Below are 288,358 nucleotides of genomic sequence, written 5' to 3' on the forward strand. Positions count from 1 at the left end.
GGAAGGGGGCTCAGGTATAGGTAAGACCCCGACTGCATATACTTTTCTAGAATAAGACAGATGCATCTAGGACAGTGTGTGATGTAGGAGGTGGCTCTCATCCAATGGAGGCGTTTGTGATGGATTTGAGACTGGCTTGAGGTAACTGAGAATAAAGTGGGTCTGGCTGTGAGTTTTAAGAGCTCAGAGGACAGGGAGGTTTCTCTGGGCTGTGCTGCTCAGAGAGGACTTCTGGGGTGGTGGTCCCGGGCTGGGTGCTGAAGCATTTGGGAAACAGCATTGAGCAAAGGCAGGCAGGCAGGAGGAGCCTCGTTGGCGTGAGTGGCAGGGAAGGGACAGAGCACCCAAGGATGGAGATTTTTTGGGGAAAAGATACAAGATGAGCATCATTTATCAGGGCCCTGGAGATAGGAAGAGGACAAAACAAAAAAACAAAAACCTTGTCACTGTAGAAGGGCTTACAGTCTAGACTCTACTTGGGAGAGATGAGCCTGGAAACAAAATAGATTCTGATGAAGGTACAGGAGAAGCATCTGTCAGTATCAGAGGCCCACTATGACCCACAGAGGTGGAGCAGTCAAACGGAATTGGAGCAAGCCAAGTTGCAGGGCAGACCTTTCCGATCTATTTCTTCTCCCTTTTCTCTAGTACTCCCACTACACCCCAGGAATCTGGGAATCTGCATGGCTTGGTGTTAACATAATGCAGATTTTAATTTTTTTCCTTTTATGTGTTTAAGAGGTAATTTATAAACATTGGTCTTTGTGGAAAAAAATGAAAAAAGAACTAAGTTTTCATTGGTTATGTTTTCACTGGTTAAGGCAACATGAGAAAAATAATGAAAGGGTAATGATTTTTTCCTAAAGCCAGGTTTATTCAGTTTGGAGAAAAGCCCTTTAAACAGAGATGAAGCTGTTCCTAGACTTTTGCTGGTGAACCAGCATTCTTTCATAAGATCCTGGTGAGCAGTAGATAGTTTTTTTTGCTGTTGTTGCTTTGTTTTGTTTTAAGCTGGCCACCCAATGCCAGTCCCTGAATCAACTTAAAAGTAAAAGTCTGATTCCTGAAATCGCCAAGGCTGGAACCGCTGTTTAGCCACTGATAGTCTCCCTGTTGAGAAGATACGCCGGTGTGACTTGGAATTTTGATACATGGACATTGGCCAGGAGAGGCTGGGCTGCAGGAGACCAAGCCTGAACTGGTGGTGCTTAGACACAGAGACGAGGCCTCAGCAGGGAGAAACCCACAGCCTTGCCTCCTGCCTCTCGGTTCTGCCCACTGGAAGGTGTGGGCTGTTATGCTGATGGGGGTGGGACCAATGGCGGGGGGGGATGGGGCAGAAGAGGCTGCAAGATTGGACCCTACAGAAACTTTGGGGAAGTTTGCTTCTTTCACTCAGGCATGAGATAGGGGAGAGTTTCTCTCCTTTGTTCTGGACCCGGTGAGAACGGCGTCTCCTAAGAGCTGGATCGGGGCCCACCCTCCCAGGCTGCTGTGTCACCCCTCTCTGGCCTTCCTCTGGCCATGCCCTTCCCATGGGTCGAGGGGTCTTTAAGCCAAGTTGGCATGCCCACCCGAAGCCCATGCCCTTCTCCTTCTAGAAGATGTCCTTCCTGGGACCTTGGACATCCCTGTCTGATGGCTCTGAGGCTCTCAGGGCCTGTGCAGCTGGACCCTCCACCCTGGGTGGGCCACACTACCCAGCTCTACTTCTGGGCCCTGCACATTTTAGGTCTTCACACCTAAAAATGAGATGCCAGCTCCTTCTCTACTCTGCCTCCAGAATGTGAAAACCACCCAGCCAGGAGAGCAGAGGTCTCCTCCATGTGGAGAGTTTTCAGGTAAGAGAAAGACCCCCAGTTGCTGACCATTGGGAGATCCCCCTGGAAACAGCCCTGACCGATATCCTAAGAGCGGCGCAATAAGCCCAGAGCCCTGCCAGGCACACGGACTTCTTGGTGCCTGGCTCTGGAACATGAGCTGGCTGTCAACGCCCACCAGACATTTGGGAGAATGAAAGATAGAGACGGGGTGGGGGGGAATCAGACGGAAAGAGACAGTACAGGGAACACAGAAAACTTCTTGAGGAAAAAAACTCTATAAGTCATATTTTTGGAGACTATTTTTTTTAAACAAAAGCAAGATACTTAAAAATAGAGAACTTTCAGAGAACAAAATGAATTCTTGGAGACCAAACATATGATAACATAAAATTTAACAAATCAATAGAAGAATCTGAAGGAATTAGAAAAAAAGAAAAAGGAAAATAGGAGAGAAAAGATAAGAAAATTAGAAAATCAAATTAGATAGCCTAATAGTTACAGAATAAGAATTCCAGAATAAAGAAGAATAAAAAATGGAAAAAAGAGAATTATCAAAGAAAGAATTCTTAAACTCAGCTTTGATGTGACCATCTTCATCGGGATAAAATTTGGCATGTAATTCAATGGGCAAAACAGACCTCTTGATCCCTCCCCCCAGAAATGCACACACACTTGTAATTCCACCCCCCACCCCCCAAAACAGGCATGTCCCCTGGTGCCCTAAACCGGGGCAGGTGCTGTCGCGAGCCCAACCCCGTGGCTGACTTTCCGTTCTGTTTCCTGTGACCGTCTTCCCAGGTAAGGGAAACTGCTGGGGGCCGGTGGGCGGAGGAGAGAGGGAGAGCGAGCAGATCTCAGAGCCTGAGGGTTAAGGGTCTTTGCCAGCGGCCACACCCCTTCTTGAGCACTGCACGTGGGGGGAAGTCATGGCCCCAGGCATAGGACAGACTTGAGGAGATGATTTTGTTCCTTTCCTCCTACCCACGCTAGTTTTTCAACAGACAGCTGAGCCCATTCAAGCTGAGTGATAAGCAAAAAGGAACCAGGACAAAACCCAACCATAGATACAGCAAGAAAGAAAAAAAGAAGCCAGGAATATAAGTAAAAGTTCAATGAATAACATACTTCAAAAGAGGGATTAATCAAAAAAGGAGAAGAACGCAAATACGTTCCGCATAACCGAGAAGAAACTACAGACAAAACGAACCAAAAAACCGAGCTCAACTGAGATCCATGCATGTCTCAAGGAAGATTCTATGACAACAGAAAGAGATGAAAGGCAAGTTGGCAGAGCTCAGGAAACTAGCGGAAGAGAAAAGTAAAACATTCCCGAGACGGAAACGACTTTGAAAGCAACTAAAACCTGAAAACACAAGTTTGAGGAAATCAGGCGAGACAAACCTGCTCAAAGATATCAACTGGTGGAAGAGGGTTTTCACGGAAGGCAAAGGACAGCTGGAGTTTCCAGGGAAGAGCTCAGAATCAGTGGAACAGAAAAAGCACTCAAAGGAAGAGGAGAAGTCAACTTTCCAGAAGTAAAGAAGAACCTGAATCTCTGTTCAAAGAGTACACAGTGTGTCGGGAAAAGTGAGCGGAGGATGGTCACTGCTGAACCCTGAGTGGGTTCAGCTGCCGAACACCATGACGCAGGCAGGATCCTACAACAACAAAGCAAAATGAGACCAAAGCCAACTCCCCACTCAGCCCCTGCAGCCTTCAGTGCCGGGGGACAGCTCTACAGGGTGCGAGAGAAAGGAAGCGGGACCCACTCTGGTCCTTGGGATGCAAATGCAGCAGACAAGCTTACACATTCCGTAAGTCAGGGTGTGCAGAAACTGAAAGCCTTTTTTGACAAACCCCTGAGGAATCAAAATACAGAACTCAGGAAGGAAGGTGCCATGCTGTAAAGATCAGCGGTGAGCACAGAATCTATTCTGTTCTGGAACTAAGACGCGACAGCTCTTGGAATTAAGTTATGAAACGGCATGAGTGTTAAAGACCTGGGCTCTGCAAGTAACAAAGGGCAGGGGAAGGCAACGTGGTGTTCTCGTCTTTCACAGCAGGAAGTTGAACTTGAAACATGCAGTCACATCAAAATATAATCACCTCAAGTTCTTAGTATTTTTATACTCTTTTGCCCTGTTAACCTTTGAAGCGCTCTTTGAATTTCTTTTTTAATGAGCATGATTTTATTTTAACCAAAGAAGTCATTATTCTTAAAACATTTATTTTGAGTTTTCTTCTTTCCATCTGGTTTGCGTCTTTAAAAAAAAAAAAAAAAAGGCATTTCCCTGCCTTCGGAAGGCATCTGCCCTAATTCAAGACCCAGGGGCTAGGAAGGAGCCGCTGAGAGCTGCAGAGCGGGGCCTGTGAAGTGGGGGTGGGCAGACCCCTTGTTTTTGCTGAATGGGGCTCAGGGGCCGGGGGAGACAGAGGGGTCTCTGTGGGTACCTGGATCTTGGGGTAAGTGTTGGCAGCAGGCCCGAGCGCTGTGCCTGGGGGACAAGGCCTGCTCTGGGGGTTGGTTTGGAGGTGGGGTTCTCAGCCCTTGAAGCAGAGGAACCCTGGGGCAGTACCTGGGCAAACATCTGCAGAAGGCGTGCGTGGGCCCCCTTCAGAGCCACGAAGGATCCAGGCAGAGCCCGGGAGGTGGGCAAGGGCACTGAGGGTCCACACCCCTGGTTGGGGATTGCTGGATGCCCCCCTTCCTGATTCCACCCCAGTTCTGCCCTCTCCCTGTCTCGGGGAGGGTGTGTGGTTTGGGGATCAGAGCTGCCCTTCCTTTCTCCAGTCTCAACCTGTGTCCTTCTCAAGCTGGGGCTTGAGCAGAGAGAAACTGGAGGTGGACGTGGGGGCAGGGAAAGCCTGGTGCACCACCCATTCATTCATTCATTCATTCATGCACTCAGGCACCGAGTGGGCCTTGGTGTGCAGGGCTGGGCAGGCTCTGGGGTACAGAGTGGGTTTGCCACTGCCTGGGCCTCTTGGCGTCACTGCCTGGTGGGAGGGGACAAACGGGGAAGTCTCACAGAAGACTCGGGACACTGTGGGAGCTGGGGGAGGTAACATACCTTAACCTGCTGAGCTCTTCTGTGTGCCGGGCACTGCCCCAAAAGTGGGCGAGGTGATGTGTGTAGGCTCGGAAGAGGGTAGCCTTCCGGGGGGAGGTGCTGCTTCCCTGGGCCTCGGCGGGCAATGGTGGAGGGTGTACACTGGTTTCTCTTCTAGGGTCTTCTCTGGAGGAATCCCTTCCTGCCCTTGGTGGAGATCCCGGTAGCCTCGTGTCTTCCTGGTTCAGGGCATGGCTGGTGGCCCAAGGCTGGGACACAGGCCCTCATGGGGCCCACTGGAGTGAGATGGTGTCAGGTTGCTTGGTCCCGATCCCAGCTCCTCCACTGATGGGTTGTATGAGCTTGGGCATCTAGAACCTGCTCTATTAGTGAAATGGAGCCAAGTCTGCCTACCTTGTTGGGTGGTGAGAGAATCAAATGAGAGGATTCTTGGAGAGCACTTGGCACTGTGCCTGGAGTTCCCTGGAATGATGGCAAGGAGGGACGGAGAGAATCAGAGTTCCTGGGTCCCCAGAGACACCCCCGGTCGTGCTTCTGGCCCTTCCCGAAGACCGGCTTTTGCTTGTTCTTGGCTTTCCTAATTCAACCTGTGTGTTTATGCTAAATTCCTCTTTTTGCTAGTTCGGTGGTGATGGCGGGAGAGGGGTTCTGTTACTTGCTGCAGAGTCCCACAGTGTCCAAACTAAGGTACAGAGAGGGTGTCTTAGTCTGCAAGTCTGCTGGGATCTGCTATGACAAATACCGCACAAGGGGTGGCTTAAACAACAAGCATCGATTAGGTCACAGTTTCAGAGGCCAGAAGTTCCAAATCAAGGCATCGGGAAGACCACATTTTCTCCAGGACTCTGAAGCATTCTGGCTCTGACCTGTCATAATCGTTTGGGTTCCTTGACCTGCTCCTCTGCCTCCATCACAGGGAGATTCCTGGGTCTCCTCCTGGGGCTTCCTCCGACTTCTGGCTTTTTATAAGGCCTCCAGTGACACGGACGAGACCCAGCCTGGTTCAGTTGGCCACACCCGAACAGAATCTTCAAAAATGCTTTTCACAAATGAGTCCACACCTGACTTGCCTTAAGGTATTCAAAGATATTTACAAACCTCAAATGTTACATTCACAGGAATGCGGATTAAGGTTAAGAACATGGTTTTGGTTGGGATACATGATTCAATCTACCACAGAGGGGCTGGCTGGGGAGCGGAGGTGGGCTGAGAGGCGCAGCCAAGAGGCAGGAACAAAGCCAAGCAAGCTTAGGCTGGTGCTGTTTACCTGGACGTGGAGCACTGGAGGGGGGCAGTGGCGGCCAGGCTGGAGGGCCACCTGGGGCCAGGACATCGGGGACCCGGTTGGGAGGCAACAGGCCGTCTGGGGCGTGATGCGTACGTAGTAGGAGAACAATAAGAGTTAGCTGCCAGTGCCCTGGCCTGGCCCTAGCGAGCCCCCTCCTCATCCAGGTCAATCTCTTCTGTAAAATGGGGTGATGAACTAGATGATCTCCAAGACCCCTTCCAGCCCAAGAAACTGAGTTGTCTGGGATAAGTGATACAGTGATATAAGTGATTAGTATATACAATGCATGAGATACACTATTTTTTTTCAAAGAGAAAAAGTTTATTGCTATGTGTGAAGCAGGGGATCAGATGGCCTACTGGCCTAAAAATGTCTCCCTGAACTGCAGTAACTGTGATAGTTTCTTTTTTTTTTTTTAATTCAATTTCATTGAGATATAGTCACATACCATGCAGGAGATATACTATTTTATATGCTTAATGAGGCACTTGTCAAACCCCTCCACAGGCATTAACTTCAGTCCTCATGTTCTTATCCTCATTTTATAGATGAGAAAAACGAGGCTTAGAGAGGTGAAATCTCATCTGCTCAGCAGAACCGGGATATTTTTAACTCCAAATCCTTTGCATTCAATCACTATACTTATCCATTTGTTGTGACATATTTAAAGATCTATTTTTTTTCCCTTCCAACTGCTGAGTGACAAAACACCAAAAGGGAAGAACTGGCCAATTCATATGGAAAGAGAATGCAGGGAAGGACAATGTCAGGGAAAAGATCTGCCATTTCCCCTTAATTGAGAAAGCCCTTGGAAAATCCTTCCCATTCTGCACAATAAAAGACTGTAGAATCTGGTTTAGTTGAAAGGAACATGAGCTAATGCACATTCATGGGAACATCCAGGCACAGGGATGGGTTTGCCTTTTTCGGTGTTTTCTCTGTGTCTGTCTGCATTCAATATACATAACCAAATGCCTCCATTGTGGTCTGTTTCTCATCTAAGGAAACAAAAAAGAGACCCAAGAAAACAAGATTCGGAAACGCAGTAGAGAACAAAAAGCTTTTAACTCAGCAATTTCATTTTTTTTCTTAACAAAAGAGCCTGAAACCGTGAGGTTGTCACCATCGTCCCCAGCCGAAGCCACCCCAGGTTATCACTCACCCAACAAAGCCTTTCACGTCTGTCTTTGCTGTGTGGCTCCAGAAGGACACAGCTTTGCCTTCAGAGAGAAAGCAATTATCTGACCTTTCGTAACGAAGACCCGTTTGGAGAATTTTAATCATTCGGGCAGAATGAAAGAGTCCGGTCATCTCTGGTGATCTTGGCAGATGTGCATTTCAAGCTCCGTGACTGGCGGTTTGATTATCTCTTACAGGTAAACCACAATACTCGGGGACAGATGCTCCCGGCATTTCCTCGCCACCTGGGCTGGGGGCCCAGCACTCTGGGATGAGCGTGTGGATCTTGGGAGAGGAAATTGTGTCTCAGGCCCCGTGGTGGCTCCAGACCTAACCTCAGCGGGGTTCAGTGGCACCCCTTCCCATGGTCCTTTGGGCCTTTGGGCCCAATTAATATCTCTTTGTATTTTGAGGTCTTTGCTGGGTCAAATCCTGGGCCTGCACGACTTCCCACTGACTTGTGTGGGCCTCGAGCCTGGCCCCGTCAGCCCTCGCCACCCCCGGTGCCTCTTACACTCACGCGAACACTTACACCAGGTTAGACTACCATACGTCCCGCCGGCCTGGGGGTGGGCAGGGGCTTGTGAGCATGGCCCGGGAAAGGCCTGGTGGAGACGAGTATGGGGAAGCTCTATATTAATATTATATAGATATTATATCACTATTATATTAGATTATATGAATAATCTCATCTATCATCGCTCCTCCGGTTTCCCAGGACTGACTTTTGCCTTGCCCTGGTCTGGCCTCAGTTTCCCTCTGGCTTCTCCTGGCTGATGCATCTTCTGTGACTCTGCTTCCAGCTCCACCCGCTCCACCAGTGACAGCCCAAACCTGCTTTGCCCATCTCCTGACACTGTGAACGTCCTCAGGGAGCTCACGGGTAGTTGTCCATGGGGTGATGTGAACTATGATACAGCACTTTGCCCTGGGGTGTGGTGGGAGCACAGAGGAGGAGTATCAGACCAGGGGAAATGAGGCAGCCTCTGTCCTGGAGAAGCTAATGCCGAGTTGAGCTTTGAAGGGTGAATGGGAGGAAGAGAGCTGGGGGGTTCTGAGCAGACAGCACAGCTTGTGGAAAGCCCTGGAGAGGCACAGTCACACGACGCTGGGGGATTGTGAGTGGCTGCAGTGAGGGTCCTGTCGTGGTAGAAGGTGGGGCCAGAGGAGCTGGGAGCTCATAGATCCTGACGTTCCCTTGCTGTCACACTCAAGACTGTAGAGTGCAGAAGTGTGGGTTGTGTATTGCACCATTCTAGGAGCATCCCTAAACTCATGCAGTGCACAACCTGAATAACTGAACGAGGCAACCCTGCTCCATGAAGGGAAATGAGCTTTATCCTCAGGATAAATGGGAAGCCTTCAAAGAGTTTTAAGGGAGATGCTGTGGTAGAAATGTGCGTTGAAACAATCACACTGGCTGTGGAGACGGGATTGGAGGAGGAGAGAGGAGGCAGAACATCAGGAGGAAGCTGAAGTAATCTAGGAGGGAAGTGGGAGGGGAGAGAGGAGAAGCAGGCTTCTGTTCACACTGGTGGACTGCCCGACAGCTCACAGGGCACAGAATATAGAAAATGCCCCCGCCATTGCAAAACCTTCAATGAATAACAATGGAGCTGGTAAAATTAGCTTCCTTTTGTTATTGCTTATGCCACAGAAACTTTCCAGGATTTTTCTCCCTCACGGTTTCAATGATGCTTGAGAAACTGTTTTGCTTTGTTGCAGATAATCTGCACACTTGGAGGCATTTCTTTGTTTAAGCCTCTCTTCCACGCTAACATTCCATACCTTCTCTCTTATGACTCAAAGGGTGTTCCTGAGTGCTGCCGCCCACACTGCACCTTGGCTCTGGAGAAGCAGAATATCCTAGAAGCTTGAGATGGAAAAATGTGTTGCCAATGTGTCCAGGGCCACCTTGCACTGCACCCTTCCCTGGTTAGTGCTTGGGGCCCAGCAGCCTTGGCTCCAGTGGAGTTTGCTAGGGCCTGACCCTAGAGGCTCCCCCCCTCCCCTGCCCCCTCAGCTTGCCAGCCCACCCTCAACACTCGCAGGGGCGATTTGCTCACATTTCTTTCTCCCAAAGCTGCCCTGAAAACGATTGGTCATGCTCAGCTGTCTACAGGCAGTTATGCTATGCATGATAAAGAGAGAAGAATCTGGAGTTCCTGAGGGCAATTCAAGAGGGAGGGGGTAAAGCAGAGGGCTGAGCAGGTGGAGAGGAAGAGAGGACCCAGTGAGGTGTGGGGAAGCTGAAAGAGGAAAACCACCTAGGGTGGTGTGGCCAAAGGACTCTTAAGAAGCCAAATACAGAAAGGAAAGGAGGGAGGAAGGGACGGAGGAAGAAAGGGAGGAAGGAAGGAAGGAAGGAAAAAAGAAACAGAATGGCTAGGATTCAATTTGAAATATGTGAGGTTGCCCCAGCACTGTCCAAGTCAGCAGAAGCTAGCGGCCATAACAAAGAAATCCAAACAAGTCAGGGCTCAACGCAAGGGCAGCTCCTTCCTTGCTCACCCATCAGGCGGTGGGCTCCCTCCACACGTCGCTCAGGGCCCAGAGTCCTTCTGCCCTGTCCCTGGGGCCTGGGCCAGCAGAAAGGGAATGGCCTGGGGTGGGAGGTTTCTATAGGTCAGGCCTGGGAGTGGCACATGTGCTTATTTTTTAACAACTTTATCGAGGTGTGTTTTACACATCATAAAATTCACCCATTTCAGATGTACAAATCTACAATTTTTATTAATTTGACCAAGAGGTGGAACCATTACCATAAACCCATTTTTGAACATTTCTATCTTCCCTGCCCCATGAGATCCCTGAGCCCATTTACTATTAATCCCAGACCCCACCACAAGGCAACTGCTAATCTATTCTCTGTCTCTGGAGATCTGCCCATTCTGGATATTCCATATCGAGGAATCATGCAGTAAGTGAGCTGTTGCATCTGGCTTCTTTCGCTGAGCACAATGTTTTGAGGCTCATCCAGGATGTAGCATGTGTCCATGGTTTACTCCATTTTATTGCCAAGTAGTGTTCCATTGCTCGGACAGACCACAGCACATTCAGTCCTGCTCCTCTTCCATTGGTTAGAACTCAAGTCATGTGGCTAACCCAGCTGCAAAGGAGGCTGGGAAATGTAGTCTGTGTGCCCAAGGACGAGCCTATCATGGTGAACAGGTAGCAGCCTCTATCCCAGCACTCCCTGCTTACTTCCAATGATGCCATAAAAATCTATTAACACATACCTGCCATATATGATGTATGTAGAACTTACAGAATCCAGGTCTGAGTTGGCTTGATGAGTTGACTGTCACAGAGTGGGTGTGTGGGAGGACGGGGGCATGGACCATACACTGAAGGCCGGTTTAGGGGCACAAGTTCCTTTGGCCGCGTCTTCAGGGCCTCATCATTGTCTGCATCTGGTCAACAGGAGGGAAAGGGCCTGGAGGATGTCAGTATAAGTCCCAGCCTGCTCTCCTGGAAATGTGGACTTCTACAGACCTGGGAGAGGGTCAACAAAGGTCTTATCTGGATTCTTGGAGTCAGGGAGACCCCAATTAATGGAATCATTTAAAATGCTCTTGGAACCAGCTCTTGGAATGGGCCTTCTGGGAGGATGTCTAAAGACATCTATTTTGTGTGTTCAGATTTTCTCATCAGCAGTATATTGGTGACTCTTTGCTTTGAAAGTGCATCATCATAGCTCAAAGTCTGGAGGCACATTTTTTCTAAAGAAAATATTACTTCTCCTTGCATTCTTGGAATAGTTGTCAGGGGAGAGAATTTCCTCCAGACAAGTTCTGGTCTTTGTAGGAGAGAGAAAGTCCTCATGTTTCTACTTCTTTCCTGAAGTTGATGCTGTTACCAGAAGTTCAGGGTGAGGTGTTATTGAAGGGTTATTTAAGGATGAATTTTGCTCAGCTCCCTTTGATTCTTGGTAAGGTTTTTCACTCAGCATTTTAATTATTTGGCAGAAACCTGGAACCAATTTCTTGGTGGCCGCCTGCTCTTTCAAGGCCAGGGAATTCCAGCATCTCAAATCGTAGGCTGGGCTGCCCACACCGGCACGTGGCTGGCCGCTTCTCTGGGGCAGCTCATCCCCACATCTGCTCCGGGAAGCCCACACTTGGGTCAGGCATTATGGTGCCTGAGAATGGCCGAGAATCTTATTGGGAAAGTGTGCGAGAGAAGTGCTGCCTCTGACCCTTTGCAAACGGAAGGTTGGGAATGCAACAGGGATTCTGCTGTCTGCTTTCCAGATGGCAGTAGGGGTTATAAAAAAAATTCCACAAATAGCTCTGAGAAGCCACCCTCAGATTTGCTCTGCCCCATCCAGAAATTTTCATCCAATTGCAAAACATCTATTTGGGTAGAGCAGGGAGGAGAAGGGAGTAGGAGGAGAGTTTTACCGCAACATTGTAGTCATTTCTCAGACGGTCTCCCCAGGTCCTGGGGAGCAGCAGGGTTGAATGGTGGTGTCCAAACTGGGTCACGGCCCCTCATTCTGAAGACAATAAAACTGAGACCCAGAGAGAAGAAGCCAAATGAATTTGCATCAGAGCTGGAAGTGGGACTTGGGTCTTTTGGCTTGTCGAGGTTGACAGGATCTTGTTTACATCTACAAGCTCCTCCACTGACCTGTTTTCATGATACCAGGAGCAGGTGGGAACTCATATTTACCTACAATCTGCCCTTTACCAGGGGCTGCTCAGCACGTTTCACGCATTCTCCTGTAATCCCCCAACCCCCCTGGGTAGGCATTATTGTTGTTTTTTCATGGACTGAGGAACTGAGTTCAGTTCTCCCACGAGATTCAAACCCGGTCAGCTTCATGAGCAAACCTGGGACCTTCACACCACATGGTGGGTGGACAAAGGGTTCCTGACATTTTTCCCTCACAGGGGAAGCGCATCCTGTCCCAAGCTGTGGCCTGTTGCAGGTGGCCCCGGTGGAAGCAGCCATAGGTGACCAGAGCTCTGGGCTTCTCTAATCAAAATGCCCCAAAGGGCCTGCCCCAGCCTCACCTCTGGAGGCAGAGATGCCTCCGTAGAGCTGCCGGTTGCACAGAGCCTCCTTCTTCTCCTTGGGGCACTATCGGGGAGCGGTGGGGGCTCTGGCTTGTCCCTCCGGGAAGAGGATGGTGAGGGTGGAACCCTCCCAGGCACAAGGCCATGCAGGTGGATTCATCACGACGCCCCACCCCACCCCACCGTGGCCTCGCCCTGGACCTCCCCCTCGGGGGCTCTCAGCACCTGCTCTGCCGGTTGCTCCCACGTGGCCTGGCTGTGCAGCTGTGTGCTGCTTTTATGGTCCTGTTTTGCTACTTTTCAGACCTAAGCTCATCACCCTTTGCTTCATGCAGCCTTCTGCAAGGCCTGAAGGTCTCTCGGCCTGAACGTCTTGAATTTCGCCTGAGCCCCTTGCTCCTGGAAATAGAGAGAAACAGCGAAAGGTAAGAAATGCCCCACCCTTTGTGTCCTGGGAAATAGCTGACCACAAAGAACCCCCCTTCCCCACAGGTCTTGGATAGCACCCATGATGGTCCCCTCCCCTTGTTTACCTGTGACAGGCTGGACCCAGACCCTCCAAACTCCCCCTCTTTGACTCAAGAATGTGAGCTGAACTGCTTGGCTCCCAATCAGTTGGAATGAAATGCTTGTCAACCAACTTTTGGTTAGTATTCTCTCCTCCACCCAGGCCCCTGAACTTTGGGCCACCCTGAGCTTGAGCCACACACGTAGCCCCTCCTGAAGAGCCCCTCCCAGAAAATAGACTGACCTCAGTGTCAAACATCCACTGACTGGGGCCCCCCTTTCAGCCCACTTCTCCGCTCCCCACACCTGGATCTTCCAAGCCTTATTTACTCCTCTCTGTAAAAGAGGAGCTGCCTGCAGATCTTATGGTCAGGGAGGCCCCCTATTGCAGTAGTAGTCCCCACCTTGTAGTAGTCCTTTTCAATAAATTCTCCTTACCAAGTCCAATTTTAAAAAATTTATTTCATAGGACTTTCTGCAGCCTGCTACAGGGGTCGGGTCTTTAGGTTTTAGCTTAGAAGTTCATGTGAATTTTATATTTTATTCCCTCATTTATCCATTGGTTCAAATGTAGAAACAGTGTTGTAATGTTGCTCACCACGGAGGCAATGGATGTTCCAGGAAGAAGTGCCAGGCTCATCCTACGGCTTTGGGGACCTGCCAGTGTTAATATCCACCAGTGTGATAGTCCACGATGCTGGCGAGCTGCATGCTATAGCTTATACCCTCCCCCAAATAGTCAGAGTTGGTTTTAAATTCTGGAAGTTGAGAGGAGGAAGCTACTGACATCTACGGATGCCTATGAGGTGGGCATTGGGGTCTCCACCAAGAACTTGGAAAGCTGGAACATAAGCCTGCTGTTGAGAGCTATAGTTATAACCGAGACATGCAGAGCTAGGGCAGAGCCAGGCAGACATGCTAGAAAGGCCCAGGTGAGGAGCACAGACTCCTAAGCAACTTTAAAGAACCTCTGTCTACATCAGGAAGAAGCACCTCAATCTTGACCCAGGTGAAAGGAGAGTCTGAAGCAAGAGTGGGCTGCAGCACCAGGGTGGGGAGCTGAGGCTGCGGGTGCCGAGTCCTCCCAGCCCTGAGGGTGGGGGGCAAAGGCATCCCAGGGGAGAGCTGGGTACAGAGGACCTTGCAGGATTTCTGCCCCTGCAGGGAGCTTTGCAGTCAGGAGATGTGGAAGATTCTGGTTCTGGGGACGAGGGCATCTTGATGGTAAAGTGGGGCCGTTTAGTACTCTGTTCGGCCAGGGCTGATGCCATGACCACTGTATTAGGGCTATCCAGAGAAATAGAACCAACAGGAAATATACGTATATAAATGCATGCCAAAATTATGAGATTTATTACAAGAATTGGCTTATGTGAGGGTGGGGATTGACAAATCCAAATTCCATAGGGCAGGCTGCAAGTTGGGAACTCCTGTGAAAGTTTCGATGAATTCCCCAGTAGAAGCTGGCTGGCTGAAGTAGAGATGGAAATTCTTCCTTCTGACAGCTGCAATCATCAGTTCTCCCTTTAAAGCCTGTAGCTGATTGCAAGAGAAGTCTCTCATTGATGAAGGCAATCTTCTTTGTTGATTGTAGATGCAATCTCCTTTGTTGATGCAATCAACATAGATGCAATCAACTGATGATTTAAACCCAGGAAACACCCTCACAGTAACAATCAAGCCACGTTGCTGTGCCCAGCTAGCCCTGCCTGTGTGTGAGGAAGGTGTGTACCAATCCCCCCGTCCCCAGCCTTGCACCATCTCTAGCCTCGTCCAGTATGCTTCCCCATGGAGAACCAACCCTGAGGCTCCTGGTCCTGAGCTTCCCATGCCCTGCAGATTAATGCACCAGGGTTCTGGGTTTACCCTCATCTCATTTTTTCTGCTGGTTAACATGAATCTGCCTGTCTGGGCCTGATAAAACCAACATCCAGGTATTCTCCCCAAGACACGTGTTCTCCACACCCCCATACGCTCGTCCTTGGCTGCATCAGGGTCTGTGCTCTGCAGTAAATGTGCACAGCCTCTGTTAAATCCCAGCTATCCCTAAATTAGATATAATCCCTTTCCCTCCCCCGCCATATTGTAAAGATGAAAAAAGTGAGGTAGAGGAAGTTCTGCCACTTGCCCAAGGCTCCTTTGCAGGGCATGAGCAGGGACAGGATTGGAATCCAGCTCTGTCTGACTCAAAAGCTGGGCATTTTCCACCTCACCTCACAGGTGTGACTGTGAAGGACGAAGTCCCCCCAGAACCCACCTGCCCTCTGCCTGCTGGGCCTTGCTCCCAGCCGCTTTGCTATTTTGTCTTAAATTTGTGGGTCCTGCTACCAACTTTGCCCGAGGCTGGCCCAGGTAGAAAGTATCACCATGGTAACCCTTGTTAGAGAGGGCCAGCATATTGCTCTGGGAAAAATAATACCTTGGTTCCTGTCACTTAGTGCTCTGTGGGTCTGAGCGACAAATTTAATTGGCACCTTTCACAGTTGGCTCAGCAGATACACTTCTTGGCTTTATGTTGCTGATGTGGTTTCCAGGAAACAGAATGTGTTTGCTACTAGAGAGGAGGGAGAAGGGGAAGCACTGAGCCTCAACGGGTGTGTTGTTTGCACCGGCTCCAGTTTGTCTGATCAGAAGGCTGGTGCCCTGGTCCGGCTATGGAGGCACCTGGGCTGTGTCTCACCTGCATGCCCCCAATGAGGGTCACCTGCATCCCTTACCTGCCCCCCCCAACCCTATGAGGGTCACTTTGGCTGGTCCCACCTACATGAGGGTTCCCCCCTCTGCCACCTTCAAGTTCATGATCCTCTTACTTTATGCTGGCCTTTGGCACACCAGAGAATATTGGGTGCCTCAAGCATTTGAAAAGTGGCTAAAGCAGATGTTATAGCTTGTCATCTAGTGGCCATTCCTCTAACTTTCTTGCGGAAAGCATCGTCATGGCGACCCCCTTCTGCATAGCCCAATGCACACTCTCCCAGGCTCCCTTGCAGCTTCAGATGGCCACGTGGCAGAGTAATGGTCAGTGAGCTATTAGGGGAAGTATCCCAGGAGGCTTCTGGGGTAATTGTTCCCTTCTCAGTAAGAGGAGCAAGACACAGGGAGTATTCCCCTCCTCCTGGCTGTTTGGGATCTGCCATGTCAGGACATGCTATTTAGAGCCATCCCATGGCCATGAGTCACAGAGGCACTGACCAAGCATCCTGATGTGGTTGAACCGTGAACCACTCGGGATTTAGCAACCTCCTGACCTCTTTCTGTGACATAACATATAGTCTTTCATTGTCTGAGCCCTCCCACTCAAAGTGTGACCCCAGCTCAGCAGCGTCCATATCACCTGGGAGTGTGTTAGAAATACAGAACTCTCAGGCTCCACCCAGGCCTACTGCATCAGAATCTGCATTTCAACAAGATCCCCAGGGGATTTGTGTACACATGATGTGTGAGAAACTGTCCACTGATGAGGAAGCTGTGGCCCGTGGACCCACACGTTGGGTGGCGTGGTCTAAGACACTGATGGGCATTTGATGACTTGTAGCTGAGAGCTTCCTAACTGATACAATTGTCCCATCTTCATTTCAAGAAATAAAGAGAAGATGAAAATTCATGATAATGTCCCTTGGATAGGAAGTGATAACTTGTTTAAGCATCCAGCCACAGATATATCTTATAGCGCAAGACCAGATTCACTTTCTCCACTTGTGCAATGGCAACATGGAGATGAGTCTACATATTTCATGACCATGTTCCAAATGCAAGAAATAGTGGGTGTGAAAGCATGTTTTCACTACTTTGGGACTGTGCTGGTTTGGATGTATTTTGTACTCCCAAACTCCATGTTCTGCAATGCAATCTTGTGGGGGCAGATGTATTAGTGTTGATTAGGTTGGAACCTATTGGTTCAGTGTTTCCATGGAGATGTGACTCAATCAGCTGTGGGTGAGACCTTTCATCGGATTATTTCTGTGGAGGTGTTGCCCCACCCATTGAGGGTGGGTCTAAATTAAATCATTGGAGCCATATAAAAAGCTCAGACAGAAGGAGCTCACTGCTTGCTGCAGTCTAGGGAGGAACATCCTGGGAGAAACCCCTTTGAAACCAGAACTCTGGAGCGGACGCCAGCCACATGCCTTCCCAGCTAACAGAGGTTTTTTGGATGCCAATGGCCTTTTTCCAGTGCAGGTACCTGATTGTTGATGACTTACCTTGGACACTTTATGGCCTTAGGACTGTAACTTTGTAATAAATAAACCCCCTTCATAAAAGCCAATCCATTTCTGGTGTTTTGCATAAGGCAGCATTAGCAAACCGGAACAGATTTTAGTACCAGTGAAGTGGGGTGCTGCTTTCGCTGCTGAGTCTGCAAATACCAAGCATGCTGGAACAGCTTTTTAAATGGATAAGGGGAAGATTCTGGAAGAATTGTGAGAAAAGGCCTAAATTGCTTTGTAGAGACTGTTTGTGGAAATATGGACTCGAAAGATACTTCAGATGAGGCCCTGAGCAGAAATGATGAATGTATTATTGCCAACTGGAAGAAAGGCAATCTTTGCTTTAAAGTAGTGGAGGATTTGGCAAAATTGTGTCCTGGTGTCAGATGGAAGGCAGTAATTTGAAAGTGACAAGCTGGGATACTTAGCTGAAGAGATTTCTACACTAAATATCAAAAGTGTGGCCTGGCTTCTCCTTACAGCTTGTAGTAAAATGCGAGAGGAGAGAGATAAACGTAGAACTGAACTCTTGGGTTCAAAGAAACCAGAAACTGATGGTTTGGAAAATTCAGGGCTTCCAAAAAGTGAGACCCTAGAAGCTACAGCCCCACGTGAGGCTTTAACCAAACATGGAAACTGACTGCCATTTCAGTACAAGCCAGGATTGGAGATGGAGTTATCCAGAAAGGATTTGTGGAAAGTCCTATTATCTGATGGTTTTGACCCGTGTGCTTCATGCCAAGCCAACGAGATTTTTGAGAGAACTGTAGCTGGAGCCATGGCTGGTCTGAACTGGAGGGGACAAAGGAAAAAACTGAAGGAAAAATTTCTTCAAAGACAGAGCCATGGAGATTGAGGTCTGGAGTCAAGAGGTCTTGGGCTGGGAGAGTGGAGTGGCCCAAGCACGTGGGAAGGGTGAGTTTGCCCTGGAGGCAGAGCACGGGCCTTCCACCTCGATGCTCAGAAAGAGTGCTGCCACCCCAGGCCCCAGAGAGGGTGGAGCACATTCCCCAGGGATTGGGAAGAGCCTGGCCACCACCCCACTGTTCAGCGAGGGGATAGCCTTTGCCCTGGAGAGGAAGAGTCTGGGTGGCAACTTGATGTTTGAGGAGGGTGGGGCCGAGAAGCAGGTGGTCTCCCCAATGTGTGGATATGTTGGAGCACTCACCCCAGCATTTGGAGAAAAAAGGGCTGCGTAAAGGCCCTTAGGAGGGGTTAGACTCCCGCTCTCTCAAGCCCCAAGGATGCAGTGTCATCCTGTAAACGACTCTCAGACTTTGGAATCTAATGAAGTTTGCCCTGCAGGTTTTAAGAACTGTTTTGGTCCCTTAAACCCTGTTTTCTTTTCAGTTTCTCCTTATGGCAGTGGGAATGTTTATCCTACAACTGTCCCTCCTTTGTATATTGGAAGCAGATAACTTGTTCTAAGCTCCACATGTCCACAGCTAGAGGGGAATTTTGCATTAGGACAGACCATGCCTATAACTGATTTTGATGGGATCTTGTACTTAACTATTGTTACTGAAATGATTTAAGTTTTGTGATCTTGAGATGGGATGAATGCATTTTGTATATGGAAAGATCATGTCATTTTCGGGTCCAGGGGGTGGAATGTGCTGGTTTAGATGTATTTTGTCCCCCAAAACTCCATGTTCTTCAATGCAATCTTGTGGGGGCAGACATATTAGCATTGATTAGGTTGGAACCTTTTGGTTCAGTGTTTCCATGGAGATGTGACTCAATCAGCTGTGGGCGAGACCTTTCATTGGATTATTTCTATGGAGGTGTTGCCCCACCCATTCAGGGTGGGTCTTTATTGGATCACTGGAGTATTTTAGAAAGAGCCACAAAGGTCCAGACTCAGAGCAACTGAGAGTGACATTTTGAAGAGGAGCTGCAGCTAAGAGAGGACAAAACACCCCAAGAGCAACATTTTGGAGAACACCATTTTGAAATGCAACCTGGGAGCAAGCAGGTGCCAGCCATGTGCCTTCCAAGATAACAGAGGTTTTCCTGATGCCAATGGCCTTTCTCTAGTGAAGGTACCCTATGGTTGATGCCTTACCTTGGACACTTTTATGGCCTTAAGACTGTAACTCTGTAACCAAATACACCCCCTTTTATAAAAGCCAATCCATTTCTGGTATTTTGCATTCTGACAGCATCAGCAAACTAGAACAGGGACCAAAGAGACACTTTATTGTAAGGTTAATTGTGTAATGTGCTACAGGACTTCCAGTGTTTTTTTTTACCCCAGTGTGGTTTTAAAGATTCATTTGCCTATCTTTGTGTTCTCATAGAAGCTCAGGTTGGACTGCTGGGTTCTCTCTCTGTCTGTGAGCACGTGTTTGGTATGTGTTGAGTGTCTGTCCCCCTCACCCTGTTGCAGCCATCCTAAATGAGCTTACTGCTGTGCAACCCTCACACACAGTAGAGAGCCCAGTTGGGGTCAGCCCTGGTGCCCATCCAAACACAGAAGAGACCAGAACTGCTCAGCAGATTAGTAAACTTGGGAGCTATGATAAATGCTTGTTGTATTAAGTCACTGAGTTTCACTGTGGTTTGTTACCCAGCAAGGTAGTAGATGCCCCAGGTTTTCATTGCTCAGTGTCACTTGTGCCCACTACAGGTTTGCATGCTGTCCCCTTGCCCTCAGCTAGAGACACCGTGGGTCACGGCAGGTACCCCTGGCACTTGAGGTGCAGTAGCCAAAAGAGGATGTGGATCTGGTGTGTTTATGAATAGAAATGTTTAAATAGGCTGGCTAATTCTATACTGGATACTTTGTATGTTGAGGTTCTATCTATGTATAAGAATTTAAGTATTTCGGAAAGGCTACCTCTGCTTGGTTTCCCCTTACTGTGCAAACTGGAGGAGTGAATGAAACCCGGTTCCCTGTGGGTCTCAGATCCCTTCCCCACCTCCTACATGCAGCACTGATGTCTCCACCCCCAGAGGAGACCAACCTTCGCGTCACTCTTGTGCACCCAGAAAGACCAGATGAAACCTCTCAGGGAAGAAAGCACCGTGGAAGTTGGACGGAGGGAGGACGTGAGGCGCCTGCCCTGTGCTTTTTAGATCTCTCAGCTCTCCAACCCTCATGGGGAATATGTGTAAAAAACGCACCCCCATTTTACAGGTGAGGAGATGGAGGCTCAGAAAGCTCACGGGACCCGCCCTAGGGCTCCCTCCTCCTCAGTGGCCCGGTCAGCATTCCACACCGATGAGGCCTGGCTCTGAAGTGGAGCCATCTCCCTCACCCGGGGCGGCTTTCAAGGCCCGGGGAGGGCTTGGTTCTGCCCTGGAGGGTCCCAGCAGGGGCTTCTGAGCAGAGCAGCTGCGGTTTAGTGGGGAGAATGGCATCCAGTGGGTCTCTCTGTTCATCGTGAAGATCAGGCAAATTGGCCCACCTGGAACTTTTCCAAAGTCAAAACCAAGTTTCCATTTTTCACTAACTTTTTTTTTTTTTTTTCTTTATTGCAAAGGAATAGAGATTCCTGGCTGTTTTTATCCATTTAGTTGAGGCAGGGCTAAAAATCCCCATTGTGAACTGGAAGACTTTTTTTGGGGGAGGAGGGTAAACAACTTCTCTCTGAAGTTAATTTTTTGCTCAAAATTTTTTTTGTGTGTGTGCATGCATGAGACAGAGTGAGAGGGAAGACAAAGAGATGCACAAATTAAAATATCTTGTTCAGGGCTGGCTTTTTCTGGAAATTCATTCTCCTGGTGGTATTTTTGTGTTCATGTCTCTCTGAGCCAGGAACAATGAAATCTTAATTCTATTCAAGAGGAGGACAGAGCTACCCCCCCCCCCCGCCTCCCCCACAAGCCTTTGCCCCACCTCACTCCAGAAAGAGATGTCGGGGTGGCCCCAGCAGCTAATTGCAGTGGGGTGTAAAGGACATTTGCTTGTAGCTCATTGCTCTTTTGGTTGGATTTGTCCTCATCTCTGAAGTCTGGGCTTTAAGTTGAGAAAGATCAAATTAGCGCATGTTCAAAACAGGGCCCTGGAAAACAAAAAAAAATGTTGCCCGAGGCCTTTTCTGTCAGCAGGCTTGTTTCCCTTCTCAGACCTGTCCTCAGAGTGCTAAGAAGAGAAAACTCATTGAGAATTTTAGCTTTAAGGAGTTGTCGGGAGACTGTAGAAAAGGGGAGTACAGAGAAGGCTCAGATACCAGTGAAAACAGTTTCTCTCCAAGACAAACAGGATTTTGCTTTTGCTTTTTTTTCTTCCAACAGGCCTGAAAGCTGGGGAAGCACCTTAGCCAATAGCTGAGTGGGGGGGATCTCACAATTTTAGAACCTCAGCCAGGTTGCTCAGTATTATAGCAGGAAGGCACCCGAACTTCCGGTTCAGCACCTCCTTCCCCGACGCCCCTTATGCAGAAGGGAAGCCTGAGGCTCCAAGGGGAATCCCGGCTTCCCTGAGATCCCAGGCTGTCACGGGGGCCAGGACTAGAGCTCAGTCCAGGGCTCTTTGCTCCACGATAGCACCCCTTCCCCCTGAACATCATGCCGAGGTGTCATCAGAGATGGTTGGGAGGAGGAGGAACCTGGGGTCACCTGGACTCCTCCCTCACTTTGACAAGGAGGCCGAGGTCTGGAGAGGGAGAGTTGCTAAGGGCTCAGGATCTAGCCAGGGCCCCAGCTTTGCCTCCTTGTCGTCATTGACCTCACCGAGCCTCAGTTTCCCCATCTGACTGAGATGGGGATAGGTAGCAAAGGAGTGTGATATTTATGACACCTTGCCCCCTGCTTCCCCCCCCCCCCGCCTCCACACACACGCTGACCCAGCCTTTAGGGGAGCGCCCTGTGTTAGCAGCACTAGGTGAGGGACAGAGAAGCCTAGAAGGGAGTCAACACCACTCACAGAAGAAGAGAAAGGATCAGGCAGCCAGGAGGGGCAGACCACAGCCTGGGATGGGGAAGCGAGACCTGGGACCCACGACCCAGGATGTGGGAGTTGTGGGGCAGAGAAAGAGAAGGGAGAGTGGAGTAGGAAATGAGTAGCTCCTCTTGGATGGGAGACTGGCGGAAAGAGTGAAGAAGGTTTTACAGAACTCTCACTTGTTGCCTGATGTAATCCCCCCTTTCAAGGTTTACTGGGGCTGCATTTGCATTTCGTTTGGCTGCTTCATGGTGCTGACACGGGGTCCAGCTGCTTTCTGGGAGTCAGGCAGACCGTGAGCAGTCATGCTCCCCTGTGGTCGCTGCCCAGAGACAGAACCTTGGCACAAGTCCCACCCACCCATCCCGCGGGGAGCCGACTTGCAGCTCAGAAGAGCCAAAGGCACCTCTGGGTGCTGCAGAGTAATTGCTCGCTCCTGACCCATCTACCTCCCATTTTTTACTGACTGATGTAGGACAGGCAATAGAGCATAATGGTTTGGACCATGTGCTTTGGAGTCAGCAAATATGGCTTCAGCTCCTGGACGACCCCAACCTGCCAGCAAGTTCTGGGCATCCCTTCTTCACTGGTGGCTTTGGGAGCGTGACTTAATGACTCTGATCCCCAGAGCTCGTCTGTAAATGGGGATTATAATATCGACCTCACAGCATTTTTTTCAAGATTAAATTCAGTAGTACATGTAAAGCACAGTGTAACCCCTGATAAAAGTTCAATGATAACAGATGATGAGGATGATGATAAGGATGCTTGTTCCTTTGGCTGGATCTCTGATGTCCACCCAAGGAATAAAGGGAGAAATAATGGTGTCCACTGGCTCTTGACTGCATCGCTCGAGGGTGTCCCAGGGGGTTACCTGTCAGGTCAGCTCACAGCCTGCACGGAGCCGGCTGGGTGCTGCAGCAGAGACTGGAGTGAGATGGGGGCTGGGAGGTTTCTGGAGGGGTGCATAGGAGTAGCCCAATACTGGTACACAGACCATACATACAGCACGCCCAAGACGCTGCCTGGGCAAGGGTGCCTACTGACCTTTCATTTGCATTAGTGTCCTGCTTTGCCAGGCTGCCATCACAGATACCTCAAACTGGTTTGACAGAAGCTTATTGTCTCACATTTTTGCAGCTAGAAGAAGTCCAAAATCAAGATATTGGCAAGGTTGCTTTCCTTCCTAAATCTATGGCATCCTGATACTGGCTACTGGCAATCCTTTGGGTTTCTTGGCTTGCATTTTTGCTTCCTATCACATGGCAATGTCCTCTCCACTCTGGCTTCTGTGACTTCTGGGTTCTCTGTATAGGGCCTCTGGTCATCTGGACTCAGAACCACCCTGCTTCAGTCAGCCACACCTTAACTAAAAATAACAAAGTCCTGTTTCCAATGGGTTCACACCCACAGGGACACAGATTGAGATTAAGAACATGCATTTGTTGGGGTACATAATTCAACCTACCACAATCAGCAAGCCTGCACTGGACACAAAGATTGGCTTCGAGGTAGCCACCTGTCTTCCCAAAGAGGGAGTTGACACCTTTGTTTTGTACAGTTTCACCTGAGCCTTCCTAGATGCACATATACTCTGCCTTAATTGATATCTTGTCAAACAAACCCAGAATTTATGCTCTGTATACAATCTTGAATCCTTAGTTTTTAAATTATAGCACAAGTATTCCCCATGTTATGCCAAACTCTTGTGAATTTCGCCTTCGATGGCTGCCTCATGGTCCTGGTGGGGCACATGGTTTGGGAATGGGGTGCTATTCTAAATAATACTGTGGGAACATCCTTTTGCATGGCATTTTACTCTCCCATTTTATTGGTGGACTATGACTTGGATGTGGTCATCCTACTTTAACAATAAGTGCTTTGCACTTGTAGATGTTTAAAATGAGTGTAGTGGGAGGAGCTGATAAGCATAATCATGTGAACGAAGTCCAGTTTTCAAATGTTGCTTTTTTATGACCGTGGGACCACCCCTTTCCAGGCAGAGAGGCAGGAAAGAAGCCAACGGAGACCCATCACCTGCAAGGGAGGGAAAGATGCCTGTGTAAGGGAGCTGATATTTTGTCCTAAATGACTTTAAACTCTAATGCGTCCAAGAGAATATAACTCTTTTCCAAGAGGGAGATATTGACATCAAAGAAAAGAACTTAGAGAAAATAAATCTAGTTAAAGAGCTACCAGGCCTCGGCGCTCCCCAGTGAGAATATTGTGAAGGCGCCCGGGCTTGGAGGTTTCGTGCTCACCAGAGCCTGTGCAGCCAGTGGGGAGAGTGGCTGCCCCACCGCCCGGCTCCGCCTGTGGTTCCCACCCTTGGGACATGTACGGGGGAGGGAGGCGGATCAGGGACCAAGATCACTTCCCAGGGGTGCAGCCTTCCCATGGGAGAGGGTGGGGGGAGTTAGGGAATTGCTAGGGGAGGGCTGAGGGTTGGGGCACCAGGTCATTGAGTGGACTCAGGGGTCCCCCAGGAGGCCCCTTCCTTAGCATCTTCTGTTGTGAGATTCTAGCAAAGGGCAAAGCAGGTGGCACCAGCCTTTGGCCCCTCCTTGGGTCATTTTCTTTTCTGAAATTGCTCCAACCCTTCATAAAAGCAGTGCCCCTGTCTGCAGTGTGAAGTGTTAGTCTGGGGGAGGTGCAGGTAGAATGGAGGGATTTGTTCCACCTCATCTTTTTCCAAGCTCCGGGAGACGGGAGGGAGGGTCAGCCTCCAGTGATGTCGGAGGGGGCTAGAGAGAAACCAGCAGCAGCAGGGCATGAGTGTGGCAGAAGGACAAGGGGGTGAGAGGCAGCGAGACTACTCTTTCCAAAGGTCCCCAGGGGTTACAGGAGGGAACACTCCAGGAAGGAGAGGGTAGGGGTCTACAAGCTTCCAGATTCCATGGTGACAGTTCCTGACAATCTGCTGCAACTCTGAATCCTGCTTGTGCATTCCTCAACATGGGATCTGAGGGATCTGCACAGTGCGGTGCCTCAGAGCTTTGCCAAATGCTGCAGGGCCAGAGAAGGGCTCTGCTTGCAAAGACCACGCTGGAAATAGGAAGCTTTCCCTGGGGACCACTGCGCCACACATCTGTGCCTGTTGCCTTCTACACACCTGTGCATGTTGCATTCCACACACCTGTGCACATTGCATGCCTATTTACCAGCTTCCTAGCTGGCACTTGGGAAAAGGAGTCTGTGAAATATTAACAGGCTCCTACAAAGGAGTGTTCTCTGGGTAAATGAGTTGGAGAAATCACTATATTCTAAGGTTCTTTTGGGGGGAGTGCTCCTGAATAGAAGCATGTTAAAGGCTCTGAGAAGTCCTGCATGACAACAAACAAAAACATATTTAAAAAATTTAACTTTGTTTTACTCAGATGGTTCCAAACTTTTTTGTCCCATCAGCCGATTTCTGCAGGGCAGGGTTTATGAAACACTGACACAGGGACCCGAGCATGGGCCTGTGCCCACACCTACAAACAGACAGGAGGATGTCCAGGAAGGTGGAGGTTCATACTCTCTGGGGTCTCCAAAGACTCACCTCTGGAAAAGTCCCCCTCACCCCCTTTCTCCTTTGCTAATTAGCAAATAGACACCTGAGGGTCTCCCCTCCCGCTCCCTCCCAGCCCCCTTCCCCCAATGGTCTCTATAGTGGTACCCAGTCCCTTCCTTAAGTTTGCAGGACCCCCTTGACTGTAGAGCCCCATTAGTCCATACTGTAGGGTCACCTGTGACCACACTGTCCCCACAGGAGCCTGGAGCAGAAACCACGATACCATAGCAAATCTAGTGAGGGAGAGTTTCCTCAGCCTGCCCTCGGGTCTGCCACTGACAAGAGGAAAGATTTATTAACTCATCACCAAGCTCTGTGACATCCCGAGCTGCTCAGGATCTGTAACTGTGAAACGGATGTGAAGATCCAACACTAAACCACCTGATTAAGATGAATGTCAGGAAATGCCGTTGCAAATTGTTGGGGGAGCATTCTTTCAGTGGCTCGTTGGATCGGCTCCTTGGCCGCCTTTCCCTGGCCTTACCGTAAGAGGGAAATTAAAAGCACGTGGCGGCTCTGGGGCATGTTTTGAATTTTCATATCCTGACTCCCTAACTGGAGTTTCTGGGTTGCTGTCTTTTAGTTTGTGGTTTCTGAGATGCTGACGTGAGTGGAGAGGCAGGATCCCCGGGGAGCAGCGTTTGCTGTCTCCGGACCTGGCCTGAGCGGGCTCCAGGGCTGTCGTGGGGTCCGCAGCAAGCGCACTCCCTCCCGTCCCCCTTCCCGCCCGTCCCTGGCAGGGGGAGGACTGTTCCTTTGTAATGTTTCAGGCTCAAGATAAACTAAGTGGAGCCACGGGTCTGCTGGAAGCCGTGCTCCCAGGTTTGTTTTTATTCCACTGCGGAAAACTGGACGGCAGCTCCACCTAAGTATCGACAGTGCCTGCAGAGCAAACTGATGTCTTCAAATTAGCAACTTGAAAGCAGGCCTGGGAGGGGAGGGAAGGGCTTAGAGAAGAGTCTGGAATTGTCTTACAGGCCCCATATGTGAACTCAGATGTGGCATTTTCCCAAGAAAGCTAATAGAACCATCCAGGTGTTCAGTTGCAAGCCTGACTTTCCAGCTGGTTTCATTCACCTGGTGGGAGAAAAGGCCCAGGGTGGTGGCTGCACCAAAGAGAGGAGCTGAGGGAGCCGGGGCTTCTGGTGAAGAGTCAGGGGCCCTGACTGCCTCCGATTCAACCCACCGGTGAAGGAGGGGTCTCCCACCCTAGATGGTGTGAGATGGCCTAACGCCTGATACCCAGCACTGGACAGATGAGCTTGGTAGCAGGTGATTTGTCCCATAACTTCACAGCCCAGGGAGGACACAGCCAGCCATGCAGGGCCACTCAGGGGGTGCACTCGGGAGTAGAGTGAACTGGCAGGGGCCCTGGGAGGCAGGCTCGGTAGCAACAAGAGGGAGGGGTGACCCTGGTTCCCACAGAGCCTCTCCCAGCAGGAGAAGAGGTGGAGAAAAGAAGGAGAAACAGGGATGCCTTTGGCCAGAGCACCTTGTTCAATGCAAGGACCCAAGTAGAGGATGTGAGTGGCTAGTTTGAATAATTTCATGGGCTGGCAGGGAGGCAGAACCCCCAAGCTCAGGACCGGGTGGAGTGCAGCTGGTCTGACTGGTGGGGGAACTAGCAGGGTGGGGAGAGCCGAAAGCAGGAGAACTCACAGTTGAGACTTTGGGGTCCGGGGAGGCTCAAAGATGCCAAGGTAGCACGTGAATTGTTTGTTAGGCTGTCAGTACTGGGCTTCTTGGAAAAGCCCCTAAGGACTGGGGCAGGCAGCCATGCACGCCCCCTTTCAGGGGTAAGCATGGAGACGGAAGGTGGTAGGGGGTATTTGCTGAGTCTGCCTGAGGAGGGGCTCTAGGCAAACCGAAGAGACCCTGACTGCAGGACAGCATGACCCAGGGGTGGGGGCAGAGAGCCCCCCGGCTTCCTGGCATCTTCTGGTGGTTACAGACGGGGTCTCTGGATGTGAGCAGAGCTGGCATGGGGCAGACCGTGTGTGTGTTTATGGGGTGCACACGCTGGCCCTAGGGAGGGGCGCTTGCCTCACTGGACTGTCACCAAGGCAGGTGATCTTGGGCAGCAGGTCATTGGTATGGAGCCATATTAAAATACAGCTTATAAAAGGCCAAGGAGCACCTCCCAGCAGGAGCAGAGGAGAAGAGAAAGAGAAACTGAAGGGCCTTTGGCCAGAGCACCTTGTTCAAAGCAAAGATCCAAAGGGAGGTGAAAGAGCAGGTCCAGAGTGGATGAGGCTTCCTCCAGGAAGGCCTCCCAGCCTTTCTCCTCCCAGCCCTGCTGTTGTGAGGCCCTCTGTTTACCCGGGCTCTGTTCAGCTTCAGCTGCTGTTCTGCAATGGCTCTTTTGGCAGGGACCCATAAAACCATCCATGGAGCTGGTGAGGAACCTCCTGCCTCTCAGAAGCCAAGTCAGCCCCCTTCACTCCAGCATACAAGCTGCCCTTGGGCCTGGGGTGTCCAACGTCAGGAGTCCCCCAGGACTGCAGCCCCCTCCCACCTCTGCCAATGGCCCAGCTTCTCAAGGTCCTCACTGGGGTCCCCCTAAGTCACATCTGGCTTGCATTTGGAGCCACCCACCCTGGCACTGCCTGCCCCAGCCCATCTCCTTGATGGTCCCCTTCCTCAGATCCCACACCAAGGTTCTCAGGGTGTCTTCTGGTGTTGAGCCTCCTGGCTTCTTGAGGATTCCCTGTCCCGGCCTCCCGTCATCCAGAGGATCTGGCCGCAGGAGTGCCCCTGCTCCACTCAGGACCACGGGGAGCATCCTGGGCACCTGCTTGGGCAACCCTCTGTCTCAGTTAGCAATGCTGTGTAACAAACAACCCCGAACTTCGTGGTGAAAAACAACTATTTTTTATGCTCACAGACAGTACAGACCAGAAACTGGAAAGAACCCAGTTAGGACGGCTTGTCTCTGTTTTCTGATGTCTGGGAAGTCTCACAGGCTGAGGATTGGAACTACCTGAGAGCTTGTTGGCTCACGTCTGGCATGTGATGCTGGCTGGTGGCTGGAACATCTACATGCAGCTTCTCCATGTGGCTACTTGGGCTTCCTCCCAGCATGGCAGCTGAGAGCAAGGCAGGACGTGATGGCCTGGCCCAGAAGACATGGGGGATCATTTCCACCTGGCTCCGTTGGTCAACACAGCCACAGTGACAGGGTCCAGACCAGCTGCCTGATGGAGGAGTGTCAGGTTCAGGTTGCAGGGAGAATGTGTGGGGAGACGTGGTAACCAGATTGATTTACTTAGTCAGCTTTGTTGAAATATAATTTATATAGAATAAAATTCACCCAATCGTAATTGCAGCTGTTGCAGGATAATATCTCTACTGAAGAATCTGAAAGTGAGGACGCTGGCTCCTTCTTTCATATGGGGATCACACAGCTGAGGAGCCTTGCTACCCTCATCTACCACCTGAAGCCTTTTCTTACGATATTATCAGTTATTTCTTCTGATAGAGAAGCATATTTAACAGAAATTTTATGCCCAAATACTCAAGTACAATTTCCAAATGATAGAAAGTGGAAAGGCCTTACTTTAATAACTGGGGAGATGATTCATATCCTTCAAGTCCTATATTAGAAGATTGCACTGAGGGAGAGGCTTAACAGGCCCAGGTAGAAAAGAAGGAAGTGACGGACATAATATGATGTAACAACGGGACTAATTATAGAATGAAAAAAAGAAGACCATACTAATAAGTTAGATATAAGTAATAGTAATCTTTCTTCTAATTTTTAGTTTTTATTTAAGTAAAAGCCATGTTATATTTCTCTTCCAGAAGTCATAGCTTAATTTGTAGAAATACTGTCAATAAAACGTTGCAAACATTCAAGGTTAAGCTTGAATCTCTGATAAGTTGTGAATACCCTCCTTTGTTTTTAACTCACCTGTGGTTCCACCGCCTGTCCATTACCCATGGTTCAAACATAAAAATAGAATATGATTTAATTGAATGTGTCCCAAATCAAAGGCTCTATAAATACCCTGTAACTGAGACTCGAGGGGTCGTCTGTTCTCGTATCCAGCTGTGTCTGGAAGGGGCAGAAGTCCCCAGGCTTGGTAATGCATCAGTTTATTTTTACATTGTAAACTTGTTCGTCTTACTTAATTTCTCCTTCAGTAGGTATGTCTTGAATTTGAATTCTTGTCTTGAGTGTCCTTTACTTTTAAGCTATTGTCTGTCCCTACAGTCTTATTGAGTGGGAGGTTACTTGATGAAGCCCAAACCAACTGAATCACGACCTGATAAGACTCAGGTCTTCTTTAACGGAGAGGTGTAAAGAGAGGTTTTGAGGTATAAAGAGACAAAACTATGACACAGCTGTATTTGGAAAATACAGCCCATCACATCCAACGTTCTTGAGACCACCAGGCCATCGCTGTGGTAGATCACAGATGTCTCATGGCCGCCTGGCTGAGCCGCCAGGAACCAGTTCCCAAGAGAGAACTCTGGGATCAGAGGGGCAGCGGGGATGGGTGTCCAGGGTCACAGAGGGGTGGAGGGGGATGGGCGTCTGGGGCCAGGAGAGGGACAGCAGGGATGGGTGTCTGAGGTCAGTGGAGGGGCAGCGGGGATGGGTGTCTGAGGTCAGTGGGGATGGGTGTCCGAGGTCAGTGGAGGGGCAGCGAGGTCAGTGGAGGGCGGAGGGGATGGGTGTCCGAGGCCACTGGAGGGGCAGCGGCAATGGGTGTCCAAGGTCAGTGGAGGGGCAGTGGGGATGGGTGTCCCAGGCCAGCGGTGGTCCAGGTTACCACCTGGTGCATGAACACGTAGACAGCTGTATCAAAAGTGGTGAGTGCCATGGTGGGGAAGTAAAACAACAATACCAATTAATAATAGTTAATAATTATTGTGAGCTAATGAGGAGGCACTGTTGGGAACCCTGAGGCAGTAGAGAAATGCAGTTAAGAGCTTGGGCTCTGGAGCTAGCCTGCCCAGGTGGGAATCCTGGCTGTGCAATTTATTAGCTGTGTGACCTTGGGCACTGTGCTTAACCTCTCTGTGCCTCAATGTCCTCATCTATAGAGTGAGGGTGGCTTTAGGACTTATAGGGTCATGGAAGGATTCAATGAGGTAATGAATTATCACCAGAGGTATTACCACAGTTTCGATAATTTGCTACAGAACTCAGGAAAGCACCATATGTAATGAATACAGTTTTATTACAGTAAACAGGAAAACCAGAAGGCGCCAGAAGCAGAGATGAAAAGGGCTAGATCTGAGAGGCCCCCCCACACCTGTGTCCTGTGCACAGCAGACTCATGTCTTTGTCCTAGAGCCCCTCATGTCTGGGGCCACAGAGGAGGACCAGCCCTCCCTGCTTGACCAGGCAAGTCAAGTACATGTCCCAGAGGAGCTGGCGTTTACCTGTGCAGTGCAATTCTGACTCTGCCTACCCGGAGTGAGGTCAGAATCCACAGTCCTCCCAAGTCTCCCTCACTTCTGACACCAGCCTCAAGTTCGGGGGTTCCCAGGCTACCCATCCTTCTGATCAACTGGCTATGAATTCCCTCCTGTTCTGTATGGGGAAATTGAGTCCCAGTGAGGGAAGGGGCTTGTCTGGGATCTCACCCTAGAGGGGGTGACACTGGGATTGGTTCAGGTGCCTGCTCTGCCCACAAGACTTTTCACAAAGATATGCCACCCAGGTTGGGGTGGACGGGTGGACGGAGGCCCCGAGGAGCCTCTGAGAGGAGGGTGAGGAGGTAGGGTAGGGGTCCTGGTCTGTGCTTCCTGAAGTTGGGGGGCCCAGGCCAGGCCACCCAACCCCAGCCCCAGGCACCCCTGGCCTGACATCCCAGCTCGTGCAGACCTGCCTGCGTGTCCAGCAGCACCCAGGAAGCCAGGAGGGGCTCCCTAGCTGGCACCAGAGAGTGTGCGTCGGCCTTGCTCCAAGTGTGAACCCTGGACCACCCGCCCCAGAACTACCAATGGAATTTGTTAATAAGATTCCTAGGCCCTGTCCCAGGTGCGTGGGGCCTGGGAACAGGTGTTTTGAACAAGCACTTCAGGTAATTCTGATGTGCTGGGATGTATGGGAACCACTGGTTTAGTGGTTAAGAGATGGTTCGGAATAAATCGGTGGCAGATGCAGTATGGGCCTGGGACAACTGGCCAAGCCCCCTCTGCTTCCCCCTCGATGCCATGAGGCTCCCACCTGTGCAGGGGGGAAGGTGCAGTGCAGGAAGGCTGGTCTGGCAGTGAGTTAATGCAGGGCACGGATGGCAGGAAAGCTCATGTTCCCAGGGTATGCTTTGCACCTAGAGAAGGCGAAGGCCGTGCACGGAGTGGAGAGAGAACTGGGCTCCTGCTAGGTTTCTGACCCATGTGTCAGAGGCAGATGGGGAAAGAGAAGTTTCTGGAAAGGCAGAGTTGGATCCTGGGAGGACCAGGGCCTGGGGGTCTGCATTCCAGGTCTGGCACCTGATCTGCTCTTAACTTTCTGTGTGACTGTGAACAAGTCTCCTTCCCTCTCTGGGTCTCAGTTTCCTCTTCCCCAAACAGATTGGGCTTGGGGGCTCTTCCAGTCCTGACATCCTGTTATAATTTTTAAGCATTATATGCATATACATGGTGCTGGGATTTCATTGGGAATCAATGCAAATTGGGCATTTTTGCTTAATGTATAGGCCTTGGAACCTAATTTTACTACTTCACATTATTGTAGATTCTTATGGTTACATCTGTAAGCTCCACAAGTTCACTGCTATATCCCTGGTTCAAGTACAGAACCTTGACGCTTAGTAGGCTGTCAATGAATATTTGTTGAATGAATGAATGAATGAATGAATGGTGAGTGAACAGCTCTTATAGACTAGAGAGGGAGCTAGACAGGTAAATAGAAGATGGAAACCCGGTGCAGTGGGGGTGGGGGTGGGCTGGGGAAGTGCCCAGCCTTGCAGGGGCATCGAGCTGTACCTAGAAGCACACACAGCTCCAGCAGAGACTTTGGAGAGCAGATTTCATGGGATGTGTATGACTTACAAATATTTTGGCATGGGCATAAGATTTCCAAGAGGATGTTCACAAATTAGTTTGCTTTTTTTTTTAAAAAAAAATGTAGGCATTTCAATTAAATTCACTCTATTATGTGAAATTGTTGCTGAAGCCGTATCTTTCCCTGTACACTAATTAGCAATCAAAATGCTGATGTGTTTTGCAGATTTAGCAAAGGCTGACAAAGATGATCTTTGATTCACTGGAAAACAAAATTAATAAGTGTGTGAGATTCTTTCTAATAATCTCAACTGCTTAATGAGATCTGGAAGCTTGCCGAAGAACGAGGCAAGCGTTCAAGCCTGACTCCTCTGAGTTTTTAAAGTGAAGCTGTTTTTAAATGCCAGTGGTAACATTTAATTGAGATAAACAGCCAGTGGACAGTGCTTCTAAATCTCTCCCTGTTGGAAAAACACCAGTTTTGGCGCTTACGTTGGGTCCAGGAGCTACAGCTCCCTCCTGCTTCCTCTGTGGGTGGGGGGCTACTGGGGAGCAGGGACTGTGTCCCACTGGCCGTGAGATTTTCAGCTTCAAGTGGGTGCTGGGCTGAAGACAGCAGGTGCTCAGCCATTATGTGTTGTATGGGTACATTAATGAATAACTATGGGAGCTGGAGCCCCTGACCTTTAATGAAATTTGTCAGATTTATAGAAAAGTGGAATTCAAACCCTTCACCTAGGTTCAATTTAAACTTTGCCATGTTTGCTTTCTTTCTCTCTCTGTATGCATGTGTGTGTGTGTTTGTATATGTATGCATGTTATTTATGTATGTATATTTGCACCTCTACATGCTGGATTGAATTATGCCCCCCAGTTAGACGTGCTCTTGGTCCTGGACTGCATTCCTGTGGGGGGGGATCCCCTTGCAAGTAGGACATCTTGAGGATGTTGTTTGTGGTTAGGGTGTGGCCCAACTGGATAGTCTCGGGTCTTGATCCCGATTGATGGAGGCCTTATAAAAAGGAAGCCGTGGGAAGGAAGGCGGAGGTGGGAAGTCAGGTGAAACCTGGAAGAGAAAGGAGAGGACATTACCAGGGGACAGGAAAGCCAAGGAACTCTGAGGATTGCCAGCAAAGCCAGCGCCAAAATGCCACAGTCTTCGGAGAAAAAGCAAGCCTTGTCAATATCTAGGTTTCAGACTATATCCAGCCCCCAAACCATGAGCCAATAAGTTCCAGTTGTTTAAAACAAAACCAGTCTGTGGTATCTGTGACAGCACTTCAGGGAAAACTGACATATAGATATACACATCCCCACATCCCCACGTGCATGTCCATGTACATGTTCACACGCACACACACGAACACATACATGTACACACATGCATACATATGCACATACATATGAATCATTTGAAAATAAGTTCTATCATGAAACTTCACGAAATCCTAATCTTTCAGCAGGAACACTTTTACATGATCACAATATCATTATTAAACTTAAAAAAGATAGCAGTCATTTTAAATATTTAATATTCGGTCCATGTTCAAATTTCCTCAACTAGCCTAGGAATGATTTTTATAGCTAATTAAAAAAAAAACAACCAAGATCCAATTCAGGCACATACATGGCATTTGGTTGCTATGTCTCTATCTTTTTTTTTTTTTTTTAATTAGAACATCCCTTCACCTGTTTTGTTTTCCTTTCCCATGACATTAGCTTTTGGAAGAGTCCTGGGCACTTTTCCTGTGTAATGCCCCACATTCCAGATTTGTCTTATCATGTCCTTACAGCTCATTTTACTAGTTCTTCTTTCCCCTGTTTCCTTTGAACTGGGAGTTAGATCTAGAGGCTTAATTCAGGTTTTGACAGAATGCTTCACGGGGGTGTTGGGTACTTTGCAGTGCCACAGCGGCTGACCCGTCACGGGTGCAGGGGCAGGGTGTCTCCAGGTATTGGCTGCCTTCCCCTTTGCAGTTCTCTGTGGGGTGAACCACCGGCATCGGGTGAGTATCCTGTTCCCCACAATTTCCACCCAGAGGTGATTCTAGCCTGAATCAGTTATTATGTTGGGGTTGAAAAGGGAGCTCTCCCATTCCTTCTGCATTTTCTAGCTGGTGGATATTCCATACAGAAGAGCTTCCCACCTCACTCCTCACATGGGGAAGTTCCTTCACCTCTCCGAGTCTCCTTTTCTTTGGAGAGTTTAATCTCAGCTCTCAGAAACGTTGTGAGACTCAGGGGGGCAAAGCACAGTTCATAAACTGTAAAGTTCTGCATTTGCTCTGCAAACAGGAGACTGGCTGCAGATGTCAAGCCAGGCCAGGCTGGCTGCTGCCAGGTGAGGAGCAGGTGGAGGCTCAGCAAGGAAACCACTAAGGGGCTTTATGCTGCTCATGGGGAAATGGCTCTGTTCTCTCCTGGGTCTGTTTGACAGGCCATCACATTTCTTTAGGAAAAGCCACTTTTATTGAGAGGGTCCAAGTGTGCAGTGGAGTTGTCACATCAGAAAGAAGAAGAGCCACACAATGAGTTGTGTTTCCTGAGCTTTCCTGAATGCCCCCAAGACAGAAGGATTGTCACACAAGAGCAGAGAGGGTCATCATGAACGCCTTCTGCTCTCACCAGCGTGTCCGGGGCAGAGGGCTTCTTTGCAGAAACAGATTTCTGATTTTCATGTGCACATCATGTCAAGGCAAGCTCCATTCCAGAATTAACTGTGTGTGTGCTAGGGACAGAGGCATGATCAAAGAACTTACTTGTTTTTATCAGGTTCTTGCTAGCTTGAAACTTAGGGTTCTTCTAGTTCCAGACTGCAGGTCATGTGGGGTGAACAGGGTGTAGCAGTAGTTTTTACTTCTGATAAAGAACTGCTGCTTCCAAATGGCCCTGTATTAAGAATCTGTCCCTTGGGCTGAAAGTTTATACTTTATTTCTCTGGCAATGCCAACATTTCTAGGGTCACTTGTCAACTGATAGCACAACTCCAAGGAACACAATTCTCATTGTATCTTACAGATACATTATATCTTTTAGAACGCTGCGTGAATAGGTCCAATTGAAGTTGTGCAATATGGCAGCCGGGGACACCATTGCATTGGAAACCCAGCACTTAACCAGCGTTTTTTGAATGAATCACTGCCCAAGTGCATTATATCTAGAAAAACATCTTTTTTCCCCAAGTTTTTCTTATCTTTGAACCTTGCATTTCTGCCTTAGATTCTGCTGGGCCCAGCGACCACACCTGTGGCTAAGATGGTTGGCCCCACCTCCAGCTTCTGCAGAGATCACTGTCCATGAAGTTTCCATAGTGGGCAGAATAGGGGTCCCTGGTCAGGGGCAATTTTGCTCCCCAGATAACACATGGCAATATCTGGAGATATTTTTGGTTGTTACAATCTGGTGGGGCAGGGGGTGGGGTGGGGAGTTGGGCGGGACTGGGGTTAGTGCTACTGGCCTCTAGTTGTTAGAAGCCAGGGATGCTGCTAAACATCCTAAAATGCACATGAGAGCCCCACAACCAAAAATTATCTGGCTCCAAATGTCAATTGTATTAAGGTTGAGAAATCCTGGGGTAGGACAAGAATCAGTTTCATTTAAAAAGATAAGGATTCAAAGGGCTGGGCAGAGAAAGATGGGGCAGGGTTGGACTATGGCCTTTTTTTTGGTGGGGAATAGCTGCAAAAGGGGCAGGCTTTAGCCATCAGCACCCCAGTTTTCAGACCTTCCTCTCCTTTCTCAGTTCTTGGAAGGAGGTGGTAAGTCGGGAGTTGGCTTTTCTCCCCAAAGTTGGAAGCTACCAGGAAATTGCAAACCTTGATTCTGAATTGCCACGTCTCCTGAGATTCTTTTTACCTCTCTAAATGTCTGCCTCCATCAGCAGCCTGCAGGTCTCCTCGCTGTTCAGAACGCAACTCGCTTGCACCAGTGCCACTGTCATCCTGTTCACACGTCAGGAGCCCGAGCTCACGCTCCTTTGTCTGCAGACAGTTGTCTCTTGGGATAAGTGGGCTGCTGGTTTCTCTTGTCTCCCACAGACAGCATCCTTTAAGATCTTAAATCTGCTTCAGCCATTTGGGGCTAGCTGTACGTATATTTTTTCCTTTGGGTTGTTGATGTTATCAGTTGTGGGTCAATGGTTACCATTAGCATTGTGAAGATTCCTTTCCTTAAAGAACTTTTTCTCCTTGTCAACAAAATTAATAACTGCCAGGCAGTTCATGATTTCAAACTTTAGTTGCTTTGTTTTAAATTCTAATTCCCTTGGATAACGGAGCCTCAAGAAAATTTGTGAAAGCTTAAATGGTTTGCCATCTTCTTCATCTGGAGGGTATACTCTCACACTGCTTCCACTTTTCTGAAAATAAATCTTCAATGACAAACATGCTATTTTTATTGTGCTAAACGGAGAGATTTACTCCACTCTTTTCCCAACTAACCAATGTTTTTAGAGTGTTTTTAATTATAAAAAAAGTTGATTATATACTGAAACTTTGGAAAATATAGAAAAGTACATGTAAAGTGAAGAAAAAACTTGCCAATAGTTCTCTTATCAAAAGAAGTCACCAAGACAGTGTGATTGTGAAGACCTTGTGGATCACACCCCCTTTATCTAGTGTATGGATGAGTGGAGGAATGGGGATAAAAACTAAAGGACAACTGGGGTGGGATGGGGAGATGATTTGGGTTTTTTTTTTCACTTTTATTTTTTATTCTTGTTCTGGTTCTTTCTGATATAAGGAAAATGTTCAGAGATAGATTGTGGTGATGAACGCATAACTATGTTATCATACTGTGGACAGTGGATTGTATATCATGGATGATTGTATGGTGTGTGAATGTATTTCAATAAAACTGAATTTAATAAAAAAAAAAGAAAAAAAAAAGAAAAAAAAAAGAAGTCACCAATAACATTATATTTTACTTCCCTCTAGCCTTTTTTCTATGAGCCGTATTTTTTTAATAACTGCAATCAGACTGTTTAGTTTTGTATCATGATTTTTTAATCATTATGCTATAAACTTTTTCCAAGTTATTACAAACTCTGTGTGAAATAATTTTGTATTGTTCTTATTTCTAAAATTTATTTTTTTCATTTATGCATTACTGGCAATACATTCTCTTGGCTCTCTTTCATCTAAGAATGTTTTTATTTCACCTTCAGTCCTGAAGGATAGTTTTACAGGGTGTAGAATTCTGGGTGGACAGTTCTTATTTTTGAGAGCTGTAGAAATATTTTAGCAGTCTTGTGGTCTCCATGGTTTCTGAAGAGAAATCTGCACCATTCAAATTGTTATTCCCTTGTATATAATGCACCATTTTTCTTTGACAGCTTTCAAGATTTTTTCTTAATCCTTGGTTTTCAGCAGTTTGAATATGATGTGTCTTGGCATGGCTTTCTTTGATTTTATTTTGCCAAGACTTCACTGAATTCCTCGAATCTTTTAATTTATGTCTCTCACCAAATTTGGGAAGTTTTAGCAGTTATTTCTTTAAATATTTTTTTCTGCATCACACTCTTTCTCCTCTCCTTCTGGGTTCCCAATGGCACAAATGTTAGACCTTTTGATACTGCCTCCAGGCCTCTAAGACTCTGTTACTTTTTTTCTATCATTTTTCTCTCAGTCACTGGATAATTTCTATTGATCTATCTTCAAATTAACTTATTTTTTCCTTTGTCATCTCCATTCTGTTACTGAGCCCTTCTAGTGAATTGTTAAATTTCTATTATTGTATTTTTCAGTTCTACAATTTCCACTTGATTCTTTTTTGTTGGTTGCATTTCTTTGCAGGGATCTTTTAACTTTCTACACATTTCAAGAGTGTCCATCCCTCTTGTATGAAGAATGGTTGCCATGAGTGCTTTAAAGTCCTTGTCTCATAATCCCAGCGTCTGGGTCATCTTGTGGTTGGTGTGTGGTCCTTTTCCTTTAGAGTTGTTGAGATTTATCTGGTTCTTTGTACACTGAGTACTTTTGGATTGCATCCTGGATATTTTGAGTATTATGCTGTGAGACTTGGGGTCCTGTTAAAATCCTCTGGTAGATGGTGACTTTTTGTTTTAGTGGGCAATCAACCCGATTAGGGTTAGACCACAAGTCCCCACCCATCTTCTGGGGTTCCAATGTCAGTTTTGTTTTCAAAGCCTTGGCAGCATGTTCAGATATGCCCTGAGTGTGCACCAGCCAGGGGCCAGTCTGGGACCCGGGCAGCGGCCACACTGCAGTCCAGTCTCAAGGTCTCATCTGCACTGCTTCCTGTCTGTTCCACATGTGCATGGCTCAGATGAGCCTGGAGCTTCACACACAGATTCAAGGGGCTGCTTTCTCCAGACTCCTCTTCTCCCTGATTTCCTCCACATGCTCGAGCTCCCAGGGGCCTCTTTTTCTGGTGCTCCACCTGGAAAGCTGTTTTGTTTTGTTTTTAAATTCCCTGGGTTTTCACACACTTCTCATGATGGGGTCTGCCTTGGAGGCAAAATGGCAAGAGAAAAGAGATAGAAAATAGCAGACATCCTCCCTACCTCATTCTTGGGACTGCAAGGACCCTTTTCCCAAATTCCTATAGTCAGAAGAAAGCATTTTCTCAGAATTTTAAGGGCTTGTTTGGCTGCCAATGCCATTGTTTCATGACCGGGGCTTGCCTCGAGCAGGGTGGGAGAGAACATGGGGAAAAATAAACTTTAAAAAATGTGGATTTCCCCCGCACTCTGGCCAGAAAGAGAAGCTACCTCTTGGAGCTTAATCTGTCTGCACCTGCTACACAGCTCCAGTATACGGTTTTCCTAATGTCTTAGCCAGGAAAATTTGGAGGTGAGGTCCCAGGAGACACACTTCCATGTCAGCATTTTAAAAAGACTTTATTTCCTGCCCAATCCTCCTGTTATTATTTATTTTTCAGAGTCCTCTGATGGTTATTTTATACATTCTGTCCTGGGTTTTTAGTTGTCATTGGTGAGAGAGCTAGACTGAGATGTGCTTACTGCATCCCAGCCAGAATCAAAACCTATACAACCATTTTCATGGCTGCATAATATTTCACGAAGCACATTCAATTCCTTGAACTTTTAGGTCATTTCTATTTTATCCTTATTATAAATAAGCCTCAGTGAATATCTTTTTCTAAATTAAGAATTATTGATTTAACAACTGATATTTAGGAATAGAATTACTGAAACAAATAATGTGAACATTTTTAGGTCCTTGTGCTTCCCTCTGTCTGGAATGGTCTGTTCCATATCTTTTCATGAATGGATCCTTCTTATAGATTTAACTCTCAGTTTAAATGTCACCCTCTTGGGGAGGTCTCCAACTTCCTTACCTGCCGTATGCACCCGATCACCTGTTTGATGTCTTCATGGCTCGCATCGCTACATGCAGTTGCTGTGTGCATCAGTTGTTTATTGCGTGTTTCTATTACAATGCCATCCCCTCTAGTACAGGGGTCTTGTCTCTCTATTTCACCACTGCGTCCCCAACACCCAGCAGAGCATCTGGCACATAGGAGGTGGCCAATAAATATTTGTTGAACAAATAGTATAGCGTAGTTGCTCAGTGTGCTCGTGGCTGGACTACCTGGGTTTGAATCCTGGCTGAGACCTCAAAAGCCTGTTGAGGGGTGTAAATGAGAGTGTGCAAAAAGCTCAGTGCCTGGACTACCCTGAGCACTTTGGGAATCTTAGTGCTTACCGTGTTCTCATCAAATTGCTACTTCCGGAAAAAGGGGCTTATCCTGTAATACTCCCACCCCCTTCATGTACAGAAAGAGAATGTTTGTGAAAGCACAATTTGGTTGTTAGGTAAGAAGATGCCATTAAAATATGAGGCATTATGTCTCTTATTAGGCATACAAAATAGCAAGAGAATTTCAAATGGATTTTGAAGCCCATGACAATCTCTTTGCCAAGAGTGGCACTTAAATTGAAGGTTCCATCTGCGGAGCTCTCTCCAACCCCCTGATGGCTTTTCAATGTTTCATTTTGAAAGGAAGTGTTGAAAAAGTCCTGGCTGGGTGTAAGAAATGATTGCATAATTTAATTATTTTTAAGGACATTAAAAATGTTAGTCATCGTAACTTTCCTTCCTGTGATTGAACACATCAGAGAGAATTCTTAATTAGAAATGGAATAAAGGACCTTCTCTTAGGCCTTTGCTAGAGAGATGTTCCAGAGAGACTCACAAACGTTCTGAATATTTTGGCATCCGGTGATGGTAGAGATCTATTTTCATCCCCCACTCTCTCCCTCTCTGCCTCGAGTTCTTCCTGTATGTCTGTCCCTCCACCCAACCTCCTTCAATTTCAAGAAACCAGGCTTACCCTCCCTTTCCTTCTCCCCTCTCCTTGCCTCCCTCCTGCCCTCTGTCTTTCCATCTGTCTCTTTCTCCCCTGTTCCTTCTTCTCTCCCTCCCTGCCCACCCCACCCTTCAGGCAATGGAAGCAAGATGAGACTCCAATCGCAGAAGGTGGCTGGAGCCAGCGCTGGAAGACGATTGTGATCATTTAGCCAGATCCAACCCACAAACATTAAATCAACGCCTGCTGCATGCCAGGCTCTGAGCTGAGAGGAGGAGTGGGACCCACGGTGGCTTCCTTTGAGGAGCTTCTGAGTTAGTGAGATCAGACACACATCACACAGGGAATTTAAAAAATTTCAATAACCACCTAAAAGAGAGAGCTTAAGGGAGTCTGAGAAAAATGGCCAACTGCAGCAGCCAGCTCCTTCCAGGCTCCGTGGGAAGGAGCAGTCCCCCCATACTTACCTGGGGTTTGTGGGGCAGGCATTGCAGAGCTGGACATAGAAGCCCAGAACAACTCAAGCCTCATCTGCTTTACAGCTGGTCTGAGCAGGCTGGGTCCCTATGAGGAAAGTCTACATGAAAGCAGTCAACAAACAATAAAAAATTAGCAGTTGAATTACATCCTTGGAAGGAAAGAAGCAGGTAGCTGCGATGGGGCCTGTTTTGCTTAGGGAGCTGGGGGAGGTCTCCCTTAGGGCAGGACATGTAGCCCGAGATGAACTTGGAAGTAGGAAGGACAGGGGCAAGGGCATTCAGGCAACAGCCGTGTGCAAAGGCCCTGAGGCAGGAGAGTGGCATATTGGAAAAAACAAAAGAAGCTACTTGGGGGGAGGGCACAATAGCTGTTGGAGGTGGGGCAGGACAAGAGCACATCCAATCTCAAGCACCTCGGGAAGGAGTTTGCATTTTATTCTTAGTGTGAAGGAAGTTATTGAAAGGGTTCAAGGTAGGGACGTGACACGACCCTATCCTTGTAAACTGCTGCTTCGCTAATGTGTAGAGAAAGAGCTGTAGGGGAGCAGAGTGAGAATGGGGTCCCTGTTAGGAGGCTATTGAGCAAGATCAGGTTGGATATAGGGTAGCTCAGATGGGATGGTGATTTTAGAGAATAAGAGGAGAAAACAGATTTGTGGAATAATTTGGACTTGCTAACGCAGGCCGTGCTGGGGGTGGTGTAAAGGGCTAGAATTAGAGTTGTGTTGCCAGATTTCTGTCTTAAGTAACTGGATACAGGATGGTGCCATTTACTGAGAGGAGGAAAACAAGTTTGGGGGAGAAAGCTAAGAGCACACTGTGGGGCTTGTTTGGGAGAGTGATGAAGCATCGGAGTGGAGATGTCATGGAGGCTGCTGGACACAGAGACCTGGAGCTTGGGATGCTGTTGGGGCTTGAGGTCTGCCCGGGGACTCCCCAGCATGTCTGCTACTTAAAGCCATGGGAATGGAAGGGATCTCCTAGAGAGAGAATGAGAGACAGAAGAGAAGAAGGGCCAAGGCAGTGCTAAAGAACACGAAGGTGGGGCAGAGAGGGACTGGTCAAAGAAGTGGGAGAAACCAAGGAAGAGAGGCATTCCAGAATCCAGGATGGGGGAGCATTTGGGAACGGGGCCACAGCCAACAGGGCCCACAGCTGCTGGGAGATCATCTAAGAAGAGTGCAGGGTCATGGTTGGCTGCAGGGAGCTCACTGTGGCCTTGGCAAGAGCTGTTTTGACCCTCACTGTGACCAAACTCACTTCCCCTGCTTCTCAGTCAGCAAGGAGACAGGTTAGAGCCCTTTCCCAGCTTGCACGCTTCCATTGTGCAGGTCAAACTGCCGGCAGACATGGACCGCCTGCCCCTCAGGTTGAACTCCATGGTCCCGGGGACGGGATGCTCTTGCCCAGTCTGACATTACTGCTCACCGGGTGTCCACAGCCTCCAGCCCCTAGAGAATGAGAGGGTGTCCCTTCCTTAGCTGGACAGACACACTGAAAGGATGCCCACTACATCTGGTCCATGGCATCTTTCTGGAGCTTTATCTCCGTGGACCTGGAGCTGCTGGTCACCATGGAAACAGGAGCTTTTGTTCACCACTTCCCCTTCTCTTTTCCTTGGTTCTCCTCCCCCCCCCCCTTCTTCCCCCTTTTTCCTTCTTTCCTGCCCTCACACCTACTCTCCTCTCCTTTACCTTTTCCCCTCTGTTTTTACCCCTCATTTTCTATCTCACTTGCTCTGATTTCCTCACCTGTTTTAAAATTTTTATTCTATTATGCATAGCTTTGTTAGACACCTTTACTTCCCTTTGTGTGAACAAGTTGGTGAATACATATATATATCCATTTATGCGCACATACATGCCCACCTAAGCACAGAAACACATCCATAATGCAATAATCCCAGTGCTCTTTAACCAACCAATTGTTATCCAAACAATTATTAATAAAAGGATGAAGACTGGGAAAAATGTTTTCTAGCCTTGTCGTTCACCAAAAGCTACTTGGAGTGCAAAGATTTTTTTTTTTTTTTTCTGGTTTATTCTGAGACTCCATGTTTAGATAAAGCAACACTTCTTTGGCATATCGGTGTATAATTTAAAACAGCCCAAGAGTTTGATTGCTCCTATCTTAATAAACATAGCTATCAGTTATGCTCAGCTAATAAAATAAAATAAAAAAGTCTCAGTGCGCTTTTTATTTTATGTATACAGATTCTTCCAAGAATGCTACTGCCAAACTCCATCCTTGTTAATAAAACCAAGGCAGAGAGCCCAAAAGCCAACTACACAGATTTAGGGCTCTAAAACTGAGCAGAGTAGAGCCTGGGGACTCATCTCCATCACTCTCCTTTTTATGTACTCTTCCAGCATTTCCAGCAGCTAAAGAACTTAGCGTGGACTAGCTTTGCAGAAAGCCTTGGGTGTGGCTACAGATAGAGACAAACGACAAGCTCTAGAAGTTTCTTCAAGACCCATGGCCTATATAGCTCATTGGCAAATGAAAAGAACAATAACAAAATAGTTGAAATGCTGTGTAGCTTCAGAGAGACAAAAATAACTAAATCGTTCACTGCATTGAGGTGTTTTGTTTTGTTTTCTTAATGAATTAATAGGTTTTGGGAGTCAAAATGGCAAAGATGTATTGTTTTCGAGGGCCCGGACAGAAATTAGTTAACCGCCTTTCAGAAGCTCTAAACACAGACGTTCGCTGGCCTTGGGGTAGGTGTGTGTGAGTAATTGCTCCTAAGCTCTGGTGGCCTCCCTAACGCCCTGGAGTGGGTGCCGAGAGGGTGTTGGAGATGAAAACAAACACCCTGGACACCAGGCCATCCCCTCCTTTCCCCTTGGGGAATGTCTTTCGAGGGCCAGTCTGCAGATGCAAGACTGTGGCCGGGGTCTTTGGAACAGAGCCCTGAGTCCCACCTCTGCTGCCCCCATAAGACCTGGGGATGGTAACTCCGATATAATGAGCCTGTCTCCTCACCCGTGCTGTGGGCACGAGCTGCCTCTCCTGCAGGGTTGCAGCTTGGGTTACAGGAGACAGTGCTGCCAGAGCATCCTGCTCACCAGTGTGTGTCCACTGAACAACAGCTGGGGTCAGAGGCCCACGGATGATCTGGGGGTGACTTTGCCTTCCCTGAACCCGGCAAGCATCTCTGACTTCCTTGACTTTCTCCCACCTATCTCTTTAGGCGCGTCTCTTGCCACCCTTCTACTGCAGTCTGGCCGAGTGACCCGAGGTTTCCCAAAGGCTCCAACCTTCTCTCATCCCTGGCACCTGGCACAGTCCGGGATCCTGAAAGTTTGCCATAAATGCCTGCAGAGTCAACAATGGATGCAGGAGTCACCAAACCAGAAATATCCCAGGAAACATATGGCCGCTGGTGAGTCAGGACTGAGGTGCGGCTGGGTGAGAAGCTCTGTTTGCACCTGCACCTTATATCCGCATAGCTTGTTTCCACTGCATGTAGGAACTGACCCTTCTGAGCCACACTGGGCTTGTAGCTGGGTGGGCACAGTTGGGAAGCCTGCTGAGGCTGTGTGGGGCTGGCTGCGGGAGATGGGGAAAGCCGAGGGCTGGTGGGTTGGGGCTGGGATACGCTGTCAGCCTGGCCCGAGGCAGGGGTCAGTGGCCCAGGCCCCAGAATCTACGGCATAGATGAGCAATGTCAGGTTGGGTAAATGCTGATATGACAGCAAAGGGTTCAGTCAGGGGTACAGGCCATGGTCTTGGCCATTTGTCTGAAGAAGAATCCCCCAGCCAAGGCCACGGACACAAGGAATTGATTCCCAGCTTCCAGAGGGGAGAAGGACTAAGAACCTGGCCAGATGCCCTGGTCCAAGGCTGTGGGGTCCAGAAGAGGTCACTCGTCCAGCAAGGACAAGAGATCAGAGGGCTGAGTCCACTTGTGTGGATTGGGCCACATGGGGGTGGGGGAGAGGACGGGGGCTCAGTGAGGACATGGGTGTGGGGGCTCCCCTAGGCCCTCCCAGCTTCTGTCTGCCACGGTGGGACTTCGGTGGTCCCCCTACTGAGGGGGCTGAAGCCCGGGACCAACTCCTTTCCCCGGCCTGGGGCTGCAAGCTGCTGGGACCGGAACCCACCACGGCAGGAGGTCTCTGCGACCCTAGCAGGCCTGAGATCGGGAAGTGGGAGACACCTCTCTTGGTGGCATCTTCACTCCACATGAAGAGCTCAAAGCCATCTGCACAGAGGGAAGGGATGCTTTTTATTTTTTTCTGTAAATGTCTTTATTTCACCTTCTTTCTTTTTTAAAATAATTTTTATTGTGTTAATGTATATATAGCATAACATTTCCCATTTTAGCCACCTTCAAGTATGCGATTCCGTGGCTTAATTACGTTCACACTGTTGTGCCACCATCAGCAGGTGGGGTGGACATCTTGGTGCAGGTGAGACTGTGGTCAGGTTACCTCCCCATGGCCCCCATGTTGACCCTCAGGGATGACCGCCTGCCCAGCACCTTCCCTGGACAGTGGGGAAGCCCCAGCTCATCTCCATTGTCTCTTCTTTCAAAGAACATGCCAGGCGAGAAAAACATGGTTATAGTTATTTGCTCGTGCCTTGCCTTCTGTGGCTTATTTTAAGCGAAATCGAAATGACTTGTTGAAAGACGTTCCTTAGGGAGCTTTTACTAGCTTTCCAATTGAGTCATGCTTTAGACACTGAAGGCTTACTGTCAACCTCTGTACTTAAGAATGTGTCAGCAAAGATTTAAAACCGTTCAGTGGGAAAAGAAATATTCCGGAGGCTTTGAACAGCCCAGCAATTAAGCCTTGTCGGATATGGAGCAGCCCAGACAAAGGCATTTGGAGCCAGATGATGGCAGGTATGCAAGCTTCAATTTGTCCCATGGAACCATACAGAACGTAAATTATATAGCTGCTTTCCCCTTCTGGGCATGGCACCAATTAATTACTTTGTTTAACACAGATTCGGTACTTTTGGCAAAGTATGCTCTTAAAAATAAATTTTAAGTGTAGCGTGGACTGTACTCTGAATTTATAGAAACATGGAATTTGGGAGGTGGGAGAGGACCCGGCCAAGGGCAAGTCACACGTCCGGGCCCAGGAGCCTCTGTGGATGGGTCAGACGTGGGCTAACAGGATGCTCTGTGGACGCCTTTCTGGAAGCAGAGCCTCAGTGTGGAGGGAGAGCAAGTGTCCCCAGTCATGTGTGCAAGACACAGATCTGCTCCTTGGAGAGGGCTCAGCATATGGTCGTGTGCAGGAATCACCCTGCCTGAGGTGTGCTTGAAGCCACAGCCTCAAAATGACAGACTTGCCTCTTAAATGGGAAAGTCAATACGTTAGGTTCACATAAATGCTTGTTGATACTTAGCAAAAGTTAAACATGAACTTGGTTGGGTTTTTTGTTAACTACTAATCTGTGCAGGTGACCCTTCTCCCCACAACCTCCTAGGATGGTGGCATCGTTTGCATATCTGTCTCCCCACTGGGCTACAAGGCTTCCCCAGGCCTGCACCGGGACTGGCCCTGGTAGGTGTTCAGTAGCGTTTGCTGATTGACTGAGTGACTGGGTGAAGCAGTGAGCAGGTGACCTGGCTCATCCCCAAACCGGGAGGTTTCTGCACTTGTGTAAGACATGTTGCTCAAGCTGCCAGCTCTGGAATTTAAACCCTCTTACTTCCTGGGCTTCCTCCGTCAGTAGTCCTGGTGCTCAAGTCCCCGGCTAAGAGCATCCTTTCTTTATTCTCCCCTTTCTCCACCTCCCGCAAGTCCTAATGATTCCACCCTCAACGGCTGGCTTGGCTCCGCAGTTCTTTTACTTTCCTTCCCCACAGCCCCCACCCCCTGCCCAAACCACCACCACGGACTCCAGACCCCTCTCCCCGCATCCTTGCTTTTACCCAAAGCCTTTCTCTATCCAAATCTGATCCTTGGCACATCACCCCGTTTTCTTTTAAACCCTTCTGTAAATTCCCACTGAACTTCGCATCAATTCCAGACCACCTCTTCTGGCGTCTGGCGACACTGCTTGCTCCGGACATTGTCTGCAACAAATAAGCTCATTTTCATGATAACATTGTAGAAGGCACAGAAATTTGAGAAAAAGTAAAATCTAACATGAATAATAGTCTCCCTTCTAAGTACAGATAGCTGTGTGGTTTGAAAGGAAAAGGGTTTTCCATTAGGAGGGCTCTAAAAATAGGCTTTGTGATTTGAAGCACCGTCTCCACTTTCAGCCTGAATGTTAATTCCATTAGCAAATCATCCTGGCCGCAGGCGCAGGTGCCCTTACCTGGCGGCCTCTGGGATGGGAGCCCACCTGGAAATGCAGCTATTAGGGACACCCCCCCCCCTTCCGAGGGCTTCTCACAGGCGATGCTCAGCGTGAAGTTCATTGCGCTGAACTTGTCGGGGCAGATGCTCCTAAATTCCTGGAAGTGAACTCCCGATGGGGAGCAGACACCCGCCAGGCAGCTGCTGGGAAGCTGGAAAAGCCGGGAGAAGCACACAAGGGGCTGGTCATCGGTGGGCGCAGCCACGTGGAGAGCAGGAGACACGTCTCCCCTAACTCTCCCCTACCCCATTTGGGCTGGCTTTCCCGGAGGCCCGGGCCCGGCTTCTCTCCCTCCTAGAACATGCCTAGGAATGGCTTGAGTCCTGAGGAAGTGGAAGCCAGAGGGTTCCCTGGTAGATTTCTTACCTTTGGAAGGTCACTGGGTCCTGGGGGGTTAGCTTTGAGAGAGTCTGGGGCATAAGGGAGCAAAGCATGGTATTTATTTAGTTCCTTAGTTTGCTCAGACATTCCACCGTGGGGAATTTGCAGTTTGATTCTTATGAAGCGTCGTATCCTCAGGATTTAATTTAAACTTGATTCTGACATCGTTCACAGGTACCCAGGGGCTAGGGGGCAGGTAAGGGGGCTGGCACGATTCATGGCTGTGAAGTTTGGGGAGCCGCACTCTGGCAGACCCCACCGGGCCCCGTAGCTGTCTGGGGGAAGACAGACGGCGCTGCCTCAGTGGGGCAGCTGCTGTGGGCTGGCACGGTCTGCTGGCTTGGCTTTGGCCTCCACCTGGCCTTTGAGCAAAGCCTTTTTCTTCGTCTCTCCTCTGATCTGGGCAGGCATCAGTCCTCTCCTAGCCTCCTGGGGCCACTGTAACCAAGTACCACAACTGTGGGGCTTGAAACGAAATGCGTTGTCTCACAGTTCTGGAGGCTCGAGGCCCCAGGTCAAGGCGCCGGCGAGCTCATGCTCCCCCGAAACCCCGGGGAGAGCCCTTCCTTGCCTGCCTGGCTCCTGGTGTTTGTTGATGTCCTCGGCGTTCCTTGGCTTGTGAATTAACTCAATCTCTGCTTCTGTCTGCACGTGGCCTTCTCCCCTCTGTTTCTGTGTTTCCCGCTGCGACTCTTCTGCCCATTTTAGAGACGAGGAAATGGAGGCTTGATGGGATTAAATGACTGGTTAGCACAGGCCCCCCTCATCCCTACTTCTGAGGGCGACTCCTGGAATGAAAGAACGGAGACGAGACATGGGGATCCAGGTGGGAGATGAGGAGGAGCTGAAAGCACGAGGCCTCCTGGAGGTGGGAGGATCTGGGGGACTCCGAATGCACCAGAATCCAAATCCACCAGAATCCGAATCCAGGCTGACTGACTCCTGGGCCCACTCTCACAGCCACTGTCCCAGCATGTCTCTTTCTCGAACGTCTGAGAAATCAGAAAAGCTTTATGAAGTGTGGTGGGCACCAGGAAGGGAAAAACCAGGATGCAGAGCCAGGAAATGGGGGCAGAAGAGTAAGTCCTGTTTGAGGTAGAATTTTCCAGAAAGGGCTCTCTCAGGAGGCAACAGATAAGCCAAGACCTGAAGGATGAGAGGAATTTTTATTTATGCAGCTAACTACCGGGAAGGTTTTATTCAAAAAACAAAATATTGTATATTTATTTTAGTTGTTATTCTGTTATTTCTATTTCATATCATAAGCCTCATTTTTTCCTCAAAGAGAGCTCAGGGCTGTATTAGCTCAGTAGTAGCCGAGATGGGTAAATGCACAAAGCTTGGAACATGCAGGAACTGACAGGAGAGATGCAGGACCAGACATGCCCAACGCGCCAGAGATGCCAGCTTTCCCCGGCAAATCTCGTATTTTTGTCTGGCTATAGCTACACCTGGCAAGCCTTGCTTAATTTGGATCTCTCGGATGTTTAAAAAATTAATGGTTTGGCCCCAGCTTTTCCTCTCGAGACTTGTAAAATGTAAAGCGATGGTGTCAACCGGCAATTGCTCAGCACATGGTGAAGCTGCCCGGCCTCGGGATTTCATCCCTGGGAGACAAGGAAGAGTCGGAGCCTCGTGTCCTGGAAGTAGCGGGGTCTTCCTCCTCCATCGTGGGTGACCCATCCCTGTGAGGCTTCATGGAACGTGATGGAGGGACGGGCCAAGGCCCCCAGATCCCACGCTGAGGCCTCAGGCTGCATTTGGGGGAAAATGCAGTCCAGGCACTGTGGTCTTTGAAAGTCGATTTCAGCCCATGACTCTTTATTGAGAACCTCCTGTGTGCCAGGTTCTGGGGGAGCCCTGAGGGGAGGCACAGGGGCAAATCAGACTTCAGACCCTGTTCTCAACTTCCTTCCATCAGGCCCCCCTACCAGCTGGATCCACCAAGCACGTGCTGCACGCAATTGCTTTCTGACTTTCCCTCCTCTGGAGGGGCTCACTGGGAAGTAGGGTGTCACTCTGATGCCTACACATAACATCTGGGGGCCGTGAGAGCCCTGAGCAGGCAGCCGTGAAAGCCCAGGGTGGGAGGGAGGGAGGACCTCTGCCCACTGCCGTCGGGACGAGGAGTTCCAGCTGGACCCTGTTGTGCAAACAGGAGTGTGCCAGGAAAGGAGGTGCCCAGTCTGGGTAGTAGCAACAGCCTGTGCAAAGGCCCGGGGTGCTGGGGGGTGGGGGTGGTTGTGCGCTGGTGATTGAGTCACATCCCCTAAAAAAGACATGATCAAGTCTCAATGTGGGTGTGAACCCATTTGTAAATAGGACCTTTGAAGATGTTATTAAGCTGTGGCCAAACTGAATGAGGGTGGCCTAAACCCAGTAGGGCTGAAGTCCTTATACGCAAAAGAAAATTGGCCATGGAATTCGAGCCAGAAATGGAAGCCAGAGAAGACTGGTATGGCCCTGTGACGAGGCAGAGATGCATTTACCAGCCAAGGAGCACCAAAGACTGCTGGCATGTCATCGCCAGAGACTCCAGCTCGGGGAGGAAGCCTGGCCTGGAGGTACCTTGATTTTGGACAATAAACTCCTGTTGTTTAAGGCAAGCAGTTCGTGGTATTTGTCATAGCATCCCTGGCAAACTGAGACGCGGTGACGAGGAAAGAGCGAAATGCCATGGGGTAGAGGCAGCCTTTCTCCATCAGGCAGGAAGGGGCGTGAGTCTCACACCCAGAGGACAAGAGGATAATAATAACAATGGAAAACAACATCAGCTCACCTGAGCCACCAAGATGCAAACCAAACCGTTAAGTGTGTTATTTTATTAAATTCTCACCACCCACTCTATTAGGTCAGGATGGGATCTGCCCACTTCACAGATGAGCAAACTAAGGCCAGGGTGTTGCAGCTTTGGCTCAAGGATACCTGGCAGGCAAGGGGCAGAGCAGCATGAGAGGCTGTGGGGCCCAGGCCGGTCGACTCCACTGGGTACTCTGCCCGGTACCCGGCTGTCCATCCTCACCTTGGCCACACTTCAATATTGAACATTCCTCACCCCCATCCCCAGAATGGAGACTAGAAATGATAATGGCAAAAATGCTCTGTATTTTATCCACTGGAATTTGGAAGCTTGGATTTAAAAAAGGTTCGAGAATTTTGTCCAGGTTGTTATAGCATTTGTCAATTTTGGTCTGATACCCCAAGCATCAGATTTTTTATCTTGAATGTTAACCTTAGAACTAGAAATGAATTCTTAACTACAGACTTTATAACCTGATGTGGTCATTTGTGTCCATTTATACATAGAGGGGAACACATGCCAGGTTGGAAGGAAAACAGAATGTTTGCTGCTCCTGCAAGGACACTGTTTTATGCCTCAGCCTCTCTGTTTTGGTTTTCCAGCTGCTAAAACAAAGCCCAGACAATGGGTTGCCTTAACAACAGGAATTTATTGACACATAGTCTCAAAAGCTGGAAGGCTGGCTTCCTCCTGGGGGTGGCATCTGCTGGCCAGAATCTTCGGGATTCCTTGGTTTTTCCATCACATGACCATGCCCACGGTGATGTCTTCTTTCTCTTCCAGGTTCCATTGACTTCCGGCTTCCGGCTGCTCCCCGTGGCTTCTCCGTCTGACTTTCACTCTGCTCCTAAAGGCCTCCAGTCATCTGGATCGAAGCCCAGCCTGATTCAGTCGACCACACCTTAACTGAAAAAGCATCTTGACGAGATCTTATTTACAGTGGTCCACACATTATGTTCACAACTTGGAAGTCGTCTTTGTGAAACCCAGGTGTCAAGGTGATAAAATTTGTGTTTCCTATTGTTTCTCTAAAGATAGATGTGATTAAATTGAATTTAAGAAATTACTGTGCATCTGTTTTTGATAAATGCTCGGTGTTATGATTTTAATTAGGTAATTGTGGCTTGAGAACTGGAGATCTATTTTTCTTACTGTCTAGAGGTATTTATATATACACAGTCCATGGATGGCAAAAGGACTTATTATAAATGATTTTAATATTCTGTATCAGGACATTTCTGTGTCCTTTGTAAAAGTTTTAAAATTGCCTTCTTAGGGGTCTTCTGTGTTCTTGGTAAGATTCATTCTAAAATAATTCATAGCTTACCTGCTATTATGAAATGTATCATATTTTAATATATTTTCCGGTTTGTTATTGGTATAGAGAAGCGCTATTGATTTTTTAAAACTTTCATCAAGCAGACTTGCAAAACTGTTTTATTTTGTCTATTTTTGATTCTATTGGTCTTTTCTGGATAAATGATCATATCATCTGTGATAATAAAGGTATGACCTTTTTTCTTCCTAAATTTACATCTCTTCTCTCCTTTCCTTTCCCTACAGCATTGCCACAACTTCAGGACTATGCTAAACAGTTACAGTGATGATGAATCCAACATTAAAGGGAATGAATTTAATATACTCTATTTACTCTATTATACTGGTTGCTATAGATTTTTGGCATACAACCTTTATCAAATTAAGAAAGTTCCCTTTTATTTCTAGTTTGCTAGGAGTTTCTTTCTCAAAGAGGTATTGGCTTTTCTGAAATACTTTTGTGCATTATGCCAGTTTGGATGTATTATGTCCTCCAAAACGCCATTATCTTTGATGCAATCTTGTGGGAGCAGATGTATTACTGTTGATTAGATTTGAATCCTTTGATTGAGTGTTTCCATGGAGATGTGACTCAATTAACTGTGAGTGAAACGTTTGATTGGATAATTTCCATGGAGGTGTTATACCCCCCATTCAGGGTGGGTGTTAATTGGATCACTGGAGTCGTTAAAAAGGAGTTGACAGACAAGGACCTCAGAGCAACTGAGAGTGACATTTTGAAGAGGAGCTGCAGCTAAGAGAGGACAAAATGCCCCAAGAGCAACATTTTGGAGAACACCATTTTGAAACACAACCTGGGAGCAAGCAGATGCCAGCCATGTGCCTTCCCAGCTAACAGAGGTTTTCCAGATGCCAATGGCCTTTCTCCAGTGAAGGTACCCCATTGTAGATGCCTTACCTTGGATACTTTATGGCCTTAAGACTATAACTGTGTAACCAAATAAACCACCTTTATAAAAGCCAATCCATTTCTGGTATTTTCCATAACGGCAGCATTAGCAAACTGGAACATGCATTGATTCAGATAACCATACAATTTTTTTTTTGTCTTTTGGTCTCCTGATATGATGAATCATATAGATTTTCTGCTGTTGAAGTATCCTTGTATTTCTATAAGGCCTACTTGATTATATTTAATTTTAAAAATTAAGCAGTTGTAATGGGATTGCGTAAAAGAATGTTCTTGTTCATGGGAATTGTATATGTGAATTATAGTGTTTGTTCAAGGATGTGTACACCTTGCTCTCATATGTTCAGAAGACAGAGCAATAGATGATGGATGATAGGGAGGGAGGGAGAGAGGGAGGGAAAGAAATAGCAGTGTGACAACATGTTAAAGTTAGTGGATCGGGATACCGGGGGAGGGGGGTTAGGGAATGCTGGAGTTCTGTGTATGGGGTTTGTATTGTTTTTACAGCTGTTCCTATAACTTTGAATTTATTTCAAAATAAAATTAAAAAAAAAACCTAAGCATTTGGATTTAGCTTATATTTGACTTAGGATTTTTTTGCATCTATGTTCATAATGAATTGAGCCTATAATATGCTTTTTAAAAAATATTGTCATTAGTTTTAGAATCAAGACTACATAAGCTTCAAAAATGATCTAATCAGCTTTCACTCCTTTTCTATGTTCTGGGAAAAAAAAGCTAAAAGATGAGAATCTCAGCTTTTTAAAAGTTTGGTAAATTCACCTATGAAACCATCTGGAAGTTTTTGTTGTTGTTTGTTTCTTTTAAAGAATGGTTGACCTCCATTTAAATTTCTTTAATATTATTAGTTCTCTATTCTTGTGCTGACTTTGGCATTTTATATTTTTCTAGGAATTTATTAGATTTTCAAATTTGTTAGATTTATAAGGCTTTCATATCTTTCCCACTGAGCTCGTTGTCTTCCATGATATGTGGAGACGGCACGGTGGGTGGGACCCACCCAAGTTGTGTTGCCTGAAAACTGACTATAGGTGAGGATGGGCCTTCTCAGCCTGGGACCTCACCGAGCGTGTGAACCAACTGCATTTGACATTGCCGTTGCCGAAAGCCCTGGGCCCCGACAGAGGGCCGAGGAAGGGATGTGCCTGGGCTCCAGGTCCTCCAAACCCTTTCTTGTGATTCTGGACCACAGCATGGCAGCTCCACGTGTGGGGTGGCAATGGTGGGCTCGGGGATGGGGGCAGCACCTTCCTGGGCTTTGCTTCTTGGCGTCTCACACTGAGCTACTCTTCACGCAGATAAGGACTCCCTGAAGATCACTGCTGCTGCTGTGTTAGGCTTCATGGATTAGGTGAACACAGGAGCAGCTCCAGAATTTCCACATTTGAGAGACTTAGAGACAATCATCTCATTGAAAGGAGGGGCTAGAGGCTAGAGATTTGCTGGCGGCTAAATCCACCCCCACAGCCCCCTGTGACCATCACTGGGTGCCCACGCTGCACCCTTGCTCTGGCCTACTGCCCAAGAGTGGGCTACTGTGATGGGTCAGAACTCCCTTTGGCCCGAGTGGTATCGTGCTTGACGGAGACAGCAGTTTCTGAGTCAAACAGCTGGAGCCTCAACTCCTGAGTCAATCACTTGCTTTTGGATGACCTTCGTTAAGTGGCTTAACACCACCTAGTTGCCTCAGCTCTAAGATGGGGGAGAATTATTCTCACAAGATGGTGAGAGGATGATATCAGTCAGGACCCAGCAGGAAACCCAAGGTGCACACAGGTGCTCCGAAGAAGATTAAATGAAGGGTGGGAGTGTGGGCAGGGGGAAGGAACAAACATGGGATGCTGGGGCTCCAGGCCCAGGCAACAAGGAAGTCATGACCACACTGGGGCCTGCGGAGCTAGAGATGAGGAGGGGGACTGAGGAGCAGCACCGGGGTGCAGCCTTCAGCAGGACCCCTGGGACAAAGCGGGGAGTGAGGAGAGGTTGGGGAGCAGAGGAAGAAACACCCAGATCTCTTTCTTCCCCACTGTCCTGTCTCCTGTCTCCTACTGACCAATTCCAGTGAGAAACCAGAAAACGAGGGTGCTCCATCCACAGGGAACAGCATCCGGGACCCGGAGCAGGACAGAGGGAGGTGGAGACCAGGGGGCGTCAAACAGAGAAAAACTGACACAAAGACGACATGTGATATCTGTACATTGTCCTGCACACAGAAGGGGACCAAGAATGCTGGAGTCTCAGCAGGCTTTGGCCGTTCTGCGTTCTCCCCAAGCTTCCCTGAGTCTTCATTAGCTTGGTTTCTTAACAGTTTTCACAACAGCATCTTATTATCTACAGATGGGATATCTCAAGCCAAAGCAAGTTTCCCCAAAGGTCAAACTGAAAATGAAATCACAGGGTAGAGGCACCAGTGTGGAGAGGCACTAAGTCGCAAGCTGGGCCCAGGGGTTAAAGATAAGGCTTATCAAAAAACATCTGATTGACAGAGAATGTGAGTAAGAACAAACATGTTGAAAATTAAATATGAAATGGGTAATTACATAGTAATGAGATGGAGGACGTTACAAAGGACACTGCCATTTAAACCACCACATCTCAGCAGAGTTAGGAACGGGGAAACCCTCTAGCTTCATAATTATTATCCGAGTTGCCATAACAACTTAGTATCTCTCTCCCCGAGCATCCATCTCAAGACTATATTTTTAGCAATGGCTGTGCCTGAGCATGTATTTTTCTTTACATAGCAGCTAATTTTTCAAATTACTAATCTTTCAAAAAAATTTCCATTTTCGTTCTCTCTGAAAGTGTAAAAGTCTCAGGGATAATTAGGGAAATGAGCAGGTGTGAAAGTCCGCTATGAAAAATGCTATGCAAGTATTGATGTCTTGACAACATTTGTTTCAACAGAATGTTCTCTGGACCTGTATACTCTATCATTCCTTGTCAAGCGGCTTAACATAAATCTCCTCTGTGAGGCTCATAAATATTTTAGAAATTATTAGCTGTGTAAGGCAGTTGAGGATTATTTGACAAGTGCAGATTTATGTTGTGTAACAGAAATTGGCTTTAACAGAATCCTGAGTAAGGAATGGTTTAAGGCCTGGTTTACCTCGCGTAACAGAAATGCAGTTAACAGATTCTCAACTGAAGCAAGCAATGGGTTGACTTGCAAGAACCATTTGAAGAATTCATGAACCAGGAGGGATTCTGAGCTGCCCTCCGCGACTCCCAATCTGCCCCAGCGGGAGTGTCTGCTTTTACAGCACGGCTCATGTCCACTTTACACTATCAGGAGGTGCTCATAGCCCTTCTTTAGGGTTCCAGACTGAAGTTAGATAAACAGATTATTAAACTGAGAGCAAAAAAAGTCTCAGAAAAGAGCTCTCTTTGTCTGGTGCCTTGAAAGATCCTTAGCCAAGATTTGTCACATGACATGGATTTATTGGGGATTTTCTATCTTTCTTGTACTCTGCTGGTTTCCATGGAGGATGTATAATTAATAGATTACAATCATCTATTGTAATGAATGTGTATAAAAAGCATGTAAATGTTGTGCATGAGGCAATGATGAGTGTGTCTTGCTATTTTCGCCCATTGATGAGTAGGTGAGTCTTAAATTCTGCACAGAGGGGTTGGATTTACTTGGGACTGGTAAGCACCCTGGATTCTTTAGGAGGGGTGCAACCCTGTAAACGGGGTTTTGGGGAGAACAGCTGGTGGCCTGGTGTGCAGGGTGGACTGCAAGTCAGACAGGCCCAAAGTAGGGAGCCCTGCTGGGCAGGTGTGCGTCACCTGGCTCTGGGCGATGAAGGACGGACTCGCATACTGGTGCTGGGAACAGAGGAAGAGAATATGACATAAGCAGCAGCAGGACTTCCTGTGGTATCAGATAGAGTAGAAGGTAAAGGAGAAATGGGTCAAAGATGACATGGAAATTCTTTACTTGGCAAAGAACGAGGGGACGACCCCTGGCAGAAGAGCTGGGAGGCAGGATCAGTCACGGAGAACAACAGACCACGACAATGAGGTCAGCTTTGCCATCCCATTTGCCTCAACTTCATTAACTCTGCTTCTGCCTCACGGATTTCCAGGCAAGCAGCCCTGGAGTGTGGGAGTCCCAGACAGACAAAGGGAGCTCCAGGAACTGTGTGCGGGGCTGCTGCTTGTCGGCAGTGTTGGCACCCGTGCGATCAATCCCTGTTCTATTTGCTCTGCTTGCTTTAATTATGCTTCTCTCCAGGGAAAACAAACAAGCGTTCACAGGGAGAACAGTGCTCAGGGGGCCTCACTTTCCTGATTCCAGGGATGTGCTGAGAGTCACGTTAGGGTGGGACAGTTGCCGAAAGCTTACCAGATACTGCGGAGTAGCTGTGTGTCGTCTTATTTACCTATAAGGTGCTGGGAAAGAAGCAAACTGTTTTCGGAACTTGTGGGTACGGGGCCACTGAGCCTCCTGCTCCTTGGCTTTCTCTGTTGGATAAAGGCAGATGAGCAGGGTTTTTAGTCCTGACTGTCCCTAGTTTTCTGGTTGCCCTTGGGTGAGTCTGAGCCTCGGTCTCATGCTTGGTAAAATGAGAATTTCAAATTTTAACCATATCAGAATTACTCAAGGAGCTTCTTAGACGTGCATGTGCCTGATTCCACCCCTGGGAACAGAGGAAGATCCTGTAGGTCTCAGGTGAGGCCAGGGCACCTGCAGCTCTGGGGTCTCCGATGAAGGTGGTACAGGGCACCCCCTGGGCCTGGACAGTCACTGAGGAACCTTCAGGCTAGAATGCCAAGTGATTATAGGAATGTGCTTGGTTGTGCTTTGCACAGCTCAGCTGGAACCCCTGAGAGTGCTGCTTATGGATGGAGCCTCTTCTACTCTGCACTGAGTTCCCCGCCCCTGCCGCCATTGGCATGACTTGCTGTCTGGAGCACTACAGAGAGGGCATGAGCTCTGGGGATTAGCATGGAGGAGGGCAGACAGGGTCCAGAGGTGGGGCCGTGTGCCACAGAGAGGGCTGGGAGGGGTGGTGGTCTCCTTTCCTCTCACCCTGAAGACCTCTACTGGCCCTGGGTTCTGGAGAGTCAGGGTTGGACAAGCAAGTCCAGCACCTCTTGCTCCTCTGGGACGGGGCCCTGCCTCGGCCTGCAGTCTTCCCCCACCCTTGCCATTCTGCCTTAAAGGAGGCCTGGTTGGGTGGCCTGTGTGGGGACAGCAAGATGCGGGACCTGGAGGCAGAGACTTGCAACTGCCCTGGCCCAAGCCCTGCCACCGTGTGAGCTGAGACATGAGTCTTGCACTCCTGGGGAAACGAGGGGGCCCACTGAGAAGGCCTTGCTTACATGCCCAGATTCAGCTCACTGGTATCCTGGGACCCCAGGCCCTAAGTGACAGCCCACTCAGGGGTTGAGGGCAGGTCCGTCCCTGTGGTAGGCAGAATGGCTCTCAAAGACGTCCACACCACAATCCCAGGAACCTGTGACTAAGTCAGGTCACATGGCAAACGGGACTTTGCAGGAAGATTAGTCTGCATTTCCAGGTGGGTCTAAACTAATCATGAAGCCTTAAAAGCAGAGAACCTTCTCTGGCTGGAAAGAGGGGAAATGTAAAGAAGTAGCCAGGGGGACTTGAAGCTATAGAGGGATTGAAAGAGCCTTGCCGGCCCTGACGTGCAGGGACTGGAGAGAAGTTTCTAGGAGCTCAAGGGAAGCAAGAGAAGGAATGCAGGCACCTCCAGCAAGGAACAGAATTCAGCCAACAACCTGCATGAGCTTGGACGTGGACTCGTCCTCCCATCTCCAGGAAGGAAACAGCCCCACTGAACACCTTGATTCTCACCTGGTGAGGCCAGTGCAGTCTTCTAATCAGCAGAACTCAATAAATAGGTGGTGTTTCAAGCCGCTAAGTTTGTGGTAGTTTGTTACAGTAGCAAATGACAATTCTGGTTCTCCTACCGGGAGAGCAGAAGCCACAGGGGTAAGGGCTTGGGCTGGTCCAGGGTGGAACGTGCTTTCCCAAAGGGAGAACCCCCCCAGTGAGCCCCCTGCCCGACCCCAGGGCCCTTTGGTTGAATGATCCCTGTGCCTCCTGTGATAACAGCCCTGGGACAACTCCATTTTCTCTTCTACTGTCCTAAAGCCAGAATCAAGGTCACCAGGACCTGCCCCCACTGAAACTTTACTTCTCTGACCCTGGGGGCCGGGGGACTCAGGAATTCCTCACTCATCGTTCCTGAAACGGGTCACGGTGAAGCCGAGCGACAGCACGTCTGGTGTGGGCCAGGGCACGGGGCAGGGGACAGGGGCTGACGCTAGGCTTTGGCCTCGAATTTGCCTTCGGATTTTGGGCACACCTTTTCCCATCTCGGTTCCCATTTCACCTTCAATAAAACGAAAGGATGGGATAAATGGCTTGGGAGTTTCCTTCTCCATGATTTAAACTCCTTTGAGTGTCTGGGGAAGCAGCGTACGGCAGGGCAGCGCGCTGGCCGAAGTCCTGGGGGTTGGAGACAGTTGATGGCGCTCCGGGGTCGGAAACACCCGGTCTCCAAGGTCCGGCGGCCGCGGTGGCGGCGGCGGGGGAAAGGAGGGGCGCAGGCAGGGCAGGGCCGGCTCCCCCCACGCCCGCCCCGCGCCTCGGCCCCGCCCGGCCCCGCCCCGAGGGCCGGTCACCCACGCCGCCGGCCGGCCGCCTCCCGCGCCCCGTGCGCTGCGCCCCTGCCCCGCGCCGCCGTCCGCGCCCGCCCGCCGCTGCCGGCGCCCCTGCCCCCGGCCAGGGCGCGGTGCGCAGCGGTCATGGCCCGCCGGGGCGCCGCCGCGTTGGCGCTGGCTCTCGCGCTCCTGGCGCTGGCGCTGGCCCGGGCTGGGGCCCAGGGCGCGGCCCTCGAGGACCTGGGCTATTCCGTGCAGGAGATCTGGACCCGCGAGCCCTACGCGGCGCGCCCGGAGCCCGAGCCCGAGCCCTTCTCGCCGCCGCTGCCCGCGGGCACCGGGGAGGAGGAGCGGGAGCCGCGTCTGCCCCGGCCCAGGCCGCCCAAGAAGGCCAACAAGCCCAAGAAAGCTCCCAAAAAGAAGTTGGCTCCGGAGACGCCGCTGTCAGGTGAGTAACTTTCTGCGCCGGGCGCCCGAGGAGGCGGTGGCCGGCTGCGTTCCAGGGGACGGCTGGTTTCCCTGCCCGTGTCTCCTCACCGCTGACCCCGGCTCCCTAGAAACTGCCTCGGAGCATCCATCGTGCCCCTCGGAGCTCCCTGGGACTTTAATGTCACCCTCTTTCCATCTCTTGCTCCTTGCGCCTGCTCAGAAAGAGACAGACCTGTGTAGTTGGGGAGGTGCCCGGGGATCTGGGTACACCGTGCTCCAAGTTTCAAAATAACTGGGCATAGGTTACTTCTGCTGGACACTTCTTTCATCTCTGCTCTGTCTTCAATCTTCACACTGGATGTTTTCTTTTCATGAGAGTGGCTTTTCCTATTTGGGGAAATAGGGGAAATTTGAGGAAAGCCCAGCCAGTGGGATTTTTCCTAGCCAGCCTTCCCTCTCAGCTCCCACCCTCGTGCCTTCTGTGGGTCTGTTAAACCCTCTGCCTGCTTGGAGCAGATGGCACCACCGCATCTGGGGTGCACTGAGCCTTGGCTGGTCCATGGTCTCTTTGGCTGGGACTTGGGTGCCCGTGGAGAGGGGTCGCTGCAGGATTTCTAGAAAGCCCAGGGTGGGGTGCCCTGCCTTCCATCCATCTGTCCCCACACTTCTCACATGGGTCCCAGTTTCTGCCAGCCCTGTGCCTTGGGGAAATGACTTCCATTCCGTTTATATTACACACATTGTGGGACTTTCTCAGTTGTTGCATTGATTGTTCCTAAGTTCTTGCTCAAGTTGCAGGGGGCTGGGATCCTAGTATTTCAAGATGGGGGAGCGGGCAGGACTGAGGCCAAATCATCTGGCCTTGTAATGGCTTTCTTGAAAGGAGATATGTGCCCGTGGCACCAGCACAGAGTTCCTGGCAGGGAAGGGATCGCATTTGTTTGGTTAAACTGTTCTTGAAAGTCCCCGGTGAGCGCAGTGGGAAGGTGATGCAGATGCAGAGGCAGAACTCTCCAACGTGTGTGACGCATCCTGGCAGCCCCCTTTGCACAGGCAGGGGGGTCCTGCCTGGGTTTCCGTCTGTGGGCAACTCCGTGAATTGACAGGCAGTTCTGAGAGTGGTGTAACCCTGAACAGAACCATCCAGAATTTCCTAATGCAATGTTTTGGCAGGATCAATTATGGGAATTAAGGTTTGCAAAAGCCTCACTGATTCAGTGATGGACACAGGAGTGGGAAGAGGCCCCCATGTTGTGGAAAATCTCCGGTGACTATCTTTGGAGCTCTTAGTAAACCTTTCTCATTGAATTCTTACCAATGGCTCTGAAGGGAGGGTGTTCTTGTTATATTACAGATGAGGAAACCGAGGCTCAAGAGAATTTAAGTAACTTGCTCAGTGTTACTTGCTGGCTTGGGAGATTTGGAAGCTTTTCCCTGTGCTTTTAAACTTGTTTGGTAGCTTGATTCAAATGTGCATGTGTTTTGTTTTTGTTTTTCAGTATCTGCTGTGTTTGGCATGGCTCTGGGCATGGTGGGGAGCGGTGGGAGACACATATGTTAGGTTCTGGTATTCACAGGGGGTGGTGGAGGAGGCAGAGGGGAAGAAGCCGTGCTCTGGAGTCAGCAGACTGTTCAACACCCAGATCCCCTGCCTGCGGACCCTGGAATCTGGGGCTCATCATCCAGCTTCCTGGCATCAGTTTCCTTGTCTGCAAATAGGAAGATCAGCACCTGCTGCCTCCTTGACTTCCTCAGTTGTTATAAAAGCTCTTAAAGCTTCCGTTATGCTGACTTATACCTAGTTGTGCTCTCCTTCTGTGAACTCTTCTTTCATTCCGCGGGCTGTTACCGAGCACCTGCCCGGCACCTGGGTGAGGTTCTGGGAGCAGAGAGAGCGAAGTCGGGGACTTTGAGAAAGTTATCGCAGGTGTGATGTGGGCCGCACAGAAGTGTGGGGTGCTATGGGAATGAGTAGTGGGGGGCCTGACTTAATTTGGGGGTGGTATGGGACGTTCTGCCCAGGGAAAGTGCTATTTAAGCTTGACAAAGGCGTTGGCTTTATTGTCCTGGGGATCCTCACTAGGGACCAGCCATATTCCTGTCACAGCTCCCAGGACAGCTTTTTTCTTCCTACAGGAAAAACTCAGAAAGCCATGGCCTGGCCTCAGCAGTATCCACGGCCCGAGGAGGCTGCACACTCCCAGGTGTCACGTGGAAGTTGACTGTCCTTGGCTGCTGGAACACCGTGTGCCAGCTTGGAGGTGGGGGGGGGGGGCTCTGAAGGAGAAGAAATTGGGGGCGGAGGGTGGGAATTATGCTGGAGTGAAGCAGGAAAAAGGCCATCTGCTTTTGGAGAGCCCTCTTGGAGATGGAAGTGGGCTCCTGGAGTGAGGACACCACTCATTCCCCTGACTCTCCTCTGCTCCTGCATGACACTGCCCGGCTGCTGCGAAGCCTCGGGCATGCACCTGGGTTGCTGACCCCCAGACTCAGAATAGGTGCTTGGGAAGTCCAGAGCCCCAGCCCCAAGACCCTCCTCGGAGGCCTCTCAGGGGAGCTGTGTTTCTAAGGAACCGTGTTGGTTTTATTAGGGCACCCCCAATGATGACAGGCAGAGTGGGACATTTATCTCACACCTTTGGTCTCTGTCCATTTATTATTTGGTGTTTGGTCCGTAAGGAAGGGAGACTGGTTTAAGAAGGATTGGGGTGGGGAGGTCAGTGATAGTCTCCTGCAGCTAAACCGCACCAAGAGAAAATTCCTTTTCCCAATTCAAGCGACAGTTTGATGTGTGTTCTGTTCATGATGCAATAGAAGCATTCACCTCTGCACTGGCACGTCTTGTAAGCCGTGATAATATCTTAGGAAGGCTCTTACAGGGGAAGGAACATCAGGCTGCTCATGGCCTGGGGTATTTTGGGCAAACTTCTAGACTTCACTTTGCTGGTTGTGCTGGGCAAGTGCATGCCAGGCACCATTCTAGGCCTGAGGTGGGAGTGAGGGGTTAGATTTAGAGGTGAATAAGAAGATGAAAGGATATAGAACTAAGCTAAGAGTCTGTCATATTCTTTGTCTTTGCAGATGATAAAATATTTTGCAGGTAGTCCTTGTATAAAGTTCGAGCTCATGGGAAAGGGGAGGCAAATGTTCTGTGTGGCCAGTTCCAGGAGGCAGCCTTAGCCTGACCCCAGAGGAAGATTTACACAGGGAGCCAAGGGCCCTTGAGACTTGATCTTGGTGTGGGGTTTGGAGGGTTCACTCTTTCAGGGGAGCTTTGAGGTTCAGCTTGTCCACAAAGCAGAGGCCTTGATCCTTGGTTTGTTCATTCACACGACCACAGAAATGCCCAGCAGATGCAACAGGCTGACATTCTCATGGAACAGTGGGGAATGAGGTGACTTGGAGAACTGGATTCTTTGGTTAATTGGAATCATTGCATTTTTCCAGTACAGCTCTGATACACTGAACAGAGTGGAATCCTTAAAATTTTTTTAACTTTATATTTTGAAATAATTATAGACTCACGCCATTGCAAAAATAGTACAGCAAGGGCCCATGTACCTTTACTCCTCTTCCCCCAATGATAGTATCTTAGATAACTCTGGGACAGGGCTCCTCTGTCTTGGCAGTGTTGACATTTGGGGCCAGTTGTAAGGGGCTGTCCTGTGCATTGTAGGATGTTTAGCAGCACCTCTGGCCTCAACCCACCGGATTCCAGTAGCACCCTCCAGTTGTGACAACCAAAAATGTCTCCAGACATTGCCAAATAACTTCAGGGCTTTGGCAACTACTGCTCTATACAGTATCAAAATTGAAAATGGACATTGGTACATTACTGTCAACTAGATGACATTCCTTCTTCAGATTTCACCAGTTTTTTACATGCACTTGTGTGTGTGTGTGTGTATGTTAGGTCTAGGCAATTGTATCACCTGTATAGATTCATGTAACCACCTCTCCCATCAAGACAAAGAACTGTTGAATCCTTTTTTTGGGAGGGCAGCAGTAGGACCTTAGTATCATAATTTCTGTGGTCCTCATTGTGACTGTTGGTTAATCCTAGAATCTGAAGGAATCTACAGAGTCATGGAGTGCAAATTCTTATTCCATTTGAGATTCCCACAGTGGGCTGCCTGGCTCACACCTGTGCTTCCTGAGGATGAGTTGTACTGATTGCTAGAATATTCTTTCTCATATGTACCTGACAAGCTGCTTCTCTCTATTTTCAAGTAGGTGCCCTGCCATCCAGGCACAGCAGTTTCTAAGATTTGCAGAGAGCTCTCCTGTCTTCCATGAACCTGTTCATCTCAGGCTAAATGGTCTCTATGTATTCAGCTGTTTGTAGTTCAACTCAATAGTTTCCAGACCCCTGCAGTTGGAATGCTTTAGGGACCAGGGAGCGAGCCTCAGGTTCCCAGTTTTCATTATCCCAGGGTGTAAATAAAATAAGGGACTGTGTTTTGGGCATGTGAGTGGATTTGGGATTTGCTGACTTTACATGTCATCTCCGCATTGATGGCTTTAGTTTGTGGCCATAACTCTTTTTAGGGAAAGAAACAGAATGGTGAAAAACACCATAGTTATCTAACTCACCTACCTTTTCCCTTCCCCTTGGCAGTAAGAAACAAACTAATAAACAAGACTCCTAATGGGTGAACGGAAAATTTTTTCCTTCCTCCTCCATTGCACCCTGGGTGAGATATGTAGGTCGGATATGTAGCCTTTACATTTGGACTCCTGCTTGTTTGGTGGTTCACTGCTTGCTTCGAGGACTGGCGAGAGCGTGCCACTGTGAGCGTATGCACACGCCCACATCGCATCCGTCCTCATCTGGAGCCCCTGGAATTTGCAGAGTGGGCAGCGAGCCACGCTTGTTGTGTGTCTGTGCCCAGAATTGGCTAGTTCGCATTTTGTACCCTGTTGTCCCCTGGCCATGGGGGAAGATAACCAGGACGTTGTTATCTGCGCATATTTGGTTATAAACAAAGCCCTTTCTGTTTTGAGCTGCGCGTGAGTTGGTGGAAGGGGCCTGACTTGGGAGCCTTGCTGGCTCTTTCCAGGGTGCTTTGCAGGGTTTGGCTGCTGGCATGAGGGGATCAGGAGTATGCATTTGTAAATGGTTCAAGGCGTATTTTAAGAAGAAAACAATCACAGTATTAGCACACCTAAAAAATGAAGAAGAAACCCTATGTCATCATATATGCTCACTTTAACAGTTAAATCCCAAGTGTTTGTCCAAATAAACTTGCTGTGAAATTCTGAGAGAAAGGACGTTTTGTTAAAAAAAAAGAAAAGTAAAAAGGCCGTTCGTGTACATCAGCAAACAGCTTTCTAAGACACCACCCCTTTCCAAAAGGCCTTCCAAAGTCAACTCTCCTGCTGGCACATCCCTGCCTGCCTGTGCCCAGTGTCCCAGAAACCACGGCTCGTGTGTGGGTAATAAGGGGAGGGTGGCCGGGGGCACTCCCACGTTTGGGGAAGCTGGGCGGGGGTGCTGTGGTTCCTAAAAGTAGCCATTGTGTTTACAGTCGGCCCCAATACCCAGGGCCATCCAGTCTCCTTGGAGCCCTGGGGCCCGATGGGTGACACCCTTGGTGCTGGGGTTGATGGCAGCCTGGCCCCCTGGAGCCTGGAGTGTGGTGGTAGGGGTACCTTCTTTCAGAGCCCCCCAGATGCCTGGGAGCCTGAACTTGTGGGCCCGGCAGTTCCAGCAAAGGCTCCACCCTCGGTGACCCTCTCAGGTCCCTGCCACCACAGCTGCCTCTTAGGGGAACAAAAGCCAGGAAATTAGGGTGTCTTCGGATGGCCATGGGATGGCTGGTTTCCATATCTGGCTGCAGCCAGTTTGCTCCCTTCTGGGTGTCAGAGGATCGTTGGTGTGACAACAGCCACCCTCAAAGGTTAATTTGAAACCCTAATGCCACAGGTTTATTTTTGTTCTAATTTTTTAGTTTGAAATGATTTCAGTCTTACAGGGAGTTGCAAAAATAATACTAAACATAGACATAGAACTCCAATATACCTCTCCATCCAGATAAGATTTACCAACTTTTAGCATTTGCCACATTTGTTATCTTTCTATCTATCCATCTATCTATCTATAGATCAATCGATCTTTCTGTTTTCTGAACATTTCAGTATAGGTTGTATCCATCATGCTCCTTGAACACATAATCCTTCCATATAAATTTTCTAAAAACAGGATTGTCACTTTATGACCTCTTTAAGTTCAGCTGTCAAGTTCAGGTAATTTAGCATTGATGTAAACTCTGCGGTCCATATGCCAATATTTTCATTTGTCTGAGTAATGTCCTTTTGGGTAAAGCCACAGAGTTTTATTGAATCCGCCTCCGTGCCAGGCCTGTGTGGGTGTTCAGTATTACGTTTGTTCAGGATCCGGGGGGAGCTGGGTTTTGCCCCCCATGGGCACGTGTGGCTTCTCCAAGCCCAGGTTCCTACTGTGCGGGGATGATGGTCACAGGCATCCTGGGAGGTGTGAGGTCCGATGGGGCCACATGCAGCCTCCCGGCCTTTGGAGGGACGGTCTCCGTGGTCTTCGCTGGGTCCTGCTCAATGAGGCCGCCAGGGTTGTTGGCCCTCGCTTCTCCCTGTCTGCCCCTTGGCTTCTTCATGTGTGCTCCATGCAACCGCCTCTCAGATGAAACACCGCACCCACGGCCTCGTCTCAGGCTCTCGTGCCAGGTAGAACCCAAACTGAGACAGACAGGTACCAATGGGCATGCATATGCATGGCATGAACCACCTGCTGCTGTTACCTGGCGTCTCTTTAAAGGTAAAGTCTTCCTTTGCTTGTAAGTCAGAAGGGCTGGCTGCTGGCTGCCGAGAGTGCAGAGTGGGGGCTGCCCCCCAAAGCACGGGGGCCTCAGGCTGACCCCACTGCCCCTCACACCCTGGGGGTGTCTGATGGAGACCAAGCCTTCTGCAAGAGTGGCTGCCAAGCTGGTTTCTCAGAGAAACACTTTGGGGGAAAAGGGGAGAGGGGTTGACCCCCAGAGCCTCATCAGGTAACTGAGCTTACTGATTACCCGGAAGAAAGCTCACCACTCAGGATTCACCTGCCCGCCCCCGTACTTGTTTCTGGCCTCCAGGAGCTTTCCCATCCAACGACATGAGCTATTTACTCTCTGCCCATGCCACCATGCCTTTCCTACCAGCTTCCGCATGGTGGCATGTGTTCCTGTGGCTCTGGCTTTCCGTGTTTGCCCGCCATGTCCTCCTGGCTCTCCCAGTCTGCAGATGGACGTGTGTTTGTGTTCTCGTCTGTTCTGATGCCCCGAGGCTGCATTTCTGGGGAGCTCTCTCTTGGGTGTTTGGGTGCGGCTTTCCTCCTGATTTGGGCTCCTTCACAAGGGGCAGGCAAGGAGCTTGGTGCCCTGGGCGGTGCGTGCTTCTCCGGAAGGAGTGCCGACCTGCTGGGCTGGAATGTCCTGGGGAAAATGCACATATGCACCGAAGCACTTTTTTTCCTTTTGGGTTTCTGGGATATTGCTGCTGTAAGCTCTTTGTATAGAGATGGAAAAAATAGTTTTCTATTAACTAAGAAGAATTATATTTATCACCATAGACCGGAATAGAACACGTGGTCTGCATTGGCAACTGAGTTTTGCTACTTTTAAGGAATTTGGTTTTGTCGTGCGGCCCAGATGGCGACGTTGATTTGATTCTGGGGCTCCTCCTTTTATTGCTGGGTACACTATTTCCACTTTATTTTCTGCTTTCATCTGTACAGACCATATGTTGCCTTTCTTTTTATAAGAGAGGAAGGGGTGACGAGGGGGAGGCATGTGTGTTGGCATGGAAGGTCGTCTCAGATTTGGAATCAGCTTCCAGCTCTGCCACTTCCTAGCTCCGTGTGTGCCCTTGGCCAGCTCTCTTCTCCCCTCTGAGTCTCAGTTTCCCCATCTGTAAAACGATGTCCACAATACACTTCTCCCTCTCAAAGTTTAATTGCCAGGACCCAATGTTATAATCTGTGTGAAAATGCTTGTAAATTGCAAATCATGCTACACCCGAGCTGTTATCTTTCCAGCAACTGAAATAGTGTTTTGTGATGCATGGGGCTCGATAATAATGTTAATGATGAAATTATTTGGGGATTACTGTGGGCCAGGCCTTGTCCTGAACTTGATAGTCCTCTATTTTCTGGCTCACAATAACCATTGAAGCAGGTAAAACACCATCTCCTTGCTTTACTAAAGAGGGAATGGATGCGTGGAGGTGAAGTACTTGGCAGAGGATGAGCGGTCAGTCAGGGCAGTGGCAGAAGCTTCCGGAATTCAGACTGTTGGACTCTTAGGCTTGTGCTCCTCACCCTAACTGCCTCCTCCCTAGAGAAGATGGCTGGACCTCCTGCCTGTTGTCACTTGTTATTCTGTCATCCCTGACAGGGCTCCTGTGCCCCCCATGTCGGACCCCAGGGTATCAGATTTTCAGGGCGGGTAGGAAATTTGCCCATTTGGGTCTTTTGTAGTCCCAGAACCGGGCATCGGGTGTTGACGGCTCACCTGGGCTGTGCTCTCTCTCTGAGTTTGTGACACGGATGCTGCAAAGAGGGTGTCCTGGCGGAGGTAAGACTCGCAGCCAATAGCCAGCTTCCAAGGAGAGTGGGACGGAACATTCTTTTCCAGAACTTTGGCTTTTTCCTCCTGTATTTGTACATTTTCTCTTTCTCACAGCCTATCTTTCTGCCAAATCAGACTCGGTGTCACCAAAGGTGACATTCCTGGTTTTGTGGCAGGGCAGGTTCCTTCCAGGCCCCCAGTAAGGCTCTTTTGGAAGAGGCTGTCCTTGCAGCTTCCCTGCTGTGATGTTTCCATGCCCACATCGTGGCTGGATGCCTGGCAGCATCGTGGCTGGCGTGGCCATGTCCTGTGGGCAGCCTTCTCCTCCGGCCCTAATGGCTTCCTAGGTCTGATGGGGACAGGTACCTTTATACGGAACATTAAAGACACTCCCACCAGGCACCACCTGAGTGTGACTGAGAAAGGATTTCCCTTGGCTGGGCCCAATAGTGACCCTTGAATTTTTTGAACATTTGTTTTTTTAATAAGTCTCTCTCTCTTTGGTGGCTGTAGAACGAGTGGAAGTGATGTCACTAATTGGCACAATCAACTAGATGTTTTGGGAGCTCAACTTGTTTTTTAAAGTTCAAACTAAGTCTCTTCCTCCACAGACCTGCTCCTCCTCTTGTTTTTGTCTGTTGTCATTCACTGACTCATTTGCTCATTCATTCATTCATTCATTCATTCATTCATTCATCATAGCCGATTAGGTCCTGGACTCTGGAGATGGAGCCGTGAGAAACACCAGGTGCAGTTCCACCTCTGCAGCCCGATGCATGGCTGATTGCAGCTGGGGTGGGGCTCCTGGTCCTCCCTTCCTGCAGGCGCGCCCCCACCTCCCACCCCTGGCTGCTGGGGGTCTCGGCTCACACCTGCTCCCTTCTCTGGGGACTTGCTCTTGGGAGAAGGTTTTATCTTGCTCTCCCGCCCCCTCCTCAGTTGGACCGTGTGCAGCCAGAGGCTGTCCTGGGTGGGATACTCGAGTGCAATTCCATAGTTAGAAGTCTGGGGTTCGAGGTTCGTTTTCACCATGTATTCACGGGGTTCCTCTCAGGGCCTCAGCGAGGGCCAGGTGTTTTTGCAGTCCTGGGATAGTACCAGCCCGTGCACACTCTTTGTGTTATATGTGCTGATTTTCCTGGAGTCCGCAGTGACGTGCTTCCTCTCCTTTAACTGCCGGCAGCTTGGAGCCCCAGGGCCCATCGTCATTCAGGACAGGGAGGAAGGGGTGGGGTGGAGACTGTCACCGCAGGGAGCTGATGTCCAGTTCTCACCTCCTAAGGGGACTCTGACGTACACAGAAGTAAAGGCGTTTCTCTCTTTTTAGGTAAAAATAGCAGCAGGAAAGGCCTGAGAACCAAGAGCCCTGAGAAAGCCGCCAGTGACCATCACAGCACCCAGGTGGCCCACGAAGACATCCGAGAGAGTAAGTGAGGCTGTCTCCAGAGAGCCACCTGCCCCGGCTCCGTCGCCCATCTAGGGAGGGGGTGGTGGCGGCGGCGTGGGCCCCCGACACAGCAGCCTGGCCAGATCCCGGAGCGTGGGGCTGCGGGGCTGCCCGTCTATTCTGAGTCATCTGTGTGTATGTGGGGGGCAGCAGGCACGGCAGGGCCCACTTCTGAAGGGCACAGTAGCGCACCGTCTGGGGCCATGTGTGGACACAACTGCGGCCCTTTCTGAACCTCCTGGAGCCCTGTGTCATCTTCCCTGTGCTCTCCCATTCCCTCCCGAAGACGCTGTTACTTCCTTTCTCAGGAGCCTCCTAGCTGCCCACAGCCTTGAGTGTGTGCATTTCCTGGTTCCCAGCCAGACCCAGGGGCCCCCGGGCTCAGGGATCACGCGTTCCACTTCTGACGCCGTCAATAGGTAGTACTAGGCCAGGCCTTTTCCAGCCATGCAGTGCACGTGGGTGCATTAGTTAGTCACCATAGGATGCTCTGAAGAATGAGTTCTAGGCTCATGGACCAACTGGGTCCCCTAGCTGTTGCTATCACTATGCTAACTATAACCAGTTCTGATATTGACTCTCTAGTCCTCTGAGCTGCCTTTTTCAGGGCCACTCTTGGGGGGCACTCACAGACTTCTATTTGTGTCACTGCACTGACCCCGAGGGTGGTCCTCAACGACCAAGTGCGTGGAGGAGGAATTCCAGTGCTCTAGCTTCTTTGAGCCCAGATAACAGAGGCCAGCACATGGGCTCTTGTTGCTTTTGGAGATTTTGTTCTTGTGACCCTGTGCTGGTTTAAAGCTGTTGTGTACCCCAGAAAGGTCACGTTCTTTTAATCCATCCCTGTGGGTACATACCTGTTGTGGGTGGGACCTTTTGATTAGGTTGTTTCAACTGGGATGTGAAATACCCAATTCAAGGTGGTCTTAATCCTTCACTGGTGTCCTTTATGAGAGGATAAAGGACACAGGAAAAGCCCAGAGAGCTCAGAAAGAGAAACACCCAGAGAACTTGGAGAGAAAATCCCTGAGATGCTAAGAGAGGACCGACTGAAGCTCAGAGAGGAGGGCACTGGAACCAGGAGCTGAAACAATGAGATCGGGAGCCAAGGTCCAGCAGACGCCAGCCATGTGGCTTTCCGTGTGACAGAGGAACCCCGGATGCCAGCAGCCTATCTTCAGAGTCTGGGTATCATCCTGTTGATGCCTTAACTGGGACATTTTCATGCCTTAGAACTGTAAATTTGTAAACGAATAGATCCCCATAGTAAAGGCCAACCCATTTCTGGTACGTTGCATTGCAGCAGCTTTAGCAAACTGGAACAGATACCCTGAGGTTTCTGTCTTCTCAAAGCTGCTGTGTTGACACTGTCTTTACATTGCTGGCCCTTGGATAGATTTAGCAGGAAACTGAATTTGCCATGTCATCCCCTAAATTAAAAAAAAAAAAAAAGAAGTTCACACTATTTGGGGTAGAAGTTATTCTAAAGTATATTTCTTTCTTGGCTTATTAAATATTTGGACCATGAAAATATACATACACATTGTAGAAAATTTGGAAGATGGTGAAAAACACAAAGAAGGAAATGTAAGTAATCCATAATCTTATTCCAGAGATAATCCCTGTCAATATTTGTAATCTATCCCTCCAGTCTTTTCTCTCCATCTATGTGTATGTGTGTGTGTGTTCAACAAGAATAAGGTTATAGATATGTGTGTAGGTTACATATATGCTTTTTGTATAATTGAACTAGTCCTGTTTAGTAACCTTTTATTTTCACTTAATGTATTGTTGCTGTTTTTTCATGTTGTCACACATTTTTTACATTGCTTAAAAAATTAAAAAAATTTTTATTTGTAATGCTTATTTTTTGTTCAACTAATATAACATTTGTTAAAATTCAGGTTTTTCCCAGTCCTTCCCTTGTAAATAGCTCTGTGCCATGTGCTTGTGTCCAGATTTGCTCACCTGCTCCCTGAGCTCCTGTTTCCTAGAGGAGGAATTGACAGTCAAAGGGTGATCTCCGCCCTCTGGAAAGGTTTATATCAACTTTCACCTTCACCAGCTTTGATTTTTTTTGTCTGTTTCCTATTAGAATACTTATAAGTGTGTGTGTTCATTTATAGGAGTTCTTTGTATGTGAAGGACAGGGACTTTCTGGTTTATGCACTGCAGCATAGTGTAGTTAAGAGCCAAACTAAGTAAGTCCAAACTGATGGAGCCAAATAACTGAGGACTTCAAAGTCCATCTCTGCAATTTGTTAGTTGTGTGACCTTGGGCATGTTATTTAACCTCTTTTTTTTAAATCAAATATAAAATGAAGATAATAATTGTACACATCTCTTAGGATTGGGATGAGTGTGAAATAAGATAACTTCAACAAAGCACTTAGAACAGTGGCTGGCACAGGGTAAATGTTCAGTAAATGCTGGCTATTATCACATTAGATCCTGCTTATTGGGCATCATGACTGGGTGCTTTCCATCTTTTTTTTTTTATAAAACAGTTTTATTCACACACCCTACAATCCATCCAAAGTATACAGTCTCCATCTTTTTTTTTTTTAAATCATGGAAAAATGTAGGAATGTAAGTATCTAATTCCTTGACTGTGTCAAAGAACTAGGTTCTATGTCTATTTGTCTCGGTGTCTTTCCTAGAAGAAATTCTGGGACAATTCTTTAATTTAGTTCATGGTTATCTATCTATCCAGTGCTTCAACCTAATGCCAATGTGGAATAATATTCATCATGTGTAAATGAGATGGGGACAGGTGAGAAACAAACTAATAAGATAGAGATCATCAGAGAAGGGACAGGAAAATCCACCATATGAAAGACTCAGAAATAATGTACCTTTGAAAGTGATTTTAGGTAATAGACAGGAAAATAAATTTTCCAGAATTGTGTAGTGCAAGAAACACGGCCTCTACTTACCATTAAAAGGGTGTGCTAAGGTAAAAAGAAACCAAAATGGGATAGATGAAAAAATTAAAAAAATAAGTCCAAATATCAAAAACACTAAGAATGCAAAGGCAGAATTAAAACCCACAAAGAAAGATTTATTAATTTCAAATTGAGGGTCTTTGCTAATGCAGGAAAAAATAAAATAAATCAAGGGTATAAGAAATGGAAAGAAGAAATAAAATTGTCACTATTTAGTATATGGTTTGATTTTGTACCCCAAATCCATGATAATATATAAATAAACATAATAAAAGTTTAGCAAGTTTGCTGGATACAAAATCAACATACAAAAATCAATTGTATTCCTGCATACCAGCAATAAGGAGTCAGAAACTGAAATTAAAAGCACCATAGAATATCAAGTATATATGAATAAATCCATTAAAAGGTGTGCAAGACCTCTAAGAGAAATTTTAGTGAGAGAAATTGAAGAAGACCTAATAACAGGAGAGATATACAATGTTCATGAATGAGAATACTCAGTGCTGTAACTATGTCAATTATCTTCAATTCAATTTCTAGAATCAGTACAACTAGGAACAAAATTCCAAGAGAGTTTTCATAGATTTGGTAAGATAGTGTAAACATATTCATGTATGTGTGGATATGCAATGAGTCAAGAATAGCCAAAAACTTCTGAAGAATAAGATTTTGCTCTAGCAGATACAAAGATTTTTACAAAGCTATAGTATTATGGAGAGTGCGGTATTTAGTGCATGGTAGAGAAATAAATTAGTGACACAGAACGGCAAGTCTGGAAACAAAGCCTTGCATATATAAGATCTTTGACATCCAACAGACAGAGGTAGCACTGCAGATTAGAAGGGAACCAATCACCTTTCCAATTGGGTAACTATAAGAAAATAATAAAATGAAACCTCAATCTTACATCATAAATAAACAAAATCCATTTCAGGTGTTTGAAGACCTAAATGTGTAAAGAAAAAGAAAGCTTCAGAATATAATATAATACCTTTATGACTTTGGGATAGAAAGGGGTTTCTTAAGCCACAAATAGCAGCAACCATAAGACAAGGATTGATATATTTGAATACATTATAATTAGGAATTTGACCCCACAAGAATGAAAAGATAACCCAGAGAAGCAGAGAAGATATTTGCTACAAAAACCAGAAAGTCAAAACTCATACCCCGAATAATTACATCTATAGGAGGAAAAATTGAATAGTATATCTCCTCCTGCTCCTTGGCTTTCTTTTTCACTCTATTAATGAGTAATAGATATTCTTAATTTAATATAGACCAGTTATCAAACCTTCCTCATGGTTATTTATAGTTACAGTTAGTGCTTTTTATTTCATGTTTAAAGGTTTTTTTGCCTACTCCAAGGCCATGAAGGTATTTTACTATGTGATATTATAAATATTTAGATTTACAATCCATCTGAATTGGATTTTCCTGTACAGTTTGAGGTAAAGTCAAGGTCTCCCCATAAGGATAATCCATTGGCCCAGGCTAGACTATTCTTTGGTACAATTTAATCCTGAAATTTCAGTGCTCAACACAGTGAAGCTGTATCTCTCACTCACGTCACCTGTTCATTGCAGATCAGCCAAGGGACTTTGTCTAGACAATCTTTTAGGGTCTCGAGTTAAGAAAGGCTCCGCCGTCTTGTAGCTTCACCGTCTGGAACCCCAGCTTTCATAGTTGCCGACACAGGGTGGGGGAACAGGAGGGCCGTGCACCAGCTTTCAGCCTAACGGGGGAAAGGAAGCTGGAGGGTCCGACCTGCTCTTAAATACCTCAGCCCAGAAGTGACATCCGTCCTCTTTGTCCATAGTCGTTTGCTTTGAGGCAGGCACATGATCTCCAGCTACAAAAGGCTGAAATGTGGGACTTTGGTGAGCAGTAAATGTATCTACCCCTCTAGGTCATTAACACCTCTCTATCACATGGCAATCATTTTATTGTTTATGAACATTATCTTTTTCTTGTGTGTGTGTAGTTTTTGTAGTTTCAATTTACAGTAAATGATAGGGTTTCTTTTAAAATTAATAGATTTCTATTAAGGTCATGAGTTAAATGAAAATATGAAGTGACTAATAGTGCAGGTGGCACGTGGATGTGGATGAAGGTAATGGATGACTGAAGTTAGAGAAATGCTATTTTATAAGCAACGTCTAAGGAACAAAATACTAATTTTCCATGTTGGTGCAGACAGTGGAATTATCAGTCACATTGGGTCGTAATACAGATTCATTCATTTATTCAGGAACCATCCATTGGGCCTTGGGAATTCACTGATATGAACTCACAGTTGCTGACCTTGAGGCAGTCACAGCCCCCTCAGGGAGGCAAATGTAGAAGCCATGAACTTGAACTTGGACTTTCTGAGGAGGAGGGATCGAGGTGGGAGTGGGGTGGGTAGATGGGGGGTGTGTGAGGAGTGTGTGTGGGGGGGAAGGTCTGTGACATCTTTCTGGAGGACGCTGAGCAGGACATTCGAGAAGGAGATAAGCAGTGGGAGCTTTGGCTTGGGACCATTTTCAGGAGTGAGAGGCTTTGGCCAGTGTGGGTCCAGCCCCGTGTGCCAAATGGGTGCCAGTTCCCTGCATTTCCCCTGTCTGATCTGCTGGGTCCTGGGAACGAAAATCTCTGTGCTTGTGTAGACTTACAGGCGAGAGTCACCAGCCAGGTTCTGACCGACCCTCACAAGGCAGCAGTTGTCAACCTAAGGGGCCCACCTGGGAGATTTAAAAATGACTAGTGCCTGGCTCCAGTGCAGTCCAATTGAAATTCAGTTAGAGTCTCTGGGGAGGGGCCTGGGTGGTTTTGTTTTTTTTTTTGACAACCCCAGAGATCCTGATGCTCATTCAGGGTAAGAACTGCTGATTTGAGAAGTTCACTGTTTCCTTCAAAATGATGGTGGTGGTGGAAGTGTCTTCTTTGAGGCCGTGGGTATTTCAGGGCTTCCTGGGGTCGATCAGAGAAGGCTGAGCTTAGCTCCTTTTCCCCAGCAGACTCTGAGAGCGGCCGGGCCCCTCGGGAAGCAGTGACGCCTGAGATCGGCCAAGAGCCACTGCAAACACATTCTCCAGGGAACCAAGAAGCTGCTCCACACTCCCGGTGATCAAAGGGCACATCACACTCAGAAAGACGAAGGAAAGAATTTCCTGTGTCAGAGCTACTCAATTTATAGGCAACAATGAAAGCAAAAATTCAGAAAGGCCGTGAACTGGTCCTTGGCAGTGTGCTCGATGTCTCGAAGAATTCTTTTCTCATTTCCCAGCAGATATCACAGCCGGCCAGAGGGCTGTGGACTCAAAGCGTCCCTCCCCCAACTGCTGACGCCTGTTCCGGCTCCAGCTTCTTTTTCTAGTGTCCACCCCAAGCCCCACCAAGCCTAAACCAAAACCCACCAGCCTTCCCAGTATTCGCACGTGGCAACTTGAGTATGCACCGTGCTGTTGAGTTTTCAAGGCATGTGTGGGATTTTATGTCACACTTGATTCAGATCCTAATGTGGGCACTTAGTGGCTGCATAACTGTGTGAGGTTCTTGAATCTCAGTTTGTTCGTGTGTAAAATGGGGATGCAATGCTTGTCTCTGGTCCTTATGATGATTAAATGCCAAGGTGCTTTCATTTTTCCCTAAATCACTACCCTTTGAAAATAGTTTTTAGGATTTAACTCCCATAACAGCCCCTTCCTCCACCAATATGGGCTGTTTGGGTTAGGGGCTGTGGGTTTGGGAATTAATGTCCCAGATCCTAAGTCTAACTTACTGCTATATCCTGACTGTGTCCCATAACTTCTGGGTCACAAAGACCTCCATGATGTTAAATCTTAATAGACAGTTTAATTTATTAAAGGGCTGATGTGCATAAGGGGAATTTATGATGATAATGAAGTTGAAGATGAATAAAATATATGCAGCAGAGCTAGCATCTGTTTTGTAAAGTGGCTTCAAGACAGGGAATTTTAGCAAGGGAGCAATTTAATTAAGTGGAGCTAAGCAGCAGATTCCACCTGCCCTCCATTAGGATAGAGCCCAGGTCTGCAGAATGGTGCGCTGCTCAGCCTCAGGTGGGCTCAGGGCGAGTGAGAAAACTGCGTTGTCTGTAAGACAAAAGTGGCGTGTCGTCGTTGGCGGCTGACAGGTACACTCGGTGTTCCAGGTTATGACAATTTTAAATCTCTAATTAATATTTTCCTGAAATGTTCTTTTCACACTTTTTTTCCTGTTCTCTCCATCCACATGCTTCTCAGGATTAGAGTATTTTCCTTCTTCAGAGCAACATTTTTTTTTAAAATAGGAGCAGGGAGCTCTGTCTTGAGGGGAGAGTGGTGGCTCAAAAGCTGGGCCATTCTAGAGCTTTTGCAGAGCCTTTTTATACAGGCTTGCTGGGAACTTGGTGGAAGAGACAGGAGATGAAGAGCTGTGAATGAATTTCCCACTTTTTCAAGTACTCTTTAAATCTACTAATTATCTCATGATTGACATTATAATCTTGGTTGCAATACAGATATACTGCAGTTCCAACAAAGATGTCATTGCTTTCCTTTTCTGGCCTTTTTTTACTTTCCTGCTGCAGCTATTTAAATTAACTCTGAAACTCTTGTTACTTTGTTACCAATGGAACCCTCCTGTTTTCCTCAGCAAATGTTTTCCAAAGCAAGGAGAAAAGTCGTCATCGTTAGGGTGCTTCCATGATTGACAGCTCCTTGCACAGGGACCAAACGTTTCTTTGAGAATTTCACATGAAAGGAATATTAACTTCTTGTTCTGACTTTGCATGGCCTTTATTTTTCCTTGATTGTCAACCAGTAGTTTAGCTGGTTCTATTCTTGAGTCTAAATCTAGGTGCACGCCTGGCTGATGAGAAGTTTGTGTTGACCTGATTCTCCCTCTTTTAGCAACCTGCTGGAAGTCATAGATGAGACAGGGTCTGTACGCTGGGGTAGTGCCTTGCGTTTCCTTTCTGTACTCTCTGCTATTTTTAGATTTCTAGGGTTTGAAGATGTAGAGGTTTCCTTGAAGGCTGTGAATTCATTTTGCAGCTTTTGTTTGGGTTGCTTTTCGCAGGAGAGACACTGCCTTTGGGCTCTGATGTCAGCATCAGCCCCTGATTCTGGCACGCATCCAATGCCCACGGCCCCGGTGAGCGAGGGGAGTTCTCAAGATGTCACTTCAAGGCCGGGAGGCAGCCGTGAGCGTCCCCATTTGAGGGAGACACAGCCTGCCATTTCCTGCTGCTCCTTCTCTTTGACGTGCTCTTTGGTCCTTGTCAGCCCAGGTGCAGCCCAAGAGAGTGAAGCCCCGTGTCCCCTTTTGTAGCCCTCTGAGGGTCTGGGTTCATAACCGGTTAACGTGCTTTGGCAGCCTGGGACCCATCCCTGCCTGAGGGCCAGGCAGTCTCCGGACTGCTCGGTGTGTTTAGTTTCCTACCCACCTTCTCCTGAACTGTGGAGGGTGCTTTCTAGTGGTTTCTCTCCAGTTTTGTAGTGTTCTCCTTTGCAGATGGACTGATGGGAAAGGCGGAAGAATCACCTCATTTTGCTCAGGTTGGACATTGAATGGACTTGCTGAAACTCTTTAGGATGATGGTTATAGGGTAGAAAGCAAAGGAGAAAACTGAATCAGATTGAAATGTATTCAAATTCATCAGAGTTAACAATTTCATAAAGAGATATTTTAGTATTCTGTACATTGAATTAGTTTAGAAACTTTAGACCCAAAGATAATCCCAAATTCTCCTATCCTTCAGCATATACAGCACCTGTGGAAAATTTCTGTATACGTCATGACAATGGCCTATGAACTTTTGGTAGATGTGATTCTAACTTGAGATTTTTGCCTAGTTGTGGATCTTTGCATTTAAGTTTGTGTTTAAAGTACTGTTGGAGATTGAATCTTACCCCCCACAAAAAGCATGTACAGGCCCCAACCCCTGGTCCTATGGGTGTGAACCTATTTGTAAATAGGACCTTGGAATGGTATTGGTTAAGGTGTCCCCAAAGGCGCGAAGGTGGGCCTTCATCCTCTATGGCTGGAGTCCTTAAGAGCAAAGAAAATTGGACAGCACAGAAAAGACACTTCTGCTAGAAGTCAATGGAATCTGGAAAGAAAGGAAAAGATGCCCCCATGTGCATTGCCATGTGATGTAAAGCCAAGGACCAAGGATTGCTGGCAGCCAGCCGCAGAACCCCACAGTCTTTGGGGAGAAAGCATCACCCTGCTGACAACTTGAGTTTGGACTCCTCCTAGCCTAAGAACTGTAGCCAATAAATTCCCATTGTATGGTGTTTGTTTTGACAGCTGGGAAACTGAAAAACTATTTTATGCTTAAACTTTTCTAAGTTAAAAATGTCTCTAAGATGTGATCTGGGGAAGGTGGTTAATTCCCAGTTCTTCTGGCGTGGCATTTTAGCTGGGCCTAGGAGGATAATGTGTTGTGGAGCATGGTACCTTATGTTAAGTAGGGATGAAGTCAACATATGTTGAATAAAATTGAATTGATTGTTACAGGAACTGAGTGAAAGTCAGCGTAGAGCAAATGCATTATAGAAGGAAAGGACTGGAGACTACTAGAGGAAAAAAATTTTAAATGAATAATTGGTTAAATAGAAACTTACCAGGTGAAGATGACACATGAGCTGTATCTCTGTGATGCTTTCTGGGGGCTTCTGCCATCTGTGGGAACAGAGTGCTGAGGAAGAGGTAGTAGCTGCAACTTTGAAGAGCATCTTCAGCAGCAGACTGAGGAGGAAGATGGCCTTGGATAATTCCTTCAGCTGCAATGTTCATATCTACAAGTGATCTGAGCCAGCTTCTGCTACCCAAGAAAAGGCTCCCTTCAGTTAGCGATGACAGAGAGAAAAGTGAAAACAAGGAGAGGAAGGCACTGGTCTGGCAAGGAGGGGGAGAAACAGGAAAACGTTGTGTTATGAAACCCACAAGCAATAGAAGCCAGGAGGGAGAAGACTCCAGGACCCTGTATGGAAGAGACCGAAAGGAGGCTAAGGTGTCAAAAAGGGCCACCAAGGGAGGAAGGCCACTGTTAATGGAGACAGAAGACCGAGTGGAGAGTGCAAGGACATGGCGAGGACTTGGAGACAGAGGATGTAGACCCTGCATGGGGTTGGGCAGTGAAAGTTGCTGGAAGAACCAAGTACACTTAGTGGGTATTTATTTTCAGCACTGGACAGCACCTCCACCTGCAGTCCCAGGCGCCATGATGATTGCTTGGTGGCCCAGCATCCACTTCCCTTGCTAACCACACCCCGATATCCTTTTGGGGAGATCACTGTTTCCTGCTCTGTGCAGCTAATGGAGCAGACGCATGACTTAGCATGGAGAGTTGGGCCTTCTACGGGTAGTGCAGTGTGAGTGGAGCATCTCAGTGGTGTGAAGCCGGGCTGGGATGGTACAATTGGGTGGTTCCTGCTGCCTGGATGATGAGTGCTGTCATGGCTCCAGCCTGGTGCCTGTCCTCTTTCTCAGCCTTTTTCTCATTCTGTGAGCATCCTGCCCTCCCTCCAGTAATCCCCCTTATTGCTTAAATTAAATCTCATTGGAAAATCTTACACCCAAAGGACCCTCGCTAACACGGTCTGTAATTTTGCCTCTGCCTTTCAGAGACATTGTGTTTTCTCGGCGTGGATCCATTTCTTGCTGCTTTATTGATCGGACGGAAGAGAAAGCTTCCAAAGGAAAAAAAAATTCTCTAAAGATAGCATCTTCTAATAAGGAAAAAAATCCCTGAGGTGTCAGGGTGCTGGATTCACGCGGATCTGCATTTGCAAGCATGCTGAGTGAATCATGTTTATCTGGGCTCCCCACCAAAGGCATCGTCGGTTATGCTTTGGAGGGGAAAGTGGCTTTTATGGCTTATGCTGTGGCACTGTTGCATTGACAAGAGTGGATGTTTGTCTGATTTGGCAGCAGAAGGTGCCACCGGCCGCATAAAACTCCAGTTCTGCCACATGTAGATGATCGTCCAGCCCCTTGAGAGATGCACGCCCAAGAAACAGCCCTCTTATGGGCTCTTTCTTTTTGCTCCTTGTCTATCTTGGCTAGGGGATGGAATGGAGCTTCCATTTATCAACAGAAAAGCAATTTTGATGAATATATACAATCTTTTATTCAGGTAGTTTCTTTTTTTGAATTAAGATATTCATGTACATATGTCCTGATTTATACTTTTTTTCTGGAAGGATTGCTGTGGATGCTTTATTTAGCTAGTAAGTCATATGTCTATGTACCCTTCTTGCCTTCCATCATTTGTTTGTTCCTTCCTTCCTTCGATCCATACGTCCTCCATCCATCCCACCCCCCACTCATGGCACGGACCCTCTCACAGAAGCCACCATTGCTCACAGGCCCTCCTGAGTCTTCTGCATTCCCTTGAGGTGGCCTGAGGATGTAGCAGAACTGTTATCCCCTTCTTGTGCTCCTCACCATGGCCAGGCCCCAGTCCCTCCATCCTTGCTGTGCACAACAGTACAGATGGTCAGCAAATGTTTACCAGCCAAGGCAGACTCCCAGAACATACTACAGGGTCAGGGGGGCAACGTGACATAGCGTGAAAGACTGGGGCTGAGAATCTAGAGGCAGGATCTGAGTTCCAACCGAGCCCAACAGAGGGATGCCATGAGCAGTTCACTTGAGGACTTGGGCCTCTGTTTCCTCTTCCAGTAATTCAAGGGAAGGGCTAGATGGCATCTGCAGTCCTGGCAGGTCTGAATTCCTCTGATTTAAGAACCCGGGCAGACTTTCTTGCTCAGGGGCCCTGCAGAGCTGAGTGGGTGGCTGCCATCTGGCCAGGCCCCTCCTTCCTCCTGAGACTGAGGGTGGTCTGGGGTGGGGGTGGAAGTGGGTCTTCTCTCTGCGGGGGCTTGTCATGGATGGACAGACACCCCTACATCCCCAGGGGTACTTACAGGATCTCTGAGTCACATCTGTCTTAGTAGCAACTCATGAGATTTTTTTTTCCCCTTTGCTACATTTTAGGGATTTGAAAATATTTCTAGTGGAAGTAGATTTTGTTCACTTTTACTCACCAGTTTTTGTTTTCTTTTTTCAAAGTCAAATGTTAAGGAGGTAGCATCACAGTGATGGTTAATTTCATGTGTCAACTTGTCTAGATTATGGTATCCAGTTATTTGGTCAAGTATAAGCACTGGCCTGATTGTTACTGTGAGGGTATTTCGTGAGTTTAACTCATTAGTCAGTTGATTGCCATCTGTGGCTGATTACATCTACAGTCAACAAAGAAGATTTCTTTCAGCAAGGAGAGGAGTCTCATCCAATCAATTGAACAGGGAGAACTGATGATTTCAGCAGTCAGAAAGGAGAATTCCCATCTCTACTTCAGCCAGCCAGCTTCTCTTGGGGAATTCATTGACACCTTCATTTGAGTTCTCAACTTTTGGCCCGTTCTGTGCAATTTGAATTTGCCAATCCCCATGGTCTAGTGAGCCAATTCCTATAATAACTCTCATAATATTTACATATATAAATCTCTTGTCAGTTCTGTTTCTCTGGAAAACACTGACTAATACAGATTTTGGTACTGAGAGTGGGGTCTTGAGAAACAGAATCTTAAGGATGAGATTTCTGTGTTGGTTCTGAGGTTTTTGGAGTTAGTTCTCTAATCTGATTAGATTAAAAGGCACTAATGGCTATTTCCAGTGATTGAGGTGGCACTGGTGGTCCATGGCATGAAGTGGCAATATTGATCCAGAATATCACCATTGGATACTGCTTATCAAATGCTTATAAAAGGCAAGGGTCTGGGTGATCATCTACTTGATACTTTATTAGACTTTTGTGGAGTTAAAAGGTATGATGATATTGGTTATAGCATGAACCAAAAGGTGGCTCACATTACCTGAAGTCAAAATGCCAGACCTTCCCTAGAATAATATAGATAAGGGGATCCAAAGGCTTAGAGAAGTTGAAATGTTGAATGAATTTATCATCTTAAGACCTGCTCATCCACCCCAGGAATTTCCAGAGGATACCCTTTTCACCAGGACTGTGAGGAATAAATTTGTGAGAGCAGCCCTATCACCCCTGAAGAACCCTGTGGTCACTCTTCTCTGTAGGTCGAATATTACTGTGGGGACTGCTGCCCCTCAACTAGGGTCCTTAAACACCATGGGGATATTGCATTCCTGATTAGCTGGAGCGAAGTGGCAGCACTTAGTCACCCAAGTCAAGGTAGGTGTGGCTACCCTAATGGACAGCAGAGTCAAAGCAGTAATCATAACAGTCCCACATATAGATGCCTAGGGTGTTGGCTAGTTGATCATGGAGTACCTAGAAATGAAATTGATGGACAATCTACTAAATTCTTACTTGATCTGTAAAAGCCGAAGAGTTCTATGTCCAGTGAACAAAAGTCTAACTTGTTTCACAAAAACAGAGAGTCATTGCCCCTCAGTCAATTCCCAGACTTGAGATTGTTTACAGACCCAGAACCCCTTGAATGAAGAGTAGGCTGGGTCCCCTGGGGGAAGGACCCTGCTACACTGCCCAAAATTTATACTGTTAATTTTCCTCCCTGCCTTCACCAAAGGGATTTAATGCCTATTACCAGGGACACTGCACACTGGAGAAAAGGAAATGACCAGATATTGCATTAGGCACTGGCTCTGATCTGACATTAATTGCAGGAGACCCAGAACATCACTGTGGCCCAGCAGTCAGAGTAGGGGCTTATGGAGGTCAGGGGTTCAATGGAGTTTTAACCCAGGTCTATCTCACAGTGGGTCCAGTGTCCCTAAACCTATTCTGTGGTTATTTTCCCAGTTCTGGAATGCACAAATGGAATAGATATACTCAGCAACTGGCTAAATCCCCACATTGGTTCCCTTACTTGTAGAGTGAGGAAAGGCCAAGTGGAATCCACTAGAACTACCTCTACCTAGCAAAATAATAAATCAAAAGCAATATTGCATTCCTGGAGGGATTTCAGAGATTAGTGCCATCATCAAGGGCTTGAAGGATCCAATGGTGGTGTTTGCCACCACATCCCCACTCAACTCTCCTATTTGGTCTGTGCAGAAAACAGTGGATTATCATAAACTTAACCAGGTGGTGACTCCAATTGCAATTGCTGTTTCAGATGTAGTATCATTACTTGAGCAAACCAACACGTTCCCTGGTACCTGGTATATGTTATCTATTGATCTGTCAAATGCTTTTTTCTCAGTATCTTGTAGCAAAGGCCACCAGAAGTGTTTGATTTTGCTTGGCAAGGACAGTAATATTCCTTCACTGTCCTACCTCAGGACAGCCCTATGTTGTAATCTAGTCTGCAGGGACTTGTCCACCTTTCCCTTCCACAGGACATCACACTGGCCCATTATATTGATGGCATTATGCTTACTGGACCTAGTGTGCAAGAAATAGCAACTACTCTGGAGTTATTTGTAAGGCATTTGCATGTCAGAATATGGGAGGTAAATTCCACAAAAATACAGGGGACTTCCACCTCAGTGAAATTGCTAGGCATCCAGTGGTAGGGGGGATGTTGAGATATCCCTTTTAAGGTGAAGGATGAGCTGTTTCATCTGGCCTCTCTCATAACAGAGAAAGAGGCACAATGCCTAGTTGATCTCTTTGGATTTTGGAGGCGATTTTTTCCTCATTTGTGTGTGCTACTTCAGCCTTGTTATGAAGTGATGTGAAAAGCTGTGGGGTTTAAGTGGGGTCCAGAACAAGAGGAGGCTCTGCAGTAGGTCCAGGCTGTTGTGTGAGCTGCTCTGCCACGTAGGCCATATGATCCAGCAGACCCAATGCTGCTGAAAGTTTCAGTGGCAAATAGAGAGCTGTTTGGAGTCTTTGGCATGCCCCTATAGGAGAATCACAGCTCAAACTGGGATTTTGGAGCAAAGCCTTACCATTCTCAGATAACTACTCTCCTTTGGAGAAATAGCTTTTGGGCCATTGTAGAGACTGAATGCTGAGCTATAGGCCCCCAACTTACTATGAGACCTGAGTTGTCCATCATGAACTGGATGTTGTGTGACCCACCAAGCCATAAAGTTGGGCTTGCATAGCAGCACTCTTTTGTCGAATGTATGTGATATATTCAAGATAGGGCTTGAGCAGACCCTAAACATACAGGTGAGTTACATGAGGAAGTGGTCCAAATGCCCATGGCCCACACCCCAGGCACATTACCTTCCCTCTCCCAGCCTGAGGCTCTGGCCTCTTGGGGAGTTCCCTACATCAGTTGACTGAAAAAGAGAAAACCTAGGCCTGGCATACAGATGGTTCTGCACAATACACAGGTACCACCCGAAGGTGGAGTGCTGCAGCACTATAGCTGTTTCTGAAACATCCCTGAAGAACAGTGGAGAAGGGGAAACCTCCCAGGGAGCAGAATTTCAAGCAGTGTATCTGGTTGGTCATTTTGCTTGTAAGGAGAAATGGCTGGAGATGTGTTTGTATATTGATTCATAGTTTATGATCAGTGATTTGACTGGATGGTCTGGGTGTGGAAGAACCATGATTGGAACACTGGTGATAAAGAGGTCTGGGGGAGATGTATGTGGATAGACCTTTATGAGTGGCAAAAAACAGGACGATATTTGTGTCCCATGTGAATCTCACCAGAGGGTGACTTCAGCAGAGGAGGATTTTAATCAATTGGATAAGATGACCCGTTCTGCAGATACCACTCAGCCTCTTGCCCAATGGGCTCTTGAACAAGGTGGCCCTGGTGGTGCAGATGAAGGTTACACGTGGGCTCAGCAGCATGGACTTTTACTCATCAAGGCCAGCCTGGCTTCTGCCGGCAGCAGAGACCAACACTCAGCCCCCAAGATGGCACCGTTCCCTGAGGTGATCAGCTTGCTACCTGGTGGCGGTTGATTACATTGGACCACTGCCAGTATGAAAGGGGCAGTATTTTGTTTTTACTGGAATAGACACTTAGTCTGAATATGGATTTGCCTTCGCTACATGCAGTGCTTCTGCCAATAATACCATCTGTGGACTTACAGAATACCTTATCCACTGTCATGGTATTCCACACAGCGTTGCTTCTGATCAAGGAACCCACTGCACAGCAAATGAAGTGTGAGAATAGGCACATGCTCATGAAATTAACTGGTCTTACATATTCTCCACCATCTAGAGGCAGCTGGGTTGATAGAACCATGGAATGTCCTTTTGAAGACTCAGTCATGTCATCAACTGGGTGGCAGCATCTTGCAGGGCTGGGGCGGTGTTCTCCATGAGGCTGCATATGCTCTAAATCAGTGTCCACTCTATGCTGCTGTTTCTCTCGTAGCCAGAACTCACGGGTCCAGGAATCAAGGGCTAGAAATGGGAGCGGCACAACTCCCTATTACACCTAGTGATCCCCTAGAAAAATTTTTGCGTCTTGTCCCTGCAACCTTAAGCTCTATTTGTCTATAGGTCTTAACTTCAAAAGAAAGAGTGTTTCCACCAGAGACACAATAATGAGTCCAGTGAGCTGACTGGAAGTTAAGACTGCCACCTGGCCACTTTGGGCTCCTCATGTCTTTGTGTCAACAGGCAAAGAAGGGAATTACTATACTGGTTGGGATGAATGATCCTGATTATCAAGGGGAAATAGGACTGCTGTTAAAATGGAGGTAAAGAAGAGTTTGCCTGGGATACAGGAGATTCCTAAGGGCATCTCTCAACCCTACCGTGTCCTGTCAATGTAAAACTGCAGCAGCCCAATCAGGAATGAAGGTTTGGGTCACCCCTCCAGGCAAAGACCTAGACCAGCTGAGATGCTTCCTGAGGGCAAAAGGGAATGTGGAATGGGTATTGGAAAAAAGTGGTTATAAATACATCCATGTGACCATTTATAGAAACAAAAACTATAATAGTTATGAGTATTCTCCCCTGTTTTGTTATTAATATATTTGCATATATACATAAAGCAAAATCTCTGTTGTCTTCCCTATCTTATCCCCTTATCATGTTATATACATTGAATTAATTTTATGTTATAGTAATCAATAGCAGCATATTAAATTTAAGGGTGAATGTTACCCAAGGACTTGCATCCTCTTCTGGGGAAAGGGTTAGTGCATTTTTTGTGTGTTTCTGGTTGTATGCAGGACAGTTGAATTATGTTAGGCAAAAGTATGACTGTTACTCTCTTTATTTAGAGATTAATTATGGCTTCAGGAGATATATATGGGTGTCACTTGACAAGGGATGGACTTTGATGGTTAAGTTCATGTGTCAAATTGGCCTGGCGATGGCGTCCAGTTGTTTGTACTGTGAAAGTGTTTTGTGGGTTTAAATCATCAATCGGTTGATTGCCTCTGTGGCTGATTACATCTACAATCAACAAAAGAGATTGTCTTCTGCAAGGAGAGGAGTCTCAGCCACCCCGTTGGAGTTCTTTAAGGAAGAACTGATGATTTCAACAATCAGAAAGAAAAATTTCTGTCTCTCCTTCAGCCAGCCACCTTCTCCCAGGGAATTCACTGAAAACATCGTTGGAGTTCCCAATTTGAGGCTGTACAGAATTTGGATTTACTGATCCCCATGGTCGTATGAGCCAATTCCCATAGTAAATCACATAATATTTACAAAAATATATCTCCTGCCAGTCCTTTTTCTCTGGAGAGCCCTGACTAATGCAATCATTTGGAGACTCTGCAGGCCTACGGCAGGGTGGGGGGTGAGAACAGCAGAACAGGAGTCCGGAAGCCAGAGTTCTCACCCTCGAGCTGCTGTCCTCTTTCTTGTCCATACTGCTGGCCAGGCTGGGATGGTCACCAAGGGCCACCCAAGCTCCAGCATTTTATTCCAAGGGCAGCTTGGAGCAAACTGCTTTTAGTGGCTGTTCTCAAAGTTACCAGTTTTGCCAAGAAGAGAAGATAATAGATTTTTTCTGTTTCTGCTGTTCTGCTCATTAGGATGCACAATACGAAGGCTAGAGTTGCTGAAGCAAAATCAACAAGTTCTGATTCATTTGCAGAGCTCAGCCATGGGTTTATCCTGAAATTTGTAACTAATAACGCTCCCAGCCTCAGTCATGTCCTGGGAGGGCCCCTAATTGGAAACAGACTCAGACAGTAGCATGGAGAGCAACAGAGAAGGAATACGAGAGAGAAAGGGGGGGCAGGGGGACACCCAGAAGGCAAATTCATCAAGAAAGAAAATGTACCGAGTCTCTGTTTGAGACTGTGGAAATATTTTGATAATGGATGGTGTAATGGTAACACAACATTGTAAATGTGATTAATAGCACTAAGCTATGTATTTGAATGTGGTCAAAAGGGGAAATTTTAGGTTGTGTATGTTATTAGAATGAAATTTTTAAAAAAATCCATGGACCTGTATAACACAGTGAACGCTTAGCTAAGCCATGGGCTATGGTTAATAGTACAATTATAAAAATGTGCTTTTATCAGTTGTAACAAATGTCCCACACCAATGCAAGGTGTTAATAATAAGATGGTATGTGGGAAACCTGTATTTTATGTGTGATTTTTCTGTAAACCCCCACAGCTTCTCTAATTAAAAAATAAAAGAGATAGAGAAAATTGACATAATGTTAACAAAGGAATCCACACCATTTCTCCAGAAACGTTAGGCACAGCAGCCGGCAGGGGCTGCTGTGCTGAGTGGGGGTCCAGGGGAAGAAGGAAAGAGCATGTGGTAGGTTTAGAGAACCACAAAGACATTTCTTTCAACGTCTGTTCCTTGTTTCTAACCAGCCATGTACTTTCCAGGTTGCCCACCTCTTGGTCTGGAAACCCTAAAAATCTCAGACTTCCAGCTCCATGCGTCAACAACGAAGCGTTACGGCCTGGGAGCTCATCGAGGGAGACTCAACATCCAGGTAGCAGCCCCGTTTGAAGGATTCTGGTGGCTTTGCTGGTTGCTCTGGTAATGGTCATGGCAATGGTCACTTACGCTTGGGTTTGGCTCCATACATGGCATTTAAAATGCATTAGCCCTAGATCTTGAAATAAGGAAGGGTATTGCTGTATATCCTCATTTCACAGAAAGCCCTGGGACTCCAAGAGTACGTTAATACTCTTAATTAATAAGTGTGACTCTGGTACCTGGACCCAGGTGTGACTGCCTCACCTCTTGATGTCTTCTCCTCCTCACACTCTCTCTCTCTCTGGACAGAGCAGGAGGAGAACACTGAGCACCTGTGGGCTTGGGGATGGCAGCAACATGGTACTTAGAGGCAGTGATTATTTTCCCTCCCTTACCACCCCACCAGTCCTCTCACCTCCAACACATGCACCCCTTCTGGTCCGATGTGTGGCTCCCACTGTCATGCCTTTTGAAGTTAACCCATGCTGGTTCCCCTGGGTGTGTGTGGCACATCATACATGACAGTCTGCTGAGAATAGCCCTTGCTACTGACAAGTCTCCTTTTTTAGTCCCAAACCCAAAGTTTTGCTCCAAGCAAGACCTCATTGTACACCCTGCATGCCATGCAGATTTTTTGACTCCAGGCCTTGCTCAGGGAGGTTCTCCTGCATGGAACTCCTTTCCCCTCCACCATGCCCAGGAATTGTCAATCCTGTCTTATCCATAATATTAGTTTCCTAATGCTGCTGTAACAAAGCACCACAAGCTTAGCCACTTAACACGTTGATTTTCTTACTGTCTGTAGGGCAGAAGTCTCACTGGGTCAAAAGCAAAGAGTTGGCAGGGCCGAATTCCTTCTGGAGACCCTAGAGAGGATCCACGTCCTTGTCTTCTCCAGATTCTAGAGGCCTCCCGCATTCCTTGGCTGGTGGCCTCTTCCTGCGTCCTAAAGCCAACTGTAATAGGTTGAGTCCTCACGCTGCCATCTTCTGGTTCTCTCTTCTGATCCCTCTTTCCCTTTTAAAGATGTTTGTGATTGCATTGGGTCCACCTGGATAATCCGGGATAATTCCCTCTTTTTAATGTCAGTTTATTAGCATCACGAATTCCATTTTCAACCTCCCTTTCCCTTTGCCACATGACCTGACCTCCTCACGGGCTCTGGGGATTAGGAGTGGGCACCTGTGGGGGCTGCTGTTCTGCCAGCCACATCCGGGAAGCTCCCCTCCCATGCTAGGTCCTGCTGATCTGTCCCTTCTCTCTTCAGCATGAGCTCATATACTGTCCTTTATGGGTCTTGCGTGGTGCCATATTGTAGTTTTCTTTCCCGTAATGTTCCTTTGTCCTGTGTGGTTTCCAAATCCTTTCCTCTTATGCACCACGTCTTCTCACCCTGTGACAGAGGCCATGCTTTCATCACCATGTGGGAAGGCTTCACTGAAGGCAAATGCCTTCTGAGTGGCAGAGTGGACACGCCATTCACCTTGTGGTCACGGTGCCCCTGCCACTGGCCAGCACTGGGCTGGAAGCTGGACACGAGCCCATGAGGCCCCTTCCTCGTCGGGGTCTGAGCCAGCTCCAGACTCCCAGCTTGGCTCCTCCTGCCACCCTCCACCCTTGGCTGTATCAAATAGATTTTCAAACCACTCAACCTTTATCACTTCTTAGATCAGAGGAGTTCAGGTGGAACATTTCCAGACCAACTTTAATGAAATCCAAAGGTTGGTTTATGAATAGTCTTTCTTTTTCTTATTTAATAAGAGCTGATAAGAAACATTTGGAAGTGTAGCCCTGGAAACTGTTTTACAAGACAGTGAACACATGGGCTCCCCAAGCCGGACCAGGAGTAGCGTTTGTAATCCCTGAGGGGCTCCAGCACCGTGAACGGGCTCCGGTCCTCCTGGGAAATAATGCCAGGCCACAGCAAGGGGAAGGTCCAGAGGGTGTGTGGGGACTGTTCGTGCATGATTTAGGGGAGCCGTCACCTGATGTCTTGAGTGATTTCTCTATAAATGAAGCTGTCCTTTAAGAAAGAGGAAGTGTTTGCATTTTTCCAGGCTTTGCACCAAAAACTGAAAGGCCCTGTCAATCCTGAATGTCTGTGGGGGCTTTCTGTGCCCTTCTGGTTGGGAATCCAGCTGCCAGAGGAGCAGGAGGGGTGGGGAGCGAAAGTGTCAAAGGCTTCAGTCAGGGGCACCGAGTTCAAATCTCGGCCCTGACACTTCTGGGTTTTGTGACCTTTAGAATAATTCTCTCATATCTCCGAGCCTAGTTGTCTCCTCCTCAGAAAACCTGAGTCCTGTGGAAACATCACAGGGCTGGCCGGGCGGTGGAATTAGGGAATGGGATTGTTTTCTTTTTTGATAGTTGTGTATTTTTTTTTTTTTAGGGAAGTTGTAGATTTACAGAAAAATCATGCAGAAAATAGAGTTTCCATATACCCTGCCCCCCCCCCACAGTTTCCCCTGTTAGTAACACTTTGCATTAGTATGGTAACTTTGTTACAATTAATGAAATGATATTATTATAATTATACTTTTTAACTGTAGTCTATAGTTTACATTAGGGTTCACGGTTTATGTTGTAAAGTTCTACGGCTTTGTTAAAAAAATATTCTGGTAATATATATTCAACCTAAAATTTCTTCTTTTAACCACATTCAAATATATAAATTAGTGGTATTAATTACGTTCACAATGTTGTGCTACCCTCCTCCACCATCTATTACCAGAACTTTCCCATCACTCCAGACAGAAACTCTGTACCAGTTCAGCATTAACTCCCCACTCCCTAACCCCACCCTGGCATCTGGTAACCTGTATTCCAGTTTCTGACTCTAGGAATTAGCTTTTTCTAATTATTGAGTATCAGTGAGATTGTACAGTATTTGTCCTTTTGTGTCTGGCTTATTTTACTCAACATGATGTCTTCAGGGTTCGTCCATGTTGTAGTGTGGATCAGAACTTCATTCGTCTTCACAGCTAAGTGATATTCCATTGTGTGTGTACACCACATTTTGTTTATCCATTCATTTGCTGATCAACACTTGAGCTGCTTCCACCTTTTGGCAGTTGTGAATAGTGTTGCTGTGAGCATGGTGTGCAAATATCTGCTTGAGTCTCTGCCTTCAGTTCTTTTGGGTGTATACCTAGGAGTGGGATTGCCGGGTCATGTGGTAATTCTATACTATACTTAGGTTTCCACATTGGCTGCACCATTTTACATTCCCACCCAAAATGAACAAGTGTTCCTATTTCTCCACGTCCTTTTTACACTTGCTATTTTCTGTTTTTTCAATAGTAGCCATTCCAGTGGGCGTGAAATGATATCTCATTGTGATTTTGATTTGCATTTCTGTAATGGCTAATGATGTTGAGCACTTTTCATGTGCTTTTTGGCCATTTGTATCTCTTCTTTGGAGAAATGTTCATTCAAGTCTTTTGCCTGTTTTTAAGTTGGGTTGTCTTTTTGTTGTTGTGACTTACAATTTTAAAACATTTATTCCTCAGAAAGTTAAACATAGAATTACCATATGACCCAGCAATTCCGCTCCCAGGTATATACCCAGAGAATTGAAAACAGGGACCCAAATGCACATACGTGCATGTTCATTGCAGCGCTAGAAGCTGGAAACACACCAAGTATCCATCAACAGATGGCTAAACAAAGCATGGTATGTCCATACGATGGAATATTATTCAGCCATAAAAAGGAATGATGCTCTGATGCATGCTGCAACATGGATGGACCTTGAAGACATCATGTTGAGTGAAATAAGCTGGACACAGAAAGCGAAATGTATGATTCCATTTATATGACATGTCCAGAATAGGTAAATCCATAGAGAGAGAAATTAGGTTGGTGGTTGCCAGGGACTGGGAGAGGAGGGAATGGATATGGGTTTTCTTTGGGGATGATGAAAAGGTTTTGAAACTAGATAGAGGTGGTGATGAAGCAACATCGAGAATGTATGAAATCCAATTTGAATTGTTCACTTTAAAATGGTTTATTTTATTTTATGTGAATTCATCTCACTTCTCTGTTTAAAACCTCCAGTAGCTTCCTGCTGCTCTTTGAATAAAGTCCCCACTGTACTCACTGTGCCCAGACTCTCCTAATCCCTGCAGGGTGCCGTTCCTCTCTGAAAGCTCATGCACGTGTTTCTTGGTGCTGTATCATCTGCTACCCACCCTGAGAGTGAGTCCATGTAAGAGTGGGCTGTCTGTCTCCTGCTTTCCCCTCTCCCGGGACCAGAGCGGCACCTGCTGAAGGATGTTGGCTGAAGACCTGGCTGAAGTGCGCATTTTGCTCTCTTGCTGACCTGTCTTCGCTGGGCCATGCAGGGTCCCAAAGCTGGACAGGCCGCCCAGCAGGGAGCAGCCAGGCTCTGCTTACATCCTGCTCATGTGTCCTCCCTCCACCCATGAGAGGCTCCCCAGGCAGAACCCAAGCTCCCCAACGCGTCGTTGGAACACACTCTCCTGACTTCAGTCGGGATGAAAAGAAGAGGGTGGTTGAAAATGGCATGGGTGCTGTTTGCCTGTATGGGCATGTTTTCCTCAGTGGTATGTTCCTTACCCTGATGCCCTCTGGCAGGGACATCTCTGCACCTGCTTTTATACTGTGAAGTGAAGTTTTAATAGCAGAGTCCTGCCCAGCCATCCTTCAGCCTCTGTATCCCAGCACCCCCTTGGGTACCCAGAGTTACCCGTGGAGGGTGAGGCTCTGCCTGTAGCCGGTGAGAGGGGGCTTTGGGGCTTTGATACATGACCCCTCTTTGTTCGCTCCTTCCAGAGTGAGTGCTCTGTGAAGCATCGTTCCAGCACCACAGATGCACAATGAAAGTCAGCTCTCCAAAAATACACCTCCCCACACAGAAAGTCTGAAATGCCATTTAAAAATAACCACATCTTGTCTCACATAAGAGTATTTTGTAGGTGTGTCAGGCTAATGGGATTTTATGTGAGAGAAACATGGAGGTATCAGAATTAGGAGCTATATTTAAATACAGGGGTGCAGGATGTGAGCAGGCATAGTGCATCCCTCTACGAGCCCGGGGCTCTGCGGACACGTGTCCTGCGGTGGTCCAGCCCAGCACACTTGGGCCCGCAGGCTGGGACGCTCGTCTTGGTTCTAAACAGCGGAGTGACCGTTGGGACCTCCTCTGAGGCTTGGAATCTTCATCAGTCAAGTGGAGGGAGAACCCACCACCAACTCTGCTGTCATCAAGGTTTAGTGAGGACCAAAAGAAATAGGAATGTGAATTGTCCTTGGACGTTCTCAAATGTGTATTCACACCCCTTAGAATTCCCTTGCCAGGTACTTAAAGAGCCAGGAGAAAAAGCTCCTGGCTTATTCCCTGCACTCAAGATGCTTCCAGTCTCTACAGAACTGAGAATGGGAATCGGCTCTAATGGTTGTCAGCACGTACTTGGCCAAGCATTTTATGTGCATTACTTCATTTATTCCTCAACATGAGACAAGTACTACTATTATTATTATTACTTCTATTTAATAGAAATCAGAAACATAGAGTGATGGAGTAACATGGTCAGGATTTCCCTGGAGAATTGGGATATGGATCCAAGCAGCTTTCGATCTCAACTGGCTGCTCCTAACGATCCCATAAACCTGCCTCCCAAGTCAGCAGGTTGATGCAGGAGTGCTCTGGATGCATCTGCAATTACCATTAAACTGTACACCTCTCTCTGTTTGGATAGTTACATCACACTTATTTACTCCTCTGACACCCTCGCCAAATGATGAGCTTGCAGATGGTGTGAATCTTGCTTTTCTGTGTATTTGCCACACCATTTCAGCACAGCACCCGGCACGTGTGTGCTTAGTAAATGCTTCTGGATGGTTGCTGCAATGCTCAACGGTACCAAGCTGCTGTGAAGAAGTCCGGGAGGGCTTCTCGAAGGAGGCGGTGCAGGCTGCTTTGCTCTCACCTGTGTTTCGGTATTGTGAATTTGCTCATATGTGATTGGTAAATGGAGAATGATGATTAGGACACAAAAATAGCAGCAGTATTCCATGAATGATTTTTCCCAGGATGCTAGTACTTTGTGGGACCTAGTACCAGCACCTGAACTCAGAACACACTGACATGCCAAGCATAGAATCTTCTGAGAAGTACAGCACTCTACGCAGTGCCTGTTGCACCATGTTCTTGGCTCACTGTGGCCATATGCTCTGTTTTAGAAATGCTTATTGCTCTGTTCCTTGGTCCAATTTACTCGCACCTCCACAAGTCAGCGGCAGCTTGCACTCTTCCTTACCCCCCCCAAACTACCTTCATTTTGTAATAAAGATCAAATCCTATAATTACAGAAGTGTGTATATATATACTATATGTATATGTATATGTGTATATATATATATATGCAACTTAATAGGTCTTTTAAACTCTGCTAGCATTTTTTAGCATTGCTTTGTTTTTTAGTCTTCTTATTAAAGACCTTTATACATTTGAATAGTCTGACTAGAAATACAAACTTTAGATTTTGCAGACCGTAAACTTTTTCAGGAATGCATTTGTCACGTTATAGCACCAACAGCCATCTCTTTTTCCTTCATGTTAAGCAGAGGACTTTGAAAGACTAGAAGCACCTCATAACTCCACTTATAACTTCTTTTTATTTTTGCAAGTTGACTTTGCTTATATAAATTTAATAACCAAAGCTCAGAGAAGAAACCACCATTCACGTTTCATCTGTACATTGGGACAAGTTAGATTTTCCAAGGACTAAAAGATCAAGTTGGCAGAAGAGTAAAGGTCTGGCCTCTCTTCTAGATAATTCTTCCAGTGTGCCCAGGATCATCTTATCCCCAATCACTTACAAAACTGTGATCTCACCCAGCAACAATAACTGGTTTCTTCAGTTCCAGGGGCAGCAGCAGACAGATTGGAAATTGGCATCCTGGGTCCCAAAGAGCACATTGTGGCAATCACACTTGTATCATTCCTGGACCTGGTCTTAGCAGGTACACCTGCGCTCAGGTGGCTCACCTAACACCACCTCCTCATCCATCCTCTCTGTGCCAGATCCTCTGAGGACCTCCAGGTGGCTCATCAACAGAACCACCAACTAAGTGATTTAACCCACCGCCATTATGTCGGATGCCTCTTTAGCTGGAAAGCCTTGATTGAATTGTAGCAGCACTTACCATCTTAAAGAGCTGAGTTTCAATCTCATCCTGTGACTTGAAATTTTAAGGTAAATATGTCCCCGCCCTGTGATCAGGAGAAAGGAAATACTGAGGGAGTGTGCCTGGAACTCAGGCTATCACCACAACCACGGTTCCTTCCTATATGTAAGAGAGCTGATGCTCAGATCAGCGTTTGGAAGAAAGAGTTGACATTTTTGCAGTCAGGAGAAAAAAATGTGGACCCTGCACTAACACCTCCAGGCACCCGTGTGATGGCCTGGTCACAGCCATCTGACACTCCCCTGACCCACATTCTGTCTTATGTTAGAAATGACTCAGAGGTGGCCCCTTTGAGACACTCACTCTTGTTCTGGGTAAATGTCTGGTTAGAGTAACAGTATCTGCAGATCCATTTCCCAGCAGCACCAGAATGAACCAAGACTCCTCTCTTCAGTCATTCCGTGAAAAGAGTTGCTGATCATAAGATCCAGTTCCAATATTCCAATAATATTTTTTTTTAAACTGAAATGAGGTGTGGGCTTTGAAGGTGGCCAGTGCCTGTGACTTGATATTGTATCTGGCAGGAAGACACAAACGTGTTTCTGGAACATTAATCAGTTTCTGTCCTGATGGTCAAGATGCCTCTTCAAGATCTGTGTCAAAGTTCACATGTATGGGGACATCCCACCCACCACCTCTCTGTAGCCCATTGCACCAGTGCGCCTGCTGCCTGACTGGCTCACATGTGGAAGGATGTGGGTAAGGCCCTGTGTATGCCCCGCTCCTGCCTCTTACTGGACCCACAACTATAGTCTTTGGCTCTAATACTAGTCAGCTCTTTCAGATCTTGCTTGATTCTTTTGTGCTCCACTTCCAGCTTTTTCTGCTGCTCAGAACCTTGCTGCAACTCAGCAGTTCCTTATTGGGGCTACGTACGTGCTAGGTGCTGTGGAGGCAAAATTGTTTCCAAACCAGGTAGCATCAAGCTCATGCCGATAAAGGGACTTTGTTCTGTATCTGGCTTCAAGAAACAGTCTGGGAGACAGTGTTTGGAGGCCAAAATGTTGGATTTGGGGCTGTTTAGATTTTTATGGGAATAACAGGACCGAATATTTTAAATTATGGCTCTTGGGAAGTTCAAAATGAATATTTACCCTCGTGATTATAATGCACTGTTCTTATTCTCAAGAAGCTCATGTCATAAATACATGTGAAGTTAGAAGAACTAAGAATAGAAGAACAGTGCACCCAGTTGAAGAGAAGCCTCCAGTGACAGGAGACTCTGTGCCCCATGAATTCCAGATTTTTAAGGAATCCCAGGATGACCTCGTTCAGATGTAGATGCTCTTCCACTTGCTACTTGCCAGTGACTGCCACGTGCAACTTACCTTATATTTCATTTCGTATATTCAGAGGAATATCTTTGCTTTAGACCTAAGGAACCTGGAATCCAAAGATGTGCCCTAACCCCACTGTTCGTGAACACAGAGCTGAGATGAAAAGACAAGTTTTCTGGCTGCACGTAAGCCCAGAGTGCCGTCCCTTGCCATCTCCTCAACTCTCGAGATGGTCCATCGTGTTCACAGGCTCGTGGCCTCCCCCAGCACCCCAACCTCACGACTCACCTTCCTGACCTCTGGCTTGGACTGCCCCTAGAACCTTCTGGGCCCACATCCTGGCAAAGCTCAGCAAGGCTGACGGACTTCAGCGGCGTCTTACGTGCATTCAGCCATCACGCCCTACGGGTGCCTTCTCTAATGACGCCCCATAGGGGTGGCACCTTCGACACAAGCAGCCAGAATCTCTCTCTCTTTCTTCTTCACATGAATCACTGGGGGTTGGGTGTGCAGGTCGTTCCCTGTCAGTGCTTGAATGGACGCAGAAGGCACAGTGGAAGCAGATAAAACCAGTGTGGGGAGAGCAGGAGGAGACGGAGAGGAGGAGGGAAAGAAAGATGCACAGAGTAGATTTAAAAAACACAGTCCTCCTGGAGGAACTTCTTTGTGCCAGGCAATGCAATAAACCTGGGGATACTGTGGTGAGCAGCATAGAAATAGTCCCTGGTGGCTGAACAAATAGTTATCGAGGACCAACCATGTGATGTGCTTGAGATACTCAATGACTAAAACAAACAGGGATTCTTGTCACCTCCAAGTTACATTCTTGGGGGGAGGAAGTGAAAACAAGAATTATAGTTAAAACTTAACTTACATCTTTTTAAACAGTTAATAAATGTTTTATGGTGTATTTAATAGATTTTAAGTGTTTTAAATTTGAAAATCCAGGAGTTTATTGGTTTCCCTAGCCAATGCAATGAAATATTTAAGAAATTGGCTTTGTGTTTCAAAAATGAATTAAAAAACAATGAGCTGTTTTTTTTTTAAAAAACCAAATTGACTGCTAAGATCTGAATTGGGACAGGACCCTCTGCTAATCTGCAGAAGGAATAATTGATTAGCACGTGGACAGTTTTATGTTTATCAAAGGTTTATCACAGTTGATCACCGAGGTTTATCACAGAGGTTTATCAAAGGTGGATATTCAATTCACAATACCATTATGGTAGTTTCAAAGCAGATTATTTACTTACTGAGCCAAGAAATATTGTAATTTTATTTCCTCTCATGGCCAACTTTTTTGTATTCCTATAATTGATTGCATTGTTTTTTTTTTTTGAAAATCGAACTTCCCTCACCCTATGGCAGATTTGGGTGTGTAAAATATCCTTAAGTGTGATTTTATAGCAAGGTCAAAACTGTTCAATGACTTTTAGTCCCTCTTTTGGTTCTTGTTTCTATGTAGACCTACTTGCTGCATTCCAAATGGGGTCCTCTCTGAGTCTTCTACCTAACTACTTTGCTGAGGCTTCCTTTACCACATTCTGAGAATTCTCATCATTTTTCTCCTATGTTGAAACCCTTCATTTCTGAATCCTATGTCTTCCTCTTTTTTGGTTTTCTGCCTCATTTTTGAGGTGCACATATTCAAGTAGGTTCATGGAAATGGTACATGAGAAGTACGTTTTTGGGGGATCTGTGTGTGTGAAAATATTTTTATTTTGCCGTCACACTTGATTGTTAGTTTGGCTGGGTGTAAAATTCTAGGATTAAAAAACCTCCAGAATTTTGAAAGTATTTTCCCTCCTTTGTCTTCTAGTTTAAGATATTGCTAATGAGAATTATGCTACCATTTTTATCCATCTTTCTTAGATTTTACTTTTTTTTGTTATTCATTTCCTCTTTGGAAGTTTTTTAGAATCTTCTTATTTCTGATGTTCTGAAAATTTGCAGTAATATGCCTTGGTATGGATCTTATTTTATTTGTTTTACTAGATTCCTGGTGTTTTATTTTGAATACTTAGGGCTTTCAGACCAGGGAAATTTTCTTATGGTACTTATTTAATGATTTCTTTCCCTAAAAATATTCTGGATTTTTTCCCAATGCTTTCCTTATTTTTCTCCTATTTTATATTTTTCTTTTCTGTCTTACTTTTTTGTGCTATTTCTTCAACTTTACCCTTCTAATCTTTCTGTTGACTTTAAAAGAATTAGCTTTCATAGGCTTAATTTCCAAGAGCTCCTTCTTATTTAATGAGATTTCTGTTTTTTAGAATTCTTGTTTCATGAAAGTAAGATCTTAGCTTTCTAGTGATATTGATTATAGTTTCTAGGACATTTTCTTGTGTTCTCTGATATATTTTTAGTTTATTTTTACTCTTTGTTATAAGCCTGACTGCATAGCATTTGAGAACTGGGTGAGGAAAAGGGTATTATCAGTATGCTAATATCTCCTGAGTCCCCCTGCTTTTAAGCATCATACCCCACCTGCCGTCCTCTGTGTCTGGTGTCCCCAAATGCAGAGCCCTTATAGTTTGATTTTACTTACAGCAAAAAATTGCAGATCTTCTGTGCAGTAAGGGTGGGGACATAGGGATCTGAATGCTTTTATATATACATTTTGAAGCAATTCCCTGTTTTCAGTTTTCTTCCTCATCCTCAACCTCCAGTATATCCAGGACCCCAGTTTCTGAGATTCTCTTAAGGTTCGGTGTGGCTTGTTTTGCACTGTTGAGCCACTTTTAAGTTTGCATTTTCTTCTTTTACTGAGTTGTTCGGGATTTCTCCATTTGATTTTTGTGTTCATATATTATAATTTAGGGATTAGAAATGTTTTCTAGTTTTTTCAGAGATAGAGATGGAATTTCTGTGTCTTGTTTCCTTGTTTTGGGAGAATTTTGAGAGAAGAAAAAGGAAAAACCAACATGTTGGCTCCATCATTATGAAACAGAAAAATCCTATTTGATTGGTCTTAAAAAGAGTATCAGGCTTTCTCTTTGTTATAGATCTAATAATTTCCATGGTTATCTTAAACAAGTCTGTTAGATCCATTGATGGTTTTTTTAGGGTAAAAAATGATGTGAATAACATAATGACCTTGAGAAAATTACATTACATTTCAACTTATTTGCTGCTAAAAGAAAGAATTGTTTCATGTTAGTGGAGTTTTCAAGTCTAGCTTACAGCTTTAAGGAATCAAACCTTTTGTTTCAACTAATTGAAATTTCCTAAAAATTTATTATTTGCCTGAATTACTAAACAAACAGGGGGTAGATATACCCTTTACTTGGTTTCTTAGAAACATTGTATGACTATCATTCATTGCACTGTGATGTAATTTGCTGATATCTCTGGAGCTAGTATATTCTCTTTCACTGAATTTTCCCAGGTGCTTGCTTTTTAATTTCATAATTGATTTTGCAGAGGTAGTTGTCATTTCTCAATGCGTCAGGATTGGGAAGGGCTCTCCATTCCCTTGACATGTCACTACATTTAATTGACTGTCTCAGGAGCTCAGGAGGAACTAGTTGATTGGCAGTAGAAGCAAAATATCCAGACTGGCAAAACTAAAAACCTTAAATTTAAATCCAAACCCTGGCCAGTACACTCTGGGTGAATAGCATGAGGCTAGCTCCTTTAAGCGTCCATGATTCAATATTGTAAATACCTAGGGCTGGGTTGCAGCCATGTTCTTGCCTGCTTAACCTTAGGCCAAGGAGTCTTCGTTTTGGCACTATTGACATTTTGGGCTGGGCAGTTCTTGGTCGTGGGGACTGTCCTGAGCAGTGTAGGGTGTTTAGCAACATCCCTGGCCTCTACTCAGTTACCAATAGTACTCCTTTCCCAAACCCCTCTGGAATTGTGGCAGCCCAAAATGAGTGGAGACATTGCCATATATCCCTGGTGTGGGGTGGGGCAACATATAGTCCTGCTGAGAACTTGAGATTATAGGTCTCCTCTTTCTTTCAGCTTTTGTAACTCTATTATGGATATTTGAGGTTGTAGGAAATGTGACAGCGATGAATTTGTAATACTATTATAATTCCCTAGGATTTTGTAAAATTTGAAATAACTCATAAAACATCCATATTTCCATGATTTTCCTAACCAATTATTCATTGTTTTAAATATAGTGAAAACTAACATTGGTTGCACACTCATTTTTTGAGCTTCAGAAAAATGTGGAACACCAACCTGACCATAATGTGAGTACTAGAAGGAGATGAGAGAGAGAAAAAGGAGCAGAAAAAAATATTTGAATAAATAATGGCTAAAGTCTTCCCAAATTTATTGAAAAGCCTTAATCTTCACAGCCAGGAAACATAGTGTACCCCAAGTAGTTTAACTACAAAGAGTCTCACAAAAAGACGCAATATAGTAAAAATACTGAATGCTAAAAAAAGACCTCATAGAAGGAGCTGGGAAGGGTTCTTTTCATCTTCCCCCCTTTTTTTGAAGAGTTTTTTGAAAGTGACTAATTGGTATTGACTCTTTATATGTTTGTTAGAATTGAGCAGTTAAGCTATCTGGGCCTGGACTTTTCTTTGTGGGCAGGTTTTTTTTTTTTAAGTTCAGTTTTATTGAGATATATACACATACCATACAGTCATCCATGGTGTACAATCAACTGTTCACACTAATGTCATATGGTTGTGGATTCATCACCCCAGTCTATTTTTGAGCATTGTTCTTATGCCAGAAAGAATCAGAATAAGAATACAAAATAAAAATAAAAAAGAACACCCAAATCATCCCCCCCATCCCACTCTATTTTTTCATTTAGTTTTTGTCCCCATTTATCTACTCATCCATCCATACACTGGATAAAGGGAGTGTGATCCACAAGGTTTTCACAATCACAATGTCACCCCTTGTAATCTACATTGTTATACAATCATCTTCAAGAGTCCAGGCTACTGGGTTGGAATTTGATAGTATTTACTTCTAGCTATTCCAATACAATAAAACCTAAAAAGTGTTATCTATATAGTGCATAAGAATGTCCACCAGAGTGACCTCTCAACTCCATTTGAAATCTCTCAGCCACCAAAGCTTTATTTCGTTTCATTTCGCATCCCCCTTTTGGTCAAGAAGCTGTTCTCAATCCCATGATGCTGGATCCAAATTCATCCCTGGGAGTCATATCCTGCATTGCTAGGGAGATTTACACCTGTGGGAGTCAGGTCCCATGTAGAGGGGAGGTGTGGGAAGGTTTTTGATTACTGTTTCAAGTTCTTTACTTGTTATGGGTCTATTCAGCTTGTCTATCTCTTCTTGAGTCAGTTTGAAATAGTTTGTGTCTTTCTGGGAATTTGTTCATTTCTTCTAAATTATCTAATTGATTGGCAAACAATTGTTCATAGTATTTCTTTTATAATCCTTTTTATTTCTGTAAGGTTGGTAGTGATGTCTCCTCTTTAATTTCTGATTCTAGTAATATGAGTCTTCTCTCTTGTTTCCTCAGTCAAGCTAAAGGCTGTAAATATTTTTCATTTTTTTTCAGAGAAGTGTATGTTTATAGAAAAATCATGCAGCAAATACAGAGTTCCCATATACCCCCATCAATGGTTTGTTGATTTTGCTGATCATTTCAAAGAACTACCTTTTGGTTTCATTGATTTTCTCTATTTTTCTATTCAATCTTCTATTATTCTTCAATCTACTCTTTATTTCCTTCCTTCTGCTAGCCTTATGTTTAGTTTGTTCTTTGTTTCCAGTGTCTTAAGGTAGAAGCTTAGGTTCTTAATTTGAGATCTTTCTTTTTTAATATAGGCAATTATAGGTATAAATCTCCCTCTAAGCACTGCTTTAGCTGCATCCCATATGGTATGTTTTGTGTTCATTTTCATTTATCTCAAAATATTTTCTAATTGACTATAGATTTCTTCATTGACCCATTCATTATTTAGGAGAGTATTATTTAATTTTCACATATTCGTGAGTTTCCCAAGTTTTTTCTCTTGGTGACTTCTGATTTTATTCCACTGTAGTTGGAGAACATACTTTGTATTATTTCATTCCTTTTAGAGGTATTGAGGTTTGTTTTATGACCTAGCATATGGTGTCTCTTGGAGAGTGTTCCATGTGCACTTGAGAAGAATACGTATTCTACTATTAGTGGTGGAGTGATCTGTACAAGCCTGTTAGATCTAGCTGGCTTATAGTATTGCTCAAGTCTTCTGTTTCCTTGTCGATCTTCTGCCTAGTTCTTCTATCCATTAACAAAAGTGCGGTATTGCAGACTCCAATTACTATGTTGAATTGTCTATTTCCTTCATTTCTGTCAGTTTTTGCTTCATGTATTTTGGTGCTCTGTTATTAGATGTATTATATTTTTATAATTGTCAGTTCTTCCTGATGGATTGACTCTTTTGTCATTATAAAATGTCCTTCTTTATCTCTACTATCATTTTTGGTCTTAAAGCATATTTGGTCTGAGATTAGTATAGCCACTCCACCTTTTTAAAGTTGCTTTTTGCATTAAGTATCTTTTCCCATCCTTTTACTTTCAATCCATTCACAATGTTGTGAAACCACCCTTTCTATTTATCCCCTAAACATTTCCATCACTCCAAAATAAAGCTCTTACCCATTAAGCAGTTTCAAAAGTCACAAAAGACTGCATATTTTATTATTCCATTTATATGAAATGTCCAGAATAGGCAAATCTATAGAGACAGAAAGTGGTTGCCTAGGGCTGAAGGGGGCTGGTTGTGAGGTGGTGATCTGCTTTGCTAAAGCTGCTATTATGCAAAATACCAGAAATGGATTGGCTTTTATAAAGGGGATTTATTAGATTAAAATTTACAGTTCTAAGGCCATAAAAGTGTCCAAACTAAGGCATCAACAAGGGGATAACTTCACTGAAGAAAGGCTGATGGTTTCTGGAACACCTCTGTCAGCTGGGAAGGCATGTGGCTGGCATCTGCTGGTCCTTTGCTTCTGGGTTCTGGTTTCAAATAGCTTTCTCCAAAATGTCTCTGGGCTTCTGGCTCTCTTAGCTTCTCTGTTTTAGCTCCTGTGCATTCTTTCTTGTTCTCCCAGGGTATTTCTCTCTAAGCATTTGGGGGTCCTCTCTTAGCTTCTCTAGGGCAAACTCTGGGCTTCATCTCTTAGCTTAGCCTCTCCAAACGTCTTTCTGTCTGCATCTCCAAGCACCTAGGTCTATGTCAGCTCTTAGCTTCTCCTGGGGGCAATCTTTGGATTACATATCTTAGCTTCTCTGCAAAAGGTCTCTCTCAGCCTCTCTCAGCTCCTTCTTTCTGTCAGCTCTCTTAAAGGACTCCAGTGATCTAATTAAGACCCACCTGGAATGGGCAGTGTCACATCTCCATGGAAACAATTTAATCAAAGATCTCACCCACAGTTGGGTGAGTCACATCTCCATGGAAACAATCAAATAGTTCCATCCAGCAAGATTGGCTTAAAAGATCATGGCTCTTCTGGGGTCCATAACAGTTTCAAACCAGCAGAGATGGAGAATGATATCTAAAGAGTTTCTTTTTGAGGGAGGGCGGGGCAAGATGGCAGAGTGGTGAGGTGTATGTTTTAGTAACTCCTGCAGGAAAGTAGGTAGAAAGCCAGGAACTGTGTGGACTGAACACCACAGAGCAACTTGACTTTGGGCATACTTCATACAACACTCATAAACACGTGGAACTGCTGAGATCAGCGAAATCTGTAAGTTTTTGTGGCCAGGGGACCCGTGCCCCTCCCTGCCAGGCACAGTCCCGTGGGAGGAGGGGCCGTCAGTGCTGGGAATGAGAAGGGAGAACTGCAGTGGCAGCTCTTATTGGAAACTCATTCTTCTGATCCAAACTCCAGTCATAGATGGACTGAGACCAGACACCGGAGAATCTGAGAGCAGGCAGCCCAGCAGAGAGGAGATAGGGATAGCAAGAAACAGCAAGAAAAGCCCAAAAAGAAAAACGGAGGCTTTTTGGAGTTCTGGTGAACATAGAAAGGGTAAGGACAGAGCTCAGGCCCTGAGGCTCATATGCAAATCCCGAAGAAAAACTGATCTCTCTGCCCCCTGGACTTTTCCGTAATGGCCCTAATTGCTTTGTCTCTTAGCATTTCAATAACCCATTAGATCTGCGAGGAGGGCCCTTTTTTTTTTCATCTTTTTTTTTTCTTTTTCTAAAACAATTACTCTAAGAAGCCCAATACAGAAAGCCTCAAAGACTTGCATTTTGGGCAGGTCAAGATAAGAGCAGAACTAAGAGAGCACTGAGACAAAAGGCAATAATCCAGTGGCTGAGAACATTAACTAAACACCACAACTTCCCAAGAAAAAGGGGGCATCCACTCAGCAGACTGGGAGCCTCCCTACACAGCCCTGCAGCCCAGAACCACCCTGGGGGGACGACACTCACCTGTGACATAGCACAGTCATCCCTCAACAGAGGACCCAGGGTGCACAGCCTGGAAGAGGGACCCACTCACAAGTCTCAGAGGCCACACGCCAATACCAAGGACTTGTGGGTCAGTGGCAGAGACAAACTGTGGCAGGACTGAACTGAAAGATTAGACTATTGTGGCAGCTTTAAAACTTCAGGAACACCAGGGAGATTTGATTGTTAGAGCCGCCCCCTCTCCGACCACCCAGACACACGCCCCATATACAGGGCGGGCAACACCAACTACACACGCAAGCTTGGTACACCAACTGGACCCCACAAGACTCATTCCCCCACTCATCACAAAAGCAGAGCGGGGGAGAACTGGCTTGAGGGGAACAGGTGGCTCGTGGACACCACCTGCTGGTTAGTTAGAGAAAGTGCACTCCACGAAGCTGTAGATCAGACAAATAAGAGATAAGGATTTCAATTGGTCTACAAATCCTTAAAGAACCCTATCAAGTTAAGCAAATACCAAGAGGCCAAAAACAACAGAAAATTTTAAAGCATATGAAAAAACCAGATGATATGGATAACCCAAACCCAAACACCCAAATCAAAACATCAGAAGAGACACAGCACCTAGAGCAGCTACTCAAAGAACTAAAGATGAACAATGAGACCATAGTACGGAATACAAAGGATATCAAGAAGACCCTAGAAGAGCATAAAGAAGACATTGGAAGACTAAATAAAAAAATAGATGATCTTATGGAAATTAAAGAAACTGTTGACTAAATTAAAAAGATTTTGGATACTCATAGTACAAGACTAGAGGAAGTTGAACAATGAATCAGTGACCTGGAAGATGACAGAACAGAAAATGAAAGCACAAAAGAAAGAATGGGGAAGAAAATAAAAAAAATTGAAATGGACCTCAGGGATATGATAGATAATATAAAACATCCAAATATAAGACTCATTGGTGTTCCAGAAGGGGAAGAAAAGGGGAAAGGTCTAGGAAGAGTATTCAAAGAAATTGTTGGGGAAAACTTCCCAAATCTTCTGAACACCATAAATACACAAATCATAAATGCCCAGCGAACTCCAAATAGAATAAATCCAAATAAACCCACTCCGAGACATATTCTGATCACACTGTCAAATGTGGAAGAGAAGGAGCAAGTTCTGAAAGCAGCAAGAGAAAAGCAATTCACCACATACAAAGGAAACAACATAAGACTAAGTAGTGACTACTCAGCAGCCACCATGGAGGCAAGAAGGCAGTGGCACGACGTATTTAAAATTCTGAGTGAGAAAAGTTTCCAGTCAAGAATACTTTATCCAGCAAAGCTCTCCTTCAAATTTGAGGGGGAGCTTAAATTTTTCACAAACGAACAAATGCTGAGAGAATTTGCTAACAAGAGATGTGCCCTACTTCAGATACTAAAGGGAGCCCTACAGACAGAGAAACAAAGAAAGGAGAGAGACACATGGAGAAAGGTTCAGTACTAAAGAGATTCGGTATGGGTACATTAAAGGATATTAATAGAGAGAGGGAAAAATATATGTGACAAACATAAACCAAAGGATAAGATGGCTGATTCAAGAAATGCCTTCACAGTTATAACGTTGAATGTAAATGGATTAAACTCCCTAATTAAAAGATATAGATTTGCAGAATGGATTAAAAAAAATGAACCATCAATATGTTGCATACAAGAGACTCATCTTAGACACAGGGACACAAAGAAATTGAAAGTGAAAGGATGGAAAAAATATTTCATGCCAGCTATAGCCAAAAGAAAGCAAGTGTAGCAATATTAATCTCAGATAAAATAGACTTTAAATGCAGGGATGTTTTGAGAGACAAAGAAGGCCACTACATACTAATAAAAGGGGCAATTCAACAAGAAGAAATAACAACATAAATGTTTACGCACCCAATCAAGGTGCCACAAAATACATGAGAGAAACACTGGCAAAACTAAGGAAGCAATTGATGTTTCCACAATAATTGTGGGAGACTTCAACACATCACTCTCTTCTATAGATAAATCAACCAGACAGAAGACCAATAAGAAAATTGAAAACCTAAATAATCTGATAAATGAATTGGATTTAACAGACATATATAGAACATTACATCCCAAATCACCAGGATACACATTCTTCTCTAGTGCTCATGGAACTTTTCCCAGAATAGATCATATGCTGGGACATAAAACAAGCCTCAATAAATTTAAAAAGATTGAAATTATTCAAAGCACATTCTCTGATGACAATGGAATACAATTAGAAGTCAATAACCATCAGAGACTTAGAAAATTCACAAATCCTTGGAGGTTAAACAACACACTCCTAAACAATCAGTGGATTGAAGAAGAAATAACAAGAGAAATTGCTAAATATATAGAGACGAATGAAAATGAGAACACAACAAAACCTATGGGATGCAGCAAAAGCGGTACTGAGGGGGAAATTTATAGCACTAAATGCATATATTAAAAAGGAAGAAAGAGCGAAAATAAAAGAGCTAATGGATCAACTGAAGAAGCTAGAAAATGAACAGCAAACCAATCCTAAACCAAGTAGAAGAAAAGAAATAACAAGTATTAAAGCAGAAATAAATGACAGAGAGAACAAAAAAAAAAAAAATAGAGAGGATAAATAACACCAAAAGTTGGTTCTTTGAGAAGATCAACAAGATTGACAAGCCCCTAGCTAGACTGACAAAATAAAAAAGAGAGAAGACCCATATAAACAAAATAATGAATGAGAAAGGTGACATTACTGCAGATCCCGAAGAAATTTAAAAAATTATACGAGGATGCTATGAACAACTGTATGCCAACAAACTGGTTAATGTAGAGGAAATGGGCAATTTCCTGGAAACATATGAACAACCTAGACTGACCAGAGAAGAAACAGAAGACCTCAACCAACCCATCACAAGCAAAGAGATCCAATCAGTCATGAAAAATCTTACTACAAATAAATGCCCAGGGCCAGATGGCTTCACAGGGGAATTCTATCAAACTTTCCAAAAGGAACTGACACCAATCTTACTTAAACTCTTTCAAAACATCGAAGAAAGTGGAACACTACCTAACTCATTTTATGAAGCTAACATCAATCTAATACCAAAACCAGGCAAAGATGCTACAAAAAAGGAAAACTACCGGCCAATCTCCCTAATGAATATAGATGCAAAAATCCTCAACAAAATACTTGCAAATCGAATCCAAAGACACATTAAAAAAATCATACACCATGACCAAGTGGGGTTCATTCCAGGCATGCAAGGATGGTTCAACATAAGAAAATCAATCAATGTATTACAACACATTAACAAATCAAAAGGGAAAGCTCAAATGATCATCTCAATAGATGCTGAAAAAGCATTCGACAAAATCCAACATCCGTTTTTGATAAAAACACTTCAAAAGGTAGGGATTGAAGGAAACTTCCTCAAAATGATAAAGAGCATATATGAAAAACCCACAGCCAGCATAGTACTCAATGGTGAGAGACTGAAAGCCTTCCCTCTAAGATCAGGAACAAGAGAAGGATGCCCTCTGTCACCACTGTTATTCAACACTGTGCTGGAAGTGCTAGCCAGGGCAATCCGGCAAGACAAAGAAATAAAAGGCATCCAAATTGGAAAGGAAGAAGTAAAACTGTCATTTTTTGCAGATGATATGATCTTGTATCTGGAAAACCCCGAGAAATCAACGATACAGCTACTAGAGCTAATAAACAAATTTAGCAAAGTAGCGGGATACAAGATTAATGCACATAAGTCAGTAATGTTTCTATATGCTAGAAATGAACAAACTGAAGAGACACTCAAGAAAAAGATACCATTTTCAATAGCAACTAAAAAAATCAAGTACCTAGGAATAAACTTAACCAAAGATGTAAAAGACCTTTACAAAGAAAACTACATAACTCTACTAAAAGAAATAGAAGGGGACCTTAAAAGGTGGAAAAATATTCCATGTTCATGGATAGGAAGGCTAAATGTCATTAAGATGTCAATTGTACCCAAACTCATCTACAGATGCAATGCAATCCCAATCAAAATTCCAACAACCTACTTTGCAGACTTAGAAAAGCTAGTTATCAAATTTATTTGGAAAGGGAAGATGCCTCGAATTGCTAAAGACACTCTAAAAAAGAAAAACGAAGTGGGAGGACTTACACTCCCTGACTTTGAAGCTTATTATAAAGCCACAGTTGTCAAAACAGCATGGTACTGGCACAAAGATAGACATATAGATCAATGGAATCAAATTGAGAATTCAGAGATAGACCCCCAGATCTATGGCCGACTGATCTTTGATAAGGCCCCCAAAGTCACTGAACTGGGTCATAATGGTCTTTTCAACAAATGGGTGTGGGAGAGTTGGATATCCATATCCAAAAGAATGAAAGAGGACCCCTACCTCACACCCTACACAAAAATTAACTCAAAATGGACCAAAGATCTCAATATAAAAGAAAGTGCCATAAAACTCCTAGAAGATAATGTAGGAAAACATCTTCAAGACCTTGCATTAGGCGGCTACTTCCTAGACTTTACACCCAAAGCACAAGCAACAAAAGAAAAAATAGATAAATGGGAACTCCTCAAGCTTAGAGGTTTCTGTACTTCAAAGGAATTTCTCAAAAAGGTAAAGAGGCAGCCAACTCAATGGGAAAAAATTTTTGGAAACCATGTATCTGACAAAAGACTGATACCTTGCATATATAAAGAAATCCTACAACTGAATGACGATAGTTCAGACAGCCCAATTATAAAATCGACAAAAGATATGAAAAGACACTTCTCTGATGAAGAAGTACAAATGGCCAAGAAACACATGAAAAAATGTTCAGCTTCACTAGCTATTAGAGAGATGCAAATTAAGACCACAATGAGATACCATCTCACACCAATTAGAATGGCTGCTATTAAACAAACAGGAAACTACAAATGCTGGAGGGGATGTGGAGAAATTGGAACTCTTATTCATTGTTGGTGGGACTGTATGATGGTTCAGCCACTCTGGAAGTCAGTCTGGCAGTTCCTTAGAAAACTAGATACAGAATTACCATTCGATCCAGCGATTGCACTTCTCGGTATATCCCAGAAGATCGGAAAGCAGTGACACGAACAGATATCTGCACGCCAATGTTCATAGCAGCATTATTCACAATTGCCAAGAGATGGAAACAACCCAAACGTCCTTCAACAGATGAGTGGATAAATAAAATGTGGTATATACACACGATGGAATACTACACGGCAGTAAGAAGGAACGATCTCGTGAAACATATGACAACATGGATGAACCTTGAAGACATAATGCTGAGCGAAATAAGCCAGGCACAAAAAGAGAAATATTATATGCTGCCACTAATGTGAACTTTGAAAAATGTAAAACAAATGGTTTATAATGTAGAATGTAGGGGAACTAGCGATAGAGAGTAATTAAGGAAGGGGGAACAATAATCCTATAAGAACAGGTAAGCTATCGTGGGTAAATTTAACATTCTGGGAATGCCCAGGAATGACTATGGTATGTTAATTTCTGATGGGTATAGTAGGAACAAGTTCACAGAAATGTTGCTATATTAGGTTACTTTCTTGGGGTAGAATAGGAGCATGTTGGAAGTAAAGTAGTTAGGTTAGTTGTCTTTTTCTTACTCCCTTGTTATGGTCTCTTTGAAATGTTCTTTTATTGTATGTTTTTTTTTTAAATTTTTTATGTTTTTTTATTTTTCATACAGTTGATTAAAAAAAAGTTAAAAAAAAGAGTTTCTTTTTGAGATGATGATAATGTCCTAAAATCAACTATGTTGATGGTTGCATGTATCTCTGAATATACTATAAATCATTGAATTGTACACTTTAAATAGGTAAATTGTGTGGAATGTGAACTATTGCGCAATAAATCTTTTTTTCTCAAGATGCCAAGACACAGTACCCTGTGCAGATCTCAGTTCATTAGCCTGATTCTAAACCCCAAGAAGAAAGGTCTTACAGGTTTTCCCCCTTTATTTTCTTATTGCCCAGCTTGATACTTGACATATAACAGATGCATGGTGGATGTTAGTTTTACTAAATAAATACAACTTTTCTGGACACCACAGCCTCATGGACTATTGACAAGAAAAGAGGGACTGCATCAAAAAAGCAAGCATCTTGTTTCCTGAAAGGCGAGTTGTGATACTGTAGGTCATCAGTGTATTGTAGGTCTCTGTCATTAAGAGGATAACTGCCGTCAAATGGAGAAAGGGTATGAGTGTGTAATTATAGCCTTCAAACTGTTTTAATGATCTTATTGTCTAGCAGAGTTGGGAAATGAGATGTTATGCTTAATTGAGAGTCACCATCACTTTTTACAAGTAAGACTATAAAAGACCACATTGAAGTATAGTTAATGACTGGTAATATGTCCTCACAAAATTTAATCTTTTTTTTATGACTCTGGAAGGCAGAATCTTGCAGCATCTCCCGGTCCTTATTATAGATATCCCTTTTGCCACTGGGACTATGAAGTGCTTGGATTCCTGAAGAGACTTGACTAACAGAGAGCTTTATTATCCACCTTCATTGGAGATGGTAGTGTTTTCAGAAGACCGTGGTATTTTACTATTTTAGCATTTTCCCTAAAACTTCCTCCAAGTTTGTTTCAGTGGTGGATTGGGAATGCAGCATAGTTTGTGATGATTCAGGGGTTATGTTAGCTGGTATGGTGATGGCTAGAGTTCCACCAAATAAGGTCCCATAAATAGTCACTTGATACACTTACCCTGCAACACCCAGCCCAAATATCACCTCTGCCTTGGGGCTTTCTGTCCATGGTCTCCCCCAGACCAAGTTAGTTGTGCTATCCTTAAATGCTCCCGTCACAGTTGCTCATATCCCTGAAATAGCAATGCTCCTTTGTGTTCTAATTCGTTTGTTTTCATGTCTGTCTTCTTCCCTGGATGGGGAGGTTCTGGGAAAACAATTCACCTTCATATCCCCAGCACCTGGCATGTGTGGGCTTGTACGTAGGAGATGCTTAATATATGTCTGTTGGATGAATGAGTAATAGGAGAACTCATTAAATTTCATCTTTCACACAAGGAAAGAAAGAGGACATATCACATTGAAGTATTTCCAAATTAATACTAAGCAACTCCTTTTTATGATTTAAAATAAGGAGGTAAGGGTTATTCTTTAACCCCTCCTTCGTTCTCTTCGCCTGTCCTTTCTTCCTTTCTCTTAGTCTCATGAAGAGATTTGTCTTAATTTTTTTTTAATTCAGAGTCTTTCTGAAGAAAACTCTTGTCTTCTTTCCAGGCAGGTATTAATGAAAATGATTTTTATGATGGGGCATGGTGTGCGGGAAGGAACGACCTCCACCAGTGGATAGAAGTGGACGCTAAGCGGCTGACCAAATTCACTGGTGTCATCACCCAAGGACGGAACTCATTCTGGTTGTAAGTCTGGTTGGACCTGTGGTTTTCTAGATTCTGTGTTTTGGGTCTAGTGTTCAGTTTGGACAGAGACAGGAAAGTTTTAGACAGGTGTTTGGTAATAGACAAGTTGGGGGGGGGGGGCTGGAATGTGGACAGGAGGTTGAGCCTGCTGTAGACACAAGTCCCACTGAGTTCTGGAGTGACACCTTCCTCCTATACAGGACCAGAGAGAAGAATCCACCTGGTGGGTTAAGAGGAGTAGACAGAGGTGTAGTCAAAACAATGCAATTTAGGCAGGTGACTACCATTTTGGATCTGTGGTAAGATAGCAAGTGTCCAGGCTGGTGGACTGAACACAGCCTAAGGGGAAGAACTATGAATAAGTGTTGAGAAACAGGTGAGGATTTTGTCAAGTAACAGTCCTGAACTTAGTCTTAGGGTATAGGGTATGAATCTTCCAGGCCCTTGGAAGTAGGACTGGGACCATTTGTAGGTTCTCAGATAAAGGACTACTAGAGAAAGGGAGCCAAAGAGAAGAGTGAACCAGACCCAGATACCCAGAAGCCTATATAGAAACCCATTTTTCAGAATTGAATTGGGGCCAGGACTGGCTAAGCAACAAATGTGATCTGGTAATCCCAAGAGAGGTGAGCTGCAGTGCCTAAAACTCTCCACCTCAGCCCTGGGCTGGTTGTAGAGATTGAGGTGGGCTGCATCTATTGTGTGTGTTTTGGGAAGGGGGGATGCCCAGCATTGTGGACAGCAGACATGCAGAGATCGGGCTAGGCAGGCCCTCAGGTGGGTCAGCAGAATCTTGGGTGCTTTCCAAATATAAACTAGAAATTGGCAAATTCCCCTAAAATCTGTCTTCATTGAGAAGCCAAGAGCACAAATGCTCCATACTTTAATGTTAGGTAACTGATCGTGGTCCTGATCAGCTAAGACGCTTCCTGTACCTGCAACCCTGGCAGCCCTACCCCCTCACCTATACTACACCCTCAAACTCCCATTTCTTAGCATCTTTGAGTTTTTACTAATTACCTGTTGACAGTCATATAAAAATCTGACTGTAATTTGTTGATCAGATTAATTTTAATTTCTGGAAAGGTCAACATTAATAAATAAACTGAAATAAGAGAATAGACCTAGCATCCATGCTCACATTTAACTACCTATCATTATAACTGTAAAGGGGACTTTCTCACATGATGACAATTGCCAGGTAATGACTCATCATATGTGTTTCTCAGATTTTATTTATTGTAAAGACAATATTACAACATCTAACAATATTTTTAAACATCACTCATAATTCCCATAATTCCATTGTCCTCATGCAAACAGAATTTTTCTTTACATATTGCAATCGTATTACATCTGGAATAGTGTTATTTTTAACTTAAAATATAGCTAATGCTTTTCATGGTGTTACCTAGACATTATAATGACCATTTTTAATAAACTTTAATTTACTCAGCCATGCCTCTATCACCATCCCAATTTTCTACTATCACATATATTACAGAAAAGCATTTCCATATTTTTTCTTCTTTTGAATTATTTCCTTCAAATAAATTTCCAGAGCTGGGATAATTCGTGCATCATGGCTATGTATTTATACTGTTTTGTATATCACATTTTCTCCCTTTGCTTTTTAGTGGCATTTATATATGCATTCGTATTTGTCAAGTTTTACTCTGCAGTATGCATTTTGCTCTAATCAGAAGCGTATTCCCATGGCAATTGTCTTCACTTCTTGTTTTGATTCTGAAAAGCAACAGTTTTGGGAAGAAAGTTGGGTTGTTCAAGGAAAATGGAAATTTGGAAAGAAAGACTGGTTTGAGATTATCTATAGTGATGAGTGCAGAGATTTTACCTTAATGCTTGGATATTAACCTGTGGTCTGATCACTGTCACTGGAGAACCAGTAGTCGGTATCTGGTTATTGTACTAGAAAGTGAGAGCAAGGTCCAAACGGTGCACATTTCATTCCTTCCAGAAACACGAGAGGGTTATGGGTGAGCAACAAATTGCAGTGGAATGTTTCTTTCCTTGGCTTATCTTAGGACAGGAGCATCTAAGAGCCGAGGCAAGGGTTAGAATTACTTTTAAGAGTCAGTTTATTTTTAAGGGCTAAATGTATTTCTAGTCAAATTATTCTTGAGGGACAATGAAATCTGATGAGTCGTGGTTTGTTCTACCTGGTGAAAGAGCACTGTCTCGACTGAGGACTGACGAGGACATGGAGAAGGAAACATTTTGATACCTGTGTCCTTTTACCCGTAAAAAATGCTTTGGAGGTGTTGGGATTTATTCCAGAATGAGTAGAAAACATGCCAACGACAGACCTATGTCATTTAAATACTAATACTAACGAAGACAGCAGTTGATGCCTTTCCTTCTTGAACCCCACAACTTCTGTTCCCATGCTGTTCCCAGTACAGACATCTGTCATTCCTTTTTTTCATATCTCCATTTCCTGTGTATTTCCACCCACTAGTCAGTGAGTGTCTTGGCGCAAAGGACAATGCCTCATTATTCTCCATCTCTGGGACGCTGCCTGGTACTAGACTTCGATTAGAAGCTCAACAAATAATTCTTTAAGGAATGAACAGCATTATGAAGTAACAGATGGACAAAGGTTCATTCACACCAAATGATAATGAGTCAATCTGTATTAAATGACTGAGATCAAGTTTAAAATGTAAGGTGGGGCAGGGGAGTTGAGAGGGAAGGAGACTCGGGAAGAGGAGGTTGAGAAGAGACGCAGGGTCCCACAGCTGGAAGGCACAGACAATGGTTCCCGCTTGAGGATCACATCTTGGCTCTTGCTGAGTATGAGAATCCTCTTCTCTAAACCTCTTTTTCTTCTCTAAAATGGGGATAACTACTCTCTGTCTCACAAAGATGTGACAAGAGGTAAATGAAATAACATTTTAAACTGCCCAGCACATACTGAGTGCTTAATAAATGGTATTTTCTTCCCTCAGTGCCTTTTTGCGTTTATCTAGAGCAGTGGTTTTCAAACTTTATTTTAGCCACGGATCCTTCCTTCAAATCAAATCTTTCTTCAGAAAAGATGAAGCTCGTCTGTGTGAATGTGAATCTGGGGTTCAGGGTCAGAGTGTTGCCTGCCTCCTCCCCCCTCGCTGCCTCTCAGGAATGACCCTGAGGGATGCGTTCATCAAGTATCACTGGGTGAAAAGCCTAGTAGACAGCTCAGGGGTGCACTGGAATCCTTCCAGTCCTCCGATGCCGACTGATCACTGCTTCCTCAGTCTTCCCGAATCCCACCGGGTCACAGGCGGATGTGGAATTCAAGCCAAGGCTCGTGACGGCAGAGTTGGAACTAGAGCTTTTCTTTCTTTATTTCAGTTCCATGATTTTTCTAGGTAAGTGCGCAGAGCACACTCCTCCTGCAAAAAATGTTGCATTTTGGTTGATAAGAAAAATGTTTTTGAAATAGAAATGGTACTCCCTGATGTGAAGTCTCTAAACCCACCTCAGCAATTACTATGCCCCATCCTATTATCTCCAGGGAGCAGGAGACTCTCCCTTCAAGGGGAGCCCCTCCACCTGGCACAGCCCCTCATCCGAAGGCCCTTGGGGTTTGCCAAATGGATGTTGCTGTTTATAAATTGTTGGAGTATAGAAGCACTTTACTAGTAGTTGGAGTTGCAATATATAAAAGGATACTATTAACACTTTTCATTTATAGGACTTCTATAATTGGTAATTTAAAAGGAACATCCATAGTCTTATTTGTTTCTGGCATGCTCTTTACGTATGTATCCATTCATTCATCGCCACATTTATTGAGTACTCTATACTGAGCTCTAGGGATACAAAGGCAAGCAATATGTGGCCCTGCCTTTGGGGAACTCTCAGTCAGTGGAAAAATCCAGTTTATTTACAGTCCATCGGAGTTCTACAAGATATGTTCTGACCTGGAGTGGGGATAGAAGACCTGTCATCAGGCATGTGATGCAAATGGAAAGGGTGGTGTGGGGAGGTCAGAGGCTTAGCCAAGGTCCTGCAACTTGTTTGTATGAAGTTGAAAATAAAATCTAAGATTCTGGTTTTAATGATTTTTCAAATAATTCATGCTATTTGAAAGGAGTAAAACAATTGTTTTTAATGATATTGCATAGTTTATATTTTTCACTAATATAAATTATGTTTCCCTATTGCATGGCAATTTAGTTAAATGCCAGTATGCTAATAAAAACCAACCTTTTATTTTTCTCTAATGTCAGAAAATGTATTACATTTATTAGTGTTAAAGTTATAACCAATGTGCTGATTGACTGAAAAGTTAATTATTCTGCATGAGGTGAATAATGCTTCTGATGACTTGAAAGAAGTACAGAAATTTAAAGTAACCAAATGTTTTTCATTTTAACCATTTAATAAGCGCAGCGGTTCTCGTCGTCCTGTCTGTAAATTTGTCCTTACAGTGAGGCAGCCATTTGGTGGATGAGTTTGTAAGGTGAGGGCTGAGGAAAGCTTGCCTAGCTGGCTGAAGTTTTGGGAAGCATTTAGGCTAATGAGTGGAAGATGGATGGAGCTTCTGCGGTGAGCCGGGCGGTGAGCCAGGCTTTGTGCCCAGGAGGACAAAGGTGAAGGGGATCCTCCCCAGCTGTCGGAAGCTGGTGTCCTATTTGGCAATGGAAAGTCTTAACAGAGGTTCTGGGCGTGGGCTTCTCTTTTGACAATTCTGATGGCCAAGGAGGAGGGCTGATAAGGTTCCAAAGTCAGAAGGAAGACAAGGCCAAGGAAAGGTGTACTTCTGCCTCCCCCTTTCTCCTGAGAAGAGGAGCACTTCACAGCCTAGAGGGGAGGGTGAGAGGAGGTGAGAGAAGACAGTAAAGTGAGGGGGGAAGGTGATTGTGGATGGGCAGGTCTGTGAGGAGGCATGAGGGATCAAGGGATCGGTGGGGTGTGGGGCTGATGCAGGTAGAGGGGCTCACCTTGAAAGGAGAGGCTCCCGGTTCTTAAAGGCGAAGGGAAGGGCGGGAAGTGCAGAGGTGGGTCAGAGCCTTCGCGCCAGATGCTTTCATATTTGTATTGAGGTGGGAGGGGGGTCTTTGCAGACAGCAGACGTGGCAGCTTTGGGGTGGGGGCCTTGTGAGATCTGGAAAAGCCGTGTTGAGAACTAGGCCCTGGAAGTCCCTCTCAGCTACGGGCAGGCACTAGGAGGATCGTAACTGTCCCATGTGGTGCTCTGTGCACTTTCTCCACGAGGACGTGGTAGAGTTGACCCAAGTTGGGGAACAGGAAGGCAGTTGCAGCAGGAGGAGGTCAAGGGGCAAGGGTGCCATGGGTGAGGGGGGAGCACAGGCTGCCCGGGGAGTGCAGGAGTATGGGGGTAAGGGCCAGGGCTGGAAGGGAAGGAGTTCAAGCCAGAGGGCTGACTCCCTGAGGGCACAGGGCAGGCTCAAGGAGCCCGCCAGGAAGATAGGGCTTGGGGAGCATTGGCCTGTTTCAGGGTTCCAGGGAAGGGGTGCAGGGCCGGGGCCAGGAGCTCGGGAAGTGTGCCCCGCAGTCCCTGGGAGCAGCAGTCAGAGGCAGGCAGGCTGGCACTTCATAAATCATTTGCTTGTCTCCTTGGATGGGTGTGGATGTGGTTTCGGAATATGTCATGAGACATCTCTTTGCTTATTGGTGCAATGAAAGGTTTGGCACCTGTTGGGGGGCTGGGGAGTGAGACATTTCCAAACTCCTTTTTAACCTCTTTGAAAACTGGCAGTGTTTGAACTGCAGAGTTTGGCATGAAATGGAGGGTTTTTAATGTAAACATCTCTAAGTTCAACTAGAAGGCCGGGCGTGCAAATATTTCTCCATTTTATCTTAAATTTCAACATTGCAGGGTACTGCATTATTCTTTATAATTAAATAAAGATCTCACTTACGGCTGTGTGGCTCATACTTGGTTTGCTGGGTGTCGGTGACTCAGGAATGAGCTTTGGGATGGTAAAAGCCCTGAAGTGGAAACTTTCAAGCTGGTTTCTGGGGGATGAAGCTGCCACCCTGCTTTGTTCAAGCATCCTGTCTGTGGGCTGTGACTCCCTAGGCAACTCTCCAGCTTAGGGGCATCTCACCCTTTCTCTCGCCCCACACTTTCCTGGTGGGGAGGAAAGCCTCCCCTGGTTAGCTCACATAATATCCCCATCTCTTGTCCCACAAGGCCTTAGGAGGACAGGCTCCCTGCTCCTTGTCTGACTTCATTCCCTTTGCTCATTGCACGCCTGGCTCTTGAGCTTCCTCTCCGTTCTGCAGATACACCAGGCGGGCTCCTGCCTCAGGGACTTTGCACTCGACACTCCATCTATTTACACGTTTGTGCGTGCACTGGAAGCAGCTCCCAGGGAGCAGGCAGGGCCTGGCTTTCATTTGCCTCCGAGTCCCCAGTGCCCAGCTCAGGGCTGATTCTCCAGCTGCCGCCTCCGGCTCTGACTTGCAGAAGCTCTTGTCATTCACAACCGCTCACATTGTCACTTCCTGACCTTCTTTTCTCTGGAGGCTGCACAGCCCCTCAACCCACAGTCTGCCCAGAGGAGGCATCTCTTAAGCCCATAAACCACTGAAAGGAAACATGCCATCCCTGCAGAGATGGAGCCCAGGTGTCACCTTGGCTGACCTTCCTTCTTAGATGACAGTCCTCGCCTGGGTGTCCAAAGTGGATCAGGGCACAGAGGCCGGAGTGGGACTGTGGAATTCCAGGCCTGTCTGGTTGCACGTCTTTGGGCGTGTTTCTGAGCCTTTGCATGCCACAGGTTTTTTGGTCTGTAAATGGGTTAAATGAGCTAATACATATTTGGAATTAAATATATCTCAAGAGGGTCTTTGGCTGTAGTGGGTGCTTTGAAAGGGTCTGGTGTCCCCACTGTTGCCTGTAGGGTGTTCCTTCTTGTGTGGAGGGACCTGCTCACATCTCAGCGCCCCCCAAACCTTCTTCTCTCCAGCCAACCTGGAGCACACTCTACCTGCCGGATCGCTCGGACTCGGGTCTTGGCTCTCGCTGGCCCTGGCTGCCCTCCGTGTGGTCTCAGGGTTGGTGACCGGGAGGCAGCTGCCACCAGCACGGAGTAGCTGGGTGCTGAGGGCACTCACCTCACCCTTCCAGGCCTCAGTTTCCTGATCTTCAAGAAGAGGAGAAGGCAAGCTCAGTGTGGCTTGTGCCTATCCAGCGGGACGCAGATGGAGGGCATCGAACGCCTTCCAGACACACAGCAGATGCTCCATCAGTGGCAGCTGCGTTTACTAAGCGGGGCCCCATCTCACCGTCGCCCCCCAGCCCCTTGAGTAAAGTCTGGCCCTATTCCGGACCTCCAGTGCTTTCTGAGGGCACCCGTGAAAAGCTTCATCGCAGAATCACGTTGCCTCTGGGAAGCAGCAAGTCTGACATTTTGTGCAAACACTCCTGGGACACGTCTGTGTTGCATCTGAATAAACCTGGTTAGCAGGAGAATTCTTTAAATAAGAACTCACTGAGTCTGTGAAGCAGTTCCTGCTCAGCCCTTAGCTCATGTTATCTGGGGGGCTCTCCCGTGGTCCTGCCGGGGCTCACCTTTCCTGCCCCCGTGTACGTGTACGGATGAGGAGGCTCAGGTTCGGTACACGCTGTGCTTCTGGTGGAAGTTCCTGTCCTCCCCCCTCCCTCCCACGTCGCCCTCTCCACGCTGCCCTCCTGCTCTTGCTTGTCCGAGGGTAGACCCTCCATGAGCTGTGGAGCTTCCTGAGGCTAGGGTCCAAGGGGCTTGGCCTGGGCACCCCCAGAGTGGGCTTGTCCTCCAAACACAGCAGGCCTGAGCCTGCAGCCCCCAGACTTTTAGGGGCCCAAGAAAGGGTTTAATTTCTTTTAAAATCAGGAGAAATGAAAGAGAACTTTTAGGATGGAGAAAAGGTTTGAATACATAATGTGTTTGTCTTTATGCCAACACTGCTGTAAACCATATTTTTTAAATATTTACTTTAGAGAAGGAGGAGGCTGTGCTAAGGAGAACAATGCCTCCCTGCCCCCCCCAAAGATGTCCAGTCCTGCTCCCCGGAACCTGTGAGCATGTTTGGTTAGGTGACGAAGGGGAATAAAGTTGCAGGAGGAAGGAAGATTGCTAATCTGCTGATTTAGAGATTGGGAGATTATTCTGGATTATCCGGTGGGTCCAGTGTGATCGCACGGGTCCTTAAGTGTGGACGGGGGAGGCAGAAGAGGAAACCAGAGACTCGTGCCACTGTTGCTGGCTTTGAGGGGGGAGGAAGGGGCCACGAGCAAGGAATGCAGGCGGCTCCTGGAAGCTGGGAAAGGAGAGCTGTGTTGGGCCTTGGACCCTCAGAACTGTAGGGTAATAAACCACTAAGCTTGCGGTGATTGGTTACCGCAGCAGGAGGACACTATACAGGGCCTGTGACAGTTCCTCTGTGGCGGGGCTCCCTGGCCCTGTTTGCTCTTTGCTGCAGCCAGGGTGTTATATTATATATATTATAACTGAACAGAAGCTGGGCCAGCCTTCTCCTCTGCATTCTGTAGAATTCACATGAACCATTTCTTTGGTTCCTTTTTTTTTTTTTTTTTCTGGCCTCTCCAGGAACTAACTAGTTCAGCTTTGGGGAACTTTCAATACTTTACTTCTACTTTATGTTCTCTGTGCTGGGGCTTCTTAACTAGGAACTGCCTCAACTTTTACTCAAATTTATTGTGACTTAGATCCAAATGTGGCATTTCCCCCCTCTTTCCCTGGTAGATTTTTTTTTTTTTTACTGGATGTAATGGAAAATAGACAGTATTTCTATGTTTATAACTTACCCTCCTCTGGTCTTCTTTCTCTAAAATCCATGGAAACCAGTCCAAAGTGAAAATCCAATAATTCAGTGAGTTGATTTTTCGCAATGTCTGACATTTGGCGGCACCAAGAATTGGGTAAAAACATTCAACTCTGTGATTATAGTTCCAGGAAAGAGAGAGAGAGAATGAGAATGAGTCTTCTCTGTCATGCCCTTGAAGGCTTGTGGGGGCCCACACCTTACTATGGACAGAAGAGAAAACTTTGTCTTTTCATATTGTTTCAAAGCTGCTGAAGGCAAGTTTAGACCCCTCGGGGACAGTGACATTGCCCAGAGTAGAGATCCGGCCACAGGCCTGCTAAGCTGCTGCAGGGAAAGAGGGGGGAAATGCCACATTTGGATCTAAGTCACAATAAATTTGAGTAAAAGTTGAGGCAGTTCCTAGTTAAGCTGTCGAGAAGGTGACGGGCCGGAGGAGGAAGGACGTCCGCACTGTCCCACAGAGAACGGACCTGAAAACCAGGGGAGCTTTCTGGGCTGTTCTTCCCCTGAGTGTAAAGGATCTGAGAATGCTCACCCCTCTTTCGTGTTGAGATGGACAATACCTCGCTGCCTGTTTGTCTGACTGGGGGAGATTTGCTCGGAGGTGGGGGGAGAAAGGGACCTGGCGAGAAGACCCAGTGCTGTGAGACTCTGTGTGGCAAATCTCCAATGGGAGCCTTCACTCACCCTAGGTCACCCCAAAATTACTTCTTTGAATGCGATTTTTTTTCTTTTTAATCTCTTTCTTGTCATTTTGCATATGGTATTTTTGGAGTACAATTTTTTTTGAATTTTGGTATGATTAGCATAATTAGTCTCTTAAGGGTTCTGGGATTTATGCCATACTTAGAGAGGCTTTGCCCCTTCTAAAGATATTTATTGGTTTTCCCTGTATTTTCTTCTAGTGTTTTTATGATATCAATTTTTACACTTAAATCTTTGAGCCGTCTGGAGTTTACATTGATATAGGATGGGGTATATGTAGTGGATAAACCCTTTTTTCCCCTTAATTAGTCATCGGGATGTCCCAGCATTATTCATTACATGACCCATGTTTGCTCCAACTGAAGTGCCACCCACATCATATTCTAAATTCCTGTTTATCTTGGATTTATTTCTGCACATATTATTCTGACTCTATGATCAGTGTTTATGTGCCAGTACCACACTGCTAGTTATTGTAGCATGTGCTGTTTTCATATGTTCTAGACCTGATTCTCCATATTGCTCTTTTCTAGAGTTTCTTGGCCATTTTTGCCATATATATTTTTTTCACAGGAACTTTACAATCGGGTCCTAATTTTTCTTAAAAAAAAAAAGAAATAATTTCTGTTGACATGGTGGGGGGGGGGTTGCCTTAACTTGACAGATTAAATGAGGGAGAATTGGCCTGTCTGATTGCAGAATATTCCTGTATGAGAGCATGGGGTCGGCTTTTCCATTTGTTTTGATATTCCTTGGTAACTCATGGTACTGTTTTATCATTTTTAACAAGTTGTTCTTAAAAAGTTGCTTTTTTACCAGATGGATCTTATTTATTTCTTAAATCTACCCCTGGGTGTTGTATCTCTTTCAGTCCTTTTTTGTTGCTTTTGTAAACCTGGTCTTTTATTATTCCAATTTTTTTTTATATATGAAGTCTATATTATGCATATGAATTTTGTACTCAGTCACCTTATGTGATTCTTTTTGTTTATGATAGTTTTCCAGTAGATTCTCTTGATTTTTTAAATGTGAAAACATAATCTACAAATAATGATAATTTTACCTCCTATCCACTTTTTAATGCCTGTAATTTTTCTCCTGTGTAATTCTCCTATTACAATGCAATCAAAGTGAAATAAAAGTGGTGATAGTGAACATTGTGTCTTGTCTCTGATATTAAAAGAAGTCCTTCTAGTATTTTCCCTTTACATGATGCTGACTTTGAGGTTGAAAGAGAGATATTTTATTCTGGTAAGGAAGTATTCACCAATTCTGATTATATTAACTTTTAAATTAGGAATGGGCATTGATGTCTATCAAATGCCTTTTCGGCATGTCTGGAGATGTTCCTGTGATTTTTCTTCCTAGAGCTGTTAATTCAATTTATTTCTTTTTTGTAAGCTATCTCTGCATAACCCATTTGGTTAGGTGTATTGCCCTTTTAACTTGCTGCTGGATTCTGTTGGCTAGTATTTTTTAACTATTTATTTTTAAGTAATTATAGATTCACAGGAAGTTGCAAAGATAGTATAGAGAGGTCCGTGTGCCCTTCATCCAGTTTTTTCCTCCTCTCCAACATTTGGTCTTGTCACTCTTTTCCATTTTAGTTGTTCTAATAAGTGGGTAGTCATGTCTCATCCCCGTCTTAATTTCTCTCATGGCTAGTGATGATGAACATCTTTTCATGTGCTTATTTGTCATGTGTATATCCTCTTTGGTGAAATATCTCATCATGTCTTTCGTCTATGTTCTAATTGGATTGTTTGATTTTTTACTGTTGAGTTTTGAGAGTTCTTTTGTCAGAAATGTGCAAAGATTTTCTCCCACTCTGTGGTTTGTCTTTTCATCCTCTTCACATTGACTTCCCATTGGCTTCACAGAGCAAAAGTTTTAAAATTTGATAAAGTCCAGTTTATTGATCTTTTTTTGTTAATTAGCGTCATGTCTATGAACTCTTCGCCAAGCCCTAGATTCCAAACATTTTCTCCAATATTAGCTTCTGAAAGTTTTATGGTTTTACATTTTTACATTAAAATCTGTGATTCATATGTTGAGTCTTCCAATCCATGAACATGGAATATCTCCCCATTTATTTAGATCTCTTTTTATCTCTTTCATCAGTTTTTAATAGTTTGTCACATACAAGTCCTGTACATATTTTGTTAAAGTTACACCTGTGTATTTTTTTACGCAATTTCGAATGGTATTGTTTGGTACTGTTTTATTTAGGATTTTTTCATTAGTTATCATACGTGACATTAGGCTAAAGTTTTCCTTTTTGTTTGCAATCTTTGTTGGTTTTTTGGTGTCAGATCTTCCAAACAAGGGAAGATTTTCTTTATTGTCTATGCTCTGCATGAATACACCTAGGCGTGGAATATCAGGGCAGCAAGTGGAGTGCACTCTGATAACTTTCTCTCTTTATGTTTTGGTAATCAGATCTGCTCAGATTTTCTGTCTCTTCTGGAGTCAATTTTGATAAATTCTATTGTAGAAAATTTTCATTTTCAAATATATTTGTATCAGATTTGGCAAAATGGTCTCTATGATTCTTTTAATTTCTTCTGATCAGTGATTATTTTTTATTTGTCTTATTTTGGGTATTTGGGCCCTTCTCCCTTTTACTTCATTAGCTTACCTAATGACTTATCTATTTTTCTTTTTCTTTTTAAGAACAAGCAGCCCTTGGAATTACTTTTTAGTTCTGCTGCTTTTCTGTTTTTTAATTCATTAATTTCTCTTTTTTAAATCAATTCTTTTGCTTTCTTTATGTTTATTTATTGCTCTATTGATTTCTTGAGTTGAATACATGGTTGATTTTTTCTCTCTCTCTTGTTTGGTAATATAAATATGTAAAGTTATGACATTTCCTCTGAATACTGCTTTGGCCATATACCATCAGTTCTGATATATTGCAGTTTAATTATCATTTGTTTCGTAGTATTCTGTAATTTTATTTTGATTTCCTTTTTGATCAAAAACTGTTTGAGAGACTGATCTAAATTTCCTGAGGCAGGGAATTCCTGTATTTTTGATTTTATACATTTCTCAGTGCATCAGAGAATGTTATCTTTACTTTGTAATTTCTTGATGTTTTGAAAGTTTCCGTTGGGGCCCAAAAGAGTGAATGATGCATAAGGGCTCAGATAGAAAGACATTTTTATTTTCTGAGTACAGAACTTGATGTATATTAGTACCTCTGCTACTTCATTTATTAGTTTTCATATCTTTTAATTGTCCTTCTCCTTCCTCAGCTATTAAGAGCACACTAATAACATCAGGGTAACCTGCTCCTGAGTGAATTTGGTAAGTTGCTTAAACTTCCTGTGCTCAGTAGAATCTTCTAGCAGAGAGGCCAGTTACCTGCCAAGTGTTACATCCTGTGGCCCCGGAGAAGCAGTAGAGCATCACAGTTAAGAACTTTGCTACTTACCGTGTGACCCACAGTGAGCTACATGACTGTGTGCTTCGGTTTCCTTATCTGTAAAATGAGAGCAGTAATAGTATTTACCACATAGTGTTGTTGTGATGATTAATGAAGTAAACAAGGAGAATGGTTAGAACTGGGTCTGACACGTCGTAAACATCCTGTGGGTGTCCGTGGTACACGCTCACCATCCTGACTGCAGGAGCAAGATGAAGCCAGGTGGGGAAAGTGTAGCAGAGAAGATGCCCACACGAGACGTGGCTGGAAAGACGAGCTCCTCTTGAGGGGCGCAGGGGAAGCTATGGAGCCCCTCTCACCCAATAGAGCTGTTTCTGCAGTAACATACCAGGCCTTAAAAACCTCACATTCTGCAAAGCTGTGCATTAAAAACAGTAGAGCTTATTTGTGCAGACCTCATAAAACCCAAGCAACTTGGGAGCCAGAAGACTATCAAAACTGAAAACAGTCCTAATAAAAATAGGAGCACAGTGTGTTAGTGTCCTATGGCTGCCATAACAAAGTACCACAATCTTGTTGACATTTCTGGAGGCTAGTGATCTGGAATCAAGGTGTCAGTAGGGCCAGCCTCCCTCTGAAAGTTCTAGGGGAGGATCCTTTCTCGCTTCCTCCAGCTTCCGGTGGTTGACCAGTAACCCTGGGCATCCCTTGACTGACAGCTGCAGCACTTCAGTCTCTGCCTCTGTCGTCCTGCTCCCCTGGGTGTCTTCTGCCTGTCTTATAGGGTCAGCAGCCCATTCTGCTCCAGTAGACCTCATTCTCACTTAGCTAATTCCATCTGCAACAACTCTATTTCCAAACAAAGTCACAACACAGGTACTGGAGTTAGAGCTTCAACATATCTTTTTGGGGCACACAATTCAATTTATAACAAACAGTAGAAGACATGTTAAATCCTAATAAGTAAATAAATATTCAAGGTCATAAGGGTCATTTAACAAAAATGTGAAGATAGCTTAGGATGTTCGAGGCTGCTACTTTATATCGCTGGATGCAAAGTCAGAGGGGCATCATCACTGGAGGACAAGGGGGCAGGTCAGCAGCTGCAAACTTTGAATGGAATGTTGTGATGGGGAGATGAAAGCTCTGGCTCATTGCTTTGTGTTCGTTTCTTTTGCACAAAGATCATAAATAGTCATGCAGCAAACACTTTCAAGGCAGAGAACTTGGCCAGACTGAGCCGAGGGGAAGAACGTGGGGAGATGAGCCTGTGAACATGCCTCCTTCCTCTGTGGTTTTTTGCATGCAGCTGAGTTAGTGTGTTTTCCATTGGGCTGCTCTTCCTTGGTGGGGCCAACCATTAGCTTTGGCCTTATACTGGCATTATTGCCCACCCCCAGCCCCCCATGGGTAAATAGAACACACACTGTGTGTCCTGGCAGCAAAGAGCATCTGGTGTAAGAGGCTGACATGAGGTCCAGCCAGTGGATTCTCCATATGTGGAAGTCCATCTTGGACCGTGGTTGAGGCATCATTTAGGTCCATCAGATGAAAGCTGTCCCCTCGGAATCCTCTACCCAGAAGCTTTTGGTCTTTCTGGAATTTCTAGTAAGTGTCCAGCCATCTCAGCAGAAATTTCCAAAAGCTACCATGCCCAATAATTTTGTTTTGAGAGAAAAGGAGACTTTGAAAAGGAAAAAGAAGTGGTTCTTCTAGTGCATGTTCTTTGGGGATTGGCCTGGCTCTCCCACAGGCACTGGCAAAGTGGCAGTCAGGGGAGGCCTGAGGCCCCTCCCCAGTGTCATTCAGGGCTGGAAGACGTCATGTTTCATTATGAAAACAATCGTGAGGAAAATGACCACCAGAGGTTGAGCTACTGAAGTGGCGAGTGCTTTGCATGTGTCAGCTCAGTTCCTTACAGAATCTGTGTAACCTGTTGTTTGAGATGAGAAGACTGCAACTCGAGTTAGGTAAGTTGCCAGTGGTAGCATGGTTGGTACATGGCAGAGTGGGTTTTGAGCCAGTTCAGCCGACTCAAATGTCCCTGGTGTTGGGAGGATCCATCCAGCATCACAAGTTGTCGAGGTGCAGCTTTCATGGTGTGGCTTTTACTCCACTGATAGCATCTTTCATGCCTGGTAGGAAACTTGCTGTTTTCTATCAAGACCTCTCTCTCTTTTTGGGGTTGCCTTTTCTTGCTATGCTAACTTCAATCCAGATTAAGGGAGAAGTTGAGCCTGTGATTTTTCTAAGCATTTAAATAAAAATTTGCTAAGTTTCATAGAATTCATTATTTTTCTTCTTTTAAAATAACCTTCAGATCTCCAGTTTTTGTTTAAAGTCCATCTAAAAAATAACATTAGCTTGGCCAACAGAGTGGTCAGTTGGCAGTACGTTCAGAACACAAGGCGGGCAATGGGAAGTTAAAAGCAAAACCACTTTCCAGTTCTGCTCATTAAATTCCACTTTCTCCCCAGAGTAACAGTAAAATGTGAACTCTTAAAAGAAAAAAGGCAAAAACAAATCTTCTCTTTAGTCCTACTTTAGATTTTTAACTGAGACATAAATTGGCCCCAATTTTTGGTGCATTGGAGGAAAATGACTGGTATGTGTGGAAAATTGAGGAAGTGTCAGAGGAGAAAAGCAAGAAAGAGAAAGGGGGTGAAATATGGGGCTTACTTTTTAGTTAGCAAATCGTATGTAGTTTTAGAAGTCAAATGGCACTAAAAGGATCATTATTAAATTAAATAGTAGCCCCTTATCTCTACCCTTCAGTCTTAATTCCTGGTCTCTCAAGGCAACCACTTGCAAACTCTGTTAGTTGTTTCTTCTATTTTATTTTTAAAAAATATCTGTATTTCTGAACAACATGCTTTTAGTTCTCTTTCTTGATTCTTTTAGATTAGTTATGGTCTAGTGATATTCTATTGGGTAAAGTGAGAATTTAAGTCCCCTACTAACCTTCCCCCAACAGGCACACATAATTCATAATCTCATTCTCTCATTTTCTCTGTCTGCTTCTGTCTCTTTCCTCCCATCCTCTCAGAGAACTTATGTTACCAGTTTTGGTTAAATCAGTATTTTGCATCATAGTCATTGTTTATTATTTATACCTGAGACACAGTGTACTATAAGTACATTCCCATTAATGTAAATTATTTGCTTTCCCTGGAGTTAATAACTATTTTTTAAAGCATTTGCTTTGTTTAGCAATTATCTATAGAGCTGAGTCACATGGTGTAGTACGCAAGGAAATTCTATTTCCTTTTCTGTGTGACTTTTTGCCTTTTTTGAAGGTCATAGTCACTTCTTTTTTATGGGTTGCTTGTTTTCTTATGTGCCTCTCATCAATTTATTCCAAAGCCTTCTGATAGATCTGAAAAATCGCCCCTGTATACCAGGTATACAAGCAGTTGTCTCTTTCATTTCCTTCCTGGAGATATCCCTCCTGGAGCCATTTTGCTTTTGCTGAAAACTGATATTTCTTTTCTTTTTTTTTTGTTCTCTAGGCCTATAATATAACTGTTGTCCCTTTACTATTACCCTTGAATTCTCTTCTCCTCTGTTCCTGAATTATATTCTGTGTTTCTTAGATTCCCACATCTTTCTCTCTGTTTTTTAAAATATATTTTGGTGGTGCATATATTCTGGAAATGGGGCTTAGAAGAAAACATTTTGATTCCTTTAATGTCTGAGAATGCATTTTTGTTGACCTTGCCATTGACTGGTAGTTTGAAAATAATTTTCTCTTGGAATTTTTAACAGCTTTATTGGGATATAATTAAAATACCATGCATTTAAAGTTTACCATGCAGTGATTTTTAGTTTATTCACAAAGTTGTGCAATAATCAACTCAATCAATTTTAGAACATTTAGAATAATAATCAACCCAATCAATTTCTAAAAAGAAACCCTCAGCATTTTGAAGAATTTTTCCATTGCTGTTTTACCTTTCATGTTACCCTCTAGAGGTCTGAGGATGGTCATACTTCCAAAGCTTTGCTTTTTTTTTTTTTCAATAGAGTTTTTAGGATTATTTCTATATCCCTTGTGCTAAAAACCTGACAACATTGAGCCTTGTTTTACCTGGCACCTGATGGGATGTTAGGATATGGAAACTCCTATTTGTCAGTTATGGCAAATTCTATTATTTTATCATCATCATCATCATCATCATCAATCTCACCTCCATTTTCTCTTGCTTATGTTTTTGGAATTCTTATTATTTGCCTATTAAATATCTTATATTGTTGCTTCTTTCAAGCTTAAGATGAAATACTTGTCCAATCGCCGCCTAGTTACTTCCCATTTGTTCTTCACCTCTTAGCTCAAACACCACCTCTCCAGGAACACCATCCCAAACAGCTCTAGAGGTCTCACCCCCTTACAAACACACCTTATATCTCCTTTGAATGCTCACCACAATTGCAGTTTAGTAACTAATTGTATAATTAATTATGTAATCTCTGTCTTCCCCTGGAGACTATAAGTTCCCTGTGGCCAGGGGCCAGTTTTGCTTTGCAGTTACTGTATCCCAAGGACCTGGCACACTGCATCTTACCCGGTATTGACAGGTATTTTGTGAGTGAATGAAAAAAATGTGGCTTTTCTCTGCAAACAAGGCTTGCGTTGAAGTCTGCACTGGCTAGAAAGAAAAGTTTTGGTAAGCAGAAGAACAGTGTTAACCTTGTGTGGAAGCTGTCTGCAACATTCAAGAAATAAACTACCTACAAATATTTTGGAAAAACAAATTATATTAATTGAACAGCTGTTTGCTCATGCGTCAGGCAACTGGGCCACAACCTGTGCATGTAAAGCTGTTCTTAGCCACCACGTTTAACGTGGGTCAGGTATCTGTTGCTGAATCCTTCTTGTTCTATTTATCGTTCATTAAGCTTAGGCATGTAAATGGGAGAATGCTGAAGAAGCTTGTATTATCTAATATCCATCCTGGTGTTTAAAACATCACAAGCTCCCCAAAACTCTGTGTTGGTTTCATTGCCAATGATTTTTATCCCTTCCTCAAAATAATTTTGAGCAAATCAAATGGAGAATTACCATCTGTTATTTGAATTGGTTAGATTGAGATTTCTTAACCTCAGCACTATTGACATTTTGGGCTAGATACTTCCTTGCTGTGAGAGTCTGTCCTGTTCATTTTATTTTATTTTATTTTTTTTTTTTTTTTTAGCATTATGAACGCTTTTTTAATGACAACAGATGGCAATTTTATACAAATTACAGGCTAGAGCATAACAAATACAAAATCCATTCAGATAATGTTTAGAAAAGCATTGTTTACAAAGGTAAATCTGATTCAAGTGGCTAAAGAACTCAAGCCCCCCATTTTGATAATTACACATGGCTTCAAACGTGGCGCATCTAAATCCTTCTCCTAGTCAGGGCGCTATTCAGTACTACAGCATAGTCAACAACTCTAGTGATTTAGTTTCTAACACTTTTAGCATTGATGTCAAGAGAACATCTCGTAACAGGTTCACTAGGCAAAACTCAAAGGAGAATGTGTGAACGTTCTTTGCAAATTGTAAGGTGCTGTGCAGATGTTGTTAGCTATTGCTATTATTACTGTTCAGTGAGATTTCACTGAACTCGGGAAAAAGGAAGACTAGTCCGTATAACTGACAAATATGACTTATAGAACATCTCAAAAGGAACGCAGATATTAAGTACACGCAGCATCAAAACAGCAAGGAAAGGTTGGCCAGAAGTGATGTTAAGTAGAGGAATTCTGGACCATTTTAATGACTATATAAAAGATAAGCTAGTCATAGATTACATGTAATATTTAGCATTAGATTCCCAAAGTCTCTGAAAATAATTTATTTCTTAAGGTGATCCTTTGCCCCTGCAAAAAGGAAAAAGAAATCTTGACAAGTTATTAATGTGCTGCTTCAGCCCAGCTCTTGTAAATTTATCTTGAATTGAAGAGTCAAGTCTGAATACAGTCGTACTACTTTGTGGAATACACAGAGGACTCGACAGCAGAGACGTCTGCTGCTGACCTAAGACCAGCAAATAACTCTCTGCTATAGCTAAAACATTTACAAAACAGGCCTGGTAACAGTGTACAACTGCACTTGAGCATAAATAAAACAACAGACATGAACTTGTCTGTAGGCAGGAAATACACAGCAGATAAATTTAAAATATAATTTAAATCCTTTGTTTCATGTACCTTCAGCTTTAATCTTTCTTTGGGTATGCCTTGTTTGTTTAGCTGTTTTTACTGGTCCCCTTGGGTAACCTAGCTGTATATGTAAAATTTATATGAAATTGGAAAATAAATGGGAAAGAAGTCAATCAGTTGTTTCTTTCGGCAAGGCTGATGAGATTTTTATGATGAAAACATTCTATTTCAATTATTACTATGTATTTCTGTTAGAGTCCCATGAGGCCTGACAACGGGTATTAATGGGAGGTTGAGATTTCATCAGAAACCATTCAAAACCGGATTCTACTATTACATACAAAATGACATCCATTTGAAGAGCTAATGACATCAGATGCATTCCACAGTAGACATTTTGTTTTTCAGCACAATGGGGAAGAAGGATTACATTTTGGACAGGCAAAATGGGAAGTGAGGAAAGTGGTGTGTTACAGTAAATGGTGTTAAATCAGTAGCATGTACTGAAACTTCAGGTTACATTTCCTAACTAAGGTTATCCCTTACAATCGGCTGGAAAATAAAAGTGAATATATTCCTTACTTAAAACACTGATAAGGGCTCAAACTGTAGCTTTCCTTTCTATACATCATGAAATATGTACATCATGCAAGAGGAAACCAGTGAAACACCTTGAAAAATAAATCTATTTGTCAAATACCACGTTATTTAATATAATTAAGACTAGCAGCAAACTAACTGGTTTGAAAATAAGCCTATTTTGTAATAACTCTAAATATCTACCCTAGTATATGATTCTAACTTTAAAACACTTGGTACTTTTTACCAAGAGGAAATAACAACTGCTTTTGCATGTATCCCTGGTTTAAATACTTGCAGAAAAATACCTACAGCATTTTCTACTCAGCAAATGTCTGAAACCAAACAAAATATTACAACACTGGACATCAGTATTTTACAAATAGAATATAACATGCCAAATGTATAAGAAAAACCTTGGTGTTATACAAAAAAAAAAATTAGATGGACAACAATTTTAAGTACGACAAGGCATCTAAACAGAGGACCGTTTAGAAATCTACCACACAATACCCAGATTCAAACATCATTATATTAAAATTGCAGCCTTTTTAAAAAACACTTTACTTTTAGAATAACTGCTTTAAGGAGACATTTAAACTGTAGATAACATTTAACAATAAGCAAGAATAAAAAATGTTCCTACAATAATCATACTCATCTTTTATTTTTCTCAACAATTAAACAAACACAAATGCCTACTTGGCTTTTATGCCTAATCATTTTTCCCTTCTGTTAGTCCAGTTCTGCAATCTTAAAAATGATAAGGATGAACAAATAAATGGGTAATGGAAAACACTTAGGCAAGGGCCACTGTACTAAGATTATTAATAACAGGAAGTTTGAATAATGAGATGTCTAGTTACAAGATTAAGGTAGAGAGTGCTTCTTAAGAAAATGTCAAAGTAATCACTTGTCTGAAAATTGCAAATAGCTGTCAGGTAAAGCTGGCAGAATTTGAACTTAAACCGAAGTGCTAGTGTACAATGAACTAGCATTTCTGAAAATTGCAAGTAACTATAGGTAATGTTGGCAGAATTTGAACTTAAACCAAAGTGTTAGTGTTAATTAAACGGCCTTCAAAACTGCGCATGGGACATAAAATGAAATAGAGGTTCTCTACCTCTAGGCTGCAAAATTATGGGAAACTTTAACTTTCTTCATATTTTAATATGTATTTTTCCATTTTTTTTACAGTGAACATATATTATGGTTTTGTAATAGGAAAGAAAACAAACATTTTGGGGGGTTGTTTTTAGATTGCACACAATATGAACAAATGGCTGGAAAAAATACTAAGGATTCTAAAATAAAATCACAGGTTTTTGCTTTTTATTTCACCTGGAAAGGACCTTATCTGGGATAAAATTTAGTTCTGATTAATAAGACTACTACATCAGAAATCCCAAATGATGAAAATAATCTATTTTGAGGATTGTTTACACTCCCTAACTATGCAAAAATGAATTCACATTTAAATGCAAATTCCTATCACATATATTACAACAAAAAAAAACAGGAAAAATTAAGATTTTTAAATAGAGTTTACGCAGACCTTGTAATTACAGCCTAATGTCACTGATGAATGACAGAGCAAAGCATATCATTAACAAGTTGCTCTGAAAAGCACAAAGCTTGCCTGCGTAGGGCCTTTGGGGAGCAGGCTGACTGCCTGAGTGGTGAGCACCTGGCTTTGCTCTCTGTATCCTTAAGGAAACCGAGTCCTCTTAAATGAATGTAGATAATTTAGTTTAGCTTTCCCATTAAATAATGTAATGAAAGACTCCTACTGATTAGGGAATCACATTTCATGTGAAACTCGTTGGTGGCGTTCAGATTAATCCCAGTGTCTACAATTTAAGCAACTTTCCATGGGAAATAAAAACCAAAAATCTGGTGATCATGATAGTTAAGCAAAGTGTTCCAGCACAAAACGAAGCTTAGACTTCCTTCACTGTGTAGATTTCAATATCTCTAGAGGAGTGTCACTCAAAACCAACTCTAAGACAAAATGCTATAAAACAGTTTTTGTTGTAAAAATAATCAAATTCTTCCCAGAATTTTGTGTAACTAATTTCACAGACTTGTTGGTAACTAATTTAACTTTTCCATGTTCTTGTTTGCAAAGGAGATTGTTATAGTTAAAATTGATTATACAAACCATTGCATTAGAAGGCTCAACATTTGCACCAAACATGACTCCATAAGACTGATTTTAACATGTTCTTTCAATTTTTTATTCAAATTATCAGTGCCCCCAGAAGCATTTACCATTTCAAAAAGCAATTTAATGTTATCAAAAGGTAATATTCACTTTAATCCTGTTTGCCTTCCCGCCACTGCCGTGAGCCTTCATTCCAGGCCACGTACACAAAGAGGGCCAGCACCACGTGGACGGCAACCACTGCAACAATAGCAGCATAAAAATAGCTGTCCCTATTAGACATCCCCAAGGCGCCTTCAAATACGTAAGATTTAGTCGTGAAATATAACCCAATAGGAACAGTGATCATTAAAGCAGTGAAGAACAGGAGCGTCTTCAGGGTAGATGCTAATGAACTTTCAGTTCTGAACTCGGGCGGCTGCAGTGCGTTCAACGCCGCCTTATCAAAACGCTCCATGGCGTCGCCGCGCCCGCAGCAGGCGCTCGGCGGCGGCGGCAGCGGCGGCGGGCTCTGTCCTGTTCATTTTAGGATGTTTTGTACCATCCTTGGCCTCTACCCACTAGATGCCCTCTACCCCACCAGTTGTAGCATCCCACTCCTCAGTAATAACAATAAAAAATATTTCCAGAAATTTCCCAGTGTCCCCTGGGGTGCAAAACCACCCTTTTGAGAGCCTCTGCCTTAGATGCAGGTACAATGTCTCTTTCAAGTCAAATAAACCTGGAGATACTTGCCCAAGGCCTTGTTGACATGTGAGGGATGTTGACATTCCATAGTGCAGTGGCAGTGCACTTAAATGGTTGGCGGAGCCTTGGATTGGAATGGAAAAAGAGTTTTCAGAAGCCTTCTGCAGCTGGTACTTGACTTGTCAGTTTTCTTCAGGGGAAATATCAGACTCGCTATGGGTGAAAAACAATGCGCCTATTCCTAGAAGTTGACTTCCAACACCGTAGGACCTCCAGCTTCCCAGCGTGGGCTCATGCTCCCTGCCTCACTTTGACTTAGCAGGTTCCACATTTGGGGATCACTGAACTCTTAGTTACAGTTTTTGCATAGGACTTTTTGGCTGATGATTACAGAAGTGCACCTTGAAGGATACTGGGCATGTCCAGGAACCGAACGGCAGGGACAGAGGTGAGGCTCAGGCTCCTCCTGGGATCTGAGCACAGTTGGGACCCTCTCTGAAGGTCTCTTCTCTGTACTTTTCTGTTCTTCTGCTCTCCTCTCTCTGCAGACTGGCCTCTGCTTCTCCAGCCACATGATGGGAAGGGGGACTGCCATCAGGACCCAAGGTTTACAATTTATGGCTGCAGCTACCTCTTGGTCTCAAATCCAGAATCCCAGCGAACAGTGTTTTGGGTCAGGTGTCTAGTATAGGCCAATAAACTGTGGTCACAAGGTCAAGGGACTGTGATTGGCCTGGTTTCTGTCAGATGCTTTCCTTTAGGCCGGTCAGCTGGGCAGGGTCAGGCTGCAGAACAGATCTGCTCCAGTGGCCACATGTGGAGGCATCCATGTGGAAAGGCAACTTCCAGAAAATAAAAGGCCAAGCACACAAAATAAACATGTCCAGACAGGTATAATGGGAGAATATTGTATCTGCTGGAGCACTGCCATTTTGGCAGATCTTCAAACATTTGAGATTCTCATCTCTATTTATTGAAGTCAACCAGTGTTCTATATTGATTAACAGTCATTAGTAAAGTTCATTAAGATCTAGATTTCATGTTAGGTTTATGCTTTCAATGTTCACTTTCTTGAGGTCTGCAGATTGTTTTTTCTGACCATAAATCAGGAAGGGAGATTACTTGCAAGTGATTGAGAAGTGCTGGTTGTAGATTAAGATGTCAGCAATTTTGACTGAGAACAACGACCCATCAAGCAAAGCTGCAGTTGATTTATGTGCTGGTTTGAATGTATTATGCCCCCCAGAAAAATCCATATTCTTTGATGCAGTCTTGTGGGGCAGACAGAATAGTGGGGATTAAGTTGGAACGTTTGAATTAGGTTGTTTGCATGGAGATGTGCCCCACCCAGCTGTGGGTGGTGACTCTCGGTGGGATACTCCCATGGAGGCGTGGTCCCACCCATTCAGGGTGGGCCTTGATCAGTGGAGCCATATAAACGTACTGACTCAAAGAGACTAAAAGGGAGTGCAGCTGTGAGTGACGTTTTGAAGAGAAGCAAGCTTGCTAGAGAGGAACGTCCTGGGAGAAAGCCATTTTGAAACCAGAGCTTTGGAGCAGACGCCAGCCACGTGCCTTCCCAGCTAACAGAGGTTTTCCGGATGCTATTTGCCATCCTCCAGTGAAGGTACCTGATTACTGATGTGTTACCTTGGACACTTTATGGCCTTAAGACTGTAACTGTGTAGCAAAATAAACCCCCATTTTATAAAAGCCTATCCATCTCTGGTGTTTTGCATTCCGCAGCATTAGCAAACTAGAACAATTTATATCCTCAAAGTTTGGTGACTGATCTGGGGAAAATAGAAGTATGATGCATACCAAAAGGTTGGAGGCTGGAGCACCCAGGTATAGAGATATAGGACCAAAGGCAAGGGGACACTCTTCCTTCCACCAACCCAGTTGGCAACCACATCCTTAAAGAAGAACTCAGCTCGTTCTTCTCAAAGTAACATCATGTATATGGAAGCATTTTGTAAACTGAAGTGGCATATGAATTATTAGAAAATGTTGGTGTAGTTACTCTTTTGAAGAAAGGAAAAATTGTGTTTTTATAAGAAATTACAAGGGCAAACATTAAAACAAAATTTAAGAGATGAAGTGACATTTCACACACGTCCCTTTCACAAGGGATGGGTGTACATTTTCCTGTACATAAGCATATTGAACACATTCAAATACATACTTTTCTTTCTCATTATGCAACATTTTATGGGTACAAAAGAATGGATGTAATATTTACGTAAGGTGCTAAGCATTAAAGTAAAACCAACACTCATGAATCTACTATCTAGCTGAAGAGCTACAAAATCCCTAATACCTTGAAATGGCCTGTGTGCTCTTTCTGGCTCCCCCCACTTCCTCCCAGCAGTGCAGCCACTCTGCCTAACGGGGTTTGCTACTCCCTCACATTTCAAAAACAGTCTTTACACATAATTATCACATATAGAAAAAATTAATATCTTTCTTGTTCTGAATTTTATAAAAGTGATTCTGCACTGTTTGTAGCTTTTAAAACTTGTTTTTTTTTCCATTCAGCATTATGCTTCAAAGGTTAATTCATGCTTTTTGCCTGTAGTTGTAGTTCATTCATTTCTATTGCTATTTAACCTTGTGAATGCGCCGTAATTTTTTATTTCATTCTTCCTTGATGAGATTGGATCGCTTCCTTTTAAAAATGTTTTAATTATTTTATTTTATTTTTGCTCTTAAGCATAATGCTGCTATTGCATTTTTGTACATGTCTCTTGGAGCACATGCAAAAGCTATATACATAAGAGGAGAGTGGCTGAATTGGAAGGTATGCCATTTTGAGTGTAATAGGATAAGCCAAACTGTTTTCTAGAAGCCTTTCTCTGTGTGCTCTTTCCCCAGTAGTGTTTTTGTGTTCTTGCTGCTCCACATTTTCTCCAACACTAGGTATTGGCATTCAATTTAATTTTCAGTGTAAAAGATGTAAAATGGAATCTTCCATTGCAGTCCTCATTTGCATTTCCTAATTACTAATAAGGTTGATGTTTCCCTATATACTTGCCATTTGTGTTACCTTTACTTTAAAATACTTATTGTTTGTTTCTCCATTTTTATGTTGTCGGTTTTTTCTCATTGTCTCATAGAATTTCTTTATATATTTTGAAAATTAATCTTTTTGTTAGCTATATGTACTCAAAATATACCCTCCCAGTTGAGGGTTTCTCGTGCTGTTTTCTTTATGATGTCTTTTAAAAGCAAAGGGTCTTAGTTTTAATATATTTCATTTTAGTCTTTAATGGTTAGACTGGTTGGGTCTATATACAAAATGCTTCCATACCCTATGGTGATGAAATTATTTTTCTATATGTTCTTTAATATTTTTCTATGTTTTAAGTTTTAGTTCTTACATTTAAGTCATTAGTCCATTCAGAAAGGATTTCTTTTTAGGAAAGGTGGTGAGGTATGGGGTCCAAGTTCAGTTTTTTCTACGTCAGTATCCAGTTGTCTTGAGACCGTTTAGTTAATAGTTTCTTTCCCTTTGGTATACAAGACATCTCCCTCATAAATCAAATTTTTATGTGTGCATGGGTTTGTTTCTGGCTCTCTATTCTTTTCTGTTTATAAATATGTCATTATCATAGTGTTTTGCTTACTAAAGCTTTATAGTAAGTTCTAATATTTTGATAAGGCACTTTCTCCCACTATTTCTTCTAATAAAGTATCTTGTTATTTTGAACTTTATTCTGCCATTTAAATTTTATTATCAGTTTGTTGTGTTTCTTTAAAATGATATTGGCATTTTGATTGGAATTGTGTTAATCTATACAATTATGTGAGAATTGACATGTTTACAATATTTTCTTATCCATGCACATGGTACAGTTCTCTATTTTTGTCTTAACTGTTTTTCAATAAAGTTTTAAGATTTTCTCCATAAACAGCTTGTACATCATTTGTTCCTTTTATTTTGAGCTACCTTATTTTTCTCTGCCTGTGTATTAACTGTAATTAATTTTTGTATATTGACCTTATGTTCAGTCATCTTGCTGAACTCTTTTAATAATTCTAATAATTTTTCTAGTTTCTTTTTTCTATGTTTCTTTATAGACAATTAAACCTCTGAAAATAATAATAGGATTCTTTTCAATCCTTAAAATTCCTATTTCTTTTCTTTATTTGTTTCATTGATCCATATTACAGTGTTAAGTGGAAGCAGAAACAGTGGAATTCCTTGTTTCTTTCAGAATTTGTTACTCTATTCCACAAAAATTAATTAAGCACCTTCTGCATATTAGGCACTGTCTTATGTACTGGTTATACACCAGTAAATAGGACACACAAAAATTAATCCCTCTCCTCATGGAACTTATATTTAATTGAGGTTGAGAGAACAGACAACAAAATAAGTAAGTGATTTAGTATGTTAGAAAGTGAAATTGACGATGAAGGAAAATAAAGCAGGGAAGGAGGATGGGGAACCCAACATGTACGTGATTTTGCGCATGCAATTTTGATTAGGATAGAAAGAGAGGACCTCCATGAGAAAATAATGAGAAAGTAATTTTAAAGGGAATGTTTCTAATATATCTCTATTAAAATGGATTGCTGAGGGGTTTTGGTAGATACCTATTATTAGATTTAGTAATTTCCCTACTGTTCATGTTTGCTTTATTGATTTTTCTGTTTTTTATTACATGTGGTAGTTGAGTTCTATCAAGTAACTTTTCTGAATCTATTGAGATGATCGTAGGGTTTTCATCTTTAACTTTTAATATCATGAATTACATTTATGGATTTTCTGGTGTTAAAACACATTTGCTTACCTGTGAAAAACAATTTGGTCAAAATATTTTACCATTTATATGTTGTCGGATTTGATCTGTAAATATTTTGTTGAGAACATTGGGATTTGTGATCATGAGTGATATTTGGTCTTAAATTGTTCCTCATTGTTTAGGTCTTACGGGGTGTTATATGGTTATGTTAACCCCATGGTTAATGAGCTTAAGAAAATGCCCTTTTTTTCTATTGTCTTGAAGAATTTGTAAATACTGGGCATAATCCATTCCTTGAAAGTTTGGTTTAATAGATCTGTAAAAACACCTGGGCCTGGTATTTTCTTGATGGGATGGTTTTAAATCACTGATTCTATTTTTAAATCATTATAGGACTCTTTATTCTATTTCTTCTTGAGTCCTTTTGATAAGTTTTTTTCCCCAAAGATTTTAAATTTAAAAATTTTTATAAAGGTTTTCATGGTATTCACTTATAATTTTAACTCTAAATATTAAGTTATATTTTACTGTTCTTTCTTCACTGATCTTGCTGGAAATTTATTTATTTATTTATTTTCATAGAGCTAACTTTGGACTTTTTGTTCTTCTCTATTTTCTATTTGATGAATGTTTGCTTTTATTTTAAATTTACTTTTCTTCCACTTTTTTAAAAAAATCATTTTGGTGTTCTCTCCTTAATTTCTAATGTGACCATTTATGGCTATACATTTTCTTGCTTTCACTGCATCCCACAAGTTTTCATTATCATTCAGGTCTAAATATTTTTAATATTTCATCATGCTTTATTCTTCACTCAAGAGTTATTTAGAAACACTATATTTTTAGTTTCCAAACATGTTTTTTTTTTAATTATCTTTTTATCATATTGATTTCTAACCTAATTATGTTGTTTTCAGAAAATGTGACCGGTATGATACTCGTTCTTTGAAATGTTTTATATTTATGGGCAATTATAAGGTCAGTTTTATTAAAGTGCCATGTATGCTTGAGAAGAATGAATATTCTCCATTTTTTTGTGTTCTCAGTTCTCTGTGTGTTTATTACATTAAGGTTATTATTAAAGCCTTTTATATTTTTGCTTTTTTGTCTTGATTTTTCACTAGTTGAGAGAGGTGAGTTAATGCTCCCCTAGGTCGATAGTTTTGTCTAGTTGCAATAATTTTACTTTATTTTTTGCTTATATTTTTGAGGCTCCTCTGTTAAATGTATAAAATTGAAAATTATTATTTCATCCTGGTGAATTGCATATTTTATATAAGGTAATGGCTCACTTTATCCCTAAAAATGCCCCTGCTCTTTAAGTCCATTTGGTCTTTAATATAGCTACCTCAGTTTTCTTTCAGTTTTTGCCTTATATGGGTGTTTTCTTCCTTTACTTTATTCTTATTAGGTTTTGGGTGTGTCTCTTCTAAACAACATATTTGTAATTTTTAATCCAATCTGACAATCTCAGTCTTTTGACTGATCTATCAATATTTATCGTGGGAGTGCTCCGGTTTGCTAATGCTGCTGTAATGCAAAATACCAGAAATGGATTGGCTTTTATAAAGGGCTTTTATTTGGTTACAAATTTAAACTTTGAAGGCCATGAAAATGTCCAAATTAAGGCATCAACACAAGTATACCTTCAGCAAAGGAAGGCCAATGGTGTCTGGAAAACCTTTGTTAGCTGGGAAGGCATGTGGCTGGTGTCTCCTGATCCTGGGTTGTGTTCCAGCTCTTCTCTCAGCTCCTGTGTGTTCTTGGCTACAGCACTGGGCTCCTTCTGTCTGAGCACTTACAGGCTCCAGTGATTTAATTAAGACCTATACTGAATGGGAGGGACCACACCTCCATGGAAACAACTTAAGCCCATGATTCCAACCGAATCAACACTAATACGGCTGACCCCGCAAGACAGCATTAAAGAACATGGAGTTTTGGGGAACATAATACATCCAAACTAGCACAGGTAGCTTGTATATTTTGACTTACTTCTACTTTTTCTCTGCTGCTCTTTTCAGCTTTCTTGTCTTTAATTTGTTGACCACCTCCCCGTTATTCAGCATTTCTACTCTACTGATTTTAACTAATACACTCCAAGTTTCCACTCTTGAAATTTTACAAAGCAAACTTAGCAAAATTGAAAGGTAATATCTTAATCACACTTCCTGATAATAGGATTCTGCTATCCTTCAGTTTCTCCATCTGTAAAATGGAGATAATACCTACCTCATAGCATTGTGAAAATAATTAAACCAATTTATATACTATATAGATCCTTATCTATGTAAATCTATATATCATATTTGTCTATCTCTTAATATCCTAGAATAGTACCTAGCAATAATAAACACTATGTAAGTATTAGCTACTCTTTATATAAATATGATCCCTCCTAACTTATATTCTGTCATTATCATTTACTTTAGTTATTTCTTTTAACTCACAAATTAGACTTTTATGTATATTAAATACAGAGAGTGTTTGTTAGGGTTTATCTGAATGTTATTCAGTTTCTTTACTGACCATTCCTCCGTGCATTTCAGAGTCTCTTCTGGGGTCATTTTCTTTTCTCTTGAAGTGTATTTCTCAGAAGTGTTTTTAGTGAAGGTGTTATAGTGACAAACTCTGTTTTTTAAAATTCTGTAAGAATGCCTTCATGTCACACTCATTCTTGAAATGCAGTTTTCAGGTTGACAGTTACTTTATTTCAGCTCTTTGAATATATCGTTTCACTGTTGAGTAGTTTCCATTGTTGCCCTTTTGCAGTCTAAGTCTAATTGTCATTCATTTCTAAATGTTTTGGTTTTCTCTTTCTGGCTGTTTTTTGTATTTGCTCCTTGTCTTTGATGTACTGCAGAGTCACTACTGTGCAGTTAGGTATGAATTTCTTTCTATTTAGCAAACTTGGTTTTCATTGTCCTTCCTGAATCTATGGATTTGTGCCTTTCATCTCTTCTGGATTTTTTTGACCATTATCTTTCCAAACATTACCTCTTCTTCCTCATGTTTGGTCTCTCTTTAGAACTCTGATCAGGCATACAATAGAGTTTTTTCCTCAAACCTCTTCTTTTTCATATTTTGTTTATCTCCTGGTCTTCCTCTGCTATGTTCTTGGTAATTTTTTCAGCTCTATATTTGAGTTTATTAATTTTCTCTTCAACTCTTTCTTAATAGATCTTTGAATCTATCTGTGTAGTTAATTCAGTGACTATTTTTACTTCTAAAAGTTATGCTTCATTCTTTTTCAAATCTGCATAGTCCTCTTTATAATCTCTTCTTCCTGATTTTTTTACTTTGTATTTTATTCCACTACATATGTCATATTTTTAAATGGTTAAAAACAAGTGTTCTGGAGCCAGATGCTTAGGTTTGAGTTCCATTTTCACTACTTAGAACTTTTATAATCTTGAGCCTCTTTATGCCACAGTTTTTTCATCTGTAAATAGGGATAATAATAGTACCCATGTCACAGAGCTATCATGAGGATAAAGTGAGTTAATAATTTTAAAATGCTTATAAGAAGATGACATGGTATAAGTACTATATAAATGTTTGATAAAATAAATTTTAAAAATATAATAGTTCCAACATCTAAAGTTCTTTGGGGCCTAAATTTGTTGTGTTTAAATTTCCATTGCCTTTTTCTCATGGAGGGTGTGTATGTGTATGTGTGTGGGGGTGTATGTGTTTAATGATTTTTTAAACATTTTGAGCTCCTATTTGAGTGAACTTAGTGAAACCTCTGAGAGCCTAAACTGAAGATTCTTGTCTCTAGAGAGGATTTGTGTTTACTTATGTTGGGAGCCAAGTGGGCACTACTGTTCTCAGACCACGTTAGCACTTCTGGGGGTCCAGGAAGAAGTCTCAGGTTCACCTTGCCCACATTTTGATGGTCTCCAGGTTTACTGTTTTGATCCCAGCACTTTCGTATGCATTTTGCCCTAATGCAACCCTGGCTTTTGTGTTTGCTCACTGCTCAGTATTTTCTTCAGCCTACAGCTGTTTTTTTCCCCCCTTGGAGATTTTCTTCACTTGCTTGCAAACCCACTGGTGATTTAAAGCATTCATTTTAAAAAAAATGTAACCAGGATTTATTTGTACAGTAGTGGAAGGCTCTCAGGTATTTAGTCTGCCATTTGGTTGACCATGGGCATCCTTGGTTTTTCTTTACACCAACTTAGCATACTATCATAAAATATCTGAATTTGCTCCCAGCTTTTTTCTTTGTGTCCGGCCTCCTCTGTTTTCCTGATCTGAAGGAAGAAGGAACAAAAAGTGGCAATACCATGCAGGGTTTTGTTTGTTTGTTTGATTTGATTGATGGAGCTGGCTGGAGCACAAGGAGGAGTCATGTAGCCTCTCTGTCTCTCAGCTGTCTGAAATCTTTGACGTAAACACCTCTTTACTTAGACGGCATTGCTTCCAGTTGAAACTGCCGGTCACAGAGAATTAAATGTCGAGGTGGTTTTTGATGTGAAATAATCCCTCCAAGGGAAATGGAAAGAGGCCACAAAAGCACTGTGAATTTCAAACCTACCCTGAGGATTAGGAAGCCAGGAAACATGGACAATACAGTTTCAATCTTTTGGGGCTGGCTCTCTAATCACAAATTGCAATGACTGTGCCTGTCACAAAAGAATACAATATGCGGTTTTTGTGTTAGGTAAGGGTATGTTGCACTCACTAGCCTGCCCAGTCTCCACCATTCTGAGCAGCCAGGCACCTGGCTTCCTGCAGTGCCTGCATTTGCTTCAGCACAGCATGTTATCAGACACTCCTGAAATTTTCAGAATACTCCCATCTTCCCCCATTAACCTGTAAAAACCTCAAATAAATGGATCACGCTTGTGCTGGTTTGAATCTATTATGTACCCCCAGAAAGTCATGTTATTTTAATCCAATCTTGTGAGTACAGACTTACTGTGGGTGGAATCTTTTGATTAGGTTGTTTCCATGGAGATGTGGCCCACCTAACTGTGGGTGAGACCTTTTGATTACATTGTTTCAATGGAAATGTGACCCCATCCATTCAAGGTGGGTCTTAATTCGTTTACTGGAGTCCTTTAAGAGAGCTCACAGAGAGAAAGAAGCTGAGAGACACTTAGAGGAAAATGCCCAGAGACATTTGGAGATAGCTATTGAAACTAGACGTTTGGAGATGCTGAGCTAAGAGATGAAGCCCAGAGTTTGCCCCAGAGAAGCTAAGTGAGAGCCCACAGATGTTTAAAGAGAAGGCCACTGGAATCAGAAGCTGAAAGCAACGCACCCTGGGAGCACAGGACCAGCAGACGCCAGCCGCGTGCCTTCCCAGCTGACAGAGGTGTTCCAGACACCATTGGCCTTTCCTCAGTGAAGGAATCCTCCTGTTGATGCCTTAGTTTGGACACTTTCATGGCCATAGATCTGTAAATTTGTAACCTAATAAATCCCCTTTATAAAAGCCAATCCATTTCTGGAATTTTGTATTCCAGCAGCTTTAGCAAACCAGAACAATTTTGATATACCTTTGTATTCCCAGAGGCTAGTACAATATCTGTAATATAGTAGGTGCAGGGCAAGCACCTGGCAGTGTGTTAATTATGACAGTGTTGCTCGTATTAGTAGCTCATGTTTATGGGGCAGTTACTGTGTGCCAGACACTGTGCTCAGAGCTGTCTGTGCATTACCTCACTGCATTACAGGGAGGTGTCACCATTTTCTTACAGATGGCACTCAAAGTCACATGACTCTCATAGAGGGCACGTGGCTGGTAAGTGGAACAACTAGGACTTCACTTCTGGCTGCTTAGCCTCAAAGCCTGAGGTCTTAACCAGTATACTCTAGCATCTGCCAGTTCATAAATCAGTCATCACCTCCTGTAGGTATCATTATTATTTCAGGTAGGTCAATTAGCTTGTCAAGTTCATATAGCTAGTCAAAAGAGAGATGAATTCATGTTAAAATGATTAGTACTCATTTCCCTACTCTTACTCTTTTGCACATTTTCCAAGTATTGCAAAAGTAGTTTCAAAATATGAGTGTGTGCATGTGTATGTGTGGAAATAAAACAAATGCCTCAGACACACAGCTGTGTTCCCCTGAAGACATTTACTAAATTCCGGATCTGCGGGGGACAAAAGAATAAAGAGCTGAGCCAAAAACCTCTGAAAGGCAGAGCAGAAATTTCCGCAGTCTTTGGGTGCTGAGGAGACAAAGACCTGTGGGGCTATAAATTGAAAGCTTTGGGGGGGGCCCTTGTCTCAGGTACAAGGGTGACCCTTGATCGCCGTGAGCAAGCCCAGTCTGTGATTTCAGGTAGGTGATCAGCACCCAGCACTGTCTGACTAGCAGAGGAAATGGGAAGCCCTTCTGGGAGAAGAGAATATCATATGGAGCCTCTATGGATTTTTAGACAAATGTTTAGCATTCCTTAAAAATTACAGGTATTTTTCTAAATTTACTTATTTATTGTTTTAAATTGAGATTGTTCACATACCATACAATTATCCAAAGATCCAAAGTGTACTATCAATTGCCCACGGTACCATCATATAGCTGTGCATCCATCACCACAATTAATTTTTTTTAAAAAATTTTTAGAACATTTTCATTACTCCAGAAAAGAAATAAAGACAAAAAAAGGAAACTCAAATCCTCCCATACCCCTAACTATCCCCCCTCCATTACTGCTTCATAGTATTGGTATAGTACATTTGTTACTCTTGAGGAAAGAATGTTAAAATACTACTAACTGTAGTATATGGTTTGCAATAGGTATATATTTTTTCCTATATGCCCCTCTATTATTAACTTCTAGTTATAGTGTCATACATTTGTTCTAGCTCATGAAAGAGATTTCTAATATTTGTACAGTTAATCACGGACATTGTCCACCACAATGTTCACTGTTTTATACATTCCCATCTTTTAACCTCCAACTTTCCTTCTGGTGAAATGTGACTCTGAGCTTACCCTTTCCACCACCTTCACACACCATTCAGCACTGTTAGTTAATTCTTACAATGTGCTACCATCACCTCTGTCCATTTCCAAATGTTTAAGTTCACCCTAGTTGAACATTCTGCTCATAATAAGCAACCGCTCCCCATTCTTTAGCCTCATTCTATATCCTGGTAACTTATATTTCATGTCTATGAGTTTACAAATTATAATTAGTTCCTATCAGTGAGACCCTGCAATATTTGTCCTTATGTGTCTGTCTTATTTCACTCAATACAGTGTCCTCAAGGTTTCATCGTCAACCCATTTTTTTAGACAGTTTTTGTTCACACAGCATACATTCCATCTTAAGTAAACAGTCGCTGGTTCCCGGTATAGTCACATATTTATGTATTCAGCACCATCGCCACTATCTATAAAAGGACATCTCCATTTCTTCCACAAAGAAGGAGGAAGAGTCAAAGAAGGTAGAGAGAAAAAAGAAAAAGAAAAAAGAAAGAGAGAGAGAGAAAAAAAACATGACAGATAGAAAGCAACAAAAGGAAAGACACCATTAAACTAAAGCAAAATAAAGAGTCAGACAACATCACCAATGCCAGGAGTCCCATACCCTTCCCCATGTCTTCCCCCCCACACCCCCCCCCCACCACCATATGCATTTAGCTTTGGTATATTGCCTTTGTTATATTAAAGGAGGCATAATACAATGTTTCTGTTAATTATAGTCTCTAGTTTGCATTGATTATATTTTCCCTCCCATCCCACCCTATTTTTAACACCTTGCAATGTTGACATTCATTTGTTCTCCCTCATGTGAAAACATATTTGTACCTTTTATAACAATCGTTGAGCACCCTAGGTTTCACTGAGTTATACAGTCCCAGTCTTTATCTTTCATCTTTTGTTCCAGTGCCCAACATGGTCTTAATCTTCCTCTTTCAACCATGCTCACAGTCATCTTTGTTCAGTGTACTTTTATTGCTGTGCTACTGTTTCCCAAAACTGTTTTCCAAACCTCTCACTCCTGTCTTTTCCTTTCTGTCTGCAGTGCTTCCTTTAGTGTTTCCTGTAGAGCAGGTATCTTGTTCACAAACTGTCATTGTCTGTTTGTCAGAGAATATTTTAAGCTCTCTCTCATATTTGAAGGACAGTTTTGCCGGATATAGGATTCTTTGTTGGTGGTTTTTTTCTTTCAGCATCTTAAATATATCACTCAACTTCCTTCTTGCCTCCATGGTTTCTGCTGAGAAATCCACACGTAGTCTTGTCAAGCTTCCTCTGTATGTGATGGATCGCTTTTCTCTTGCTGCTTTCAGGATTCTCTATCTTTGACATTTGATAATCTGATTATTAAGTGTTTTGGTGTAGGCCTATTCAGATCTATTCTGTTCGGGGTAAGCTGTGCTTCTTGGATCTGTAATTTTATGTCTTTCATAAGAGATGGGAAATTTTCATTAATTATTTCCTCTATTATTGCTTTGACCATTTTCCCTTCTTTTCTCCTTCTGGGACACCAATGACACACACATTCCTGCATTTCATTTTGTCCTTAAGTTCCCGGAGATGTTGCTCATATTTTTCCATTCTTTTCTCTTTCTGTTCTTTTGTATGTAGGCTTTCAGGTGCTTTGTTCTCCAGTTCCTGAGTGTTTTCTTCTGCCTCTTGAGATCTGCTGTTGTATGTTTCCATTGTGTCTTTCATCTCTTGTGTTGTGCCTTTCAGTTTCTACCTTATGTACGCCCAGTGTTTTCATTATATGCTTCATCTCTTTTGCTATATCTTCCCTAAACTTTTTGAATTGATTTAGCATTAGTTGTTTAAATTCCTGTATCTCACTTGAAGTGTAAGTTTGTTCCTTTGGGCCATAACTTCATTTTTCTTAATGTAGGTTGTAGTTTTCTGTTGTCTGGGCATCTGGTTTCCTTGGTTACCCCAATCAGGTTTTCCCAGACCAGGACAAGCTCAGGTCTTGAAGGAGGCAATAGTATCAGGTCTCCCTGAGAGTGTGCTTTAGAAGATTAGTGCACTCTGTGAGGCCTCAAGTCACTGTGCTTTTCCACCCAGCAGATGGTGCCTGTCAGCCTGTAAAGAGGTGTGGCCAGTGGCTGGTTTCCCCCAGGCTCTGGGGTCTGGTTCTGAATGGAAGGTGGGTAGTAGAGCTTAGCACCACCTTCTTCCTCTTAGGGAAGATACACCCCCTAGGGAGAGGTCATTTACATTTGAATAACTCTCTGCCTGTGCTGTCTCCACCCTTGTCTGGGTCAGAGCACTGGGAACTGAAAATGGCTGAGGCTTTCTCCACTGACCTGAATAAGGGACAGAAAGCCCCCTTCAGGGCCAGTCCACAGCCACTCTCTGGCTCTCCAAGTTCAGTAGTTACCAAAAGCCTCTGTCTGCTTGTTGGGGATTCATATCTCGTATTGAGCGGTACACGTTTGTTAATTAAAACCCCAGTTGGAGCTCAGCTGAGCTATATTCACTTGCTTGGAGAGTGCTGCTCTCCAGCACCATGAGGCTTTGCAGTTCGGGTTGTGGAGGGAGGGGGCTCCTGGCTTGGATCTGCAGTTTTTACTTACAGATTTTATGCTGCGATCTTGGACATTCCTCCCAATTCAAGTTGGTGTATGAGTGGACAGTCATGTTTGTCCCCTCTCAGTTATTCCAGATTATTTACTAGTTGTTCCTGGTTGTTTATTAGTTGTTCCAGGGGGACAAGCTAGCTTCCTTTCCTCTCTATGCCGCCATCTTCTTCCGTCTCCTACAAATCTTTAAAGGGAACAGAACCATATATAAATAAGCAAGAGAAAAAACAGGCAATAGAACTGAACTCATGAGTGATCCAGTTTTTGCAGATAGCCAAAAGGAATTTAAAATAATGATGATTAATATGTTTAAGTTGGATTGAGTTCTTCCAAACATTTAGGGAAGAAACAGCACATTCATTTTTTTCAATCCAGAGAATGGAAAAGGGGACACAGTTCTGAACTATAATTGAGCATAGCTTTGATATGGAAATCTGACAAGGACATTACAAGAAAAAAAAATTTCTCTCATGAGCATAGATGCAAGAAATTCCTTCGATATTACGAAATTGAAGTCAGCAATATATAAAAAGGATAATACAACACCATCAAGTGGGATTTCTTCCAGGAATATAAGAGTGGTTCAGGCACAATTTTAATGATTCAATGCAGTTTGAACATAAACAGAGTTAAGTAGAAAAATCATATGGCCACCCTGATAGAAGTGAAAAGGTGTTTGAGAAAATTTCAAAATAATTTATAATAATAATAATAAGCAACTCTTCTTAAACTTGAAATAAAGAGGAACTTCCTTAATCTGAAGATAAATAGCCACAATAAAACTTATGGTGCAGCGCAGCCCTTGTAGGAGGTGGACGCGCAGGTCACTTGCTCCACTTGTCTGCGGAGGTGGCTGCAGCCCTGCACTCATCTCATCCTGGGTCTTGAGCCTTTGCAGTGAGAGACCCCAGGAACACACTGTGGACTCTGCCTGGAGAGCCTGTCAGTCACTCCAAGAAGTGGATATACTTTCTTATTTCAAGAACTAAAAGTTTTTATAATGTGCTGAAAAAACAGTCCAAACAACAGGAATTGCACGTTCTCCTATTATAATATTAGGAAGTGGATTGATAGAAGCTAAAAGACTTTATTCCGTATTTTCTGAGCATGGGTATGATATGGAGCTGCAGCAGCTATCTTACAACCCAAAGACAATAAGTATGAAAAGTGACTACTACATCTTGACATTTTCTTAGAACCCTGAGACAAGTAAGAAAAATGAATATGGATGTCTGCTTAGAACTCTGAGATGACAAATATGTAAAATGTGCATCCACTGATGTCTTCTCATGATGTGCATAGAATTCTGAGATAACAAGTATGAAAAATGAATGTGTGCTGGTGTTGGCTCTGGCACAGTCAACCTAAGTGTCAGCAGCCACCTACATCCAGACTTCTTGTCATATGAAAAACAATAGATTCATATTTGATTTCAACAAAACCAAATAAACAAAAAAGCTCTACAGAAACATTTTTCTCAGTGGTGAAAAATTGAAACCTTTCCTCTGAGCTCAGGAATGAGGCACAGATCTGTTATTAGCACTTCCTCCAGCATTGAACTGGAGATACTAGCCAGTGTAGTATGGCAAGAAAATGAAATAAAAGACAGTGAATATTGGAAATGAAGAAATAGAACTGACTTTGTTCCCCATGATATAATCACATACATAAAAAAGGAAAAGAAATCCACAGACTGTTAACACTAATGAATTAACAAGGGAGTTGGACACAAAATAAATATACAAGAAGCATTTATCTTTCTATATACCAGCAACAAATAAGAAGAAAATAAAATCATTTACAGTTTTATCAAAAAATATCAACTACCTGGGAATAAATCTAGCAAAAGACAAATAATAAAAGAAAACCTAAATAAATAGAGGGATATGACATGTTCATGTATTGGAAGATTTAACATTGTAAAGATATCAATTCTCCCAAAATTGACCTACATATTCAATGTAACCCAAACCAAAATCCAGAAGGTTTTGCTTTGGAAATTGATAAGCTGATTCTAAAATGTATATGGGAATGCAAAGGGCCAAGAATATTCAAGGCAACTTTGAAAAACAAGAACAAAGTGGGAAAGCTTCCATGCCTGATATAAAGACCTATTGTAAAGCTACAGAAATTAAGGCAGGGTAGGTGTGCTGGTTTGAATGTATTATGTCCCCCAGAAAAAGCAATATTCTTTGATACAATCTTGTGGGGCAGACATAATAGTGGGGATTAAGTTGGAACGTTTGGATTAGGTTGTTTGCATGGAGATGCGCCCCACCCAACTGTAGAAGATAACTAATGGGATATTTCCATGGAGGCGTGGCCCCGCCCATTCAGGGTGGGCCTTGATCAGTGGAGCCATATAAATGAGCTGACTCAAAGAGAAGGAACTCAGTGCAGCTGTGAGTGACGTTTTGAAGAGGAGCAAGCTTGCTAGAGAGGAATGTCCTGGGAGAAAGCCATTTTGAAACCAGAACTTTGGAGCAGACACCAGCCATGTGCCTTCCCAGCTAACGGAGGTTTTCCAGACACCATTGGCCATCTTCCAGTGAAGGTACCTGATTGCTGATGTGTTACCTTGGACACTTTATGGCCTTAAGACTGTAATTGTGTAACCAAATAACCCCCCTTTTGTAAAAGCCAATCCATATCTGGTGTTTTGCACTCTGGCGGCATTAGCAAACTAGAACAGTAGGTTTTAGGAATGAGGATAGGAAATAGACCAATGGACTAGAATAGGGAGCCCAGAAACAGACCTACGCATATACAGTCTTATGGTTTATGGCACAAGAGCTACTACTGTGCAGTGGGAAAATAATCCTATAAATGTTGCTTGGTCAGTTGGAAGCCCACATGGAAAACAATGTCCTTGACCCCTACCACACACCATACAGTAATCTACTCCATTGCAGACGTAAATGTGAAAGGTAAAGCAATAATGCTTTTAGAAGAAGGTATAGGAGAGCATCTTCATGATCTTGGAGTAGGCAAAAAGTTTACTGAAAAGGGGACAATACTGAAAACCATAAAGAAGAAAATGGTTAATTGTACTATATTAGAATTAAGAACTTCTCTTCATCAAGATCTACCACAAAGCACAGACTGCAGAAAATATTTGTAACCCATGTATTCAACCAAAAACTCTTATCTAAAAAGTTTTAAGAATTTTACAAATGAATACAGGAAAGACAGACAACTTAAATGAAAAATGAGAAAAACTTGAATAAGCACTTCACAAAAAATGATATTTAGATGCCCAATAAACATACAGATGCTGAATCTCATTGGTCATCAAATAAAAATTCAAATATAAACCACAATGAGATACTAGGACACATACATCAGAATGGCTAAAATGGAAAAGACAGATAATACAAAATGTTGGCAAGAATGTGTAACAACTGGTACCCACACATACTTCTGATGAAAGTACATAGGTACAATTAATTTGGAAAACTACTACAGCTGAATATATGACCTGGGGATTTCTTTCCTAGTCATGTAGCAAACAGAATTCTGTATGGAAGCTCATCAGAAGAGATATACAAGAATATTCACAGAAGCACTGTTCATGATAGTCTAAACTGGAAATTACTCAAGTGTTCATTGGCAATACAATGGATAAATAAATTGTGATGTATGCTCACAGTGGAGTACTTGAAAGGTGTGGGAATGAACAGATTGTAAGTATAGGCAATAATATGAATTGGCAAAGACAAAACTGTCTTATACAAAATGAACAAATGCTGTCCATAAATTTGTGGCAAAAGTACTTACTTGCTTTCACTTTCATTTCAGCAGGGATTCAAAGGTGTTACAAAGAAGATTTTTTTGAGTGAATGAACAGTGCTTGATAGACTGCAAGGGGTCAAGTGAGCACTTTGGGGAGTTGAAAGAAGTCATATACAAGAGTGTGCACTGCAAGGTTTCATTTATATAAAAAACAGATCAAAGTAACCTATGGTATTAGAAGACAAGGTAGTGATTCTACTTGTGAGAGGTGAAAAACTGAAAGGAAGTGAAGAAGGCTGCTAATGTCTCTTTCTTGGTTCTGGGGGCTTGCAAATACGTCAGTGGCTCCCTATTGCCTGGATAGTGAAAATTCATCCTGCCGAATGACTGTCATCTGTGCCCTTTTCAGCTTGCAGATTATTCTTCAACAAAATATTACTCTTCAATAAAATACCACACTGGGCGTTTTTTTTTTAAAGCTAGATTTGCATTTTGCCCTCAGAAGTTGTTCTAAATAACCTGGCTAGCAATGTAAATACAGCCCATAGAACCTGTGCTAAAGCTGTTCAAATTTTTATCAACCTAGATATCTTCTCTGAGCTTAAGATCCACTGATCTCACTGCCTTTAAGATACCTGTGCCCCCTGATAAGGGTGACCCACGGGACCCTGAAACGAGACAGGAGTAAAACTGAATCCATGACGTTTCCCCGAAGCACCAGCTGTTACACTGGGCCATCGTCCCCAGCCTTGCTCAAGCCAGAAGCTGGGGAGGCACCCTTCACTCCAGCATCCCCTTCTCCCTTACACCCGACCAGAACCCCTCAGCTGGGCCTCTTGGTATCTCTGAAAATTGATCTGCCCCACGTCTCCACCCGATGAGTCTCGGCTCCTGTCCTTTCCGTACCTTCCAGCAGGACGGCCTTTACCCACTGTTGCCTCCTCCGTTCTAGCCTCTGTCTTCTCTGGAGAAAGGCTAAGAAGAAGTCTAAGCAGCACTGTCTGAGGTTCCAGGGGCCTGAATTCATAATTCTGACTAGGTTATTTAGAATGCTTCTCAGGGCACAAATTATAGACACACACAAAGAAAGATCCAGGGATCTTTCTAGAATCCAAGTCTGGTTTTGTCACGGCTGAAAATGCCTCAGTGGCTCCCTGCGGCCTGGCCGGGCCAGCCCCATCAAGCTCTGCCCTGTTCTTCCCCGACATTCTCCAAGCGCTCCCGGCTCTGCTCCCCCCGCCTCACCTTTGTCCTCCTCAACCTCCTTTCACATCCTTCAAAGGGCCAAGGTCTCTGCTTCCTCCATCTCTGAGACAGATGCTTTTCTCCAATGGGAGATAAAGACACTACCTGGTAATTCCAGAAAAGAGTATACGATTACAAGCAGGATTAAACTGTGACAGAAAGGAGCATATAATAAAAACTTGGCTAGACTGGAGGTTTAGAACAGGCTTTTCTGATAAGTGGTGCTGAGGTGTGGATTTTTAGAGGCAGGCAGGAGAGAGGAGAGGAGTGGAGAGGAGAGGAGGGGTGGTTCAGATGGAGCAGTGTGTGCAAAGGCCCTGAGGCACGAGGGATATGATCAGTAGAGGGAACCGAAAGAGGGAGCCGAGAGAACAAGAGGTTGGTAAGGTTCTTGTAGAACATGGTAAGGATTTTGGTCTTTAGTACTAAAATAAGAGTGATATGTTATGCAGGGCTGGCATGATAATATTTCATTAAAAATGGAAGCCTCTGACTGCAGGATAGATGAGGTGGGTCAGTTTATATGCCCAAGGCCCAGTTGGAGGTGACCATAATAGACCTGGCCCAAGAAGATGAGCTGGGATGGTGGCAGTGGAGATGTAGAGAGCTGGGCAGATTCCAGAAAGATGTGGGAGGTAAAATTGTTAGAACTTGGGGGTGGAATCGATAATGGGGAGGGGGAGGGAAAGTGGGGTGCCATGAAGTGTCCCTGAGTCTGGGAGTTTGGCCTCCATGAATGGATGCAGTGCCTCTCCTGAGGCAGGGGTGCCGTAAGAGCACCATATTGGGGTGCAGGGGGTAGAGATGAATTGGTGACTCAGGGTGGGTTATATTTGAGAGTCTCTGAAACATAACCTGGGAGGTACAGTGGGCAGAGGATGTGATGTGCATCTGCGGTTCAGAAGAGAGGCCTGCACCATGCGAACATTTACTTCCTGTACAAATGTGAATAGGGGATTTGTCCATATTCAGTCATTTGTTTAAGTCTGAGAAATTGTTACTTGGCTCTCATTTCCTTTATTTTTTTCTCTCCTTTTCTTTGGAGCATTAATTTTGATCTTTCTCTTTACCTTCCTCTTATTGTTGGTGTGCCTTTTCTGGCTGAGAGGTTTCCTAACCCAGAGTCTGCCTTGCAGGCTCATCATTGGGAGTTATCAGCAGAAAAAGAGACAGCAAAACGAACTGCAGATACAAGTCATTTGGAAATTATTTGACTCTGGGAAACAGATTGCTATTTCGGGTGAGGATAATTTTCCAGTGCAAAGGGCACGAGCTGCTGCCGAGGTGCTTTTCAAAAGTCGTGTTTAATGCACCTGGATCTGCTGCTGTGGGCTCAAGTGTGTAATCCTCAGGGAAGGAATGTGCTGTTTGATGGATTCCGGCTTCTAGCAGGTACTCAGACAAAGCTGGTGGGAAGGAGAGAGGAGAAATGAGAAGGCAGGAGATGAATGTTTACTTCCAAGCATGTGTAAAAGCACCTAAGGATAATTTTCATGACGGGTCAGTCAGATGGACCAGAACTAATAGAACCAGCTGGTCTTCTGAAATAAACTTTGCTAGACAGGGTCCATTCAAACCAGAAACTCAAAACCTTATTGGGATATAAATGAACCCAAGGTCCAAGGAGATTTCATAGTAGGGAAAGGATTCCAAATACTTTAACAAGAAGAATTTTCTAAAAGGCTAATAGCCTGGTGTTTAGTTCAATGTTTTAAAAATTAAAAATTGGGGAAGCTCAGGAAGAACTTTCCTATGCTGTTTAAAATTTAATATCATAAAAAGAAGAGGCAAAGGAGGGAAAAAGTGTTTTCCACATAAAGCTTCCTCCCACCCCCCATAAAATAGACCCTGCTGCTGGGAATTCAAATTATGACTGTTTTACCCTTAGTAGTTTCTGTGCAGGACGACGTGATGGCAAGGGTCTGGCTTCAGATCCAGCCATCACTGGATTCTTCTTGGGCAGAGATTGCCTGGATGACTGGAACAGACAAAAAGAAATAGAGTGCACTCTGAGGACTCAGCTGCTACTTTTGTGGTTTGGTTGGATCTAGTTAATTACATTTTGGAATCAGTTTTCCAAATGAAATTTCTAGTCCAATTTGTTACCTACACTGGGGTTACTTTGCCATATTCAGCTGCTACTGTGTTATTTGTATTCCATGAGTGTGATGTAAATGTTCAATATAAACAAATTATTAAGTACAGTTGATCCTCATACTTTGCAGATTCCTTATTTCCAAACTTTCTCACTTGCTAAAATTTGTTTGTAATTAATTGCAGGACTTGTGCAGTTGTTCATAGACATGCACAGAGCAGTGAAAAATTTCATTCACCCAATGGTGTGCTCCCAGCTGAGGTTCAACAAGGTGACACTCTGCCTTCTGTTTCAGTGCTCATACCGTAAACAGTGCCCTTCCCACAGTATATTTAATGTCATGTTTTTTGCATTTTTGGTCATTTTGCTGATTTAAATGTTTCCTAAGAGCGATGCTGAAGTACTGTGTAGTGTTCCTAAGTGCAAATAGACTGTGATTTGCCTTATAGAGACAATTCATGTGCTAGATAAGCTTCTTTCAAGGATGAGTTCAGGGATGTTGGCCAGGGGTTCATTGTTAATGAATCAACAATATATTTGAAATAAAGTGCCTTTAAACAGAGACATGCATGAACAATATTACATATGGGAGAAGCGTTTCAGTATTCACTAATTCAGTGTTCATTACAACTTTATAGAATATAATTACTGTACCGAAAATAACAAGAATTGACTGTATTTGCATTTTTTATGTGTCTGATCAACATTTCGTGCTTATTGTCAGGCATTGTCCCAACTGCATTATGTGTATTAACATTTCATGCTTACTGTCAGGCATTGTTCTAAGTGCATTATGTGTTTTGAACCTTTTATGCTCACATCAATTCTTTTAGGTTGGCACTCATTATTCCCATTTTTTAGACGGAAAATTGTGGCATAGATGAGTTATTACCTGGCCAATGTGACACAGCTGGCGGGGCCAGGTTTGACCCAGTGCTGCCTGCCTTTGGCACCCACTCTCCTTACCCCAACACCTCTGCATGGAACAGGTGAGTGTTGCAAGGTGTATAGTAACAGTGATGTTCCGTTTTCTCTTAGGAGTGACTGGGTGACATCCTATAAGGTCATGGTGAGCAATGACAGCTATACGTGGGTCACTGTTAAGAACGGATCTGGGGACATGGTGAGTCTCCTTCCCTCCAACCGTACCCTCAGGGCTTAACTGTGGGGCCCTGCAAAGGGAGGGAATGTGTGCCCAATCAGCCAGTGTTTGCTGATTCTGTGTCAACTGAAACCAACTGTGGGAATCTGATGGATGATGAGTTCCCCTTCCGTGCCCTGAAGCTCAGTACCAAGTGGCCCCTACTTTTAGAGCCAATGTAAAATTCATCCTTTACTCCAATCAAGGAGCTGCTGGGATGCAGCATCTCACACAGATCACCCGTCTGCCTTCTAAATCATACGACAAAGAGTATGGGGCCCCCACAGCTCTTCATCTATAATAGTTTCCTAACTTTCTCCAATGACCCCAAGCTTTAACCCCAAGATTAGCTCCAGGTTAGCCAGTTCTGATCCTGTCACTGTGTTACTCAGAGTCTCATGCACATATTCTTAACTACAGCCTCTTCTTTCAGCCTTTCTGCTCATTCTCACCCCACATGCACCCTTCTGTGTTCTGGGAAAAATGGGCCAGTTGCTCTTCTCCTCTGTCTTTGGGCTTCTTTAACTGCTGCTCTCCCTTTCCTCTAAAATCCTTTCCATCCGTGCAGATCTGACTAGTTTTCCTTCAAGGCCAATTCACATGGCACCTGCTCTCAGAAGCTTTGCCTGATCCCCTCCTTCCTCTGAAATCCCATAGCTCTGGCTGTCTCTTTGCTACAGCACTAATGGATGTGTCCTTCTGCTTGTAAGTACCTCCCCTGCACACGCGAGGTGGGGCTTCCTGAGGGTGGGGTCCGGGCCTGACTCACCTTAATTTTCCCCGCAGTGCCCAGCTCACGTTAGACATCCCTCAGTAAGGTCTTGTGGAATGAGAGGGTAGCTGACTCTTATCCCTTACCAGCTCTAAAAGAGTCTCCTTTTTTCCTCTTGTGCATAGATATTTGAAGGAAACAGCGAAAAGGAGATCCCTGTTCTCAATGAGCTGCCCGCCCCCATGGTGGCCCGCTACATCCGCATAAACCCACAGTCCTGGTTTGATAATGGGAGCATCTGTATGAGGATGGAGATCCTTGGCTGCCCATTACCAGGTGAGAGCCCCTCCTTACTTCCGGTCAGGTGGGGCTGTTGATGGAGAACAGGTGCCTGGCCGAGGCAAATAAAATAAATCAAGCAATAGAAATACGCATGTCTGTTGCAGAACATTTTAGAAACCACAGGTAAGCAGAAATGAAAATCAACAAAAATCTCCCATAATCCCGCTCAGACGCACTATGGATAGAGAGAAGTCCCTTGTCAACTGTGGCTTTGCCTACTGTGATTTTGAGACGATGCCTGTTTTAAGGTTGAAAATTCACTCACCTACCACTAAGAAGTGAAAAAAAAAATAGTTTCTAAAAGTTTTTCTTGGTAACAAATTTAATTGTCCTAGAGGGGGTCCCACTACCCTGGGTAGTGAAGTTGGGAAAGTGGTAACGTGAAAATTCACAGTCTCCTTCTGTTTCAACTTGGATGCCACTTCCTTGAGTAAATGCTCTATCTTTTTAGGTAGAACTCCCCTTGTCCTGGTCCCACAAGGTGTTATCTGGTTTTGACCTTGTAGCGGCAGGCGATCAAAGAGGCTTGAATTCGCATGTGCCGTCTGGTTTCTTCCTGGTGATGGCTCTGGACAGGCGGATCCTATCTGGCCTTTCAGAGGTTACAAACATACACCCACCCATGGTACTTGTGGCTGGTCAATTTCATCCTGACCCGCCAGGCCCAGGGAACGGAGCTGCCCCGTGAGCACCCTTGCAGCCCCAGTCTGGGCCGAGGGAATGCTCACATGCCTGATTGCCCCAGAGCACAACCTTGAGCTTCTCTCTCCCACCCCCTTCTCCTCCAGTGAGGCCCGACCATCCTTGCCTGGTGTGAGTCGTGGGCCTTGCTAAGTGTGTGATTCGCAGTCCCCGGGGGATGTTTCCACCAGCTCTGATGTCCTCACACGTGGGTATATCCATCGTGCTGATTTTGTAGCCACTGTCACCGTGAACTGACTTTGAGTGCATTTCAAAGCATATTTAACATCGTTTAATTTTCTCTCAGTCCCACAGTCTCCATGATCTGACTTTGCCGTTCTTGGATTTCCAGAACACAAACCCTACATTGGTGAGAAATGAGGCTATAGCTGCCTACCTCCTTGCCCTCACTCATATTAGATGGACTCACACCAGACAGATTCTTTTAATATATTTATTTGCACTTACTAGATTACAAACTTTTTTCGGGTCATTAAAACTATTAGAGACCATCTGTTTTGTGGATGCTTTCTATCCCAGTTATAGACAAAACCCCATGTTTTTAATCTGTCCTGTAGAGTTAGCAGTTCAGTTGTTCCAATATTTTCATTCTATAAACAACCTGACAGTGATTGTCCTTATTTCTATGTCGTCAAGTGTGTCCACAATTATTTCCTTAAATTAGATTCTCATCAGTTCAGTGGAATTGCTGATGCAAAAGGTGTGCTCGTGTTTGGAGCTGATACAGAGAGAAGGCCGAAGCACATCTCGGTTTAGGATTGTGCCCCTTTTGCTAGTCCTGGAATTGCAATCACAGGTGCGGCCTGGCCTGCCTGCCACGCAGGGCCAGCTTGGGCTTTCCCAAGCACAGTGCGTCCCAGGCACAGAGGCCTGGCAGGCTCTGCAGGAAGACGATTCGTGGGCTCGGGGCCTCTTCATGCCAGCCCAGGCCCCTGGCTCTGCCCGTTCGCTCGGCGGTGCTCAGTCTGCTTGCTTTAAAGGGCAGGTTCCTCATTTCTCTCTGTGGCAGGAATTCATCTATTGTTGGTAAAGGGCAAAGGGTGGCCAGTGAGAGTCTCGTGAAATAAATATTTTCCTGTGAAGTTATTCTTTGTGTGCGTGTGTGTGTTTGAAGATAAGTCCTGGGGACTATTTAAACACAGACAGAGTCACGTTGTGAAATCTGGATGGATTTCAAGTATGGACTCAGAATGGCTCTATTTTCCACCCCCTAAATATTTAGGGCCATTTTTCTTCTGGAGGTGGTTTAGCCAGTCTGCCAGAGGGAAGCTGGCAGCTCCCGCAGGCCTCCTGCTGGTGCCCACCTCTCAGGGCCCAGGGGCAGCACCCGGGCCTCCAGTCCCTGAAGGTGTCCCTGAGCCTTGCTCGTTGCCCTGAGGCCTGTGTGATTCCTTTGTGAAAGTAAATGAGGCCAAATGCCAGAGACGCCCAACCCACTGAGCCTTCCCAGCCCAAGGTGACCTCGTGCTCTAGATGCAACTGCCGGGAGTCTGTTTTTCCTGGAACTCTTGTTTATGAAAAATTCATTTCCCTCTCCTTCTGCTTCTCTAAACTCTGCCCTTTCCGTTCCTTACCATCTTCCTGTGAACTCTCTAGCGGGGGCTGAGGAGGGTGGCAGTTCTTTTTTTAAGGCTTCATAAATAATGTTTCCAGAAATATTTGAACTGGAAAATGAATTGCCAGTTACCACGGCCTGTTCTTAGAGTTTTTAAGATGCAAAAGGAAAAAAAAATCCTCTTCCTCAAATTTGAACCGACTTATCCATTTTGGATTAAAGATCTACCCTTGTTAGAAGCTGGGGTGCACTTCTTAAGATAAAGTTTTATTTACGAAGAATTCGGGGTCAGCCCTGTGCCATCAGACTTCAGGGTCGCTCTGTCCTTAAAGGGCCCAGGGACCTGTGCACACGCTTCCCCCACCGGCCATGGGGTGTGGCCAGCATCCTGGGTGGGGACAGGGGGTGGCAACACTTGTATCCCTGGTGCTCCCCAGGGCTTCGTGTGTGCAGACTGCAGCTGTGATGATTTTGGGGGAAGTGGTCACCCCCGACCTCGGGCTCATGACTGCCAGGTCTAAATGATGGCCTTGAGGTGTCAGGGGTGCTCTTGGATGTGACTCGGAGGACCCAGTGGTGAGCTGGACGGAGGTCGGTGGGAAGAACTTGTTCTCCATCCAGCAAGGAGGGGCTGCTGAAGGCAGTGCCCAGGAATCTTTCCTTGGGGTCTGCCAGACCAGCTGAAATGTTGGATCTCCTTTCTCCCAATACATCTACCTGCCCAGCCCATGTTTATTAACTCACAAATTATTGAAAAAATATTTTAATTGTCAGACCACAATCCACCTGTCTTGCTGAACTGTAATTCCACACCCTCTCATGAGTATGTATAAACGTGGATGTGTTGGGCTCTTGCTCAATGTGGTCTCCAGACCCCAAGGATGAGATGACTGGATGAGGGAGAAGGAATTTTGTTTCTTCTCATCCCCATTATTCCTACACTGATTTCATTTTGTTTTCCCTGGGTTGTGTGTGGGCACCTGTGACCTTCTGACGGGGCTAAATCTCTGCTTTTCTGGAAAAAAGAACACCATGGCCTCCTTCTCAGGTCTCCCTCCCTGTGCAAAGGACTCTGGGTTTTGAGGTAGAGAGAGCAGATCACACGGGGAAGCACAGATTTCCCTCCTGCCTCATTCACCGTCCGGGCCTGGGTTCAGCTACTTTGCAAGAAGTCCACCTCATGCTCGGTTCAGAAAGGTGTGTGGGCCTCTCCCAGCAGGCTTTGTGTGCGGCACGCCATAACTGACAGGCTCAAAGATGGCGTAAGGCATCATAACTATCCTTGAGGCTGGGGAGGTGGTTTCAATTTAGCTACCCCTTCAACCTTCCCCTCCATCTCATTCTGCCATGGAAATGGGGTAACAACATCACAGCTTAAGGTGGGTTCCCTCTCAGAGGTCTCCTGGGCCCTATAAAGTGTATCTTTTCATACCTAGCCTTTCCTAAATAGCTCGATTTTAATTTCCATTCATTCCTTTACTCATTCATTCGTACAGCGCACATCTGCAGCAGCTGTTCTGAGGCAGGCTCCAGGCATTTGGAGATAAGTGGGTCACAGTTACTGCTCCCGGTGTTCTGACAGTTTAATGAGGGGACATACCTGCCCCTGGTGGGCATCTCCGCCCCCCACCCCCAGTTGTTTCCCTGTCGATTCAGGAGGAACCAAGTCCTGACACTGCAGCCTGTACCCCCTGCAGCAGAAGGCAGCTTGCCCTGACTGAGTTTAAATAAATGTGTGATTTCTCTTCTCGGTCCAAGTGTCCAGTGTTGATTATCTTGGCAAGCTGTAAAAACAGCAGGACCCTTGAAAACATTTCTTCCTGACAGCTCCTCCTGTCAGTCAAACAGCAAATTGGCCCCGTGGCTGTCAAGAGAAGCGGTATCAGCCAGGAAATCAGAGAGTTTTCCTGGACTTGGGGAGCGGTGTAGAGCTCCGTGATGTTAAGCCATGAGGGCCACATGGAATGGTGGCTTGGGGAAACAAGCACGAAGGGATGTGCTCCGCCATTCGAGCCACGCAGAGCTGTGGGGGGTGCTTCTGCTGATGGTAATTGCCAGGATCAAGGTGGGCTGTACCTGGTGACCCCCCTACGCCTTATGTCTCCTGGTTTCTCTTGGCCTTGCTCTAGAGGAACCACTTTGCCATGAGAAGAATCAAATGAAGAGCTTTGGTGCCAGAGTCGTCTGTGCTCAGGGGTCTGTGCTTGGAGATGTCGGGGGCCATGGGGCCTCAGAAGTGGGCATTTCCTTGGGTGGGAGGCTGGCCTTATGGTGGGTGAGAAAGATCTGCCTCCTCCTCCATCCTCGGAGAGCACTTCCAGGCTAGCAAGTCTTTTTAAATTGAAGTGAATACATGTAACCTACAAGTAGCCATTTTAAAGTGAATGTGTCAGTGGCATTGAGGACATTCAAACTGTTGGGCACCCTCCACTTCCGTCTCATTTCACGATTTTAAAAATCCCCCCCTGAAAACATTCCATACCTTTTAAGTAATCACTCCTTCCCCCCTCCCCTCCCATGTCTCGGTAACCTCCAATCTGCTTTCTGTCTCTGTGGAAGACACACCTTTCTGATCCGAGCGTGAGGTGGACTTCTTGCAAAGTAGCCATTCTTGATTGCAGGTGAGCCCCCCTTTCCAACAAAGAGAGCCCTTTCCTCTCCCAGCTGAGAGCTCCCTCATTTTGAGCAAGATCCCAGAAGCAGCAAACAGCTAAGCAAAACAATCCAAGCATCCTAGCATTCCCTTTGGAATTCCAGTAATGGGAATCCAGTAATGACCTGGGACTCTTCCTATTCCTAAACATAAGTCCTGTGTAGTGAACTGGTGCTAGATTTGGGACCACGAGCCTCCAAGCTGTGTTTGGAGCCCAGGCAGGGGTGAGGGTGGTTTTCTGATTCTGCCAAATACCCCAGGAGGAGCCTGCCTGGCCCACTTGGGGTTTCTTTCTCACCTTTCCAGTCCTTTTGCTCTTCCCTCTCCATCGTTACTTCCTCTTGGACTCCGTCATCACCAAGCAGTGCACAGCCCAGCTGAGTGGGGAACTGGCTGTGGCATCCCACCCCCTCCACGCTCCTCTCGTCCTACATCCTTTCCTTTCATGCTTCTGAGTTTTTTTCTGATGTGCGCTAAGGATCTGAGAACAGTACATTGTTCAGAAAAGCTGTCAAATAGAGGGCCGATTCCTGCTTGAAGCCAGAGAGAAGACCCCAAGAGTTTGATAAGTCTCTCTGTTTCACATAATATCCTTCCTGAAACAAAAGACAAAGAATAGCACAGCCTTTGCTGCATGTTAGTATACGTGCCTGTCAAAGCCTTCGCTCCTTCCATGGCCTTGACTAAGTCCCCGGTAGTTGGGTCCTTGCACTTTTGCCCTTATGTCCCCCCATCAGGCCCAGGGCTGGCATATAGCACATGCTCAGTGAAGGATGGAGTGAAGTCAGCGAGCACCTTAGCTTCAAGGTTAAAAGGTGGCATTTACGTAAATCACTGGGCATTGGCCAAATGGGTCTTGTATCTAGCCAAAGATGGAGGCATGGGGTTGTTCTCTCACTCTGGTCATTAAGGTAGCAAACATGAGGTCAAGCAATTAATTAGCATTTTTTTTTTCCAGAAAACATTTGTATGCATCTGGTGTGATTCTTAACAAGCTAGAGGAACCTTAAGTTGCGTAATTAAGTTGTCCTATAAAGAGAGAGTTGCTTCAGAGGGTTGTTTGTGCTGGTTAAGTAGGATGACTGGTGATCCCAATTCACCTGGGATTGAAGAGTTCTCAGGACATAGGACTTTTGGTTTTGAAACCAGAACAGTCCCAGGCAATCGGGAACAAGTTGCTCACTCTGGGGTTAGCCCATGTCAGAAGTGGTGTACTTGATCTTAAAAACCATGGGTTGGGAAAGCCGTTGACAAATCAGAGTGTGTTCAAAGAAAACCGAGATGGTGAGAGCTGTGGAAATCATCATGAAGGGTGACTGAAGGAATGGGGACGCTTAGGCAGGAGTGGAGACAACCCAGGAGAAGATGTCGTTCCTTCAAAATCTGTAGGATCCTCATACACAAAAGGGGGGCACGTAGTCATATAAGAGTTCAAGAGGGTTAAATTAGGATGGGAGACAGACTTCCGTGCAGAAAAGGAAGAGCTTCCTAGCAATGTGGGATAGGCTGCCTCACGAAGGGGCAAGTGCTTGGTGTCTGAAGGGCTCCGATGAATTTGCATCAGGGAAACGTTAAAACAGATTCTTGAAAGGAGATGAAGGGTGGTCGAGGTGCTTTAAGGATTCTTTTTTTTTTTTTTTTTTAAATCTGACCATGTCTGAGGAGTAACAAATGATGGAAACAAGGCTGACCAGGCAGGCTCCATGGAGCAGCTGGGACCCGTGCTGAATGCAAGTACGGACAAGTTCCCAGGGAAGATGGGCGTCCTCGGGGCGAGGAGGCAGGCGTGTGCGGGACGTGGACAGTGACCAGTTGGGGCAGAACAGAATGTTTGAGTAGCTGGGCAGAGAGGTAAGGTTGGAAAGATGGTTTTAGGCCCCATGTGCCCTGCTGGGGTTTGTCTGTCCCCATAACTAAGGTGTTCCAGAAGGGATCAGCGGGTTCTTGGCATCAGGAATGTCTAAAACAACTGCAGGAGAAAGGAAGCAGCTGGCTGATGACTCGGGGCTCCATCTGTGAGGATAAAGGCCTCGCAGGTGAATCAGTCAGGACTTCTTCTCTTTCAAGTGTCAGATGCCCTACTCAAATGAGCTTTAAACAAATGAACAGAGAGCGAGAGAAGGAAATTTTGGCTTACATAAATGAACATTCCAGGAGTAGATGTGACTCTGGCTTCAAGCAAGAATGGGTCTAGTATCTCTGGGCTTTCAGGAGGCATCAGCACCCCCCACCCCACTATTTTGCCGGCCCCTGAATACCCCAAACCCCCATCCTCCCATGGGAGCCCTCCAGGAAAGGGGACTCCTCCTACAGCCTGGGAGAGAAGTCTGATTGGCCCAGCGTGGGTCATATGGTCATCTCTGAACCAATGACTGTGCCAGAGGAAGCGGCTCGTGATTGGCTAGACCTGGGTCACATGCTCACAGGTGTGGTTGGTTTCCAACCATAGATACGGTTCCACCCAAGCTGCCTGGAGCTGGAACGGGGCTCTCTTTCCACAGGAGGAGGGAGGGAAGCTGGCCGGCAGGGCTCCCGGGCGCTGTCCAGGTCTGCTCAGGCTTGGCTGGGTGACTGGCTCTGTAGATGCTGGGCCGGCAGGGCAGGGCTGGGCTGGGTCTCAGTCATCAAACGCACTGCCTGGGGCTCCTGGCAGGTTCTCAATAAAACTGTCCAGTCAGAATAAATGGACAAGTGAAGAAGTATCTGTTCAAAATGGGGAAGACTGAAGGCTGTAAAATACACTCCCCTGTGCTTTTGAGACAGTTCGGATCCTTAGGCAAATTGTCTTAAGGAAAGAAGGATGTTGACAACCATGGAGCTCCTTTGGACTTAGGTTCTCCGTTTTTCTTCAATCTGTCTAAAAATCTTGAAGGCAAAACTTGTGTTCAAAGACAAAGGGGGCTTTGAAGTCCCTTGGTAAGAGGCTCCTGAGGCTTGGAGGGTACTAAATAGCTCTTAGAAAACAGGATGTTGGTAAGTTAAGTGTAAATGAATGTAGAAATAGGTATTACCTTTTCTTTGAAACACACAGGTTTGGAAATCAAAGGGAAGGTGGCCTGCCTGAAGGGATGGTCTGCCTGTGCTCCCAAAAGGAAAGTGCTGGAAAAATAATTGGGGGGCGTTTGGCTCAACCTGAGCTGCTTTTACTTTCTGTCTTGGACAAAATGCCATTCTGCCCTCCCACATCATTTCTCTTTCAGCGGCAGTCATTTGATTGTAATAATATGATTGGCAAACGTTTTGTGAGTATTAAACACCGTCTTTTCTGTGTTTGGGTCTTCCATACATGACTGTTAGCTTGTTGCATCCAGCCTTGTTCTCCAGGTTGAAGCTGGTGAGCCCTGGGAAGTTCGTTGTTGCAGCCGTGACCTGTGGGTGTGGGGACCCAGATGCACAGCTGGTTCAGCTGATGGCAGTCGTGTCTAACACGTGCTGAGCACCTTGCTCTGGCTGGCGGTGTGATCAGTCCTTTACCCCAGGTTTCTCTAACTTCAATGTCTGTGCATCAACCAGGATTCTGTTAAGCATGGATCCTGGTACAAGAAGTCTGTGCTGCAGCCTAAGTTTGCATGTCTAATAAGCAGCCAGTGAGCTGATCCATGGACCACACTGGGAGAGGCAAGTCCCTCCCACTGACGAGGATAGTGTGAGGGAAAAGACTAAAACCTGACAGAGGGCCCTTCCGGTGAGGCAGGAAGCTGCCCCACTAAACACAGGCAGCTGGCTGGGGCATGACCGGAACTGGGCCAGAGGCTCCTGGTACTACTGGAGCTCCTTCCATTGTCCGCCACTGCCTTTGCCTCTGGAGTTGTCTTTCCAGGCACTTGGATGACATGGACAGTTGACGTGATCCCAACATTGCTGACATGGCCCTCTGTTAGTAGCTTCACAGGAGTAAAGTGGAGGAACATTGGAGATGGCTGAAATATATCCACAAGGATAACTGGAGGTTTCTACATGTTCTACTTTACTAATGCTGCCCTTATGCAAAACACCAGAAATGGATTGGATTTTATAAAGAGGGTTTACTTGGTTACAAAGTTACAGTCTTAAGGCCATAAAGTGTCCAAGGTAAAGCATCGACAATGGGGTACCTTCACTGAAGGATGGCCATTGGTGTCCGGAAAACCTGTGTTAGCTTGGAAGGCACCTGGCTGGCATCCGCTTTCTCCCAGGTGGCATTTCAAAATGGCATTCTCCAAAATGTTGCTCTTGGGGCATTTTGTCCTCTCTTAGCTGCAGCTCCTCTTCAAAATGTCACTCTCAGTTGCTCTCCAAAATGTCACTCTTAGCTGCTCTGAACTCCTTCTGTCTGTGATCTCCTTTATATGGCTCCTGAATGGGTGGCGTAACACCTCCATGGAAATTAACCAATCAAACTTTTCACTCACAGTTGATTGAGTCACATCTCCATGGAGACACTCAAAGAATTCCAATCTAATCAACACTAATACATCTGCCCCCACAAGATTGCATCAAAGATAGTGGCATTTTGGTGGACATAATACATCTGCTCTTTGCAAATGGTCCCTTCCGCCTTTCATCCTCCTCGCCCTTCTTCTTCCAGGTCCCCTCCTTTCTTCTGTAGTGTGGCAGTTTGAATTATGCCCCCCAGGAAGAAAGTCACACATGTTCTTAATGTTAATCCATTCCTGTGGGTGTGAACCCACTGTCAATAAGACCTTTTGAAGATGCTATTTTTAGCAAGGTGTGGCCCAACTGAATGGGGATGGGCCTTAATCCTATTATTGGAGGCTTTAAGAAGAAAAGAGGAGCAGAAGCTGGAAGTCAGTGGAACCTGGAAGAAAGCCAAGGAACGCCAAAGAATGCTGCTGTCCCCAGGAGGAAGCAAGTCTTCTGGCCTCCGAAGCTGTGAGCTGATAAATTCCTGCTGTTAGGCCAATCCATTGTGTGGTATTTGTCTTCACAGATGGGAAACTAAAACTTGCGGGTGGTTTTTGTAATGATATAATCAATACATGCTTATAGGAACTAAAGAAGTCAATCTTTATAGGTGGGAATCAGGAGAGGAGCAGCCGTCTCCTTCTCCCCACTGCCAACTCCCTGTCCCCAGAGGGCACCACTATAAATACACTTGGTAATTCTCGTTAGGGGGCTTCAGCTCCAAAGGGCCCAGCTCCCACTGGATCACCTGTTAAGGGAATTCCTTATCTCATATGATTGGAAGTCCCAGGGAAGGTTAAGCTCCCGAGTTGGGTGATCCAGTAGGTCCTGATGATATTGGAGTTCTCTCCCCTGGGTCATCCATGACACCCAAGGCAGCCCGAGGCCGGTCCCTCTTGTGGTTAGTGGACGGCTGCAGCAGAAGCTAGGCAACATGTGGCTGCATTTCTGTGGCTCGGGGAGAGATTCTTCCTCACGCCTCCTCTGGGCCAGCCAAGTCTTCCCCTTCAATCTGGATCACTGAGGGTGGTGCGGGGTGCTGTGCTCTGGTTGCCTGAGCCCAGGTGACTCAGACCTCTGGAGCTGGGGACATGAGGTCTGCCTCCTAGAAGTGGGGAAGGGTTTGGGATGGGGGGTTTCCAAACAGCGCAGGGCTTCTGTTAGGACAGCTAGGAGAATGAATGCCAGGTAAGTAATGAATCATGCTCACCACACTTTAACAAGTTTCCATGCACATACTTGTGGTTGTGATATTCATTTGTTCATTTAGTGCTGACAGTTTGCCAAGGGCATAGGTTATCGCCCTTAATAATAACAATAGACCAAGGAGGGAGGTACCATTATGTTCCCTGTTAATGGGTGAGGAAACCAAGGCCAAGACCACTCGAGTGACTTACCCAAAGTTGCATAGTACATAAGCGGAAGAATGGGCATTTGAACCCAGGCAGCCCAGCTGCAGGACCCGTGCATTTAACCACTGGGTCGTTCTGATTGCAGGCTGCTTCCCACAGGTTGGCCCTCTCGCCTCTGTGTGAGCCGTAGATGCTGGGGGCTGTGCTGTGTTGGGAATGCTTTGCTGTCCTTACAGTGCTTAGAGGCGTCACAAGTGATAGAATGATGTAGATGCATTTAAAATGCATATTTCTGTCCCTAGATCCTAATAACTATTATCATAGACGGAATGAAATGACCACCACTGATGACCTGGATTTTAAGCATCACAACTACAAGGACATGCGACAGGTAAGACCCAGACTGCCCGGGCTCATTCCAGGAGCTTCTCCAAGGAGCAGCACAGCACGTGTCCAGAAGCATTGCAGTTTTTTTTTGTCAGAATTTAGGATGATGTGTTAGGGATAGGAACCTGAATGATTGTTTTGTTTTGCTAAAGACGGTAAATGCTTGTAGTTTTGAGATCACAATGTCTGCTTGAAATTCGGGTCACTCAAGGAAGGCTCCCTTGCTAGCAAAGGATTGAAAAAGAATTTGAATGCAGACTTTTCTGATTTAAGAATCTCTGTGTAGTTGAGTGCTGTGATTGATTTAAGAGAGTTGCTTGAAGAAGAAAGAGGGTCTAGAATGAAGCTGATGGTAATAACAAGAAGAATTCACATTGAACCTCCACCAGCCAGGGGCTGTCCTGAGCAATTTACAGCCCTTAGTGAGTTCAGTCCTCCTAACAGCCCGAGGAGGCTCGGGGTGGTTGTTCTCCTTAGCTTACAGGTGGGGGAAACTGAGTCACAAAGCGAGTGTATGGCACCACCTTTATTATTCAGACCAGTGACTCTCAATTCTGGTCAAATATTAAAATTGCTCGAAAATTTGTACACATGCCTATACTTGTACCCCACCTGATGCCAATTAAAGCAGAATTTCTAGGAGTTGGACTGGGGTTCCAAGTTTTTGAAAGCTTTTCATGTGATTCTAATTTACAGTCAAGCTGAAGAACTACTGGTTGATAACTTTATAGCACTTAGTAGTATTAGAAGGAAATGATCCCAGATGAGATTTTTTCCTCATGTAACTATAAAAACCAAATAATTCTGTGCTTACTGGGTGCAGAAGGGGGAGGGGACCAAACGTTTAATTAGGATGAGCTAAAACAGCTGATGAATGGCTTGCTGTGAAGTGCTGTCCAGTGTCTGCCCCCAGCTTGGTGCTGGAAAGCGTAGGGCAGTGCTGGCAGATGAGAAACCCTTAGACATCTAAGAATCTGTTTGAAGAGGCAGAACAAACAGCCAGGGAATAGAGCAACGATTCACCAAGGGCAACGCAATATGGTTCAAAGGGGGAGCTCACAGGGGCTGAGTGGAGGAACCTGCAGTCCAGGGCAAATATGGGGGTGGTCCTGAAGTTGAAGCAGTTAGGCTGAGCAGAGGGGGATCCTGCTGCCCCCAGCCCAGGGAACGAGCAAACCCTGTTTGGTCTCCATGTAATTTAACTTGCGATACTTGCACACAGATTCCAGACACCTGTCAGTGCAGACTTAGAGGTGGGAAGTGCTAAAGGAATTGTCTTGCTGTCATGCTGTTCAGAAATCAAGACAATGTATTTGGACTTGAGGTCTACAAACTATCCCTGCTGCTCTACATTTTCAGGGTATTTATATGACTTCACTCGCCGCTCTGTTTTATGGAGCGCTCAGGTATTAAATTCAGATTTGCTCATTAGGGATCTCAGGACATCTTTTTGAGCCTAACAGTTAGACAAGTGTCAACTCAGTTGGGGAACTGATGTCAAAAGCAATACATCTAAATGCATTTAGACTGAGCTTCCAGGTAGCTGGTATCCGTAGGTAGTTGTCCCATGTGGGGCGTGGGATTCTTTGGACATAAGGAAAGCAGTGGAGTGTGCTTCATCATGCCCAGTGGACATAAGCCCGAGGGACTGTCTGTGCAGCCCCCTCGGGTGACACTGGTGACCCCTCTGAGGTCCCGTCGCCCAGCAGAACGCCACTGGAGCATTTGTCAGTCCCGAGGAATATTAAAGATGGAAGTGATTTGCAATTTGGGTCCTGGAGATGGGAATGAAGACAGCATTTTTAGTTATTTCCCCAAATGGAGCCTGCTAGACAACTGTAGGAATCTATCTACTTCAAGGAAAAAAAATGTTAGTTTATATTATTGTTGAAATAGACATTTGCAACCAACAACAACAGGCGCAGGAAGCGAGAAGGAAAAAATAGAAAACCTTATTGCATTGTCTGAGGGAAATGATGAGAACACTTGTGACTCCTCCTTGCAGCAAATGTTTTTAGGGCACTGACTTGTAAGGCCCTATTCCAGGCTGGGCGGATGGGGAGGGGAGGAGGGGAGAGAAATGCTTCCATATGAGGCAGAGGCAGAAAACTGCTTGGGGAGCACCGGAGGCCTTCGTGGCGTTTGCCACGATTATAGTTGCTTCGGCATTTGTTTGCTTACATTCTGTTGTCATCTCCCTCATCTGGGACAATAAGGGCAGAGACTGTCCATTTCATCATCAGTCCATAACGGGCGCTCAATTAAAATGCATATTTGAGGTTGTTACCGTCATGGGATTGAAGAAAGAAGCGACCAATCTGGTTGACCATGGCTGAGAAGGGCTTTGGTTGCAGACGGGGTCAGCTCTGGTCCCGGGTGTGTGACAGGCTGTGGCAGGCAGAGAGGACAGCAGGAGGCAAGGTGTGGAGGAAGGGGGCATGGGCATTTTTCCAGGATGACCGGCCATCCACTGGGAGAGGATGCTGGGTGCTGGGGAAAGGCTCCTGCACCCACTCTGAGAGTGAGCAGAGGGTTCTGTGTGAGCAGAGCTGTGCTTTGGGACCGATGTGGAGTCACATGGAGAGTAGATTGGAGAGCATTGCTGAAGTCTCACGAGAGGGTGGCAGGGCCTGAAGAAAGATGAAGGGAGACGCACATCTGAGGTGGACTGCCCAGTCCTCGGTCACCTGTCGGATGAGTTAGGGGAGGGGTAGGGACCATCCACAGAGGTCAGGCAAGACGTGGGTTTGAGGAAGGGGTGAATGACTGGTTTGGAGCCTGGTGTTGTCAGGTCCCAACTGCTCAGTTAATACCAGTAGGGTGGTTGATAATTAAAGTGAGGCAGGGAGAGAGATGGTAAGTAATGAAACCTAGGTTGGAAGGCAGCCAATTAGAAGTCCTGATTTCCGTTACAGCCCAGGATGGCTGGAGCCTGCCCACCTGCCCCCTGCTCAGCCTGGCCCTGGCGTGGGGTGATGGGGGCAGGAAGCCAGAGCTGGGCAGCAGCCGCAGGTCCAGGCCCACCCAACTCCTCACCCACAGGGTTCCTCTCCCTCTGTCCCCAACCCACCCACCAGAATTCCTTTCCCATTTGACCAGGTGCAGTGTCTGTTTCTCAGGCAACTGAGGAAAGGTGACAGAAGAGAACTTTTTCTTGTAACATTTTAATTCACTGGACCAACAATTCTATAAACATCAAATACAAACAAGAAGGCAAATAACCCACAAGTCCACTACCCTAAAGAATGGTTTTCATTCCACCCCACCCCCTGTCCAGTTCACAGAACTTGCATGGTTTTGATCATTGCGTAATTGCAACATTGCTCTGCTTCTCTCAGCTCATATTTGACCATTAGCCATTTTCCACGCTGTCTTCATAATTGTAATTATCATGTCGCTGAATGTTCTGGTGAGTGCGTGCATCACTGTTTGCTCGGTTGTTTTTTCCTGCTCAGGATCATTTAGGTATTTCCCAACTTTTAATTAATACTGAGAAAGTAGAAAACACCCTACAACAAGCGTCACCATGCATGTAATTGAACCATTCTGTGTGACTAATTTTCTTCTGATGTATTTCCAGAAAATGAATTACTAGAGAAGGAGGCTGTTTTATTCTAGCCCCTCAGCCAAGGAGGGAAGAAGCAGCGTGTGGGGTTCTGGTGACAGTAGCAAAGTTCATTCCCATTTTAGAGATGCGGAAACAGATTCTTGAAGAAGTTGTATGTGTTGCAAGCCTCGGCCCTCTCCACAGAAATGTTTCTCAGTCTGCTTTTTATTATTGCCACCCTAAGGAAATTTCTTAGACATTTGTTTTTCTTAATTGCCCTCCACATGGTACCAAATACTGAAGAATAAGATTTTGTCAGGTAGGGCTGAGCTTTGGAGGATCACAACGTATTCTAATATCTAAGATTTTTTTAGCCCCCAAAGTATCAATCCTCTCTCTTGGGGGCATTATTATCCCTGTGGAGAATGCGTGCTTATCTAAGGCCGTTAGCAAAATTCGACTCCTTACTTCCTCTTTAGCCATCCAGACTCAAACACTTACCACAAAGATCCAAACTCAAAAAAAAAAAAAAAAAAATTGGACTCTTTCCAGAAATCAATAATTGTACTCTCTACGTAAGAAAGAGCTGTGTTTAAATGAGAACTTCATTCTGGTGAGGTTCACGGTTGCCCAGCTGTAAAGAGCCAGACGTGTCACCCTCCCCAGGGCTTTGGTGGTCATCATGGCCGCTGGAGAAATGCTTCCTGGTGTCTCAGGGAGCCCGCTGTGCAGAGAGAGCTGTGAAGAACCTCCCAAAGGAGAAGGGTCTTCAAATGCCCGTGGTATCCTTCTATTGTGAGGGAAAGATGCTTGTACCACCACGACACAGCAGCACACGGCTGCTTCACTTTACCCAGCACTGCACCGCTGGGGGGAGAGTGCAGCTGGTAGGAGATGCTGGTGGGTGGTTAGAGGATACAGACGTGATGCTGATGATGCACGGCCTGAGAGTCAGCCCACACCAAGAGGCTGAGTCCATGGTTAACTTGTGCATCCCAGGGAAAGATGATATTTGTCTTCGTCCAGTGTCAAGGTCATGATCTGTAGCCCTGATGGGAATTTATCCTGCAGCTAACTGATAAGGGGAAGTGACAGTGACAGCCGGGCATACCAGATGCTTCCCAATCGTTGCCTACTTGACTCTTGAGTCTACAGAACTTTCAGTTGACCTGAAAGCAAGAGAGCATTGTGCGTTCGGGATGTGCCCAGGTCCATGCTGGTGACCAAGAGCGACTGGGCAACCAGCAGGGACCAGGACCTGCAGCCATCTTTCAAGACAGTTCCAGTGTGCAGTAGACCAAGCCCAGCCACCAAGATGGGCTGGTTCTGATTGCTTTATTGCACCTTCATGGATGGATGTGAGGGTCTGAAGAGTCCTGAGAGTTCAAAGTCCTGGCTCCATTTGGCTGGAGCTGGGTGACCCAGCGCAGAACACTCAGTGTCTCCCTGACCCTCAGTCTCTTTATCTATAGAATGGGGACAGTCACATCCGCCTTACCCACCTCACCTGGTTGTCGTGATGATGAGATTCAAGTAGAGAAATAAAACAGATTTCTATTTCTGGTGCTGTTTTCATTCTCACTGGCATGCTTACTGCATTTCTGACACATGGCACTGCTTATGCATCTGCAGCAGGTGCCCCTCCTAGTGTAGAAGGTTCGTTTCTCACACTTGTTGTCTCTCCATTGATGGGGGTTTCTGATTTTGCGCTCCTGTGAATAGGGGTCCTTTATAGTCAGGCTTCTTGCACTTAAATATTATAGTACAAAATGAGTGATCCCAAAGGGAAGCCTGTTTCCTCCCCTCCCCAGGAGCAGAGGGAGAGTTGGACCCTGAATTCCTGACCCCAGTCATAGCCGGAACACCTCAGAGTTGTGCCACCAAAGCAAAGCAGTCGCAGCAAGAAATCTCTCCAGCACTTTAGAAACGTTCATTAGTCCTGCTTAAACCCACCTCGTGTCACTGTAGAGGGTTATGTTATGAAAGGCGAATGAGGTGTGCAGAAATAGAGCTCAGCTGAATCATACATTCTACCCACTACCAATCTTCCTGTTGTAATAGATTTTAATCCACCATAAAATTTGCAACAGATTTATTTATTTACAATTTCCAAGGACACTTTATGGAGAATTGGGGTGGTCAGCATTTCTTTGAGAGATGGTCAGAGAACCTCCCGGTGCCCGCCGCCCCTTGGTGTGCCAGGCCCTTTCTCTCTTCTCCAGCTCATCTTTCAGAAGGATGCAGCCCTTCCTGGTGGGTGCCCGCCTGCCCGGCACCCCGGCTGGGAGGCCTTCCTCCTGCTCCCCAGCACGGCAGCTGCCCTCCTGGTCTCTCACGCCTGCGTGCAACCATCCCCTGCTGCTGCTACATCCACTCCCATCAGCTTGGGGACGTCTCGGTCCTCTCCATGCCTGGGTGAGGGCTGGTGAGGAGCAGCCTTCCGTGCTCGTTGCCGAGTGAACAAACAGATGCCCTTTGAATTGGATCTAATTTACTCAGGGATTGCAAAACATATTTCACCCAGCAAATCAAAGCTGCTTAGCAGCTTCCTTACAGCCCCACATGCGAGGCAAGCTCTGGGGAGAGGGAGTGTCTGTCCACCGCCACCGAGGCAGCCCCTTGCGTTCTCAGCAGAATGAAGCTGCCATTCAATGACTAGCTCAACTTTAAGAGCAAAATTCAGAGAGCAAAAATCCTTTTGATGTCGCTTTCTTCTTGAAGCCTGCATTTCCTCCAGCCCCATCACTCCCACTGGTGTAGTCAACCTCCGCTGACCCTTCTTAGTCTTATCAGGTGCTTGCGTCTCTGCGGGGTTGCACTGCAAGCTCCAGGCAGGCAGGGACAGTGTCTGCTTTCTCAGCCTGATATAGTACATGCTCATTAAAGTATGAAAAAAATTGGTATTCAGTAATAAGCAGAGATTCTGAGATAAAGGCCCAGTCTGTCCCCTGGCAGTCTAGCGAGGGGACGATAAGAAAACAGACCATGACAGCACAAAGGTAATAGTCACAACCCAGGGTGCAGGAGCATGGTGTCAGCTGGGAGGTGCCAGCGGCCAGGGGTTCCTTCTCAGAGCAGCTGGCAGCACCCAGGGGAAAGGGCACAAGGAGGGTGTCCAGGCAGAAGGAACAGAAGCTGCTGTGGAGGGAGGATGGGGGCGCACGGGGGACTGTGGGATGAGAGCAGGAGAAGGGTCGTCTTCTCAGGAGCTCTGTCTCCTTCAGTCTATGGCCATCCTTGCTTAGGGCCTTTAATTCATTTTGTTTTTCAGTTGATGAAGGTTGTGAATGAAATGTGCCCCAATATCACCAGAATTTACAACATTGGCAAAAGCCACCAGGGCCTGAAGCTGTACGCTGTGGAGATTTCCGACAACCCTGGGGAACATGAAGTGGGTAAGGGGTGCTTCTGTGATGTGGCTGCCCCTCTCTCCTTTGGGGCCAGGAGTTGGTCCACCCCTATGAGAATATTCGTGGAAGAGGACATGGGTTGTCCATGTAGACTTAACTTTGGGTAGCTCTCATATTGTGGTATAGACTTTAGAATAATCTAGAAATACCTTCCTTTTCTCCAGATTAACCCTTTTTTAATTCCATGTTCTCCGTCTCTGAGACAAGTCACAATTGCACAGAAATGAAGGTGGCTGGAGACAGTTAGGATGGTGTTCTCTTCCACAAGAAGAATCTGGACCCCCTGGTCATTTAATGGCTCAGAATAACAGGGGTCCCCTCCAAATCTTTTTTCTCTCAATCTTATTTTCAAGCATTTCCTGTTTTCAGCCATTTCCTGTTTGATCACTCCCAAACCTGTGTTCCTGCAGGTCAGACAGGCTTCTTGGGTTTTCTTTTCAGTAAATCTGGAAGTCCTTTTGAAATCCGTTGATATTTGAGTACAAAGATTTGTCCAATTCACTCAACTTTAACATTCATCAATATCTTGGGAGTTTCTCCCGGGAGTTATTCTTTTAAAGGGTAAGGGCTTTATCTGTTGGTGAAAATCACATTTCTTTAAAAGCAGCAGCTTTATCAGTGAGCAAAGAAGAGGCAATCTTAGCTTATGCCCAGCACTGACAAATGCCAATGTTTAAGAATATTCTAAGATAGCCCCCTTGATAAAATTATGTAATTGCTGATTTGGCCTGATGGACTCTTTTATGCTTATATTTATTCATCTTTATGTTCTTGTAAAATTTAGTAGGAAGTATTTTAAAGAAAAAGTAGAAAAGTAATTGTTATGGCTTATGGTTTAACTGGCAAATTTTAAACTAAAAGCACTGTCATTTTGTCTATTCTTGCTAAATAAGAGTATATCTTACGACCCCGTAGCTGGTGTCGTCATAGATTTTTCTACATATTTTCTTACCTACATAACTAGGAATAAAAAAATGGCACTGATATAATTATGGAGGTTCATTTGAAAGAACAGATGGGCTGGAGCTGTAAGTCTTAACTTACTCCAAGACCTTTTCCCCTAACGTAATGTGATTAGCGCTGTCTGCTGTAAGCGTCCGGCGAGAGCCTGTATTTCTCCCCCTCTCTGAGCAAAGGCGAGCCCGAGTTCCACTACATCGCCGGCGCCCACGGCAACGAGGTGCTGGGCCGCGAGCTGACGCTCCTGCTGATGCAGTTCCTGTGCCAGGAGTACCTGGCCCGGAGCCCGCGCGTCGTCCGCCTGGTGGAGGACACCCGGATCCACATCCTGCCCTCCCTCAACCCCGACGGCTACGAGACGGCCTTCCAAGGGGTAACCCGGCTCCCTGCGCCCCCGGAGCTCCCGGGCGCTCAGCCAAGTCCTCGTGCAGTTTGACGGCCTGAGCATCCTTGTCAGGCACCTGTGCTAGACAGGAAGGCCCCACGGGGCGTCGGAAAGACGCGGGCAGGGTTGAGAATTACAGTGACACCACACAGGGAAAATTCAACATGATCGATAGTATTGTTATATGTAAAGGGATGACAGTCCAACAGGAAAGTAACACCTAACGGTTCCTGAGCTTCTCCTCTGAGCACCTCCAGGCCTGGGCTAACCAGGGTTATTACTTTCATCCTTTCATCAGCCCTCTGATGAGAGGCGCTTTTATTGTTCTATTATTTGTATTTCATGTTCCAATCGATCTCCATTATGTAAAGAATGTAGTTAGTATTATGTTTTATAGTAATAATTATATATCACAGTATGTAGGAATGAAATGGAAAATACATATTGAAAACCAAGGTACCCAAGTGCACGTTTTACAATACAGAATTGTGTTTGCATTTTTAATTGGTGCAAATACAGAGGATTCTCAATATTCACGGTAGTTATGTTCTATGAAGTCACCGCAAACACTGAATTAGCAAACACTGAAGCATTGCTCCTGGCAGAAATACAGGGTTAGGTTCCTGCAAGATTCTGCTCACGTTGTCACCACTTAATCAACACATAACCTTGGTTAGTGTGTGTTTCTGTTTAAAGACACCACATTTAATAGGTCTCGTTGATTCAGTAACAGACTCATGGCCAACGGCCCCATGGCTCTGGCCTGAACCAAGCTCACCCAATGCACACATTTTCTCCGTAAGGCATATCAGAGCCCACTCGTGCTTAGGGACACTAGACAGCACTTCAGCACTACACTGGGGGGTAATTTTGTACAGCAAAATTACACATACCAAAGTGCAAAAATGCAAAAGCGTGGCACTAAATATACCATATGAAGGGCACTCATTTACAGAATGAGAGCCTCAACAAGTCGGCAGGGTGTCACTCTTGTTTGACCTCAGCTGGGAACGTAAGCATCGGGCCACTCAAAATTTTCACCACTCTATGTATGTCCATGAATGACTTCAAAACTACCACAAATATTGATTTGGGAATCACAAATAAATTTTAGTGAGTAGGCAAATTTGAAAATACAGAATCTATGAATGGTGACGATCAACTGCAGTCAGTTGGGGCTTTGCAATGCCAAATAGCAAGGCAGTAACTTGGGCACGGTGGTGCGAATGCGTTCATGTGGTGGTGGTTGGTTTTGCAATGATGAGGTCTTGGATTCATTGCTGCGAGGAGGCTAAGCCGACCAGTGTAGAGGGGAGGAGAGAAGAGGCGGACTGGAGCCCTGATATATTTTGAGCACTGCTCCGTGGCAGGAGTGGCTCTCTGCATCCCCCTTTGGAGTGATTTGGCAGCATTATCCACCACCCATCAAATACCAATAGGAAAAGCTTTTTGGTGTTGTCCTTTGGAGGGTCCAGAAGCTTAAAGACACAGACCCATTGCAGCTGGAGATGGAGGTGGCTCGGGTACGGAGAGGCAGGACTGCCTGCAGCTGTGGGGTCTCACGCTCTGAATTGTCTCCCAGGGCTCGGAGCTGGGAGGCTGGTCCCTGGGGCGCTGGACCCACGATGGGATCGACATTAACAACAACTTTCCTGACCTAAACACACCCCTCTGGGAGGCAGAGGACCGGCGGAACCTCCCGAGGAAAGTTCCCAACCACTATATTGCAATTCCTGAGTGGTTTCAGTCTGAAAATGCCACGGTGAGTAAAAATACCCCATAAACTTAGAGCAGCGGAAGGCCAGTTTAACACTCACTCGTATTTGCAGAGGATATGACATTTCAGAGCGAGATGAAATCATTTTTTCCCCTTCATGTTTCCTTCAAATGTAAGGAATGTGCTAGATAATAACCACCTTTTAAGTTCATATCTGGGGAGATTCTCTATAGAAAAGAAATCATTTGATTATATTTCTTTATAACCACATAATGCTTCAAAAACATAGCAACACTACATGGAATCCTAGAATTGTGTGTTTATTGTTATTACCATTATTATCCTCAATATTCTGTTTTATTGCTATGAAATATCCTTAGCTCTCACTGATTGCTTGAGAGAGCTCATTTTATTTTCATAAGTCCCCATAGATTTATTACATATAGTTCTTCAGAAAGAAAGGTGAAAGTGGATGAGAAACGTTTTCCCCAAATGTCTTAGGTCTTGTTTCACAAAGAGCATCATTCTCAGCAAATGTTCCGTGCCTTTTATTGCATCCATGGCCCCCAGTTATAATAACCTATAACCTATAACTCCTAACCCCTGTTCGTTGATCATTTATGTCTTTCAAGAGGCCTGCCTTGATTGCTATGTAAGTTAGTGTTAGGTTCAGCTGCATATAACCAAAAATCTACAATCACAGTGGCTTAACAAGGTAGAAGTTTATTTCTTCCTTCACCTGAAAGAATCCTGGAAGCAGATGGCCCAGGGCCATGATCCTCAGATAGCCAGGATCCGTCTTGTCTTTCTGTCTGCCCCAGGTCAGCATGTGACCTCCCTCCTCAAGGTCGGGATTAAGATGGCAGATGGTGCTCCAGCTGTCATGTCTGTGAAGGAGGAGGAGATACAGAGTAAAAACAGGTCTTCCTCTCAGATAAGAGGCCCTTCTAGAATCCCTATATAATACTTCTGATTAAATCTCACTGACCAGATTTTACTCACATGGTATCAACCCATTGCAGCGAAGGCTGGGGATTGCTGTATTTTAGGCAAGTGCATAGCCAATTTCAAAAAGAATTGCACCTCCCTTGAGGATTCAAGGGAGAACAGCTAGAGAGCAGCAACTCTCCTGCTTGGCCTCGGAAGTCCAGCCTGCGGCACGGGCTGGCTCTGCTCACTGGACAAGGACCAGCCTGGTCATTGCATTGAATGAAGTCACAGTAGGTATAATCCTTGCCTTCCAGAAACTCCCATTTAAATTATGAAAAAAAGGCAATGGCAATGCCCTGTAGGGTTAGTTAGGATGCCCCAGGCATCTTATTTGGGGTGAGGGATGTGGGGGAACCCATGAGTCTTCCAAATTCTTTCTCATGTGTCCTAATTCTAATACACAGAAACCCTCTCTTTTGTTTTTGTCCTAGTGACACCTGGCCAAGCTGTGAATTCAAGTGATGTCATAATTTGGCAACCCTTGAATCAAAATTGGAATTTGATTGTCAGTTCTCTTAGCCCCACAGCTGTAAGAGATAAGTAATTATTTTAGCACAGTCATGGAAAGTTCCTAGAGTTCAGCCTTTGCTTTAAGGCTAGAATTTAGGATTTTGAGCTTGTTGTTTTCTAGAAATGTGGGGGGAATTACACAAATCCACCATCACAGGGAGAGGTGCCAATACACCTCTCATTTTTGGAGAGATTAGACAGATGAAAAATCAGCAAAGAGAGAGGAGATTTGAATAACAAAATTAACAGCCTCGACACAAGGGACTTATGACAATTCTACTTCAATAATTAGAGAATACATACTCTTCTCAAGAATGCTTGGAACTTTATAAAAAATTTATTATGCACTGGGCTGAAAAGGAAATCTCATCAAATTTCAGAAAATAGGAGTCACATAGTCCACAACCTCTCACCACCATACAGAAAGCTAGAAGGCAGCTATAAAATGATAATTGGAACGTCATCATGTATTTAGAAAATTTTTAAAAAGCACTTTTAAATAGTGAGTGAAAGAAAAAGATCATACTGGCAACTAAAAAATTATTAGAACTGAATGATAACAAAAGTCATTACATATCAAAATTTATGGCATATAGCGGAAGTAATGCATTAAGGAAATGTATAACTTTAAGTGATTACATTGATAAAGAAGAAAGGCTGAAAATGATAGCAAAAGAATAATAGAAGAAACCCAAAGAAAGACTGGGATAAAAAAGTAAGAATAGAAGTCAATGAGACAGTAGAAAACAAAGAAGCATTATGAAGTAATTTGCAGAAAGAAACATTTGATAAGATTTAACCACCATTCATAATAAAATCGCTTAGTAAACTAAAATATACAAGTGCCCTTGCATGTAAAGGTTAGCGTCAACTTGTTAGGTTTCAAAAACAAAATAAAACAACAGCAAAACCATGCTGTGTTTTGATTGGAATTATATTAAAGTTACTGATCACTTTGGGTGATCCATATTGGAACTATTGCACTAAAACTATGGATCACAACTTGTGATGTTAAATATTACTTTCCATGAACATGGGATAGCTCTCCATTTATTTAGGATTTCTTCAATGTCCTTTGTATAATATTCTAGTGTTTTTGTGTGCAGGTTGTGCACAGTTTTTGTTAGATTTATTCTTAGGTCAAGAATGGCTAGGAGATTTCTTAAGAATAAAGGTAGGGGAGAGCTTGTCCCTTCAAAAACAAAGACATTGTGATGCTATAGCAATGATGCTGGTGTGGATTGGCAGAAGGACAGACAGACAGAGTCATGGAATGGAACAGAATGTCCAGAAGCAGATTCACACATGATAGGATTTTGATATCTGTCCAACCACTGGGGAAAGAATAGACTGCATAAAAATGGAGATGGAAAAGATGATTAAACTGAAGATAGGTCCCTGCTTGTACCACACATACACACAATAGATTAAGAAGTCAAATGCAAAAGTAAAACTTGAGAGTTTCAGGATATAAGTGATTACCTTTCAGGATGAGGAAAACTATTTTAAAGAAATGCAAACATTAATCATAAAATTTGAGATTAGTAAATTCAACCACATGAAAACAAGAAAGCTTGGTCATCAAAAGATTTTTAAAATTTCAGTGACAGGTTATAATCTGGGAAAAGTTATTTACAAATTATGTAACTGAGAAATAATTAGAATTGAAAAAATAGAATAACGAATAAATAAGAATGATATGAACAAACCAGTATAATAATGTGAAAGGTATGACTAGGCAATTCATGGAAGACAAAACATGGTTAATAAACATTGAATGATGCTTAACCTCACTAATATTAAGGAATTGTACATGTGACAATCCATTTGACTGGCAAAACTAAGAAGCCTGACAATACTGAAGGGTTGGAGAGGATATAGGTCAGGGATCTTTTAGACATTGTGCATGGGAGTGTGGATTAGCACAAGAGCTTTGGAAAATAATTAAATTACCTAATAAAGTGGAATAGTTATATATTTTATGACTCTGCAATGCCACTCCTGGTTATATATGCAAGATAAATTTCAGTACTTATATTTCAGAGACAACATAAGAAAGTTCAAAGCAATCTGTTCATTATAGCAAAAGAATTGAAAATACCCTCTATACCCATCATCACAAGAGTAGATAAGATAATTGTTGAGATATTCACATTGCAGTGAAAAAGACTGAACTATACTGATACGTGTCAATGCATACAAATCTTAGAAACAAAACTGAGTAGAAAAAAAAATGCAGAAGACAACAGTTAGTATGATTCACCCATTCTTTTCTTAGATCAAAAACAAGGAAAACTCAATGGTACATTCTTAAACATGCACATATTGGGTGGTGGGTTTGCAGGTGTTTATTATACTGAAATATGTAAACTAAGAGGGCCAAGCATGGCTCAGTAATAATATATAGAAAGAACTAAGGACTATGATTAGTCCAACCCAGGGTCTCTGATGTGTTTAAAACTTAATGAATCCTATCAAGCCAATTTCATTCCTTAATTTTCTATACTGCACAGTTAAACCATTTTCATTGTTCATTTCTTTTCCATATCAGTTTTATTCTACTAAGATTATCTTCATAGGGATCAGTATTTATGATACATGCTTGATTCATTGATCAGTATTTGACTACATCAGACTTTCCAATTTTAGCTTTTACATTGTAAGTTTTATTTCATTTTTTTTAACTTTTCATTGTAAAAAATGGGAAACATATTCAAAATTAGAGAGACAGCTATAAATGTCCCACCTCAGCTTCAACACTTAGTGATTCATAATTCATCTATACCTTCACCCACTCTTCCCTCTGCCCCCAGATTATTTGAAGCAAATGCCAGGCATCATATTTCATCTTTGAATATTTTAGTATGTATCTCTAAAAGACCGGGACTCTATTAAAACCATAACCTAACATCATATCAAAATAAAATATTTCTTAATGGTATACAATACCCATTCAATGTCCCTATTATCATTGTTTGTTTTTACAGTATTTAATCAGAATTTACATTAAGACCCAATTCATTTTGATTGGTTTATAAGTTTTCAAAGTCTCCTTTAAACTATGGTTTTCTCCTCTACTACTTTCTTTTCTCCTTGCAGTTTTGCTGTGGTTGTTGTTTAAAAAAAAACAAAACCTAGGTCGTTTGTCTCATAGTGGAAAACACTGGTTGCTTATAATTGCATCCCTGTGATGTGATGTCACATAACATATTCCTCTGTATTTCCTGTAAATTATCAGTTGGATCCAGACAAGGTAGAGCAGGGTCGTTGGTAAACTACAGCCCATGGGCCAAATCAGACCAGGACCTGTTCTTGCGAATGTTTTATTGGCACACAGCCAGGCTCAGTCATTTGCAAAATGTCTACGATGTTTCCCTGCTATAATGGCAGGATTGAGTGGTTGCAACAAATACCTTATGGCCTGCAAAACTTAAATATTGACTGCATGGTCCTTTATAGAAAAAAGTTTGCTGATCCCTGAACTGGAGGTCAAATTCAGGATTGATCATTTTTGAGGTGTGCATTCTTGCAGCAGTAAGCACATTTTGTCTGGTTCTTTCTTTTTTTGTGCTATTTGCAGCCGTTGGTGAACGTGCCTAACCCGTTGATTCATTGGCATTCTGAATTGGTGATACCATAATTCCATTGTTTCCTCTTTGTTTATCCACTGGACTTTCCTTTGAAGAGAAATTTCCCTGAATTTCCCTTTTTATATCCATTATTTCCAAAAAGTTCAGTTTTTCCAGGACAGATTTTGGCATCCTAAATTTTGCTAAGCGTGTTCCGTAAAGTTACTGCCTTCTCATGTATGTTCCTGTTTTGAGAGCTAGGGAGATACGGGAATTTCCTCCTTTTACTTCCCAAAGTGTGTTTCTGACTTTCAATGTTTGCAGGTGGCAGTAGAGACCCGGGCAGTCATAGCCTGGATGGAAAAGATCCCCTTTGTGCTGGGTGGGAACCTGCAGGGGGGCGAGCTGGTGGTGGCGTACCCCTACGACATGGTGCGGTCGCCCTGGAAGACGCAGGAGGCCACCCCGACGCCCGACGACCACGTGTTCCGCTGGCTGGCCTACTCCTACGCCTCCACCCACCGCCTCATGACTGATGCCCGGAGGAGAGTGTGCCACACGGAGGACTTCCAGAAGGAAGACGGGACTGTCAACGGTGCTTCTTGGCACACTGTGGCCGGAAGTAAGTCTCCATCAGTCCTGCTCCTTGCCGTGGGGCCAAACGAAGCCTCCACCCCTGTTATCATAATAATTGCATTATTGCTAAATAAGAGCAACCAGAGTTGAGCATTTATAATGTGCTACAGTGCTTGGCTAAGCACTTTACAAATACATTTTATTTCATCCTTGGAACAGTCTTTGAGTTGGGTGTAAGCAAACCCAGCAGGGGGCAGAGAGCTGGTGCTGGGGCTGAAGCCAGGCTCTTTACCTGGAGGCGTCCAGATTTGGGGGGACCTTCCGTGCAGTAAGCCTGCAGAGGGGGCCTGGATGATGACTCCGAGCCCAGCTGTGATGTGACTGGGAGCTGCAGGTGTGTCCTGCTGGCCCAGCGTGTGGTGTGGTGAAACCATCTCATACATGGCTCCTACCCACTGGAGATCAGCAGGTGGCCTCCCGGTCACACCCGCGGCATCTGGTCAGAGCCCAGTTGGTTTGCATGTCCAGAGAGCACTTCCATCGCAGACGTCAGGAATTCCTTCCCGGCAGGCAGAGAGGACCCTGCGGTCTCGTGTCATAGGAGAGCACTTCCCTTCCTGTCTCGGGGCTGTCCCCAGCTGAGGGCCCCTGGTTCCATTCCTTGGGGTCCCTGTGCATTGGGATCACAAGACATTGGGAACAAAGCTCAGCTGCTTATTTTCTTGACTTTGTGAGGATTGGTCAGGCCAATGATGAATTTGAAAAATATTCCCTGTCAGATAGACCTGGATTCAAATTGCACTCCATCACTTAGCTGCTGTGTGACCTTGGGGAAGTTACCTTACCTCTCTGAAGCTCCATTTTCACCCCATTTGTAAAGTGGACATGCTGATGGTGGCAATGACAATGATATCTCCCTTCAGGATTGCTGTGGGGATTATGTAAATGACAGATGGGGCGTGCTCAGTGTCTGGCTTATCAGAAACAGTTGTGATTAGTTCCCATCTCTGGCCTTTTCCCCCCTTTCAGTGGCATGCTGACCGTCCACCCTCTTATATAAGCATATCCTTACTCTCTATTTCACTCATCAACTTTAATATTCTTTTAACTTTGATAGAGTTTTAACATTCACATATTTTTCAGGTGTATTTCTGCACTTGGGAAAAGAATAAAAGTAGTAAAAGTATTTGCTTCCATAGCCATTTTGAAAAATGTACAGAAAGCTTGTCATTTTTTCTTGGCTGCATACCAAGCAAAGGCATTTTATTTACCTTTATTTCCATTTAAAAAATGCAAATCCCTATCTAACAAGAAGGTATCCTAATGGCAAAAAGCATTCTTGCTTTTAAATTTTGGCCATAATACCTATAAAGATCTTTAAATGAAATATCTCAGTTTGTTTTCGAGACACTGGGACTTGGGGACTAAATTGGATACGGACACAGCTGGAGCCATCAGGATCGGGTCAATAGAAACGTCTTTAGAAGTTGCTGCCACATAATCACATAGGCAGTCTGTGATTTTTTTCTATCAATTATATTTTCCATCATTTCAGGGACTTTGTGGCAGAGCCATGTGGTAGCTCAAGTCTTTTTAATCATTCCTCTTCCTGGTGGTGTAATGAAGTCTGCAGGCTCATTTCTTTGTCGATTAATACAATGCTATCTAATTTCCTTTCCCATCCCCCCCACATCCTTCCCACTTTTTGTTTGTTTAATTTCTCACTCATGTGCAGTGCCCTGGCAGTCGCTTGCTAATGAGAGAGATGCAGTTTAGACCAAGGGCCAATATGTTTCAGATTGCACATCATTTGGAGTGTGTGCGTTTTAACTCCACAATGGCGTAGTGCCTCTCTGCTCCACAGCTGCAAGCCCGTGTCCCCCTGCCCCCGTAGAGGCAGGCGCTGTGATAGCATCGGGTGCACAGAGCTTTAAGAAACACATCTCCGTGCTCGAGATTGCAGTGTGAGACGTGGCAAGGACTCCAGTCAAAGAAAGGACCCAAGGAATGTCTCGCCGTCCCCAGCCAGGACCAAAGGCTTGTAAAGAACTGTCTGGAGCAAATGAAGTTCACTCTCAAAGCCTCTCTGGCAAGTATTCTCATCCATGTGACATACTCTGAAGGGCTGGAAATCCGTTGCAAAGATGATACGGCGCTAGCTTTTCTGCCACTCTTCTGGTTTCCCATGATTTTGCCAATCCTACTTAACTGGTCTAACAGCGCTTACTGTGTTTTAAGGACATGCATGGCAACTAGTAGGCCAACCCCTGAATTTGTGGTGAGCACATTTAGCTCAGGACTAACAAGGCCTGAGTGGTTGGGAAGGACAGTAGTTTCATGTGCATGTTCCAGGAGGCCCGAGTCTGTGCTAACCCAGTGGACGTCGATGTCCACTGGCCTCCTGTGGCCTCTGAGATTCCGTTCTTCAGCCTCGACTGGATGAATTGACGTGGTGTTTTGACTGACATCCTTCACTGGGACCAGTCTTCCTCAGCCAGGCCCCATGCAAAGGGCTGCCATGAACTCGACTCCGTCCCAGCCCTCTCATCCAACTGCTCTTTCCACCCCAGGCTTTGATTAAAGGCCTGTCTCACAGAAAGGGGGGACAAGAGGCTGTGGGACCAGCAGCCCAGCATGTCTGTGCACTGTTAAGGAACAGACTAGCTGGAAATCAGAGGAACAAACAAAAATGAGTATTGAAGCTCAGGAGGACTTGCTCTTTTCCTCAGTCGGTGCAGGGCCCAGCCTACCTGGCCCCCACTTTCTTTAGCACCGACCCCCTAGAATGTTACACTGTTTTGAAAACTAAGTTGAATGCAGCTTTCATTCACATCTATGTGTTTTCCCTGTGCTGAATAAGATCTTATTTTAATGCTGTTCCTGGGAACACTGCGAAAGCAGAATATTACACAGTTTTGAAAACTAAATTTAATTCAGCTTTCTTTCACTTCTAGGTGTTTTCCCTGGCCTGAAAAAATGACTTTGATAAACGCAGTCACTGTGAAGTCTGTGAAAGTTGTATGTTACACAGATTTGAAAACTAAGTTGAATACAGCTTTCATTCACTTCTGTGTGTTTCCTCTCGGCTGATCCATTCACTTCATTGTGTGTTTCCCTGGGAAAACATATAGAAGTGAATGAAAGCTGTATTCAAATTAGTTTCAAACCGTGTAACATACTGCTTTCTAAGACTTCCCAGTGACTGCCTTCAAAAAAGTTGTTTCTCAGCCCTGGGAAAACACAAAGAAGTGAATGAAAGCTGTATGCAACTTAGTTTTCAAAACTGTGTAACATACTACTTTCAGAGTTCCCAATGACTGCTTCAACCCAGGGAAAACACATAGAAGTGAATGAAAACTGTATTCTACTTAGTTTTCAAAACTTTGTAACATACTGCTTTCGCAGAGTTCCCAGTGACTTCGTTCAAAAAAGTTGTTTTTTAGCCCAGGAAAAACACATAGAAGTGAAAGAATGCTGTATTCAACTTAGTTTCAATACTGTTTAACACTGCCTTGGCAGTGGAGCCTGGGTGACTGCTCTCCAGAAATCATGTGAACACAGCCATGGCCTGTCCTTGTGAATCATCCTGCTCTCCAAAAAATTAAAATAAAATAAAGTAAATGTTGGGAAGGAAGCCATGAGTACTTTAGATCATCCAGCTTTCATCTGTTCATTTAGCAAATACAAATACCAAGCATGGGTCAGCTGGCTGCTTCATGTCCTGCTGCAGTCATGCTAGGAAGCGGAAGGTTTGTCTGCTTTCTGGATTTATGGGTGATTGCATTTGCTTTGCGGTCTAAAGCAGAGATGCTCTGGCTGTAGATAAAAGCAGAGACTTGGCGTCACCCTCAAACCCTGATCTTGGCCCTTTCCTGAGACATGATCCCAGATGCATTTCTTACCGTTCTCAGCCTCAAATTGTCTTATGTGTAAAATTGTGACGTGTTCCCTTTCTCTGCTGGGTTTGTGGTGAAGATTAAATGGCCCTAATGGATGCAGAGTGCTTAGAACACATCTTGCTGATGCCAGGCCTTCAAGGAATGGTGATCCAGAGAGCTATTCTTATGGATTATAATAGATTATTATAGAGCTATAGTTGAGGTCATAACTATAGAGAAAAATTGAATTAAACCCTTAAAATTCATAGTGTTAATTGATGCTTTCATTTGAAAGTAGCATGTTAAACTGAGTTTAATAGTGTAAAAACTGTATTTTATGTAAAAAGCACTCGCCTCAGTCCTCTTGTTGCCAAAGATGTCCTGGTGTCTGTCTTGTCCATGAGCCGTTCCAGCTGGATCTTCTCTCTTTTGACCCCCTTCCCCCAACACATCCACATTTGCTCTAATGTAAATTTTGTCCATAGTGGATCCTCGACAACGCTTTGCTGAAGTGAAGTCTTCTGAGTTGCGTCCATGAAAGTTCCTGCCCCCTCCCCAGTGCCACTTTGAGCGTGGTTTGGTTAAATCGTCGTTCCGTTGATTGGCAGGTCTGAACGATTTCAGCTACCTTCACACAAACTGCTTCGAACTGTCCATCTACGTGGGCTGTGACAAATACCCGCACGAGAGCGAGCTGCCCGAGGAGTGGGAGAATAACAGGGAGTCCCTGATCGTGTTCATGGAACAGGTAGGGCCTGGGAAGATGGCGGGGGTGGAGGGGTGGGTATTGGGGGTGAGCCGAGGACAACGCCGTTCAGTGGCTGGAAGCCTGCGATCAAAGAGGCCCCTTAGACCTCGGCCATCATCCTGGGTCAACCACAGAAAAGTGCTGAAACCATTGTTGGGTTAGACTTTATTAGGCCCCCCAAAAGTGAGCTCAATAAGTGTTGATCACATGCACTGGCTTGTGCAGGTGAAAGTAGTTCCAGGGTTCTGGGAGGTTGCTCTGTGGGCGGAGGTGAGATCTGTCCCAATTGGGGTACTTGTTGGAGATAGAATCAACACCCCAGGCCCCAGTCCAGGCCTTTCGAATCAAGCTGTACGTGGTGAGAGTGAGCCGCTCAGGACAGTTTAAACAAGTGCCACTGAGATCCTGCTGTGCGGGGGGCCTGCTGGGAGTCCCCAGCTTCACTCACCAGGAAGCTCACAGGCTTCTCTTCTTCACCCTCTCAAGGACACCCCCATCGTGTAGCATTAATGATTGAACATGTTTTAGCTTTAGTGCTAAAACTAACCAAATAATAGCAATGCCCCTTTAAGGCACATACTAACCAGAATTCAGAGGAATAAACAAAAACAAACATTGGACTTTCACGGCTCCCGCCATTTGTAAGTACGAGTTATGTGACTACCTAGAAGGTCTGAGCTGTACACGGAGGTTGTCCTTCCTCTGTGGATGTTGGAGGTGAGTCTGAGAATCATTCAGCAGATGTCTGGGACTGCCAGCTCCCAGGACGCTGTGGCTGCACCCGGGATTGCATCTGGATCTTCCCAGCGAGGGTCCCGGGAGGTCCAGTACAGACCATGAGCCTCCCTGGCATGGAATGGGTGTGACCTTGCTCTTCCGTCTTGCGAAGCCACAAGCACACTTTCTTTCACTACCCTGGAGCGCCACTCCGTGAGAGAAGGTGCTTCTTCATTTGCACATAGGAAAAGGGAGACAGCCTTGGCTCTAGCAATCAAATCATTCTTAAGTTGCAATTCCGATGTTGCCAGAGTGCCTCTGTGGCTCAAAGGTCCAGGCATAGTAATATGTATAAAGAATATGTATATGTAATTGAAAATGTTGGTTAAGTCACCTTGAATTGTCTCATGATTTTACAGAAGGGGAAACTGAGGCACAAGGTTCAGAATTATTGTGAGTTATGACTCAGCTGATCAGCAGAAGGGCCCTGTAAACTGATTTGTGATTATAGGGTGGCCTCTTTGACTCTTAAGTCATTAGTCTGTATAGTTCAGGAGAATCAAAATAAATGTGCCTGTGCATTCTCTTTTTTAACTTTATTAATCAAAAAATTAAAAAACAAACAATAAAAAACACTTCAAACAAAACCAAAACAAAGGAATAAGAAAAACAAATAACCTAAAATAACTACGTTGCTTCCAACATGTTCCTACCCTACCCCATGAAAATTAACAAACCATAACCAAAGGAATAAGAAAAACAAATAACCTAAAATAACTACATTGCTTCCAATGTGTTCCTACCATAGCCCCTCAAATTAACAAGCCATAGTCATTCCTAAGCATTCCCATAACATTAAGTTTACCCTTCATAGCTTACCTGTTCTTGTTAGGTTATCATTCCCCCTTTACTAGTTGCTGTCTATTACCAGGTCCCTTACAATTCTACAATATAAACCATTTATTTCACATTTTTCACAGTGCTCACATTAGTGGTAGCATATAATATTTCTCTGTTTGTGCCTGGCTTATTTCACTCAGCATTGTGTCTTCAAGGTTCATCCATGTTGTCATATGTTTCATGACCTCATTCCTTCTTAGTGCCGCGTAGTATTCCATCGTGTGTATGTATCACATTTTGTTTATCCACTCATCTGTTGAAGGGCATTTGGATTGTTTCCATCTCTTGGCAATTGTGAATATTGCTGCTGTGAACATCAGTGTGCAGATGTCTGTTCATCTCACGGCTTTCAGATCTTCTGGGTATATGCCTGTGCATTCTTAAAAATGTTAAATTCCATTTTCAGTGGATGGGTTTTTATGGTCCATCTCAGGTCCTCGTGTTCTTTAAACCTCTGGGGTAGTTTGTTCCAAGTTCCATATTAGGTAGGGTCTTCTGGTACCTGGACCCTAAAGGAAGGCTGGGGAACTTCCCGCACCAGACCCACAGGAAGCCGGGCAGGCCTCTGAGCCGGCCGTGGCACCGTGGGCAGTCGGTGGGGCCCGGGCCGACACTGGTTTATGGCCTGCTTGGCTGTGCTGCTTGTATGCAGTGTGAGCCGGTGGCCTCACCCTCCTCCTCCTCTCTGTGCTGGGCAGGTGCATCGCGGCATCAAGGGCCTGGTGAGAGACTCGCATGGGAAAGGGATTCCAAACGCCATTATCTCTGTGGACGGTGTGAACCACGACATCCGGACAGGTAACTGTGGACAGATAGAAACCATCTCTCAGAAAGAAGCACCCGTTTTCTTGACGTGTTTTACTTGGATTAAAACCAGGACTTGATGCCACCAACTTCCTCGGCAGAACAAATTGATGGTGTCTTTCCTCTAATTTTCCAGAGACCCTTGAAAGTGAGGTTTTCAACCTGAGCTTTCTGGCTTCTCTGTCCCCTCCCGGGATGGGCATGGAGCAGCCACCAACTTCCGGGTGCGGTGGGAGCTTCTGGGAAGCCTAAGAGGCAGCCCTCTCTCTGGCGGTGCTGCATATGCAGGCATCTTAGCTCCCAGACCAGGCAGAAGACGCCATGCCCGGGGTCACGGGGTGGGTGGGAGGAAGGCTGCCCAGAAGAGGGAGAGGTTGTAGGTGGGGGTGGGGGTGTGCTGCAGGCCAGCCGTCATGGCTCGCCAAGGCCCTTCTCGCTCCCCCCGCATTTATATAATACACTGACGTTCTATTGTTTGTTTCTGCCCCCTCTGCTATGAGGGCAGGGATCTTAGACTGTTTTATTTGTTGATACATTACAAGCTCACTCACTGCCTGGCATTTGGTAGGTGCTCAGTCATCTGTTAAATGAATGGAGTGAATTTGAATGAATGAATGAATGAATGGACATAGCATGGTGCTTCCGAGATGACACAGTGAGTGGCTGAGCTGGGGTTTGAGCCAAGGCTTCTGACCCCCAGCGTAATTCACACCATCATTAGGAGGTCGGTGGGGAGGGGCATTTCTCTGCAAACAGTTCACAAGTGCTAACAGCCCTAGTCCCCCCAACAAGATGTCAAGGAGCTATAGCAGGAATTATTATCCCATTTGACCTACAAGGAAGTGGAGACTCTGGAACATGAGGATGGGGTGAGTCTGGGATCAGCCCCCACCCATGTGCTCTCCAGCACCAGGCTGCCTGCCCTGCTGACACCCCTGGTGTAGCAGGCCAATTGCCATCTGCTTGCATGGCATGAATCTGCAATGTTGCAAAAGAGTAGACAGCCACGTAATTCCACGAATTGCCTGCTTACCATTCAGCTACCTGTCTCTTCACACAATGGTATTTTCTGCATATTCCTATCACCCATCCATGAGGCTTGCCTAACCACAGTCTGTGAGGTTTCACATTGTGTAGCATGGTAGTTTGCACACAGCAGCCTCTTATGGGAATCCACTCATTCATTCATTCCTTCATTCATGTACTCATTCATTAATTCAACAGATGCAGATTGCATACCTATGATGGGCCAGAGACCATGCAGGGTGCTGGCAATCATTAAAAAGAGAGAATTTCTTGAATTTGATTAATTGCACTTAAGATGGTTGTGTAAATAAATACCCTTGTTCTTAGGAAATGAACATGGTAGTTTAAGTATTCAAGGAGCTTGATGTATATAACCTACACTAAAGTATTTAGGATATAGATACATGGATAGAGAGATGGATGGATAGATGGATGGATGGATAGATAGATAGATAGGAAAAAGAATGGTATGCTCAATGTGGCAAATTTTAAAATCAGTGGATCTGAGTATTTGGGTGGGGGTGGAGGAGTGTTGGAGTTCTCTGTATCAGGTTTATGTTAGTTTTTTGCAACTGTCCTGTAGGTGTGAAATTATTTCATACGCACAAAATTGAAAGATCCTGGAAAGAAAAAGAAAGTAAGGAAGACAGACTGTTTGATCTGGTTTTTTATAGGACTGTTATTTTAAACATTGCTCATGAACTACTTTATAAAAATAAAGTGATTCACAAAGTAGCCTGGAACATTCCTTGGACTATTTAGTGCCTTGTATGCAATGTAAGAAAACGGGGGGTTTTAAAACTGAGAGGGAGATAAAAAGGCCCTTGGGCCCATAAGCCGAGATGAGAATACTTTGCCTAATGGGTCTGAATTCAAGCCCCTGTAATCAAGGAGACAGTTTTGATGGGCAATGCATTTCTTTCTCCCTTTGTTTTTTCCCGTCTATAAATAATTTCCCAGTGTATTCTCAAGACAGATGAGTTCCATACTTGGCTCTTGGCATGGCTCTTTATTTTATGTTTCAGCATCTTTCAGAGTTCAACATAAGCTCTGAAATTATTTTATTTCTGTCTGAGCTTCTATGATCTGACAAGCTTTATTTCAGGAGAGCTTCTGCATAAAATAAACAGAAATTGTAAATGGAATTCCACAGGGAGGGAAGCTAGCAAGAATGCTTTTGAAAAGCATGTGAGGATGTCAGCTAACAGCAGACTGCAGCTCCAGGCTCCGCGTGATTGTTTTGTTCAGTGGATGTCAACCGGCCCTGCTGTGTTACTTTCCTTCAGCTGCTGTAACAAAGTACCACAAACTGGGTGGCTTAAAACAACGGAAATTTATTCTCTCTCAGTTCTGGGGCCCAGAAGTCTGAAATTGGGGTACTTGCAGGGTCGTGCTCCCTCTGAAAGGAGGGTCTGTCCTGGCTTCTTCCAGCTTCTGGAGCCTTCCAGCATCCCTGGGCGTTCCTTGTGGATGCATCATCACTCCACTCTCTGCCTCTGCTGTCACGTGGCACTTTCCCTCCATGTCCATCTGGGTGTCTGTTTTCTCTTCTTATAAGGACACTTAACACTGGATTGAGGACCCACCTCATCCAGTAAGACTCATCTTAACTCAATACACCTGCCAGGGCCCTGTTTCCAAACAAGATCGTGTTCTGAGGTTCTGTGTGGACATTGTTCAACCAAGTTCACCTGCTCCTGGGTTTGGGTCACCCCTTCCCTCTAAAGGCTGAGCGATGTCCACTGTGCTTGGCCTCCTGCCACGGCCTCCTGGGATACTCCCCTTGGATGCAGACCTGGCAGCTCAGAAGGACAGTAACCCCATCGGTGCCCCTGCATTTCATAGTGTGGATGGAGCCCAGCCTTTCCCTGGTGGTCAGAGGTGGACGCAACGATAAGGAGACACTCATGGACAAACGTAGGAAATGCCCATCCGGGAATGTCCAGGGGAGAGGGTGCCCTGCCAGGCAGATGAGAGAATTAGCATGTCTGTGTTACAGAAAAGGAAACTTCCAGATTCCACAGCTGACAACCCCTTGTTCTGGTGCTGTGAACCTAAACGAACTTCTGGTCATTTCATTCATTCTGTTAACATTGTGGGCCAAGCTAGGATCCTGCAGTGAACAAGCAAAGTATGGCCTCCGACCTCAAAGGGTATATATTGTAGTGAAGGAAAATAAAAAAAACTTCATTGCAGTCAGTGATCAGTGCCAAGAAAGAAATAAACCAGGTGATATGCTAGAAACAGGGAGGTGGGGCAGGGGTATGTCATACTGGGTAGCCAAAGAAGCTTCCCTCCCTGAGCTTAGAAGAATAGGGAACAGCATTGCAGCAGGAGAGAACAGTAATTACAAAAGTTCTGAGGCAGGAGTCAAGGAACAAAAATAAACTCCATGTGGCTGGAGTGTGGTGGGCAAAGGGTGAGTGCAATGTCTGGGAGGGGCCTGCAGGGCCCCCCACTCATGTGCTCATGGAATCCTGTCTCGAGTTTGGGTTTGTTCCAAGCGCTCAACCCTTGTCTGAGTGTGATGAATCATCAAGAACATCACCTCCACCTGCTTGTCTATTTCTCTTCATTGCTCAGGGTTCTTTAGGGAAACAGAACTAGCAGGAAATATCTGTAAATAGTATGAGATTTTATAAAAGTGTCTCTCACAACTGTGGGGATGCACAAGTCCAAATTCCAAAGGACAGTCTGTAAGCTGGCAACTCCCATGAAGGTTTTCTATGAATTCCCCAGGAGAGGCTGGCTGGCTGAAGGAGAGATGAAGGTTCTCTCTTCTGACTGCTAAAGTCATCACTTCTCCCTTTAAACATGTCTCATTGCAGAAGACGCTCCCCTTAGTTGATTATAGATGTAACCAGCCATAGATGCAATCAACTTATGGATGATGTAAGTCAACAAAATGTCCTCACAGTAGCAGTTAGGCCAGTGCTTGCTGGACCAGACAACTGGGCACTGTCATCGGGCCAAGTTTACACAGGAACCTCACCATCATGACCAAGTAAGTTGTATCTGGAGTTTCTTCAAAGGCTTACTTACCATGAGCATAGGAACAGAACAGATTGCTTTTAAATTACAAAAGGCAGGTTTCACGATTAAAAAGAAACACAAACTCTAAGCCTGTAAATAGAGCTTAGGGTCTGAGTTTTCAAAGGATGAAAGAGAGCTGATGCAGCACAGGCATCGGGGAACAGCAGTGGGAACAGCGTATGCAAAGGCCCAGAGTTGTGAGAATGTGTGAGGCCAGTTGATGAAACCACCATGTGGCTGGGGCACAGGGATGCGGGATTTGTACTGGGCGAGGGGGATGGAGGCTATGTTGGCAAGGGCCCAGCTGGGGAGTTTGGATTTCTTATTGCCCATGTGACTGTGCTGCAAGGGTAGGTCAAGGGGTGGGTGCCATGACATGTGGAGGAGGAGACCGTGTAGAGGACGGCTTGGGGCAGAGGGCAGGAGGGTGGCCCTTCCTAATTTGGGGGAGAGGGAGGAAATCACAAAAGGTTCTTATGATATACATTTGGACCAATCTAATAAGTGTACGTTAATTATGGGTTTGTTTCACTCCTCAGCTCACGGAGTGTCTCCCTCGGTGAGAAACTGGCTGTCCCTTCCCTGCATTGTTTCAAACTGCTGCCACCAAGCGGTCTCCCCTCCAGGGGCCCTAGTGGAACAGGACTACCTTTGGCAGGTGGCAGGTCTTTGGCCTTAATGCCCTTTGTCAGACATTTATAAGGAGAAGGCACCCTCATCAGGGTTGACTTAGCATGGGCCCCTTCTCGTGCTAGTAAGACATTTGGTTTCATAGGCACTCATTTCTGTTCCTCCCATTTAATTTTAACCAACACTAACTGAGGACATACTATGGGAGGCACGCTGTCAAGTGACAAAGATTAAAAAACAGATTCCTAAGGAGCCTCCAACTTTTAACTCGGGCCAAGGAAAAAGGAGGCAGTGTGTGCTCTGAAGGATGGCAGAGTCTAGCTGAAAGCATGGGTAAGCAAGAGGACATTTGACATGCAGCAGGGACTTGGCTCAGTCCAGGTTGGCCCAGGAATTCGGGAGCCCAGAGGATGTCTCAAAGGTGAGCTGTGTCATGACGCTTGAGCCATCTGATTCCAAGATAAAGGCTGCTTGATGTGGCTCTTGCCTTCTGAGAAGCCATGAAATGGCATTTTATTTCATTGAAAACCTTGCATTTCCAATAGAAGAAGCCACAGGGCCCAGCACTGAGAAACACCAGGAGCCCCCCACCCCCCACCTTTATGGGCCTCTCATATCGAGTCATATTTACCATGTAGCAGACTGCATGCAAGTGTGGGAAACAGCTGCCTGCCTCTTTCATTTTTCCTAACATCTTGTGTCCTCCTGAGCTCATGGCATTGGACAGGATTACTCAGATGAATAAAGAGTGCCATGTGAATTTAAAAGAAAAGTGTTATATATGGATATGTAGATGTATAATTACACACACTCACACCATGTTGTTCCATGCCCTAGAAAACTAGAGCAGTTATTTAGGCAAGTAATCCTTTCCCAGGGTTTACTTTGCACTTTTTCAAATTCAGCCTTTTCTTCACCTGGTACCAAAGCTTTAGACCAAGCTGGACATGAAGACATCATAGAGAGGAGGCTGTGGAGGCAGAACGGAACCTGGCTCTGGAAGACTGACTAGCCGAGTGAACTTGTGCAGGACACTTAACTGCTCTGGGCATTGAGGTGGCCTGAAGAAGAGACTAATCCTACAACCTAAATCACGGGGTTATTTGGAGGCTTCGGCCGCTCAGGCCCGGTGCTTGCCATGCGCTTCATCCTCAGTGAAAGCCACTGGATTTCCTGTTCTGTCTCACAGTCTCTTTCATGTGTCCACATTCCTAAGGGTTCAAGGCTCCCTGCAAAGTATGACCACAGCCTAGAAACCTCTTTATTCATTAAGGATCTAGCTTAGAACAAAGGCAGGACAAGAGACACTTCAAGGTGCCCATTTGGTAATTAACCAGTGGTAGAACTGTGGGGAAGCTGGGGCGCAGCCTCGGTTCTAGGACTGGGGTCTGTGGGTTGAGTTCTCGAGGTCCCCTCTGCCTTCTGCAGACTCCACCTGTAAGTCCTCCGGCAGGCGCCAAGTCTCCCTCTGGCCTCTGGGTCACAGAGTGAGGCAGGTGGACCCCAGGGCTTCCTCCCAGGTGCCCTTGGGGCTCATCCCCTCTCTTCCATTCCTCCTCCTTTCAGAAGTGAGGTGCCCCACCCCTTTAAAAAACCATTATTCTGTATTTATAGCCATACTAAAGGAAGGCAGGAAGCCAAGCAGCAATGACTTTTCAGGATGGCATTTTGTGATCAGGGCATGACATTTAGCAGTTCTCACCTCCTAATGAAGGAGTGTCAGTGATCATTTCTCCATCTCTGCCCATGTGTAAGAACAATGTGGGGAGCATACACCCCAATTTCCCTTTCTGTTAAAACCATTACAGCAAGCCCTCTATCGTGGAACTTGCCCTTATGAAGCTCATTACTGCAAAGAAGAGGCTAAACCTGCTTATAATTGTGCCTGAGTCTCTTCCTGAGTACCTCTGTTGCTCAGATGTGGCCCTCTCTCTCTCTAACTGAGTCACCTCAACAGGTGAACTCACTGCCCTCCCCCCTATGTGGGATCTGACTCCCAGGGGTGTAAATCTCCCTGGCAACATGGGACATGACTCTCAGGGATGAATCTGGACCCAACATCTTGGGATTGAGAACATCTTCTTGACCAAAAGGGGGATGCAAAATGAAATGAAATAAAGTTTCAGTGGCTGAGAGATTCCAAATGGAGTCAAGAGGTCACTCTGGTGGACATTCTTATGCACTATATAGATAACCCTCTTTAGGTTTTAATGTATTGGAATAGCTAGAAGTAAATACCTGAAACTATCAAACTCCAACCCAGTAGCCTGGATGCTTGAAAATGATTGTATAACAATGTAGCTTACAAGGGGTGACAGTGTGATTGTGAAAGCCTTGTGGATCACACTCCCTTTATCCAGTGTTTGGATGGATAAGTAGAAAAATGGGGACAAAAACTAAATGAAAAATAGGGTAGGATGGGGGGAGGTGATTTGGGTGTTCTTTTTTACTTTTATTTTTTATTCTTATTTTCACTTTTTCTGGTACAAGGAAAATGTTCAAAAAATAGATTGGGGTGATGAATGCACAACTATATGATGGTACTGTGAACAACTGATTGTACACTCTGGATGATTGTATGGCATGTGAATATATCTCAAAATTGAATTAAAAAAAAAAAAAAAAAGAAAAAAAAAACCATACAGCAGCTTCCAAAGAGGGAAGCATCTTGGCTCCCAGAATGTCTGGGTGATTTTCATCTTCAGGAGCTTGAATTTCCTGTTGCCTGCCCGGGGCTCTGGCTGGCAGGGAGGAATTGGGACAGGGCTGGTGGTATCCGTCTTGGAGGAGAAGCGTTCTGAAATCCCCCGTGTTTTCCTTTCACAGCCAGCGATGGGGATTACTGGCGCCTCCTGAACCCCGGAGAATACACAGTCACGGCGAAGGCAGATGGCTTCACCACTTCCACCAAGAACTGCATGGTTGGCTACGATATGGGGGCCACTCGGTGTGACTTCACACTCAGCAAAACCAACCTGGCCAGGATTAGAGAGATCATGGAGAAGTTTGGGAAGCAGCCTGTCAGCCTGCCAGCCAGACGGCTGCCGCTGCGGGGGCGCGGGAGACGACAGCGCTGGTGACGACGGTGCTGCTGATTCTCGCGACACTTGCGACTTGCCTGGACCTTGCAAATCACACCAACCCTGGTAGTGGCTCCATAGCTGACTTGCTCGCTGCTGTTTTCTCTGTAATTCAGGAAGCACCTGGAGAATATGTGCATTGCCAGGCTGGTCCTGAAGGATAGAGCTGAAGGCTTAGGATATTTTCTTTCTTTTATTCCCATTTATCCAAATAACTCAGAAAGAGCAGCGGAGAAAGGCTGGTAGGAGTAAGAGAATTCAGCAAGTCAAATGGGGAATAGGAGTGAGCTTGTTCATTCACAGCCTCCTGGCTGCACAGAAAGAAATCGGTGCAGTGGGTTTGCATGCACCTGAAATTTGCTCAGATAAAATCAAGTTGTTCTTAAGGGCCCTGCTATCCCAAAAGTTACCATTTGAGACGCTCACAGGCATTCTAGGACAATCTATCCTCTCTGACCCCAGGGCAAATAAATTCCGCACCCTTTTGACAATAGAGATGTTACCAGTGCGCATCAGGAGGCCTTTTGAATCAGTTTATTTTCCTTTGCAACAAAGGCTTGTGCTCATAAAAGGAGAGAGAAGCTGAAATAATTCAAGAGGAATTGCTGGGCAGCTGGCATGCATCCTTACGGCGCTCCTTACAGGCAGGCTCGGTTCACAGAGAACTCCTCAAACTTCCTGCTGGTCTGGTGACCCCGGGAGCCCCCAATGGGGACAGCCAAGGGCACCAACCTTCCTAAGGAATCAGGTCATTTAGCCTCGTTCTCCTCTTTAGCCAGATGGATTCAAAAAGAGAGCCAGAGGTGGCTGACCCTTTGCTTCATGGGAATAGGCTTCCAGAAGTTGGCCTAACATCAGTGCAGGAGGTATTTTTGATATGTGGAATTCCAGACCTCCCAAATTAGGCCAAATGTGATGAAAAACTTGGTGGAGCATTGGTTTTGGAAGTGTTATTAAATTACTATGCAAGAAAACAGGTGTGTCTTGACTTTTTATTGATGTTGCTGCCTCACTGACCTGGAAAGAATGAAAAACATTAAGAAACTTAAAGAAAGCAAATGGTAAGATCCCTCTAGTAAGTGGTGTTTGTGACTTCCCTGGGTGGACCTGCGGCTACACAAGTGCCACGCCCACGGCCTGTCTGAGCCACGCCCACCACTTCCCTAAGGCCTGCCTCCCTAGGCCACACCCACTGCCTCTCTGAAGCCAGCCACACTAAGCCATGCCCACAGCCTCTCTGAGGCCAGCCTCCCTACAAAAGTTGTCCTGCTTGGGGATGAGCATCCTACTCCCCAGAAAGCTCATCCCGGAGGCTGACAGTCTGTATGCTCCCTCCTCCTCCTCGGGAGAGACATGGACTTGGTAGGCTCATTCAGACGCAAGGGATCCAGTAGTTGCTCCTGGAGCAGCCAGTGAGCATCTTTAGGGGAAAGATCCTCAGACAACTTTCCACAGACTAACCCAGGGCTTGGCAAACCTTTCCTGTAGGGAGGCAAATAGTAAACGTTTTAGGCTTTGCGGGCCCATGGCTCTGTCGCAACTGATCAACTCTGCCATTGAAGCCCCAAAGCAGACACAGACAGAACATGCATGAATGACTGTGGCCGTGTTCCAGTAAAACTTTATTTACAAAAACAGGAGGCAGCCAGATTCGGCCTTTAGGCTGGGACACAGTTTGCTGAGCCCTGCTCTAAAGCCACCCTCCCCTGTAGAACTTCCTGTGGTGATGGAAATGTTCTATGCTGTGTTGTCCAATATGGTAGCCATGTGTGGCTGCTGAGCCCTAGAAATGCGGCTACTACAACTTAGGAACAGAATGTCTACTGTTATATCATTTTAATTAATTTAAATTGGTTTCAATAGCTACATGTAGCTGGAAGTTACATATTAGACTATGCAACGTTCACCCAAACCCATCATAGGAAAGCCCTTCCCTCACAACATTAGATATGTAGATGGTACCGTGAAGCATTTAAAAATCATAAACCACGTCTGTGGTTCACAAGGGTTAACCATTCCAAGCTCTCTCTGCAGGCTGTGGATCTGTCAGGTCCCTGCCAGCTGAGGTGCTTTGGGGAGAGAGCAATTTGCAGAGGCCCAAGTGGAGCCATCAGGCAGGATCCAGGAGAGAGAATTCTGCTGACCAGCAGGGGAGAAGTACAAGTAGGAGGTAGTCTCCAGGACACAGGTCAGGGCTTGATGGGCCTGGTGAGGGGCCACTGTGTTAAGTAGGCTTTGGGGAGCCCATGGAAGGGGCTGAGTAGAGGAGCGACTCCAACAGAAGAGAGCTTTCGGAATTCAGGGTAGTCAGCTCTTTTCCAAAGAGCCTTTCAATACCTCTGGTGTGTACAGAAGAGAATGGCAGGTCTGTAGAGTCCAAGGATGGCAACCAGGTTTCTCAATCATCAGTAGTAGCTGTTGGGAGCTGTGTGTTAAGAAGGATTATGAGGTCGAGTCCTGGCTCTGTGGGAGAGAATGCTGCAACTGATTAGCTAGTTTGCCATGGGTGTTGCAAGGGGTGGCCCACGGGGATGCCTTGTGTTTCTGCCTACAATCTAGCAAACCCCCTTGCTTTAAAGATAGGAAAATGGGGACCTGGGAGGGCCACAAAGTGTCCCAAGTCGTGTTTCAGTCAGTGGCAGAAGCAGGTCGACAGGGCAATGCCCTTTCTGTGGCCTGCATGGAAAACTGCTGTCAGCTCCTGAAGCCCTGGCACTTGTGCTCTTGGCTTGCAAAGCTTGTTTCCTGGGTCCGAGTCACACCTCCAGCAGGGATGGAGGCATTGGAAGCCATGGGTCCATTTTAAAAATCAGAAAACTAAAGATAGGAACGCTTGTTTGATGAACTTGAAATTGTTAGCAAAGAGCTGATTAAGTGTGTGATAAAGCCCCAAAGAAGCTCCTTGACCTGACTCCAGATGCTTTTTTGCCATCATAGCTTCCTGTCGGATTAAGCTGGCCCCATAGCTGACCCCCCAGCCCTGTTTGGATTTTCTGTCTGGGACACTCATGGAGGTGCAGCGCACACATCCCCCGTAGCCCAGCCGGAGTGTCCTGCACGCCAGGAGCCAGCACTGCACAGGCATTTGCATTACCTAATTTATCACAAGCAAATCTGACACATGAAGAAGATAATGACTCTGCTCGGTGCCCATTAGCTGCTCAGTGGCGAGCTCTATCCATGCCTCATCTATTTGTCAATCTCTGTGGGGAAGGCCACTTCCTGGAACCTCCTCCAAGTCTGTCTTTGGAGCAAGGCTGAACAGTAGAGATCAACTGAAATGTCAGTTTGTCATTGTGAATCAGCCTTCTGGTCGACCTCACCCACCTCAGCTTTATGATCCAGACTCAGAATTATGAACCATGCTGGATAGCATTCACTAGGGCAAAGTGTTTACTACCCTCATTCTTGGAGCCAGGAGTTCTGGGTTCGAGTCCTGGCCCTGCCAATTACTCCCTACGGAACCTTGGGCAAATTATGTACCATCTGTTAATCTGTTTTCTCATCTCTAAAATGGATATAGTAATGAACCTAGTCACACGTCTGTCACAAGCATCCAATGGAAAGTATTTAGACCATCACCTGGTAGGTTGTAAGCACTAAGGAGTAGACCAGAAGCTAATTATATTTCCTTCTGGTCTTATGTTCCCAGCATTGGACAACATCTCTCTTAATCCACACAGCTGCACTTTGGGGTAAATATTATGAGTCTTCCCATTTTTCAGATGAGGAGACTGAGGCTTAAGGTGTGTGCAGTCTTATGTGTAGCCAGAACATCTAGTTTCATTTTTTTCAAGGTAAATGCTATGCTGTAAGCTGTCATCTTGATCTATCCCTTAATTTTCTCTGAAGCCTGCATTACTGAGCAGTGAGGGAAGGAAGAGCTGAGCAGAAGAGACCACCCTAAAGGCACAGAAACAAATTTCCTGGCCATGTAGAACACTGACTACAGTGTCAGCTTTCAGCATTTAATGCATTTCATTCGTTACTGTGAGTCCTCTGAGTGGCTTCCTGTCACCTCGGCTTCCCCCCCACCCCAGTCAGGAGCACATGCTCCCGGGGTGGGGGTGCGGGGACAGCAGAGGCCAGGGTCCTTTGCATGTCATCATCCCTTTCCAGCCCTGGGAAGCCCAGAGATGCCAGGGCATCAGGATTCAGTTCTGTGCCTTTTGCCAGTTCATACAAACACGTGGTTTGCACAGGGATTGAGGAATCCCTTGGAGCAGAGAGAAGAGAAGGAGGCCTTGGAACCTTGAGAAATTTCCCATGGCACCCCCTAGCCCTGCAGAGGAGGGAAGGGCCTCCTGGCCACTGCTTGTCCTGGGGCTGTGGGGTCACAATGGAAGAGATGGAGCTTTGAGGGCAGGTTTCAGTTTGACCCCAGTGCCGCCTCCTCAGCTGAGCAGCTTTGAGCAAGTTTCCTGGTCTCTCTGCTAGTTTCCCCATCTCTAAAATCGGAGACAGTCGTAGCTTCCTCTTAGGGTTGTGAGATTGAATTCAATGTTAATGTATTTTAAATGCTTGGAATTTTCAGGATCCAAATGATCTAGAAACAAAAATAGCTTATTGTTAGAGAAAAGTGCAGCCACTTTAGAAAAGTTTGGCAGTTCCCCATGTTAAGTTATAGAGTCACCATATGACCCAGCAATTCCACTCCTAGATACATACCCAAGAGAAATGAAAACAAATGTCCACACACAAACTTGTACACAAATGTTCATAGCAGCATTATTTGCAATAGCCAAAAATTGGGTACAACCCAATACCTGTCTACTGGTGAATGGATAAATAAATGTGGTGTATCCATACAATGGTATGTGCCAGTTTGAATGTATTATGTTCCCCAAACGCCATTATCTTTGATGTAATCTTGTGTGGGCAGACATATCAGTGTTAATTAGATTGTAATTCTTTGAGTGTTTCCATGGAGATGCGCCCCACCCAACTCTGGGTGATGACTCTGACTGGATAATTTCCATGGAGCTGTTGGCCCGTCCATTCAGGGTGGGTCTGAATTAAATTACTGGAGCACTATATAAGATCGGATAGAAGGAGTGAGCTTGCTACAGCCAAGAGGGACACTTTGAAGAAAGCACAGGAGCTGCAGATGAGAGACAGTTTGAAGATGGCCATTGAAAGCAGACTCTTGCTCTGGAGAAGCTGAGAGAGGAAAAATATCCCAAGTGCAACTAAGAGTGACATTTTTGAGGAACTGCAGCCTAGGGAAGAACGTCCTGGGAGAAAGCCATTTTGAAACCAGAACTTTGGAGCAGACGCCAGCCACGTGCCTTCCCAGCTAACAGAGGTTTTCCGGACACCATTGGCCATCCTCCAGTGAAGGTACCTGATTGCTGATGTGTTCCCTTGAACACTTTATGGCCTTGAGACTGTAACTGTGTAACCAAATAAACCCCCTGTTATAAAAGCCAATCCATTTCTGGTGTTTTGCATTCCGGCAGCATTAGCAAACTAGAACAATGGTATATTATTCAGCAATGAAAAGGACTGACAGATGGATACAGGCTACAATGTGAACGAAACTTGAAACCACTATGCTAAGTGAAAGGAGCCATTACAAAGGAGCATGTGTTGTATGGTTTCATCTATATGAACTGTCCTGAATAGGCAAATCCATAGGACAGAAAACAGATTAGTGATTCCCTAAGGATGGGAAGTAAAGGGGTGATAGCTAAGGGGTGCAGGGTTCTTTTCTCATGTGATGAAAATATTCTATGATTGATAATGGTGGTGGTTGCATAACCCTGAATATACTAAAAACCGTGGAATTGTACACTTTAAATGAGTGAATTATATGGTATGTTATGTCTATCTCAATAAAGCTATTTAAAAGAAACAAGTGGCTCATTATAAATTAAATAAGCATCTTTTCCAAATATGACATTCCAGGCAAGACATTAGTTGCATAACCAGTTTTTCCAATTATATCCCGTAAAAAAGAGGGCAGATTTTTATTGAACCCATGCAAATACCTGTATTACCATGCAAAATAAGGAGATTCAACAAGAGTTTCTGAATTCAGGTGCTATAAGCCAAGGCAAATAAAATTTACTTCCGAAGTTTGTTCTTCATTAGCTCTTTCATATTCTGGAGCAAATTGGCACTCTAATTGAGGACAGATATCAGAGGGGCTGCAAGGTCCAAACTAATTTAGTGGTAATACTAAGATGTTATGAACATGTGTTGAATTCATTGTTGCTATCTTCAACAAAATTCTCAGTTTTTATTTCCAACAGAGTAAGCATCAATAATTATCACCCACACAAACAGAAACTGTTTGGGGTACTCCATAAATTTTAGGAGTGCAAAGGTGTCTGGAAACCAAAAAGAACTGAGAAATGCTGCCTTAGAACAAAACTTCTCTTTTCCTTGAAAAATAGAAACATGTGCACCGTTGTATTTCTCTATCACTATTGCTTCTAGTGCATTATCAATCACATAATAATTATATTTTTTAACCAAAGAAAATATCTTCTATTTCATAGAGCAAACTGGAGGATGGAGAATTGAGAACTGCTATCACCCACCAGCATTTTAGCAAACAAGCAGAGCTCGTGAATTCACATAACTTTTCACAGCCATATACATCCCTTATATACATTCTCAGAGTAGCATAAATGAACATGTTCATTGATGTGACCCAAAGATATTAGTCTGTCTCTAGAACATAAAAGTAAGGAGTAAAAGCATATAAACTCAAAATCATGCTTAGTAATCAGTGTTTCAGTGTTAATCTTACTTAGAAATTATCTGGGTAGTCAATGATTGTCCATTAATTAATACACTTTATTATCAATCAAAAATTTTAAGTTAACTTGTAAATTATCTTTAAGCTGGCAGTAAAAAACATAATTGCAGTTGAAATACAGTTTGTCAGAATAATGATTCAATTTAGTTGAACATACTTTACATATTTCACAGCCCTGAATATTAAATAGGAATAATGTTAGTGTACCTGATCACTAAACCTAAATAAGTTTAGGAAAAACATACTTAGTAGTAATAAAATGTAGCTTGTATTATACAGAAATCACAGAAGATATAGCTGTTTTTATGAAATTAACATTATTAAACTAACCTCATTTGCCAAGGATTTAGCTTAATTATATGGATTCTTAAAATGTTTCAAAGTTAATTTCTGTAAATTTTTATGTGTATGTATGTGTGTATGTGTATATACTTACACATACAGTTTCCAGCCCATTTAAAGTACTAAAAGTTCAATTTTCTGAGAATTTTAGAAAAATTTAATTTCTATAAATATTTGTCTCTAAAATCAATCAGAACATACCTCCTTTAATTTAAGAGACTTTGCAATTGAATTTTTCAATGGTCTCTGGATATAGGAAAACATATGTACTCACACAATGAATGGTACAGCCCTTTCTGAATTAGACACACTTTTCAGCCATGGTTACCAGAACTCACAGGTCCAAATATCAAAGAGCTGTCCTCCTTCCCAGTAGGCACAGAATTCTTTATTTGATTTGAGTTCAAAATAGACAACTGGACAAACAAGCAGAAGACAGTTTCCAGGTGACCTTATTCCTAATAGCCAGTCATGGCCTCTCTAACTGTAGAGCTGCCCTCCCAGAGTCCATGGGAATATACATTTCCCCTGGAGTATCCCCTCACAAATGAGTGATGGGTATAGGAGAATAAATACTCCAGCTCCCTTACTCCCGGATCAGAACATTTCTGAGTTGTGACCTATGCTGTCCCCAGAGCTCCCCTATGGGATTGACCCAAGTTTACCCTTGGTGGGATTTTGCTTGACCATCACATCATTTCTTGGCCTCCCTCCTTTGCTGGCCCAAGATCTAGAGATAGACCCCCCTTCCAGCGTTTCCTGTACTTGCTTCCCAGTGAGTACCTTTCACACAGATCCTCATCCCAGGAGCTGCTTCTGAGAAACCCACTCAAAGATTCTACTTAACTATCCTCTTCATCATTAATAACAGAACCCTTGGTATATTCTGGGAAACAATATGGTCTAGGAAAAAGCTACATTTCCAAACGATCCTTGTCGCTAGGAGTGACACCATGTTGATATGTTCTAGACAATGAGATGTAAGTGAGAATTCCAGAAAGGTGCCCATAAAGGGAAGGGGTGCCTTTTTGTTCTTTCTCCTTTCTCCTTCAGTCAGTCTGGAACAGAGACGTGAAGGCTGGAACTCCAGCAGCCCTCGTGAATTCTCACCTCATAGAAACTAAGCACTAACGATGGCAAACCTGAGGCCTGAAGACCCACCAAAGGATCACCACATTGGTCCTACATTGTCTTTCTCTGGACATTTCCAATCCATGTTGTTTCAACCTCGGTTATTGGGGGTCTTATGATATATGCGGCAAAACTTTATCCTAACTCAAATGCAGGTCTCTCTGATGCAAAACTCAACATCTCCAACCCATTAGCAGACTGAACACAGGAACATTTTTGCATGTGTTTATCTAATGTATTCTGCTTTAGAACTTTAGAAATCAGAAGCCAAAACGCTAAACTGTGAACAAATAGAACAACCTTGTTACTAGGGTATTTTTAACTCGGGTTTTCAGATGTTCAATTATGCACTGAGGCACTTTATGAACATTCTCACCAAGTTGCCTCCCATTTCTGATCTTTCTCAAGCTGTCACTGGTTATCACCTTGTAATGCAGCAGCCATTGTTAAGTATTATAAAGTATTATAAAGTGAGAATGAAAATGCTCCAGTGTGCTGGCCTTGTAGGAGTTGTGAGTACTGCTACATTCACACATTTGAGTAGGGACCTTCATTCTGGTAAATCCATATCTGTGACCCTGGAAAATTCCGCATTTGCATAGAATATAAGCATGATATTTCAAAACATTGCTTCACACCTTCTAGCTGATTAATAAGTAAAGAACATCTCGAAATAAAAGAAAAGAACATCACAAGATAAAAGAAAAAGTAATGAGCTTCCCAAAGTGCTTGCCTTCTTCCTTAATCACTTCATTAGGGATTAAATTATTTGTGTTTCTCCTAAAACCCTAACAAAAATGCAGCTTGTTTCTGCAGGAGTGGGTTCTGAATCAGGTGGTAGAGAGGAAAGGGCTCAGGCCTTGGAAAGAGCGAGAAATGGGCTTGAATTCAGACTGACACTTGCTACCAAATGTCACTTGTTATTCCAAGCACGTCACTGGATCTTGCTCAGATTCAGGGTCATCCAAATGGGTCAGCAATGATCACTATGCAGGATCATTCAGTAGTCCTAAAGGAGCTGGTAAAATGTCATCCTGTGTGCTGTGGACACAGCACAAACACCAAGGAAATGAGAGGCCCTTCTGCTTTATTAAATCAATTCTACCAACTGCAGTTTTTTTTTCCCTCTCTTTTTATTAACGAATACTATGTAAATCTTTTTTTTTTTCCTTTCATTTTTTGGCACTTTGCAGTTTGCAGAGGATTTGCATGTTCATTGCTTTATTTGTTCCTCATGGTAACCCAGGAGTTCTTACCAGCTCCATTATGCAAATGAGGAAGGGAGGCTGGAGAAGGTCAAGGTTACCTCGTTCACCCCACAGTGAGGGGCTGAGCGGGAGGAGCTGTGCAAGGCTCTCACCCCACCCCAACCCCTTAGCACGGAAGGGGCAAACCAAAAACCAAACACATTTGCTTGGCTCACCGGAGTATTTGTTTAGAATATACAGTCCCCAGGTAATGGGATGCGAATTCTTTTTTCCGTCTTTGGTGCTACCAACCATGGGGTTCCCTCCACATCCTGCCTCAGTTTGGTTTTCAGAGCCATTTTCTATTCACGCTGTGGGTTTGTTGCACTGACACCCACAGTGTTTTCAATGCACAGGGAGCCTTCAGAATCAAGGTGGGGGCTTGGTGCTTCAGATGGTTGTAAGGCCTTCCCTGGCAGACATCTCCATCCCACCCCAGAGGCTCAAAGGAACTCTGTGCCAGGAAGGATGATAGTGGAAAGAGCATCAGAGGACTGCTTTACAGAGAGCTGAGGCTTCTCCAGTCACAGACTCACCCCTTCCCATCCCCAGTGGCAGCCTTGGGTCCAGTAACTTCTGGAACACTCACTTTCATGTGTAACCTCCCCAAAAAGCTGGCCCTTGCATAGATGTGAGTCAGGGGCTCACTAGGGGGAGAGAGCAGGGGTTCCTGCCTTTGAAGTGTAGCCCCGTCAAGTAGGAAGGCAAAGACCAATGATTATTTGGGTGATGGTCATTCAGGTACCAGCTCAGCCCCTGGGAAGATGAGGAGGAGCTAGGATAGGGGAGTGTGGGACAGACCTTAAATGGAAAGACCCCAATTATCTGCCCCACCCCTGGGGTGCTTTAAGGTTGAGATGTAAAGGCAGCCTTCACAGAGATGGAACCCAGCCATTCCAACGAGCATGTGGAATTATCTTCCCTCTTTCACGAAGGTGTTATCGTGTCCTGTCCCCAGGGAATATACTGCGCGTTCCCTTAAATGCAGGCGTGTCATAAAATTAACTTTGGTGCCAAAAGCCTTTACTGAGCGCTGTCTCCCACCCTGATGGGCACTAGGGACTCAGAGATTGGAAAGACCTTGCCGCAGGAAAGCCAGAAGCGTGTACGTGTATTTTGACTCATACTTCAGAGACTGGTCAGTTCTCTGGGATGTTTTGGGGGCATGGTGTCAGGCAAGAAAGGTGTCCATATAACTGGATTTGGAAGGTGACTCAGAGTATACCTGTTACGGTACACTGGAGCTGCTGGAGATGCAATATGCCAGAAATGGATCGACTTTTATAAAGGGGATTTATTAAGTTACAAATTTACAGTTCGATGGCCATAAAAGTGTCCAAACAAGCAGATGCCTTCACTGAAAAATGGCCAGTGGCGTCCAGAACACCTGTCAGCTGGGAAGGCACATGGTTGGCATCTGCTGGTCCTTTGTTCCTGGGTTCTGGTTTCAAAATGGCTTTCTCCAGAATGTCTCTGGGCTTCTGCCTCTCTTAGCTTCTCTCCTGGGAAATTTCTCTCTAAGTGTCTGGGAGTCCTCTTGCAGCTTCTCCGGGGCAAACTCTGGGCGTCATCACTTAGTTTGGCATCTCCAAACATCCTTCTGTCTGCATCTCCCAGCGTCTCCAAGTGTCTGGGTCTGTGTGGGCTCTCAGCTCTCTTAAGGACTCTAGTGATCTAATTTCTTGTGATAGGCATGGTCACACCTCTTTGGAAATGATCTCATCCAAAGGTCTCACCCACAGTTGGATGGGCCACATCTCCATGGAAACATTCAATCAAAAGATTCCATCCAGCAAGATTGGATTAAAAGATCGTGGCTCTTCTGGAGGCCATAACAGTTTCAGATTGGCCCAGCATCCAACAGACCACGACAACGTATGAGATGTGTTGCAGTTGAGAAAATACACAAGGACTTCAAAGACTTCGTATTTGAGAAGAAAAAATACATATCAGATGGAGAAAGGCAGGGGCGGAGGCCAGTTCATGTAGGGCCTCGGTTTGCTGGGTTGGTGTTTGAGCTTCACCACACGTGTGCTACAGGCCCAGGGAGGACTCAGCAAAGGTGGCAAACAATTCCAAGAAACACAGAGAGAGTGGGGAGCAGGGCCTCTTGCTGAGAAGGAAAGGGGCTATTTCGGTGAGCAGTTACTTGAATCTAAAAATATGCACGTTAAAAAGCTTTCATTTAATAAATGGAGTGGAAAAATTGTTTAGTTCTTGAGAAAGGAAGATAAATAGGCTTTTAAGAGATCAAGAAACTGCAGGACTGGCCTTAGGATTTAATTGCAAACCTAAATTTGGCAAATCCGGCCCTTTTGTAAGCATTCCACAGGCAGGAGCACCCCCGGGGCTGCCTCACGGGCAGCAGGGAGATCGGTGAGGACGGGTGTAATTCTTTCCATTTGACTGTCGTGGAAATGAAGTCCGCCAATGGTCAACACTTGCCTGAGCTCTTTTCAGTTTATCAAAAAAGCAGAGGTTTTGAGAGAGTGGTAAAAGTATAGGTAATTGAAAGATTTGCAAGATAGGACTTTGGAGCAGAAAAATGCACACCCTGGGACATTTTGTCTAACTATGTGCTTTGGTTTGGGTTCCCTGAAAGTCTGAGACAAGAACTGGGGTGCAGGGAAGCAGGAGAGAGTGGGGAGAGCGAGAGGAGGAAGGAGAAGAAGCTGGAATGCTGAGGTGAAGTGGCTGCCGAGGGCAATGGTGGCCCCAGGCCGGGGATCTCTGAGAAGAACGCAGAAGGCTGCCTCCTATTGTCCACCTGAAGGAAAGAGTCCAGGCCTTTCATCCACCTGCTCCTTTCCCCAGGCTATTAACTGCCCTGCACTTTCAGGATGCAGTTGTGTGAGGGTCCAGTGGGTATCAGAGAAAGCAGAAGTGCAGAGCATTTGCAGCAGGATGCTGCTGTCAGGAAAGAAGAGTGCAGCTGAAGGGAGGGTGGAGTGAGGGGCACTGGTGCCAGTCACCAAAGGCACGTCTGGGAGCTGGGTCAGGGAAAATGAGCTGGGATGTGACAGCTGAGTTGATGGGCTTCTGAGTTCACTATTGCAATACCCTGGGCTGGGGAGGATCTGGGGTTCCATCTCCCCTCATCTCCCTCCTGCACAGCTGGTGGCTGGAGGGAAGGCAGAACTGAAAGTTGGGCTGAACACATTTACTCATCCGTCCACCAATTCATTCAACAAATATTTGCTGATCACCTGTTTATCAGGCCCTGGGCATCAGAGATACAGCAGGGAAGGAAACAAGAAATATCTCTGTCCTCATGGAAATGCCATTTTAGAGACATTCTTATGGGTTTCCTTTGATGTTTCAACCCCAGTGGGATCTTTCAGAACAGGTCATGGGATCACATGTAAAGAGAGTCAGGTGAGGCAGTTCTCAAATTGAGGCAAAGTGTGATGATACGTTCAGCCTCTTTGCAGGTACTGGTCATCCAGGAAGGAGACAAGAGAAAGGTCTGCAGGATATAAACATCCGTCCAAGAGAGTGGATTCCTGGAGGGAGATTTGAGGCTGGTGGTGATCCTCAAGCCTTTTGGATTTGGGGAGATTAGGAGCTGTGGGTCCTCTAACTACAGGAGTATGAAATGTCCTAGGGAAAAAAATACAGCCTACACCTCTACGTGGTCTGATTAAGTTGGTGGGGTCAGTTCTTTATGTCTTCACATATAATACTTAAATTCATGTCTACAAACATCAACATCCACTTGAACAACACTAAAGAAAGCCTAGAGCACACAATGAGTGATCTTCTGCCAACCTGTTTGATCTGTGTTTTAGGAAGAAAGCTTTGACAGCAGCAAGAAGAGTTGGCTGAGGGAAGAACAGGGAACGGAGGAGATGAGTGGAAGCTACACCAGTCCAGGTGAGAGAAGGTGAGGGGCCAGGGCAGTGTCGTGGCCCGTATCAGACATCCCAGGCTTGCTCCAAACGATCCTCTGCTTCAGGGGCCCATGGGGATGTCAAGGACAAGTCCATCACCACCTAGAAAATGTTGAAGCAAGATGCAGCCTTTAGTACATCTAGTCGGTCCTTCTTTCCTCACCCATCAGTTGGGAAGGAAGCTGAGGCCGCATCTCCTCAGGGACCCAGGATCAGCCAGGCTGCTGTGCATCTTTCCCTGTTCAGATCATCCATGTTGGAGGACATGTTTCTTTGAGGTGAGCTGATGGAGTCCACTGGTGTTTGCAAAAAATCCCAGTTGCTGCAACCACATCCTGAAGGCTCTTTCTAGGCAGGATTCTCTTGCACTCTGCAAAGTTTTCAGCAAAACCACTCTACCTCCTCTTTGCACTCATGGGAAGGAAAGCATAAGTCAGCCTTTGCTCAGAAGTGAAGCATATGCTACCATTTTATTAATTGGTTATACTTTTTGGAGAAAAGTGTGGTCTTTTTCTGTACATTAGGAATGGATTCAAATGGATGCCAACGTTTCCAATGAATGCTTAAATGTACCAGAAGTACAGTGGGTTTGTCCCATGTGGAATAGACAACCAGAGAATATAATTAGTTGCATTTCATATTCTTTGCCTGTTCAAGTACGTTTACATCCTGTGTGTCATGTTTCCTACACAAAGGAATCAATATCTTTCTGAAAAAAAGAGTACTTTCTGTGGGAAAGGAAAACATTGTTGGCAGCAGCCGTGCCCTACAAACAAATGATGTGTTCTCCTGTGGATGTGTCAATCTACTGAAAAATTAACAGTATCAGCTTACGCATTTAAGTTACTATCAATCTTCCCACTCGGCATAAATGCCAGAGGCTGATTTATATTCTTGTTCCTGACATGAGTTCTCTACTTAACACTGATCAGGCGATAGAAAAATAATTGTAGACTAGAGAAATGTGAGGTTCTTTCTATTGGCATGCCTCGGTTGGCATTAAGTGCTAATTCCCAGGCACCTCACCAAGGGGAGTTGACCAAAGCCCCCAGAGACATCAGTGGGAGGCCAAGTCAGAGAGAGGCATTTTTACAGATCCTGGTGGGCTCCCTGAAAAGCAAATAACCGTCTGCCCCAACTGGCTGGTTTGCTGGGCCAGGGGGTGGCTGTGGGATAGGAGGCAGCTTCTTGCTTTCTTTCAAGCTGATTTGAGAGTAGGGCCAGAAAAAGGGTTGGCCCAGCCAGGCCAGGGTCCCTTAGAACCACGTCAAAACATTGCCTAGGATCACTAGAGCTTCTGACTTCTCCAGAAAGCCAGCAATCAGGGTGCTTATGTGATTTATATGTTGGTCACCAATTCGAATGAAAATAATATTTGGGGCCAGATTCAGGGTATGGGCACAAGTTAGAAGCAGCTCTGTTAATTGTACCTTTTCCTAGGCCTCTAGAAACTTGTCAATAACTCTGAAAAGCAAGGGGCATCTTTATTTGAAGTTTCAGCATCTGAGTCAATCTTTTCCAAACATTGTAACTAAATTACAGCTGAAGCCAGTCCCCAAATCGTTGTCACTGGGAAATATGAGCTCTAGGAGGAGGTTACATTTCCAAGATCACTTTTAGAATGATTCATATGAACCCTTGAAAGTACAAGTCATATCTGTCTCAAAGCAACCCAAATAAAGGCTCTTTTATGCTCAAACTTGGTTGTGACCCCTGCTATCTACTGGCTCACAATAGGGAAAGCTGTGTTCTAGATTTGTTGGGATCATTTTCCTTTTCTTTCCTAGAAAGGTTCAATAGGAGGGTGCATATTGTTTCTGTCAGATTCTTCTTTCCTGGCAAGGGAGGGCAAATGGAAAATGGATCCCTGGGGGCCAGGGAAGGGTGTAGGATAAAGGCCTTTAACAGAGTTGTGGAACCCGGCACCACCAATGATTCTGAGGGAGAGGGACTGGGTATGTGGGGAAGGCTACCCAAAATGGTTGGCAAAGCAGAAGGGTACATAAGGGATGTCCACATAATAGATGTGAGGGCTCTTCAAAGCAGAAGGGTAAATAAGGGATGTCCACAGAATAGATGTGAGGGCTCTTTCAGTTGCAAAAGACAGAAGAGCAGCTGTAAGTGGCTTAAGATGAAAGTGATTGTTTTGGCTAATGGGATTGAAGGGGTCTTCCCGGGGAGGTGGGCATTGGGCATGGCTGGATCTGGTGCCCAGATGATGTTATCGGGAGTTGCTCTCTCTCCACACCTGTCTCTGGTCTCCCCTGAATTTGCTTCATGATGGGGCGGGGGTGATTTGTCCTCAGCATGTATTGTACAGAGGGTTGAATAGCATCCCCCCAAAATTTCATGCCCACCCAGAACCTCATAATGTGGCTTTATTTGGAAATTGTTCTCTGCATATGTAGTTAGTTAAGATGAGGTCGTACGGGTTCAGAAGAGGAGAGGGACACAGGGCTGTACACAGAGAAGAAGGCCATGTGAAGGCAGAGGCAGACATTGGAGCGAAGCAGCTACAAGTCAAGGAACACCAAAGAGTACCAGGAACCACCAGAAGCTGGAAGAGGCGAGGAAGGATTCTTCCCTAGAACTTTCTGAGGGACATGGGCCCACTGACACCTTGGATTCAGGCTTCTGGCCTCCAGAACTGTGAGAGGATACATTTCTGTTGTTTTAAGCCATTAAGTTTGGGGTGATTTGTGATGGTAACCCTAGGAAATGAATGCCTAGATTCATGTGTCAACTTGGCCATGTGATGGTGCCCAGGTGCCCGGTCAAGCAAGCACTGGCCTAACCATTACTGCAAGGACATTTGTGGCTGGTTAATAAACCAGAAGTCTGGTTTATTAAATCATCAGTCAAATTGGCTGCAGCTGGGATGGATTACATCAACAAAGGGTGTGTCTTCCACAATGAGAGAATGCAATCAGCTGGATTTAATCAAATCAGTTGAAGACTTTTAAGTCTTCAGGACTTCCATATTTCTTTGGCTAACCAGTGAAGCATTTCCTGAGGAGTTCATCGAAGTTGCCAGTTCATTTCCTGAGGAGTTCATCGAACACATTCATTGAAGTTGCCAGCTCACTGCTGAGGAGTTCATTGAACATCTTCACTGGAGTTGCCAGTTTGCTGCCTGCCCTATGGAATTTGGACTCATGCATACCCACAGTCAGTGAGACACTTTTATAAAATCTTATATTCATAGATATCTCTTGTTGATTCTGCTTCCCTAGAGAACCCTAACTAATACAAGTTGGTACCAGGAGTGGTTCTTTAGAAACAGAATCTTAAAATGGGCTTTTACAATTGGTTTTCTAATCTGATTAGATTTAAAGGCACTAGTACTCCATTTCCAATAATCAAGATGGCACTGACAGTCCATGGCATGAGTTAGCAATGGATATATGCAAAACATCACTGCTTGATTCTCCTAATCATACTCTTGTATGAAACAAGGCTCTAGGTGACAGTATTTTTGACACCTTAACAGAGCTTTGCAGAGTTAAGAGGTATAATGATATTGGCTGGTTGCTCTTAGATATGCTAGATAAAGTTATAAGAGAAAGGGATGAGCTAAAGTTTTCAAATTTGAAACTTAAGCACCATATGACAGATGTAAAGGTTTCGATGTGAGCCCTGAAAGAAAATCTTATTTCCTGTGGCTGTAGACTTGAGATTTCTGAAAACCAGACCCAGAGTCTCATTGCGTGAGTAGCAGATTTACAACATAAACTAAAATCTCAAACTTGCAGGGTGTCTGCTGTTAAAGCAAAGGTATTGACTGGAAAAGAATGGGACCCTGAAACTTGGGATGGGTACATATGGATTGATAACAATGGCAGTGAGGACAATGGAACCCTGGGTTCTGCTGAGTCTTTGTTAGATATACCTGTAGTGGTTTGTTCTGAGAAACAACATTCCCCCCTCCACCCTCCAGTCTGTCCTGAGGAAACAGCTTCCCAACCTCAAATCTGCCCTGAAGAGCCTACCATCCAATCTCCACCTGAAGAGATTAACCCTTCAGTGCCTGATAAATCTGTAACCACCTCCCCTGAAGAAGCAGCTCTCACTCCTCTGTCTGGAGAGATTAATCCTGTTTCAGGAGATGAAATGGCAACAGAAAATCCTGAGGTAAATGACTTGAGGGATGCTTCTAATTCTTTTCATGACCTACCCCCACCACCAGTCTTTGCTTCAAGACCTATAACTAGACTAAAGTCCCAGCAGGCCCCGAAGGGTGGGGTACAAAGTGTGACCCATGAGGAAGTACACTTTACCACAAAAGAACTGTATGAGTTTTCCAACTTATACAGTCAGAAATCAGGGGAATATCTGTGGGAATGCATATTAAGCTTGGGGGATAATAGTGGAAGGAATATAAAGTTGGATCAGGCTGAATTTACTGATATGGGCCCACTAAACAGAGATTTTGCATTCAGTGTTGTAGCTTGAGGTGTTAGAAAGGGTGTTAACAGTTTGTTTGGGTGGTTGGCTGAAACATGGATCAAAAGGTGTCTGACATTACCTGAGATGCCAGAACTGTCCTGGTATAATGTAGAGGTTAGGGGATTCGAAGGCTTAGAGAGATTGGAATGTTAGAGTGGATTTATCATAGAAGACCTGCTCACACAGCCCTGGAATGTCCAGAGGACACATCTTTAACCAGGACTGTGAGGAATTAATTTGTGACACTAGCTCCATCATCCTTGAAGAGCTCTGTAGTCGCCCTTCTCTGTTGGTCAGATATTACTGTGAGAACTGCTGTTATTGAGCTGGAATCCTTAAACACAATGGGGATAATTGGATCCTGAGTAGGCAGAAACCACGTGGCAGTAGTTGAGCATCAAAGACAAGGTGGGTGTGGCTGCCATAATGGAAAACAGGCTCAAAATAATCTGACTCACAGACATTTATGGTGTTGGCTAGTAGATCATGGAGTAACTAGCAGTAAAATAGATGGGCAGTCTACTAAATTCTTGTTTGAGCTGTATAAGCAGAAGAATTCTAGGTCAAGTGAAAAAAGTCTACCTTGAATTACAAAAAACAGAGAGTCATGGCCCCTTAATCAATTCCCAGACTTGAGACAGTTTACAGATCCAGAATCCCTTGAGTGAAGGGAAGGCCAGGTACCCTTGGGGAAGGACCCAGTTACATTGCCCAAAATTTGTATTGTTAATCTTCCTCCCAGCCTTCCCCAGGGGCACCTACAGCCTTTTACAGGGTAAAATGTGCATTGGAGAAAAGAAAATGATCAGATTTTGGGAGGATTATTAGACACTGGTTCAGAAGTGACATTAATTCCAGGAGACCCAAAACATCACTCTGGTCCAAGATTCAGAGTTGGGGCTTGTGGAGATCAGGTGATTGATGGAGTTTTAGCTCAGGTAAATCTCACAGTGGGTCCAGTGTGTCCCTGGACCCATTCTGTGGTTATTTCCCCGGTTCTGGAATGCATAATTGGAATAGACATACTCAGCAACTGGTAGAATCCTCAAATTGGTTCCCTGAATTGTAGAGTGAGGGCTATTATGGTGGGAAAGGCCAAGTGGAAGCTTCTAGAACTGCCCCTGCCTAACAAAATAGTAAACCAGAAGCAAATGGATTCCTGGAGGGATTTCAGAGACCAATCTTAAGAACTTGAAGGATGCAGGGGTGGTGATTCCCACCACATCCCCATTCAACTTTCCCATTTGGCCTGTGCAGACAACAGATGGGTCTTGGAAGATGACAGTGGATTATCATAAGTTTAACCAGATGGTGACTCCAATTGCAGCTGCTGTTCCAGATGTGGTATCATTGTTTGAGCAAGTCAACACATCCCCTGGTACCTGGTATGCAGCTATTGATCTGGCAGATGCTTTTTTTCTCAATAGCAGTTAGTAAGGACCACCAGAAACAGTTTGCATTCAGCTGGCAAGGCCAGCAGTATACACTCACTGTGCTACCTCAGGGGTATATCAACTCTCCAGCCCTATGTCATAATATTGTCTGCAGGGAACTTGATCACTTCTCCCTCCCACAAGACATCACACTGGTCCATTATATTGATGATATCATGTTGATTGGACCTAGTGAGCAAGAAATAGCAACTACTCTAGATTTGTTGATGAGGTATTTGTGGGTCAGAGGATGGGAAATAAATCCAACAAAAATACAGGGGCCTTCCAGCTCAGTAAAATTTCTAGGTATCCAGTGGTGTGGGGCATGTCGAAATATCCCTTCTAAGGTGAAGGAAAAGCTGTTGTCTCTGGCCCTTCCTATGACCAAAAAAGAGGCACAACCATTAGTTGGCATTTTTGAATTTTGGAGACAACATATTCCTCATTTTTGAATACTCTGGCTCATTTACCAAGTGACCAGAAAAGCTTCTAGTTTTGAATGGGGACTGGCAAGAGATGAGGCTCTGCAACAGGTCCAGGCTGCTGTGCAAGCTGCTCTGCTGTTTGGACCATATGATCCAGCTGATCCAATGGTGCTGGAAGTGTCAGTGGCAGATAGAGATTCTGTTTGGAGCCTTTGGCAGGCTTCTGTAGGAGAATCACAATGCAGGCCCGTAGGATTTGGAGTAAAGCTTTACCATCCTCTGCAGATAACTACTCTCCATTGAAGAAACAGCTATTGGACTGCTATTGGGCCTTAGTAGAGACATAATGCTTAACCATGGGCCACCAAGTTACCATGAGTTACCTATCATGAGCTGGGTGTTGTCTGACCCACCAAGCCATAAAGTTGGGCATGCACAGCAGCACTCCATCATAAAATGGAAATGGTATATATGCGATAGAGCTTGAGTGGGTCCTGAAGGTGCAAGTAAGTTACATGAGGAAGTGGCCCAAATGCCCATGACCCCCACTCCTTCCACTTTACTTCTCTTTCCAAGCCCACAGCTATGGTATCTTGGGGAGTTCCTTACAATCAATTGACTGAGGAAGAGAAAACTTGGGCCTGGTTTACAGATGGTTCTGCACTATATGCAGGCACCACCCAAAAGTGGACAGCTGCTGCACTGCAGCCTCTTTCTGGGATGTCCCTGAAGGATGGTGATGAGGGGAAATCCTCCTAGTGGGCAGAACTTCAAGCAGCGCACCTGGTTGTTCACTTTGCTTGGAAGGAGAACTGGCCAGAAGTGCATTTGTATACTGATTTATGGGCTGTTGCTAATGGTTTGGCTGGATGTTCAGGGACTTGGAAGAATCATGATTGGAAAATTGGTGACAAAGAAGTCTGGGGAAGAGGTATGTGGATAGACCTTTCTGAGTGGGCAAAAAGCATGAAGATATTTGTGCCCCATGTGAGTGCTCACCAGAGGGTGACTTCAGCAAAAGAAGATTTTAATAATCAAGTGGATAAGTTGACCCATTTGGTGGATACCAATCAGCCTCTTTCCCTAGTCACTCCTGTCATTGCCCAATGGACTCATGAAAAAAGTGGTCATGGTGGTAGGGTTCGAGGGTATGCATGGGTTCAGCAGCATGGAGTTCCACTCACCAAGGCTGACCTGGCCACAGCCACTGCTGAGTGTTCAATTTGCCAGCAGCAGACCCACACTCAGTCCCCGATATGGCACCATTCCCCGCGGTGATCAGCCTGCTACCTGGTGGCAGGTTGATTACATTTAACCACTTCCATCATGGAAGGGACAGTGATTTGTTCTTACTGGAATAGACACATATTCTGGATATGGGTTTGCTTTCCCTGCATGAAATGCCTCTGCCAAAACTATAGACTGCAGACTTATGGAATGCCTTATCCACCATCATGTTATTCCACACAGCATTGTTTCTGACCAAGGAACCCACTTCACAGAAAATGAAGTGAGGGAATGGGCACATGCTCAGGGAATTCTGTGGTCTTATCATGCTCCTCATCATCCAGAGGCAGCTGGGTTGATAGAATGGTGGAATGGCCTGTTGAAGACTCAACTGCAGTGCCAACTGGGTGGCAATACCTCGAAGGGCTGGGGCAATGTTCTCCAGGAGGCTTCTATGCTCTGAATCAGTGTCTACTCTATGGTGCTCTTTCTCCCATAGCCAGGATTCATGGGTCCAGGAATCAAAGGGTGGAAACAGGACTGGCACCACTCACTATCACTGCTAGTGATCCAGTAGGAAAATTTTTGCTTCCTGTCCCTGCAAGCTTAAGTTCTGCTGGTTTACAAATCTTAGTTCAAAAAGGAGGAGTGCTTCCACCAGGAAACACAACAAAATCCCAACGATCTAGAAGTTAAGACTGCCACCTGGCCACTTTGGTCTTCTTATGCCTCTAAATCAACAGGCAAGGAAGGGAATTATTGTACTGGCTGGGGTGACTTATCCTGACTATCAAGGGGAAGCAGCACTGCAACTACACAATGGAGGTAAATAAGAGTTTTCCTGGCATACAGGAGATCCCCTGGGGCATCTCTTAGTACTACCATGCCCTGTGATTAAAGTCAATGGAAAGCTGCAACAACCCAATCCAGACAGGATACTAATGGCCAAGAAACTTCAGGAATGAAGGTCTGGGTCACCCCACCAGGCAAAGAACCATGGCCAGCTGAAGTGCTTGCTGAGGGTAAAGGGAACATGGTATGGGTAGTGGAAGAAGGTAGTGATAAATACGAACTAAGACCATGTGACCAGTTACAGAAATGAAGACTATGATAGTATGAATATTTCCTCCTTGTTTTGTTATGATATTTAAGTTAAAGAAAATCAATTTTAAGAGTTAATGTCATCTAAGGACTTGTACCCTATTCTGGAGAGATTTGGTGCATTTCTGGTTGTATGCAGAACAGTGGGAATTGTTGAGCAAAATATATATCTGTTAGTGTTCTCTACTTAGAGATAAAGTACAGTCTAAGGTGATGGGTATAACTGCCAGGTTGACAAGGGGTGGACTGTGAAAGTCAGGTTCATGTGTTAACTTGGCTGGGTGATAGCACCCAGGTATCTGGTCAAGTAAGCAGTGGCCTAACCATTACTGCAAGGACATTTGTGGCTGCTTAATAAAACAGAAGTCTGGTTTATTAAGTCATCAGTTAATCGGCTGCAGCTGTGACTGATTACATCAACAAAGGGTGTGTCTTCCACAATGAGAGAATGCAATCAACTGGATTTAATCCAATCAGTTGAATACTTTTAAGAGAGGCAGAGGACTTTCACTTCTTCTTCGGCTAACCAGTGAAGCATTTCCTGAGGGGTTCATCAAAGTTGTCACAGTTCATTTCCTGAGGAGTTCATCAAACATATTCATTGAAGTTGTCAGCTCACTGTCTGAGGACTTCACTGAACATCTTCATTGGAGTTACCAGTTTGCTGCCTGCCCTATGGAATTTGGACCTGTGCATACTCACAGTTACATGAGACACTTTTATAAAATCCTATATTTATAGATATCTCTTGTTGATCCTGTTTCCCTAGAGAACCCTAACTAATACACCTAGTGTTTGAGAGAACTTTCAGCAATGCCTGACTTTCATCCTACCAGCCTTAGAACACCAGAAGAGGAGGGCAACACTTCTTCAATAATTCCAAGAAATCCTTTGGATTTGCTGGGATTCACAGATCTGGGCATACCCATCTCTAATTCAGTTTCTTTGGCACGGGGGTTGCAGTACTCCCTCTGGCCAGGCCTGGGTCTCATGCCCACTTGCGGAGCCAGGGGAAGGGGCCACCCCCATCCTAAGAACATGGATGGAGAATGGAGAAAAGGTTGGTTCTACAAAGGAAAACCAGAAAAGAGAGAGGTTTTCTGGGCTCAGAATCACATAAAGGACTCTTGCTACTTTGTTGACCATGGCATTACTGGTGCCCAGATGTGTTGTAGGATGTCTGCTATGTGGTACAGAGGAGTCCACTCTGGTGACCATACACTTGATTGGGTCCCAGAGCACTGTGTTCTGGTCATTGCTGCATCAAGCTCTTGTGAGTGATCTTGATAAAACCATCTTCCATAACCAAGCCTCTATGTCCTCCATAAGCACAAAGATGGTCTTACAATCCATAATGGGAAATCTGTCTCCTTCCCTGATGGGTGTATCCTATGTATCCTATGTCTGTACTCCATTTGTGTATGTAGGGGGGTGGGTATCTGTACTAAGCCCCCGAGATAACTATTCTCTGTAAAATAAAATAGCCCCCGTGTTGGGCTTACAGCAACTCACCTGTGGACAGACATCCCCTCCCCAACTCTCTGCTGGCTCTGCTTGTGCTCTGGGGAAAGCTCTTTCCTCTTTGTTGTTAAAATAGCCCTGAAGGAAATGCTGCTTGGGGAGGAGAGGGCATCAGGGACTTGGGGATGTCTAGATTTTAGGGGAACAAGCTCAGATGAAACATTCCTTTGGTTTGGGTCCTGGTTGGGACTTCAGCTCATGGATGCACCTTATTTGCTTGTGCTTTTGAAGTCCCATCAATCTCTCGCTGAGCCTTTGCACTTCCAGTTAACTGTCCTTCCTGAGTCTGTGTCTAGAAAAAGGAGAGGAAGAGAAGAAACTCTTGAACACATAATAGTAGATTTATGCCATCAAAACTCAGACTGTGGGTTTTCTTTTTTTAGGTAAGAAGTTTTGTATAACCCTGTACTTTGCAATGACTCTAACTCTGGGTTGGGGTACATGAAGGCCTGAATGAGGACTTTATTTGAGGCTCTAGTGAGGGATAAAAGCCCAGTCATGAACAATAAGGTAGTTCATTCTGTTCTCTATCCACCTGCTGGTTTTTCTCTTGGCCCTGAACTTTACCAAGGATACATTCAGGTTTAGGAACTGGTGGGCACAGCTTTTCATAATCCCATGGAAATGCCTTAGCAGTGGTAAGAAATGCCTGGCAGAGAGACATGATACACCTCTGCTTTGGAACCAGCTGATCCCAGGTGAGCCTGGCACTCAGGTAGTTTTTGGTGATGGGAATACAATTTGGGCACCATGTTTATTTTCAACAAAGTTCAGAAAGGCTGGGGAATTGACACCGAAGGTAGCTGCAAACTGGATCAGACTTCCCAGAAGTGAATGGAGCCTAACTTGGGGTTCCCAAGCAGGAAAGTCTGAAACTTGTTGAACACCCAAAGGACACCTCCCTGCCCCTCCCCTCCTGCCCTAGGCTGGCTTGAAAGGCCTCATAGGAGTGAGCCATCTCAGACCTAAAGCTCCCTGTCCTCGGCCCTCCACACCTTAACAGGTCAGGTGCAGGCAGTGTGAGCAGAGGCCTTGGCACCTTTGATGTGTGCCCAGATTCCTGCTTCCCTTTGCCTCCAAGAAGTCCCCTCCACCAACTCGCAGCCACCCTTCCCTTGTATCCTCCACTCCTGCCTCCCTACTTTGGGCTCCTCTACATATAGCTACCCCCTTTCTCAGGGTTAATTGGGGCTATGTCTGCTTGACTCCTGAGAACATTTAGTTTATACAACTAATTTTTAACCCACTTTATGTCACAAAATATAAGGTATAGTGGAATTGTTAAGAACTTGAATCCTTAATCCATATGAAAGCATATGTCCATACAAAGACTTGTGCATGGATGTTCATAGTGGCTTCTTTGCAAGAGTCAAAAACAAGAAACAACTCAAGTGTCCATTGACAAATGAATGGACAAAAAACAACTGTGGTCCATCTATACCAGGGAATACTACTCTGTAATAAAAAGGAGCCAAATATTGATACACATGATAATCTGAATGAACCTCAAGGCTGTTTTGTGAGTGAAAAAGAGTCAAACTCAAAAAGTTACGTACTAAGGAGTGATGTCATCAATGTGGCAACGTAAACAGCTACTGAAAACTTCTCTCTAAAGATTCAACAACAACAAAAAGGACAATTTTGAATTGTTTGAAACTCTGGAGGAGGATATAGACTAGAGAAGGACCCTGCAAATGCTGAATTGAAGAAAGAGAAGAAATGTTGTCATTTTTTTTTCTTTTTCTTTTTTCTCCTCTTCCTCTTTCTTTGCATAAGAAATGGAAGTGTCCTCATATAGATTGTGGTAGTGAATGCATGACTATGTGATTATACCAGGAACCATTGATTGTTTACTTAGGAGGAAGGTATGGTGCATGAATAAAACTGTTTAAAAAATAAACATAGGGATACAAGTGCTGGAGAAAATATGGAGAGAAGGATGTACCAATTCATTATTGTGAGGAAGTAGAATAGTGCAGCCCATCTGAAAGGCAGTGTGGTGGTTCCACAAGAAGCTAAGTATGGGGCTGCCATATTGTCCTGCAACACTGTTATTGGGTATATACTAGGAAGAACTGAGAACAGGGACAAGAATGGACATTTGCATGGTGGGATTTATGGTGGCCAGTATTCATGATTCACAATGGATGAGGGTGGCCTAAGGGTACATCAACTGATGAACAGAATGGCGAACTGTGGTGTATACATATAATGGAATATTGAGCTGCTACAAGAAGGAAGTTGTGAGGTATGCAACTAGGTGAATGGACACTGAGGACAGTACGTTGAGTGAAATAAACCAGAAATGAAAAGACAAACATTATAATGCCTCACTAATATGGACTAACAACAATGTGCAAACTCTGAGATTTGAATCTGACAACATAGGCTATCAGGGGAAGTCTTATTGTAAAGATTCCTAGATTGTAAGTTCTTACAGCAGTTACATTCCTGAGTTGTAATGGCTATTTCTAAATTCTTAGATGCTGAGCTCTTTGTGTATAACCTGGTCAGTCCCTGGAACTTTGGATATCCATGTGACACCTGAGACTCAGAGCTAGAGTTTGGCAGCTATGAATGTCAGCATTACCCCATATAGCAAATGTTAAAGAGGCTTAAAAATAGATCAGACTTCAATTAGAGATACGAATGAAATGGACTTGGTTAGGACTAACATAAATCAGACTAAAGAAGGATATTGACTGTGTTTTTAAACTTCAACTTCTGTGTGATACCAAAGGAAGAGATGTTTATTTGGTGCAAAATCTCTATTTTCTGTAACACAGTATATAATTTAACTTATATGGTCAGTTTATTCAAACACCATAATTACATGGAACTTCAAATAGGGAGTGAAATTTGTTTGGTTTGTACAGGTTAGTGTGAAGCCCTGATACATCCCAGAGTAATTTGGACAGAGAATAGAAATGTATTTGCAAAGCCCCCTTGAGGGACTGGGGAAAAATGTGGAAATACTAAACTTCCCCATCTGGGGAATTACTGATATTCTCACAAGAATTGGGGATTACCAGTTTAGAAGGCCACACCCTCAATCTTGGGTCTTGCCCTTATAAAACTTGTTGCTGCAAAGGAGACACTAAGCTTACTTATAATTGTTCCTAAGAGTCACCCCCAGGGAACCTCATTCTTTGCTCAGATGTGGCCTCTCTCTCTAAGCTAACTCTGCAAGTAAACTCACTGCCTTCCCCTCTACTTGGGACATGACACCCAGGGATGAAACTGGACCTGGCATTGTGGGATTGAGAAAGCCCTCTTGACCAAAAGGGGGAAGAGAAATGAAAGAAAATAAAGTTTCAGTGGCTGAGAGATTTCAAACGGAGTCCAGAGATCATCCTGGAGTTATTCTTATGCATTATATAGATATCCCTTTTTAGTTTTTAGTGTATTGGAATAGCTACAAGGAAATACCTGAAACTGTTGAACTGCAACCCAGTAGCCTTGATTCTTGGAGATGATAGTATAACTATATAGCTTACACTGTGTGACCACATGATTGTGAAAACCTTGTGGCTCATACTCCCTTTATCCAGTTATGGAGAGATGAGGAGAAAAATGGGGACAAAAAATAAACGAATAATAAGGAGGGATGGGGGAATGAGATGTTTGGGTCTTCTTACTTTAATTTTTATTCTTATTCTTTTTTGTGTGTGGTAATGAAAATGTTCAAAACTTGATTGTGGTGATGAATGCATAACTATATGACGGTAATGTAACAACTGATTGTGCACTTTGGATGATTGTATAGTATGTGAATATATGTCAATAAAACCAAATTTAAAAAAATATGGTTGTTGCTTTAAGCCAATGAGTTTTGGGGTGGCTGATTATGGAGCAATCAGCGACCGAAATAAGTCTCTAGCAGTTTTGAGACTTTGCCCTACTAGCTTAGTGATTCAAGTGTAAAAACAGGACCAGCTTATAAGTATTTCCTGCTGATATCATTGGGCTGCCACTTCCAGGATTGATTGGGGCCAAATGTCCATCTGTGAACTAACATGATCAAGGCCCAAGAAGATGCTGGTTGGCCAGACATGGGTCCCAAGTCAACCCTGGAGCTGGGATGGGGTCAGGTCCCAAACAGTGCCACACAGGCAGAGAGTGAGGAAGAGTCTTTCCCAAAGGACAATCAAAGTGCAGTTACCAGAAGGCGGCAAATGGGTATGAGGCAGATGAAGACAACAGCCCACTACAGCTGGACCACAGGAGATGCATCAGGGGGAGGATGAATGAATGTAGGAATCTGAGAGTGTTTATGTAACCACAGAAAGACTAATCATTTGTGCAGGTAACAGGAGAGTGGTTATTAAGAGTTATCAGTTATCAGTTAGCAATAGCTATTATTATTCTATTATTATTATTGCTACTACTAAGTAGTAGCTATATAATATTAATAGATATTCCTACCCCTGAAATTATTGGCCTGCATTTGGTCCTGGCACCAGCTATATTTACAAGTAAGTACATTTGGCTCCACTCTCCCCAACCTACCTGACTGCAATATTTGAAGGTGAAGAAGTGGTGGGCATGTCTATTTGAAAAGTTGTTGTCTTATTAACTCTTAGCCCCAGGGACCGGACTCTACTCTAACTCCTCATTTAGGAGACAAGTAATTTAGCCTGGCCTAGTCCTGTCTAGTTTCAAGGTTTCCATGGAGATTAGGACGAAGGCAGAAGTAGCTTCTGAAGGCTTGACACCTTCCATTTCCTCCATTGCAGTCAGGGGAGAAGCAGTCCCGGGGGCTCTTCTGGAAGATCACACAGGTGTATGTGAAGGGTGTGTGTGTGTGTGTGTGTGTGTGTGTGTGTGTGTGTGTGTTAGAGACTTGAAATGATCTATTCACACACACACAGGTGGTCTTCTCTTATGAGAGACTGTGTACTCCTGGAATTCAGAGTGAAAAAGCTACCGTATCTGCCCAGGATGATATAAGAAGGATCTTCAGGATGGCCTGTATGTCACCAGGCTGGCTGACCACAAATCGTCCTCTAAATGGGGTTTCACTGAAGACCAGCTGGGGTGACTTTGGCGGCCAGAATTTGATAACCTTTAAGCTCAGATGCTGGATAACATTCTGCTCTTTTCCTTGAGGTGCGCACAGGCAATGTGGTGGGTGGGGTGGTCAGCTAAACCAGGAATTAGAGCACCTGGGTCTTGGAGCTGTGAAGTATTGTAGAGCCCAGAGAGCAGAGCCACCACCTTGCCTGAGGCATCCAGAAAAGTCTGTATTGTTGGAGAGACCAGCTTAGCCTCTTTTCTGCTCAGGCTGCTCAGTTGAAGCATGTGGGGAATGGGACCTCCATCTCCCCAGGGATCCCACCCCTTAGAGTTCATTGCAGTGTGAGCCATCACTCTGGTCCAGCAACTCTCCTCCCCTTTGTCCTAACCTACATAGAGCTTGCTTTCCGATACTCATACCCACCCACCCCTGCCCTACAGTTCAGCTAATCCAAGAAGTTCCTTGTGAACTGGCTCCTAAACAACGCGGCCCTTATCACTTGATGAAAAGGCTATGAGATTTTCAAAGAGATATTCCTCAAAAAGAGGAAAGAAATGTACAAAGAAAAAGAGGAGCATCATGGATCCAGCATGAGTAGGATGAGCAAGGAGTTCAGCTTGCTAGGGTAGGGCATGGGTCTGCAAGAGACGTGGCAAGAAGTGAGTGAGAACTAGAATATCAGCCACCAAGACGGCATTCATCCTGTGTCTGCCAAGATAGCAGATGTGAAAGACCTTTGAACCATTTTAAAAGAATATACCAATTTTTGGCTGTCATTGTTGCATCAGACACTCCATCTTTTATCATTGGGAAGATGGGGAAGGCAGGGCTCAGATCTTAGACCTTTTCTCTTCTCTAACTACAGTCACTCTCACTCTATCAATGACTCCAAAATATGTGTCCACCACTCCCTGAACTCAGATTTGTCCATCCATCTCCATCTGCCTATTGGATGTCCCCACTTAGATGTCTCTTGGGCATCTGAAATTCAACAGGCTGAGCTCCTTTCCTCACCCAAGCTGACCTTTCCTCACTGTTCTGGTTTGCTAATGCTGCCATTATGCAAAATACCAGAAATGGATTGGCTTTTATAAAAGGGGGCTTATTTGGTTACAAAGTTACAGTCTTAAGGCCATAAAAGTGTCCAAGCTAAGGCATCAACAAGAGGGTATCTTCACAGAAGAATGGCCAGTGGTGTCTGGAACACCTCTGTTGTCTGGGAAGGCACATGGCTGGCATCTTCTGCCTTTGCTCCCAGGTTTTGTTTCAAAATGGCTTTCTCCCAAGATGTTTCTCTCTAGGCCTCTGGGGGTATTCTCTTAGTTTCTCCCAGGCAAACTCTGGAGTAGCAAAAGTCTACTTTCAATGGCTGTCTTCAAAATGTCTCTTCTGGCTGCAGCTAACATTAGGGGGCCACAACTCCAAGCATCTCTGAGCTAAGCCAGCTAGCTCTGGGTCTGTTCCAGCATTTTTAAAGGACTCCAGTGATTAAATCAAGACCCATGCTGTATGGGCAGGGCCACAGCTTCATGGAAATAATTCAATCAGAGTTATCACCTTCTGTTGGGTGGGTCACAGCTCCATGGAAACAACTTAATCCAAAGATTCCAACCTAGTCAACACTAATACGTCTGCCCCCACAAGACTGCATTAAAGAACATGGCATTTTGGGGCATGTAATACATCCAAACCAGCACCCTCACACAACCTGTTCCTCCTGCAATTTTCTCCACATCAGGAGGATGGAAATTCCATCATTCCACTTGCTCTGCCTAAAACCAAGAGTCATTCTACTTGACTCCTCTCTTCTCATGCCCCCATTCAGTTCCACAGCCCATCCCATTGCTGCTACCTTACAAATATATCCAGAATCTGACTGACAAATGCCATACTCCAAGCCCCCATCATCTAGAGACAGGATTTTGCCATCACCTGACTACTCTCCCTAATTTTTGCACTTCAGTCTATTTCCCAACCCAGCAGCCAGAGGGATACTGTTAAAGCCTATGTCATAGCATGCCACTCTTCTGCTCCAAACCCTCCAGTGGCTCTCATCTTACTCAGAGTAAAAGCCAAAGTCCTCATGGTCCATGAGGGCCTCCCTGCTTTGGCCTCCTCTTGCCTCTGCTCCTTCCTGCCCTCAAACCACTTTCCTCTCCCTCCTCTCTTCCAGTCTCAAAGACACCACACAGATTCCCACCCAGGGTCTTTGCACTTGTGCTATTTCTGTCCAGATATCAGCATGACCTACTGTCTCACCTTCTCCAAGACTTTGCTTAAGTTACGTCTTTTCAGTGAGTCTTTCCTAGACACCTGTTGAAATGTGTACCTTCCTCTGAGCAATCACAAATCCTTCCCTGCTTTAATTTTTTTTCTAAAGCATCTCTCACCTTGTGCTGGTTTGAATGTATTATGTCCCCCAGAAAAAGCCATATTCTTTGATGCAATCTTCTGGGGCAGACATATTAGTGAGGATTAAGTTGGAACGTTTGGATTAGGTTGTTTGCATGGAAATGTGACCCACCCAACTGTAGGTGATAACTCTGATATTTCCATGGAGGCGTGGCCCCACACATTCAGAGTGGGCCTTGATCAGTGGAGCCATTTAAATGAGCTGACAAACAGAAGGAACTCAGTGCAGCTGAGACTGACATTTTGAAGAGGAGCTACAGCTAAAAGGGACACTTCGAAGAAAGCACGGGAGCTGCAGATGAGAGAAGTTTGAAGATGGCCGTTGGAAGCAGACTCCTGCTCCGGAGAAGCTAAGAGAGGACAAATATCCCAAGTGTAACTAAGAGTGACATTTTTGAGGAACTGCAGCCTAGAGAGGAACATCCTGGGAGAAAACCATTTTAAAACCAGAACTTTGGAGCAGACGCCAGCCACGTGTCTTCCCAGCTAACAGAGGTTTTCGGGACACCATTGGCCATCCTCCAGTGAAGGTACCCGATTGCTGATGTGTTACCTTGGACACTTTATGGCCTTAACACTCTAACTGTGTAACCAAATAAACCCCGTTTTATAAAAGTCAATCCATCTCTGGTGTTTTGCATTCCAGCAGCATTGGCAAACTAGAACACATCTTAAAACCTACTATGTAATTTCTTTATTTCATCTTTTTTCTTCTCTGTTACGGTTTGCTAATGCTGCCTTTTCATAAAACACAAGAAATGGATTGGCTTTTATGAAGGGGGTTTATTTGGTTACACAGAGAGTTAAGGCCATAAAGTGTCCAAGGTAACACATCAGCAATCAGGTACCTTCACTGGAGGATGACTACTGGTGTCCTGAAAACCCCTGTTAGGTGGGAAGGCACGTGGCTGGTGTCTGCTCCAAGTTCTGGTTTCAAAATGGCTTTCTCCCAGGACGTTCCTCTCTAGGCCACACTTCCTCTTCAAAATGTCACTCTTGGTTGCTCTTGGGGCATTTGTCCTCTCAGCTTCTCTGGAGCAAGACTCTGCTTTCAGCAGCTGTCTTCAAACTGTCTCTCATCTGCAGCTACTCTCTCAGCTTCTGTGCATTCTTCAAAGTGTCCCTCTTGGCTGTAGCAAACTCGCTCCTTCTGTCTGAGCTTTTATAGGGCTCCAGTGAACTAATCAAGGCCCACACTGAATGGGTAGTGCCACACCTCCATGGAAATTATCTATTCAAACCTACAGTTGGGGGGGGTCACATCTCCATGGTAACACTCAATCAAAGAATTACTATCTAATCAACACTAATAGGTCTGCCCACACAAGATTTCATCAAAGATAATGGTGTTTGGGGGGACATAATACATTCAAACTGGCATATTCTGTTAAGAAAGTAAACGCTATAATAATAGGAAGTTTTGCCAGGTTTGTTGACTGATGTATTCATTAGTGTCTAGAACATGTGCCTATATAGAGTTTGTACTTGACAAATCTTTGTTGACTAAATGAATTGTGCCCATAGATGCAGATATGGCTGTGTTTGTTCTTAATTATGTCCCCACCTCAATTTCAAAGCTTGTTCTAGTTTGCTAATGCTGCTGGGATGCAAAACACCAGAAATGGATTGCCTTTTATAAAAGGGGGTTTATTTGGTTACACAGTTACAGTCTTAAGGCCATAAAGTGTCCAAGGTAATACATCAACAATTGGGTACCTTCACTGGAGAATGGCCAGTGGTGTCCGGAAAACCTCTGTTAGCTGAGAAGGCACATGGCTGGCGTCTGCTCCAAAGTTCTGGTTTTAAAATGGCTTTCTCCCAGGATGTTCCTCTCTAGGCTGCAATTCCTCAAACATGTCACTCTTAGTTGCACTTGGGGTATTTTTCCTCTCTTAGCTTCTCTGGAGCAAGAGTCTGCTTTCAATGGCCATTTTCAAACTGTCTCTCATCTGCAGCTCCTGTGCTTTCTTCAAAGTGTCCCTCTTGGCTGTAGCTCCTCTTCAAACTGTCACTCACAGCTGCACTGAGTTCCCTCTGCCCTCAGCTCATTTATACAGCTCCACTGATCAAGGCCCACCCTGAATGGGTGGGGCCATGCCTCCACGGGAATATCTCATCAGAGTTATCACCTACAGTTGGGTGGGGCACATCTCCATAGAAACACTCAAAGAATTACAATCTAATTAACACTGATAGGTCTGCCCATACAAGATTACATCAAAGATAATAGCGTTTGGGGGACATAATACATTTAAACTGGCACAAAGCTCTTAAACACTTTGCCATAGCAGATAGTAAAAGAAAGAGGCACTGGTGAAGGTTAGATTTACCTCTATCAGGATCTGTTCTCTTTACCTTCAAAAACACATCTAAACTTTGGTTTCCAGCAGTGTGATAGGCTAGAGATCTGAAATCCTCCAGCAACAACACAGTTCAATATTCTACATGCATAAAACCCTTTAAAAATGGATAGACAGGCCCTAAGAGAATAAAGAGAACTCTCTAAGGCTAGGGATAAGGTGAGATCTGGAGACCAGGCTGTTAACAGAAGATAGTATCACTGCAGCCATGTCCCCAGGTCCATCCACTACTCTGGGTGGAATTGAGCTTCCCTGTTCCATGCAGAGCAGAGAGTCAGACTGAAAATCCCTGCACCAAGCCTGGGCTTAGAAAGGCCACCCTGAGATAAAGTGTGAACTAAAGTAGAACCTGTCCAACAGTACCAGACACCATGGAAAACTACTCTCTATCTCATATTTGGCTCCAAAGGGCTGTGTGTATTTTTTCAAAAGCCTCCCATAATAAAATATTTTTACCATAAGACGGTCCTAGGAACTAGAAATCATATCATCTTGTAACTCAAAAGACTTCAGGGAGAATGTTTCATTTAGAGCAAACCCTGGTTTATCATGCCTGTAGGAGCCTGGCAGAAGCAGCTGTGAGTGACATTTTGAAGAGGAGCTACAGCCAGGCTGTACAGGCTCCTACATGTTCCTCCAGGGGGAGCACACCCTTAATTTAGCTGCACAGAACTCCCATGGAGAGAACTCCAATAAGTATGAACCCACCATTATGAAAAAATTACAACGTACGAAAAGTTACAAGCTATCTGAACAAGAGTCAGACAAAACAAATAATAGAACTAGCAAATGAAGAATTTGGATAATGAAATTATCAATTCCAGAATATACAGCAAGTACATTTAATATCTTTAAAGAAATAATAGAGGAGGGAGTGACATCATCAACATGGTGACATAAACAGCTACTGAAAGATTCTCTCCAGAGGTTCAACAAGAAAAGGACAATTCTGAATTGTTTGAAACTCTGGAAGAGGATATAGACAGGAGAAGGACCCTGCCAATGCCCAACTGAAGAAAGAGAAGAATATCAGGTAGGAATTTTCTGCCCCAGAGCAGCTGGTCCTCTCCCCTCCCCCTCACTTGGTTTCATGTGGGAAAGGCACAGAGTCAGCAGACAGGAACCCTCCACCACAGACACAGACTACAAAGTCTCTCACAGCAGTGAGACATACCCCCACCATTTGAAGATCTGGGGGACAAGGGAGGACATTTCAAGGCCCAGGTCAGTAAGCGACAGAGAGACTGAGAAAATGTGGACAGACACTGTGTTTTCAGCCCTGGGTTTGAAAGCCCTTCCCCTACCCTTGAGGGAAGCAGCAGTCAGCAACCATTTCCTTGCCTTGGGGATGGCTGGAGTACTGGGTCAGATGAGGGAGTACTTTGCCATAGGTGGAGCCTCACATTGAGCCAGATTTTGGCCAGCAAAATAAGGGCATAGAAATCCTGCAGTTTCAGCTCACTTGCGTAGATGCAGTCTGTGCTCAGAGGCAAAGCAGCTTCAGAGGTCGATTAAGTTACCAAACATCGCCATCTGCTGGGCAGTCTGGAATGTACAAAGGAATTGAAAAACTTTTAAAAAGATACATCAGACCCTTTCTCAGGATGACAGGAGCTGGTCTACATACCCTGTATGGAAACCAAGCCCTGGTTTGACTGAGAAATACAGAAGTCCCAACTGTTAAAGCCAGAGTCTAAAACAAACCCAGGGCTTGTTGGCTGGTGGAAGGCAGAGGACCACTAGAAGCCAGCCTATTTGTATTACCACACACAGTGAACTTGCTGGGGTGCCCAGTGCCTACCTCCAATCCTTGTGGCAGGCCAGGGTGGGTGTCTGTTTTTGGGGTGGGGAGACTGGGAGGCAGAGCCAATCTGACAGCTGGCCAGTGAGAGAAACAAAGAAAAGAGAGAGATCAAAGACAACCAACAAGAAAACCCTAGATAAAGAGAGAAACAACTTCCAGAATAAATTAATCAAGAAAATCAGATGCCTAGACAGCAACAAATCATGAGCCACACCAGGATCCATGAAGAGATGTCCCAGTCAAAGGAACAAACCAACACCTAAACTGAGATTCAGGAATTGAAACAACTAATTAAAGATGTTCAAACAAATCTAAATCAAATTGAGTTGAAAGAAAATATGACAAAAGAGATGAAGGATATAAAGAAGACACTGGGTAACCATAAGGAAGAATTCATGAACTTGAAAAAACAAATGGCAGAACTTATGGGAACAAAAGGCACAATAGAAGAGATGAAAAACACAATGGAGACATACAGCAGCAGACTTGGAGAGGTAGAAGAAAGGATCAGTGAGCTGGAGGACAGAACATCTGAAATCCTACACACAAAAGAACAGATAGGAAAAAGAATGGAAAAATATGAGCAGGGTATCTAGGAACTGAATGACAACATGAAGCACAGGAATATATATGTTATAAGTGTCCCAGAAGGAGAAGAGAAGGGAAAAGTGGCAGAAAGAATAATAGAGGAAATAATCAATGAAAATGTCCCAAGTCTTATGAAAGACATAAAATTATAACCCCAAGAAGCACAGCATACCCCAAACAGAATTGATCCAAATAGACCTAATCCAAGACACCAACTAACAGATTTTCAAATGTCAAAGACAAAGAGTTCTGAAAGCAGCAAGAGAAAAGCAATCCATCACATACAAGGGAAGTTCTATAAGACTAGGTGCTGATTTCTCAGCAGAAACCATGGTGGTGAGAAGGCAGTGGTATGATATATTCAAGACACTGGAAGAGCAAAACTACCAACCAAGAATCCTATATCCAGCAAAACTGTCCTTCAAAAATTAGGGAGAGTTTAAAATATTTACAGATAAACAGACACTGAGATTTTTCATGAACTCCTCTACAAGAAATACTAAAGGGAGTGCTGTAGACAGATAGGAAAAGACAGGGGAGAGAGGTTTGGAGAAGAGTGTAGAAATGAAGATATCAGGAGATAGAAAGAGGGTAGAGATTGGGCATTTGATGCTGAAGGAGTATAGAATGTTCACAAAGACTGTATAGATTCAGAAATAGATAGCACAATACTGTGTGACAGTAGCACAATATTGTAAGTACACTGAACAAAGATGACTGTGGGTATGCTTGAAAGAGGAAGATTAGGGGTAGGCATGACACCAGAAGGATAGATAGAAGATAATGACTGGAACTATATAACTCAGTGAAACCTTGAGTGGTCAACAATTTTGATTAAATGTACAAATGTAAGAATGTTTTTACATGGGGGAGTACAAATGAATGTCAACTTTGCAAGGTGTTGAAAATGGGAAAGTATAGGGGAAAAATACAATCAGTGCAAACCAGAGCCTATAGTTAAGAGTAACATTGTAATATGCTTCCATTAATTGTAACGAAGGCAATATACCAAAGCTAAATGTCCATGAGTTTGCTTATTCTAGATATTTGATATAAATGGAATCAAACAATATTTGTCCCGTTTTCTCTGGTTTCTTACACTTAGCATGTTTTCAAGGTCCGTCCATGTTGTAGCATGTATCAGAACTTCATTCATTTTCATGGCTGAAAAATATTCCCTTGGTGTATATACCACATTTTGTTTACCCATTCATCTTTTGATGGACACTTGGATTACTTCTGTATTTTGGCTGTTGTTACTAATGCTGCTATAAACATTGGTGTACAAATACCTGTTCAAGTCCTTGTTTTCAATTCTTTTGGATATATACCTGGAAGTGAAATTGCCAGCTCCTATGATAATTCTAGGTTTAACTTTCTAAGGAATTGCTGAACAAAATGTTTTCCACAGTGGCTGCTCCATTTTACAACCCCACCATTTCTAAAATAGTATCCATACTAGCGGGTGTGAAGTGGTAGTTCATTGTGTTTTCTATTTGCATTTCACTAATAGCTAATGATGTCATGCATCTTGCCATGTGTTTAGTGGCCATTGGCATTTTTTCTTTGCAAAAATATCTATTCAAGTCTTTTACTCATTTTAAAAATTGGGTTGTCTTTTTATTGTTGAGGTGTAGCAGTTCCCTATATGTTCTGAATATTAAACCCTTATCAGATATATGATTCACAACTATTTTCTCCCATTCTGTAGGTTGTCTTTTCACTTTCTTGGTAATATCCTTTGGTGCACAAAATTTTTAATTTTGATGAAGTCCATTGTATCTATATTTTTCTTTTGTTATTCATGCTTGAATATCATTGCCAAATTCAAGCTGGTGAAGGTTTTCCCCTATGTTTCCTGCTAGGAATTTTATAGTTTTAGCTCTTATGTTTAGGTGCTTGATCCACTTCGAGCTAATTCTGTACGTGGTGTGAGATATAAAAACACTAACCTTTTACCCTAATATTGGGATAAGTGTGCCAAAAAGTAAGAAGCAGGTAAATTATGCTTGTTTAACCATTGTCAGAACCAGCCAGATGGGCCCTGATCATTTTCCCTATAATCTACTTGGTCTTACTGGTCAGACAGAAAAAATGTTGATCTGCATCATAGGTAGATTTATAATCCCACCTTTTGTGAATGTAGGTTACTGTGGATCTGCTGATTTCAAAAGTCAGGAAAAGAATAACAGCTACAGCAGACTAAAGTCAGCCAACCCATTGGCAAGAGAGGGGCAGCAGGAATTCTGAGTCACCCCCCAACCCTAGTCTAAAGACAGTGAGGTACAGCATGGAGCCCGTCTTGCAGTCCCATTCATTTCCGGTTGGCCACGATCAGTTGGGACGGAAAAGTGCCACTCAGAGCTGGCCATGTGTGCATCTAGGGACATCTCACTTGCATTCTCTCAGTGGGCAGATGTGCTCACAAACATGTGACCCTCAAGTAGAAACCATCCAAGTTGCTAATAGTATGACATTAAAAGAGGGTGAAAAAAAATTCCTACAAGCACACTGAACCCTTTCAGGCTTGTTAATATACCATAATAGAGTGTGGGAGCGAGCGTTTCACCAGCTCCCGACTATTTGTCATTGAAAAGTCATCTGCTTGTGAACACATCATACAAAAAGTCATTTTGAGATTACAACTGCTGGCTAAATAAGATGTTCCTTGTTATCTTATAGGCCATGTGGGAAGATTTCCGAAGGCACTGAGATCAGGTCTGAGAGAGTGGAGGGGTTGCGGTTTCTTTTTCATGACTTACTGAGTGGGCCGTAGGAGGACCACAAGTCCGTCTTCCTCTACTTACCGATATTTTATTACAGTGACATAACACTGTGCCAGGGGACTAGACTGGGCAGGAGACTAGCAGTTTTAATTATGTAGTCTGCATTTAAGTTTTGTTTGTTTTAAATAGCTTTAAGATGAGAATCTGAGACGAAGTGACTTACACATGGCACACATAAACACACACACACACACACATCCTCAAATGTACACCCCCATGCCCCCGCCAGGGTCTATGATGTTGGAAGAAGAGGCCTCTGGGCCAGTGAGGGGGTGGGGAACATAGGGACGTTTGTAATTTCAACTGCAGTTAGGGCGCAGAGGGTAATAGCCATTTCTCACCCACCTGGTGAGGCCCCTCCTCATCTCCCATCCCCGTCTCCATCTTCTGCTCCCCGTGCTTTCCACCTCTGTCATGCTACCCAAACCACTTGATACATTCACCCCAGGCATCTTCATTTCTCCAGCCAAGGTCAAATAGGTGGCCTCATCTTACTGTCCTTCCTGCTATGTTTTTACTCTCTCTTGAACGGTCTTGACCCCTTGGTTTACATGGCACTGCCCTTTCTTGTCCTCATTGCACGTCTCTCTGCATCTTTTCTGTCTCCATCCCTCTCTCCCTCCACCTGTCCCATAAACGCTGGGGTTCCTTGAGTCTCTCCACTGAACATGCAGTCTCTGAGTGACCCCTTCACTCACATGGTTTCAACTGCCTTCTAAATTAATGATTCCTGCTTCCTTGTTCCCATCCTAGAACTCTCTCTTCTTCAAAAATCATAGAACCAGTTGTCTGCTGGACTTTTCAATGGGAGACCCCAGGACACTTGACTCAGCATCTTCCCAAGGGAACCCATCCCCCCACCCCACCCCCCTGCTCTGACTGTCTCATCTGGTAGAATTTCTGTCCACTGGCTGCCCAAGCTAGAATCAACCCTGATAACAAGCTAGTCATTTTTTTTTTTCATGCCTGGTCTCCTTAAGAGCAATACAAAGTGCTTTTACTTTACTCAGGTGAATGAAATTGGATTACTCTGCAGTATAATCATTATTCCAGGAACACAATTGCTGTAATGGGATAATTGCCTGCTGCTGGCCCCAGATAACATCGAAATAAGTAATATGTACACCTGTGTGTGTGTGTGTGTGTTGTTTTGTTTTGTTCTTAGTTTTTATTAGAGACATTGTTTTACAGAAAAATCAGGCAGAAAATACAGACTTCCATATAGCACTCTCACAAAGTTTTCCCTATCATAAACATTTTGCTTTAGTGTAGCACCTCTTATACAATTGATGAAATATTATTATTATAATTATACTATTAACAAGAGTCCGTAGTTTACATTAGGGTTCACTGTTTGTTGTAAAGTCCTATGGTATTTTAAAATTTTTACTCTAGTAACATATATATGCCCTAAAATTTCCCCCTTAACCACATTTAAATGTGTAATTCAGTGGTGTTAATTGCACTCATAATGTTGTCCTACCATCACTACCATCCATTACCAAATCTTTTCAATCACACCAAACAAATATTCTGAGCCAATTAATTGCATCAACTCACCACTCCCTACCTTCTCCCTGGCCCTGGTAACCTATATTCTAGTTTCTGTGTCTATGAATTTGCTTATTGTACTTATTTCATATCTGTAAGCTCATCTAATATTTTTCCTTTTGTGTCTGGCTTATTTCACTTAGTATTAAGTCTTCCAGGTACATCCATTTGTCACATATACCAGAACTTCATTCCTTTGTATGGCTGAATAATATCCCTTTGTATGTAAATACTACATTTTGTTTTTCCATTCATCTGTTGATGGACACTTGGGTTGCTTCCATCTTCTGGCAATTGTGAATTAATGCCACAAAGAACATCATCTATTTGAGTATATACTTAGTAGTAGTATTGCGAAGTCATAAGATAATTCTATACTTAACTTTCTTAGGAATCACCAAACTGTTTTTCCACAATTGCACCTGTGTTTTTAATCAAGGTAAAAAATAATAACCAGGGGAAGTCCAGAGGCACAGTAAGTGCGTTAGAGCTGCTTCTGCTGCATCCGATGACACCGAGTTGCTGGAACACATCCTAGTGAGTGAAGGAGAGGGTAAGATGAGGCTGGGGAGGCTGGCGGAGAACAGACCCCCTGGGGGGCCAAGGCCTTGATAAGGACTTGAGCTCTGTCCTAAGTACAATGGAAACCTTTGGAAGGTCCTAGAGGATTTATGAAATGAACAGATCCAGGTTTCAGGAAGAGCATCCTGACCTCTGTGTGGGGGCAGATTAGACAGGGAAGCATAGAATCCAGATTCAGACTCCGTTGGTCTGGAACGGGGTGTCAGTGGGTTTTAAAAGACTCCCAGGGGATTCTAACATGCAGCCAGGGTGGAACTTTCTGCAACGTACTAAGTCCTCTGGGGCTTGAAACCCAACTGCGGCCTCCCAGGTAAGGGTTGCACAGTCTCTGCTTCAACAGCCAAAGCAGCGACTGAAACTCACTTCCCCCTCTTCTTCTTTAGGTTGCTCTGATGGTTAGAAAATCTTCCTTATTTCAAGCGCAAATCTTCTCCATTGGTTCCAGCTTTGTCCTCTGCACACAACCAACATCCCCCATTCTTTTAACAGCCCCACGCAGGAGCTGATTTCTAGGGCCTTTGGTTTCCTTTCTATCTTTCTTTCCTTTAATACATATGCAGGTACATAGCAGGAGAAGCAGAAAAGGTTGTGAGGCGAAGGGCAAATCAAACCTCATATGCCAATCCAACCAGAGTCAACCAGGTTACTACTTTCTGTGCATCCTTTTAGAGGCATTCTGTGCATTTACAAAAGTCTGAGAATTTTGTAGACAAAAATACAATGTCCACTATTCTGCATGTTGCTTTTATAAACCTGATAATAAATTTTGGAGATTATTCCATGTCAGTATATAAAGCCCAACTTCATTCTTTAAAGAGCTTCATTGTCTTCCTTGTATGTAATAAATTGTAACACAGTTTATTAAATGAGTTCCCTGTTGGTGGACATCTCCACCTTTTTGTTAGAAAGGTAGTTTCCAAACTTTTGCTTTAACAAGCAAGGTTGTCATCACCATCCTTTTTGTGTGTGTGTATATTCCTCTTTGTACAAGTTACCTGTGTAGTAAATTCAGAGCAATGCAATTGCTAGATCAGAGTATGTACATTAATTTTTTTTCAATTTTTAAAATTTTTATTTTAATAACATAGATACAACCTAAAACTTACCCCTGTAACTACATTTCAGATGTACATTTCAGTGGTGTTAATTACATTCACAATGTTGTGCAGCCATGAACACATATTGCCAAATTGCCTTCTGACGAGGTGGTTACGAATTTGCTCTCCTGCCTACAAGGTGTGAGAGTTACTGTTTTCTCATCTTTCTTAGGCGATGTGGCAGCTTGCAGTGTCCTCCTGGAAGTGCTTTGCCCAGAACTGAACACACTATTTCAGTCGGTGTGGACCACCCCTCTCTTTTTACAGCCTCTGTGCTTCTCCTAAAGAAACTCCAGAATGAATCCGCCAGTTTGACCAGAGCCACATGCCGAATGCAAAGTCCATTAAGCTCCATTTGGAAATGCTGCTGCTGAGCCAGGTTTCTCCTATTTTGCACCTGGTCTGTTGGATTTTTGGACACAAGTTTGAAAAGTTTACATTCATCTGTGTATTAGTTTCCTTTTGCTGCTGTAACAAATTACCATAATTATAACACAAATGAATTATCTTACAGTTCTGTTTTTCAGAAGTGAGAAATAGGTCTCACTGGGCTAAAATCAAGGCGTGCACAGGGCTGTGTTCCTTCTGGAGGCTCCAGGGGACAGTCTGTTCCCTGACCTTTTCTGGCTTCTGGAGGCTGCCTGCATTCCTTGGTTTGTGGCCCCCTTCCTCCCTCTTCAAAGCCAGCAGTGTAATATCTTGATTTCTCTCTGATTTTGACCCTTCCTGCCATTTCCATAAATCCTTCTCTGACCCTTCTGCCTCCCTCTTTCATCTTTTATGGACCCTTATGATTACATCAGGCCCACCCAGATGATTCAGGATAACTTCCTTATCTTAAGGCCCTTAACTTAATGATGTCTGCAAATTCCCTTTTCCAGGTAAGGTGACATATGCACAGGTTCTGAGGACTAGGCCGTGGGCATCTTTGGGGAACCTTACCCTGCCTTTCACAGTCTGCATGAAACATCCTCTTGTTAGGGTTAATTGCTTCAAAGGCTGCTTGAACATAAATGGGCTTTCAGCACAAGTCTGGGCATCTTTTCTTCTCTTTGAAGTTAAGTACTCTCAAGTGCATGGTGTTGAGCTGGGTGGCCTTGGGGCTAGAGTCAAGAAGTACAAGGACAGCCAACATGTGGAAGTGCTGCACCTTTTTCATGTATCAGGTCAGGAAACTGAGCGTAAGGGGTTTCAGGCCATGCCTAAGCTCACACAGTGGGAAAGTGCCAGCGCAGCTGTGCCAGCTCCAAAGCTTTTGCTCTTTTCCACTACACCAACGGCATGCGAGATGTGCTACGAGTCACAGGGAGGCCCTGATAGAAGTCTGTGAGAACTGTTTTCCTCTGTGGGTTTCTGAAGCTGCCCTACCCTATAAACTAATAATTTGGGTTGGAGTGAGGGTTCTCCTTTAACAATGTATAGAGCTTGTTCTCATGCCTTAACCATCCAGGACTCATGATGGCCCCGTCAGCTGAGCTGGGCAGACCTGGAACAGTGTTTCTATATGCCTGATGGCCCCAAGGAGAGGCAGACCTGGAGAGAATGGGGTCAAGGCCAGGGTCACAGAGGAGGAGAGCAGGAGAATGAGAACACAAACCCATGGGGCTCCTTTCACTGGGCTGTGCTGTCTCCTCCAGAGGTGCTGCCCTGGAAGCCCAGAAGGTTCTAAAAGCCCGAAGAGTCTGCTCTTACCTCCAGAGAAGGTTATGGATTTCTCAGAAATAGGAGGCTAGATAGGGAACTAACAAGAAAAGAGAACTTACTGTGTGCCAGCACTTCCTGAGGTATCTCATTTAATTCTAACCTTCCAGAACCCACCATCCTGCTGAGAGATTAAGGTCACAAAGATGGCAAGCCATGGATTCCATTTAGGCCCTTCTGATCCTAGTCCCCCATGCTGGGGGAGGAGCTGAGCATTATTCCCGATTGAAATAAAATTGGCACCTGCTATGTGATGGTAATGGGGCTAAGAGCCCCCGAAATGCCCTGGTAAGATCAGTAGCTAGCTGGATTAAAGTGAGTGAGCCTTGGTAGGAGAGGCAGGGAGGGAAAGCGGTGGTGAACTATGGGGAGGATGCCTGCGGGCTGGTGTCCGAGGACCTGCAGCCCTGGGAGCAGCTGCCAGAACCCCGCACCAGAGAAGAGGGTGCAGCAGAGTGTCCTTGGGAATGGGGGAGAAATGACAGAGCCAATTACCAGGCCAAGTCACCCAATGAATAACCAGCTAGCAGCTTGTCCAGAAATGTTCTCATGGCTTGCTTCGATCTGAGTTGAGCTTCATTTCCATTTTTCCTTCCATTTAGACCCCATCTGCTGTTCTATTTGCCTGAGCCCACCACCAGAGACACAGGCATGCAATTATCCAACTCCTACACATTTTTCTCGTTCTCTTTCTCTTTGGGTTTAATTTCCATGAGAGGCTCTGCCTTGAGCTTGCTTAAAAACCTGCAGTTATGAGGAGGCACCTAATGAGACCAGGAGAAAACTTCTGTGCTGTGCAGCTATTTTTTTTAATGGGATAAACAGGGGAAAATGCCAAACAAAGTGATCTCCTTATTGCTCCACTACCTGAAAAGCACCCAGCATTGCAAATAAACATGCTGCAATTAGCTTGTCTGCTAGGTTCTCTTTCCTGGGGCTCTTGGGCTTCTTGACCTTGCCTAGGTGTGAGAGTGGATCTTGTCTGGCTGGGGACCCACTGGCCAGCTGCTCCTGGGCCTGGAGTCCTTCCTGGTCATGGTCAACAGAGAAGTCACTCCTGCACAGGCCACCGAGCACGGGCGCGGAGCCCTGCCCTCAGCTACTCCACGGCTGCTTTCCAACAGAGGTTTGTTTTCCTCCCCAAGCACATTAGGGGGTAGTCACTGGGACTGTGGAAATTGCAAACAGCATATGTCTTAATGAATATTTTGACTTGGAATACTGTATTTTCAGCAACTCCTAATGTCTGCAGAAATTCAAAGGTTGACAGAAAAAGCTGTCATGAAAATGCCAGTTTTACAATGTAGCTCTTAATAGGAATTTGGGTAAATAAGCATTTATTTAGTTCCTGCTGTGTACCTGACCCTCTGTGGAGCACTTAAGATAGAGAAATGGGTAAGATGCAGTACTTGTTATTCTCTGGATCTAATGGAGAGAATCAGAGAACTAATATGATGATGCATGTATTAGAAGCAGACTTGGACCCAGACTCAGTGTTTCTGAGATGAATCAGCAAATGCCTCAAGGGTCTCAGGCCCAGGATGCCAGCTCGGCTGGTTGAGGGGTTTAATTTCCAAGGGAAGGTTCTGACCTCAGGATGTCTGCTTCCACCCAGGGTCCCCTCCAATCTGCTCTCCACTCTGGAAGCAAAATGATCTTCTTGAAACAAATAACTGACCGTTTCCCCTCAGTCTACTTTCAGATGAAAATCCTTCCAAAGCTCCGTGTTGCCCTCAGAATAAAGCCCAAACTCCTCACGTGGACATACAAGCCCCTGCCCAATCTGAGCACCACCTGCCTCCCCCTCGCTTTCTTCCCTCCGGTCCCTCCGAAATTGTTTTAGCCTCTTGTCTTTCTCCCCCATCTCATTCCTGCCTCTTGTCCCTGGTGGTCCTTCCATCCCTTAGGGAAGCAATTATTCTCTCTATGAACCACAAAATATCATCTCCTGTGTTGCTAGTACGAGGCTGGTCACACTTCATACAAAGATGCAGAAGACTAGAGCTTGCCCTCTGGCATCTCCTGGAAGAGAAGACACACAACAAAAGAACTCCAGTGTGGAGCAAAGAGGAAGAGGGTGGTTCTGATGGTTGGGTTCATGTGTCAACTTGGCTAGGTGGCCTAGCTGTCTGGTCAAGCGGGCACTGGCCTGACGATTCCTGTGAGGCTATTTGAGGCTGGTTGGTTTGTCGGATCTTCAGTCAATTGACTGCAGCTGACTGATGACTCATCAAGGGGCGTGCTTCCACAGTGAGAGAATGCAATTGGCTGGATTTGGTCCGGGTGATCAGTTGGAGGCGTATAAGCTGGACGGTTAGAGAACCTTCACTTCTTCAGCTGCTCAGTGAAGCTTTTCCTGGGGAGCTCATCGAAGTTGCCAGTTCGTTTCCTGAGGAGTTCGTCAAAGTTGTCGGTTCGTTTCCTGAGGAGTTTGTCAAAGTTGCCGGTTCGTTTCCTGAGGAGTTCATCAAAGTTGTCGGTTCGTTTCCCGAGGAGTTCGTCGGACGTCTTCCTTGGAGTTGACAGCTTGTTGACGGCTCTGCAGAATTTGGACTCGGGTGCTCCCGCAGTTGCGTGAGTCACTTTTACAATTTGATAATAAGAGACATCTCTCATTGATTCTGTTTCCAAGGAGAACCCTAACTAATACAGTGGTAAACAAGACATGGTGCATTTGTGCATTCACCCAATGATTGTGTCTCTGCTCATTCATGTGATTATGAGAAGACCAGGTTGACTGAAAGGAGAGGGGCTCACTGCAATGTGTAAGAAATGCAGTTAGAGGCATAATTGGTGGCCATCCAAGGGATGCCCGGGACCTGGACTCAGGCACTTGGGTTTCCTGATGGCTAATAACTAACACTAACGACAAGTAACATTCCCATGGTGTGTCCTCATTTACAAAAGTCAATGTCAAAATACAAGATTACATGATAAGCAAAGTGAGGTCCACTACCTGAGGAACTCTTAGGTTAATGGCACCTCATCTGGGAAAACCAGATGGACCTGGCCTGGTTTTTCCAGGATTTTCCCAGTTTTAATACTAAAAGTCCCACATTCTGGCAATCCCCCAGCCCCAGGCAAACCAGGAGAATTGGTCATTCTTCAAGAATTATCACTTATGCCTAAAGTTGCAAAACTGCAACAAGCCATAACCTAAATAAAGCCGATGTATGGAAATGAGATTCTTTATATCTGTAATCTTCATCTTCCATTTAATGAATGCCTACAGTGTTTCAGGCACTGTTTTCAGTGCTTTACGCTGATTTACACTTGGTGGCTCCTCTAGAAGGAAGATGTTCTTCTTACTTTACAACAAACAGGTGCTAAGAGTTTCCAATCAGCAATCAGCAGTAAAATCAGAGCTTTTCAACGCCAGGTGTTCATTGGAATCACCTGGTAGATGATTCAGTGAGTCTGACATGGAGCCCAGGCTTGGGAGTTTTTAAATGTTCCCTAGGCAATTCCAATTTCAGTCATAGCTGAAACCTTCTGAGGTAAATACACACACCAAAAAGTAGAGAAAAGACAGGCAGTGAAGCCAAGGCTCAGAGATGACTAGCTAATGCAGGATCACAGAGCCCCTATGTCACAGTGCCAGGGTTTGAAACCTGATTGGAGCCACACTCTGAACCCCCATATATCCTGCCCTTTTGCCTCCATCCTCTCTTTCCCTCTTATTCTTCCTCTGCCTTGCTCATGCTCCTGCCTTCCCATGCGACTCCCCTCTTTCACCTCCCCTCCTATCTCTGTGGTGAGATTAAAAGCAGATCCCAACAGACCAAGGGGACAGTGAGAACCTGCCATCTTTGGAGGAGCTAACGACTTTGGTGGGAAATGGGACTAATGTTGGAAGCCTTGAAGACAGGGGAGTTCCTCCTTGGTTTACAAGTAAGGGGTGAAAGCCTCTTGGAAAAGATCATGGAAAGGGCCCACAGCACAGCAGCATCTTGGCAGCAAGGAAAGTACAGGGGAGAAGATAGTAGAGGTCAGTGAGGTCTGCGGACTAACCCCTGGGCTGGACCAGAGAGGAGAGATCAACTGGTGGAAGCGGCTGTGTTTGTGGGTGGAAGTCCAGCCTGGCAAAGAGGGCTAAGTGACTCAGCCTGGGCTGTATTTCCTTGTCCATGGTCATTGGAAATAGGGGAGTCAGTAATGAAGAAGCAACGGTGAGTTATCCCAGATGCAGAGCAGTCACGGTCAACATCAACAGACCTGCTCTGAAATCACGTGTTGTATAAGCTCTTCTGCTTAAAATCTGGATGATCACCTGCAAGTTACCGTGTCTCCCTGATCATCCAGCTTCCAAAGACCTTAGTGTTAAATTGTGGAAATCAGCTCAACATTAACTTGCTTTAGGTGATATTTATTCAATTTTGTCCTTGAAAATTTTTATTTGTCATGAACCCAAACTTGCTGCTTCAAAAACTTTTGGACAAATGCAGGATATGCATCTTAAATTAAATGACTAAACTCTCTAGCAGCTAGCATGGAAATTTACAGAGGAATGTAAGCAGGACTTATTTCTCCCAGTTAATGTGAACTGCTTGGAGGCAAAGTGCTTTCAGTGGCCGAAGAGCATTGCCATTAAGTGCCAAGTCTCAAGCGGCAAGTCTAAATCATTGATGGCAGCTTCTACTTTCCTGGCAGATGAGTTGGGGGCTGGCAAAATAAGAGGTGGAGCCAAATTATGGCACAAGAAACAAGTGCTCTTTGTGTTTGGTGGATGGAAGAGAGGGGGGCTTCCTCAGCACGTGGGACACTGGCTGACTTTGTGGCCAGCTCTCTCTCCAGGAGAGAGGAAGGGCCCTGGAAAGGAGGAACAGTGAGGACACTGCAGAAGCCACAGAGGAGGCTAAAAGCTCTTTGCTCAAGTGTGCGGCTCACAGGGCTGCAGACAGAAAACCTGGGAGCCCAGGGCCCCAGCTTGGCCTTCTTATCTTTAAAATGTAACTTACCATCCAAACTGGGACACTTCTGTGAGCCAAAGGGCAGACTGTTAAGTCATGCAGGCTAAGCATGAAGCAGGGTCTGTGGTCACCTTACTAGTACCACCTCCACCCTGAAGGGCTGTGAGTGAAAGAGAGAGATTATGCAAAGAGCCTGGCAGATGCTCAATTACTAGTATGATTGGTTTGACTGTTCTAAATAATGGTTCTTAGTCTTTCAAGTGCCCCGGCACAAAACAATCCAGATTAACCTTGGAAGCAAAACCATATGGAAAGCACCAGTTTCTACAAATCCCATTATGAGGTGCTGACCTCTTCCCAAAGGACAATCATCGGTTAGTTAAGTGCTCCCCTCCTTTAATGGGGAGAGGAAGCTTCGCTTTATGTACAACCTGTTAAGTGCTGGTTCCTGGAGGACCAGAGTTGTGACCATTTGGAAATGAAAAAATCTAGAACCAAAGGGTTTACCACAACCAGGATGAGGTATCTGTTGTGCTGTGTCCAGACTGGGAGGAAGTTCAGTCTTACAGCACGAGTGGGGATGAAGAGTAGATTCCCACCTCCGGAGACGTTTCATGATTGTGTAAATGATTCATAAGGTACAAATGGTGACAGGTGGTGGCATCACTAGGTTTCCCTTGTCTGGCATCTTTGTGCTTGATCCAGGGGTGAGTTTTCTAATCAGTCTGACTCCATTAAACACTGATCCGCAGGGAGAGCTTACTATTTTCTCAGTCTGAAGCAAAGCCCCAAGAGTGTTGACGTCCTAACCCACTTGTGCCTTCTTATTTCTAGGAAGGCAAAACCAAGAAGGTGGGAACAGGTAGGCAGGAGGATGGGAGGGTGGGAGAGGGGCAGACAGAATGAATATTTAAGTAAATTCAGGGGCCTCTGCACAGGGTGGATGCTAGAAGAATTTGAATTTTATGGAGCTTCTACATCTGGTCTCCAATTCGACCCTCACAAAGAACCCTATGGGGGAAGAATTATTTTTTCCTTTTTACAGTTGAGGAAACTGACATTCAGAGAAGTGAAGTAAGTGGTCCACGTTCACACAGCAAGCTGAGCTGGGGCCCTGGGCTCCCAGGTTTTCTGTCTGCAGCCCTGTGAGCCGCACACTTGAGCAAAGAGCTTTTAGCCTCCTCTGTGGCTTCTGCAGTGTCCTCCCTATTCCTGCCTTTCCAGGGCCCTTCCTCTCTCCTGGAGAGAGAGCTGGCCACAAAGTCAGCCATTGTCCCACGTGCTGAGGATACCCCCCTCTCTTCTATCCATCAAACACGAAGAGCACTTGTTTCTTGGGCCATAATTTGGCTCCACCTCTTATTTTGCCAGCCCCTAAGTCATCTGCCAGGAAAGCAGAGGCTGCCATCAATGATTTAGACTTGCCGCTTGAGACTTGGCACTTAATGGCAATGCCCTTCGGCCACTGAAAGCACCGTGCCTCCAAGCAGTTCACATTAACTGGGAGAAATAAGTCCTGCTTACATTCCTCTGTAAATTTCCATGCTAGCTGCTAGAGAGTTTAGTCATTTAATTTAAGATGCATATCCTGCATTTGTCCAAAAGTTTTTGAAGCAGCAAGTTTGGGTTCATGACAAATAAAAATTTTTGAGGATGAAATTGAATAAATATCATCTAAAGCAAGTTAATGTTGAGCCAGTTTCTACAATCTAACACTAAGGTCTTTGGAAACCAATGTAAAATTTGGGGATATCATTTTCCAATGAAAGAAAAAAGGCAAGCATCTCCAGAGATGGGAACCAAAAGCAAGCCTGGAATGATTACCAGGGTCCTTGGATAAAAGTTGACCTCTAACACAAGGGACCATATGGGGAGTATGTGAATACTCCTCTCCCACTCACCCAGGACACCTCACCAGCCACTAGAAGGTGAGACTACAAGGAGAGAGTTCTCACCCAAGACCTCAGGGACACCAACTCTGAAAGAGAAAGGAGAGTCTGGACTAGTGCGGGGGGCTGGGTCTGAGAAGCCCAAAGGGCATCCACTGCATGACCCAAGGAAGGGGCCGGAAGTTGAGAGCCAGAGACATGAGTGCAGGAGTTGCCAGCGAAGAGGAAATGGACAGTGGTGAGCACATTGCCCGGGTTTGAAGGGTCATGTTGGAAGATCCATCAGACTCTGTGGGTCCCTGCTGTGAGGCTCCACAGTCAGGAAGTGTGCCAGTTTAGATGTATTATGTCCCCTAAAATGCTATGTTCTTTGATGCAGTCTTGTGGGGGCAGATGTATTAGTGTTGATTAGGTTGGAGCCTTTGGATTGGGTTGTTTCCATGGAGATGTGACCCACCCAACTGTGGGTGACAACTCTGATTAGATAATTTCCATGGAGGTGTGGCCCCACCTGTTCAGCATGGGCCTTGATTAGTTTACTGGAGCACGATATAAGCTCAGACAGAAGGAGCTCTTTGCGGGAACAACTGAGAGTGATATTTTGAAGAGGAGCTGCAGCTAAGAGAGGACAAACACCCCAGGAGCAACATTGTGGAGAACTCCATTTTGAAACGCAACCTGGGAGCAAGCAGATGCCAGCCATGTGCCCTCTAAGCTAATAGAGGTTTTCCAGATGCCATTGGCCATTCTTCTGTGAAGGTAACCTATGGTTGATGCCTTAGCTTGGACATTTTTATGGCCTTAAGACTGCAACTTTGTAACCAAATAAACCCCCTTTTGTAAAAGCCAATCCATTTCTGGTATTTTGCATTCTGGCAGCATTAGCAAACCAGAACAGGAATCTACACCCAAATTTAGGGATGTGTCACCACCAAAGCCTGGGGAGCAGAGTCCTCTGGTATTTATCTCAGGGCACAGGCAGATTTTGGAGAACCTAAACTCTGTCTTGCCCGGTTGGGTTGCTTCACCCTGTGTGTGTGACGGCATATCCTGGGGCTGTAGATCTGGAAGCCTCTCCTGGCTTTGCCTCTTGAGGTCACAGCTGGAGAAAACTTCAGGTGAGCATTCTCCCTCTTCCCCCTACACCCAGCCACCCACTGGTTTCCCAAGCCTGTGCCCCCAATCTTGCACTGGCTCTGTCCACCTCTAAATCATTGTCCCCCAATAGCCAGCTCTTGCCACTTTGGGCAAAATGTCCTCCATTTTCAAGTCTCTGGGAATGCACCCCATCCTGTCCAATTCTGTGTGCCCTACCTCAGCAGCTACAAGAGATTTAAATCACAGAGGAGATTGTTGGGGGTTGTTGGGGGCCATGGGAGCTGAATACTACGAAGTCCCAGCCTTTTACCTGGGCATCATCTCCCGTAGCCTCCGGAAGGGATGATGGAAGTCCCTCCCCCATGCCCCTGCCCCGGGCCCTGGGCCACACTCAGTTTTGTGTCTGGGGTCTTGTGCTGAGACTGAAGTCTTCCCTGACAACCACCCATTGACCTTAGTTTTAGATTTAGCAAACAAAAAGTAATGAGTGGATCTGGGCTTAGATATTTCTTGAATCATTACCTATTTGAGTTCTGCTTTTCCTCCCCAAGGAATGAGCACTCTCCCTGCCCTCCTTCTGCCCCTCCCCTGCTCAGGGCCAAGGACTGGGGCCAGAGCTCCAGGAGCCACCTCTTCTTGAGCTGTTCTTGGGAATGAGCTGGTTCACGGGGTCCAAACCCAGACCCACACTGGAGCTCCTGGTGCTCACTGGGAATGCAGGGCCCTCCACAGAGGCTGATTATGCTGGAAGCTGATTGGGGTGGGTACCACGAATCGTGTTTTGAGTGAACAATCCAGGTGATTCTGATGGATGGTTACGTGTGGGAACCACAGACCCAAGGGGCATCGTTGGCCAGAGCCACTTTCCTTCCCTTGACATCTATAAAACTGGGCTTGATGACATCTGCAGTCCACTCTGCCATCTGCTGGGCACCCGCTGATGACCCTGCCTTTCCTACACATCCCCTCGGGGACCCTCTCAGTGAGCAGCTCTGTGGAAAGAGGGTGGCATGCAAGCCTAGACCAGGCTCTGGCCCCAGCTCTCACAGTGACTTCCTGGGTGATCCTAGCTGGGAAAGTAACTGGCCCTTTGTCCTTCCTTCCCTTGGGGATTCTTGTTGGGTAGAGAGCAAAGCAGCATAAAAGCACAGTCGAGGGCCCTGGGTGGAAGTTCGCCTTCATGGTGGTGAGAAATCCAAGGTACAGCAGTGGGGGAGCTGGGTGATGGACCCTGTCTTGCTTTATCTGCTCCATCACCAGGGAGCCTGCCTGAGTGCTGCAGCTGTGTGAGGGGCTGAGGGAGGTTCTGCTCTCAGTCCAGCTTGACCCTAGGAGAGCTGGACGGTCACAGATGGGAGCTCCTGCCCACCCCTAGCTTGGCCAGTCCACTCTTCCTGCTCCTCTTCAGTAGTGAACATTTACTGAGCTCCCAGCTTGGACCAAGCCCAGGGGGGACTGGATACTTGGATTTTGTGAGAATCCATGGCATGCTGCTCTGTTGAGCCCCATTTAGGAAAGGTCACCTGGAGGAGGAGAGCAGTTGAGCCAGCCTTCCATGAAATTTCAAAGTGGTGTCTTCCCACCCGCTTGCCCCCATCCTGTTTTGCATCCATTCCCAGCCTGGCATCTCTTAGCACCCTCCCTGTCCCCAGTCCCCCATGCTCCAAGCCTCCTTCTCCACCCCACGTGGAGGAGGGACTAATCCTCAGTGTTAGCTGAAAGAAATCCAACTTAAAAATTCACACTAACTTGAAGACATCATGTTGAATGAAATAAGTCAGACACAAAAGACAGAAATTATATGATTCCACCTATACGGAATAGTTCAAATATGCAACTCGTAGAGACAGAGTAGAGAACAGATTACCAGGGGATGCGGGGAGGAGGAATGGAAAATTAAAGCATAATGGGGTAGTGTTTATGATTCGGTGGTGGGAAAATTCTGGTAGTAGATGGTGGTGAGGGCACACAACATTGCGAATGTGATTAATCCCATGGAACGGTCTGCTTGGGAGGCATTAAGATGGGAAAGTTTATGTTGTATAAATGTTTCCACAATTTAAAAGTAAACAAACAACTAAAGAGACAATGACAATTAAATGCAATACACAGTCCTGGACTGGTTCTAATAATGGAGAGGAAAAGGCGCCATATACAAAATTGGAATATAGACTGTAAGCTTCATATCAGCGTAAATTTCTTGAACTTGATAACTGTACTTAATTTAAGGTGGTTACATAAGTGAATATCTTTGTTCTTAGGAAATGTATATGGAAGTGTTACATATTCAAGGAGCATGATGTATATAACCTACTCTCAAATGTTCAGAAAATAGATAGATAACTATAGATGATAGATGATACAAGATAGATAACTATAGATGATAGATGATATAATGATAAAGCAAACGCAGCAAAATGTTAAAATTGGTGGATCTGGGTCGCTGGGGGAGTATGTTGGTGTTCTCTATATGGGCTTTGTATTATTTTTGCAACTGTCCTGTAGGTTTGAAATTATTTCAAAATAAAAACTTTTTGAAAATTTCACACTAAGATGTCAATGACAAAAATTGCCATCTAAACTATGGATCCTTAAACTGGGTTCTACAGAGAAAATTTAGCATTACCTTAAATTATGTATGAGGAATAGACCATAGAAATATTAGCCAACTTGTGACTTTGTCACCAATAAAAATCACAGGTATTTTTGTATCCTTAAATTGTTGCAGATATGCTGTTTAGGCTCATCTTTTGAGATTATGGTAATTATTAGGCTGCCACTAGATCTTGTCATTTAATGTATTAATAATGAAGCACATATATTACTATATTGCATATATTTAATATTTTAGTAACTATATTTCAATGCAATTGGTTTCCTCTGGAATCCCACATATTTTACTTAATTCTTGTAAAAACATTATTCTGAGGAGTCCTTAGTTTTCACAAAACTATAAGAGGTAGCAATTTTTTTTTCTCCTGCCCTAGAGGCAGATTTCTTAGACAGATAAATTTCATCTTATTGGGCTCATTTTGGACAGTGTCAAAAGTGAAGACTTTTGATAGTGTGGAAAGTCACCTTGAATTTTAGAGATATGTAGATGTATCTTATGGATACATAGCTTGCTTTGCTTTTAAATCAACTTTATTCAGCTATAATTTATATACAATAAAATATACTCATTTTAAAGTTTGATGAGTTCTAACAAATGTATACACTTGTGTCAACACCAGTACAAATTATAGAACATTTCTATAACCTCCAAACATTCTTTTATGCCCCTTTGCGGACAACCACCACCACCCTGAGTATCTATTGATCTAGTTCTGTCGCTATAGATTAGTCTTGTCTTTTTTTTCTTTCATCTTTCTTTTTTTCCAATATTTCATAAAATGGAATCATACAGCATAGTCTCTTTTGTCTCCAACTTCTTTCACTCAGCATGTTTTTGAGATTGATCCATGTTTTTACATGAACTAGTAGTTTCTTACATTTTATTGTAGAGTAGTATTCCACAGTACAAATACATCACAATTGCTTATTTATTAATCTACCGAGGACATTTGGGCTGTCTCCATTTTTTTTTTTTGGATATTACCAAAAATCTGCTATGAACTGTCATATAGAGGCAAATGGTTTCAATTCTCCTGGGAAAATACCCAAGAGTAAGTGGAATTGCTGAGTCAGATGGTAAGTGCGTGTTTACTTTTATAAGAAACTGCCAAAATGTTTTCCAAAGCGGTTGCATTGTATGAGAGTTCCAGTTGCTCCACATTCTTGCCAACATTTGGCACTGTCAGTCTTTAATTTTAGCCTTTCCACTGTGTGTGTAGTGACATATCACTGGGGTTTTAACTTGCACTTCCCTGATTTGCAATGAACTTGAGCATCTTTTATGTGCTTATTGGCCAATTGTGTATCTTCTTCTAGAAGTATCTATTTAAATCTTTTGTTCCTTTTATTGGGATGTTTGTCTTCATATGTATTTTGAGATTTTGAGTACAATGTTTTACCAAACACCTGTTGAAAGTATTATTCCCAGTCTGTAGCCCTTCCATTACCTATTCATTTTTTTAAAATTGTCTTTTGAAGAGCAGAAGATTTTCATTTTGATGAAGTCTGATTAATCAGTTTTTTCCTTCAATTTTTCATGCTTTTTGCAATTCTTAAGACATCTTTGTTTACCCAAAGTGGCAAAGATTTTCTTCTATGTTTTCTTCTGGAAGTTTGGTAGCTTTAGCCTTTACGTTTGGGTGCATGGTTTCCCCAGGAGCAGCAGACATGTCCAGGCAGGATGCACCATGTCCATTCACAGGTGTCTGTGGGCCCACCGAAGGTGTCAGCCCTAAGGGGAACTGGGGAAGCCGAACACTGCATGGGAACTCCGCCATGTCTGGGTCTTCTTGCTAAAATTTTGGCTCAAGTCATGCTTGAGACTTCCATGCAAATTTGCTCAGAAATGAATCAAGCCTGTGGTGCTGTGGGCACTCTGGGTGCAAGGCAAGGAAAAGGAGCTCCAGGGGACCTCTCCTTCCCCCACACCCACTTTTCTTAGGAATCCTCCTAGGCCCGGTACTCCCCTATGCAGTGACTGGGTGCTGTCTGCGAAGATGATAGCATTAGCCTCCAGTGTTCACTGAATTGTTAGCTCTGTGTCAAGTGCTATTCAAAGCATTTAGGACATGATGGTGCAACAGGGTGTTCTTATCTTCCCCAGTTTACATACGAAGAAACTGAGGTACAGCGACGTTAAGTCACCTGTTCTAGGTTGCACAGTAAGGTAGTGGCAAGGCTGGCATTTGGTTGTGTGAGGCCCCTCTTAATTACTGCTCATATTACAGTATTAATTTTATAAGTTAATTCTTTGCTTCATCAGGAAAGAATACCCTAAGAAAGAAGCAGTCAAGGCATGGTAGACTGCATCATAACAATAATCACACATCAATTGGGTATTAGGAAACATGGTGCCCAGTGCTAAGTGTTTTATGAGCAATGAGGATTTCATTTTCACAAGACTACAAGAAATAAAACATTCCTATCCCCATTTGGAGAGGAGGAGACAGTGCCACAAAAAGTTAACTTGCTCATGTTATACAGCTAGAAAATGGCAAATCTTGTATTTGAACCAGAAAAATAGTAGCAATTTTTAAAAGAATGAAGGAAGTGACTTCCCTAAGTGCACAGGAGACTTGAGTCCTATTGGGAAGTCACTTCCTCCTCTATGGCTCAGTTTTCCCAAGCGCAAACAGAGGCATCTATTCTTGATCATCTCTAAGTTTGGGGGGGGGGGGTCATCTTCACAGATTTAGTAGAAAAAGAGTTTAGTATCATTCACACCTAGGTTCAAATCTCGATGTTCTACCTACTAGCTGTGGAACCCAAGTCACTTAACCTCTGTTACGGATTGAATCATGTTCCCCATAAAGACACGTTCAAGCTCTAACCCCCAGTCCTGGGAATGTAAATCCACCTGCAAATAGGGTCTTTGAAGGCGTTATCAGTTAAGATGAGGCCACATTGAATCAGGGTGGGCCTCAATTCGACTGGAAATGTGGGCATAGTCAAGAGGAGACTGATGGGGCTAGAGGTGGCCATGTGAGAGGCAGGGACTGAGCTGTGGATTTCCAGCCAGCCACCACCAGGATGCTACAGACTCAGAGAAAGCATGGCCCTGCTGACACCTGATGTAGGACTTCTAGACTCCAAACCTGAGAGACAACACGTTCCCATTGTTGAAGCCAACCATCTGTGGCATTTGTTATGGTAGCCCCGGGGAACTATGACAACCTCTCCGAGCTTGGTCTCTGCAGCTACTAAATGAGAGAGCCCCAGCTCTGGGATTCTCCAGTGAGATGTTGTAGCTGATGCACCCAGCACAGTGCTGAGAACACAGCAGGAAATCAACACACGTGAGACACCTTCCCTTCCAAGGTGCCTCCTGCTCTGTCTCAGCTCTAAGCAGCCAGGCCTGAGGAACCACACCAAGAGTGACAAAAGTTCCATGATACTTGGCAGAAGTGGGCGGCTGGCCCTGAGCAGGTGTGGTTTGGAGGGTTGCTGTCTGCTGGGGGTTTGGGAAAGTTTAGAGATGGTCCCAAAGAATGAATACCTGCCACTCAGAAAACTTTGTGGGGGTTAGGAGCACCTGGGACATTGGAAGTGGGAGGGAAAAGGGGGTGCAATAGAAGTAGAGAGAAGAGAAAAGAAATATAAACTTCAGTCCCACCTTGAAGTCATGAAAACCAGCCTTTATGGCAACTAACTTGTACGTAATAAAAATGTGTTCATGCCAGACAATTAAAGCACGGATGAAATTTTATAATAGGAGGCTTTATTGGACAGAATCACAATATATACTTTTTTCCCTGTATTAACCATCAATTCTATCATAAAAATATATTACAACATTTGATATTTATTCATGAAACACAAGCTATTGTAAACAGAGCAGGTGGTATTGGCCTTGGATTCAAAAATCTTGAGTCCCATTTCAACAGAAAACACTGTCAATAAGTGTACTGCATTTCATAATATTTCAGTAGTATTGCCATATCAGGAGGGCTTCCGGTACTTCTATTGTTTTTGTTAATACATGGAGCCATACTTCTGCTTAATGAATGAGGAGAAAATAAAGTTAAAGCTACATTAGAGCAAACATTAGAGGATGCTAAAATTTTGCTTTACTTGCTTTAGTCTAAGTGTGCAGTTGGTTGTGTTTGTTCACATTCACCCATACGCATACACTCACGGGCACACAGAATCACGGGCACACACATTTATGGGCACATTCGCTCCAACAGAAACACATAGATGTCCCACCCATTTTCCTGTGGGTCTGACATTAAAGGATTCCAACATTATGCAGGAGATAACCCTTGCAGGTCACTTTGTCCCTGGGAATGAAACATTGTTTCTTTTCCTAAATCTCTCCTTGAAAACTATTTTTGAAGCATCCAAATAGAAAGTGCATTGCTGTGGAATGCTGAAGTAGCTGGTGCATACCATAGGATTCCTTTATGTGGGCTCCCTCGGTAACCTGTTGGCCAGCTCCCGGGCTGCCCCAAGCTATGGATGGTATAAGTTCCACACCCCTCCATCCCACTTTGCACACATGTTCAAAAATAATGAAATCTATGAAAACTCAAAGAATGCAAAAAATTTGACTTCAGTTCTTTCATGACTTGGGAGCTTCCAGGAGTTCTAAGGCTAGCATTTAAACAACTCTCCTCTCACTTAAGGAAAGTGATGGTTCCCCCATTGGACATGGGTAGGGGAAAGCCTCCATGTGGGGGAAACGGGTGTGTTCCATTAGGGAAGGATGGACAGGTGGCTGACCATGTCTGCAGGCATCCGCTCCATGACACCGCGGCAGAGGGGGAGATTTCTGTCCTCCTAGGAGCTGTCTCACCAATATGAATAATGCACATTCAGATGGCAAGGCTTTGAATTCCTTCTCCCAAACAAACCTAAGAAAACACACACTGTTCTAACCTAAGGTCTAGAAAACTGCCCCATGTGGTAACGAGGGTAAGACAAGGCATATTTTGTTGTGTCACTGAGCTTCCAAGGCTGTTTGTGATCGGGAGCCAGCCAGGTTTCTCTGGGGAAATCCTAATGGGATTGGCAAGACTCCAGGCTCTGTGCATGCTGCTCCACTCAAAAGAGGTTGCATTTACACATTTGTTGTAAAACAGGATTGTTGAGGTTTGGAACGAGTTCAGTTTGCAAGGGAACTTGGCATTCAAGGATTTTTAGAGCATGGCATTACTGTTAATAATTGACGAAAAGATTTGGTATTCAATAATTTGAATGCCAAGGTAACGGCAGGCGGAGCCTTTGGGAGCTGGGTGTTTATTTGGTTGTTTTAGCCAGGAATACACGATCACTCTGATCTGCTTATAGGAAACTGATCAGCTCATGTCAACCAATCAATTGTCTGGACACTGTGAAGGCGTCCGATGCCCCCAAACACGCTCCCTGTGGGTTGTCTGCCTATCACAGTGCGCTTCCTGCCTCCAAACACAGATTTTTAAGTTCTTTGGAACTATAAAAACATGGAAATTTGGCTCTATTAAGCAGGTGCAACAACTTTTCCGCACCAGGGGATGCACAGGACACTGACCACACAGTCACCGTGCCCACGTGGGAGGGCTGTGGCTTCACGGCTGCTTCTGCTTTGGAGAGGCAGGAGGGAGCCGGGGTTCCCACCATCTCCACCACCACCCAGTCCGGGACTCCGACTGCCAGTGGAGCAAAGACAGCCAGCCTTGGGTCTGACAGTTCTTTAGGCGCTCAGAGGAAGAAGGTGGGAGCCAGTGGGGAAGGCAGGGGGACTTAAAAACCACATTGGTCTCAGCCAACTTCCTCCTAAGAACCCCTAAGACAAACCTCAGAGGCCAAGCTCCACCCATCCTCTCCCCACCTTCTGGCTCAGCCCAGGGTTCTCCAGTCAACACCAGGGACCTCAACAATTCTCATGTCTTTGGGGTATGAGGAGGTTGACTTTGATGCCCTGCAAATGCTCTATCCTACTGATGCTTGTGAAGGCTGCTGGCTCAGAGTTTCAGGAAAATGCAGATTGACTATGAGTCCCCAGTTACCTAAAACATTGAGTCTAGTGGATTCCATGTAGAAGAAAAGGGCTTGTGAACCCTGAATTGTGGGTCAAGAGGTTGCCACAAGCATCTTCGCTTAGACTTCTCCTAGATACACAGACAATGAAAGAGAAGTCCAGAGGATATCTTCCGGAGGAACTGGGAACTGTGTCATGGGAGAGTCCCCAAGGCCCAGCTGGTGGGTGCAGGTGCTAGCCCAGGAGTGGAGAGTGAGGTGGTGTTTACCAGTCTGCTGAGCCTACAACTGACCAAAGCTGGGTGAAGTTGAGGACTTTTCCCATTGCTCAACTAGCCCACCCTTCTTGAGACTACTGTGCCTTCCACATTCCCACTCAAACCTCTGTCTTCTCCCTCCAGGACCTGCTTCCCCAATCTGTAAAATGGAGATAATAATATACCTAAATCATAAGATGATTGTGAGAATTAATGGAAGCCACACTCCAAAACACATAGAATGTGGGCTCTGCTGGACTCCACGCAATGCTCACTAGCTCCCGGGACTGCTGCTATGATTACTGGCTGCTCCCAGGGGTACTGGTGGGGTCAGCCTGCGTGGACGGAGCTGGGAACCAACGAGAGATCCACACCTGACGTTTGCATCCTGAACTGCTGCTCTCTGGCCTCACCTCAGCTGATTCATCAGAGGCTGGGCGTGAAGTGGATAAGATGTGCTCTGCTCAGGGGCCGAGGTGCCAGCTGCCATCACCTCCCACTGCCTGGGCAGAGTTCAACTTGAGACCCATGTGAGTGCCCAGAGGAGGACCCGCTGAGTGACATGCTTCCTTGTCTCTAACAGGGTGTCCTGCCTCCGAGTCACCCATTGCTGTCCGGCTTCTGCCAACAACTCAAATAATGTAATTTAATAAATACACCTAGCATCTACTAAAAGCCCCACAGAAAGCAATGAGGCTTCTTTGCAAAGGCCTTTGGAGGTGAGGGTGAGTGGCTTCTGCCATTCAGCCAGAGTCTTCCGAAAACAGGTTTCTAGAATTCACTGAGTAATCCATTTTGATCCTCTGAGAACAGAAAGACTCAGCTCTTAATAAGGCTGGAGATTGGAATATTTGGAGACTAAGGGAAAAATAGAAGATAATTAAAACTTAGATATGTAAATATATCGTTTCCAGAGAGTTTATCCAGAAGCTTCAGTCACCTGGGAAGTGATATTTTAAAATGCAGAATCCTGGGTCCCCCCCACCCCCAGGACCTGCTTAAATCTGAGGAGATGATGTGGGAATCTGCATTTTAAACAACCTCCCTAGGTGATTCTTGTGGGTAGTAAAATTTAAGAGCCAGTGACTCCACTTCGGATGCTTTGAGGCCTTTCAGAAAGGTAGTGGGAGCCCCCAATTCAGCCAAGACCTCTCTCTTCCCGTGGTGCCCACATGACAAAGGCTGGGAGCTGACCCAAGGAATTTCTGGCACCTGATAAAATATCTCCCTCAAAATCATGGGAAAATTAGTTTATCCTGCACTCAAGTTAAATTCATAGCCTCCCAAGAGTGATGTCACAGCCCTGTGCAATCCTGTATACCTGCAACCAGGTGCGTGAAGGATGACAACCAGGAAATGAGCTTGGTCCCACTCTTTCTATCTTCTCCCAGAGGGGAAGGCACCACGAAAAAGAAAATTAATTTCACAAACATGAGAGGTTTATTGCTCTCGGGGACAGGAACCTGAGCTGATTCCTAGTCAACTGCCCCCCTCCCCCAGCTTGATTTCTAAGTAAAAAAAGACAGACTTTTAGTGAAACACCTTTGGGAGGTTCCGTGACCCTGAGATAAACAAACCCCAAGTGCCATGACACCTCCCAAATGACAGATACATTAATGGGTCCCAGGGCTCTGAAATCCCCTCCCTGGAGAATAGGCCCAAGGAAAGCTAGAGTAGTCACAGGGAGATTTTAAAGAGGCATCCTGGGCTGAATTTAAACCCACAAGTTCTGATCCTATGTGGGTTTTGGAATTGGTAGTCTCTTCTTTCCTGAATAATAAAAGCTTATTTTTATTCAAGTTTTTAAAAATGTTTTCATGCAGTCTGGTTGTCCATCAGAATTTGGGCATTAAAGATTAAGCCTTCTACTGGATTGAAGTCAAGCAAGTAAATGAAGTCTCTTTGAAATAGATGCTGATCTTGACATTTCCATTACCTGAGAAAACCGTGTTAAGTTTGATAAATTAAATTACCAAAATGAGGTAGATAATGCAATTGGGTATAATGAAGCCAGGGGTCAAAATATTATGGACTGTATAGAGAAGAACATAACCATTATTGAAATGTAATTATAGCAGACTTGGTTGATGCTGATTGCTAAGCAGTAATTTTCTTCTAACTGCCCCTTGGGTTTTGATGCCTGTGTCTAAATAATAATGAAAACACCCAATCAATTAACTTCTCTGGATTTTTCATCTCTGTGATGCCAATACTACTGGTTTAATTGGCCTTTTAGCAGAACCAGAGATGTAGTGAAAATTATGAAATACATCTTTTCATGACATGTGCTGCTGTGGGTGACAGATCTTGTTTCTTAGCTGAAGAAGGAGGATCGAGTTGCTCCCAGGAGTATGACATGGTGCCTTTACAGGGCAAGCAGAAAGGGGGTTGGATAGAGTTATTCCTCCAAACTGGTCTTGATGAATTTGACTGTCTACTGACCTCATCCTCTGGAACCTTACCCCACCTTTTCCTATATTTGTGTGTATTTGTGCGAAAGGGAAGGTAGCCTCGTGGGATTCAACTCTGAATATTTTCTTGGCTTCATACTTGATTTCAACCCCACTGGTAGTACTTTTGGTGTTGGGACAATGGACGGTGGACCACGAAAAGCCTAAAAAAAGGTCTGTGTTGGGATTTGAACTTGAATCACCAAATGGACTCTGAACCAGAGGAATTTTGTGACACACACAAAGTCACTTCTGGGCAGTGGTGTGCTGGAAGAGGTTTGTCAGCAGCTCTCACGGATGGTATGGGGGAGTGGGGTGGGAAGTCCTGATTTGTAGCATCTGTCGATTTTTATTTGTGATATAAATACTCCTGCTGTGGCTGATTTCAAGCTACCAACACGATGTCCCTGAACACGGAGTTGGGAAGGAACGTGCTTTGCCAAGCAGCTGTGAGCACACCCCTGACACAAGGGGAGGTGTTAGGGACTCTCAAGCCACGCCTGTCTCCATCCTGATCTCTCTGGAAACCTTGAAACTACCCAGGACTAGGCTAGACTTAGTTACTTGTCTCCTAAACGAGGAGCTACAACAGAGTTCAGTGCTGGAGCTAAGGCAATGACTTTTCAGATAGACATGACACCATGTCTCCATCTTTAATTACCAGAGCTACCTGGCAAAGGAAACCAACAGGCTCTTCCTGCTTGCCCTCTCCATACCTCCAAAGTTTGATCTGCAGAGCTGAAAGGAGAGAATGAGCCATCAGAGTCTACCGCTTCCCATTCTTTCCAGCGGTTAGGATAGAGGACTGAGAAGTAACTGCTCTTAGCCTTAGCAAGTCAATTTGAAATGGGAAACAGATGGATAAGCAGAAAGCATGGTCTGCTCATGGGACTACTAATGGACTGATATATGTATCACAGAGTTTTCAGTAAAATTATTGCTTTCCCATCATTAGCACAGGGCACTCTCTTGATAACCTTGGAAAGCCTCTGCTTTCTGTTGATAGACTTGCAGAAACTAGAATATTAAGCCACCCAGATAATGGAATCCAGAGCCTTAAAATCAAGGCTAAAGCCCTGCTTAGTTCCTGCCTGTCTGTCTCACAGGACTTACCAGAGGAGATGCATAAGACAATGTGAGACACTTCCTAAAAACCCAGGTCAAAAATTGGGGGATGGGAGGGTGGGAGTGGGTGACCAGCCACTGTTCTCCTGGCTTCACTTTCTACCAGCAATTATGACATGTAAATCAGAAGAAGGTGCCTTCAGTGTCAGACTTGAAAGAACTTAGTAAATGTATTACCTGCCTATTTAAACCATTTTCATGCTAAGATTGTCTACACACAAAAACATTAGCTTTTTGGGGGGTGAGGGCAAAAGTTGAACCCAATTTTAACCATTTCTAAAATAACTGGTCAGCGACAATTGGGTAGCCACTAGTTGTGAAACTTATTTCCCCTAGGATGCAGAGCCTGAGTCCCAGCTGAGTGCTAGGTAGTTAGTACCCGCTGAGCATATTTGGGTTAAAGCAGCTGCCACTGTCACATGGAAGCGACCACTGCTAGCTCAGTTTCAGCACGACTGGAATGTGCTATGGAAACCAGCACTTCCTTCCAGCTTGGGCTCCCAACTGCCCCAGGTACTCTGCAGCCTTGACAGTGACTGTGCTGAGTGCCATCCCCTGGGAGAACTCTGGTGAGTCCTGAAGCTCATAGGAGCCTCTCGGAGAGAAAGGCCAGAGTGCATCTGTCTGGCCACAGTCATCTTTTGGTGATAAATTGGGACAGTCCAACATCTTGAGGAAATGGGAAGCAGACTTCAGAACCCCTATAAGTCAGGGAATGGGGACCTCTGGGCCTGCCAGGTAGGTGGCAGCTGGTGACATCCCCAAGCTCCCTCCCTTCCTCTCTTCACCGCGTCCTTCTAAACTCTCCAGCAGGGGCATTGTCCTTCACTCAGAGACAGGCAGGATGTTCTGGCTGTGGGAGTCACCTGTGAGGCCCGAGGAGCGGATGGAGCGTCTGTGGAGGACCCTGTTCAGGATGTCTTTGCAGCTCCTGCGGTACTGGTGTCGCAGTAATGAGTACACAAAGGGGTCGGAGGCGGCCTTGCTGTAGGCCAAGCACTTGGACAGCACCCCCCAGTGGGAGCCGATGGGCACCGTGGACAGCTCCACCAGCCTGCGGAGAGAGGGCACGGCCGTTACCAAGAGCGCACCTGGGTGCCGCCCGGGGGCCCTGCCCCAGGTTCCCGAGACTGCCTCCTCAGGTAGCAGCGACAACAGGAACAACCAACAAGAACAGTAAGGACGGGGAACGCCTACTTTATTCCAGGCACTGTGCTGACACTTTTGCACATGATTTTGTTTAACCCTGGGAGACACAAGAGGAAATAGATGTCCCAGGAGGTTAAATAATTTGCCCAAGGTCAAACAGGCCACTGAATTGTGAAGTCAGGATTGGAACCAGGCCTGCCTCACTCTGGAACACAAGCTTATCTGAGGAATGGGCTCATGGCTAACGGCTTCCCAGCTGTTGGTTCCTTCTCAGAAGCAGCTGAGCTGCTGTGTGACCCTGGGCAAGTCTTTTCACTTCCCTGGGCCTGTATATTCTTATATGAACAGTGACATGGTTTAATAAAGTCATCCCGATGATAATTTCAGTTAGAAGAGACTGATTCTTTGCTTCAAATCCTGGCTTGGCTTTCCTAAGGAGGTTGCCTGGGAGGAAGAGCTGAAAATAATTTTGTGAAAGTTCTACAAAGCTCCAAGAAGTTCTTGCAGCAAGGAAGAATGCACAATGAGAAAGAATCTGCTGGAGAGGAAGGCCTCTTCCCAGGCCTGGGGTTCTGGTGGTCTTTGATGTCAGCCTCAGTCAGGTACCCTAAAGTGGCCTTCATTCTTTGGGGTGTATGGGGCAAGGCACGGTGCAGTCCATGTGTCAGCAGAGAACATTCTTAGAGCACTCCCGGGGCCCACCCAACAGCCCCATTCAACGGTGCTAACTGCCAGGATGGGAATTTAATAACAGGAGAGTGTCTCCTTCAGGCCAGGTATATGCTGTAGACAACCTGTAGCCTCACAATTATCCTGCAGAATAAGTATTATTATGCCCATTTTAAAGGTGAGGAAATTGAGGCCCAGAGAGGTTGAGCAACAAGCCAGGATCTCCTACATGGGAAAGCCAACTCCATCCAGCTCACATCCTTTCTGCTGGCCACACTGGGATTCAAATCTCAGCACAGATTGGATGAAAGATGCTCTGGGGTCCCTGCCAGAGCCAAGAATCCCTTTCCATAGATTGCTATGTGCTACCCAGCACTTGTGTCACTTGCCCCTCCCCATGGTACAAATGATAACTTCTGCTTTGAACAGCCAGTTTCTGGCCTGAGTCTCCAGGCAAAGAGGTGCTTTGTGGGAGATCAGGCCTGGCCACTGCTTCTGGGTGGACACGCGGCCAGGCTGAAGTTGGGATCCCCCTTTGGTGCTCAGATGGGGCTGGCTGCCCTGTGTTCCCTGGGCACCTGGGGCCACCTCTGCCTGCTGTGACAGCCGTGCTCCCATTTGTTTATGGGGCCTTAGGAGAGGCAGGGATTTCCACATTGGCACACTGCTTCTTGCTAATTCCGGATCTGGGCAGACTTTTGGATGGCCACACAGTCCTTCAAAATGACCTTTCTGGGAGGGAACAATTCAGCCCATCTCGGGCCTGGTCTGGCTCTGCTCACCTCCTCCCTAAGACCTCCCCCTCCCCAAGAAAGAGGCAATATTAATCTGCTTGGTCACATTTCCTAGTGGTAGGTTCACTGGGTTAAAAGGACTCTGCTCTGCTCCCTAGCTCTCTCTTGCTCCACTTTTGATGGTTTACTTAACCCCCTACCCCTACCCAGCTATCATGGTTAAGTAAGATGGTCTCAAGATTTGGACAGAGGGGGCCTTGCTGAGCTGGAGCCTGGAGTATAGCCCTGTCTCTAGCCCAGCTCTGGCCTGAGAGCCCTGCCTGCATTTAGGGGTTATTGGGCCCAGGCATTAGTAAAGTGGGACTTGTTTCCTCTTTCGTGGGCAAGCAGGTGGGTGTCAGCAGGATTCATTGTTCTTGGGTCCTTGGCCATAGCAGCCTCCCTATGGCCCCTGGACCCCACCCCCATTCCCAGCAGCCCCATGTGCACCAAGGACAACACTGAGACTTGCAGCCCAGTGAGCAGGGCATGGCCCCCTTCTGCCCTTCGGAAAGTGAAGCTGCTTCCCAAGGCCTGCCTGCAACCCCTTGCCCCAGAACTTCCATTAAGCATCAGGGTGACATTCACCTACTCGCTGGGGTAGGAACCCAAAAAAACCTGTCTGCTCTCAGGCTCCATTCAGGGGAAACCTTTATGCTTCTGAGCTCAAAATGCACGCATGCCTTCCAGAAACAGCCCTGGCACCACTTCCCCATGCAAAGCCCCCTGGGGAGCGTCCTCACACCCGGCTGGGCAGCAGGGTCACCCAGCAGGCCTGGGGGTGGGTCTGCATCTTCCAGCACTGCAGGAGGACCCACCACCTGTGCTTCCGAGACCCGCTCTGAGCTCCTAGAGGAGGCCGGGCAGTGTGTGGTGCGGGGTGGGGTGGGTAAAATGCTGCGGGGTGCGGAGCCTGCTAATAAATCAGAGCAGAGCGCAGAGATGTCTGTTTTTCTGATACTGGGGGAAACGCAGAGCAGAAACAAGCAGGTCATCCACTCCCCTGCTGTTCCTACCTGCCCGCCACTCCCCCAACCTGCACAGCTTGCTGGGGCAGGAAGGGGTCCAGGTGGGTGTGGCCACTCTCCCTGGAGTCACGCCTCCCCTCTTGGTGGGAAGCCCCAACCATCTGGGTCTCTGTGGGCTGGAAGTCACTGCTGGAGGGCGGCGAGGGGACAGGAAGCCCTCACTCCTACCCCCTGCACCTGCTGAGACCCCACATCCTGACCCAGCAGCCTCGGCACTCCTGGCCCTGGTGGAAGGATGGGGGCACATTTGTCAGGACTCCGAGGCCTTCTCTGAGCCCCTGGAGAGACTGATGTCCAGACCCTGCTCCACACTGGGAAGCCCACGGAGAGTAAGCCCAGGACCGCATACGGGTCGGGAAGCACAGCAGCTTCTCCCCAGCACTTCCTTGGAGGCCCCGGGAGCTGAGTGCCCTGCTAACTGCTCAGAAGCATCCTCTCCAGCCCTTCGCTGTTGTTCTCTCTATTGCAAGAGGATGGATGCAAAGCAAGCCAGGTGTCCCACACACACAGCCCAGCAAGAACCCAGATTTCAGCCATGGACTGCGGGTGCCAGCAACCACGGGGCTCCCCAGTGCCAGCAGCCCCACCCGCCTCCTTGACTTGGGTGCTGTGGGGTAGAGTGAGTTCTTGAATTTAAAGTGGTAAATTAGTGCTTTTTTTATATCTTCTATCTCCTCATATCCACTCTCCCCTCCAACTCCCATCACGTGCGTGCACACACATACACACATGCTCACACACACACACTGAGCACCAAACACAACAGGGGCCACAGAGCATTCCCGGGGAAGCTGATCCACATCTCCCCAACACTTCTGGAGAGCTCAGCCTGCATATTTGAAGACCCTGATGCTTTAAATTTTCATGAGGCTTTATTAGAATGGAAAAGGCATCTTATTAATAGAATATCAACATTCGGGAGCCACCTGCCTCTCACACCCCTCTCTCCCCTCTCTCATCTACGTCATCGCATGACTTTGAAAAGCCAAAATAATGATGCTGTCAGATATGCAAATGCCTCAAAGCCCGACTCTGATGATTTGGGACAATTATAATTTTTGTAAGCACATAAATAACTGCCTTCAAATGCTTTGTAGATGCATGAATTTTAATTCAGAAGGTATCTAATTAGAGCTTTGGTATGAGACACTGTTGGGGCTCTGCAGATCCTGCCCATCCACCCTGGCCCGAGTCCGATGTGGTCCAGGCTTGGAGGCTGCAGGAGCCGGCGTGACTGAGTTAAATGCAGGCGTCTGGCTCCCACTAACAGAGTAAGTGGAGGTTTCCAAATCTGTTTCCACTCTCCGACATGCTGGCCACAGCGTGCACGGGGCCTGAGGTTGACACGTTTGGTTGAACTGTCTCCCTGAGAGGCAATGACCACATGCTCTGCACTGTGCCAACCGAGTCTGCCAACAGCTCCCACCGCCCCCTCAGGCCCCTCCAGCTATGCGAGCTGCCATCAGCCAGGTGGGAGGGTGGGGACGACACTACACAACCCACCACCCCGCTGGAGAAGCAACTCTTACCTGCCTGCCTCACCCACGGGAGCCGGGTGCTAGTTCTGGGCTCTCTCCAAGGTACTCACAACTTGCTTGGGCCTAATAAGGTGGACTAAACCCATGGACATGGTCATCTTTCTATCTCCAGGGCCTAGTGCCCAGTTTTTGGAGATGAAACAGCCCCAAGGCTAAGTTGTAGACAATGGGCCTGATGCCGACTCTGATGGTTAAGTTCATGCGTCAACTTGACCAGGTTTGGGTGTCCAGTTGTTTGGTCAAGCAAGCACTGGCCTGATTGCTACTGTGAGGACATTTCATGGACTTAAACCGTCAGTAAGTTGATTGCCTCTATGGTTGATAACATCTGCAATCAACTGAGGAGATTGCCTTCAACAGTGAGGGACACCTCATCCAATCAGTTGAAGACTTTAAAAGATGATTTCAGCAGTCAGAAGAGAGAATTTCCATCTCTACTTCAGCCAGCCAGCTTCTCCTGGGGATTCACCAAAAGCCTTTATTGGAGTTCCCGCTTGTGGCTTGCTCTACAGAATTTGAACTTGCCCATCCCCACAGTCAAGTGAAACAATTCTTACAAAACCTCATATTTGCAGATATCGCCTGTCGGTTCTCTTTCCCTAGAGAAACCCTGACTAACACATTGGCTTTGCTCTTGGCTCTGCTGCTCACGACTTGTATGTCTTTGGGGACGCGTTTCCCCTCTCTGAACCTCAGTTTCCCCATATGAGGATGCTGGCACTTACCCTGCAGAATAGTTGTGCTGGATGCAGTAAAGCATGTATCAGTACCCACTAGGCACCTGATAGGTGTTCAATACACGACAGGGTGGTTTTAAATCCTTCCTGTTCTCCAACAGGGGAAGCTTGAGAACCTATTTGAAGACTTCAGTGGAGTCAAGGAATGAAGCTTGCCCACCTGAGAAAGTTGTCTGGCGGATGCAGACAGGGTGGGGACAAAGAAAAGAGGCACCTCCCAGCCAGCTGGATCTTCTCAATCAACCCAAAGGGGTGGCAGCTATCACAGCAGAAACTCATTCCCTTCCTTGATACTCTGGATTTGTCAGCCCCCAGCCTTCCCAGCAGCTGTCCTAATTTCAACCCACCTCCTTGCCCACATCTCCAGCTCTAGGGCTTGAAAGAGTGGAAGTAGCAAGCAAGTTGCCTGGGTACAGACACAGTCATGGCAGAGCTGTGGGAAATATTAGTTTCTGCACTGACAACTCAATGAAGGGTTTAAGTGACATGTGAACAACTTGATTTCAATCATCAATCATCTGGATCTGAGTGGGTTGTGGTATAAAGTGGCTCCCCACATCGCTGGTAGGAAAACGCAAACCTTTGTGCTCTCTACACCTAAGGGCAGTGGAGGGATGAGGGGCTGGAGTGGGTGTCAGAGTCAGGCAGAAGGGGGTGCAATGTGAGGGGTCAGGGGTCAGGGGCACAGTGTGAGGGGTCAGGGAGGGCACTGGAGCCAGGCAAGTTATAAGCTGTCTGAGCTTCAGGGTTTCCTTATCTATAGAATAGGGAGATGAGGCAGGGGCAGCAGGTGATACAGCTTCCGGCAGAGGGAAGGGACATGCAGGATTTTTTTTTTAAAGGATATCCCTGAATTAGTTTAAGAGACCAAGCTTATTGTTACTTTTCTTTTTGGAATCCCACAGGATCAGCCCACCGCTGCCTCAGTGGGTTTTGAGCTTGATTTCTACAGACAAGAAGGAGGCATGGAGGAGAGCCAGCCTTCCAACTGGAAGTCCCAGGGCTGCCCAGGTGGTGTCCAAGGCTGGGCTCAGGCCGCCCAGTTCCCTGTGTCTGAATGTCCTTGTAGAATCCTTCCTGCTCTCCTGCTCTGAGCCTCAGCTTCTCCCTCCGTAGAAGTGGCTCCCACTGCCTGGAAAACCATTTCTTGGGGGCGCTGGAGGGCCCAGGAGGATGACAGCTGAGTAAACCGTTGAGCGCTGCAGAAAGCAGAGCTGGTGTCAGGTCCAGCTGACCCTGTTACCAGGATATACTTCTTAGTGCACGCAGCCCACCTCTGACCCCTACGTTGTCTCCAGGCACTAGTTAAACCTACCTAGGCCAGGAGCCCAATACCACAGGGACTGGCTGAGCAGAGCCCATGCCCACCTCATCTTCTGCAGCACCTCTTAGGGCCAGGGTTGCATCATCCTCACCCAGCACCAGAGGGCTGCAGGGACACAGAGGTTGTGCCTACTGCCCCTGGGAGCCTGTGTTGTGTGACCAAGGAGGGGATCTGCTTGATCCTGAGCTCTGGGACTCTCCAGGGCCCATCCCGCCCTGTTCCCCAGGCTCTGTCCCCCCAGGGAGGCTCTCTGTTAGAGTGGCTGAGACCAGGAGGATGTGCTCATTTGGCAAGCCCTGGGTGATCTGCCCTTGGTGGGCAGAGAGTTCTGGGTGAGGGGGTCAGAGGCAGCAATTTTTGGGTGCCAAGCCCTTCCATGACAGCCAAAGACTGAGTAAGAAAGCAAAGGGAGTGTTGGGTTTCTGCAAAGACCCACCAGAACTTTCTGAGAGATTGAGGAGCCAGTTGGAAGTCCACTGAGGTTGGAGGTCCAACTCTGCCTCCGATTGGATGCATGATTCTGGGCAATTATTTAACACCTCCCACTCCCCCCCCAGACCTCAGTTACTTCATGGATAAAATGGGGGTGTGCACTGGCTCTCAATGTGACTGTGTGTTAGAATCACCTGGGAGATTTTGAAACTACCAATGCCCAGGCTCCTGGCCCAGAGATTATAATTTAGTTGGTTTGATGTGAGGTCTAGGTATGGGTTTGGTTTTAAAACTCTCTGGATGATTCTAATATGAAGCCAAGTAGGCAAACCACCACACTAGATTAGGAAAAGCAAAACCACACTGCAGGTTGTCTCTTCTCCTCCATCACCTCTGCCCCCTGCCCCCTCCCCAGCAGCTTTCCCGATCACTCATGGCATTTTCCCTTGAATTCCTGCCTGACTTCAGAATCCTTCTCAACCCAATGCTCCCTCCGGCCACTAGCAGTGGATTCAAGACCGTCTGCCAGGTACAACCCACTTGCCTTCCCTGGGTGAGGTGATCTACGAGAACCTTTCACCTCCAAACCCATGACTCTAGGTTCTCCGTAAGGAATCACTTCCTGCAAGATGTCACTTCTTGGCAGCTGCTATGGTCCAGCAGTGGACCCAGCAGTCTCAGCAGGCACCTGGAGGCTGGCAAGAGGTGAGCAAGTTCATGGGCACCCATCTCCCTGGGGTGTGCCGAGGGACTCCTAGCTATTGTAAAGACTAAGTATCTTGCCATAATCTCTTCTCCCCACAATCCCAAAAAAGGAGTTGGGGAGGGGTCACTGGCAGGAGGAGAAGGTTCAAGAAGGAGGTGATTTCAGGTGATTTCTGCACAAACTTGCCCCCTCTGCCTTGCCATGGGGCCTGATGCCCCTACTCAGGCCCACCTTGGGCCCCTGTTTCAATGCACCTCACCCCACCTAGGGAAGGCATCAACTTGGCTGCACAGGACACATTCTGGACGAACTCTGGCATTGAGCAGCTCTGGACAGGGCTGCCCCAGTGGGGAAGGTAGGTAGAGGCAGGAAGTCCTAAGTGCTCCCTTAGAGCAGCTGGACTTGGGATCAAATGGTTTCCTTGTCAATAAAAGATAATACTTCTCGTTCTAGAGAATGAGAAAAAAGAAGCTGCGGCAAGGGCACCCCATACCCCCACTCCAGGCTCCCCTGGCTCTAGAATCAGTGCTGTCCACCAAAACAGAATGTGGCCCACAGACATCATTCTAAATTTTCTAGTAGCCACATTCGAAAAGTAAAAAGAAACAGGTGAAATTCATCTTAATAATAGATTTCATTTCACCCAACAGATTAAAATACTGTTTCGCTATGTGATCAATACAAACGCCATTCCTTAAATATATATTTATATAGATTTGGGTTTTTTTGTCATGCTAAGTCTTGGAAATCCAATGTGTGTCTAACAGCACACCTCAATTCCAACCAGCCACAGTTCAAGTGCTTCGTAGCTGCCTGTGGCTGGAGGCACCTGCTGGACAGCACGGCTCTAGACCTCAGCTCCTGCTGTCCCTGCACCTGGGTTGTCCCCCTGCAGAGCAGGCCCGTTTCCCAAGCTGCCTCCGTGTAGCCCCAGCCAGGACAACTTGCTCCTGCCATCCTCCTTGCTGCAGAACCTGGGCCTCCACATCCCACCCCCCGAGATGGCATGGTGTTCAGTTGGGTTGGAGGGCTGGATCCACAAAGCCAGTGTCCCCATCAGAGGGGTCTCCAGCAGGGCCTCACTAACCCTTGCCTCCCCTGTTGGGTCCCTTTTGTGCTAGGCACAGAGAAAGTGCTAGAGAAATGTGTGCTGAAATGAAATGGGGACCATTTTGCTTACTTTGTGAGGTTTCCATAGGATGGCCTCTTCGTGCATGTCCATAAGAAAGCCCACAGGGGCTGGGCTGGGGCACTGGGGAGCGGGGAGTGGTTTCACCTAAGTCATTTTTATATTTATGACATTTTCTGGGCTCACATTTCTCTCCCTAGTAGGTTGTCAGTCGTCCCCATAAACAATGAATACTTTTGCAAATGTTTTTAAAAACTCAAAATGCATCCAATCCATTTGCAGGGAACATCTTGAGTTGTGAATCTACCATCAGTTCTACCGAAACATCATTTTCTGGGCACTATTAGAATGAACCAGGCTGTACTCAGAGAAAAAAAGAAAATTTTGTTGGGAAATGAGGTTAAGCCAGAGAAAACTCCACAAGTTTTAAGTAGGAGCCACATAACCTATTTTCCTCTGAGAGTTCAAATTCACCTCCTTAGCCCACGTGCTGGTTTGAATCTAATATGTACCCCAACAAAAGCCATGTTCTTTTAATCCAGTCTTGTGGGGGCAGACTTACTATGGTTGGGATCTTCTGATTAGGTTGTTTCCATGGAGATGTGACCCACTCAGCTGTGGGTGAGACCTTTTGATTAGATATTTCCATGGAGGTGTGACCCTGCCCATTCAAGGTGGGTCTTGATTAGTTTACTGGAGTCCTTAAGAGAGCTCAGGGGCTGACACAGCACCAGACGTTTGGAGATGCTAAGCTAAGAGATGAAGCCCCGAGTTTGCCCCAGAGAAGCTAAGGGAGGACCCACAGACACTTAGAAACACCCTGAGAGAGCAAGCAAGGATGCACGGGAGCTGACAGAGAAGCTATGGGAGACAGAAGCCCAGAGACATTTTGGAGAAAGCCAGTTTGAAACCAGAACCTGGGAGCAAAGGACCAGCAGACACCAGCCACGTGTCTTCCCATCTGACAGAGGTGTCCCAGATGCCATCGGCCTTTCCCCAGTGAAGGTATCCTCTTGTCAATGCCTTAGTTTGGACACTTTTTGTGGCCTTAGAACTGTAAATATGTAACCTAATAAATCCCCTTTAGAAAAGCCAGTCCATTTCTGGTACATTGCATCTCCAGCAGCTTCAGTAAACCAGAACAGTTTGCATCTCAGGCTGCTGTGGGACCTACGAGGAAAGTAGCCCTGCGTGGCCCTCTCCCTGAGGCACATCCCCTCGCCAGCTTGGCCGGAGTGGGCCCTGGGAGCACGCTGTTCATATCATAGGGAGGGAGGGGTGCCCCGGCACTTCCTGCATGCCAGCCTGTGCTATACCCTGCCCCCTACCCCTGCCCCCTTGCCTGTTGCCCTCTCAGCCTCTCAACAATCCGAGAGGCGGGCACTATAACCCTTTCTTTTTTACAGACAGAGGCTGGAGGCTCACAGAGGTGATGTCATGGCCCCAGGCCACATGTGCAGGAAGAGGGGAGCTGGGACTTGAACCCAGGCAGGTACACTGGAAAGCAGCAGAAGCCCATTATCTTCTGTCACCATGCATCGGCTTTGTGTCCCATGGAACGCACTGAATTACTGCTTCCTGGTTGGAGATAGAGGGTCTAGAGCCACTGTTCTCAACCAGAGATGGTTCTGTGCCCCCAGGGGACATTTGGCAATGTCTGGAGACATTTTTGGATTTAAAACTGGGGGTAGTGCTACTTACATATAGTAAGTAGAGGCCACGGATGCTGCTAAATATCCTACAGTGCACAGGACAGCCCCCCACAACCAAGAATCCCCCCACAAATGTCAGTAGTGGTGAAACCTAGTGGATGGTTCTAGAAGAATGACTTGATGGTTCTGCTTGCCCTGATCACACCCATCCAGAGACCCCCAGGCAGTTCTGGGTCCCAGGTTTAAGGGGAGATGTAGGCCCACTGGATTTCCCCCCTGAGAAAGCAGCATGCCACCAAGAAGACAGAGGTGGACACCATGGGGTTAGGTTATGTGGAGAAAAAAAGATGCTCACCATCTGCTGTCTATGGGGTTTCCTGGGAGGAGAGTCAGACACTCCTGCTGACCCCAGAAAGCAAAGATGGGAGCAGTGGGTGCAGCTCCAGGGAGCCAGGCATCAGCTCAGCAGGAGGGCAAATGGGGACAAGCCAGCAGCAGCAGGACTCTATGGAAGAGCATGGGGTCCCCATCCCCAGGGGCAGGCAAACAGACTCTGGCAGACAGCTGGGCAGGGAGGTCCTACCAGGTCTCTTATAGCTGAGGATGCTGTGGGGGTGCTGGGATGACAGGCTGGGGGAGCTGGGATGACAGGCTGTCTGTACATGCTCTCTATCTCTGTCTGTCCATGTCTCCATCTCTCTCAAACACACACACGGACATGCACACAGACACACACACACACACACAAGAGAGCCCTGCTCAGGTCCTATTTTCCAGACTCAACAAAAGGTGTCTACATCCACCTTCTCATGGAATGTCAAAGTTCCCTTTTTATAATAAGCTTCCAAAATGGTTAAGACACTGGATATAAAGTTGTAGACTTTTAGTCTACAAAGCTGCTGGAGTCTTTGTTTGCCTTTTGTGCGGGGATTTTACAGCTAGAACCAGTTGGCTCTTGGAGCCCCCAGCCCTGAGGCCTGGGTAAGGTAATCTGAGGATGGCAGATGCCCTGAGTTGATGGACAGGTGGGCCCAGGGACTGGGTGCAGGGTGTGCTCCCCGCTCCCCATGCAGCTGGCCTGTGCCCTGCTATTGGCCAGAGTTGTCAGGCTGGGGGCCCGGGGCTGGGAGGCACCGCATGCGGTGGACAGTGGGAGCCAACGGCTGCAGGAGGCTTTCCTCGGTCTTCTCTCCTCTTTCCCTTTCCTTTAGCATCTTCTGGGGGCTTGATGGGGAGTCAGCTTGGGGGGGCAAAGGTTAGAGTGATGTGCTTTGGAAATCTGGTGGGGGAGCCTTTCGCAATTTAGGTTCTGAGTCTAATCCAAGAGAATTCAAGGCTAAGGAGGAACAGCCTCAGCCTGTGCCCTTCTTCTTACCAAACGTGGCCAGTTCACTCTGCCCCCAGCACACCCTCCTGGAAGAATGTCTCCAAGGGGGGCAGGTGCCTTTGAAGGATCCCCCAGGCCCTGCTTGGCTCTTCAAACCCCTGTCCCTACCCCTCCTCCACCCGCAGCCCCTGATGCACTCCCCACTCCCCCAGCCAGGCTCACCTGGTGATCACGTAGGGCGCAAAGCACACGAGGAAGGTCCCTAGGAAGGTGCTGATCTTCCTGGTGGCCCGCTGCCGCCGCCGCCTCTGCTCTTCCAGGCAGCGCTCCCGCACGCTGTGCCAGAGAGAGAAGGAGAAAGTGACCCTGGGGCATGCGTTATTCTCCATAAGCACAGGCAGTGGCCTCTAGTGTAGGAACTCGGCTGGAGCCAGGGGAATCTGGGGTCAAGTCTGGGCTGTAGCTGTGTGACCTTGGGCAAGTTACTTGACTTCACTAAGCCTCAGTGTCGTCATCTGCAAAATGTGGATAACAATATAGTAATATATGGGAGAAGTAAATGCATAAAGCACATAAATGCATAAAATGCATTTGATGCATAAAGCACTTAGCACAGTGTCCCAGCAAATAAAGAAAGTGCAAACAAATATCAGTTATTATTATTACCTGCATCATTTACTGATCACCTGCTCTGTGCCAGCCCCAGAGCTCCACACTCTCTACGTATTATCTCTAATACTTATCTTCACAATGAGCTGGCCAGGTGGGCTTTACCTGCCGGGTGGGCTTTACCTGCTGCATTCTACAAAGGAGCCTCAGTGAGCTCAGTGAGGACAAACGATTTGCTCAAGGTCACCCAGCTGGTAAGTGGATCCAGGATGTGAACCCAGGGCTGTTTGACTCAAAGCTGAACCTTTTCCATCTGGGGCAGCCACAGACTCTGGGAGAGCAGTCGTGCTTGGGGCTTCCTTTCCTTGGCATCTTGGACCCTGTTTTGTCCACCCAAGGCCTCTGTCCTGCCAGGAGCTGCGAGCCCCTCATCACCGGGTCATGGAGGCAGGAGTCACTTGATTACTCCCGAGGCCGAGCTGGAGAAGCTCAGTGCCTGCCAGAGTCCCCAGGACGCTGGCCAAACAGCTCCAAGGATGTGGAAACACCATGTTTCCTGACTCCACTCTGCTCAGGACCAGTCAGGAATGATGTCCCCAAAGCCAGCTGAGAGCAGGGGCTCTTCCAACCTGGTTCCTGCAGTGATGGGGAAATGCAGCAGCAAGAGCAAGTCTGCTCACTGCCAAGGTCAAGGAAAAAGCCGTGGGAAAGGCGAGCCTAGCTGTGAGGTTCCACGGGCTCCAATCTCATGTTTCCATTGTTTATTTTAAAAATGTAAAAATGATCCAAATGTTTCCAAAAATGGACAGGCAGGCAGGCTGTGGACAGAGTTGTCCAGGCAGTAAAGGTAACTTGGCAGAGTCAGGCCAGGGTGGCAGAGACCCAGATCCAAAAATAGTCCGGTCTATTCCAGGAAAGCAAGCAGTGGAGAGCAGCCTCACGTGCAGCTTTCACGCCAGGGCAGCCTCCACTTCCTTCCATGAGAATCATCATTTTAATTCTTAATTGAAACCTTCGTAATTATATTTTCCATCACAGATAGGAAATCCCATTTTAATTTGGATGGAAGGCCCTTGCTATTCTTGCAGAGTATTCCCTGCCTTGAGTTTAAAGAGTTGGGAACTGGAGTTTGGCTTAGTATAAACAGGTTTCATACTGGCAGAAAATGTATTACGAATAATGAATATTACTGATTATTTACTAATAGCTAATATTAATAACACCCACATTTTTGGGGTCTCTAATGCATGCCAGATTAGATACTGTGACGAGAGCTCAGGCTTATTAGTTTATTCAAAACAATGACTCTAAGCTCGAGGCTGCCTTCTTTATGCTCCCTGTGTTCCTGATGAGGAGACTGAAGCACAGTGGGGTTTAGAAACTTGCCTGAAATCACACAACAGTGACTGGTGATAGAAGGGTGACCAGCATGTCCCAGTTTACCTGGGACTGTCCTGGGTTTAGCACTGCAAGTCCACATCTGGTTTGCCAAGGACTGTCCTGGTTTTAAAGCAGAAGGCTCCACACCTGGGACCCCCGTCCCGGGGAATCCAGGGTGGTTGGTCCCCCTGGGTGGTGGCAGGACCTGCACCAGGCTGTGGCGTCTGGGGTCTTATACATCACTTACCACTACTCTGTCCCCCACACTGCTAGGGAGGCACCGGGCATCGTCTCATCCAGAAATGAGAAGAATGTACAGCTGGGAGCCAGGGGTGACTTTGCCTTAATTCACCCAGTAAGGAACGGCGGGCTCCATCTTAAATCTCCTGACTGTCCATTGACACCAGAGTTTCTGCAAAGTTTTCTACCAAAGTCCTCTGGCTCGTGTCAGGTGTGCAGGATGCAGTTGGTGACAGAGGGAAGGCGGAGGACAGGGCCTGAGTCGTACCCCCCACAGTGTCTGGGTGCAGTGGGATCTGACCAACTCGTCCTGACTTGCTGGGGACCATCCTGGCTTTGAAACTGAGTGCCCCACATCCTGGGATGCTCCTCCATCCCATGCCCACCTGTTTGTTTTAATATAAAGATGTTTTCCCCCAAAACATTTAGTGCAACTGACGCAGTATGTGCTGGGGAAGTGGGCGAAAGGCTGGGTGCACTCTGCCCATGAAAGGAATAGAGGATTCTGGGTACCCCTAATAAATGAGGACCAAATTCAAATAAATGGCTCATCAAGGGGACTCCACGGTAACTGGCAGTGGCACTGGGTCTAGAGATTCCTCCAATATGTGACCCTGACAAAGCTGTCTAATTCAAAGGTGCTTTGGAGTAACCCTGAGTGAAAGAGCTCTGGCTTGGGTGTCCTAGTCCCAGCTGTGCTCCTCATGGCTGTGTGGCCTTGAGGAAATAACTTAGCCTCTCTGAATCTACTGCCTCATTCTCCTGTGATGGCTACCATTCATCACATGGTTCACCAGCTACCAGGCCCTTGAAGTCCAAGAAACCTCTTCAGGTCTGAGAACCCTCTTGGTGGCTGAGCACCTAGCTGCTTCTCAAGGATCAATAGCCCCCTCACCCTCCCTCAGTAGAAAATTCTTCCCTGGAGATATGAAGCCCTGGGAAATGTTTTACAATCAGATATTGGTAAAAGCTATCGAGATCTTCAGAAGCATAACCTGAAACATATCACCATCTCTGAAGGAATTAAATGGATACTGCACTGGCTAGGACATTGTAAAAAACCTTTGGGGAATTAATTTAATTTGGCCCTGCAAGGCATTGTGTAGCAGGGAAAACTTAAAAAGCAAACACCCTGCAAGTACATTATTTCTTGGGGCACCCACAGTTCTAAGCCCAATGCCCTAAACCCAGGAAATGCCCAACATCTGTATATTATGTGAATGGATGAAGAGCCCTTAAAGAAGATCTTAGGAGTACTAAACTCAGTTGTTTTTCAAAGTGATGCTCTCAAAAGAGATGATAGTGAGCTAGAAATATGTCCTAGACTAGATTCATTAAAGCAAGCCTTCAAAACCTCAAGCATTGCAGCTAAAGCTGGGCTCGTCAGTGGCTGTGGAGTCATGGGAAGCTTCCATGGGCCTGGCCTCCTTGCCAGACCTCAGGGTTCAAACCATGTAATTGCTGTGTGGCCTTAGACCAGTTGCATAGCCTCTCTGTGCATCAACTTCCTCATCTGTAAAATGGGGATACTAACAGTATCTACCACACAGGATTAGATTGAGATGAACTGAGTTAACAGATGTAAAGCACTTAGGGACGTGCCTGCCTCAGGGTAAGCACTCCATACACGCTTACCATTATTATCACTCACTCGATGCACAGTTATTGAACAATCACTATGTTCCAGCACTGCCTTGAACCCCCCAAACCACAGGGCTCCTTCCTACTGCTTAAGGGCCTTCTCTTCCTGCCCTGTGCATTCATGGGAGAGGCAGCTGCAGCCAGGGGCTGCCCCAGAGGTGCATCAGAGCGAACTTGAAGTCAGGAGCCCTGGGCTCCAGCCTTGCCTCTTGTGCTGGCTCTGTGACCTTCTGAGCTCCAGGGACCCAGTGGCTGCTGCCTGTGGGGTGGATTCTGTGCCTGGGAAGCATCTGGCTTCCAGGTCCCATCATGTCTCTGCTTTGGGACTGACTGGTTATATGCTATGCAGATGTGTTCTCTCATCACTCACCCAGCTGACTGATAGGGAAACCAAGGCTCAGAGAAGTGGCTTGTGCGGGGTGCAGGTGGGTACAGATTCCCAGTCCAGTGCTGCTAGTGGGGAGTCCCATCGCTCCTTCCCTGAACTCTGGGGCTCTCCTGATTTCCAGGTGAGAAGAGGGAAGTGGCAGGAGGTGAGTAAAGCCAGGCCAAGCCCCGGGCTCTGAGGGAAGCAGCACAATCCTCTTGCTTATTGTTATTATTTTACCACAATATGAGAGCAGCTCACCCACCTCCAGAACATCAATCCCACAATAACAGAATCACTTTGCACCTGCTGTCAATTTTGTTCTGCAACACTGAGCTCCCAGAAATCTTATACAGGCTTGTGAGCTGTTATTTTACGTATTTGCAGATTAGGGTGCTGAGTTCTGGAAAGGGTTGTAACATGTCCAAGTCGCACAGGGAGTTTGGGATGGACTCAGGATTCAACTCACATCTCCCGACTCCCAGCCAGGGGTGGTTCCACCAGACCCCACTGCCTCCCATAAAACCACCAAGCAAATGCAATCTGGGTCCAGCCACACGAATGCAACATCTGGACTCAGGCAGAATCCATGGGGCCGGGGTGCAAGGCCCAAAGCACCCCCAAGGCAAGCTGTCCAGCTGTTTGTCTAGCACGTGAGCTGTGTGTGGGGGCAAAGGGGCTGCTGAGGGCTGGGGCAAGGCAGAGTTTCTCTGAGAACAAAGCAGACAGACCTGGGATCTCCAGCACTGTGCAATTTGGGAAAAAAAACAAAAACCAGGGGTGCAAGAGCCATTCCCCAATGGGCTTCAACAAGAGGGCAAAGGGCTCAGGAAATCCTCAGAATATCTGAAAAGTCAGTGAATGAGGCAATCACAGTGAAAACCATCTGGCTCCAGACACCCCCATGTCCTCAGCAACGTATTTGGGTCTCAAATGATCCCCAGATGACTGTCATCTGTCTGGAGCCTGGACCCGAGTAATCATGGCGAGCCAGATTTATTTTCTGGTTTTAAGAGAAAGAAGCGAAAGGCAGGAGGACACAGTGACCAAAGGAGCCCAGTACTTGGGATTGGGATGCTGGGGTGAGTTGTGCTGCGTTCAGACCCAGCCAAGGGGCCCTCACCTCCCCCATGAAATGAGTTCATAGGGTGAAGGAGACGGGCCCACTCTGAGCCCACACCCTCTGGTCTAGACCAAGCTCTACACACCTAGGATGTGGAATTCTTTGCCCAAATGTCCCAATCCAGCTTCAAAAAATGTGTACAGTTGTCCTCCGTAGCCCTGGCCGTCTTCCTCTAAAGGTGTACGAGGCCACCTGTGTGCTCACCTTGAGTCTGTTAGTGAACAGACATGCACGGAGCCCAGACCTGCAGCCTTCAATGTCCGCCTTGTGCAAGTAAGGCCCCCAGCGGTGCTGGATAGGACTGGGGGAAGGTAAGGCAGGTGAGCTGTGAGCTTGGGGCCAGCCCTGCTTTCCCATGCCACCAGGTCTTATACTGAAATTCCTGGATCCTGAGGATTCTCAGTTTGACGCAGCCTGGTTACTCCTTATTCATCAAGGTAGGGTGATAGAACATTTGGAGAGCAGAATAGTTCATAAGCTTAATTTAGAACTTTTAAATATTTAGGTACGTATGGTTTGTGAGCCCCCATCTGAAGACTTTAGGACACGCCTGAATACAATTCTTGGCTTGAGCCACTTTCCACATTTGTTAAATTAGGCAAGCTCCTCCCTTCCCTGGGTCTCCCAATTTCTTCATCTGTAAAGTCAAGGGCCCAGTGAGATCATCTCTACGGGTCCTTCTGGCCTCCTGTGCTGCAATTCCAACACCCTCCAGCCTTGGCATTGGGCCAAACCTCGCGGGGCAGCTGTAGAGGCACTGGGGGGTCCTGCAGGGCCTTCGGGACACTCGGAGGAACATTCGGATGGGTCAGGTGCAGCATCCAGGACATGCCAGCACGTTCTATTTCCCAAGCAGTGACCCTCAGCTAAGCCAGAAACAGCAGAGCCCCAGCATCGATGCCCAGCTGTCCACCTTTCTCTTCCATGTCGGGACGAGCCCCAAGTCCCCAGGCAGCTCCGGAGAGGAGGCCCGGCCGCAGCTGGCCTGCAGGCCCGGTTTGGGAGTCTGAACCAGCAAACTAAGCAGTCGGAGGGCCAGGCGGGCGAGGGACGTGAGGATTCCAACGTGCTGCATAAAGACAGTGACTCCAGAAACCAGCATGTGGAGGCAGGAGAGGGGAGGGCTCTCCATCAGCTGCTGCTCCCTCTGAATCCCAGGTTTCACTGGGAGCACAGGGTCCCCCATCTTTTGGTGGCAAGTGACACGAGGGTCTCCAGTCTGCTCCTCCCTGGTCATTCTGAGGGTAGAGCACAGCCAGCTCCTGGGAGCTTCTTGAAAAACTCCACCCTGGACTTCAGAGAACTCAAAATGGGCCCCTTTTAATGAAGTCCCAGGAGGCCATCAGAGTGTGGCTATTAAGTAAAACTTACAGTGAGCAAATATTCCACCCTGCTGCTCTGTATCTGTCCAGAGGGAGAAACCTGACTTCTGCTAGTGGGGACTGGCCACCCCCATGTCCCACGGGCTCTTAGCCCCAAACAGGCCCGGGAGGCTCAGCTGATCTTCTGGAGGCCTTAAAGCCTAAGGCCCGGGCCTGCGCTGGGGGCAGCAACCCAGACCTCACTCTGAAACATATCATCTGTGGGAGAAGCTTTGCTGAGAGAGAAGCTGTGGATGGGCTGTCAGGGAGCTGGTTGGTCCCCTTCTGTGTGGCCCAGCAGCCGCCCTCTCATGTCCCTACAGAGGAAGACAAGCTTGTGCTCACTGAAGCAGCGGTGCTGTCACAGCCCCCCCTCCACGGGGACCTCAGGGGGCTCCTGTCGGGACTGGAAGAAGGCAACCCTCAGCCCAGAGCCCTTTCCTCTCTCCGATGCAGAGTAGTGCTGCCCCTGGGTCACGGAGGGGACCAAGGGGTCCTCCTGGCAGCCAGAGGGGTGAGGGCTGGGGAGAGGTACAAGTCCCTTGGGGTGGGGGAGGGAAGGTAACAGAGCAGCTGCCTCTGTTCCTGAGCCTCCCGGGAACTCTGCAGCATCTGGCCTGGAGTGGGCAACGGGTGAGGCAGATTTGCAGGAGTGGTACACACTCTACCCAAAACCAGCTGGGAAGGAGCCACTGCTCCCCCTGTTCTGGAAGGTAGAGGAAGGGCAGGGATGGGGCATGTATTGGTCAAAATAAGAATGGATTCCTCTCCCAGCTCAACCCCTCCTCGAGAGTGAGACTTCTGGGGCAAGAGCCCACTACAGACATCATTCAGGTATTGGGAGGCAACGACACTGCCCTATAGCTTCCTGTGCAGGCCCAGGGCCTCGGGAGCTACCTGTTAATGGGAGACGCCCACCCCCACCCCCCTGCCGGGTGATGGGAAGGGGAAGTAGCCCCTGTAGCTCTTGTAGCAACTGGGGCTGGCAGAGTCTTTCTTTAAATGTGTGAGCCACGCATGTGCACTCACAATGAGAGTCAGCCCTTGTCTGTGTCAGTGTGCACACATGGCAACACATGGCTGCACATGGGGCAATGTGTCTGTCACTATGCAGTTGATATGTGAGCAAGGGGATTGGGTGTGTGTGGCACAAACTGTTGTCAAGTCTGGTTTTACAGGCCACTGGTAACTGGCAGGTCACCTTTGGCACATGATTTCCTGGGGGAGATCCTGGGGCTAAAGTCCTTGGTCCAGTGTGTAATCAAGGAATGGTGGCTCTGAGAAGGAACAACAAACACACACACACACACAAGCACCTATTTGTGCAAGCACGGTGATGTCCGAGGACCTTTCTTTTTATTGCTAGTGGGCAGGAAAAACTCAGAACTGATGGAGCCCTTGCTCAGATTCACACCTCCCATCTGCCCACCCCAGCCATGAGCTTGCTCCTCCCTGGAGGGGGGTCTCCTGTACCCTAGACATCGAGGCCCCTGGCCCGCCAGAGCTCCCCTGGTTCCTGGGGCTCTGCTCAGACGGAAGGGCCCTCGCTCTCCCTGCATGGCTGCTCTCTGCCTGTGTCACCTTCTGGGCCATCTGGAAGTCAAATTCCCCTTACCTGGGGTCACAGGCCACAAAAGGGGTGCCCCACTTTTCCCTGGTCTGACGGGACTATAGAGCAGCAGTGGCAGCCGTTCACCTCTCCACTTCTTAGTCTCACAGGGAGTACTGAGGCGAGCTCAGGACACCTGAGCTACGAGTTCCTTCTCCTCTCTCTCTCTCTCCCCCCCCCCTCTCTTGACTCCCTGGGGAGGGCAGCAGTTCCCAGCAGGTACATGCCCCGGGGCTGCTCACCTTCCTTTGCCTTCCTGGAGACAGCGACCAGGGTGAGGGTGGCAGAGGGTGGGCAGGCTTCGTCCCGGAAGTCATGGGAGTGACAGCTGTGTGCTCCAAGTCGGGGGGAAGAGCCCCTCACCCCCCACTGCAGAGTCCACCAGACACTCCTTTGAGGCCCCACACGGGAAGAAGCAGTTTCATTCCATCTGGCGAGGACTCACACCCCCTCACACACACACAAGCACACACACACACAGCATTCCAAGACAGAGGCAGAGGCAGGAGAGAGGAAGAATCCAGAGGGGCAGCGTGTTTCTGCTTGAAGAGCAATGAGGGAGCTTCCTAAGCAGCTAGGCACCTTCTCAGCACCCGATTAAAACCTCTTAAAGGGTTTAAGCAGTTAAAACAGATCACCGCCCTCCTATGTGCCATTTAAAGTGAAAAGGACAAAAACAGAAAATAAGAGTAAGGAACTCCAACAAAGTTCTGAATGCCGTTTCCACCCTGATGCTCTCAAAAGCAGTGCAATATTGTTCCAGCCTCATTTTTTGGTGCCACTACTTAGAGGATGCTCTAAGCACCTGTCTTAACGTCTCCTCTCTGTCCCCCTCCCCAACCCAGTTTTTGGAGGAGAAGATCAAGGCTGGTGGGGTTACGCGGTTGTCTCAGGTCGCACGCTGGAGCGTGGGGGAGCCGCGGGGTCCCCCAGCCCTTCCCAGAGCCCTCGCCTGGGCCCCCCCTCACCTGGGATGGATGTCCACGAGCAGCACGAGCGTCTGCATGGTGATCACGTCGATGCGCTTGCAGTGGAAGCGGGCCACCGCGAGCACCTTGAGGTACGTGCAGCAGAGCACGACGAAGGAGAGCAGGAAGCTGAGCGCGTGGAAGGCGCCGGTGAAGACAGCGAAGCGCAGGCGCTCGTCGGGCCGCCGGCTGCACAGCGTGCAGGACGCGTACAGCTGGTGGAAGCCGAGCCAGGACAGGGCGAGGGCCGCGGCCGGGAAGGCGAGCGCGTGCAGCCACGTGTAGGCCACCATGAGCGCGGCGTCGCGGAGGCGCATCTTGGCGCGGTAGCTCAGCGGGAAGACCACGGCCACCCAGCGGTCGATGCTGAGCGCGGCCATGCTGAGCATGGAGTTGGTGGCCAGGAAGGTGTCGAGGAAGGCGGCCAGGTGGCACAGGCGGTCGCCGGCCGGCTGCCGCTGCGCCACGACGCCGGCCAGCGTGAGCGGCATGTTGACCACGGTGCTCAGCAGGTTGCCGCACGTGAGGTTGAGGGTGAAGAGCGCCGGCGCCTGGCGGCGGATGTCGGCGCTGTGCAGGAGGCAGAGCAGCACCAGCGCGTTGGACAGCAGCGAGACGCCCATCGTGCCCACCAGCAGCCCCGCCAGGCCCGCGTCCCACGAGTTCATGGTGAGCGCCCGCAGCCGCCCCAGGGCGGGCGCTCAAGGCCCGCAACCCGGCGCCGCCATGGCGCAGCCCGCGGCCGGCTCAGCCTCTTGGCCGCGCCGCCGCCCCGCGCCCCCCGGCCCCCGCCGCCATGGCTCGCCGGAGGGAGGTCGAGCAGCCTCCCCAGAGCCCTGCGCAGCCGCCCGGGCAGGCGTCCCGACGCGCAGCCACTCCGGATCCTCGCGCCACCGCCGGGGAAGGCACCTGAGAGCGCAGTCACCCCGCACCCCCGCGCCACCTCCCGGGAAGACACCTGGGCGCTCAGCCACCCCGGATCCCCGCGCCACTTCCCGAGCAAGCGCCAGGGCGCGCCGCTGAACCGGGAGCCTTTAGCGCCCTCGGATTCTTGATTGCAGGCGCCGGCGGCCGCCGCTCTTCATCTGCTTCCTCCTGCCCTCACCCCAACCCTCTAAGCTCGGTCTGTCTCTCTCCGCACCTTCCTGCTCTATTGCCTTCTCTCTTCCTCCCTCTCTCTGCGCGCTCTCTCGCTGTCCCTTTCTGCTCTCCCCTCCACTTGTCTCTCTTCTGCTGCGCTTCCCTTCTCTTCTCTCGCTCTCCCACTGCTGGGCTCCCTCTGTCTCTCCCACCCCCAATTTTCTCCTCCCCTCTCTTGTTCTTCCCCCTCCTCTTCTCTTTCTCCCTTTCTGAAATCTGGCTGCTCCTATCACAGAAATCCCTGCTGATGCACACACACACACACACACAAACACACACACACACACACACACACACAGAGAGAGAGAGAGAGAGAGAGAGAGAGAGAGAGACTGACTGAGGAAACCAGCCCTGAAGGCTCCTGTAGAGAAGCTCCCCTGCCCCCTCCCTGCCCCCCCCATCCTCCCCTGTGTGTGCAAGGACAAGCTGAGTCAAGAGAGCTTCTTTGAGGAAAGGGAGGGCAGAGGGGATGCCTGGACCCCTTCCCGCCTCAGGGCCACCCACCCCAGCCTGGCCAGACCTTGGCATGGAGGGTCCTGCCCCACTCACCCCACAGCTGAGCTCCCAGGGCTGCTGCCACTCCCTCTCTGGGCTGAGCTGGGGAGCTCAGGTAGGTTACTTTTGCTGAGAGGGGTAGGAGTCCATGTGCCCTGCATGAGAAGGGCTGGGGCCAAGATATCTCCTGAGACGTCCCCTGTCTGACCCCAGGGGCAGCTGCTGCGCTTCTTGGGGAGCTCCATTCCTGGTGCACTATTCCCATCACCCTCAGCCAAGGCTTCATCAGCGGGACACCGAGGCTCCCTGTGACTTCCCCTGGGCAGTCCCTTGGCCAGAAGAGGCTTTAATCTGACTCCGAGCTCCTTCGGCCGAGCTGGCCTGCCCATGCACAGCCAGCTTCAGCAGCAGCCCTGTAGGATTGAGATTCAGCATTCCCTGTCCCAAGTTCCAGGGTTGGCAGGCTGCCCTGAA

The 288,358-nt window shown here is 45.5% G+C and overlaps 3 protein-coding genes across 3 annotated transcripts; 1 reads left to right on the forward strand and 2 right to left on the reverse strand.

Moving 5' to 3' along the window:
* The first annotated feature begins 59,783 nt into the window (after positions 1 to 59,783).
* CPXM2 (carboxypeptidase X, M14 family member 2) lies at positions 59,784 to 201,734 on the forward strand. The gene is made up of 14 exons (XM_037804453.1): positions 59,784 to 60,133; positions 70,024 to 70,122; positions 88,811 to 88,920; positions 113,072 to 113,211; positions 158,071 to 158,155; positions 159,071 to 159,221; positions 170,196 to 170,284; positions 177,099 to 177,222; positions 178,374 to 178,570; positions 180,165 to 180,344; positions 185,693 to 185,990; positions 190,431 to 190,570; positions 192,886 to 192,985; positions 200,507 to 201,734. The coding sequence occupies exons 1-14, from the start codon at positions 59,830 to 59,832 to the stop codon at positions 200,758 to 200,760; spliced, it is 2,271 nt and encodes a 756-aa protein (XP_037660381.1). The 5' UTR covers positions 59,784 to 59,829; the 3' UTR covers positions 200,761 to 201,734.
* On the reverse strand, positions 135,048 to 135,501 carry LOC119510244 (vacuolar ATPase assembly integral membrane protein VMA21). The gene has a single exon (XM_037804454.1). The coding sequence runs from the start codon at positions 135,453 to 135,455 to the stop codon at positions 135,150 to 135,152; it is 306 nt and encodes a 101-aa protein (XP_037660382.1). The 5' UTR covers positions 135,456 to 135,501; the 3' UTR covers positions 135,048 to 135,149.
* A 63,578-nt stretch (positions 201,735 to 265,312) lies between the features above and the next one.
* Positions 265,313 to 286,917, reverse strand: GPR26 (G protein-coupled receptor 26). Its single transcript, XM_037805366.1, has 3 exons — positions 286,250 to 286,917; positions 277,174 to 277,287; positions 265,313 to 265,541 (listed from the first exon to the last, which is right to left on the reverse strand). Exons 1-3 carry the CDS (start codon positions 286,915 to 286,917, stop codon positions 265,313 to 265,315), a joined length of 1,011 nt encoding a protein of 336 aa, XP_037661294.1.
* Between the last annotated feature and the right edge of the window lie 1,441 nt (positions 286,918 to 288,358).

The sequence above is a fragment of the Choloepus didactylus genome, chromosome 15 (assembly GCF_015220235.1).
Source record: "Choloepus didactylus isolate mChoDid1 chromosome 15, mChoDid1.pri, whole genome shotgun sequence".
Classification (NCBI taxonomy): domain Eukaryota; kingdom Metazoa; phylum Chordata; class Mammalia; order Pilosa; family Megalonychidae; genus Choloepus; species Choloepus didactylus.

Excerpts from the sequence above, each read along its gene's own strand:
- CPXM2 (XM_037804453.1), top strand. The coding sequence starts at position 59,830 with ATGGCCCGCCGGGGCGCCGCCGCGTTGGCGCTGGCTCTCGCGCTCCTG. Across the intron at positions 190,571-192,885 it reads TGATCGTGTTCATGGAACAG|GTGCATCGCGGCATCAAGGG; the intron begins GTAGGGCCTGGG and ends TGTGCTGGGCAG. Across the intron at positions 192,986-200,506 it reads GAACCACGACATCCGGACAG|CCAGCGATGGGGATTACTGG; the intron begins GTAACTGTGGAC and ends TTCCTTTCACAG.
- LOC119510244 (XM_037804454.1), bottom strand. The coding sequence starts at position 135,455 with ATGGAGCGTTTTGATAAGGCGGCGTTGAACGCACTGCAGCCGCCCGAG.
- GPR26 (XM_037805366.1), bottom strand. The coding sequence starts at position 286,917 with ATGAACTCGTGGGACGCGGGCCTGGCGGGGCTGCTGGTGGGCACGATG. Across the intron at positions 277,288-286,249 it reads CTCGTGGACATCCATCCCAG|CGTGCGGGAGCGCTGCCTGG; the intron begins GTGAGGGGGGGC and ends TCTCTGGCACAG. Across the intron at positions 265,542-277,173 it reads GCGCCCTACGTGATCACCAG|GCTGGTGGAGCTGTCCACGG; the intron begins GTGAGCCTGGCT and ends CTCTCTCCGCAG.